The sequence below is a fragment of the Nyctibius grandis genome, chromosome Z (genome assembly GCF_013368605.1).
Source record: "Nyctibius grandis isolate bNycGra1 chromosome Z, bNycGra1.pri, whole genome shotgun sequence".
In the NCBI taxonomy this organism is placed as follows: domain Eukaryota; kingdom Metazoa; phylum Chordata; class Aves; order Nyctibiiformes; family Nyctibiidae; genus Nyctibius; species Nyctibius grandis.
Window position 1 is genome coordinate 12,061,177 of NC_090695.1, and position 288,358 is coordinate 12,349,534.

Below are 288,358 nucleotides of genomic sequence, written 5' to 3' on the forward strand. Positions count from 1 at the left end.
CTTCGCCTCTGCACCCGCCGGCCCCGCAGGCCGGGTGGCAGTGTCAGGGTCGCGCGTTTCGAGAAAACTGACCGCGGAGACCTGGCGAGCACCTCTCGCTCCGCGGGACAGCGGGCACCGCGCACCGGCCGCGGGGACAGCCGGGGCAACAGGGCACGCTGCTGGGGTTCCGTGTGAGAGAATTCGCAACGGCATCAGTATTCGGAGATGGGGGGGATGAGTGACAGCAGAAGACACAGCTATAAAACGCTCCCTATCAAATGCAGTTCAGGTGAAATACAAGTAGGGTGAGCAAACACTTTGTTTTCAGCACCTTGAAGAAATGCCTTTGATTCCCTTAAAGCAGCTATTGCCTCAAAACTGGCTCTTGTTCCAAGTCCCTTTCTACCATCCCTTAACAACAATCTTGATGAAGAATGAGTAGCATTTGGACAGAAGAAAAGAAAAACAACAAAAGTAATCATCCAATTGTTGATAGTTTTGTTAATGAGAACTAGTTTACCTTCATATTGGTCAGTTACTTCCATGGACTTGTCATCATTTGTTTCACCTACTGCATTAACCCACCCATCCCTCTCCTCTGATCTCAGATTTCCACCTCCCTCCAAATTTAAATTGGGAAAGAGAACCTACCCTTTTCTCCATCTGAGAGCAGAACAAGTGCTATGAAAACAAAAGGCAATGTCTACACTGAAATTATCTTCAATCACCTGAAAAATAGCAAAGGTAACTCTTGATACTTTTTGAAATACTCTTTCTTTGTAATATTACATATTATTACAATACTTGTAATACTGCCAGAGGCATTCTTATTCTATTAACTGGGAAAAAAAGAGAAGAGCTGAAACTCAAATCTGTGACTTTTGCCTGTTCCCAACTCTTCAGTCATTTCTCCACATCTGAAAATAGAAATCTGCTTACCTAGATTATGGAATATGGCTCAACACAACATACTTTTGTGCAAATACTAAAATTCAGAAATAATACTTAAATACATCAGGCAAGACTTGGGACAGCACGAACAGAACTGCCATAACAAGACTGGGGTAAATGTACATGACATCCTTGGTGTGAAACATAGCTAGCAGCAGAAAATAACTTGTAATATCTAAAGATAGTATACTTTATATGGAAAGATGCAATCTTTTTCCCAGGACGTATAGTAATTCCTCTATTTAAATACTTTGTGAGGAAATTTCAACACTGACAAAAGAGAAAAGCCAATATTAAGATTTCAGCTCTATTGTGAACTAACAAGAGGTAAAAAAGAGATGTATTTTAATTTATGTATTACATCAAACCAATGTACACCAATGCGCGCAGCATGAGGAATAAACAGGAGGAGTTGGAAATCCGTGTTCGGTCGGGGGGCTATGATCTAGTGGCAATTACAGAGACTTGGTGGGACGCCTCGCATGACTGGAATGTGGTCATGGATGGCTATGTCCTGTTCAGGAAAGACAGGCCGCTAAGGAGAGGTGGTGGAGTTGCTCTTTATGTGAGTGAGCAGCTAGAATGTATTGAGTTCTGTCCAGGGGCGGATCAGGAGCGAGTTGAGAGTTTGTGGGTGCGAATTAAGGGGCAGGCTGGCAGGGGTGATACTGTTGTGGGTGTCTATTACAGGCCACCGGATCAGGATGAGGACGGTGATGAGGCCTTCTACAGGCAGCTGAGAGCAGTCTCTCAATTACAGGGTCTGGTTGTCATGGGGGATTTCAACTACCCTGATATTTGCTGGGAGGCCTACTCAGCCAGCCATCCCCAGTCCAGGAGGTTCCTCCAGTGCATTGATGATAACTTTCTGATGCAAATGGTGGATGAGCCAACTAGGAGAGGAGCGCTGCTGGATCTTATCCTTACTAACAAGGACGGTCTGGTTGAAGAGGTGAAGGTTGAGGGCAGCCTTGGTTGTAGTGACCATGAGATGGTAGAGTTCAGGATCTCATGTGGCAGGAACAGAATAGCTAGCAGAATCACAACCCTGGACTTCAGGAGGGCCAACTTTGGCCTTTTCAAGCAATTGCTAGGGGAAATCCCATGGGACAGGGTACTAGAAGGTAAGGGGGCCCAAGATAGTTGGTTAGCATTCAAGGACTGCTTCTTCCGAGCTCAAGATCAGAGCATCCCAACAGGTAGGAAGTCAAGGAAGGGTACCAGGAGACCTGCATGGTTGAACAGGGAACTGCTGGGCAAACTCAAGTGGAAGAAGAGGGTGTACAGATCATGGAAGGAGGGGCTGGCCACTTGGGAGGAATATAAGTCTGTTGTCAGAGGATGTAGGGAGGCAACTAGGAAAGCTAAGGCCTCCTTGGAATTAAACCTTGCAAGAGAGGTCAAGGACAACAGAAAGGGCTTCTTCAAATACATTGCAGGTAAAACCAACACTAGAGGCAATGTAGGCCCACTGATGAATGAGGTGGGGGCCCTGGAGACAGAGGATAAAAAGAAGGCGGAGTTACTGAATGCCTTCTTTGCCTCTGTCTATACTGCTGGAGGCTGTCCTGAGGAGCCCCGGACCCCTGAGGCCCCAGAAGTCAGGATAGAGGAGGAATCTGTCTTGGTAGATGAGGGCTGGGTCAGGGACCAATTAAGCAACCTGGACGTCCATAAATCCATGGGCCCTGATGGGATGCACCCGCGGGTGCTGAGGGAGCTGGCGGAAGTCATTGCTAGGCCACTCTCCATCATCTTTGCTAAGTCGTGGGCAACGGGAGAGGTGCCTGAGGACTGGAGGAAAGCGAATGTCACTCCAGTCTTCAAAAAGGGCAAGAAGGAGGACCCGGGTAACTATAGACCGGTCAGCCTCACCTCCATCCCCGGAAAGGTGATGGAACAACTTGTCCTTGGTGCTGTCTCTAGGCACATCAAAGATAGGGGGATCATTAGGGGCACTCAACACGGCTTCACCAAGGGGAAGTCATGCTCAACCAACTTGATAGCCTTTTATGAGGACGTAACCCGGTGGATAGATGATGGTAAAGCTGTGGATGTGGTCTATCTCGATTTCAGTAAAGCGTTTGACACGGTCTCCCACAGCATCCTCGCAGCTAAACTGAGGAAGTGTGGTCTGGATGATCAGGTAGTGAGGTGGATTGTGAACTGGCTGAAGGAAAGAAGCCAGAGAGTGGTGGTCAATGGGACTGAGTCCAGTTGGAGGCCTGTGTCTAGCGGAGTCCCTCAAGGGTCGGTACTGGGACCAGTACTATTCAATATATTCATTAATGACTTGGATGAGGGAATAGAGTGCACTGTCAGCAAGTTCGTTGATGACACAAAACTGGGAGGAGTGGCTGACACACCGGAAGGCTGCGCAGCCATTCAGAGAGACCTGGACAGGCTGGAGAGTTGGGCGGGGAGAAATTTAATGAAATATAACAAGGGCAAGTGTAGAGTCCTGCATCTGGGCAAGAACAACCCCATGTACCAGTACAAGTTGGGGACAGACCTGTTGGAGAGCAGCGTAGGGGAAAGGGACCTGGGGGTCCTAGTGGACAACAGGATGACCACGAGCCAGCAGTGTGCCCTTGTGGCCAAGAAGGCCAATGGCATCCTGGGGTTAGCAGGTCGAGAGAGGTTCTCCTCCCCCTCTACTCTGCCCTGGTGAGGCCGCATCTGGAATATTGTGTCCAGTTTCTGGGCCCCTCAGTTCAAGAACGACAGGGAACTGCTAGAGAGAGTCCAGCGCAGAGCCACAAAGATGATTAAGGGAGTGGAACATCTCCCTTATGAGGAGAGGCTGAGGGAGCTGGGTCTCTTTAGCTTAGAGAAGAGGAGACTGAGGGGTGACCTCATTAATGTTTATAAATATGTAAAGGGCAAGTGTCATGAGGATGGAGCCAGGCTCTTCTCAGTGACATCCCTTGACAGGACAAGGGGCAATGGGTGCAAGCTGGAACACAGGAGGTTCCGCATAAATATGAGGAAAAACTTCTTTACGGTGAGGGTGACTGAACACTGGAACAGGCTGCCCAGAGAGGTTGTGGAGTCTCCTTCTCTGGAGACATTCAAAACCCGCCTGGACGCGTTCCTGTGTGATATGGTCTAGGCAATCCTGCTCCGGCAGGGGGATTGGACTAGATGATCTTTCGAGGTCCCTTCCAATCCCTAACATTCTGTGATTCTGTGATCACTGGGTGCATTCTCTGGCTGAAAATCATCAGAATGTACCTGGCAGTTCACAGGGAAAGAAATTTAATGGCTGTACTTTAAACAAAACTTTAGAGCACAGTAATCAGATCTCATACTAAAGGTTCTAAGTAGATAACTTGCATGTAAATAAATGTCTTAATCTACACTTCCTTTCTGTTTTTTGAACACCTGTGATGTATCAACTACTCATTCTTCTGGGAAAAAAATACATTCATCTACTCTCTAGGCATAAAGATATTTGCTTCTTTCTCCCATTAAAAATCTTTCCAAACTCTTTGGTTATTTACTTACGTGAAGAAGTTAACTGAGAAAGACTAAAGACCAGCATGAACTGGTAATTTCTTGTACATGTTTATATAGAGTAGAATATGTACACAATGCATAGCTGTAAAACAGAGACCAATTTCCTTGCAGGATGAGATTTTAAAATCTTAAGAAGCACGCACACAGGGTGATGCGGAGGCTTTGATCCGTTTCAGGAATATACACAATTTGGCGTGTGTGTGCATGTAGAAAGTAGACAGAAGTCACTTTTTGACTTCTTTATTTAACAGATACAACATATTTATTGAAATAGAATAGGGAAAATAATTTGATGGGCTTTTAATACTGTTCTTTCACTTGCCATACAAATCAGATTGCTAATTTCTGCAATTTCATCCCAAACATTCTATTTACAGAGGCAGGCTATGTTTAAAATGACAGTTACGAAATAATTATCTTTGTTATCGAAAGACCTGCCAATAAACTCATACAGAGTTATGACTGCATCACTGCTCCCTGGTATGACCACATTTCCAACTTTACTCATCTACATGCGCTTCTATCATCTTCTTCATTACCTTCAATGGCAGTTGCCATTTCTTGTTTCAATACTTGTAAAACAGCTATCAGGTAGATTTTACCTTCTACTTTACTTCATGTTAAGTAATGGAGAAAAGAAAAAGAAAAATATTTCCCAAATATTCTTAATCCTCAAGGAAAAGATCACACAAATTATTTTATTTCAACAGTATAAAAAAAAAAGCTATTTGTTAAAAAATTTGGTAGTAATAAAAGAAACTGCATTTGTCACATTTACATTTTACAATTTGTAGATACCGTTAAAATAGCATGAATACAGGCCATACAATCGATAACTGCAGCAGGAAATAAAACTTTCTCAGAATTTCTTTCTGAGGATTTGTTCTTCCAGAGATTCGGTGCAGACATCTGAACTTTTATTTCATAGTTTAATCTGAGCTAATGATTCTGTTATTATATTAGTCAATCAGTGAAGACGTTCTAATTTAGCCTGTAGTGATTTAAAATTCCCAATAGTAGTCTGCACCATTAGCGTTGGGCTCATAGACTGAAGTTCGACCAAGTAGCAACTAACAGCATCCAAGCAAACATTTGTGAATCGTCGCCTGTAAAGAAAACATAGAATAATAATGAGCTCCTTTTTGTTTCTGTATATTAGAATTCTTCTGATATAGAAAGTGATCATTCTTTGGGTTTTAATGGAAAAACATATCAGCAAGACATCTGTCAGAAAAACTCATTTTTGAAATCTAATGCTTACGACAGGCATAACGGGAAAACAAACGAATCACTACTATGTATCTGATATTAAATATAAATAAAAAAAGATACAGTTAATAGCAATGTGAAATATTTAATATTTAGCTATTATTTTAGATATTAATACAATCAATGTATAAGTTATTAATTTAGATAGCAATTGAAATATCTAAAATTAGTATCACAAATATTTAGGTATTAATATCTTAGTAGATATTAAAATTAGACAACATTCACTGAAGTTCTAGTGAGTTAGTCTTTAAAAAAATCAGCTAATCACAAAAGATCAAAAAAGAGAGAAAAAGCTATATGTAAGCTCTATATGTCAACAGGGGATATTTCTATGTATATTTTCAAGAGAATCAGAAAAAATTATGGTTAAACGAGTAATCAAGACTTTGCCTAGTTCTGCTGCTTGTTTCTGAGACAAGATAGTTCTTACTGAAGTTTGTATAGTCTATTCACAAAAGTTGCCAAAGCTAGGCATTGCATAATATACAGGCAACTAAGCTGAACTTTAGTGTTGAAGAGTGTTTCATCACCAAACTCTTAAAAAGAATCTGGGAAGGTCTGTCCCTGTGTTTAGTCTTCTGTTTTCCAGAATACAAGAACGCAGTGCTTCTACCCTTTCTTCATTAAACAGTTCACGGTTTAATTCACAAAATGCCCGATTCTCATTTTCCCCCACTTTTCCCAGATTCCTTCAAATGTGTCTGTACTACTCCATAAAGTATGTTGCCAAAATTTACCAAATAATCCTCTCAGTGCCTCATGAATCTTCAGTGAAGTGGAGAAAATTGTATTTATTGAAGTAGTTTATAGGGAGGACTCTACAAGTTTCTACCAACTGGTTTTCAATGAGGAGTCTCACTAATCTCTGCTAGGAAAGAAATACTAAATTCACCCCCCAAAAAAGATGAAAAGCTTTGGGGATTGCTGAAGTGCACTGCCTTGGGATATTTTACATCTTTCAATATTTATTTGGATATAGTTGCCTTTCTTACCTCAGAAGTACTCTGCTTGGATCTTGTACATATCCTGATAATAACACATGAATACACTCTAAAAGGTGTAAAGGCTTTCTCATTCTATTCCAAAATGGGTCCTAAAAAAAAGTTTCCAAAATATTAACGAGGCTAATATTAAAGAGAAAAGAAAAAAATAAGTGTGTGTGTGTACACACAAATTGCCAGCTGTGGTAATTATTATTCATTGTTAACAAAAATGTAAGAGAAATGGGAATTCTATCTTAATATAGATTAAGTCTATATTTAAGTATTATTTTGACTTTTGAGTACTAAAACATACATGAATTTAAGTCAGTTTCCCATTACGTAACAGTCTGTAAAGTAATAGATTTTAGGAAGTTCTGAATTCCTTACACTGTAAGGAATCTGAGTAAATAGAAGCAAGTCCATTCTCTTTGTTTTAATTCTGTTTAAGCCTGTTCTACAAACAAAAATTTAAAAATATCACTTCTTATTCTTTATGCCTATTGCATCAATAGATTAGACAAGATGCAGTAATATATCAAGTTTTAATCATTAGCAGGAAACAAACAAAAGTAATATACTCCAGATATGCTGTTCCTTCTGTAACATAACAATTCTAATCCTGTTCAATCCTAAATCTGCTTTAGGTGAAGTAAAAGGATTAACAATTTTCCTCATACTTTAAGATTTAAGTGAACAAAATCAACAGGGAAAAAAAAAGCAGCATTAAAGGCCTCTGAGTAAAAAAAGAGAACAAAAGCTACGAAGTTGATATTTCGATATATCGCACCTTACATTATTTTATGTTTCCCGCTAAAGACAAACCTTGATAGTAATTGAAAACAAAATTTTTATTTTGTTGCTAGTTTCCTTACCCGTGCTTTAAACAACTGGTCATATACTTCAAGCAGCCTTGTCAATGGCACTCCAATTTCTTGCATGGTGTATGTTACAAAACCTACATCCCAGTTCAAAGTGCAGACTTGTTGCTCTAGAAACTGCACTAAAAAATCTGGAGGACAAAAATAATGGGATGTTTAGATTCCAACTTGTTAATGGGAGTCTAGCAAAGAAAGGCATTTGAAAGTGATTTACTCCAACTTTAATTTTCTGTCTTCCACACAGTTAGTACCTTTCTGCTGTGAAGCACATGTAACAGTGTCCCCCAGCCTGCACTGAGGTAAGGATATACAAAATGTCACTACCTCCAAAGACGATATTAAGCTATCAGCAATGCATGACAGCATACTCATACTAAGTACTTTATTACAGTTCTGCCACGGAACTATACTGTTAAGAAAAGTTCATTAACTTTTGTTTCAGCACAAAAGAACATACTATCATTTCATTTGCTAGAATAGCCAGCAACACTACCGCATCTTTTATCACGTTTAAGCATCAGTAACAATCAACAATATGTTGTTCAGCACTAAATAATTCTTTTACAATACTAAAATATTTTCCAGGTTTTTATATAATACCAAGTTGTCAAAACAGGTGAGCATCTCAAAAGCAGAAAGCAGCTCCAAAAACGATCCAGAAATCTCCTGAATTGTTTTTAGAATCTACCCTGCAGACAGCAGTAGACATTTCAAAGGACAGCAGAGAAATGTGGTTGCCTAAAATCTTATTGTATGAATAAATACACATTTTTACTTTGTACTTTGATACAAACAAACTTTACTACCTTCTAAAATGGGATCTGCACAGCCATCCAAAAATAACTGTTGCTGCCTTCTAAGGTTCATTTACTTCCCATTCAGAGGCAAAAACTGTAAACTCTGGTTAAATCCCTAGATAAATTATAGGAAAACCTGCACCTGTAAAAACTCTTTAATGGTTTTGTAATCATACAATTACACCGTGCTTACGAAATAAAAGGCCAATAGGAATTCTGTTCCTACTTTTTGTCCAACCTCCCTCTCCTCAATCCCAATGAGAAAGCACCACAATGCTTTCGTACCTTATTTGCTGTACAAAACTGAAAAGTACTACCCAGCTACTCTCAAGATCAACTCCATCGCTACTGACAGTTGAAATAATTTGTTGCTTCAGCTACAGCGAAAAATTTCACAAATAACTACAGTAATTATGTATCACACGCACGTAATTACGTTATCACAAAATTATCAATATTCTTTCCTTTTAGATTTTAAGAAAAGAGACATTTCTTAGGTTAAAACTTTTTTTTAAGAGGCTAAAAAGAAAGCTGAGACCTATTCACGTAATGCGCATGTTTACTATGCAGGCTAAACAACTTGCCTAAAGGAAAGTAACGAGGTGTGCCAGCATATATTTTTCCAAGCAATACCATCTTCAGACTAAGTGCTTGCATTCTGTCAGCAGGGCTCAGAGACACACCATCGCTCAACTCTGAAAATGAAAAGAAATCATTTAGAGAGAGCTTCAGAAAAAAAGTTCCACATTTATACACAACTACACTGAAGTACTTAAATTTACTACTAACACATCAAAATCTTATGCTATTGTCAGAGCAAAATCAGCACGTGGAAGTGAAAATACAACCTTTTCTGGTGTGTATGCACATATATTTACAGATTCTTGTTTCCTTGAAGTTCCATGCAAATCTGTTTAAAAAAAAACCAAAAACCCCCAAACCCTACCACCACACCCAACAACAACAAACCCACAAAAAAAACAATACCACATAGCTTTTCCCTCAAATCACTGTCAATGTTGTCTGCACAATGGCAACCTCAAGCACAAAATCCAAGAGAAAAAAAAAAACAGGAAGAGAGAGTGAATTACTGAATCATGGTAAAGAGTGAGGCAGATCATCACAGCTGAGTGGCTGCAGAGCTGTGCCCACTACTCTACTTCTCTATAAATGGACAAAACCCTTACACTTCCACTCCTGCAGCCTCCTGCTGAACTCCCTGAAGATTCTTTAATCTTTGTCATGATAAATTTAACATTTTTATTATAATTTCTTAACAGTGAAACCTTCAGACAAAATTTCACAGGTATTCTGAAGTCCATATATAATGGCATCTAAGAACAAGAAGGGATGAAACGACTTCTTAAAAGTTATCTGGAATGTGATTATTCAAGCCATACATGCAATATGCCCCAACATATATGTAAAAATATTTCTTTTCTGTCCTTTAGGCACACAAGCCAAAGGTAATAACATGAATGAATTACTAGTTAACTACGCTTACCAAATATATTACACAATAGTCCAGAAAAGATGCATCTCACTTGGACAGCATATCAGTAGCAGCACACAGTCAGTCTTAAAAGCTTTAATTGTACCATTTTCCAATAGTTCTACCTTGTACCACTCCTAGTCCATTAAGACCTACCTTTCTCAATGATTTCTTGCCAGAGAGTTTGCACCAAGATAGGATCAGAATGACCCGCACAATGTATAATTGCAAGCTTACACTCTGAGAGCTTAAAAGGGTCAGCAAATTCTCCATACAGCTGAAAGAAAAATTAGCAGGCTTTACATTTCAAGTAAGATAAAAAGGAAATTTTTAGAATCAGCTGTTCTTTATTCTGATGGTAGACATCAGACTAGTAAAGTTGCAACTTAAGTAACTGTTGTCGTACACTAAACGATTTTTTTTACTACATTTAGTTTCACTTCTTAAATACAATTGCCAATTTTACATGAAGTTATAATTAATACCATTAATTTTCTAGCAATTTTCCCAATAAATGAAGAAATCTAATCAACTAACTAATGAAGATAAACACATAGAAGAAACGGAAGTACTAAAGACTGAAGGAATATCAAAGTACAGAAAAAGACAGTCTAGAGTAACAGACATTCTGAAACCAGGAACGTCAAACTGCCTATTACTTTTCCTAGTCAGCATAGTATCATTCTTTGCAAAACATTTTTCCCCCCAAATGTGATAAATTGACTTCTGATACAGAGAAATTTTAATCACCTTGGTTATATCCATCAGCTCAGCATCAAGCTGGGAGACTGCATCTTGCACTGAAGAATGATGGGAATACTGCCGTTGTAATGTTTCTTGTATTTGAAGCTGGATCCTTGCAACCTTGTTTAAAAAGAAAAATAAAGTATTTCAAGATTGGTTTAATTTAATCAAAGCTCAAGAATACACCCAGAACTAACCTGAACTTATTTAAATGTAGAAATGTTACTGTCTTACACGTCAGGTCTCCTATCAACTGCATAACTTTGCCATGTCAGGCAGAAAGCACAGAAAACTGTTTCTACAGTTTATGTTTTGTGCAATGTAATAAAAATGTTATGTGCCAATGAGACGAAGTGAAGTAACAGTGAAATAATAATTTACAGTGTAGCTTAGATTAGTATATTTTCTTACTTCCATTTTCTCTTCTAGTTCATGTAGGAATTCACCATCTGCAGCTATAGAGGATATGGCAGTGGAACTTTTGGCACTCAAAATGGCACGTGCAATGTATTCAAGACGCTGCTGAAGAGAAATTTCTGTGCTGCAAAGCAAATATTCAAAATAAAATGAGTACTTAATAGAATACAACTAAGCCTCAAATAATTATAACTCGACTTTGGGAATTAGTATGTCACTTCTGATTTTACTAAATCATGCAGGACATAATCCAACCACGTAACCCCATCTGTGTTGTAGGCTCAGTTGTAGTGTGCTTCTCAATCCACTGCTCCACAATTACACTATTGCATTTTAAAATTCTGTGTAAGAAATGACCACTTAATATATGGTACTTACAACAGGAAATACATTGCAAGCTAATGTATAATACATAAAATAAACTTATTATTTCTTTCCAATAACGGCCTGGATTAACAGCTAATATATTCCATTTGTTTAATTTTTTTTTTTAGCAAACATCCTAGGGCATTGGCCTTTTCTTGTCCTTGGCCTTTTCTTAAAATACCTACACATAAGGTTTTGATTTTTGTTTGTTTTTTTTGCCCAGTTACCTCAAGATATGCAATAGATCACACGTAATCCATACCTATGCAGTTCAGCCAACTTAGCCAAGACTCTGGCTGCATTACTAAAATTCCTGTTCTTTTCAAAGTATCTCCACAGTAAATCCATATAACGGACTTTGTTTTGGTCAATCTTGGTCATTCGCACAAGGTAAGGTTCCAAAAAGGGGGCAGTAACCTGCAAAAGTCATAAAGATAACATTTACATTCTTGCTCTCTCCTCTTTTTTAAAGCATCAGCATTATTACAATTAACTCCTCCAGTTCAGTGGAACCCTCCAACAAATTATTTCATTGTATAGACATGAGCTCACCTGTAACAGTTTGTCTGCCAAGTCAACTTGTATCAACCAGTTGTAAAGTGCAATACTGAAGAGCTCATCTGTTGATCGCTGAGCCAACTTTAGCATTTGTTCAAACTAAGGAAAGAAAAGGCCAAAGCTGTTATTCCAGAAGTGGTTACATTACATCAAGCACTGAATAGGCATGCAACAATACTTAGGTTCACGTCATTTGCATGTCATCACTTCTATGAACACTCTGTACATAAAGAAGGCAATTCATGACAAATATTGACCTTTATCTACTTTGTTAAACTACTGCATAATTTTTTAAAAATAATAAATTATACACCCCTTCAAATCACACTATTATCTGCAGTGCAGTCATTATTTCTTTCTGAGTTTCTTACATGGTGCCCTGCTTCTTCATTGCTTAGCATGTTGGGGTCAGATGACAGCACCGGAGGACCTGGCTTTTTGGGTACACTAGGAGACTGAGGAGCAGCTTTACTTTGATTCACTAACTCTTGAAGGGTGTCAGTGATACACTTGTAGCTGTTTAATCTGTAAATAAAGGAAAAGAAAATAAAAGCCTAACCATTTCCATTGCAACTATCTATGAAGTATTCTTCTCAAATGTTGTTTTTGTATGCCTTTGTAAACACAATTACTAACATTTAAAAAAGGTCACAGATTATTGTCAGCTAGTTGCCACAATCTAGTTTGTTCTCAATCATCTTTCTGACAAATATTTCTGTAATGTTCAGATCACAATGTTTTCTGCATCTATCAGTTTACTCTCTGCTCCAGATTAAGTTGGTGCCATATTAATGATAATCAAGGAGAGCATGCTGGGCAAAAACATCTACATTGTGTCCCTTATTATAAAATGCTTGTTTGTCATTACCCTGCATAACTTCCCCAAAAGAGTTACTTTTCCAGTCACTTGAAATAAAGCACCCAATATAATGGTAATAAGGTATCCTGAAAACTTGCCTCTCTTGAAAAGCTTGGAACCCAGGAACATCCTCTTCTGGTTCTCCATTTTTATAGAAATGAAGGCCAAGACCTTGGGGATCTTTCTTCTCAGCAGCTGTAAGGGAGAGTTCTACTACTCCCTCATAGAAACGCACTAGGAAAAAAACAAAACAAGTATCACCGTTCATTGTATTAAATCTATGACAAAATGGTGAGTAACATGAAACACTTCCCATTTTAGCAAGCAAAAAAAAATAAACCTTATTTACTCTGGTCTGTATCGTATAAAGGTTTATGCCTGTACCTAACCTGTGGGATTATATGCAAGTTTGAAGTTACGTGTTTGTACAGAGGCTGAAATCTTGACTATTACAAGAGTTATACCTACATTTAAATTATGTACTAGCTTCTTCTGCACACAACAGGATTCAGAACCATCTTTCAAACAGCGTATCTGGTATAAAACCTTACCTGCAAAAGTACAGTCATTTATCTTCTGCTTACATACACCCCAACAATTTTCCTAAAAACATTTTTACCACATATATGCAACAAATGAACACGGCAATGTGAAGTAAGTGGAGGAGAATATTTTTATACGGAAGTGGGTTTTTTGATTGGTTGGTGAAATCTAGAAACACTTTAAACAAGAACAGGTTGACGCATATAAATTGTAAGAGTTATTAAGAAACTGTTTATGGTAAAACACTGTAAAATGAACTGAAAGGCAGTAAACAAAACAAACAAACAAAGATGCCACGAAAGGATACTACAGAAACTATTTATCAGAACACGATCAGGGATTGCCTCTTACCTTGTCTATATTGTGCACAAACATTAGCAAGGTCTACTTGATTGCTGATCTTCTGGTACTCTTTTAGTGACTCTCTTAACATCTTCTCTTTTTCCAGTTTGCTTTGAGCCTGTCGAGACCGCTGAAGCAGTTCATTTGCCTAAAGACAAATGATGGAAAAATGTAAATTATTCATACAAACACATCATGAACAGATCGTGGATATTGTTGTAAGGCAAAGAGTTATTATTCCAAACTTTGACGCTGAAACAGCAGAAACAACATCCTCTCAAAAGCACTCTCGTCACTTGATAACACTAAGTTTCCAGAAGGACTGTACAATGGCAGTACAGAGACGGGCTTAAGACTTAAACAACCAACTTGTTTCCCATTCCACCCTTACCAGTTACTTTTTTCAAATTTGAAGAGCTTCAAAGAGTGAAGTTCTTAAACACAATTATCCTTCCATAAATTCCATGAAACTAGGCAACAGGCAGAAAACAAGAGACTATGCTGAGGAAAGACTGGAGTAAGAACAAATTTTATCAACATCAAGACAACAGTTTTAATAGACATCACATTGGAGATGGAGACCCTATGAACACTACAAATAACTGCAAATGCTTCAAACCAGAGCTTGCATAATTTTCAGCATTAATCAACTACAAGACACAAACATGCACATGACCTGCCTTCATTAGTTCTTGTGCTCCTGAAACTACTTGAGCATAATGATTTACAACCTGCCCAACTTATCTCATTCAAACATGTTCTGAAGTTGTGTTTTGGTGCTGTAAAATCTGGAAGTGCGCTTACCTTGGAACACACAGCATCATCAGTGCTATAAAGAAGAGGACAGATATCTTGCAAATGGGCAATGATGCCATTCACAGCAGCATTATCTCTGATATAACAGTTTATGAGAGACGCAATGAGTGCTCCAGTCAACTCTCTGTCTCTAATCACCAAGTCTTTGAAAGCAGTAATCTTTAGATGTTCTTGAAGTTCCTGAAGATAGAATTTTATTAGTTTACGAAAGTTTTTACTTCATTCTGTTTAGAAAAGTCAATGTTACAGCAGCAAAATTGAATGTTTCCAGTAAATAAAAACATACAAAACTCCAATGACTGAAGCGCACAGCACAGAAATACATTCTTTAAAATACACACTATATAGCAAAATGGAAATAAGAAAGCAAGCCCTATCAATGAAGGCACTAGACCCCTGGATGCCAAAGCACAGTGAGAACTCCTCTTAGGGAAGATGGCAGAGCAAGTATGCTGTGTGTCACTTCTGTTTCAGATCTCTGCGACTAAGAAAGGAACGAACAGTTCCCCCTACTTCACAGGGCACTGTCAGAATGCACACCCTATAAAATTAGTTATGTCAGTTTTTAATAATGGGAACCATCTGAGTACTGTCACAGATGAAAAAAATAACAGATGCATAAAAAGGAGGAATTTAAAAACTTTGAGGTCTGTACTCTTTATGCTTTTTTATATTAAATTATATTGAAGGTTATTAATTTTTAAAAATTATTAAGAATATTTGCTCACATAGAGTTGCCAGTAGTGTCTATGTAGTGTCTGTGGATGATCACTAACAACACAAAAAATACTATTACAAAAACTCTAAAACTACTGAAGACAGAGGAAAAGATTCTATTTAACTCGTCCAACACAAGAGAAAAGCTGCCTGTGTTAGAAATCATACTAACTTCCCAAAGCAACAGTGTGAAGAGTTACAGCTTCTGTGCATTTGTAAAATTTAAAAATTGTTCTTTATATCGACAAATAATACAACTTCTCAAATCACCTTTTTTCCTATCAAGTGCTAAGACAGAATGCCTAGTATTCAAATTAATAGCTTCTTCAAGGGCTGGATGCAAATTCAACATTAGCAAAGGGTACACAGCAGTAGCACCCATAGTTCTGTAAGTTTCCTTCTTTACAAACAAGGAGAGGCTGAAAGAACTGGGATTGTTTAGCCTGCAGAAGGGAAGGCTCAGGGGTTAGTGTGTGGGATCTTACTAATATTTATGGGAAGGTGTAAACAAGGCAGAGCCAGAATTTTCTCAGTGGTGCCCAGTGACAGGACATGATGCAAGGGCCAAAAGCTGAAGCAAAGGAAATTACACCTGAACATAAAGAAAATCTTTTTTACTCTGAAGGTGGTTGAACACTGAAATGGGCTGCCCAGAGAGGCTGTCGAGTCTCCACCTTTGGAGATTAAAAACCTTACTGGACACAGTCGTGGGCAACCTGCTCTAGTTGATCCTGCTTTGAGCAGAGGGGGCAGATAATCTCCAGAGGTCCCTTCCAAACTCTACTGTTCTGTGGTACATTCTGGACCCCTACTTACACAAAAGTGCAAGGGTTTGAGACTCTACAACCCTACTGCTCTCCACTGTTAAAACTTTACCAACACTGAAGCAAACAGTGAATTCCTCTCAGCTGAAGAACACTGGTCTATTCTTTTCAGCACATACCACAGAATGTGCATAAGGTGAAAACACAGTAATTTGTAAAACCAGACTCATTATTAACTGTCAATAAAAGTAAAATAAAATCTATTGTTAGTGACACTTCCAATTTGCTAAAATTGGGTGATGAGGTCAATACTACACATCAGTCTCTTAAAAATAAACACTTGCAACCTGAATAAAAATCTGTATGTGGTTTAAACTTCCTGATAAGTTTCTCAATGAAATAAAGTAATACTCCTTCGGGAATATTTAGGTAGCAAAAGAAATTCAGACGTTAAATACAAACAAATTAAAATAATACGATTCCGACCATACCTTCTGAAGCTCACCTACGACGACACTGAATTGGTGTTCACACAGCAACTTCCATAAAGCCAATGCCTGGCAGGTTTTGCGAACAAGCTCCTGGATGCCTTGAAGTGAGTTCTTCTCAGTTAGCTGTGCCTCAGCTGAAAAAGCAAAGAGATTGACAATAAGTAACAGTTCTACATGTTTCAAATTAGTATGCAAATTTTTGAGGTTTTACAATAACAATCTCCTTAAATTTCTGATTTTTTTTCCCTGTTTCCCTCTTGATTAATGCTGTTTATCTCTCTTTGGAGGAAAGTGCCATGTTAACATTTCCCCAAAACAAATACCATCTGTTAACATTCATTTCAAACTGTGCAACATAGACAGAGTACTTTCTGAAAAAGAAGTATGGCTTCATGTAAGTGCACAGGATTTACATATCAGTCTTAAATTTTTGCTTGTTTTTTCATAAATACTTATTATAAATGTATATAAGATTAACATAAAAGAAATAAAAATAAAACCATACATATTCCTTTTTGTTTGATTACCTGTATTTGCTCTTAGAAAGAACAATTACAATTACCACTTTGGTCAACACTGTCTACACTATCTTTAAAGGAACAACTACTCTGAAAACTAGTAACATTTAAATCTGGTAAGATGTATTATATTCACTGAAACAACAATACGGACATACTTATTACATGGGTGGAATGTAACTGCAACAATGTATGACTGTACTTTTGAGTGCTTACAGTTCAGAAATGTGGTAACAATAATTATATTGTGTCATTTAGCAATCCAGAAGGGTTTATGGGCTTTGGAATGCATAAAAATGAAAAATAAAATTATTAAATGCCTATCAATTCCTATGCAATGACTTTAAAAAAAAAAATTACGTTCACACTATTTAAAGCAAGCACTACAATAAAAGAAGTAGAAATTAAAACCTAGGATTATACCCACATGGACCACAACCATCTCCCATTCTGTATACACATCAGCAACACTTCCCAACTTGCCTGCAAGTGCTGGGCAAAAGCTACACTAAAAGAGCACATGAGTTCAAATGGGCTGTGTGACAGGCCTCTTATTTCTAAACAAGGTTTTGTAGACATTTCAGTGACTGTAACTTTGGCCACTTGCATTACAGTATTTCTTTTTAATAGGACAACATACTCACTTGTCTCACAAACAAATTGCTTAACAATTGCTATCTTGAAAATATAAATGGGTGTGCAGCTACTAAGTGTTGTAACGAGGAGATGAAACAATCTTGTAAGATACAGAAAATATTAGGAAGAAAAAAAAAGGAGACAAGTGTGCAAAGAAACCTCATTTAGTATTTCAAGATTGTCTGAATGGGGAAAATAGGATAAAGAGGATACACATCTACACAGAATTGAAATTTAATTCTTTGTATGAGAGAGAGAAGTTTAAAAGTGCTTTAAAGTTCAAACACTTTTTTTTAATCTTAATAAATTAAAAGATACAACTTGTGTTTTGCAGTGGCTCAAGACTACTACATGTTACTGTGCTGAAACCTAGATTCTCTTCACAGAGAGATATTCTCCTTTGTGGACTGCTTTAATTAGTTGCAATATTAAAGCTTTCAATATCAAACTGAAAGGTAACATCTGCAGCATGCAACAAATGAAGTGTCTTGCTACAGTCAATGTAAAGGCTAGAATGTTTATCTGGATTTGAGTTTTCATTCTCAGTATATACTCTGTCTCTAGTCCAGTCATACGTAAATGATTTTTTCGTATCAGTGTCACTGCAGAAGCACTCTCACTGATGGAACACTATGATATGGTACGGAATCAAAAGCAAGGTGCTAGCAAAGTTAGTTTCCAAACTACAGTGCTTTTTCGGAAGAACTTATTACTGAGTATGGCATACTGATTAATGTCAAATTTATATGGAAAAAAAGCGGTTTTATTAAGAGGTTTTAACAAGAAAAGTGAGAAAGGCAACATCCAAATGCACCATTCCCTGATACTTCCTGTTCAAAAGTAATTACATACCATGATATTTCCTCTGGAGTTCTTGCTGGACTTGCTGAGAACTTCCACCATCAGGCCGCATGAAACCCAGGAGTCTCTGTTGCAGATTGGCTGGTGCGCTGAAACTGCAATTCCAAAGTAAAAAGAGATGTTAACATGATTACAAACACTGAGTCTTTTAAAGATTAAATCTAACAACTCATTTTTAGCGTCTAAATAGTTGAAGCTGGAGATCATACATACACTTCAACTCAACACAGATACACATGGTATAATTTTCCAAGAGCTGAACATTAAACATCACTAGTAAATTTAACACAATGAATAATACCTTGGGTTTCCAAGGGCTCCTACTGTAGCAAACTGTGAATTTCTATCCAGAAACTCTTGTAAACCTTTTAGTTCTTGTAGTACACATTCCAGCACATGGGATGGAACACTGCTTTCTACCTGCAAAAGAGAGGATGCTTCTTTACAGAAAGCTTAGCTTCCAAACTTTTTTCCAAAAAACTTACAATTTTAAGCTAAAGCCACTAAAAAAGACAAACACAAAGAGGGTATAACAAATAAATAGCATAATAGTAATGCTATCACTAGAATGCATTATTATACCACTCTCATTGAGGAGGGGGGCACACATGTGAAGAGGCAGTAGTCCTCTGAAGATATACAGTATTCAAGATGCTACTTTTTTTGCCCCTCTGATAGACAAATCAGCTGTGTTTTACTATTTCCAACTCTGAACTAAAACAATGATTGAGCATTGCTAAGACACAGGGTATAACTGCCAAGGTCTTCCAGAGTCTTGCAGTTACCTTATAACTGGAGAAGGAAAGCTCATGTAGCAGTTAATTTGCATTGCTGAAATTACTCAGTTCACGATTCTATTAACATCCACAGTCATGGACAAAAAGTGAAACAGCAAGATGTTAGTCAGGAAGATGCTGGAAATTTTTTTATGTCCTTACATAACTGCAATGTTTATCCTAACACATTAAAGCATTTTATTTTTTCGTCTTTGTCTGGAGGGGGTATGCAGAAATGAAGGAAGTGCAATCACTAACATGGAAAGAACTGGCCATTGCCAGTTAAGAACAGAAAGCGAATTACAGTTAGGTTTCTTAAAAAGTAACATTCAAAATAGCAGATTAAAAAGATTTAAAACCTACAATTACTCCTCAGTTAAGAGTGCAGCCCTTAAGAAAACATTCAAATGACAATGTTTTTTTTCCGTATCAGTTTACAATTGGGAACAGAAGTGTAACAGGGCTTAAGACATATACTATAAGGAACTTCTAAAAATACAAAATACTCTTTTACATACTGCAACAACTTCTCGATTGCCACTTTTGAAAACTCTCTCCACAACGATACTGCCATCCCAAATATTTCTGCAACACAAAACAGTACTGTGTTAAAAGCCAAGTAATTTAAGCAAGTATTTTTACAAGTCATCTATGTATAGTTTCTTAAGAATTTCAAATTTTAAAACTTTAATCAAATGAAGTTTAACAGTCTCAAATACTTTAAATATAGGCCAACATTATTCTCTGGAAATATAGTGTAGGCAAACATTGTCATAACAAAAATTTCTTTCCCAATCAGCATACAGAGAGATGACCAACGTATGAAGAGCTCTGTACTTGCTTGGGGTGCTTAGTAACACAGGACTCAACATCCAAGTAACAGAATCCTCTTTAATCTTGCTTCATGGCTCTGATTTTAGCATTCTGTTCAAAGCTTCCTAAGAGAAAAGACTTCAAGCCAGGACTTTGATCCTGTAAGTCCTTCTGCATTTCTGTTTCATCCTTTAGTAGGAGCTGGGAACAGCTCATAGCTTTGTAAAACAAAACCACAGTTTTCAGGGTTGTGCATATACACTGGATTGCAGGATCAGTGTCTAAGCAACTTCCCTGTCCTAGTCATTCACTGACTAATAGAGCTGTACAGAGAACGTATTATATCTAGGGGTACTTCATAAACACAACATAAAAACGCACTTTACTTTTCAAATGTAAATGCTACTAAGATGGAATTCACCACCTACAAGCATTAGGGGAAAGAAAAGCTATGAAACAAATTGAGTGACAAGATCTCTTTTTACACAAACACCTCACCCTATAATCCGAGCAAAGTATATGCAGATGCCATTGTGTCTTCCAGAAAATACTATCTCGGGACCCATCATTCCGCTAATGGATGTACCAGGGTGAGACATGGAATTCCCAGAAGGAAACATGGGAGTTGACATACTAGGAGGCTGTAAACCTAGCGTAAAAGTAGGTAAATATTACTCATTTGAATGCAAATAAAAAAGTCTAGTTGAAAAAAAATTTCTTCAGCAAAGGAAAAGAAGGCATTACCTTGCCCAGGTGTTGTCAAAAAGCTAAGATTAGGATATTGACTATCAACTGTCAAGGGGGAACCTAAAAGGTAAAAGAAGGAAAGGTAAGTTTGTTAAAAACAAACAAATAAATAAAAAAAACAAAACAAAACAAAATATAACACATAAAATTCCTGTGCAAAAGCCGCAAAATTGTTAAATCACATTCTCTAAAGTTAGAACCATTCCAACAGCTTTTATTTATAGTTAAATACCAAACTGCACTCATTTCTTATCAACCCAACACTCCATTAGTGAAACAAATGGATACGCTTCCTTCAAGAGCGGTTATTAAGCACTTTTTTTTTTCCAGCATTCACGTGTTATTTATTGCACACCATCTGTTCCCTGCATTGAATATAATACTGTCCATACACTTTTTCTTGTTCTTCAGCTTCTGACTGCTCCCATTCCTGATGGGGGCACCTATTCTCAAAGCACTCACTTTCAGTCATTTAGACATTTTCAAAGAATATTAATTTTACCTTCAAAGCACTCAACTGAAAGAAACTGGTATTATTATTACTCTTAGTTTTTTACACAGGACAGTTGGCCAAACACTACAGCAACACTGTTAACTTGGAACATTCAGTTTGAGACCGTCTACAGCCTGAGATTCAGCTGTGAATACTCAACTCTTCTGCAAATTAAGTCTGAATACCTAACTTAAGATCCCAAAATGCAAGGAACATGTGTGGTCATCTACAAAAATGTCCATGTACCACCAGCATATATGATGATATATCACAGAAAGGGCAAGAAATCTGGCATTCTGTAAATCTGGCTTTTATCAAAGAATCAGTCCTTCTTGCCTTACTCACTACAGTTCTCCCAACTTGGCAACACTCAACAGTGCAAAGGGTAGCAAAGTCCTTCACGAAACACTGCCAATGCATTCTCAGAGCACATTCTCCTGTGTTCCAAGCAAAGCCCAAACTTGCAGAAAAGCAACATGCGAATGCATGACTAGGCTTTCAACAGTGAGAAAAAGAGGGAACTAAGCTAAAGGTGCCTGGCCTCTTAATGCTAACAGTATTGTAATGTAGTTTCACATGCAACATTTCAAGGTGCTTTAATCAATTTCTGTCAGCACTGTCTGACCCACCACACGGGACATCCACAATATCAGAAGCTTAATTTCACATGACAGTTCTCTACCCTTTGAGCAAACAGAGTATGTAGTAGCAGAAGAATGGTGCCATCTTTCACCTGGACCTGTCACTGAAGTAAAATGGAAACATGTGCTTTGATACTAGGTTTAAAAGACGCATAAATGACAGCAAATGATAAAAATATCCGAACATTTAGACTTGGGAAAAATACATTTACTTCTAAAAGGAGTCACCTTATTGATAACAGAGCTTCCTGTCATTTCTCCCACACCTTACTTTCATTCTCAGTCTGCTCCTAGCACCTGTTTTCCCCATAGCTGCTGTCCTCTCTAACCCAGATTTAATTTTCTTATGCCTTGCCTCAGCTCCTGCCCACGTTGCTATTGTTCCACACCATCAGGCTTGGAAAGCGATGCCATTGATGCATTAAAAATAGCTACTTTTCTTAGTGTTTTAATACTAGTTAACAATTCTGAAAAAGAAGGTCAACTGTGTTTTCAAAACTTCATCCCAGTTCAGCACACCTTTCTCCAATACTTATGAATTTGGATGTATGTCAAAAACGGTACTGAAATGGAATTTCTTTGCATTCCAGGCAATCAAGTTCTTTCCCCAAGTCTGATGTGTAAAATTGAATGCTACACGTCAGACAAGAGTAAAGGATTTTGGAAATTAAATAGTTCCTGATAAAAAAAAATATTTAGTTTAATTCAATAATTCAGAGTTCCAAATTCAGGATTATGAATTTATTTTTTAAAAACTCTTAAGATCTGGAACTGAGTAACACATATCAAGGGACAACTTCCTGAAGCAACTGTAGAAATCTAAGTGAATCTGAGTAATACAGAACAGCCTCCACTCCAATAAGCATCAAGTTCTGAGGATAAAGAATAGGCCCTATTCTAATTTTTAAGTGGCACTGACGACCTAAGCAGAAATCAAATGTTGAAACTAGAGCTTTCACAGGGAGAAATCACTCCAAACAACTAATCCATTTCTTGATCAAAATTTTTCTTTTCTTCTCATAAGCAGTATCCACAGAGGTACAACAATGACATTGTAAGACGATATTCTACTATAGCCACACAACAACGAACTAATCTTTTTAAAGTTTGAACTACAGTATTGATAAATTGTTCTCTGGCTGCTGAAGTGTGGCAGCAACAAATGTAGACCTTCTTCCCATAATCTTACCAGATTATATGCAACATCCAGATATAGTTTGAGATCACATCATCCTCTCACTAAATCAAAAAAATCACTCAAGAAAAATGGAAAAACTCTCTAATTAATTAGCCAGTGAGTAAAAAATCAAAGGCTATTTCAGACAAAAAGAACACTGGTACTTGAGAGAAGACAAAATACAAGGAAAAAAAAAAAACTGTCCAAAACCATTAAATGCTTGCTATTTACCGGCAGGAATGGGAGAACCCAAAATAGGTCCAACGTTGCTTGGAGGAGGCAGAGCTGACGGAAATCTCATTTGTGCTTCTCCACCATACCTGAAGTTTACATGCAAAGACAAAAATTCCTCACACTACATACACAGTCCATTTCATTTTCATGTCTTTGAGAATTAAGAGCAATTTTGGGGTTCTTTTAAAATGGGGAATAAAAAAAATAGCATAACTTTTCAGAAATATTTGTGACTGTATGATACTTTCGGCAGAAGAAAAGAACACTAACTGAATATGTTACATATGCATTAACACGTGCAATTGCAAAGATACGTTAGATGAACAACTATTTTTTTTGTGGATGTTCTAAGTTCTGTGGTGATATGATATGATCAAACTTTAAAGAGAAAGTTACCAATTCTCAAAATCAGGCTCATACTTTATCTTTTTAAGGATTGCCTGTACAAAGAAGTGGAAAGGAGGACACAATTGAGATGACCCATGCTATCCTTCTATTGTCCACAAGTAATTTCTATCAATCTCTCTCCTATAGTGCTATATGAACACTTTGTTATGTCTTCCCTTGCTAATATCCATCTCTTCAGTTATTATCCACATTTTCTCTCAGATCTTGTAATGTAATTGAGTTTAACAAGGAGAAACTATTCACAGCCTACTGAGAATAGCTGACTTGATCTAACACCTGCACAAGTTTTGGAAAAGAACAAGCAAGCTTTTGGGAACATAACACTTGAACTCTAGTGCAAACATAGAGTCAAAGCTGCACATTTTATCATCACTCTCAACAATTGTATCTTAGCAAAACCCCTTTTTTCCTCCAGACTACATGCCCTGTGAGGACAGAGATCCGTAATATACCAACTTGTTTAACGCAGCTAATTAAAATATACATATCTGCAGCATACCAAGAATATGTAGTACCTAAGATACACAGATGACAAATTAATCCTCCAGAGTAGAAGCCCATACTTCCTCACTCAATTTGTAGTGGAAAAAAAACAAACCAACCAACCAACCAAAAAATCAACATCTATAACCAAGAGCCATCAGGCTCTGAACAGGGTAAGTTAATTTGAGTATAAATCTCCTTGGTGCAATGGTGAACAGCATAAATAACTACAATATGTTAAGAAAAAAAAACAAACAAAACCAAAACCCCTTCAGAAAAAAAAAAAATTGTCTGTTCTTTTTCCATCTGTCTGAGTTGGTCTCATTAAAGCTTTTACTACACACTGCACTGAATGAACTGGGATACTGTGAAGTACAGAAAAGTGCATTTCCAGCAGATTAAACTACATTTTCAATAGCCTCCTCTACATGTGGAATACAAGTATCCAAGTGGGGAACTAACCAGAAATCACTATTACAGGAAGTTTCCTTTGTTGATGAGCCCTAAATTAATGCAAAAGCATATTCCACCAGGTTTAATAGCTTATGTTCATTTTAAAACAACGCTCGCTCAGGCAGCAGGTTAAAAACCCCATACAATTATTTAGTGGTTGTAGTGATCCTGAGCATAACATTCAGAAAAACCTACAAAATTGAAACTTACCTGAAGAATGCTCGAGTAGCCCAGGCAGATACTTCTCTGTCACAGGCAGCATTAGAACAGGCCAAGATAAGGCAAGTGGCACAGGCCTGATCCTCCTACAGCATATTATGGTATTAGTGTGGCAGCTTATATCAAGTTGATAAGAAATGTATAGAAGTTATATAGCTCAATAACTAAACAATAATACTTTTTGCATCATTTTATTTAGAAGGCAAGGAAATCGGCTCTTCTCAGTTATAAACAGAAAGTGAATCATAGTGGGGCATCCCACTGTAGCAGGTGAGCTTTTGTTATACACAGTTTTTGCAAACTCAGGACAAGTACTGGTAAGAAACAATCTCCATGTCTGTCCCCTAATTGTAACTAAGATGCCTGCCATTTCTACAGAAATGTAAGTTATTGTGTTTGAAGAAAAAAACTCTATACAAATAATGGTTTCCATATTCTAATGGCATGTTAAAATACCACTTAGTATGTCCTATCAAAGCACAAGAGAATGGATTACAGTGAACATTCACTACAGATACTAACCAGTACTAGTCAAATTAAAATTGTAATCCATTATAGCTTCCTTCCTGCTTCTTTGTTATTTACCTTAAACAAAAAAGTAGACCAATTATACACATTTCTACTGGCCTTCAAAATGTAAAAACCTCTTGTAGTGGTAGGAATTTAACTTTTTTAGAAACTCTTCCTCCCCTGCTGTTAGATGAACTCTTTCCTAAACCAAGAACTGCATTATACTTGTGTGTACAAGACATGTAAGAATTTCAGGAAAAAATAATTACACTTTCAATTTTAAATATCATAACATGAGAAGTTATTTCTCATTACACAGTCTTGGTTTATGCAGACAATACAGGAGGAAAAGCTAATACTTTAATTGATAAATTAAATGTTAACTAGAAGTTTACAGCAACAACAAAAAGATGCTAAAGAAAGTTATTTACATAAATATTATAAATCTTCCATTTTTCGTAACAGGTGTAAAGTTCTTACCTGATGCAATTTGAAAAATCTTTCAATCTCTTCTCCATCTCCACCTATATTGCTAACAAGCAGATGCCGCAGCTGATCGACAGGTCGAAGTTTATGAAACATAAAGCTCCCCTAAAAGTAACCCAAAATAAGTCAGAATGAAGTTGTCTTTACTCCGGCCATCCCACCATCCCAACACCCCCTGCCCATAATGCTTATCTTTAGCATTCTGATTTTTCCTTTGTTGCACTAATGGATCAAAGTATAATGTGAATGGTGCCTAAAGCCCAGTTCCCATTCACATTGAGAAAATTCTCTAGGGAGTCTAGGAAAGGCAGGAAAAGTACTGCAATAGCTATCAACTCCCCATAAGCTGAGTAAATTTTGCTGTTCTTAGCCTAACATGAAGCATACAACACAAACATATGGCAAGTATATACAGAAAAGAAAGGCTTTATGTATCTGGCAAATCTTCAAAATCGCCTGGAAAAAAAATGCTTGAAGAATTCAGGATTAAGGGCATGGTAAGACTCTACACTCAATCATCTTGCCTGCATTCATACTAACTACTGTAGAAGGTCCAATTAGTGCCTTTAACAAAACATCTGCCATTAAACAAATGCAAGTTAAGTCTAAAGGCTGCAAGACATTAACGATTAAACATTTTTTTTTTTTTAATTGCCTATTGGTTAAGATATTAAGTGCCCTAAAATATCACTAAATGTAATCAGAAAAGAGGAGTAGGGGAGTTAACGTCTTTTTTTCTTTTTGTGAGTTTTGTTCTTCAAAACCCTTCCAAAAAACCCTTTTGGAATTTCTATGACAAAGAAGAAATTATTTTCAAGTTTCAATTGGCCACAATATTTACTCAAACTACATTTTCCGGGCAGCCAGTGTCTGTTTCAATTTCATATAATCATGACAATAACCAAGGTTAAATGAACTTCTCAGATGATCTGTATCTACAAGGGTCTCTGGAGACCAACAAAAACTATTAATACACTGTACAAGAGAAGCTGACCCAAGAGCTTTGAGTAAATTTAAAATAGGTACAGATGGTTTCAGCAATCTTCTTCCTTATTGCTTTTTATGTTCAGAATATAATCCTTAAAAACATATCCAAAAGGAATAAACATATACAGGTTTAAATCATTCTTCCAACTTTATACTTCATCTTCTGATTTCTTATATTAAGAAAAGTGATACTCACCTGGGCTGAAAGCAGAACAAACTTTTTAGGTGGCAGCATGTGTTGCTGCACAACAACAGGTGAATCCGTTATTGGAATAATGTCTTTATTTAGAGGTGTTACAATCTTCTGAACTTTAAAGTCATCAATAGCAGAAAGAGCCCAGGAATGTTCATCAACACGGGTGGTCATCTGAACAACAGCCAGATATTATCCAAAGTTTGGTAACAGACATGGATTTTGTACATCCATGGTGATATTATACTATTTACCATTTAAAATTACACAGAATAGAATCTACTCTTGACACAAGAAAACCCAAAGAAAATAAGCAAGTCTTGTGTTGTCTAACATAATGTTACCACCAAATTTACAGCTATATATATACTGCTGGTTTTGGGAGACAGGGAATAATATATTGCTTCTTTTGGGGGACTGGGATAATGTTTTGTATTTAAATGTGAAACAACTTGCAAAGTGGCCTCCTTTAATGCTGCTACAATATAAACAGCAACAATCTGCTAACCATATCAGAACCAAATACCAAAGGCATAATGAATAAAAATTATTCCTTAAAGGATCAAAAAATGCTGCAACTGAACCATAAAGGTTTACAAGACATTCACAGCTGGCAGCAGCACTTCAGATATAACTCAAGACAAGTCATGTGGTAGTGAAGACATTCCATAAAACTATGTATGCTAACAAGGAAGAACTGCTGCTCAAGGACAGGCTGCAGATTTGTTTGGGAAACCTAGTTGTCTGTTACTGTCAAATGCCTTGGCAAAAAGAGGTCAGCACTTGGGATATTTATGTGTAAGTTCGTGCAGGGAAGGGATCTGGAGTAATTATAAAGCTCCTTTCTAAGTTACTAAAAGAGCAGATAAATCAAAATCTGACTTTGAAACTTTTATACAGTCTCTCCATTCACTCCAACTCTACCACTGCTCCTCCAATAATACTATTTCTGAGATGTCACTCCTCTACTTCAGCAGAAGACTTCAGACTTCCTTCAGGGCTGGAATACATGAAATGTTCTCCCTGAACTGATGCATAAAGCAATTAACCCCATCCAAACCCCTCTTACAAACCCACTTACGTAACAATTAGCAACAAGAAAATTGGAAAAAAATCCATGAAATAATGGAGAGATTAATCATGTCAGAAATCTAATGAAGGTGTCGTGTATCAGTTTAAACAAAGAAACCCAAAGTCTCTAGCACCTACATTTTAAACAATCTTTACCAAATTTTACCCTCATCAAGAGACACCACTATGGACTGTGGACCATGTCTTCCTGGGCACAATATGCAGCATGCTATAGACAACAATATTTTCAAATATGTTAATTAGAAGTCAAGTCTCAGAAGTCAAGGCAATTGCTTTTGATACATAGCTTGCAACAAGCTAGAAAGTATGCCTGAACTAGGAATTCCTACTAAGAGATCAGTTCCCACTTGCTGACAAAACTGCCTACTATTTTTTTTTCTTTGAAGCATATTGATTTGTAGCTTTGTAAGCGTTTCCAAACTTCTCATGGAAGTTTTCTGCGAACTACCCATTTCTTGCAGACAGTACTATTCAAGTATCTGTTATCAGAAAGGAAAAAAAGAATCTATATTTCATCAAAATTGTATAAAAGTTTGCTTTAGTACCTGTGTTTCCATCATTGGCTTTTGAAAAGGGAAAGAATCATGATTGATACACCACAGGATGTCATTATCCTCATTTTCTGAAGCTGCCATCAGCAGGACCCCTAGCAAGAACAGTGATATTCAGCTTGTATTAGAAGCTATAATCATGTATTAGATGCAAATTCATTAATTCATTCTTTATTTAGTAGAAATCAATCTTTTAAGTCCTAATCGTAGAATCTGAACAGCAAATAATATCTCCTGAGTTTGTATGTCATAGGGTTCTTCAGAAGGTCACTTTTAACACCTTTTGCCATCTACTCTAAAAGGCACAAATAAAAATGAGCCTAAATTAGGTAGAACATGCCTCAAAAACAAGACGTTTAAACAGATCACGGATGAAAAAAAACATACAGAAATGATTTCAAAGGTAAAAATCAGTATGTATGACCAAAAGGGTCAGCAACATAGAGACATTTCTCCCCCACATTTCTGCAGCACTTTTAAAAATTCAGCCTATAATCAGAGTGACATAAAGTTGGAACCATCTGGCAGCTGTTTGGTATCTTATATAGTATCAGTAAATCATCAGCTAAATGGGTTAAAAAATAAACAGCACACATTAAACTCAGCATGAGATGCACTACAAGAAGCTTATTCTATCACCTGCTTTCAAGAACTAATCACACATGGCTGGAGATATGTAGGCGAATTTGAACACATTAGATCTATTTTATGGGGAGATTAGAAGAAAAAAAAAGGTTGATCAACACATGAACAGAGTTCTGTGCTCAAACACTGCATACTGCAGAAGAACTAAATTCTGAAAAATAAGACAACCTTCCACTTCCAAAAACTCCTCCATTAACACACAGAAGCTATGCTTAGTTCTCAGTTATTCCCACTGCTTCAAACTCCCCAATGTAAAAACAATGTGATAGTGACTGTCACCAAAAAAAGAAAAAAAAAAAAAAATCAGTCTAATCTGAGCCATGTTGCATTGCTTACCTTTGCTATAAAGAGCTCTGTGAACCTTCGCGGGCTTCTCCACATTAGAAGAAGCTGAAAATCCAGGCGGCAAACGGACATGAACCAAGGTTAACATGGAGGGACGAGCTGTTGGATGCTTAAATTGTGAAGTACTAAAATACAGTCGGACACCTGAACAAAAGATTAAAAAAGGTCACAATTTTGCTAAACTGTGCAGATGCCATTTATTAGTTTAGAAGAGGGGGAATTAACATTGCTTTCTTACCTGCATGTGTGATTGCTAGTAGCTGACAGTCTATGGATTCCGAATTTTCAATCACTGCTATTTGAACAATAGGCTTAAATACAGAACGATCGATTGTTCTAAAAAACACACAAAAAATCCCCCATACACTCTCAATCCAAAGAAATGAACAACATTCTTCAAAAATATAGCATGAAACTATTGGCCTTAAAGGAAGCCTCTTACATTATAATTGTCATAAATATACCTGGCAATGCTCCCAGCAGCAGAAACTATAGCATTTTGTGAAAGAGAAGCAACCCTGGTCATTCCTTGACCGTCTTGTCCCAAATCATAAACCTGGAATTCAATAATATAGCTTAGTGGTTTACAGTTGAGTTAATTACAGAATCACAGAATCACAGAATGTTTGGGATTGGAAGGGACCTTGAAAGATCATCTAGTCCAATCCCCCTGCCGGAGCAGGATTGCCTAGACCGTATCACACAGGAATGCGCCCAGGCGGGTTTTGAATGTCTCCAGAGAAGGAGACTCCACAACCTCTCTGGGCAGCCTGTTCCAGTGTTCGGTCACCCTCACCGTAAAGAAGTTTTTCCTCATATTTATGTGGAACCTCCTGTGTTCCAGCTTGCACCCATTGCCCCTTGTCCTGTCAACGGATGTCACTGAGAAGAGCCTGGCTCCATCCTCACGACACTTGCCCTTTACATATTTATAAACATTAATGAGGTCACCCCTCAGTCTCCTCTTCTCCAAGCTAAAGAGACCCAGCTCCCTCAGCCTCTCCTCATAAGGGAGATGTTCCACTCCCTTAATCATCTTCGTGGCTCTGCGCTGGACTCTCTCTAGCAGTTCCCTGTCGTTCTTGAACTGAGGGGCCCAGAACTGGACACAATATTCCAGATGCGGCCTCACCAGGGCAGAGTAGAGGGGGAGGAGAACCTCTCTTGACCTGCTAACCACACCCCTTCTAATCCACCCCAGGATGCCATTGGCCTTCTTGGCCACAAGGGCACACTGCTGGCTCATGGTCATCCTGCTGTCCACTAGGACCCTCAGGTCCCTTTCCCCTGCGCTGCTCTCCAACAGGTCTGTCCCCAACTTGTACTCATACCTGGGGCTGTTCTTGCCCAGATGCAGGACTATACACTTGCCCTTGTTATATTTCATTAAGTTTCTCCCCGCCCAACTCTCCAGCCTTCCCAGGTCCCTCTGAATGGCTGCGCAGCCTTCCGGTGTGTCAGCCACTCCTCCCAGTTTTGTGTCATCAGCGAACTTGCTGACAGTGCACTCTATTCCCTCATCCAAGTCATTAATGAATATATTGAATAGAACTGGTCCCAGTACCGACCCTTGAGGGACTCCGCTAGACACAGGCCTCCAACTGGACTCAGTCCCATTGACCACCACTCTCTGGCTTCTTTCCTTCAGCCAGTTCACAATCCACCTCACTACCCGATCATCCAGACCACACTTCCTCAGTTTAGCTGCGAGGATGCTGTGGGAGACCGTGTCAAACGCTTTACTGAAATCGAGATAGACCACATCCACAGCTTTACCATCATCTATCCACTGGGTTATGTCCTCATAAAAGGCTATCAAGTTGGTCAAGCATGACTTCCCCTTGGTGAAGCCATGCTGAGTGCCCCTAATGATCCCCCTATCTTTGATGTGCCTAGAGACAGCACCAAGGACAAGTTGTTCCATCACCTTTCTGGGGATGGAGGTGAGGCTGACCGGTCTATAGTTACCCGGGTCCTCCTTCTTGCCCTTTTTGAAGACTGGAGTGACATTCGCTTTCCTCCAGTCCTCAGGCACCTCTCCCGTTGCCCACGACTTAGCAAAGATGATGGAGAGTGGCCTAGCAATGACTTCCGCCAGCTCCCTCAGCACCCGCGGGTGCATCCCATCAGGGCCCATGGATTTATGGACGTCCAGGTTGCTTAATTGGTCCCTGACCCAGCCCTCATCAACCAAGACAGATTCCTCCTCTATCCTGACTTCTTCTAGGGCCGCAGGGGTCCGGGGCTCCTCAGGACAGCCTCCAGCAGTATAGACAGGGGCAAAGAAGGCATTCAGTAACTCTGCCTTCTTTTTATCCTCTGTCTCCAGGGCCCCCACCTCATTCATCAGTGGGCCTACATTGCCTCTAGTGTTGGCTTTACCTGCAATGTATTTGAAGAAGCCCTTTCTGTTGTCCTTGACCTCTCTTGCAAGGTTTAATTCCAAGGAGGCCTTAGCTTTCCTAGTTGCCTCCCTACATCCTCTGACAACAGACTTATATTCCTCCCAAGTGGCCAGCCCCTCCTTCCATGATCTGTACACCCTCTTCTTCCACTTGAGTTTGCCCAGCAGTTCCCTGTTTAACCATGCAGGTCTCCTGGTACCCTTCCTTGACTTCCTACCTGCTGGGATGCTCTGATCTTGAGCTCGGAAGAAGCAGTCCTTGAATGCTAACCAACTATCTTGGGCCCCCTTACCTTCTAGTACCCTGTCCCATGGGATTTCCCCTAGCAATTGCTTGAAAAGGCCAAAGTTGGCCCTCCTGAAGTCCAGGGTTGTGATTCTGCTAGCTATTCTGTTCCTGCCACATGAGATCCTGAACTCTACCATCTCATGGTCACCACAACCAAGGCTGCCCTCAACCTTCACCGCTTCAACCAGACCCTCCTTGTTAGTGAGGATAAGATCCAGCAGCGCTCCTCTCCTAGTTGGCTCATCCACCATTTGCATCAGAAAGTTATCATCAATGCACTGGAGGAACCTCCTGGACTGAGGATGGCTGGCTGAGTAGGCCTCCCAGCAAATATCAGGGTAGTTGAAATCCCCCACGACAACCAGGCCCTGTAATTGCGAGACTGCTCTCAGCTGCCTGTAGAAGGCCTCATCACCCTCCTCATCCTGATCCGGTGGCCTGTAATAGACACACACAACAGTATCACCCCTGCCAGCCTGCCCCTTAATTCGCACCCACAAACTCTCACCTCGCTCCTGATCCGCCCCTGGACAGAACTCAATACATTCTAGCTGTTCACTCACATAAAGAGCAACTCCACCACCTCTCCTTAGTGGCCTGTCTTTCCTGAACAGGACATAGCCATCCATGACCACATTCCAGTCATGCGAGGCATCCCACCAAGTCTCTGTGATTGCCACTAGATCATAGCCCCCCGACCGAACACGGATTTCCAACTCCTCCTGTTTATTCCCCATGCTGCGCGCATTGGTGTACAGGCATTTCAGGGAAGTAATTAATATATAATTAATATAGCCTCACCTATCAGGCAGCAACTCAAACTCTATTTCATTCTCATGTTTCCATATAATGGAAGGGAAGATCAAAAGGCTACTCTTTCCTTAGAAGAAAGTATTGTAGGTGTTGAGCACACACTTTGTTACAAAAAGATAAACTGGAATAATATCCTAACATACCTACAGAGAATTGCCAGTTATTTAGGAAAACTTAAAAAGTTATACACACATTATCAACACAGCCAACAGTCATTAGAAGAAGTTACATACTTGCAGCACACCCTTTTCTGAGCGGGTGTGTAAGATATTTCGAGAGTTGTCAATGGCGATTTGAACTACAGGATCTGGGGTGAGGGAGAAAAACGGGAGAAGCAGCAAATCAATACTGGGTTTGGTGAAAACAAGTTTAAGACAGAATATCTATAAAATAATTAACTGTAAGTTAACAAAAAATGCAGGAGTCCCACACAGGACTCCTACTGGAAGTGACTAAAAACAGCAATCAATTTCACACAATTATTAGTAAACTAAAAAAAAAAAGCACAAAAAATTGTATAGTAGTTTCAAGTTAATTTTTCACAAAACAGAGAAACAAGTACTTAAAGGTTCTACTGTTTGCAGTGATCCCACTAAGCATGTATTAATTTTGTACTACAGAACACTAACTTTAGTCATAAATGTCAAATTTTCCAGGCTTTGGTATTTATGTCCTGAACTAGATACACAAACAAGTGACCTGATTTTTATAATTATCAACCACTGCAAGTTTCATTAACAATAACTAAATGCTCTGAATAAGGAAACTATTCAGTCTGACTTCTTGATAATATTATTTAAAAGGTTACATTAAATTATTGCTTAAGTCTTTAACATTAGTACTTACCATCCTCTGAGAACGTGAACTGTAGCAATGAAGGAATAAGGAAAGACAGCGCACTCTTCGAATGATTAATTTTTCTACAGCGCTGGCTAAACCAGCCTGCTTCAGCCTACAAATTAAAACAAATACAGCACTGAAAGAGGAAACAAAACAAAAACCAAACTAGCAGTTATATTAAAAAGTCGTTAAGAGACAAATACGAGAACAAGTAAAAACCTAACTACACACCATTGATTTAATTGAAAAAGTATGTACTATTCAATTGAAAGAAATAGGTGATCATTAAATGGAAAATTTTACATAAAAAAAGGCGCAGGATGTCAAATTTTAATTTTATTTTTGAAGTTGACCAAAGCTGCATTGCTATTCCTTATATAACTACTACTTCTTCAAAGAAAATGCATTTACACTAACACATCAGACCTGTTGTGCAAGCAAGCCATGCAACATAATTATGGAAGAAAAAAGATGGCAAACCTGGTGTTTTAGATATCTTAGTGCCTAGATCTGACAACCATGGAACAATGAAAATGCCTGTGTGTAAAACCTATAGTCACCTGGTAAGCTACTTCATATAAGCAGCCATCTTTTCCAGCCAAAAAGATCCGCCCATTATCAGTGGATGTTATTGCCAGGATGTAAGTATTGTCAGTAGGGAGCGAATAGAGAGGGTCTGGTAGCAGCTGCATTCCGCCAGACATACTGTCATTGAGCGATCCAGTACCTTAAATAAAAAAAAGAAATCCTCTTTAGTTTTTAAGTTGTTCTAATAAATATCACAGGTCTGTGATAAGAAGTAGTTCGGAAAACAGGAAAAAATACAGCAAATTTCATAATTACTAAACACATTCTGGAATAGCTATTCTACAAGTGAACTGCAGAGTAGCAAATTTTCTGTTTTTAAAAAATATAAATAAATTCTCTGTATAAGTTTCCAAGCAAGGAAACGCGATGTTTTTCATGTCTATACATTGTTACCTCCTCTAAATGACAACAAGTCTAAAATAGATTTCTATTTTTTTTCTCTTTCACACCAAGACAGTACGAAAAGAAAGCAAATGATTGTAATCCTCTCACTTTCTCCAAACAATTCTGTATTTTCTCTATTAATATATATGGCATAAAAAAAATGGTACCAGGTTCTCACTTTCTGTGGTTGGAATACAAATGTCAGTCAGGTTAATGAACCATATTCACCAGTTCCAAGGTTCATGCCCATCTCTTCTCTCCCTCTCCAACATGCTGTTTAATTAACAGGAGTACCGTTTCAAACGCTTTTTGTGTTAAACAGGTGAATAATACAACTCAATGCCCCTATGGGAATCCAGGATCCAGCAAGTGCACACCCCATAAAAATTATTTCCCCTTGTTTGTAACATGATTTAAAGATTAGCAAGATGCTCAGCACATGGTCTTGTTTTTCTTTTTTATTTTTTAAATGGCTACTAATAAAACAGCCATGTATACTTGTTAATGCACAACTGAGAATGAGGGGAGAAGAGAGAATTACCTGCTTGTATATTAGCACAACTAAGCCCTAAAATCACAATATCCACGGGGGTAGCCAGAACAAGTAAGTGTCGTACATGAGGCTGGAAGATACCTGAAGAAGGGGAGAAAATAAAATTTTAGTTTGCAGATAACCTCTCAGATCACAATGATGTATCCAATGCATCCGCTGTAGAGACACATCGACTGATTAGAGTGAACAGTCATACTTAAGACATAATGATCTGCGAAACTCGAGCATCCGTCAGCAGTTCAGCTTCCAGTTAATGAAATATAGGATCTTATAAATTATACTTTTCTTATAAATGTGCTTCTTTTAAATTCAACCCTATTGCCAATTCAACTTTGACTTCAACGTTATCTAAGCAGTACCTACCAAAAGAACTGTGAGAGCTAGAAACCAGGATCTCATGGAAGATATCACTTGAACGTGTGAATTTATAAACAGTACAAATGTTACAGTACAATGTGGAAAAGAACGCAAGCTTAACAGTGTAAGTTATTGTTAAACTATACATTATTTTTGCTTGTAATTAATTTCATAATATTTCTAAAACTGAAAGAAACCCATGTATCTTGTGTATACATATATATGCACAGACAAAACACAGATTTTCATATATGCATATATAAAAACCATATATGGAAGGTTCAGTAACTGCCTAATTCTATTCACTGTCCTATATTCCTTACCTCCCTTTGGCTTTACAAGACCCACTGCAAGAATAGTTTCACTAAGGCCATCAAAATAAGCCAGATCTCCCCTGTCAACAAACAAGAAAAAAAAAACAAACACCTGCATAAAACTTGTTATTTAGTATCACATAATAAAAAAGTAAATAAAATCAGATTCTGCATATTTAAAAACTATTAATACTTATTGTAACACTCTGAAGCCATCTACATTTTTTGCTTTGGGTGAAAGCAGGTCCAGGAGAATGGAATGACAGAGAAGTTACACAGCAAAACTATACAGGCAATCATTTTGTCCTGGTTTCGCTGGGATAAAAATCATAGAAACAATTTTCTGTTAGATTTTGTTTTAGTTTGTGGCCAGCCATGGTATGCACGTTTCCACGGTCATCAAGGCCATTAGCAGTTTTGAGGCATCCAAATGCTAAATCTAGCAGGAGTGAAAGCCAGGACAGCTGACCCAGGCTGGCCCACAGGTATGTTCTATACTGTAAACATCACATTCACTATAAACTGGAAAGTTTGCTGGGGATGGCTGGAGCTCTTCCCCCTCACTCTCTTATCTTCTCAATGGTTGCCATCCCTAGAAGGTCTTGCCACCAGTATATGGGCTAAGTATAACTTTGTGGTTTTTTGTATTACCATTAGTATTGATATTGGTTTTCTCACTTTATTACATCTGTTTAAATTTCAACCCACGAGTCTCCCTCCTTTTCCCAATTCCCTTTCTCGGCTGGGGAGGGGTCATTGGGTGATAGAACAACTGCTTATTGTTTAGCCCTGGATGCGGGCTAAACAAAGACACATTTCTGCTGCTTGAAGCCCCTGTCACTGAGATTCAAACCTGAAATCCAACTGCAGTATCTTATATTTTTGGATTTTGTTAATTCATATGGCCTACTCTGAACTACACAATGCAGCATCCGCAATGCTGATTAACAAGAGAGAGGAACTGATATGATTTTTTTTTTATTCCAATGAAAACTATCTAAAGCAAGAATTCCCAGCCTCTTCCTCAGCACCTTATGATTAACACCATGCAGTGTTGTTTTATTTGGGGAATGCATTTAATACACTGTGACACAATGTAAATGTATGGATAGGATCTGAACCTTAATCTCAGAAAATGCAACAATATATATAAACCAATTATTACTAAAAGAATTCTACTATACAAGCAAATAAAGAAGCAAACCTGCAAATTATAAACATATCACTGCCATTTGAAAATATAAAGAAATTATTTTCAGTTTTATGCATCCTTAAAATAAGCTAGACAGGAGACCTTCAATCACAATACTTCAAAGTACTAAAGCTGTATTACTTACCATTGTGGGAATGACTGGCCACTGTACTTGCATCAGTACTTACCAAATCTACTTAGAAAAGTTAGGCAGTTAGCATCATTTTTTTCTACTTTTTTGGCATAAGCAAAACCCTAGCATAAATACAGCAATAACTTGAGGATATTAGCTATGTCTAACCCTAAGCGAATGAATTTTCCTTTCTTTCATATCCACATGATTTGGCAGCAACACTTATTATTCAAAAGTTTTAGTAAAACATAAATGGAATCAAGATAAATTAAACTAAATAGCACACCTCTGTGCTACCAGTAAACAATCTCCCTCTACTGCAATTGAATAATTCTGGTATAATACCAATAAAATATCATCAAAAATGTGTTCTCTACATACCCATCTTCATAGTTCCACATAAAAATGTCACTGTCAATGGTCAGCCAAGCTCTGCTGATTTCTGGAAACACTCCCATCATACAATTGCACTGCATATCTGAAGCACTGCTGATGTAAGGACTAAATGCATTTTGGCTAGCAAAGGCAGAATCCCCTTTGGAGCGTTTTAAAAAAATTAATATTACTTTATACATGGTACTACACAAACTATGCATCACAAACATTTAAAGTTCTTCATATGGAAACTAATTCCACCAGCAACTGTACACAAATGGACCTTGTTACCACTTGGAGCCTTATGAAGGGAAGGTGAACAACATCAAAGTTCATTACTGGGAGTCCAACACAAAGATTGGGCAAGAAGATTATGGAAGAAAAAAGTTCATTTCTAATATTATGACTTACACAACATAACACATTATTTTTCTTAAGGATACGTCCAAACTGCTCTACTAGCTCTGGGGGAAGTGGGACTCTGCGGACTGAGCTGATCTCTGGAAGATTAGGTATTGACAGCAAACCTGGTCCTTGCAAAGGATAATCCATATCTGACATACCAGAAACAGTAGGACTACCTGCAATTAAGAACAACAACAAAAAAAATCAGACTTCTTACAAAGCATGAGAAACTTGCATAAAAAAAAGGTTTATATTCTCTTTCTCTGATTTTTTCCTAATCTGTGAAATCTAAATTAGATTAATTGCATTTCCCATTTTACTTTAGATGAAAACATGCTTTCAGACTACACAGAAAAAAATGCCTTAATACTACAGAGATTTTAAGCATATAAATACCACTACTCACAATGTATGTATGAACAAAGGTTTCTGTAGGAGCAGGACCTTAAACAATAAATCTAAACCTCAAATCAGACATAAGCAAACCGATTTGCAAACAAACTCTTACAATAACTCATTTAGACCCCAGACTACTCTTTAGCCCATTTTTAATGGGATGCTCTCCAGCACTTTTTTCATCATATGGCCAGACATTAACTATGCCACGTGAACAAGCCAGGAGCATATTCCTTTACCTAGAAAAGCTGATCGGTGCTCCCCGTATCAAGTTAAATTACCCATATATTACTATTATTTTATGTGATGTGTATCTATGATGTTGCTCGGGCTGTTATACTTTGGCCATACACATCACATTGTATCATAACAGAAAACAGATACTCATTATTTGTATCCTGATATCTGCTGGATATATATTAACTAGGTCACCTACAGCTCTGAAGTGCCTTTTCACAGCCCACTTGGCCAGACAGCTGCCACCAATGAAGTAGGAAATGCCGTCTTGATGTTTTAAGGAGAACAAATGTTTGAAAAGAAGTACACCTTACATCACAACTACATGTGACACACTGCTATAGACAAATGAAAGTCACTCAAAGAGATAAGAGAGATTTTCAGGATGCTTGTAACTTAGGGATGGTGCTGGGCATTTAGAAACCTTATGGGCATTTAGAGACCCTAAGAGCATCCTGCAAAAGACTTCCCAATAGACGGAATGGAAAACAAGTGCCATTTTCTTCATCTTCTGGAGAGAGATAGGGCCGAGGAGCCAACCCAAGCCCATTCCTCCTGCAGTGCTCCCCCTGTCATGGAGAAACCCCATATCCACAACTTTCACCCACGCACAAAGCGTCTATTACACCACCCCCACCCCTGAGAAGCCGTCAGACCAAGCCCTGTCGCCGTCCCTGAGGAGGCAGGGCCAGCACGCCGTCCCTGGGGCCTTGCCAGGGTTGTAGACGCTAAGTGGAGGGGGCCTTGCCCGGCTCGCTGCCCGCTGAAGGCCCCCACACGTGGCCGGCCAGTGCCGGCCAAGGCCGCCCTGAAGGGGTCGCGGTGCGGTGGGGGCAGCGGGGCGGGTGAAGCGACGAGGGCCGGAGGCAGAGGGCCACCGAGTGTTCCTCACCAGGCGCCGGCACCGCCAGCAGCTCGGACAGGTCGGGGTAGCAGCGATCATCCTGGATCTGCCGGTCGATGATGCGGCCCGCGGCCTCCAGAGCGTCCTGCGCGGTGGGAGCCGCGGGGCTCATAGCGGCGGGCATGGCGATAGGGATGGCAGGGCCTGGGCCGTTGAGGCGACTCCGCCAACAGCAACAACACGCGAGCCCGCCGCTCCGCCAACCGCCAAATCCCGGCAGGCCTTGCGCAAATGATGCGCTTCCGCCGCGCCCATCGCCGCTTCCGCCGGCGGGAAAGCGGGGGGAGGGCAGGGCAGGGCAGGGCAGGGCGGCGCGGGCGGGTGAGTGGGGCCTGCCCGAAACGGGGCTTTCTGGGGGGAGGCGGCGCACAGTGCCTCTCGGGGCTGGGGGTGGAGCGCTGCTGGAGAGGAGCTGCTGAAGCCGGGCAAGCTGTGACGGCCGCGCCGGGGCTGCGGCTTCTCACCGAGGGGCCCTGTGGCCCGGCTGTGGGCTAGCCGAGGGCCAGGCGTGGTCTGTTGTGGTGGCCCTCAAAGGCACAGGACGGCTCCGAGGGGAAAAACGGGAAGCGGTTCCTGTCCAGTGGTGTGTGGCCCGGGGTCGGTTCGCTGCCCGCTTGTCTGCTCGGCGGTCACTGTAGCTCTTGGGGGGCCGCTGTGGCAGCCCAGTCAAAGACACTTTAAACTGCGAGCCTGGTGTGATACTGTGGCGAGACTGCATACATCAGAGTTACTCAAACATACGGAGATTTTGTGTGTAGTGATGTAAGCGAACACCAGTGAGAGGACTCCCCTTCAAAGGCAGGCACAGCGCCTCTGCTTGGAGGTAAGCTGTGGAAGCAGAGTCAGTCACCTTTGCTGCTTTTCCAGAATTTGGGATGACACACCAGTGTGACCGTAGCAGATTGTTAACCTACCAAGGCTGGATCTCTGTTACGAGATCTGTTTGTTCTGGACAGTGTAGGCATTCCCAAACTGTTGTAGGAAGTCTTGGGGCTGGGTGAAACTTGGATTTCAGGGAATGGCTCTGGTTTGTAAATCATGTTTGATGCCCTGACTGCACTGACTGTCTGCTCCTGGATCAGTCCAGAGCCCATTCTGGAAACCTTTGTCCGTGGAAGAGGCATCTGGCACGAGAAAGGAAATTCCTGCCCCCACCAGCTTTCCAAATGGAGAACCTGAAGTTGAGCCCCAAGCCCCACGGGGTTTACATGGCATGTATCTTCTCAAGATCGAGAAGCTGGTGGCCAGTCACCAGTGGGGTTCCCCAGGGCTCAATTTTAGGGCCAGTGCTCTTCAATGTTTTTATAAAGGATCTGGATGCAGGAATCGAATGTACATTAAGTAAGTTTGCCGATGATACTAAACTAGGAGGAGCTGTGGACTCCTTTGAGGATAGAGGCCTTAGAGAGAGATCTGGATAGACTAGAGAGCTGGGCTATCACCAACCATATGAAATTTAACAAGAACAAGTGCTGGATTCTCCACTTGGGATAATCCTGGTTAGACGTACAAATTGGGGCACTAGAGGCTGGAGAGCAGCCCCGCGGAAAGAGATCTGGGGGTCTGGGTTGGTGGCATGTTGAATATGGGTCAGCAGTGTGCCCTGGGAGCCAAAAGGGCCAGCCGTGCCCTGGGGTTCATCCAGCACAGCACAGCCAGCCCATCGAGGGAGGTGACTGTCCCACCCTACGCTGCACTGGGGCGGCCCCAGCGCGAGCACTGTGTGTGGTTTTGAGCTCCTCAATATAAGAAGGACATCAAACTATTCGAGAGTGTCCAGAGGAGGGCGACCAAGATGGAGAAAGGCCTCGAGGGCAAGACTTAGGAGGAGGGACTGAGGCCACCTGGCTTGTTCAGCTTGGAGAAAAGAAGGCTGAGGGGGGACCTCATGGCAGTCTGCACCTTCCTTATGCGGGGCAGCTGAGGGGGAGGTGCTGATCTCCTGTCTCTGGTGACCCGTGACAGGACACGAGGAAATGGAATGAAGCTGCATCAGTGGAAGTGCAGGTTGGACGTTAGGAAAAGGTTCTTCCCAGAGAGGGTAGTCGGTCCCTGGAACAGGCTCCCCAGGGCAGGCATCGGGACGATGCTCTTAGTCCTATGGTTCAGTTTCAGGTGGTCCTGCGAGGAGCAGGAGTTGGACTCGGTGGTCCCGATGTGTCCTTTCCAACTCGAGGTATTCTATGAAGGTTCAGTCGAGGCCTTCGGAGCACCGGCGGGAGAACGGCGCAGGACCGCCGGCCGACGCCCGAGGCCGGGACGTGAGACACGCCGCGGGCCCGGCCGCGCGGCGGCGCTGCCAGACGGGCGTCCCCGGGCGGCTCCGGCCGCGCCCGGCGCTTCCTGCCGGCGCCTGTTGTGGTTCCGGGGCAGCCGCAGCATGGAGCCGGCGGCGGAGGGCGGTGAGCGGCGGGGCGGTGCGGGCCGGGCCCGGCCGAGCCCACCCCGCGGCCCCGGCTGACCCCCGTGGTTTTCTTTCCCCTCTCCTTGCAGACGCTGAGATGCTGGGGGCACCCGACCCGGAGCTGGCAGCCACCATGGGCTTCTCCGGCTTCGGTGCGTTGCGATGCGGGCCGGGGGGTGCCGGGCGACCGGCTGAGGGGTGCGGGGGGCGGCGGCCCTTGGTGGGGAGCCCCGGGGGAGGCGGGCGGTTGGAGGTGGAAACGAAGCGGCCGTGCCTGTCGCCCCCCCGCGCCTGGAGCTGCCGGAGTGGCTGTGGGCCAGGGTGGGTGTGTGTTCCAGTCTCCTTTTCCTTCGTTTTCAGGGAAGAAAGCTCGGACTTTCGACCTCGAAGCTATGTTTGAGCAAACGAGAAGAACTGCAGTGGAGAGGAGCAGGAAGGTTTTGGGTAAGAAATGCGTGTGGAGTCAGCTAGTGCGTTTAAAACGTGTTTTGTTTTCCATCTTGGGCTGATGTTTCAAGTGTCTCAGACTGGCTGTCTAGAGAACATAAAACAAATGCACTTTGTTCAAGGAAGAAAGTCTTAAACAGCTTGGGGCTCGGTAAATAGCAAAGTTAATTTACGTATGTTGTCTGAGTGTGTAAGAGCAGTGTGCATGTGCAAGGTTCCTATTGTGAGACATAGCTTAAAATACAGGAAAAAGGTGAATTTGAACACAACACTTTTTCTTCTTTTACTTAGTTGTGTATTTATTTTGCAAGGAAAGTTGGTACAGATGGGTTTAACCTAGAGAGGACAGGATAAAAAAAATGAAATGTGTGTCTTATGCTGAACAGCAGGTTATACAGCAGCCCACAAATTTGTTTCTGTCTTCTGCTGTGCTAGGAGTGGGTGAATTTTCAAGGTGGTGTTTTGGGAGTGGGAGATAGAGAAAATTGTGTCTTTTGCTGCACGTATCCAAGCAAACACCATTCCAAACAAGGTCCTTGGGAGACACTCATGTATGTTCTAGAAATCTCTCTGCTTTCTGCCTTCGCTTGGACAGTTTGTGCAGAATGTGTGGGTTTTCTTTTTGTTTTGTTGTTTTTTTTCATGTGATGCCATCATAGTTGTACAGCTTCTATCCTAGATTATCACAGTATCGACTAGGTTGCAAGAGACCTCTGGGATCAAGTCCAACCTTTGAGCTAACACCATTGTGTCAACTAGACCATGTCACTAAGTTCCACATCCAGTCTTTTCTTAAACACCTCCAGGGACTCCAGGTGACTCCACCACCTTCCTGGGTAGCCCCTTCCAATGTCTAATGACCCTTTCTGTGAAGAAATTTTTCCTAATGTCTAACCTGAACCTCCCCTGGCGCAGCTTGAGGCTATGTCCTCTTGTCCTATCGCTAGTTGCCTGGGAGAAGAGGCCAACCTCTACCCCGCTACAGCCTCCTTTCAGGTAGTTTTAGAGAGTGATAAGGTCTTCCCTGAGCCTCCTTTTCTTCAGGTTAAACAATACCAGTTCTCGCAGTCACTCCTCATAGGACATACCCTCTAGACCCTTCACCAGCTTTGTTGTCCTCCTCTGACTCGCTCTAGCACCTCAATGTCTTTCTTGAAGTGAAGGTCCCAGAACAGGACACAGTAGTCGAGGTGCGGCCTCACCAGTGCCAAGTACAGGGGAACAGTTACTTCCCTAGTCCTGCTGGCCACACTATTCCTGATACAAGCCAGGATGCAGTTGGCCTTCTTGGCCACCTGGGCACACTGATGGCTCATGTTCACCTGACTGTCCACCAGTACCCCCAGGTCCTTTTCTACCGGGCTGCTTTCCAGCCACTCTTCCCCCAGCCTGTAGCGCTGTATGGGGTTGTTATGGCCAGAGTGTAGGACCCGGCACTTGACCTTGTTGAACTTCATACCATTGGTCTCGGCCCGTCTATTTAACCTGTCCAGATCCCTCTGCAGAGCCTTCCTACCCTCAGGCAGATCAACACTCCCACCCAACTTAGTGTAATCCACGAATTTACTGAGGGTGTACTCGATCCCCTTGTCCAGATCATCAATAGAGATATTAAACAGGACTGGCCCTAGTACTGAGCCCTGGGGGACACCACTAGTGACTGGACGCCAACTGGATGCAGTGCTGTTCACCACCACTCTCTGGGCCCAGCCATCCAGCCAGTTCTTAACCCAGCAAAGTGTGCACCTGTCCAAGCCGTGGGCTGCCAGCTTATCCAGGAGAATGCCGTGGGAGACAGTATCAAAGGCTTTGCTGAAGTCCAAGTATACTAAACCCACAGCCTTTCCCTCATCCACTAGGTGGGTCACCTGGTCATGAAAAGAGATCAGGTTGGTCCGGCAGGACCTGCCTTTCCTAAACCCATGCTGACTGGGCTTGATTGTCTGGTTGTCCTGTATGTGCCCCATTATAGCACTCAAGATGATCTGTTCCATGACCTTGCCAGCCACCGAGGTCAGGCTGACAGACCTGTAGTTCCTGGGATCCTCTGTCTGGCCCTTCTTGTGGATGGATGTTGGACGGGCCAGTCTCCAGTCATCTGGGACCTCCCCAGTTAGCCAGGACTGATGATAAATAATGGAGAGTAGCTTAGCAAGCTCTTCCGCCAGATCCCTCAGTACCCTTGGTGGATATTGTCTGGTCCCATAGACTTGTGAGCGTCCATGTGGCTCAGCAGGTCGCTAACTACTTCCTCTTGAATTATAGGGGGTCTGTTCTGCTCCCTGTCCCTGTCTACCAGCTCAGGGGGGCAGTTGCCCTGAGGATAACCAGTCTTACTGTGAAAGACTGAGGCAAAGAAGGTATTAGGCACCTCAGCCTTTTCCTCATCTGTGGTCACAGTGTTCCCCCCCGCATCCAATAAAGGATGGAGATATTCTTTTGATCTCCTTTTGTTGTTTATGTATTTATAAAAACACTTTTTCTTATTTTTTACTGCAGTGGCTAGATGGAGTTCTATTTGAACTTTCACCTCTAATTTTCTTTCTACATGACCTAACGACATCCTTGTACTCTTCCTGAGTTGCCTGCCCCTTTTTCCAAAGATCACAAACCTTCTTTTTTTCCCTAAGTTCCTGCGAAAGCTCCCTGTTCAACCAAGGTGGAATTCTTCCCTCACGGCTCGTCTTTCGGCTCATGGGGATGGCCTGCTCCTGCGCCTTTAAGATTTCTTTCTTAAAGTATGTCCAGCTTTCCTGGACCCCTTTGTTATCAAGAACTATTTTCCCCCTGGACTCTCTGAACCAGTGTCCTAAATAGGCCAAAGTCCGCCCTCTGGAAGTCCAGGGTAGAGGTTTTGTTGGCCCCCTTCCTTCTTTCCCCAAGAATCAAAAATTCTATCATTTTGTGGTCGCTGTGCCCAAGACGGCCTCCAACCACCACATCTCCCACCAGACCTTCTCTGTTCGTAAACAGCAAGTCCAGCAGGGCACCTCCCCTAGTGGGCTCGCTAACCAGTTGTGTTAGGAAGTTATCTTCCACACACTCCAGGAACCTCCTAGACTGCCTCTTTTCTTCTGAGTTGAGTTTCCAGCAGACATCCAGCAAATTAAAGTCTCCTACTAGAACGAGGGCTAGCAATTGTGAAACATCAGCCAGCTGCTTGTAGAATAGTTCATCTGCCTCTTCATCCTGGTTGGGTGGTCTATAACAAACTTGCACTAGGTTATCTGCCTTGCTGGCCTTTCCCCTGATTCTTACCCATAGGCACTCAACCTTATCACCACTATCCTTAATCTATCCTTAATCTTTAAATTATACTTAATCTGCTCTCTAAAGTGTTGCAGTTCACGAAGTTAGTAGACTTAAAACACCTTGTCCTGAAGAATCCAATTCTGTATGAAAGAATAAGATGATTACAATGTTGGTTGTTTTTATTGTTTTGATTCTATACAGAACCACAAGAACAGACCTCTGTGGAGGCTCATTGACTTTGCAGACTTTAAGACACTGTGAAATTCAAATATACAAGGGATTCCAAAACTTGACTTGGATCGTTTGTTTTGTGTTGGCTGGATCTAAACACAAACACACAAACAGTGTGTTTCCATGTTGGAAACATTTTAATGTTTGATACTGGTTCAGGTTGAGCTATCATTCCCTTTGAGATATCATTTGCTTATACTGTATGTTAGTTTAGGAGGGGAAATCCAGTAAGTGATTACAAAAACATAATGTTTTTAAGTCAAGATGTCTTGAATGTGTCCCCTCCCTCGCCCCACATCCCTGAAAGGTTTCTAAACTCTTACCCATAAAGGAAGCACGACACATTTTGTTCTTTACAAGGTTGATCATTTTAGCAAAAATTACAAAGCTTTGTATGTAATTTTGCTGTTTAACTTAGAAACAAATTTTGGTGTGCAGAATATAGTAATCAAAAAGGTGTATATTTTACAGCTTTTTGTGGGGGCAGGGTAATGTGAGCATTTTATTTCCAGATTTCTTAAGATACAGTGTTAACTTTTAGCTTTTTTGGAATACCTGTGATAACTTTTGGAAATGTCTCCTCCGCTACCCAAACTGTGGATAAAAAGAACTGAGATCAAAACATGTTTCATGGTTCTGTATCTTGCAGGTGTTTGTTTATCTCTTCAGAGGAAAATGTTTCGTAGCTTTGCTGCAAAACGTATTTTTCTTTTTAGTTTAGTAAACAAACTAAAGTGAGCAAAAAAAGAAAGTGTTTCTTGTATAGAGAGAAAGTAACTTTTCTCTGCTTAATTGAAGTTATTCAAGCACTTTTAGAAATCCAGTAGGTGTATCTATTACCCTGTCATAATCCCACCATTCTTATACTTTGAAATTAAAGGTTCTGTTTACTTTGATTTTGTTGCACTGTTCCACAGGGATTCTTTTCAGTAAGTGAAGTGGGAATATACTCTTAATACAAAGAGTATTGTATTTATTTTGTATTTATTTTCCATAAATCGTGTTTAGAGTTCACTTATTTACATCTGTGTGTACTTATGCACTAATTTAGTTCCCTGTGCTATGAAAACTTAAAGAAGTCTCTGAAGTAATCATACTGTTTTAGTAAAGTGTTGAAAATACTGAAGTATCAGCATCCTTATATAATGAACTTAAGTTTGATAGTGTGTACAAACTAACAACTGGAAGGTGTTTGCATTTTCCTTGAGACATTTTGTCTTTCTGAATGATCATTGAAGTAGCAGTGGAAACTTAATTTATATAGAAAAGTAATCTGTTTTCAGGTGAAATCCTTTATTTCCTGTTACCTTTTCAAATATTTCATATAGGTCTGAAAATAAAGAAAATTGTTTTACTGTCCTCAGCAGGCCTCTAATTTCATTATTTTCTAAAAGTTTTGATTATTTGTCATTTATGGTCTTTCTGTATTCAGAGGCTCGTGAAAGAGAGAAGGAAGAACAGGCTGAAAAAGAGTCTAGAAGTTCATACACTGATTCATCCGCTTCAGCATCCAGTGCAACAGGAGCTGGGTCTGCATTAACCCAAAGGTACTTAGATATGGTGGGAGATTCCATGTAACAGCTTCCTTACCTGAAGAGGGTTTTTGGCATTGTTTTTTTTTTGAGAGCATGTATGAACATTTAACTTGTATGAAGATGTCTATGTTATCTGAAGTATTTCAGTGGAAATACCGATTTTAATTTTTTTTTTTATGTATGCTTTCTTGAAGATGTGTCATATTTGTAAATATTGTCATTATGTATATTTAATAGTTAATTTTGCAGTCTTGTCCCTAATCCCGTTTGGCATACTTTTTTTTTTAAAAGTAAGAACGATGTTATCTGTGGATTTTTTGAAAATATTAAGGCAAATATAATGACTACATGTGCTGATTTAATGAGCAGCTATTGTTAGCACCTGTAGATAGAATATACTTGTTCATGCCTGCTGAAAAAGAAAGCAGAGCAGGTGAAGAGCCTCGATATGCACATTGTACAGAGTAGTGGTGAGGTTGAGAAAGTATTTTGTTTTGACTTCAGTCTGAAATTTACTATCAAACTTGCCAACGTCTGTTTGTTATTGACAAACAATAAATGCTACTGCTTTGACAGTTTGAATTCTGAAATGCTGGAAAATCAAAAGTAGCTGAAGGTAGTGGGGACCACACAATTCCATTGCACGGCAGGGATTGCAGAGATCAGTGCACTGAAAATTTTTATGTTTCTGTATCTATGGAAGTCTAATAACCCATACAAGACTGTGGTAGGCCTGTATATGTACCTTATGGGCTGACAGAGTCTATATGTGGTACGTAATTATAGACAAACTTGCAGCGTTTCAGACTGTGAACAAATTTTTGTTACAAAATTTACTTTTTTACGTGTTGCTCTATGGAGAACTCAAATGAGCTGTGCGCTCTCACCACAATAACTGATCCCACAATATACTACCCTATAGATCCTGTGTTATGTCTTGTGCACGAGGGAAAAATATTCTGTGCTCCCATTTGCTTTTGATGATCTTAGATACCTGTCTGGTGAAATAATGAAGGATCACAAGCATTTAAATGTAACATGAATATGTACTGTATATGGGTGACTTCTATATAAAGAATCAGTTAAAACAAATGGTAAGGTGGAAGGCAGTCAGGTGATACAGAGCCTTTCTGTTAATCATCTCATTTTGCTAATGGACTTGGCAGAAGAGAACTCCAGGGACTTTGTATAAAGGAACATAACATACTTTTCAGTATTCTGAGTTATTAGGTGGGCTCTGGTAACTCATCAGAGTTTTGCTGATACTAAGTTTTCTTTATTTTTCTGTTCTTACTAAGCATTGGTAAGGGAAGGCATGACGTGAAAACCTCTCCTGGAAGTTTTATATTTCCTTGTAAAATATGGTATGTAGCTTAGTACTTACTGCTAAAAACAGGAAGCTAGTGAAGGAGACATGCCATTGTGACTCAGCCTTAATTCAGAGGAACAATCCTACAACTGACAATTTAAGTCTGAAACATAGGACTCTCAGTAGTTCTTTTTATAATGTAGATTTTAGTTATTATAAACTGATCTAGTATGTGTAGCTTGTTCTGTTCTCTGAAAATGGCAACACTTTCCTGAATGTTAGTTTTTTAAAATTCATAGCAGCTCTCATACTAAATTTTTAATTGTTAAAAAGGGCTTGGTCACTACAAAAACATGTGAAAAACAGCTACTGATTGTTTTTCCTTTCGAGCTACTTTGCTGTAGAGAAATGTTTACAATAGTTGTGGTACTTACGTATTTATGCATAAGTATAATAATAGTAATTATGCTTTGTGGAATGAAAGCACCTCCTAGTATATAAAAAGAAAAAACCTGAGAAAATAAAGTGTATGATGTGAGGAGAGTGAACACATGGGGGGGATATGCCCACATGCTTGCACAACTCTCAGAATGTTTTTTTTATTTCCCCTGTCTATGTGCCATCCATGCTCTAATGCAGCTTTTTTTTTTTCTGTTAGAGCTTGTTTCACTTACTGAGGAGGTAATGAGGGAAAGCAAAAAACAATTCCTTACACTTCTCTGAATCCTGGGAAGGGGGCTGGCAAACTGGTTCTTCTTTCTTTACAGCCTCTGGTAGAGTTAACACTGCAAGGCTGAAAGTTGAAGGAAACGCCACTTGTTTTGCCCTTTTTGTCAGCACCACTCCTGGTCGCTGTCAGAAGCGTAGATGGGCTTTTGGTCTGGCTGCATTGGGATGTTCTTATGTTTGACTTTCTTCCAGTCAAGACAGAGGACACCAGTAACTGTAGCTGGAGTACTTAGCTGTCCCTGCCAAGCTTGGAGCGTGGTGAAAAATAGCGCTGCAGTTCTGGCCATTTCATATGCAGAGTGATTACACTGCCTCTCAGAATCCTAAAGTGTTTGATTTGATCAATTTATCCCTTCTAGCAAATGAGGGAATAATAAGGATAGATAATTAGGAAGGAAGCTAGGTATTGTTCTTGGGTGTCTATAGAAACATCTGAAAATCTGGGACTCCAGGATGGAAAAGCCTCCTTGTATTCGTTATGTTGTATACATTCTTCTCACTGGCAGCTACAACATGTATTTGGTTCCATTCTAAAACTAATTAAATAGTTCGTCTTTTGGGGAGAAGATATGTGGTTTGCTAGTCTGGGAATGCATGTTGACTCCTAAAACACAACTCTTTTCCACATACTAAAGTTGTTAGTTTTGGGGATACTTAACTTGAAGAGCTTTGAAGGTCTCAGCCTGTTCCTCACATGCTGGAAAAGCTTCCTTTTGGTAGAAGGATATTGATTGCCCCACTGTTGCAGAGTAGGAGAAGCTCTTTTTATATGAGTTAGATTTATTAGATAATCATATCCTGATCTAGGTCTTTAAATGTCTTTCATCACTATGCAAAAAAAAGTTTGTGTGTAGAGGTAATATCTTTTATTAGGCTAGTAAATATAGTTGGGAAAATTAGACAAGCTTTCAGGCATGCCAACCCTTCTCATCACTATAATGTCTGAGGACCTAATTCATATTGGTTTTAGTTTGTTTTGATTTCTCCCTGAAATAGAATTTCAGTTGCTTATGCAACACAAATATTTTCTGTGTAACCTGCTGTCTGCTTGGTGTACAGCCGGTTTGGGGAGTGGAGTGGGGCTGCATTCTCTGTCACAATTACATAGTTTCGAACATATTTTTTTAATCCTTTGTTATGTTCTTAAACTTGTGTGGTTTTATTATAACCTAAACTTAAAAAAACCCACAATACCTCTGTAGTCTTCTTTTTTATTTTTTTCTCAAGCTATCTTTTGTAGTCTTGCTCACTTATAAACTCACATACACGCTTTTAAAATATAAGCTCCTAAACCAAGTCTTGCAATGTGAGCTTTTCTCACTGAATCTGGAAGGAATGTCTTGATTTCCACTGCAAGATACCACTGTGATGATGCACTGTATCTAGTCAAAAGGCAAAGGTTTCTGCTTCTAACTTTCAGACCTTCTGCCAGTTAGAATACTGCCTACTTGATAACTACCAGCAGAGGGAGCACACTTATTTTGAATGAACTGAATGAGCGTGGACTAAATAGCTCTACTTACTTTTATGAAATTTTCCAATGCCAAAAATAATGTCTTCACACAACTGATTTGGACAACAGCAAAATGGTAATTTAATGTAACTTCTAGAATCTACGTTTGTGACAGTATCAAATAATTGGTCGAAAGTGCATGATTCCCTGTTATTCATTACACCATTATTAACCGAGTGCCATGCTTTGTGTTGTCACTCTGGTTGTGAGCCTCGGTGATTACTGTTTTAAGTTCTGCCCAGCCAACAGAGGTGCAGAGCATCTGCACAAGCTGCACCTTCAAGCAGAATCTTGAAAATGCTCTGTAACAGTATATTCTGTTGGCTTCTAAGCAATATTGAAAACCATACTAGTGATGTGATACTGTTGTTTTTACAATCCATCTAACTTTCTCTGTGTTTTATTTTGTCCAGTTTTTTGATCTGTCTGTCACTATGGTATTCCTTTTTTTAAAGCTCTGTTTAAGCTTTTAAGATGATGATGGGACTACACTCTGTTAATAAAAGTTAGTTTATTTTTTTCTGCTAATTTCAGTGTTTACAAATTTGCAGCAGTGCTCAACATCTGTTATCTGAAAATTCATAAGGAAGTGCCGATGTTCTTGAAATAGTAATTTTTAAAATTTTTCCGTGCAGAGACACAGCCTGTAGTGAAAGTGAAGGCAGCTCAGATGAAGAGTTAACTGGTCCTTCCATGCAATCCCAGACTTCTGCTCAAGGTCCAGCTGAGGATACTGATGATGATGATGAAGATGATGAATTCATTGGGCCACCACTTCCGCCTGGGTTCAAGGATAGTGATGACGATAATGATGATGATACAGAGGAGGAAGATAATGTAAGTATTTTGTTCTTCTTTATGTTTTAACGCTTTCAGTAGACTCTTAATTTGTAAGTGTGCTCTTGCCTTTATGATTGAATTTGAAGTATGACTGTTGTTTGAAATACAGGTTTTTGTGTTTTTTCTAATGATTATTCAACAAATGCAAATAATTGTTTTCATTTAAAAATACCAGGATTTAAAAAAAATGTATGCATGTGAATTTCAAGGGAAATTCATCATCAATTAGTATATACGATTTAATCTTTTTTGTTTTCACATTATGAAAGAACTACATATATAAGTATTTTCTGTGGTTTGTTTCCCAACACATGTGTAGAATTTTTTACAAGAAAGAGGACATAGAGGTGGGCTTGAATCTAGGGAGAACAATTGTGCCAAAACTGTTCTGAGAAAATGAGCTGTGGTAACTTGAGAGCTTTATTTTTTCTTTTTGCTTGTTTCAGTTTGTTTCTTTAATAAATATAAATAAGTGCCAGACCAGTTTGTTAGCGTAAATAAAGATTGTCTTTTCTATCAACGTTAAAAGCAAGAAAACCCCTGACAGCCTAACGTGGGTATCACAGATACTCAGTTGACAAATCTGCCTCTATTGAGTTAAAAGTTTAATGGTTTGATGTTTATTCTCCAAAACTTCCTGGATTAAATATTTTGTGGCAGTGCATTTTGTATGATGGTTTCCATGTTGTTTTGTAGCAACAGTGGTAGAAGTCCTGTAAAACCAGCCTTACTTATGCTGTTTTGAACCATTCAGTAACAGAAAAAACCTGTATGTCCTGCTATATATGGGCCACAAAGATGATCAGAGGGCTGGAGCACCTGTCCTATGAGAGCAGGCTGAGAGAGTTGGGGCTGTTCAGCCTGGAGAAGAGCAGGCTCTGGGGGGGCCTAGCAGCCTTTCAGTACCAGAAGGGGGCCTACAGGAAAGCTGGAGAGGGACTTTTTACAAGGGCATGGAGTAATAGGATGAGGGGTAATGGCTTTAAACTGAAAGAGGGTAGATTTAGATTAAATATAAAGAAGAAATTCTTTCCTGTGAGGGTGGTGAGACACTGGAAGAGGTTGCTCAGAGAAGTTGTGGATGCCCCCTCCCGGAATTGTTCAAGGCCAGGTTGGATGGGGCTCTGAGCAATGTGGTCTAGTGGAAAGGTGTCCCTGCCCATGGCAGGGGGAGTGAAAGTAGATGATCTTTAAGGTCTCTTCCAACCCAAACCATTCTATGATTCTATGATATAAATATAAACCTAATTCTAAAAAACAAATTCCCAGGTGTCTCAAGGGTTTATTGTCAATTCCTCTTCAGTTTTGACTAGGTATTCAGTTTGTTTGTTCTGTACCTATAAAATCTCTTACCTTGCATCTTGTGAACTTTAAAACATAAGTTTAGACTACTCACTTAAAATGAGCAAGAGGAACTTCTTAAGTAATGACATAACTGATTTTTAGAGGGTGCCTAAACTTATATGAACACAATTTCATTTTTTTTTTTTCCAGGGAATAAGGGATGGGAAATTCTGATGCCTTAGGGTTTTTATTACTTTGTCTGATCTGCTTGGATTTCTTTAATTATCAGACTGTACGTTTTAGTGCCGTATCTCTTGTGAACTCATCTGTACCCCACACATTTCTTTTTCTGTCTTAGGGAACCAACTGTGGATAAATCCGAAACTTTCCTTGAGGATGTTGTAAGCCTTAAGTTAACTTATGACTTACTATTGATCTGTATCAGGAATTCTCTTAACTTTTAGCTGTTATGGCACTGTGGAGGGAGTCTGTATTCCTGAAGGCATCACAGACTCAGCAGATTTCAGTTGCTGTGGATCATGTCATATTGAAGTCATTACTTCTTTTCTGCCAGTTTTCCAGTCTTGGGTCTGGTTGTTCATATAATTTGAACTCATAGTGAAATCTTAAAATACAGTGCTTTATCAAGAAATTTTATCAAACATTAGTCTCTCCAACAGATAATCAGAATAATAGTTCCTCTCTTGAAAAGTACTTACACTTATTGATGCTGAAGGAAATGTTTGGTCTTCTTCAGTTTTGTCTCTAAATACATTTCAGCCTATTTCAGTATCTTCCAGAGTGTTAGTGTACACGGATTGTGGTGAACCAAGATGCTTGTCATTTTGGAAAAAACCCACAATGTATTACAGAAATAACAGCTTCTGAAAGTACCTATTAATAGCTGCTAACTTTGTGTGTGTATGTACTAGGAACTGGTAAATTTCAAAAAATGCATGCTTGTTCTGCACAGGTGTTTTGTTATTTCTTTGGGTTCTCATCAGAATGCCCTTCTAAATCACAGCTCTCTCTGTGATCTTTTGCTGTACTGTCAGCACTTCTGAAGTTTGTAACTGCCTTATAGCACTGAATAATTGAAGCCACACAGAGAGAAATAACCAGACTTGGGAATCAAGTCTTGCCAGGTATCTTTAATCTTTGGGAGAGTAAAAGTTCTCCAAGATACTGAAAGGATTTCAGTGTATATGACAACAGTGTAAAATAAAACAGTGTAAACTTGAAATCATGTTATATCATGGCAAGTAAACCCAAGGTTAAGCCTCATATCTGCTAATATTTCACTGAAGTGTTGCACAAAACTTTGCATTGTAAGTCTCTTGTAGCTATTTATCCTGATCTTTTCTACACAGACTTTATGGTTTGTTGCTTTGTTTCTGTGTTATGTCTTTACTTAGTTTCTTAAACAATGGAGATTTGAAAATACTAGAACTATAGGCAGCAGTTGTCTTAGGGGAAAAAAAAAAGTTATATTTCTGTGGAATGCCTTCTTGTCAGGGTCTTAAGGAATTAAGTTGATTTCTAAACTGAGTATCTCCAGATTGTTCTTCCTAATAATTAAGAGAATTTTACATGTGTTGGAAAATTATAGAGAATTTTGCTTAAAAACCACACTTACCAGATTAGCTAAATTTTTCTTGTAACTCATGCCAGAAATTACTTGGGTTTTCTTTTTGCAAATGAGAATTGGTACAAGTAGCTTGTGGTTGGACCATAATTTTGTTGTAAGACTGGATTAAAATTTGGGAAAATTTTTCCCCTGATTCCATGGTCTGTCAGAGACATCACTTTCTGCAGCTAGCAAAAAGCATTATATATTTAGCCTGCGGTAATTTCCTTCTGAAGTAAAATATTTATGTGTGTTGGTAATGGTCTTGCCTTCTTATACTGAATTAGCAAAATTATTCAGTTGCATCAAAGAAAGTTTCACCACATTGGTCAAGCAAGCTATAATGGAAATACACTAAATATTCAACATCTGTTCTATTGCATCATCAGTGGAAGGCTGGCATCCTTTGGCATCTCTTTTGTTGAGTAATTTTAGTTGAGTAATTTTATTAGGTTCACATGAATCAAGAGTCCTATACATACTACTGTTCCAGTTTATGGTATAATTATCTCTTTTGTTTCAGCAGTGAGTGCTATATGGATTCCTAAATGTAATCATGTTCAAACTATAGATTAGTGCCGAGTTGTAGCAGACTCCTTCATTTATCATAGAATCATAGAAGCATTTTGATTGGAAAGGACTTTTAAGATCGAATCCAACCATTATCATGCATTTTCTAAGTATATGGCACATGAATGTTATTACTTCATTGTCTTTTCCTACTGCCTTTCTATGCTTTTAACTCTGCTTTCACTCCCCTCCTAATTCCAACCCTCCCTAATCAGCACCTCTCCCAAAATCAGTGATCTCTGCCGGTGCCCGACCACCTGAAGTGCCCTGTGTACCGTGTCTTAGCTGACTGATTCACTCATGACTGTGCCGATTACTCCTGATGAGAGAGGGCTTCATGGTCGAAAGGAGTGGAAAGTGATCTCTCGTTTTGCTAACCAAAGTTCCAATTATACAAACAGGATCCTCCATTGTTTCTCTTACACTGTTTTCATGGTAATAGCTGTGAATTTTCACATAGCCTTTGAGTAAGCCATGCTGTCTGGCTAAATTCTTTCCTTATGAATACTGTTTAGAGCTGTTGATACCTGGCCTTTCCCAGCTCAGTCAAGGGTGAAATCTAGCACGCTCACTCTAAGCTAAGGAGCAACGTGTTTCCCTAGCACTCAAATAAAGTCAAGCCAGTCAGTTTTTACATCAGGAAATCCTTACAAAATATGCCTCTAGTAATTCCGAGGAGTTTTCTTGGTTGGTAAATTGAACTATGCCATGACAAATCGGCACTTTAAACAAAATGCAGCTTTATTATTCATATGTATGGAATAAATGAGGTCTTGTAGGAGAAAGTAATTAAATGCTGAGCACTCATTTACTCATTTAACATAGCAGTGTGGGTGAACAGTATTATTTAATAATTGAGAAATTGCAAGAAGATGCATAATATCTCTTAAGTGGTAAAACTGTGTATATTTTTGGAGGCAATACCTGCGTTCCACAGAACAGGGTAAAGCTTTTAGTAGTAGAGGTAGATTATGAAGAGAACAGGTTATCAGTGACGTAATAGAAAATATCTATTTCTTTTTAATCCCTTTGTGCTATAGTGTGCTGTGTACCTGTTTTCTGTTGTCTTCCAGCAAAGATGGCTGCAGCATAGTCGGGCTTTGTGCATTGAAATCTCTACAGTGCGGTCTATTATACATACAAATAATTTTGGAAAAAACAACTGAATTGTTACTTTAACTTGATGTCTGTCACGTGCCAATGAGATAAGGATTTAAAAAAAAATTATGTAATTGTTTGTATGCCTGTCAGATTTATGGATTCTGAGCACTGAATATGATTTTTCATTATCTCTCCAAAGGGCAGTGGGCATCTTGTTTAGCGAAACTTTTGCTTTGGTTCTGTAAACTTCTCTAGAACGCCAAAGGGAAAACAATGTGCAGAAACAGCTGATTTTACTTCAACCTGTCTTTCTCAGTAGTTGGTTTGTTTGCTGGTTGACTGTTTTAATTTCTAGCAAGATTGTGGTATTTTTAAATTTGTATGTATTTGAATAATGCTACAACTGACTTGATAAAAGTGAAGTTGGTGGAAACCAGAGTTAAAAGACCCCAGTGAAAAGTTTCAGACAGAAAGGTAACTTGCAGACTGGTGTGATTTACGTTTGTCTGAACTTAAGACAATAGTTACAAAACAGTCTAGAAATAGATTTGGTTGAGAATAAGCAGAGCAGCAGAAATATGAGACTTGTGGGTTTTCAGTCTAAACAGTTAATTTATAACTGGGAAGATTTTGTGTCAGTGTGGATGCCAGAGGCCTTTGGGGTCTAGAGCCTCCCCTTACTGCTGCTCATGAACTCAGTTATTTTCTTTCCTGTGAAGGGAATCAGGAAGCAGCTGTGCTTTCTTGATTTCCTGTTGATCGATTGGTGATCACAGTATGATCCTGTGAGCCCCAAGGAAGGCAGGTGTTGCTATTATGAGAACTCTGTGATTCCTTTTTCTTGGTTGTACATCAGGCTGTGGTTGGTATGCTTAGGGGAGAGGAGAAATGGAAAGCTCCATTGAATAATTCTTTTGTTTTGTTTCCAGATGTACTGTGAGACTGTCTCTCTTTTGTTTATCATATTTTGCTGCTGAAGTAACTTCTTTAAAACACAAGTATCTATATTTTTGACCCTGAAGAAAACAAATTTTTCTTTAATAGTTATGAGTTGCAGTTCTGTAATCTGAAGTCTTGTGAACTTTGTGTAACAGATAAAACACATCAAAATACTGACTTCGCCCTGGTAGCTTGCCACTGTCTCTCAAACCTGACTTTAGATGTGTTTTTTATTATAGGAACATTGTTTTTCCACCATTCTTTGTTCAGTTGTTTTTGCTTTCTTAAGGGAGACTGCGAATAGAGACATCTGTCAAAATGTCTCACTGCTGTGAGCTTAGCATCTTTTGAGTCTATGGTTGGCCCAGGACTGCCCAGCTCACATTGGGTATTTTGCTGAATAATCATCAGGTGGAAGCAGTAGCTGGTGGTTATTATCTTTGATGGGAATTTTTTGTACCTTATTGGTATTTTTATAGGAAAATGAATGACAGAAGTTAATTGCTGAAGGTTTTGAATCAGCACTGTTAGTTTTTGTGTATTACACATTTCTGTAATTTACATTTTCATGTGATATAAACTGAACATAAATTTTTGAGGCGATCCATAGATACTATATTACATATGTGAATTCTGACTTGAGTTACTTTTTTCTCTGAATTTATATAAGTTCATTTTATGTGCTCAAGTCTTTGGTAGCTGTTATAAAGGATTTTTCTGTATTTGCTTAAATTCTGTGTTAATACTGATGGTAGTTACATTTAACAAATAAATATCTAGATTTAATAACTTATTTATTTAGTATAATTCACCTCCATTCGTGCCAGAAGTGATGATTCTTAACAAGGCACAATATGCTTATAAGTACTTATACAAATATTTTGCAGTTCTTTTTTTGTAGTAGTGTAAGGAATACTGCTGTATCAAGTACATTTTAAGGACAATAGGTACACTTGGTATCAATTCCCTCTGATATTTTCTGCTCGTTACAGTTTTTATATGAAAGACTTGCATTAATTTGGAGATTGAGGAAAATAAGAAGAAGAGTTGTCTATTTGAATTGTGATCAGTGCTTTTCTGTAGTGCTTTTTCTCCTAATGGTGTAAAAACCTGGATTGTCAGTGCCAGTTTTTCGCATGGTCATAAACTGAGAGGGGGAGGGAGGAAGCAGAGCATCTCCTGTAGTCTGAAGCTTTTCAGGTTTGGTTTCCCTTCTGATAGTATGCCTTTCTGGAAAACCTGAAGAAAATCTTTTTGTTTCCATTCAGGGGTCTTTTAAAAGAGAAAACGGCTTGTTTTTCAGAGAGCAGATTCTTAACGAGGGCAATATTTCATGTGGTAAATTTTGAGGTTGAGAGATCTAGTAGAGTCTTTGCCAGCTTTTTTACCCTGGCAAGATGCACTGGGAGTGTATCTGGTGTTGTGCAATCAAAATAAAATCTGGCTGGAGGGGGAGAGGAGAACTAGCCAAAGCAGTCATGTCAGGGTTGGTAAGTGGACAGGTTTAAATTTAGGACATAAGCATTTTTCAAGGTAATGGATGACACCTATTAAAAAACATTAGTAAGAAAGTGTGTATTTAGGAATTTTCTCTTCTATGTGTCATTAGAAGATGTGCTGAGATCTTTAACAGAACTTAATGGAGTGCTAGCGTCTTGTGATACTTTTTGTCACTTGAAGCAACAGGTATAGAGGAGGTTGTTGGAAGAATTTACCAGGTGGATTTGCAAGGCTTTATCTTATGTCTGGAGCTTAGTCACAGTTGATTCTTCTTTGGAATGGAGAACTATTTCTCCCTGCAATACCAAAGGGATACTAATCATGTTGTAATTATGTCCCTGAAACAAGTACAGCCTTGGGCCTCTCCAAGGCTGTACTCTGATTTGGGCATACTTCCAAAATGATAGCGTAGCCGTATTCCAAGTTTTAGAATTGTTTTGAGACACTTTTAAATTTTTGCAGAGCTTTAACAGGATATACCAGTAATACTCATTTGTTCAGAATGGAAGAAAGCCATTTCCTGCTGATTTAGAAGCAGAGTTTAAGTAGACTGTAATTGCTCCAATTAGAATTTGGCTATGGTACCAGGCTAAAAATCATGGTGGTGTAAAAATAAATAAATGTTATGGGAATTTTTAGTCATCCTAAGGAGTTATAATGTTTAGGCTGAGGATTGTCTGTCCTGGTAACTGCTGAATCTTATTTACCCAGTCATGTTTCATCGTGTCTAAAGAAGAAGAAATGAAGTAAGCTGAACACAGGAGTTTTTGTGTGCACATTAGAGACAGAAAAGTGTGGGTCTGAGGATGAGAGGCATTAATTTTGAACTACTTCTAGTCATTGATATGTTGATGAAAAATAGGTAGCAATTACCATTGCTTTCAATTTCCTTTTGTGTTCCCTTCCTGAAGAATGACGAGGAAAATACTTTTGTCATACATCATGTTACAGATGGAGTGAGAGATTCCGCTTCAGTTATAAGACAGAAGCAACAATATACTTTATTGATATGAAACAGTGAGTTAACGAAGTTCAATAGTAAATGCGACAGGGGTTTAACAAGATTTGATGGCAAGGTACAGTTGGTTATTTACTGCATAGAGGACAGGGTTAGACAAACCTATCAGGGAGACCCTCCTGTCGAGTCGTGAGGCTCAGAGAGGACTCCCTTGCTTTCTGAACTCCTTCTCAGAGAGGAGTCTGGGCGTGGCTGGATCCAATCCTAGTCCCAGACTTGGTCAACAGTTTGTATCTAAAGGATTTTATACGCACAATCAATCTTTTACAGGACTTAGGTAAGATTTCAAGGTTTACGATGCTACTAATCACTTACCAAGAATCTGCTGCAGCAAGCAATCTTCTGACCTTGAGGAGTAACCTTGAGAGGCATCCCTACTCCAGGGGAGATCCTGGCATGCAGCCTGCTGTCGTTTCAGGAGAGCTCAATGGGCCCTGGGCTGTCACTATTTATAGAGGAAGATGATTGATACATACAGTCATGTTTGCATACCAGCAAGACATCTGAGTTGCTGTTCCAGACAGCCCTTGGCTACCATGTTGCCATATGTCCCCTAAAGTCCAGCCTTAAGCTGGATGCAGCCACTGGTGGTTATGGCTTAAGCTGGGGGCAGGGGGAGCACACCGCCCGCTGCACCCCATGACTATAGTCCGTTCATCTTACCTTCACAGAGTGGTGGTACAGTCACTTCTTGCCTCTATATCAATAGTATATTGATAGTTTGTGTGCTTATATATCCACAGTAAATAGTGAAGCATTGCTATTTGCTATGCGTTAATTGTGTGTTTTGGGTGGTTGAAATAACCGAACCTTTATATACAACATAATTATAAGGAATAAACATATTAGAGTCAGCAAAATCACAACTGGGTGAAGCATATTATTAAACACTCCCATTGCTGTTGGTGACCATCCAAGAAGAGTTTCCTACCAGTGGTGTTCTCCATCCTTCTTCACTCTTACCAAGACATGGTGTATCTGTTCTGTATCATGATGAACAGTGATGAGTCTTGTGTCCATTGTTTCAGATGCGTTCTAGTAGTTGACACAGGTCATCGTGTTATAATAAGTTTCTTCATCTATGTAAGATTCATTCCGATGAGCGTATGCAATAAATCTTAAATCAACTTATAATTCAATTCATGTTTGAGGCATGGGTAACCTTGAGGCTGTACAATTCTGTGACCTACCTCTTAAGAAAAAATATTCTGTCTTTCTGAGCACATATTCTACATGCATATCTCAGTCACAAGACTGTACTTTCGATACCGTGTTATTTAGCAAGAATATGTAGTCGGAAATGTTAGGAAATTCCCTTCATGCAATAGTATATGAACATCTGATCCTAAATATTACTTTCTTTACTTCCAGTAGAAGTTGGGATCTTTGGAGGTGAAGAGACTGAAATGAATTTATTCTTTGAGGACCTAAAACACTTACACAGTCAAAAGAAAGTGTTGACTACCTTCTTACGTGATACTTTTATTGGCAATTGCAACAAATTTCCAACGTACTTTTATGAAGAAGCACAAATAGCATATTGTTTCTATCAGTCTTAGAATATATAAAGTATCTGTAAATTTGGAAAGGGTGCTAACAGTGGTCCTAACACTGTATTTGATACTGTTGGTATCACTGTGGAATACACAGACGGAAGACAGCAGGTTATCTTTGTATCTGGCATGTGAATGTTACCTTTTTGAAAAAGTTGTTTATGCTCGAAACAGAATGAGAAATACAGGTATAGAGAACTCTTGCTTGAATGAAGAGGAAAATGAAGTGGATGATAAGTATTTGAAATATTTATGTTGGGGATGATTCAATAATTTAGGAGGGCTATATTTGAAGGAAGAGTGTAAGTGACATGCAGTTACATTTCCTTTCCAAAACAGCTCTTCACAGGATTTTCGATTAACAAATGATTTGTGTTAAACTGTTGGAACTGCAGACTGTTCCAGTGGTATCCTTGGAGAGCAGTTTTGTTGACTCTTGGAATGTCTGCTGTTTGTTTAAAAGATGGCTTTGGATTTTTATGAATGTGAGACTACCACATATAACGTTTTACAACTGCTGCAATGGCATCTCTTATCTGCAGGTGGGCACTTAGCAGTATACAGGGACTATACGTACTTGATGCTTATGCTATCCAGGTAGCACAACAATCATACTGAACTTCCTTCCTTTACTCCTGTTTATCTTTTTTTTTTTTTTTTTTGTATTTCAGTACCTAATACAATTATTTTCAAATTATTAGGATCTTGAATAGTATTTTGCTGAGTTACCTTGTCTGCTATTTATAAATGTTTATTCGACGCATCATTGTAACTGAGGATTGCTAAATGTTCATATAACCAAATGTTTTTATTAAGCATCCCCTTTCATGGTCCAGTCCTGAAGCTTTTAAAATGTGTTTAAAGCTCTTAGTTGGATTCGAGTGAGTGCACTTGGGTTTTTTTAAACTATTTATTCCTTTATGCTACTGGAAGTATTTTGTTTTAATTTTGAAAATTATCAGTTTTACATCTATTGTTTTTGTAGAAAAACTTTTTGAAAGGTCTCAAAAAATGCCTTCTTAATGAGAGATAAGATACAAGAAAACGGAAAAAGAAGCCTTTAAGATCTTATTTAAGATCTTATACCTATTTATACAAGGACCCTAATGTAGTTTAAGAAGTCAGGTGAGTTAGACGTAGGATTCGGTTTTCAAGTGAAACATTACTTTGTAAAGCAAAAGTTATTTTCATATCATAAGCATCATGTGCAAGAATAGTAAAAAGGTGATAAATTATGTAATCTTTACTTCCCAATATAAAAAAAAATAGTTCAGACAGGACCTTTATGCAGTAGGGATAAGGACCTTTCTGTTCAGTTTTCTAAAATAGGGCTTAATGCAAATAGCTAATAACTATCTCATGCAGCTCAGGTTCATTATTTAAGGTTGGAGGAGTAGATCCTTTTCCATGTAAATACTGGGTTGACTTCAGTGGGACTACAGACGTGGACTTCCAGTTTTCTAAGTCGGACTGAGTATGCATAATCAGTGGCACTGCCAGCATTGTACCTTTGCTTTTACACTCTTGGTGAGACAGAAGATACAGAAAAAACTTAGTTTGCTACTAACAGAAAGAAGGTGATTTGTGACTTCCGTTTTTATTTCCGGGTTTAATTAACTTACCAGTGTTTAATAAATAAAAATCTACGGTATTTTGCAGCAAAGTGTGCTCTCAAGGTGCAAATAGGAGCTCATGGAACTGAGCAGTCTTCTGTGTCTCTGTCTGAGAGCAGTGAAGGGCTCGCAAAATAACCACTCTGCATTCTGGGTATCTCAGGACAGCACTGAACTCTGCACAGGCTGGCTACAAAGGGAGCATGCTGCAGGGGCATGGGCAGGTTGTTAATTTTTTGCTGTTGTATCTGCATTGCAGTTTATACACGAGTTACCTAGCTGATACACAAGTTTGAGTTCGTCTACATGAGATGCACTCAGTCTTTGACTTAGAAAACTTTCCTATGTCTTCGATACACCTTGACCCAAATATTGCACTAGGGGGCAGTGAAAACATCTTAGATGCATACCAGCCTTCCTGGAACTTCTGTTCGTCTTGCATAGTTTCTGCAGCCCTCTTTAGCAACTAGTTTGGAACCAGTTTTCAGAGGAAATAGTACTATGTAAAGATTTTGATTGGGATTATTTAGATGCATGGAATTCATTGCAATGAGCATGTGTACATTCTTGTGTGGTGAAACACAAGGTCTTAAATAAGGGTTGGACTCAGTCATGGTGGCCCTTTTAGAGTACAGAGGCTCCACAGGTCATCTTTCTTATAATAATGAGTATGAGTGCAGGAAATAAATTGTGGAAGAGCTGTAGAAATTAGGAATAGATCTTATTTTTCTGTGCATAACCAAAACTTTTGTTGTAGAAAAACTGGTTTTGAAGAGTTAAAATAATTAATTAATTCAAATCATACCTGGAATTAAAGCAAAAGCTAGAGTTCTCACTAATATGTGAGTTGTTTGCATGGAAATGCTAGAAAGCTTGGCTTCTTTTTTTAAGTCAAGTATTTCACAAATATCACAATATAGGTGATATTTCCCGATCACTTACTGCATGGTGTGTATTTGTAGATTAATTCAGGTGTCAGAAAAAGCTGAGAATGTTTATTAGGGTTACAATGTCCTATAAGTTATTACTAGTTTTAAATTAATGTCTGCCTCTACTAGCTTATGTGAATTAGCTGTTGTCTTCCTATCATGTGGTACAGGCAAACCATAGGACTTAATACTTTTTTTGTTATTTAAAGAGGGAAATAAAAAAACCCAAAATATTTCTTTGTTATACATATAACCCTTTTCTTTTTTCCCTCCTGTTAAAAAATGGAATTGTCAACTTTGGAAGATTAGTTGGAGGATGGAGAAGTTACTTAGGATTTATGCTGCAGCTTACATCTTTAAAAGGAGTGGGAAAATAGAGCTGAATTTTTAACAGAGATGTCCCATGTCCGATTTCTTTTTCTTTTATTTCAATTTATTAAACAAAGTATCAATGATATTTTGATTGAGTTTGGCCATATAGCTTTTGTATGTTGGAGTATTTCATTCTTTAGACCTTTCCTTGTATAGGAGGAAAAATCTCTCCTGTGGCCAAAATGTAGTCAATCTCTGTGATACCAAGTATGTATGTGATGTGGTGCGTGTGACTTTGTATTGATCACATGTAAAGTGGATCAGACACACAGACTGCATCTTACCCAGTGCTATATTAGAAAATAGAGGGTCGTGGGCCAGAACAGGACACCCTTCTTTTCCAGTTTAACCAGGCAATTACTCACCGTGTTCACTGTTTACCTGTTGGGTCTTGTGAAAACAATGATGATGCCAAATCTCCGGAGTTTCAGAGCAAACAAAATCTCATGGCAGGACAAATGCGGGCACAGTAAAAAGGGGTCTGTAAGTACCACAGTTCAGCTGCTGCTTCCTGTGACTTGGCATGTTCTCATTAGTCAAAGTTAATTAGAGGGGCTTAAAGCCTCATTGACCCCTCAGTGTACAACTGTGCTGGTTCATGCCTGTTTTGAAATACCAGAAATGAAAGTAATAAAAGACATCAGTGTTCTTGGAATACGCAGAGATTGCCTGCTTATTTTGCTGTTAGTCATTGTCTCCAAAAGACAGCTACCAAAAATGGGTGACATATTTTCAGCATGTTGTTGAGCCTTCATCTCTGGGCCTACTTTGAAGCATGCCTTTATATTTACTGCAGGTTGAGTAAAAGTCTTGCTTGCAGATATTGCGGTTGTGCTACACATGTGCAGGCACAAAGCAAATTTTGTAAAAATGCTGGGTTGACAGGACTGAAAGGGATGAATTAGGAGTAAAAGATCAGATTTCATTCAACAAATAAACTATCCATAAATGTGATGGCTAATGCAGATGGTTCAATTGAAAAGGCAAATCATGCTAGCATTAGATTTCAAGATGAATTTGCAATTCTTTGGCAACTCTCATTCTTCATATTGGGAATATTCTAAGCAGAAGGGGAAAACAATGATTAATTCTTAACCGTTTGAACTACATCTGAATGGCAGCAATTATGGCATTTGAAACAATTCTTCAGCCTTTCAGAATTTTAGTGCACAATTCTCAAACTAGTGTCTTTCAAAGTTTTGGTTAATATGTAATGTAACGTAGATCAAAATGTATCAAGAACCTGCTGGGCTTCACTTAAAATATAAATTGGGGTGAGAAGAATTGTAGCTCATAGAATAATTACTGCTTCTTTCTCAAGTCGGTCATCTTCCAAGTTTGATGCATCATCTGGTTTTACAGAGGTTTATCTGCCTTTTTCTAACCAACCTGATACTTAGGGTGTCTTGGAACATGCTGTTCTCTATAAAGAAAGCAAACTTACATATCAGGCTATAACCACATCTGTAGCGATCAGCTGGCTTTCAGTGCTACCAGATTTGTAACCTTCTTCAGTACAAACAGTCAGTGTATGTCTCTTGCAAAGCGAATGTCATGACATAAGTGCTCTTGTTGTCTTAAGAACAAACATATTTCTCAGTGGCATTCCTTCTTTAAGTACGTTAATTGTATTACTGTCTTTTCTACTGAGTACCAAAATATCAGGAATAGAAATTCAAAAGAAAAAATAATTAGCTTAATCATCCTCAGTGTCTACAAATTGCACATACCTATTTTACAAGACCACTGTGACACAGAGTGCTGAATCGTTTTAAAGGCAACCCCTTCTTGTTCTACAGTTTTAAGTCTTGGTCTTTGTGAGCGTTCTGTGCCTTATGACCATCTGAAAAATAAATTGTTTTTTAACTCTATTACTTTTTCCTGTGGAAAATATTAAAATTCTGGAGAAGTTGCGTTTTTATATAACCTGTGTCTTCTTCATATGTTTACTTTTCCTCAGGCTTTCCATGTCTCATTTAGATGATATACCTGGGTGTGCAGGCACACGAGGTGAAATGTTGGGTCACGTAGAAGTGTGTGATAATTTTGTGACTGACTTCAGTGGACAGAAGTATGTGTGTCATCCAAAATTAAATCCTAGAAATAATGATGCCAGAGTAAACCTCACAGTATATCTCAATAGAAAATAGTTTGAAAATTCTGACATGGATCTCTATCATTTCTGCCAATGATATAGTAATTTGTTTTAATGACTTCATTTGTTTTAATATGGAACTCATTACCTTTCTTTTCACAGAGTCCTTCAAAGTTGTTTCTGTTCTGTGATTAAATGCTGCCTTATCTAGCAGTTTCTTCGTTGAGGGCAGCCAGTTGTTTTGGGGCTTTTGTTTTTGTTTTTTTTTTTCTCTGCGACAGACCTGTACTGTGTTGTAATTGGTATTTCTTCCTAAGGTGCCCTGTTGGGATCAGGCATCGTGTTGATTCTCTGTGTCCTCTTCCTGCTTGTATCCCTACCCCTGGTGACTCCATGTCGTATTTTTCTCCTTTCTGAAAAGTAATCTCTGAAAAAATAGGTTTTTAAAATATCAAATAAATGTTTCTATTTGTATTGTGGTGGTGCAAGCCTATAAGTAATAGAGTAATAAAGGAAGCTGCTGCGTTTAACAGCTGCAATTTTGCGGGCAGATCCTTTGAATTATCTCTAAATTAATGGTATAAACAGTACCAGGCTTAGTCCAGTTGCTGTCCATAAAATATTTTTCTTAGGGAAGGCAATTATGATACATTGAATAGACAATGAATTTATGAGAAGGCCCAATGGTAGTTTTCTGTGATTTTCCTGAAATCTTGTAGCCCACATAAGAAACTGCAATCAGTGTTTGACTGCAGAATGAGCAGTAGTCAACTAATTCACTGTATTTTCAGCAAAAATATTAACTCCCCAGAGGAAGATGATTGTCGCTAAATCTAAATTAGTTATAACTACGCTATTTGTAATGCTATTTTAAATGAGCATCTGCCCAAATCACATGGTAGTTACGAAAACTATTCTATCCTGTCAAAAAATAATAGTTGTCAGCTGTAGTTTAATTCTGTGTACTTTAATGCAATTTGCATTAGTTTACCTCTTGGGAGTTGTCTCATAGTGCAGGAACTAATGGAAGCTGCAACCCTGTCTGATACTTTTAGGGAGTAACCTCATGATGGACTCTGCAATCAAGTTTGAGTGGTGGCAGAATATCGTAGAAATTACCTGACTTCTCTGACTGATGAGGAGAAAATTTTGTGTCTAGATGCATTTTGAAGTACTGTATACAGCTGAATTTATGTCAGCAGGCCTTTGATAATAAGGGTCATACACGGTGGTTAGATGATACAGAGGTGAATTAGGCAATAAGAATCAGTAATATGAGGAAACACTTAACAGTACAGTAGTTCAGTGGGGTAAGAACAGAGTGTGGATCCTCTGCTGTTTGCGAGGGAGGGAAGTGTCAGAAGAAGAGTCAGTATTATTCTAAGCATTACTCTGAAAAGTATGGAGAGAAAAAAATAATGAAAATGTGGGGTTGCAAAGATTCATGTTTCTTTCTGGCGCTTATGTATGTATCAAACCTACTTGCTTTCTAAGTATAGTAACAAGATTTTTTTCTGGAGCCAACCTTGACACTTCCTGCTTATTCATCTTTTTGGAATAGTAGTTAGTGATATAATTTTTCTTTGGAGCGTTTTAAACCTAATTTATATGTAGGCAGAAAGTATCTTTAAGCTATATTTTCTATGATGATTGCATAACCACTAATGTAATTGGCTCACTTTCAGAACTAAATTGAGCAGGAGAACTTCCCAGTAACTGGTTTTGGTTCAAAGCTGTTTGTATATATTGCAGTTCTTGCAGATAAAAGATTAAAACAGAAGTGATTGAGGCACAGATAGTTTAAAAGAAAGATTATTGGTGGTTTTAGGCTTTCTTTCTTAGGAAATATGTCTTACAGGCCAGTAGCTGATACGAGCATCCAAACACTTAACATGTGCAGAATGTTTGTATTTGAAATAAGATTAATAAATAATATTTAATTTAATTTGTAGCCACTCATCTCTCATCAAAGAAAACAACCCAGCTTTAGATTTCATAGGTTTTTTGAAAACACTACTTGGCAGCCCCTGGTAATACACTGCCTGACTTTGCTCTGTGCCATTGTTGTTGCTGAAAAGACATGGGAGGAGAAGCTCTGAGGCACACTGACAATAATCTCTCAGTTTGGCACTTTTACAATGAGAAGGGTTTACTGTGTAAACATTAGGCTTAACATACCATACCTTGTCGTAATTACAGGCTCTAAGGAGGTCATCTCAGGTCTTTCACGCATTGGGGTAGATAGGTTAAATTGTATGCAGTTCACAGTATAGCTTATGGGTTATTTGAGTGCTTTAAGTGCAAGTTTGTAAACAAGCCTATCACTTGAACAGTATTATTATAATCTCAGAGCAAATATCTAAGCTTATGAAAAATTCCAGTGTCTTAGCCAGAACTCTCCCACTGCCTTTATTGTGCAAAATTTTGACAGTGCAATGTGTATCTACCCTGTGCCCGTCAGTATTAATAGATGCTTCTAAGCTCTTGATACCCACAACCAACTGCAAAAATCTATTTATATGCATTTGCTCATTCTTGCTAGCATGTTCCCTTGCCTATTTTCCACAGTACTGGAATTGTTAAGTATCATAGTGGCTGTGAGGATTTGAGAATGCATGAATAGCTTATGGTGGGTTTTAATAATTTTTGTACATGTTTGTCTTAAACTGATGATAGTGTTTTAAAAGCAGGATTATTTTGCTTTCTCTATTTTCTTATTTCTGTATTATACTGAAATTCCAAGAGCAAGTGGTTCACAGGTAGGAACAGGTTACCATCAGTGTCAGGGTTTTCCCATTTTAATAGATTGCCCTATACAGTGGTTTCTGAAATAATTGGTTTATGAAGGGAGACTTCACCTAGATAAAGTGTCCTGGGAAGAGTTTCTCTCTGTCTGTAGAGGTCTATCAGGATCTCATGAAAGGAACCTGAAGACAAGAGAATGCCATCATTCTCTACTCAGAGGTCCATTTTTGCTATCTCAGACTGGATATTACCTGTGGTAGTCAGGTGAAGTGAGGATCCAGAGTATCTGAATGTATGATACAGAATGCAAGGTAAACTTAAAAAGCAAGCTCGTAAAGAGAAGTGCCTTCAAGTGATCTGTACTTTGCATTTTGCACTTTATCTGTAAACAAATTAGTGGCATTGAAAAACTCAAGGCAAAACAATTTGTTTTGTAAGCTTATCTACTGTCCATTTTATGTGGCTCCCAAGAAGTCAAATGTAAATTGTTAAAAGGTCTGGGAAACAGTCAAGCCTGGGACAGCAGTAGGTGTTATGTGAGATAGCATTAGTTTCAGAACTAAACCATATCACTTCATGGATCGCATGTCTAAGGCAGATGTCAATCACGAGGTTAATGTGGAGAATTCAGGCCTACAGAACAAATTCCAGAAACAAGAGTTAAATTCTGCCAAAGCCGGACAAACTATGCAAAACTGGGAATCCTTGTTTTGGCTTCCTTATTAGTTGACTGGCAAATGTCCATAACAGGGAATTTGAACAAATCTGAGCAAAAATTCTTGGACTGCATTTGATTCAGAATATTTTATGGGTTATATGTTCCTTCCCACCACTTCAGCTTTTCCTGTTGAAAGACAGTAAGTGTTTATAAGCTCTCTGCTTCTCTCATGCCACTTTTGGCTTATTTTATACTTTCATTTTTCTTTTGATAGAATAGCAAGTTGGACCTATGTTTAAGTACTTGCTTATTACAGGGGAAGAACTGCTGGAAGGTTTTTTTAACTTGCTTATTTATGGAAACAGTAGTTATGGAGTCATGCATTTTCCTGGTAATTTCACCAATCAGTCAACCAGGAGATATGAAATACCACAGATCTATTTTCTCAGCCATTGCAAGATTTCACTTGTAATATGAGCATTATACACAGAGCTCTTTTTTTTTTTTTCCGAATGTGGGGTTTGGGTTTTTTTTTGTTTTTACTTTGAGCTTGTAAGGGACTTAGGGTACCTCAAAGTATGACTTATCTGAGGGATGGGATGCCATCCAGAGGGACCTGGACAGGCTCAAGAAGTGGGCCCATGTGAACCTCATGAGGTTCAACAAGGCCAAGTGCAAGGTCCTGTACCTGGGTCAGGGCAACCCCTGGTATCAATACAGGCTGGGGAATGAAGAGATTGAGAGTAGCCCTGCCAAGAAGGACTTGGGGGTGCTGGTGGATGAAAAGCTGGACATGAGCCCACAATGGGCACTCACAGCCCAGAAAGCCAACTGTATCCTGGGCTGCATCAAAAACAGCATGGCCAGTAGGTTGAGGGAGGTGATTCTGTCCCTCTGCTCCACTCTGGTGAATCCCTGCCTGGAGTACTGCATCCAGCTCTGAGGTCAGTCCTTGATACAAGAAAGACATGGACCTGTTGGAGCAGTTCCAGAGGAGGGCCACAGAAATGATCAGAGGGTTTGAGCACCTCTCCTATGAAGACAGGCTGAGAGAGCTGGAGTTGTTCAGCCTGGAGAAGAGAAGGCTCCAGGGAGACCTTAATGTGGCCTTTTAATCCTTAAAGGGGGCTTATAAGAAAGATGGGGAGAAACTTTATAGCAGGACCTGTAGCGATAGGACAAGGGGTAATGGTTTTAAACCAAAAGAGGGTAGATTTAGACTAGATATAAGGAAGAAATTTTTTACAATGAAGGTGGTGAAACACTGGTACAGGTTGCCCAGAGAGGTGGTAGATGCCCCATCCCTGGAAACATTCAAGGTCAGGTTGGACAGGGCTCTGAGCAACCTGATCTAGTTGAAGATGTCCCTGCTTACTGCAGGGGGGGTGGACTAGATGACTTTTAAAGTCCCTTCCACCCCAAACCATTCTATGATTCTTTATTAATCATAGGTATTAATAATGGCTTCTGACTTGGTAAAATCTGAGCAGCTCAAATGCATGAAGAAACCTACCATACTTATTAATGTATCACTGTAGCAAACCTGCAAGATGGGACTTTTTATCTCATTTAAGACATGATACTTAGACACTCAAGCAATTGTCTTATTGAAAATCTCACAGCAGATATTTAGGAGATATGCAGTCTGAAATCTGGAGTTCCTTATATCTGTGGACTATGCTTTTCTTTCCTGAGTCCAAAAGAAAGTATTTGTAAAGTATCATCTGAACATCTGAAATTGTCATCTTTGTATTATATAAATGTGAGTTAAAAATATATTGTTAACTGTCTATTACAACCAAGTTGAACATGCATGTTGCTATTAATCCATCTTATCTAGTTTAACACGGTTATTATATACACGATTAATAGTGACTTAATTTAAATCATATAATCCAAACTTGAATTTTAGATTGTAAAAGAAAAAAGGCTTTTCTGATAACTCAAGTATTTGTATAGTACGGAGTATCTGTGGCAGCTCTTTGTGGAGAATATAAGAAGCCTATTGAATAATTTAAGGAAAGTTCTCATAGGATGTATCTAATATTCTACGTTTTCTAACAGTTACAGGCTAAGAAAAATATACGAGGTCTAAACATAATGTCAGTAAAAGTCTGTGAAATGAGGCATTTCAGTAAGGTATGATGTTCTGAATTTTTACCTTCTCTCTCCATGCAGACAGCTAAAATTTTGTGTATTGTCTAGACGATGGATCTTTATGTTAGTCTGCATTAAAAAGTGAAAGCATTGCTTCTGTACGCTTTTATACCTCAGGCTCCTTGAGGAATGACCATAATAAGTGTTGAATTTGACGAGTGGGCATCATTCCACTGGAAAATGTGTTAGGATCTTTACTCTGTTCCTGTATAATCCACAGCTAAGCAAGGCTGAATAATAGTTATTTAAATCGTATGTAGAAATCAATGGCTGTCTGTTTAGCTGTGTGTCGTCAGGTTTAATTGTAATCATTTGGAACTTTCAGACTACATTACGTGTATAGAAATCAGTTTTTTTGATGTGGTATGCTGGAGAGGTCTCAACATTTGTAGATGCTATAGTAAGACATATATAAATGCATAGAAGATAAGCATGTTTTATAATTCTTGGGCACAACTTGATGATAGGTTTTATGATTAAAAATAAAACCAAAATATTCACACTGGCTGTGATTTTTAACCTAGTGCTTAGTATTTGCCCTGAACATTTTGAAAATTATTTGCAGTGTCATTAGGTATTACAACAGTTTTAACAGTATGAGATACATCATCTGGCCATAATGCACTGCCGTCTTCTGACATATGCTTTGTTAAAGGAATATACCCAGGTGAAGCGTGGAGAAAGGTGTTTCTTCCAAGTACGGACCTCACATATGTACAATATAAATGTATCTTTTCTTCTTTCCAGGCACATAGTTAAAGCCACTTAGCAATTTATTCTCATGTCACATTACATAAAATTGTGCTGCTATAAGATAGCTTAAATGTTAATGTTTTGAAGGTAATTTATGGGTGGCATGGGAGAATTCGTAATTGAAACAGTAATGCAATTGGAACCAGCTGTGGCAGCTAGATAGGAAATTGTCCTTCCTTCCTGCAGAAACTTAAACATGCTGTAATTTTAGCCCTCACCCCCCTACCTTCACCCTGTGGTTGTAGATCTTATTTGCATGACTAGCTGATGACTCTCTCCCCCCAGTTTTAATTCCTTATCCTAATTGAACAGTAAGTTTGTAGACAACTGGAATATTTGTCACTAAGTTGTACAGTATGCATAAATTTGTGTCTCTCTTAAGATCCTGGAGTAAACATTTGAATGAACACCTTTTTACAATCACAGTCGGAGAACTGTTGAAAAGTATAGTGTGTGGACAACTCTCGAGAGATGTGATTGTTTAGTTTTGCTGACTGTAGTATGTTTGCTAAGAATAACAGGATCTCTGAGGAATTTGAAGAGCTTCACCAACATTGGTGCATAAAACCTTGTAGCAGATTCTGTATGATAGGTATTATTTATTCAGATTTTTCAGATGAGGAAACTGGAGTATGCAGGAAAGAAATAAATTGCAGAAAGTCAAAGGTCAAGGATTGTTCTGCACCAATGGTGTACTGCTTTAATTTTGGTCATTAAAACGTGTAATTTAAATGAGATTGCTTGCTAATGAGGTTGCTGTTATAGTGGAATAGGGGTTCTTATTTGTATTGCCTGAGCTAACATGATCACCACAAGTCTTAAAGTGAACGTTAGGCTCTTTTTTTGACAAGAGGGAAAATGTATTTTATTTCAATTGTAGTAGTCTCCACGTCTGTTTTAGACAGCAGTGCCAAATGTTGAATATCTATTGGATGCGTTGGCTTTTTAAGTTTTAATGAGTCCAAAATTAAAATTTAGGTTGTAGTGCTGCTGATGAACTTAATTCCACTGTATACGACTCTTGCAAAAGAAACAGTAATATTTATTCTACTACATATACTATTTTAATGGACCTCTATAGAATTGCATGTCACTAAAATGCCTTTTGCTGCATGAATTATAATTAGTTCTACTAATTATACTAGTGATACTGATTAATATATTAGTTCTACTAATTATACTAGTGATACTGATTAATAGTATCACTGACTTCTAAAATATATAGAGGGGAAGCATTTTTTTGCAAAAAATGTTAAACTTTGTCCATGTATGGTTTCTAAATTCTAAAATACTTCATAAATAGTTTTATTTTAAGACAGAAGGTAAATGTGGAGAATAGTAAAGCTATTTTGATGACTGAAAAACATCTAAAAGTGTTCTAATTATTAAAAGGCGGGATACTGCTTCTGGAATACTTAGTGTAACCTTGGCTTTTGGGGTTTTTCTTGGGGAGTCAAGTGAAAGAATTTCACTTTTTTTTTTTTTTTTCCTGAAGTTTGCCAAAAGGTGATAATGATAAAGTGTCTGTATAGTTTAGATAAAGAATGTTTTAGAGTGAATTTAATGTAAATAATAAAGTGAACAGGCTAGCAAGCTGAAAAACGTTATGCGTTAACGAAAGTTAGGTTCAGTCTGGTCCTGCATCCTATGTTGTGTTCTTGGATCCTTTCACGTGTGTCTTTTAGGGCGTGTTCCCTGTGGTAGAAATCCCACATGAAATCTGTGTGGTACAGAAAGAGTTGTAAGGTCACAATTATTTGTCCTTTCTGATTTCAGAATGAAGCAATTCTTTGATTACCTGTCAGGCTGAGCAGAGCTTTCAGAGCAAAGATGTTAGTTGTGTGTTTGTTTTTTTTCTCCTCATGGTCAGCTGATATATGGTTGTGTGTGCTATTTTACTGTTTTGGGGTAAATAGAAGTATTCCTTTATGTCAGAATGAAATACTCTATTCAGCTCTAAAGAATAATCGTAATAAAGGATATGTCTGACTGAAAATGCTAGTGATTTTTTTCATTCTTAACATGGTAGGTAGTAGTAATTTTGTGTATCTTACTGCTGTAGTAAAACTGTGTCTTGACTGAACATGGGTGCTTTTTGATGGTATGTGGCAGTTATGCATACCATTTTAGCAAACATGAAGTATTTGTATTTCTACACATTTGAAGCTGAGATGTTAAAGATAAGATACATGGGTGGTTATGTAAGCAGCATGTAACATATCTGAAATATCACCAGAACATTCAGCTTAAGTAAATCGATCTCCCAGAAACTGCAAAGGAAACTTGAATGACCGCAGGCAATTTTAGATTTAAATCAGTTTTATCAGTGGTTACAACTTGCTTTAGAAAAGTTTCGAGAGAATTTCTCTGGTATACACTCGGAGAACAATTCCCAGGTCATAAATATTAATATAAATTATGAATTCATAAATCAGGGGCTTATTATAAATTTAGAAATTGTCTGAATGAGATTTTAGAATCTAGGTGAAAAATAGCAATCTCCTGAAATGTATCTAAAACTGTTCCCCAGGATAGCATATGGTACTGCACATGGGTCAGGGTAATCCCAAGCACAAATACAGCCTGGGTGGAGAATGGATTGAGAGCAGCCCTGAGGAGAAGGACTTGGGGGTGATGGTTGATGAGAAGCTCAACATGAGCCAGCAGTGTGCACTTGCAGCCCAGAAGGCCAACCGTATCCTGGGCTGCATCAAAAGCAGCATGGCCAGCAGGACGAGGGAGGGGATTCTGCCCCTTTACTCTGCTCTCGTGAGACCCCACCTGGAGTACTGCGTCCAGCTCTGGGGCCCTCAACATAAGAAGGACATGGAGCTGTTGGAGCAAGTCCAGAGGAGGGCCACGAAGATGATCAGAGGGCTGGAGCACCTCTCCTATGAAGACAGGCTGAGAGAGCTGGGGCTGTTCAGCCTGGAGCAGAGAAGGCTTCAGGGAGACCTTCTAGCAGCCTTCTAGTACCTGAAGGGGCCTACAGGAAAGCAGGAGAGGGGCTTTTTACAAGGGCATGTAGTGATAGGACGAGGGGGAATGGTGTTAAACTGAAAGAAGGGAGATTTGGATTAGATATTAGGAAGCAATTCTGTATTGTGATGGTGGTGAGACACTGGCCCAGGTTGCCCAGAGAAGCTGTGGATGCCCTGTCCCAAGCAGTGTTCAAGGCCAAGTTGGATGGGGCTTTGAACAACCTGTTGTAGTGCAAGGTGTCCCTGCCCATGGCAGGGGAGTTGGACCTAGATGATCATTAAGGTCCCTTTCAACCCAAACCGTTCTATGAGACAGATCAGGCAGGCTTTTTGCGGTACTTTACAAGTATGATGTTTATATCTAAACAAGATATTTGCAAACGATGCTGAGACTCTAACTGCAGTACCTTTTCTAAATTGTTAAGGCATTGGAGTGTTTTCAGAAGGGGACATGCCAGTAAGCGTTGTGAAAGGGAAGAGAAGATTTAATTCACATTACCTGCTGTGTCTCGGAACAGTCTCTGAATTACCGTTTGACCCATCATCTAATAAAATATGTTGTATCTGACCTATAAGAACATTACAAATTTATTATTTTTAGACAGTCGTGTTGGAATGAAGATTTAATTAAGGTCTTTTCCCTTGCTGGTTAAACCTGACAAAACACTCTGGTTCAGATAATATGAAAAAATTTCATCAGGCTGTGAATTAGATGATGTTGAGAGAAGCTAGCCACAATATGTTTCCATATTGAATAAATAAATTTACTTCCTGTAGGCATTAGAAAGGAGGTTCATCTACTTAACCACCTCCTTAATTCTCAAGTGCACCCTGGAGTAATGCATTTTAGCTCACTAAAGAGAAGACTAACCTTCCTTAGTCTGCCTGTAAGACGTGAGTACTGTGCTGTTTTGAGCGTTACCCGAATTAAAGGCTAACTGGGAGAGATAGCATTTTGTACGGCCCTTACAATATTTCTGTTAAGTTTGAAGGTTTTCTGCGTTTGTCATGGAGTTATGAGTTATCTGCTTTTTTCCATGAGTAACAGATACTGTGAGTGTTTCATGGGAATATCAGCCAAGATGATTCACACCAGTGTTTGCATATATCCTCATGTTTTCCATAATATTTTCCTTTTATCTTTTTTGGGCCAAAATTTTAGATAATACGCACACGTGGGCCCTGATTCATCCAACCTAATCAAGACACCTATGTTAGGAATTTGGTTGCCTTGCACTCCTCCCTGAATAATTTATGAAGAGGAGAGGTCTCCAGATGATTCAGCTTTTTGATACACTCATTCTTCTTCTGGAGTTATCTGTCTCTTTTTGAAGACTGTACAGGAAGTCTGAAGTAAGTATTTTCCATATTTAGATGCATCACATTCAGGAACTCAGATTATCTGTGAATCTGGGCCAGACTATGTTTAATAACATGCAAGTTTGCATCAGAATACATCTGTCAACTGTAACACCTAAAAGAGAGGAAATTAAAAGTTGTTGAAACATCCTTGCAAATCTGGATGCTTCCTTCTGCATGCAAGTTTGTTGATAATGCACTCCTATAAACCCCAAAACGTTTCTGTTTTTCTGTTGCTGTAAAACAGCGTCTTACCGATTTCTCTCTGTGTTTTTTCATACTGCATCTTTCTCTTGAGTGTACACTTTTGCAACCTTAGTGTACATCTTAGACATTTCTTTTCAGTTTAAGTTATGGAGGAAAAGAATGAAAAATTGTGATTCGGAAAACGTGCCCATTTTACAAGTAATATGGTTTTAATCAGCATGAGGAGTAACTTGTGGAACAAAACATGAACATCAGTGTTTGTTTGCAAAACAAGTTTAAAAAAGAACAGAAAAAATCAATTTAAACTCTTATTACTGTCTTCAGCTTTCACTGCTGTCATGGAAAATTCAGCTGGGTGCCTAAAAGCTTAAAACATTTTTCTAGTCTGAAAAGAGGAATGAGGCATGTTTTCTTCCAGATCTGTGAAATACTCCCTTCCACACCCTTTTATCTTTCTTTTAATAGTGTTTCAGACTCAATATTGAAGGATGGAACAAGATTCTGTTCTCTCTGGTCATCATCGCTAGAGTAGTCTCTTGATTTCATTCACTTACACGGATGTCAAGTCTATCAAAGTTGAATGTGAGGTACAAAGGAAAAACTGCATGTTTGTGGCTCTGAACTTAACTGCAATACAGGGAGGTTGTGCAAGTGTCCTCCTGTGAAGTTTAATGGATTTCTCTAACTTCCTTCCACTGAAAACAGAAGCGTTTGGGTTGTATTTTAGGTGAAGTTTAAGAGAGAATACTTGGACCTGTAAACCAAACACATTTGACACAGAAATCAGCAAGCAACAACAAGCATGAGTTGCTTTTTTATTGTTACTTCTAAAATAAGAGTAGTTTAAAGCCTTCTGCTATTGGTATTAGCATGTTGTTGTGCATAGATACTGCAGCAGTTGGACCGGATTTCTGTTCTAACAGTTTATCTGCATAATTCAGTGGTTTTCTGTGGTATTTTATCTGTCTAAACTGAAGAGCTTGTGGTGGTGTACCTCTTCACTTTGGACACCATGTCAGAAGTCTCATCCTTTCTGTTGTGATTGTTGATGAGTTGTCTTCCCATTTGTTTTATTCTTAAAATCTCTTAAGAGCGTTTTCTTTCAATATGTTGCATAATTTACAGCACGAACATTTTTATTAGGAGACATTAAATTTCTCTTTTCAACTACTCCTGCCACTCTTCATTACTCTTTTTTTAATCACACTTGTTACTTTGAACTCTTTGCTGGAGAAGAATGGAAGATATGGAAAATTGTTACCGTCTGGTCGCAAGGAAGAAGATTTCAGCACTGTCAATCTGTATGCTGGAATCTAAAATAAAAGCCTTTCAAAGGCTCTCAAACTTTCCTGCTCCCCCCATCTCTTCCCTCAGCAGTGTAGCATTTGCTTTTTCATGCAGCACAGTCATTTTGGAGGGGAAGAGAGGGGGCCTTAAAAAACCTTAAAAGAAAACATGAACACGATGTATTTAAACAAAATGCTTGCAAGTAGAACGTTCTTTTTTCTTAATTGCCAGAAGGCCTGGGGTTTGGGTGATTAAAACCTGCAGGGAGTCCTTCATTTGGGAGTTTGAATTGCTGCAGCTTTTTAAGTACATGAATGTAATTCCATCACCATTTGATGCTAGGGTTTATCGTCCCCCTCCCACTTCCACCAGCTATTCCTGCTGTCCATTAGAATCCAGTTATTCCATCTGTCTTCTAGTGACACTGCAATCATCTGTGTCAGACCACATCTGTTACATTTGTTCTGTGAAATCCTCAGTTTCACCAGAAATGGAGAAATCTCTGTAAAGTGTAGCTCTTGCCCATGAACAGACAGCATCTCTTCCATGTAGAGTGTACCAAACCAGAGACCCGAAAGAGCAGGGTGTGACTGTTTACGCTTCCAGCAGAAGGGATTTTTTTTAGTATAGTACTTAAGGTATTTAAAGGTAGCCAAGTGAACGTTAATTTCTTCTCCTGCTCAAGACAAGGACAGTGCTCACCTTTAGTTTAACCAGTTGTAGTTTTGCATGTTTTGTCTCCAATCTGTACCATAGCTCTGCTCCCACAAATGAGAAGTCTCTTCATGTCTCCAGCAAGTCAGCGTTGCAGGAGAGCTCTAAGAACACAGGAGCTATCCAGAAAAGGAAAGTCATGTTTTCTTCCAGGGCAACATATGATCTTAAAATCCTCAAGGAAGGCAAGATCCTCTATACTGGAATCTAAGGACAATTGCAAACACAGAGAAAAAATTTGTATTGTTCCCTCTGTTAAATTGTGGTCTTGTGGGTGCCCAGAAAAGTTTCCATTTAAGGGTCTGGTGTGTGAAAGATTACCTATAGCTTGCAAGTCTCTTTCACACAGGATAGTTTCCATTTAGTGAAATACAGACCTCTGCAAACAGAGCAGGAGAGGTACTTTTAGGCATAAATGCATCATTATACCCTTTGTGGTTGGGCCATGAAAAGGTGAGTCATTTGAGGACCTATATTCTAACTTGTAGGGGTATTTTTAGTGGGGGAGAGGTTGGAGTCTGGTGGGTGAATTCTTTTTTTTCACCAAGTGGAGTTCGCGGTTACTGTGTATGTGAGATCAGCAGAATATGTCATTGTGGAATTTACGTTTTGTTTTTCATAGTCTTTGCTTTTATCCATTTAGACGTATGAACATAATCTAATGGTCATTCTAAATGACTTTTGGGTGGTCAGTCTATTGGAAAGGCTAACAGATGGTAAAAGTTGAAGTAGTTTTTAATTGTAAATTTCTCTCTCTGATGCTGTTTAGTGGATTTTTTTATTACTTCTGTAGGACCTAACTTTCTCCTCAAGCCAAATGTTTAGATTATCATAAAGATAACAGCCCATTCTTTTCCCACCTCCTGTATCCCTCTGTCTTCTGCCAAATCCCAATGATTATTATTGCCCATATTCACAGTCCCAAGGATATTGAAGGATATCTTGAAGGATATCTTGTAGGATGTAGAAATTTAAATTTTAGCTAATTTTTCCTTTTTGTGTCTATTCTCTCACTTGTCTGGTTTGACCTGCATCATTCGTTTATTTGAATTTTTGGTTTTGTCTTTGATTTTTCTCAAGAGATCTTGGAGACTCTGACCTAGTTTCAGGCTGTGGTTTCTAGTGGCATATTTTCTGAATATTGCTTGAGGATAAGGAAGCTCCCAAAAGGAGCACAAAAAAAAAATTGACAGTATTTAGGGACAGTGGCACAGTGAATAGAAGAGTATTGTCATGCACCGGAGCTTAACAGTCAGCTAGGGCTGAAATTCCCTGAAAAAATGTAACTGCGAACTGCAGATGTGATGCCTGACTTGCAGTGTCCCTTTGCAGAAATTATTTAAAAGGTAAGACTTTTTCATTTTTGAGAAAAACTGTGAGCTCCTAGAATACAGTATTTCACAGATTTAGTATATATTAATCTTATATAAGACAGGGAATTAAGAACTTTTGTAAAAATATTAGGAGATATGTCAACAACAAAATTGTTTTCATTTGTTTCAACTGAAAGAGAAAGAAAAATATAACATACTGGATTTTCCTGATATGGTTTAAAAAGGAAAAAAAAAAACCCTGAACAAAAAATCCTGTAAAAATTTCATCTCGTCTAGTTTGAGTGACAGTACAAGTTTTCCAGAACAGCATTACTGAAATATTAAAATCAATTTGTGTAAACTTAACAGCTGAAATTGAAGCAACAACTGAAAGACCTGGAAGTGCAGGTACAATTTGGGCAAACTCTACCTTTTCGTTTTTTCAGACTTACAGTAATATTCGAGTATACCTGGGATCCTGATGTTCAAATCGGCATAAAATGTATTAACTATACTTTCCTTTGAGAGTGTGAAAAAAGGATTTTATGGCATTCCTTATTCTTTGGAATGTAGTAACTGGAAAAGTGGTAGTTGCATCTGATTTTTGTGTGTGCATACAGGAATTTATTGTAGCAGGTTAGAGATATTTACAGCATTCTCAGTCATTTAGGAAGTTCATAGTTAATAAAATAGAATAAGCCACCTTGTTTTTATGTAAATGTTTGGCTGATTTGAAGATATAACGCCAGGATACGTTCCTGGACATTGTTATCTTAATTTTTTGTTTTGAATAGTCTAAACAGTTACTTTAACTGTCAGGCATCCCTTGAACACTGCAGAGCGTAGCACCGCTAGCACTTGCCAAATGTCCGACTTTCAGGCTCAGGCTGTTTGATTTATCAGGTGGAAGAATGTATTCCTATCTGTTGTTCTCCCTTAAAGATTAGCCAGAACAGTGTTCAACATGAGTGCACTGTAAAGCAAAAATGTTTTTATATGAGTGGTTCACTCTTCTCATTAAAAGAGGGATTTAATTATTGTCACCTGGAGGAGCTAGCAATTAAAATTAAATGTTTTTTCTAGCACATTTTGGTTTTTTTTTTTTTTTTTGGATTAATGAAAGAACTGTTAAAGTAGTTAAGATACCCTCTCAAAATTAAATTGAGTGCTGACCTAATATAAACATACCTTACCACAAAGGTAGGTATTGCATATGAAGTGAGCAACCTTATAATATACCTTCCAAACCAATAAGTGGATTGGAACGCAAAATAAGCAGCCTTGCAGTGATTAAGATGAGAAGGACCAAAATGCTGTTTGTCCTTCCAGCAGTGAATGGTTTCTGTGAAAGCCTTTGATTCACAGTAGTAGTACATCTTCTGTTGTGGCTGATGGCAGTCTGAATCTTGGAAGCTGTTTGTTTCCTTTTCATGCTCTGTTTTTATGGAATGTGCTTAGATGGCAAGTACAGGCAGCGGGCGTTGAGCCGTTTTTTGTATCCCAAGAACACTAAATACCAATTTATAGTGCAGGAACTGATGAGGCACAGAAAGTTTAATTTGTATTATGATTATACCTTTGTCCGGGTGCTTTATAGTGTCAATTAAACAATAAACTCATTTTCATAATCACAGCTTCACTTGGGAATTTTGAATTACCCCTGCTTTTCAACTTGTAAACCACTGAGTCTGTGGAAGTGCGTCTTAATGCGATGTGGGCTATACCTTTCACAACGTCATGTGTAGCTGTTTGTAAACCTTTACTGTTACATTTTCAGACTTAGCATGGACCACAGTCCCATAAATATTTTTTTGCTCAGGTGCATATATGGTTGCCATGCTAGTACTCAAGTTCCCCTTCAAACACCAATGACTTATCGAAGATGTGCATATGCTGTGAATGTGAAAACAGAGGGCATGAGTCTTCTTCTGGCTTATCTCTCTCTATATATATGTGTGAAAATGGAAAGAAATTATACAGTTGTTTTGGGAATCAGAGCCGTTGTTAATGACAAGCAGTAAAATTAGGAGAAGGGTAGGTTTAGCTAAACCAGAGATAATGAAAGTTTCAGTTTTATTGGAGAAATAAAGCTGATGGAACTGCAGGATAAAATGAGTATAAAGGAAATCAGCCTGATGCTATAGAGACTTTCTGTGGCAAGCATGAAAAAAAGGGAAGGAATTGGAAGAGATGGATAAAGAAAGAGGTGTAACGTATAATAGAAGGTGTGCTTAAAATTATTTTAAAATCAGACTTTGGCAACAGAAAATTACAATAAAGATATCAGGCATGAATATGACAGATTTTGTCTGTTTCAGGAAACTTAAGTGGTACAAGATAAATGAGCATTTTGAGAATAATGATTCAAATGACCTTTGTAAAATCTTGCAATCTCTTGAGTACTTTCAGTACGTTTCTTTCTGTGTAAATTAACAGTTTTCATATTTGTGTTACAGATGTTAGTGTGATGTGTTAGGTGTTTTAAACTTTGTAATTGCCTTTGATCTGTATTTTGCTATTAAATGAAATTCCTTGAATTACATTGACTATGTTATGGCTGCCGTTGGAAGTGGCAGTTGTGAAGACCCATGAGAGCTGGGGATAACTGCGCAAGGGGAAGTGGGAAGTCAGTCCATGATCTTAATAAACAACATAGATCACTTAGCTCCTGTAATGAATTTCTAGATTTTTTTCATTAATTTCATTAACTTCATAGAGTCCTTTTATTTGAAAAGACATTGTATAATAATGATGGATTGACTAAATCACAATTCAAGATTATTAGATATTGGTGATTAAGAACCAAAGAGAATTTTAATGTTTTCTAAAGAGGAAAACAGGAAATCTTTTCCTGTTTCTGTTCTTTATTAATGTAGTCTCATATTTTTTAACAATTATTCCTCATATTTTTAGGGGCATATCCATGAAAATAAAAATCTGGAATAAGTCTCTTGTTTCTGATTTCCCCCTGCTTTCTCCTACTCAGGTGTGGCTGGTGTGAGGGAAACCTTTCTTACTTTTATATATATTGCAGTACTGGGGTTTTTGTTTGGTTGGAATTTTTTTTTTGTCATAGCACTATTATCACAGAGGTGGATTTTCTTTTTTTTTTCCCCAGAACCCTGTCAAGAAAATTCCAGATTCTCACGAAATTACACTGCAACATGGGACAAAAACAGTAAGTGGTAACACATTTTCAGCTCTTCTTGTTTTTCTAGAACTGAGCCAATCTATGAAATAAGTTAACAAATACTTATTGTCAGCTAAAGTTCAAGAAGCTAAATAATTTTCTTATTTTATTTTAGTCTAACACTTTTCTTATTGCAATTGAAAGTGTGTTTTAAGACTGCCTCTTCACTTTCTTGTAATAACCCAAACGTGGCTCCATTTGACCCAACTGTAGTCTCATTTTCTTCCTTTTTGTCGGATATACTCTCTGCAATTGTTAGAGTTCCTCTTCTAGGCTAGACCTTCCTAATCTAGACATAGGTCTAATCGAGACCTTTCTTTGACTGGTCATGGATTTCAAAGAGAATGTTATTGCTGAAGTTTCTAAGACTTCTTTGTAGCTAAATACAGGTCTCCTTCATTCTCCTTGAATCTTTAAGTACCTTTTGTACACCATTCTCATTTTCTTGAAACCTTGTTCTTTCTTATCTTTGCATCTTTTTTAGTTTTCACCACCAATATTGCTCCTTCACTTTCTTTTAAAGAACCGCTGTTTGACTTGGAACTGTCATTTCTTTGTTCTCAATATTTTTATCTCTGGGTAGTCTTATCTTCCAACACAAATTTAACTGCTTTTTGTGCTGATTGATCAAAGATCCGTTTTTATATAATGGATTTTTTTTTTCTGGCCGTGAGTAGCTCTGAATCTATTCCCAAATCCTTTCCCTATATTCTTCTTTGGTCATGAAAAAAAGATGCTGCTGCTGTTTATCCTCTTCAGTTTGGGCCACAACGTAGGCTTCCATGAAAAATAATACTAGAATTTCTTTCATTGTTATTATATCCCTGTGAAGGCACTGTCAGCTAGTTAATAGAATTCTCACTCGTGGCATTCCCAAGAATTTCTTTGGAGAGGGGGGAAAAAAAAGAAAGGAAAGAAAAATAAAACAAAAAATTATTTGAGAAAAATACTTTTTAATGAGGTTTTAAACAGCCTAAGGAAATGTATGATTTTCCTTCATTGGATTTTTAAGAAAACTCATGGCTTCATTTTCTGGTTATGGAATTAATAATCATACACATTAATAATTTAACATTCAACTGTATTAAATAATTATTTTAAATAATAAACTTATTAAGCTAATATATATCAAATTAAAACATTAAACAGCAATAATTTATTAGTTTGATTTGAATTTTAATAATTATTTTCATAATAATAATAACTTTAAAAATAATTAGATATTTTCAGAATTATCTGTTAATCTGGCATCAAACTTTGTGGTCTGTCTTGGAGTATGGACAGGTGGTAAGGCTTACCCATTTGTTTTATCTTAGGGCTAGACATATAGATGTAGAGGGAGGAGAGGAAAAAAGTAATTAGTGGGTTATAAATGAAAATAGAAAAATGTTCTCTTTCAAGACCTGTAAAAGATGCATTGTATTACACTAAACAAAAGTAGGGTTGATTTTTATGTATGCTACAGTGCATGTAACTTCTTTGCATACTAATTTCTATGCATACTAGGATTTGCATACTAGTGTACTAGTGCAAAGCAGTTTCCCATTTTACATGTGACAGTAATTGCTTCTGCAGTATGTTTCTTGAATGCATTTACTACCAACCTTTATTATGTAAATTTTAAAAATTATTTTTCTCTATATTAAACCAGTGAATCTTTTGATGGCTTCTTAAAGCATAAGCTGATGTTATTTCTAACTAAAAGGCTGTGTAAAGTGGAAGTTACAGTTTTGGAAGACTTCTGAGGTATTTTAACTGCATGAGAATGCAGCTCTCATCACCTAAAGCAGGGGTGAATTACAGTGTGAATAATATAGCACAGTTGGATTAGACTGCATGCATCATTGAAAAAAAAAAAGAGCTCCCCTGTAGAAAGACTGTGTTTTTGTTTTAGAATAATGAAACTACTTAACTATGTCATTACATACATATAAGGATGGGAGCAACTTCATATCTTGATGTCAGTGTTTCACCCCAACGTTTTAAAATACGGTCTTCTCATTATGTTCATATAGTGTACTCTATTTCAGCTAAACTTATGTATCCCATCTGTACCTCTTCAACCTAATGAACGTGGGTTTGATGATGACTCTATTCCTGTGCAGCTGAAAAGTCTCAGAAAAGATTTCCCAAGCTGGAGAGTCTTTCCAGAAACCCGATTAATTTCCCGGTTGCCTTGCTTGTACAGTGTAATAGGAGTTACTGTTCCCAGTGAAACTTCAGGGATAGATATATTTTTTTTTCTCCTGACACATTTGATACATAGGTGGGTATGAGAAAGAATACATAATCAGAGGTATGCTGAACAGTGGGCTTTCTAATGTCTCGTATCACAGCTGCTCCTTCCTATGTAGTTATTGTAGAATAGAACACTTGAGTCTATTAATTGAATGCATGATTAATCTGGAGATGCCCAATTTTTCTGCATGTTAGAAATCATAAATGAACTGAATGGGGTTCAATATTTGCATTTAAATGGTAAAAGGGGCATTTTTTTTGGAAACATGTAAGAAGTTGCATCTGTTTCATTTGAAAATTAAATATGTCACAGTGACATGATCACTAAGTGGAGTTTAATTTATTCTTAGGGACAGCACAAAGCAGTACATTCAAACATTTGATTCAGGGAAGTAAAAAGAAAAATGTTGAATCTATTAGTAACTCTGTAAATTAGAGTTTTTTGGGCGGCACTGCATTAGGACATGTGATGATCCTTCGCGTTCTTTAGAAGAATGAGGTTTTAGAACTTCTCCAAAGGATAAGATTTCTGCAAGTGAATGCCTCTAAAATAAAGCAGGACAATTAGATTAAAGAGGAGTCAGTTGCCTCGTGAATAGCAGCATCATTTCTGCAACGTCTTGATTTTCTTTAAAGTACTTTTTTCAAACTGTTGACTATATGATAGCACTGTATGTTTGGAATACAGTGAGGTACTAGCCTGAGGAGCAGTGTGATCCTTAAGGAGAAGATGACTAGAAATGAGTCTTTGATAAAATATCTAGTTGAACCTTTTCTATGTGAAACTGGAAAAAGAAAACTCAAAAGAAGCCCATACTCTTTCATATAAGGAGAGCTTAATTTTAGCAAAATGAATTGTCCATCTTAATCTTAAAGAATAAATTCCATTCATAACTGGTGTTTTTATTGAAACATTTATTTTCTGTAGGTTACTTTTTCAACTGGGAATGGAAAAGAGAATATCTCATGCTAAATTCCATTTTTGAAACTGTTTTCTGTGGGAACTATTCAACAGTTTACATAAGTTTTAAAAGTCTCCATAACACAGTGTATATACTGAAATTTTAAAAAAAAGTACAGTAGTAGACTGATATATCTTTGAGACGAGGTTTTTGTGGTGGTACTGCTATGTGTCTGCATTAAATCATAGTCACTGTCACTACTTTTCATGTATACATGTAAGGAAGACACATACAGGTGAGCATCCTTATATGCAAATTATTGCAATTTTTATACATCAATATCTGGAATTTTTAATGCTGGTTTAGGCATTTGAAAGTAATTGGACTAATTTTTTTTTTAAGAAGTTCAGCATTGCTAGCCTATAGCCATGACACTATTCTCAGGTGTTTAAGTCAGAAATTAAGGCTTTTTCTTCTTTTATTGTGTATACAGTTTTTTTGTTTTATTGTTTTTTTTCCCCCACAATTTTCTGAAAGTCTGAATGTTCTTGGTGGAGTCTAAGATTTTTTTTTTCCTTCAGAATTTTCTGGCTCATCTCTTCAAATCCCTTTCCAGGTATTCTCTAGAACTTTTTTTTTTTCAATTACTATTTTTACAATCACTGTATTTTCCTGTGTTGAAGACTGTCTTCCTTGTTGTGAAAGGGTTTCTGAATCTGATTATTATCTATCTTATGTACGTGGGATGACCCAGGTTTTTGTCCAATGGTTAAAAGTAATCTTTTAGTTAGAGTCTAGGTTTTACCCATAGTCTGCCTAACTCGAAATGCCTAATAGAGGTTAAATTGTGTTCTAGGGGTTAAAGCCTAAGCATGAATTCTATATGAGTTTTATCTCCTCATGAAAACTTTTTCAGTCATTTTAACATTTCGAGTTGGGTGTGATTTCGAGTAATTCTAAAAATATTCGTACTGTTTTGACATCACTTTTCAACACTATCTCATGTAGACGACTTAATTTTGGAGAGTTAATCTCTTTACTTGACTTACAAATCAATTTCGCACATTGTCTAGCTAATCTTGTATTCAGACTTGAAGTCATGGAAGTAGATTATATTTTCGCAAATGAGAAAAGAGAAGTTGTCATTTTGAAGGTGAATGAAAGGATGTATAATCAATAAGATGCTTTCTGTTACTTTCACTTCTCCATATGATGAGTTGAACACTACTATAATAAAGTTCTTCATATAGAGAATTAAAATAGGATTTTCACTAAAAATCCCATTTTAATCAGTGTTTGAGGATAACAGGTGAGAGTACTGAGCATTAAACATTCTTGCCTCAAAGTTCTGAGTAGCTTTAAGGAGCTAGTTTTCTGTATAAAACAAATAGGTTTTGGTAAATTTTTTTGGGCTTTTTCAGTGAAAATACTGTCTTTTAAATTTGTGATTTTTTTTTTTTTTTAAATAAAGTTTGGACTTTTATTTTTTCTTTTCTTTTTTTTGGAAGAGAAATTTAACCAAACAACATATATATGCACATGAACTGTCTTGAATAAACTAGCACAAATTCTTAAACTGCCATTTCAGTATCTTGCTAGAAATGTTTTTTGTACTTTTGAGAAAAGTCTAGAGTACAGTGTTCTTCATGGAAATAAAACATATGCAAATTTTGCAATAAGTTTATTACAAAGCAAATGCTGTAAACTAACTTTTCTCAGCTGTCTTCAGTGGTTTATTAAGATTATGTATTTCTATTGTCCCTACCCCTTGCAAAGTACTCAGACATTATACAAGGTAGTGAAAATTCAAAACCAAAATATAGCTGACGAAATGAGCACACTGAATTATTTTTTTTACTTGTGTAGTATTTTATATTTTGGTGACACCTGAGGAACTGTAGAAAAAAAATAATAAAAAACTTGAATGCTCTTAATTTTTAAAAGTTTTTTTTTCCCCTGTATAGGTTTCTGCTCTGGGGTTGGATCCTTCGGGTGCCCGTTTGATAACTGGTGGATATGACTATGATGTTAAATTTTGGGATTTTGCTGGAATGGATGCCTCACTCCAAGCTTTTCGGTCGCTCCAGCCTTGTGAATGGTAGGCATGAAGACTGCCTTTTTCACCTAAGACTGTGCCTATGTTAAGCTCCTGAAAGAATGCACAAAAGCCTTGCAAGATAGCTTGTTTAAAAGGCTTTTGTATCCCATTGTACTTTTTGTGGTAAATGGAATGTGAACCTGAGAACTTGTCTGCTTATGTCTTTTCATGCTTCTTCCAACAACTTTCATATTTTCCCCTTTTAGAAAGCTACAGGTGAATTTTCAGATGAAATTGTTAATAGCCTATGAGCAAATGATTATGAACCGCTCAAAGACACGGGTTGGCTTTCATAGTTGTAGTTGAAATTAACAGAATACATTTTCCATATGTACTCTGTTTATATAAAATTAATGAAAACGAGAAGAAAGTTAGAACGGTTGACCCCTTTGTGGACAGCCTCAGTAGTTGCTGCCAGTATTTCTGAGGGGGGGGATATCTAATTTTCATTAAATCCTCTGTTTCTGGAAGCACTGGTCCTTTGCGTTGCACTGATAATTAAACAGCTGCATAGGGTGCATTAAAAGAAGTGTAGGTCTATTGTCTTTTTTAAAGAAAAAAAGCTATGTCTCTTATTTTCATTTGTCTATATGTTTATATATATGTAAATTAAAAAAAAAAACTACAGGAAGCATTTTTTTAGAGAGTGATTTCCATACTAACCATACTGTTCACTGGTAATTCAGCAAATAAATGAACCGAGTTCATTTACTTTTTCCAGAGAACTGGAATACAGAACTCCTTCAAAACGAGTGCATGTCTCATGCATAGCGAACTTTCAGCTAAATACATTCGTAAATTAATAACACAGTTGTTCTAGCAAGGGACTATCTAATGTCTAGCTAATGTGGTGCACTTCATAAGATTCTTTGGTACGTTTGAAAAAGGGATTGAAATTTATTATGTGCAGCAAGTAGTCCTTAGAATGTCTATTTTTAATCATTATTGTCTTGAAAAGCTACAGCTGAATTTTGGTCAGTTTGGAAGGTTAAAATGTATATGACTAATAGATATATCAAGAATATAGATAATGACAGACAAAAAAAGTTGGGGTTGTTAACCTGAAAAGGCGCAAAATAGGGATTCGACTTATGTTCTAAACTGTGAAAAAAATCAGGAAAATAAAAAGTGTGCTTTGATTCACTATGCAATTCTAATCTCTTTGACAGATTTATCTTGTTAAAATAAACCGAAGAATGGCACTTCTACTTTGAAAACATAACTTAGTAAATGTGCCGGTTTGAAATAAATAAATAAATAAAATTCTCCAAATGTGAAGTCACATTCTGACTTTTCTGGCATGAGTGTCATTTACATGATTAGTTAGCAGGATACAAATGGTATTTTCCTTTCCTCTGTCATTACTGAGCAGTAAGAAAGAGCTGACAGTCTTTACTCCAACAGTAGGAGATTATTTTAACTGAAGCATTTCCAAATTGAGGAGAAGAGTGCCTTCAAATTTTGTAGTACTTGGTAATAATGGTATAAGACATAAATATAGTATAAAAACCACAAGTACAGTGTACGTTAATGTCCCATTTCAAGGAAAACAGCTTGCAAATACGTTTGTAACCTCCTTTTGGCAAAAACTGATGGTAAAATATGAGCATAAAGTGCTTGTTATCCTTGACACTGTTCATTTAGTGTCTCAGAAGTATCTTATAAATGTTTTTATATGAATGTTCTTGGTGAAATGTACGTTCTTGTCGTTTGAGTATGTTGAAGTATAAATGAAATATAAGAATATAAACATAATATTAAAAAAGAACTGACTGATGAAAAGTTTGGGAATTTCACTTATGTTGCAAGTCTTACGTACTAATTTTGTGTTTTTAAAAATATATTATTTAAATACCCCTTCTGTATCTTTTTGTAAACGTAAAACTGGAACTGTAGCTCTGTCTAATAAAAAGATCCAAATTCAAGAAAAAGTTCTTTCATGCTGACATTGAGGCATGCTGGTGAGCACTATGTGGAATATTATATAACTTAGGACCAGGTGTACATATATTCTTACATTATTTTTTTCACTATGGAATTTATTGCAAGGACTATTAGCATTCACAGACCTTAATTTCAAAGAATTCTGAGGAGTTCTGGTATGGAAGCTTTAGGTGTTAGCAGAAATCCTGTTCTGGAGCCATAAATTTGATTTCATTTTAAGAATAAAAAAGCCTGAGAACAATTCTATATTGTCCAGGCTCCATTTTCTAGCATAATATCAGATTACTTTGTTAATTTCTTCTTGGATTTGGGATGTAAGGGAAAAAAAAAAAAGAGCCTGACAGAAACCTATTACCTCCAAAACACACCTCAGCATTAAAGGCAAAGGCAAGGGTAAGGCAAAGCTGTGTTATGTGTGTAGAGAAATTACTTGTGTGTCATGACTCTACCTGTGTACGTAGCTCTGTTCTGCAGGTCCTGGCAGAAAGTACTATGCATATTTGGCAGCTTTAAACCAAAATGACTTGGATTAGTGCTATTAAAGGGAACTGTTTTTGTAAGTTTCCCAAGACTTTTGCTTTAACATTAATGAGAACCAAAAATGTTTTCTTTAAGAACTGCCTCTGTAGAGCCTCACTCTTGGTCATACTCCAACAAACATCTGAAAAGTGGTAACTTCTGGGGCTTTGCAAATACCCTGCTTATAGAACCAATTTTTGGACATGATTTTGGAAGTCATATTGCACAGTCGCAAAGGTTTGGGTTTTTTTTCCTTTAGATAAAGGTTGTGGAAATCTTTTCAGTCAGACTAATTTTTTCACATGACTGGTTTGATGAATTATTAGTTATGTTCCCATTGTGCTAGGCACTGTAAAATCAGGTGTTCTTCCTTGTTAGAAGAAACTTTAAATCTAAGATGAAAACAAAGTTTGTTCAAACACACTGATCTAAAACTACAAGAGGCCATGAGTCGATATTGGTCAAATTATGAACAGTGCCATGTTAACAGTATTAATGTCTGTGTTTTTAATTTCCGTACTGTACTGTCTGAAAAACAGTTTTCTCAGAAGAGTCTGTGTGCCTTTACATATTGTGGATTCTCTCAGAAATCATATTTTACCTCTAGGCAAGCTGTTTGATCATATCTAGTGGCCACATCCTCTTCATGCATGAGGCATGCAACAAGCAAAAGTAATCTTTTAGTGTAGTTTTTAAATGTTTATTTTTTGTTCTTATATTTCAACAATGAAAAGTGCAAAACATGACTCTATGATTTGGAGGTGTGTTGGGTATTTTCTTTTGACAATTTCAGCATTAGAGTATAAAATATAACTAGATAAGTGCTCCATTCTGCCTGCAGTACTTGGGTGGGGCTCAGGAATATTTTGAGCTTTCTACGAACCGTGATAGAGCAAGAGCACTCAGAAGTATAACTGGGGAAAATTTTTTAACTCCTCAGATATGCTTGTTGCTCTAAAGGTGAATGATGGATTCTTTAGTCCAGGTTTATCAGCTGTCTGCAGAGAATATTCTAGTCTTTCGATATTGTCTCTCTTGTGAGTTTCTTTTTATTTTTTTCAGTGTTTCCCCTGGGCTTAACGTGGCTGGCCTTCTTTCCCCTCTTCTGACAAAGTATCCGTTTTTGCTCTTGAGGCTCAGGATGTTTTTTCAGACATTGCCTGTGATCTGTTTTGGAAATTCCCAGATTTGAGTGTCTCCTTTCTACTAAAAATCAGAGTTTATAATACTTCAGCCAATTTGGCTGCCAGTTTGTATTACATAATAGGGTGCTTGAAGCAGTTTTTGGCTTTTGAATCATAATGTGATCAGTTTTGCCAAACATTTTGTGAATGAGAAACTTATACTTAGTTTACATTACTATGATCAACACAGAACTTTTAAAATACATGTTACAATGTTTTATGTATTTTGGGTAGTAAGTCACAGTTTGAGGACAGATTTAACATATAATAGCTACTGCTGAGTCAGTCATGAAGTCACTACCATTTAAGACATGAAACATTAAATTATTAAGTTACAGGTTTTATAGTCAGTTTTGTTGATCATCTGAGTTAATTTTACTGATGTGAAATTGTGTTAAAAGGTATTTTCCTTAAAGTTATAAGGATTTGAATGCACATGGTGATGTTCTTCACCAAAAGGAAGATACTCCTTTGAGGACAGTTTGGATGCTGTGGGAATCCAAATCTAGCAGGCAAATGCATTACAGTCCGTAATTTGGGGTTAATTTAGCTGCAGAGATGAAGTGTTAATATAAAGTAATGTTATTGTGCATGTTCTGTTAATGTGCCAGGATATAAATTCTGGCAGGTGTGGAGTGGATACTGGTTTGCATTCTTTGCCATCCTTGTAATGGAGTGTAGCTGAGTAGGAGGTCGAAGGGATATCTGCTTTAGATACACTAGCTGCAGTGACGTTTGTTCATAAAGCAGAATGCTGAGGGAAGATGCTGAAGCTAGAAATGGACTTCTCACTCATTAGCCATCTTCCCACTTTCAGTTAATGATTTTTGTCATCTTGGTATTATTCCATGATATCTGTCCCATGTTTTCTCAATCAATAGAAGTATGTAAGAAAACCTTTACAGCAAATGAGCAATCATCTAAGACATAGTAGACTAGGCGTATTGTTACCTACTGTTGTGTTTCCAGGGTTGATGGTGTATTTAACTTTATCTAAGATTCTGATGGAGCTGTAGCCCTGAACATAGAAAAAAGATGCAAGATTGCTTACATATGACTGATTTCCTGGTGTACAATGTAGAGTGGAGTTTTATGTAGGACTGAAACATCCGTTTGTAGTAATTTATACATTACTGTAAACCCACATGTTGCTTTTGAGAAGATGAAAAAGAATTTTCAGCCCTGAAGAGCTGAATCTGACACATGGTATTTTTCACTTGGAGTTATAAGAGCATTCTTAAAGTCAAATATGTTTGCCAAAAATGACATTTTAGGTGCCAACTTTGTAAATAATATTGTTTGATGTGCTGTGTGGTAGAAGAAGGAGATGTGACATGCACACACACACAGAGGAATAAAAAGCTTTAATTCATTAATCTCATTTTTTTTCCCCACCTTTTTGGTATAGGAATGTATATGGGTCTATTTCTGCAATACGTTTTCTCACCTTGACACTTTTGTTTTAGGGTAGGCTTACAGGAATTGAAGTTAATTGAAACATTTTCTTTCTTTTTCTTTTTTCTTTTTAGTCACCAAATCAAATCTTTACAGTATAGCAGCACAGGAGATGTCATTCTTGTTGTCTCTGGTAACTCTCAGGCAAAAGTTCTTGACAGAGATGGCTTCCCAGTAATGGAATGCATAAAAGGAGACCAATACATTGTGGATATGACAAACACAAAGGTAAAGTCAGAAATTAATTGAGTGCCAGAAGGCTGACAATATATAGTGTATTTTTGCTTTTAATGAGAAACCTCATGAAGTTCAGTAAGGGAGAATGCAAAGCCCTGTCTCTGGGATACGATAGTCCTGTGTATTGATACATACTGGAAGTTGTGGGACCTTCATCCAGGGAGGTTTTCAAGACCCAGTTAGACAAAGCTGTGGCTGACCTGATCTGTTGTTGGCTATAATTTGGCTTTGAGCAGGAGGTTGACCTAGGTGAACTCAAAAGGTGTCTTCCAACTAATGTTTCTATGATGCTACAACAAATTCGTCTGTTTAAAAGTGTATCTTGTAAGAATTGTCAGCTTTGCCCATACCTTAGTCCAACCAATCAAAAAAAATACTCGACACTATTGATCTGGTCCAGTCTCTTGCTTTCTTCTGCCCTCCATTCTTTTGCTGATACAGCTTACCCCTTTCAAGTCAGGGGTTGGAGGTTGTTATTATTGTTACTTGCATGCCATGAGCATAAGACTAGTAAGCAACAATATGTACATGGTAGTTAAAAATGCAAGCGGGGAAGGGCTGATTCATAGTTTTGAAGTATTTTAACAACAGTTGATTGGGTTTTGACCGCTTTGCCTTCATATTTCCACAAACTATGAGATGGGGATTCTGTTTACATAGAAGATTTAAATTCAGGTCAGTTTTTTAAATAGCTTAAGCCTAAAAAGTAATGATAAAATTTACTGCTCAAACTGATGATAAAGTGGATTCATTTATTGCTTGTAAAGTATATTGCCAAATAATGAGGCTAAATGCTGTTTTGCCTAAAGCTGTTCTTATCAGATGACTATTTCTTTTGGCTAGTGATACATATATAAAACCATCAAATACTAACATCTGCTTTAGTTCTTGTTTACTTAAAAATAATTCAGATTTTCTTTCTCTTTTAAACTTTGAGAATTCCAGTGTATTGTTGTACAACAGTCAAAATGCTAAAATATTTGTTATATCGCCCCATTAACTTTTCAGTATGTCTCTCCATATTTGTGCCTAAAGCAAACTGAAGTAATTCCAGCACTGCAGGAGCAGTTTCCAAATTTCTCTTTGAATGTAGTCAATGAGCATGTGCCCTTACTTCAAAGAAGTAAAGCCAACTGGACAAAGTCACAATAATGGCAGTAGCTTACTTTGGATGAAATCCTTACCTTCTCTTTTTTCCATCCTAAAGAAAAAGGGCTGAATACTCAATTTGCAACTTCTAAAGTTTTATGAAAAACTCACCTACGGTTAAATTGATCTTGACTCTCGAATTCTGTTTCCTCAGTTTTTTCCAACAAGGTCTTTGGCTAGTGTAGTTTGGCATTGAGTTTGTGTATTGTATCACCCTGGTAATTCTTGTTATTACTGTTATTTTTGTGTAGCTTGAAACAATTTGCATGACACCATATTGATGCCTATTGTTTCATCCTTTCTCTGCATTACACTTCTCCCAAGAGGAAAAGGGGAAGTATGATTCCATTCCATTTTCTGAAAGAAAAAATCTAAATAGACAATGGCAGGGTTTTTATAATTTGAAAATGAAAACAAGCAAGGATGAAATGGAGTACATAATACCTGTTAAATCATTGTGGTGTCAGTCAGCCATTGCTGTGGTCAGAAGGGTTTGATTCAGCCCTCAGCTTTCATGTGATTCCACTTGAAGGATTTGGAGTAAGATTTATAAAAACTTGTAGGACATTTTGCAAAACCTTGTAAGACCTCATTGTGTTTATTTCCTTAGGGTCACACAGCAATGCTCAATTCAGGCTGTTGGCATCCAAAAATAAAGGAAGAGTTTTTGACGTGTTCTAATGATGGGTGAGTATTGAGGTCTATCTTTATCAGGGTTTTTTGAGAGGCTTGTTTGGCTTTTGTGTCTTAATATTGTGCTGTAATTTGCTTTAACTGTCATATTTTTAAAACTGGAACAAGTGCTCAGGACAACGTTAGGTGGTATTTGAAAGGAAAAATTTTATTTTTTTCAGCTTTAGATAATTACGTGTTTTGTCTGTATTATTTTAGTTTTGTAATTTAAAATTACTTTCAGTGAAATTTTATGAAAGTTGCTGGATAAATATGTTTTTACAAAAATTCTGGGACAAAGTTTAGCTTTACCCAGTATATCTTCAGAGTAGAATAATTCCTGTGTAGAGACTCAAATGTAACTAAATTTGCTGGGAAGACAGAGTATTTCAGTTGGAAGTTGCAAGTTTTACGTTACTTGAATATTGATGGGTGGTGTTTGACAAATCTCAGAGACACTATTAGAAATTATTTTGTGGCTTTAGTCTTGATCTTTGTGGTTAGAATCAAACTGCAAAATGTCACTGTGGCAATTGCATTAATTAATAAAGTTACTGCAGCTGTCAGGAGCAAGATCACGAATGATTTTTGAACTGATGTTTCAAATATGCAGTCTCCTTTACTCCAGAGTGACAGTGAGTGGGAAGACTGAATTGACCCACTAATGTGTCTGTAGTGTGGTCCATGGTAAACAGAAGACTCCAATTATCAATTACTTTAAATGACATGGCGTTTTTTTTCCCAAAAGGGACCAACTTACTGGTTTAACACACAGGTACGTGAAAAAGTGATTTTAATAGGAAAATTCACAATTTCTGATAAGACTGTGTCAGAAGAAAAAAAACTTAAATACTGCAATGTGCTTTATGGAGCAGTTCAATTGTAAAAACACATGGAAGTTAAGCCGACTATATATTTTTTTCCAGCTTGTAGACACAAAGGTTTTACTTCCATAATAGAAATATTTATTAAGTGGTAGAATAGATACTTTAAGAAGTTGCTCTTTTGAATGTAGTTAGACATTAGTACAGCTTCTTAATTAGGTTGAATAGTTTGTAGATAGTGAAAACCAAATTAAGATATTATAAATTATGAAGACTGACTAATTTTGTCCCATCTAAGCAAGTGCCTAACTAATATACCAAATAGGGATTCAGTGTGTCCCTGATGCTTGAATTGCTGTGAATTGAAATGGTCTGGTCAAGTATGTAAAATCCAGATAAACACTTCTATAAATGGATGCATAATTGCATTTTCAGAGACACTATGTGACTGACATTACAGGAAAAGTATTTTAAACCTGTTTCATTTTGTTTCATGCTAGTGACAGGTCTTTCCAGGATTTGGACATGTCGTGTGAAAAGAAACAATTTGTATTGCTTAGTTTGGAACACAGGACTTAAATGTTAAAGACAGTATTCCATCTGTGAAATTTAATAGTAACAGAAACTACGAAGTCTCCAAAGTTTAATCAGTAACTCATCTTAAGACTGGAGCTGTAAACTACTATAGAATAGAATAGTTCCAGTTGGAAGGGACCTACAATGATCGTACAGTCCAACTGCCTGACCTCTTCAGGGCTGACCAAAAGTTAAAGCATGTTGTTAAGGGCATTGTCCAAATGCCTTACTAGACATTGATGTAAGATCAATTTCCTTGTATTACTGTGAGCTCTGGAACTTTTAATAGGGAATGTGGTGCTATCTGTATCTCTATCCCTGTATCTGTTATTGCTCTCTACAGCTACCTGAAAGGAGGTTGTAGCGAGGTAGGTGTCAGTCTCTTCTTCCAAGTAACAAGTGACAGGATGAGAGGAAATGGCCTCAGGGTGTGCCAGGGGAGGTTTAGATTGGATATTAGGAAAAATTTCTTCACTGAAAGGGTTGTCAAGCGCTGGAAGAGGCTGCCCAGGGAGGTGGTGGAGTCACCATCGCTGGAGGTATTTAGAAGACGTGTAGATGAGGTGCTTAGGGACATGGTTTAGTGGTGGACTTGGCAGTGCTAGGTTAATGATTGGACTTGATGATTTTAAAGGTCTTTTCCAACCAAATTGAGTCTATCATTCTGTGATTACAGATGTTGAGATTTAATCCTCACATTGGAAAAAGAACTGCCACACCTGGCATGTGTGGAGAAGGACATTTAACACTGAACACCGAAATGGGACCCTTTGGAGGGTCGGTTCTGAGTGTATGGATGTAGGAGAATGAAACCAGTGTTGCCTTTAATAGGCATGAAGGAAGGTTGAACATCTTCCAGTTTTGCTGGCTTTACTCTCTGTTGGACATCACATGGAACACTAAAGTAAGGCAGTTTTAGCTGTTAAATAGAGACTTCTTCACTCACTTGATAAGTGTTTCTGTGTGGAGAGCTTCTGTGTACTCCAAACCTGGTTGGCAGAACAAACATCTGTTTTTAAAGATGCTTGCAAGAAAAGGTGTAAGGGTTTTCAGTTTATCATCTGTGAGTTTTGAAACTGCTGAAAGTAACAGTTGAAGCATGTGTTTCATGCTCCTTGAGGCATGCTGAATGGCAGTGTCTGAGGTTGAAGGATAAGAGGACACGGAGGAGCACCGGAGGGGTGTGTTAATGTACTGTTAAACCCTGATCTGTGTATTCTGTGCTTCTGATAACATTTTCACCACCTCTAGAGAAAACAGTCATTCATAAACTGAATGTTAGAACTACTTACAAATTATGCAGTATATTTTATCTCACTAGTGTAGCATTTCCATTGTCTGTCTCTTTAGTTGAACTGTCACTTGCATACAGTTAAAAGTAGGGAAAGAAGATTGCATTTTCTCATTGGTGTGTTCAAAGCAGGAGTTTTCATGATGCATAAAGAAGTTAAAAAGCAAACTTTGCAAGTAGACTTATGGAGTCAAAGGAAAACAACACATTTTAAATGTTTTTAAAATATTTTAAATACATATTTATTTTTCTTTTTATGTTAATCTGCTATAGCTCAAATTCTTACTTGGGGATAGTCTTTATATGCACTTGACAGTTTCTTTTGATTCCAGGTGATTAAGGCTGTAGCAGTATCCTGAACTGAAAAGTAATTCAAATGAAGGCTCTTAGAATTACTATTGTAAAAGAAATATTTTGAGAGATGTTCTGTTTCTTGTGATTTATTCATGGCATTCAGATTTGCTCTACATTTAAAAAAAAAAAATCCTACAAGTAGGTTTTGACTATAATGTATTCTAATTTGTGGTTATTAGGCTATTTGGAAATTTATTACTTCAGACTGCAGATATATGGGTTACCAGCAGGGAGTCTCAGTGTGTTTTGTATGAGTGTTCAAGGACACAACGTTGAACTCAGAAAAGACTATGTAAGAAAAAGACACGGTTTCTTCTGACTTCTATATGAGAGAAACAGAAGCTGGTCAGCTTACACACTGGAATGAGCCAGACCCTAGACCCGGCAGTTATAGAATAGGTCTGAAAACTCCTCTTGTTAACTTGTGGAAGTTTATGTCCACTTATGTGATTGTTAATGAATACATATAATTTACAGTAGCTCACTTCATTTTGTTTTCCTTGAAAATATTTTAGATGATGGCTTGTTAAAACATGTAATACTATCCTGTTTCTCTTTTTCATGTTATAGTGAGTTTTAAAAAAACCTTTATTTTTAAACAAATAGTTTCATTATTCTTGAATTAGAGATGAATAATAATTTTGTCGGACTTTTATAGATTGTTCAGAGTTTGTTAGATTTTAATTGCAGAGGGAAGTAGGAAATTTATCAGTTCTGTGATTTGGTGATTAACCTTAAGTGTATGGATGAATAATACTAATTAACCTAGAGATTTAGCTAAGGAGTTCTTTATTTGAATTTATTTTCTAACTAGGTTAAATCTTGTGCATATATTCTCAGAACTGTGTAATGTTCCTTTTGTCAAGCACTGGAACAGGCTGCCCAGGGAAGTGGTGGAGTCACCATCCCTGGAGGTATTTAAGAGACATGTAGCTGTGGTGCTTAGGGATATGGTTTAGTGGTGGACTTGGCAGTGTTTAGTTTGCGGTTGGACTCGATGATCTTAAAGGTCTTTTCCAACCTAAATAATTATATGATTCTATGATTTCAAGTGATTAGAATAAAACTGTATCAAAAGAAAAGTCAGACATAGAAAGTCAATTGTGTTCTTCATGGAACTGCAGTAATTCTGTCTTTAAGAGTTTGCCTGACAGATATGATAATTTCAATTTTCACTAATTTGACTGTTGTTAATTCATGTCAACCTTTCACTGCTTTTAAAGCATACATACAAAGCTCTTTTCAGTATTGGTATTAACTTGATTTAAACTTTCTTCTTGCACAGGCTATCTTTTCATTTATGGCTATATTCTAGTGGCTAGACCTTTAAATACCCCACAGCTATTCCTGAAAGATCAGTCCCTTTTAATTGCACGTACTCCTTGCCATTCTAGATCAGGCTCAGATACAGTGTGTGATCAACATCATCTTTGTCTTTTTTGTAATGCCTTTACCATATTGTTCAGGCTTATTTGGAACATACACTTATTAAGGCAAGGGTCTGTCAATTTATCAGCAATATGCTGAGCATGTATACAGAACTACAGTAAAGTTTATGGTAACAGAAATGCAAGCATTAATGCTTTGCCTAAAAGTGAAAGAAAATTTTGAAAATGAGAAAGACTTTAAAAATTTTCCTCCTCTCTGGAAATACATCTGAACAGACTGACCTAAAAAAATACCTTGTGTTTTAAGACATAACTAACTCCTTGTTTATATCAATCCAAAATATCAGTTGACTCCCATGTTAAAACAAAGGAGGAAGAGGAAACAGATAATACTGTTTTCGTTATTTGGATGTTTTCTTATCACAAATGTGATAGGTAGTGCTGTATGAACAAGCAAGAGAGCTCAGTGATATTAAATGTTCCAACAACAGGTGTTCTATGTCCCTACTCTCGTATACTTTTTCCTTTTAGAAGTAGAATCGCAAACTTGAAATTTAGCAGTCCTGAACTTTGTGATTTGTCATTGCAGCTAGGGCTGTGGTGGCTTAACAGCTGGTTTACTGTAGAAAATTCCTCTCACCAGTCTTCCCTCTTCTCCCTCTAGTAAGTTAAGTTAATATTCATCTTTAAAAGGTATCTTAGAGAATATTGACTGCCATCACCAAGTGACCTCTGTAATAAGTTATTTAGGGATAAATTGTGCTTCAGTGTAGATCTATCTCCAGTTAAATAGATGGAGTTATTTCAGTGAAGTAGCTTCAGATCTTCAGAAATAAAATTTTGCATTTAAGGTACAATTTAATCCTTAGACTTCTGTCATATGTATGTTTCAAATATGAAACTACTCTGCTCTGTGGGATGAGGTATTAGATTTTTTTTTCGATCATAGGTACTGCTGCTTAGTAAATGTTCTCTGTGTCTAAATGAAAAAGAAAGAGACAAATTTCTGCCACTTGTAGCATGAATTAGAATAAGTGATGACCATGGAGAATGTTCAGAAAGGAAAAGTGAATACATTCTTAAAATCCTTCTTTTCAGGTTTAAAACTATTAACTGATTGACAATGGTAGCTTAACTACCTTTTTTAATGAAACAGTTGACAATAAGCTTGATTAAATTTGCAAATACGACTTGTTGTTTCAAGCATGCAAAATATAATTTGTGAAGGATGAGTGGAGTAGATAGTAGTTTTGCATAACTTCCATCTAATGTTTGCAAGTGTAGCTGTTCAGAAGAGTTTTCTCTCCTTTAGGACATCTGTTATGTCCTAGATACTGCTTGTGGGGGCTTTTGAAATTTGGTGTATCTTAGTGAAGAGTGCTGTTTTCATTATCACTCATCTCAGCTACCTTTCACTTTTTATGTTAACCAGTTCCATCCTATTAACCAAGTTTGCGTCTAGAATAGCTGCTTGTCTTGTCTCCCTCTCATTAGCTGCTATGTTTCCGTGTCTGTGTAGGTGGTAGCTATCAGTGTGGCTTCTCCTTCATGACATTGTTTTCTGGCAAGTGTTCCTTTTGTTAGGCCCAGAACTGCATAAAGGCTTGATAGCTTGACAGAAAAGAGATTTGAGCAAAGTCTGGAATAGTAATGCTGAAGATGGCCAGCAGTCAGTTTTCCTGCCCACAGAGCAATTAGTTGTTCTTCTTCCCACAATGCCAATTCTGGTTGTCTTGAACTGGCAAGCTCCCTTCAGCCCAGATGATTCTGTTATCGTTCAGTTGATGAGGTCTGTACCCCATAAGCTTTAGAGCCAAGTCGCTTACTATGGTTCACATACTTGCTCATTAGATTTTTTCCCATGGTAACATGTTCTCAGGAGAGCGTGAGATTTGGTATATCCAGCCTTCTTGGTCTTGCACTGTGAAGGACAGTTCTGCTGGCTGTGAAACTGGGGTTACATGGCATTTCTCTTGGATTTATAGAATCTAATCTTCAGGTTACATACTGTCTGCTCACTCTAGGTTGATAGCCTCTCAGCCTAAGCTGATTACACTTTAAGTGAATACAACCCTGGACTTTGATCTCTGTTAAGGCCTGGAACAACTTGGTTGACAACTGGAGAACTGAAGCTATAGTTTTACTGTTCTTGAATGTTTTAAGTATCAGTAACACTGTGCATATGAAAACATAGGTGAGAGCAGAATCTGGACTTGTGCAGTTCAGTGTAAGTGTAGTTATAGTGTCTTGCTGTTATGCAGAATTTGTAGATTTTGTGAATAATGTATTTGAAGAAATGTGACAATTAAACTTGTTACATATACTGACCTTTTTTTGTTCAAAAGCACCAAACAAACTACAACACTGAAGAAAGCTTTTGGATAAATATTATTTACATCTTCACACACACAGATCTTCAGTGTGTTAAACATTTTATGTGTAATAAATACAGTTAACACTGATCAGTCTGCAGCTTTGAAGACTGCTAAGAGTATTAAAATAGCAGTGCCAAGGCTACTACCAAGATGTTTGTATAAACTTTCCTTAGAACCTAAGCTTCAACACTGCATCTGTCTTCACAAATTTGAAGACTAGCTGGCAAAGCGTATTTGAAAGTAATTACTCATGTTTCACCTTGATCTAAAAATCTTTGTTTAATTGCAAAGTCTTAGGCTTGTGCTTTTGTGCAGTTTCTAGATTTACATCTCAAAACAAGCTGCGTGCTGTAGAGCGTAGGACCTGCTTTGGGGTCCAAAGTTATTACTCTCCAAAGAGATCACCCTGAATGATATCTAGTTGCATCATACTGCTTTATAGGGTAGGGAATGCAAATAATATTGAGGTGAAACAACTGAATTTGCCAGTGGTGTAGTATGGCTTGGACTTCCACGCTAGGAAAAAAAATAATTTTTGCCAAGTCGTTTCAAGCATGTATGTGTATAGGCATCTATACACATGTATACTCACTTCATGTGAAATATTGCATATGAAGGTGAAATTCTGAAGTTTGAAAATTTTTCTTCAAGATTTTTATAATATACTTTTTTCCCAGGACAATATTACAGTTCAGGCAAATTTTCAGAATTCATTTAGAACATAAAAGAATACAATTCTGTTCAAAGATTTATTTTTAGTCATACCAAGGTAAAGTTTTTTATTATGACAAGAAACTTGAAAGTTCTTTTTTGTGTCAGATGAAAACATACATTAAAAAAATTCATTCATTTATCTGGCAAGCACAGAATTTAAATATTCACAGTACTTCAGTGCTTTCTGAACAATTTGCTCCTTTTAGAACGGTGCAGAGAGTGAGGCAAGAAGGGGCAGCCTTTTCAAAGGAAGTTGGCTTTTGATAGTCAATCAGAGTGTTCTTAGCTTAGCATGAGAAGGCAGTGGTTTCATTGCATATATTTGCTTCTCTTGTCCCAGAACACTTAGTATTTCACTTCTCGCCTGTGTTGTGCACAACTTAGGTTATATGGATAAGCTTTCTGTGGGACTTGTTCCCTAACCCCTTTCTGTCAAAATAAGGTTGGAAAAACTGTTTTAATTATTAAATCTTTTCTGGTCTTGGCTCACTTTGACTGAGCTGGGTTAGATAATACTTTTGAGAAGCCTCATTAGCAGGTCTGAGGGGTAGGTGACATCTGGCAGGATAGAAATGATGGGAGACTGGAAGTTTTAATATTTCCATCAGCTCAGCTTGATATCAGATAGGGAAGAAGACAGGAATTTGCAGTTTTAAAAACTGATAGGAAGATTCCCATGTTTTTTGGGTCATAGATTGTTGAGCAAACACTTCCATTGTGATGACACTGTTCCACAAGTAGCTTTCACTCCAGCAATTTCCTTTCCTGTCTTCTCCCATGAAGAACTGATTATGTCTTTTATTATATGAAGATGAAATCCTTTCCTCTCAAGTATTCACTGGTTATTTTAGCCTATAACTCAATTTAAAGGACTGTTTTCTCATGAGATATGCATCTTACTTGAATGACCAGAATTCTCTGATTATTCTAGTAATACTGGGAAGTACAATAGACTTAGTTTTTGTTTGATAATGAGAAAGTAAAGTAGGGTAGACAAGAATTTATTTTGGCACATTTGCTTACAAAGATAAAATATGTGTTCTTTCTAAGAAAATAAAATTAAATTGCCATGATTAATGTTCAAATCTGATTCTGTATTAAAGTTATGCAGTAGTGACTAATGATAGTTAATATCCTATAGATTAAAATTCTGGGAAAATATTTGCTTTGGGTTTTTTGACATTTGGAATTGCAGGTAATTTCATTGTTTGCATAATGAAATTTTAAATTGTTCTTCCTATCAGGGTCCTCATGTTATATAAATATATGTTTTAGTTAAAATCCTGCTGATAAGTTACTTGTTTAGTGCCTAAGAGATGTATGTCAGGTGTGTTTTGTTTTTCGCGAAATGAGTTGGAACAGTCTGAAGTTGCATTTGTCAATTGGTAGTCTTTTTAATGGTGTATGGTTTCACCAGATAATGTTTGGTCTGGAAGTGCTTCCAGTTCAAAAAATTCTGTTTAAGGCTGATAAATCCCATTTCACAAGTGGGATAGACTATCATGGAAATTATGTATGGGTTTTTGTGGGAGAAACTGCTCTTATTTATTTAATCAAACATTTTATACTATAGTAGCCATTAGTAAGTTACAGGTGTGTCTTCGTTTAGCCCACACCTGGGGCTAAACAATAACAGTTGTTCTATCACCCAGTGTCCCTTCCCCAACCAAGAAAGGGAATTGGGAAAAGGAGGGAGACTCGTGGGTTAAAATTTAAACAGATTTAATAAAATAAGAGAACCAATATTAATACTAATACAAAAGAAACAAAATTATACTTAGCCCACAAAGTTGTGGCAAGTTACTCCAGGAACAGCAGTTGTTGAGAAGAAGGAGAAAGAGGGAGGGAAGAAGAGAGCAGAGCAAAGAGCCCCACCCCTCCCCAGCAAGCTGTCCCTTTTATAGTGAGTGTGATATTAATGTTATAGAATACACCTGTGGGCCAGCCTGGGTCAGCTGCCCTGGATTTAGCTGCTAATGGCCCTGATCACCATACCACAGCTGGCCACAAAGAAAATGTAACAGAACTTGATCCTATAAATTTTATCCCCACAAAACCAGGATAAGGCACTAAATTAGAATCCAAAATATGTTGAATTTTTTTCTGTTAATTCCAGTGAGTTTTGTTTGTAATTTTTAAAGGATTAATCTTGTAAATACAGGTGACACATTTGTGATCTATCAGCTGGACTGGCTAATAGGACGAGATCTTAAAACTGGTAATCTAAAGTAATCAAAAGAACAAGTTTCTAATGCAGTTTCATAAGATTGGACTATTGTCTCAAAACTTTTATATTTTTATAAATTATTTTAGTTAAAGCACATTTTATCAGAGGAGGTGTGAATCTATGTCCAGTAAAACCTGAACACTAAGTATTAGTCACAGATAATGAAAGCAGATTGGCTAATGAACTGGGTGAAGACAACAGCATGTGAAGTCGTACATGGAGAAGAATATTTTAAAAATTAGACCTGTTTCCTGAAAGTTATGTAGGATTAATTGTATATAAGCTCTTAGTATGAAGCTATGGAAGAGCAGATACATATCTTTTAAAAATCTGTACACACACAGAGAATTAACTTTTACTAATGACATTGGTAAATGTTATGATGTTAATGTTCTGTTTCAGCCATTACCGTTGAGACTGCAGTTGAGTTCTGTGTCTAGTTCCAATGACAGCAGGCTAAAAAGGATGTTCAAAGACAGTGAAAAGGAAAAATGTCAGAGAAGAATTCTGAAACTTTACTTAGTAGAGACTCAAGGAGCTGAATATGCCTTATTTTATTGAATAGGATATTAAGAGACTTGGCAATAGTGAAGAAATATTGAAACGGAGATAAAATGTCTGACAGTTTAAATTTCTTTAAATTGTTAAAGACGTAACTAGATCCAGTGATTGGAAGTTAGCAAGATTTAAATAGGAAAGAAAAAGTATTTCTTTGTCAACAGAGGGATTATGTGAATGTGGTACTGATTATTATGGAAGGAATGCAGTAAATTCTTTACCATTTGTAGCCTTCACATAGAAATTGGTGGATAAAATTTCTCTTTTAATCATCAAACAACCAGTGAGCTCAAAAAACACCAGTTAATAAGCCTGAGATTGGAATGAGCATGTAGATTTCTTGGTGATAAAAGCTCTGATCAACTCATACATGTGACTTAGTTACTTATGCATAAGGGTTTAGGGCTTGAGCTGTGAATGTCTGTTAAAGTTATTCAACTTTTTGAGGCTAGGGAGAAGTCCATACATAGTCCTTCTGAGGATGGCAGAACTGTCCATGTGGAACTCCTGGTGGGAAATGGATCTAATAGTTCTTTTTGTAGCACATTAATTACAAGATTTTTTTTTTCTTTTTTGTGTGCATGTTATCTCTTCAAAATCAATCTGCCTTCACAGTGTTATCAACCAATTCCTTGTTGACTTTTTACCTGACTTTTTCCCCCCTTACTGTCTCTGAATCATTCCCCAGTAGTTTGTTTTACAGTCCCTCTATGGCAGTGATGTTAATTTTTAGAGCTAATTTTATCATTAAAGTATTTGCTAATAAAGCTTTATATTAAATGCATTTCTCTTGAGAGGGTTTGTTTTATTTTTGGAAACTTACCATCTCTTTCTTGAAATGTTTCCAGACCTGTGATTTGTGAAATCTTCTGGTTGCTAGGACAGAAAACATCTGATCGATATTGTTCAGTTTAGTTCATTAACGGTAGTGGAAACTTCTGGTCAGCTAGCCTCTACAATTAAGATCTACATTCATTGGTGTCTGTGTGATTTAGAACCTACTGGCAAACGTTTCAGTCTCCTGAGGTTGAACTTTTGGTGAGATAAGATGCAGATCTTCTTTTGTCATCATAAACTTACTAGACCATATACATTCCTCCCTTCAAAATAAATAATTTACTTATACTCATTTGTAGCTTTTTTCTGTTGTGTGATTCACAGTGAATTAAATGGATAGCAGAATAACAGGTACTGAAGAGTTTCAGAGAAGGAGAAAGGTATTTTCCCTTTTTTAGTGGTACACACTTAAGCTTTAAAAATTAATTATTCTATCAGAATGTTTATTGCAAATGCTAGCAAATCATTTAACTTTAAACAGAGTTAGTTTGACTGAAAATTTGGCTGTAGAACTTTTCAGGGAGTGTTTTTTTAAAAAACTAGTTTGTCTTTTCATCCAAGTTATAATAATTCTGAAAAATACATTTAATTACTTGTCTATAAGGTGGTGATTCATCCCAGCATGGGTCTGTCTGCAGCATGAACTGCATTTCTTTTGGAATTTTTTTGTTGAATTTTTAAGGACACTGAGTGAGTATAGTGCTAATATAATAATATGTTGTCTTTTTGGACCACTAAATCAAAATTGCCATTGAAATACAGTGTGGAATTTATGTTTCCAGGTCTTTCACACAGAGTGACTACCTCAGAGGACCACAGTGGACTCATACAGTCCATGGACAGGTCTTGTTTGCTCTAGAAACTTTTCCAAGTAGGCAATGGATGTCTAGTATATTTTACATAGCTGACGTTTATTTGCATGAAGTTTAGCCATTGAGTACCAACTCTCTCAGGGGCTCTAGAATGGCTGATTTTTCAACCCAGGACCCATATTTAGAAGGATCCAGATGAAATTAACAGTCTCCTGAGCACTGCATATGAAAAATAATAGCATTATAGTTTAGTTTCACAGGTTCTAATATTTTGGGGAGCAGTCTGTGCAGTTGTAAAGTAGCTGTTCCACATGCAAACTCTGCTGGACGTTAGCACCCTTATAACAGAGGGTGCTAACAGAATAACAGAATTGGTGGAGTGAGTGATGTGAACATTACTCATCTGCTTTGGTAGAAAGTTAGTGGCTTGGTTTAAAGAGCCTCCTCATCAAGTTACATTCAAATGAATGATTTAGCAATGAACCAGCCAGATGATAACATCTTAGACAATGCCAAGTAGATTTCAAGTAGATATATAATAACATCCATTTATTCAAAATACAAATGAATTAAATATTTAACAGGTTGCTTATTTGTTTCCTTGTTTCTGAGCCTTTAGTCTGAACTTGCTTAATATTAATATTTCAAACTCTTTGTGGTTCTTTCAAGTGAGAGCTGAAGTACTTGTGCAGTCTGCCAGTTTCAAGAGTGTAAGGTCTTGGGAAAGTACAAAATATTGCAAGGCTTCCAAAAGTAGTAGAGATGTGGTAGATCTGCCCACTTTGTTTGGAAATGCATGTAGTTATATGGAATATAACTTAAAAGTATTCTGTGCATATTCAGTGCCATAATATAGGACGACTTTAAGGTAGTGAGCCTTACAAACTTTTATTTCTTGTGATGACTATTTGTGAATCAGAAGTTAACTTAAATAAGTCACTCTCAAACTGTTGCAGATAATATTATTTAGAATTCAATATCAAGTGGTTGTGACTTTTGCTACATTCATAAAATTCAAAGCAGGAGGAAAGGTAAAGGTACATGAAGTAACAAAATTCTATGGCTTCAAAGAAACCAGATGTTTGTGCATATGCATGCACGTAAACAAAGAGAGTAGGGAACTGACTGTCTTGGTACCTGGTCCCAAGATAAAATAAATTTTTTGAATATTTTTTTTTATTCCTCTGTCAGTTACAGAGATTTTAGGTGTCTGTCTCAGTTTTTGTCTGTGTGAAATGTAATACTTTTTGCTTCCACACCGATCTGGATTAACCAGTATTTTATATACTCTCTGTACTAGAGAGTTAATTGCTTAAACAGCTACACTGAAATACCATGCAGATCATCTAAAAACTTGTTCTCAAGAGTTGCATGAGACAAAAATAAAATAGAACTGGCATTTATGAAAATCGAACTACGTGGGAGGATTTGTATATCTACCTTATCTATCCTCATGTAGCTGATGTTTTGTTTTTTATTTCAGTCATAGCAATTCAGCTGTTTCCAATAATGAGGCTTAGGAATTACATGGGTCAATTATGTTAAGTTCTGGTGACTTTTTTCTTTTTTCGGTCTCCAGAACAGTGCAAGTTCTCATCCTTTGGCATAGGAGCATGATGTTTTGCAGTAGAGGGAGCAGTGTGGTTGTGTAGGGGTAAAGTTCTGTTGCTCTTGTGAAAAACTCACCTGATCAGTCAAAATCGTAAGTCGTTGGAAAAATCACCTCTGGAGACTTGTTCGTAAGACAAGACTACATCAAGAAATTGCTGTTATCTCGCATGTGTGTAGTAATTTGCACTGCACTGGCATAGTAGTTTGCTTTTTGCTTTGACGTGTGTAAAGGTGTGAAGTCCACTCCAGATACATGAAGATGGCTTTTGCTAGAGTGACTTATCTATTTATAGATATATATGCAGTGCAGAGCTGATTAAGACGGCACAGCAAATGAGCAGGCCTGGTTAAGAGGAGTTTGAATAATGACTGTGCTGGCCCTTGCTGAAAGCTGTATGTTTACAAAAGGGTTAGTAAAGCTATTTTTGTCTTTATAAACTATGTATGTTTATATTAATATTTTTCTGAAGTTTTTCTTGATTAAAATGTTAGCTGCTGCAATAAAGAATGCAGTTGGTTGTAAGAGTTTGCATTTGAGAGCCTTTTCAACTGACATTTTTACTGCATAACTTCATTTTTAAAGGGTTCGTACAGTTTCAGGTAGATTATCTTAAGAACTAAAAATTTAAAACAAAAACTTGCTGCAATGCAGAGAAAATGGGAGACCAAAGTATGCTAAATTGTGCCAATTCTTTTTCCTCATTTATTTAACCAAGTCTTGCTATTATATTCTCCATGACCCTGTGGAAGTGAGTGTGGCTTGTGCTTTGTCCCTAGACCCTATAGGATGGTTTTAATTTTAAAATCCAGATGTGTTTATGCACATAGACAGGAACAAAACTCTACTTTCCATATAGCATGGTTGAAGTGAAATTGATTAATCAAGTTATTACATTGCAGCTCATGTAAACACAAGTTTTTGCTGAGGACTGGGTTTTCAGTTAAGCAGTGTGCTTTCATCTTCCAATTTTGTTTCAAGTTTCTGCTCCTGGTCTCATATATTGATTCTAAGACTAGATCAGTTCGTTTTTCTGAAATGATAAGTTTGGAATTTCATGTTATCCACAGCTTCCAGGTTTATCATATATGATATAGGGGAGGCTTATTCTGTTTGTCAGTGTAAGACAGAGAAACTCACACAGGAGAAGCTAGGGAATCCACCCAGCAGTGATGGATCATAAATTAAGAATTTGTAGTTCCTTCACAGTAGTTTGAAATACACATACATGCACATGTATCTGGTGCATATATAAAAGCAGTGACCTCAGTAAGCATGTGAAGTTGTTCATGTTGTTCATTTGCAAACAGCAAGTGTGACATTAAAATACACTTTTTTTCCCTCCATTTGGAAATGGAACTGGTTTTGTAAACTTTGTTTACAACGTAACATGATTTCACCAAAGGCTGAAAGTATCGGGTAAACTTAGACAATTAGACCTTGATTTGGGTGCTACGGTCAAAGATAACAAAAAAAGCTTCTACAAATACATTAACAGCAAAAGGAGGGTCAAGAAGAGCCTTCACCACTTGCTGAATGAGGAGGGTAGTGTAGTGTCAGGGGATGAGGAAAAGGCAGAGGTACTCAATGCCTTCTTTGCCTCGGTCTTTAATGTGAAGACCGGTTGTCCTCAGGAGACTCAGCCCCCAGAGCCTGAAGTTAGGGACAGGGGGCTGTGTGAACCCCCCGTAATCCAGGAGGAGATGGTTAGTGACCTGCTGTGCCAGTTGGACACCCACAAGGCTATGGGCCCGGATGGGATTCACCCCAGAGTAATGAAGGAACTGGCAAAGGAACTTGCCAGACCACTCTTGATTATCTACCGGCAGTCCTGGTTAACTGGAGAAGTTCCAGCTGACTGGAAATTAGCAAACGTAACGCCCATCTACAAGAAGGTCGGAAGGATGATCCAGGGAACTATAGGCCTGTCAGCCTGACCTCGGTGCCAGGCAAGGTGATGGAACAGATCATCCTGAGTGCCATTACACGGCACATGCAGGGCAATCGGGGCATCAGGGCCAGCCAACATGGATTCATGAAAGGCAGGTCCTGCTTGACCAACCTGGTCTCCTTGTATGACCAAGTGACCCGCTTAGTAGATGAGGGCAGGGCTGTGGATGTAGTTTATCTAGACTTCAGTAAGGCATTTGACACTGTCTCCCACAGCATCCTCCTAGACAAACTGGCTGCCCGGGGCTTGGATGGGTGGACTCTTTGATGGGTTAAAAACTGGCTGGATGGCTGAGCCCAGAGAGTGGTGGTGAATGGGGCAAAGTCCACCTGGCGTCCGGTCACTAGCGGTGTTCCCCAGGGCTCAGTTCTGGGGCCGGTGCTGTTCAATATCTTTATTGATGATCTGGACGAGGGGATTGAGTGCACCCTCAGCAAATTTGCAGATGACACCAAGCTGGGTGGGAGTGTTGATCTGCTGGAGGGTAGGAAGGCCCTACAGAGGGATTTGGACAGGTTAGATAGATGAGCCGAGACCAACGGCATGAGGTTCAACAAGAACAAGTGCCGGGTCTTACACTTCGGCCACAACAACCCCATGCAGCACTACAGGCTGGGGGAAGAGTGGTTAGAAAGCGGCCCGGCGGAAAGAGACCTGGGGGTGCTGATCGACAGCTGGCTAAACATGAGCCAGCAGTGTGCCCAGGTGGCCAAGATGGCCAATGGCATCCTGGCCTCTATTAGGAATAGTGTAGCCAGCCGGTGTAGGGAAGTGATTGTCCCTCTGTACTCTGCACTGGTGAGGCCGCATCTTGAGCACTGTGTCCAGTTCTGGGCCCCGCACTTCAAGAAAGAAGTTGAGGTGTTGGAGCGAGTCCAGAGGAGGGCGACACCAAGCTGGTGAAGGGTCTGGAGGGTCTGACATATGAGGAATGGCTGAGGGAGCTGGGGTTGTTTAGCCTGGAGAAGAGGAGGCTCAGAGGTGACCTTATTGCAGTCTACAACTACCTGAAGAGAGGTTGTAGTGAAGTGGGAGTCGGCCTCTTCTCCCGGGCAACTAGTGACAGGACAAGAGGACACATCCTCAAGCTTCGCCAGGGGAGGTTCAGGTTGGACATTAGGAAGAATTTCTTTTCAGCAAGGGTTATTAGACATTGGAATGGGCTGCCCAGGGAGATGGTGGAGTCACCATCTCTGGATGTGTTTAAGAAAAGACTGGACATGGCACTTAGTGCCATGGTCTAGTTGACAGGGTGGTGTAAGGGCAACGGTTGGACTCGATGATCCCTGAGGTCTCTTCCAACCTGGTTGATTCTGTGATTCTGTAACTTTTCTGACACTGACTTCTCTGTGGCTACTGTACATACTTTCAAACAAGATGGTTCAGCTTTTTCAGTGGTAGGAACTGACTGGCAGTTTAGGAATGTCTGTCCTGGGCTGCATAAAATCAACAGTAGGTTATGGGTCTGAACAACTGGTCATAGGTAAGTGCAAGAGGAGTTTTTGACATCTCATGCGCTTCTAAAAGCTGTGTTATCTTTGAGTTATTCCAGTTGAGTGGAAGCTGGCAAATGTGCGAATTTTCAGGAAGGGTAAGAAGGAAGACCCTGGTAATAATTACAGGCCTGTCAGTCTCACTTCAGTGCCTGGTAAATTACGGAGGAGGTTATTCTGGGAGTTACTGAAAAACGCTTGAGAGACAACACAGTCATTGGTCGTAGCTAGCGTGGGTTCACAAGGGAGAAGTCCTGCTTAACTAACTTTCCTGTTATGACAAGATCACCCATCTAGTCGACCAAGGGAAGCTAGATGTGATTTTTTTTTTTTATTTTAGCCAAGCTTTTGATACTGTCTGTAACAGTATCGTTCTGGACAAAATGTCCAGCACACAGCTAGAAAAGTCCATAATATGTTGGGTGAGCAGTTGGCTGACGGGTCAGGATGAGGGTTATAGTAAATTGGGTTACATCAGACTGGTGGCCAGTCACCTGTGGGGTTCTCCAGGGCTCAATTTTAGGGCCTGTGCTCTTCAATGTTTTTATATATGATCTAGATGCAGGAATCGAATTAAGTACATTAAGTAAGTTTGCTGATGATACTAAACTAGGAGGAGCTGTGGATTTCTTTGAGGGTAGAGGCCTTAGAGAGAGATCTGGATAGACTAGAGAGCTGGGCTATCACCAACCGTACGAAATATAACATGTGCCAGATTCTCCACCTGGGACAGGATAATCCTGGTTAGACATACAAATTGGGAGATGAGAGGCTGGAGAGAAGCCCAGTGGAAAGAGATCTGGGGGTTTGGGTTGATGACACGTTGAATATGGGTCAGAAGTATGCTCTGGGAGCCAGAAGGGCCAGCCGTGCCCTGGAGTTCATCAAGCACATCACAGCCAGCTGGTCAAGAGACGTGACTGTCCCACTCTACTGGAGCAGCCCTACCGCAAGCACTGTGTGCAGTTTTGGGCACCTCAATGTAGGAAGGACATCAGACTATTTGAGTGTGTCCAGAGGAGGGCAACCAAGATAGTGAAAGGCCTTGAGGGCAAGACTTAAAAGGAAGGACTGAGGTCACTTGGCTTGTTCAGCTTGGAGAAGAGAAGGCTGAGGAGGGACCTCATGGCAGTCTGCACCTTCCTCATAGAGGGCAGCAGAGGGGGAGGTGCTGATCTCCTGTCTCTGGTGACCAGTGACAGGACACGAGGAAATGGAATGAAGCTGCGTCAGGGGAAGTTCAGGTTGAACGTTAGGAAAAGGTTCTTCCCAGAGAGGGTAGTCAGTCCCTGGAACAGGCTCCCCAGGGCAGCAGTCACAGCACCAAGCCTGTCAGAGTTCAACGGGTATCAGGACGATGCTCTTAGTCATATGGTTCAGTTTCAGGTGGTCCTGCGAGGAGGCGGGGAGTTGGACTTGATGATCCCCATGGGTCCCTTCCAATTTGAGATACTCTGTGATTCTAAGGAAAAAAGAATTACAAATTTTGCCAGTTCCCCAAGTAAAAAGGAAGGGTGGAGCTGGGCATTTACACTCATTTAAAGACTAGCTGAATTATTGAGGAGGCTTTAGCTGGAAAAAAAAAGTGAGGTTAGAATTTTCCTACTACTTGATTGACCTGTGTAGGAGTGCTTTCAGCTGCAACTTAAACCTTGATTGCTGTGGAGTATCCAAATAGGTGTGGGGATAGGTGCTTGTTAACTACTGGTGAGTGCAGAAGGGAGTGGAGAAGACAGACATGTCATTTACAACATGTAGGAGCAACACACTTGAGTCGCCAGCTGAAGCTTCCGCAGTTTTCCTAATATCCATCTCCCAGCAGCTCTTAAAGTCAATGATATTGATTGCTATTTGCATGTTGTGATTTTGGACTTAGTTCTAGTCTTACTAGCTTTTGAACAGATTTATGTTGGTTCATAGAACTTTAGATACAAGAAGTGTGGGTCCCTGCCAAGAATATTCATATGCTCTAAATGCATTGTAAAGTACCCTTTCAAATTGTCTGGAGTCACAGAATAATTTAGGTTGAAGAGGACATCTGGAGGTCATCTGTTTCGATCCCATGCTTAGTGCAAGGCCAACTTAGATCAGGTTGCTTAGGTAGCAGCAGGCTGTGCAGTGAACTAAAAGGTGAATTTCTGAACAGACTGAAATTTCAGGGCTTAAGGCAAACAGAAGACTAGAGCACTAAAAAGTAATGTGTTCAAACTCTACAGATACTTGATTTTTTTATTCCATTGTGCTGTGAAACAAGTAATTTCTCTGGTCTTTGTTATTTAAAAGGAAAAACAGATTGTTAAAAATATTTCCTTAGTTGTTTATGTCTTTGCTTTACTATTTTTGAACGTACACATTTTCAGCTCCAAGGAATATAGAGGGTTCTTCAGTAGTAGCAATATTATGATGTGAGCAGACCATGGTGATGAGTATGTGAAAAACGGATGCTCTGTGTGGTTATCCAGACAGATATGGGACTGTATCATGACTCTTTGGAGACCTGAGATAAAGACCCATATTTCTTCTCTACAAAAGATGCTGTCTTCCTTTCTGAATTTTTGGGAGGAGGAGGGAAGTGTCTTACATTTTAGTGTATATTCCAGAAAATATGATAAATACAGAAATTTTTACTTACTTGCCCTTTATGTGCTGCAGTTTGGCCTGGTCTTGATAAGCCTTTGATAAGTTTTTATGGAGATGGTACTACCACATACAAAGTTTATTACTTCATACAGAAATACAAAGTAAGACTCCCTTTTAAAAATTCCTGTAGCCCAAAGTACATAGTTAATCTGTACATCTGAGTCAAACTTTGCATTGTTTAGAATAGATTCTGTAACTTCAAAAATCAAAATACAAGACTTACAGTTTGCTGTCTTTTGTTATTCACCTCTGTTAGATTGCAGTTCGTTGCCAACAGAACTGCAGAAAAGTGGCTGTGAGTGAGATATAAGCAGCAAAACTGGTTAAAACTAATTGTCATGCATACAGGATCAGCTGAGTTTTAATTGCTTGACTGCTTTAATTTAATTTCAGTTGATTTTTCACTGGTTGAATGGAGTGTTTTTCTGAGTGTTAGTTCCAATGTAAGTTAGTTATCGGAGTGAAGAAGAACTTGAGATCCAAATGGGCCTTAACTATTTTATAGCCATGACTAATCAGTTTTTTAGAAAGCATCCTGTTTTCCCAGTGATTTACTCTTCCTGCTTTTGCAGTATCATGCAAGACTGCTCTTGAGTCATTTCAGTTCATGCAGGTGACAGTAACTTGAACTGTTGAGATGTTCTTTACCAGAAGTCTTTCCCTTTGATCTTAATCAGATGTACCCCATAGGGAGATTGATTACATCCCACTCTTATCTTTACTAAGAGTGAGATGAGATCTCAGTTCATTGCCTTTTTGCCCCATTTGGAAAATGACACAAAATTGTACCTCCTTTAACTGTCACAGGTTTCAGAAGTCAATCACATAATATCTGTAATTCATCTAATGTTCTGTATAGAAATAATACTGAATTTAGAAGTTGCTGGAACAGTAAATGAAGGACTTCTTGTGTGCAAAGTGCTCCATAGTCTTAGGAAAATAGCAGTGCTCAGTTATTTCAATAGACAGCATTAGCATAGACTTTGAATTAATTAATTCAAAGGTATATTGACTCTTTATAGAGCTCGATAGACTTCATTAAGATCATGGAACCTATTACTCATTGGATGACAAGATCTTAGGGAGATGGTTCTCTAACCTACTCTATGGATGGCTTTCTGAAGACTTGCTTATGTACTTTCCTGATTTGAACTCGAGAAGTGCTATGCTTTGGTGCAGACATCCATGATTGCCAACCTAATGGCTGATGCAAAGAAAACCCACCTCTTTCTTCAGTCAGATTTTTACGGGAAGACTTCGTCAATAAGAAACAAAGCAAATTATCTGTCAGTGCCAGCGAGGAAGTATTCAAAACTACCAAGCTTTTTTTCCCTTAGTCCAATCTAGTTGCCCAAATGCTCATCACTAATGCAATCAAGTATATTCAGTGTTTTAGGGAAGTACAAAAGGAAATACTTTAATATTTAAGGAAATACTAAAGGAGAAAGACTTATAGGAATTCGGGTACAACGATCATGTTCAGTTTTTGCCTGCACACTGGCCTACAGAAGGGGTTTTGTCAAATAGACTGAATCCATTATAACTACCTGGAGTTAAACTTAACAACAAATTCTTCAAGGAAGAAACCATCACAAGCACACAGTTTGGAACACCTAAATTAATTATTTTTTATTGACCTATAAGCCCTGCAACCACTGTTTTCAGTACAGTATATGCCTTTAATTTGAAGACCATTTTCTAAGTCTGAAGAGGCCTTTTTCTGTATCACTCTTTTGGGAATCTAAACAGTGTTCTGGAGCATGTTTGTGGTTTTTTTTTTAAATACCTCAGTGATTTGCCTTCCAATTTCTCTTCTACAGAATTTGAATGTATTGAAGATAGTTCTCAGTGCAGTGCATTCTCCTCTCAATAATATCTAAAGCTTTACTTAACATATTTTTTTTTAATGTAATTTATTCTTGTGCGTTGGTTCTTGAAGCTGTTTGGTTGGGGGGGGGGGGGGGAGTTGTTTGTGTGTGTGTGACACCACCCTCCCCCCCCGATAGTTATCCTGTCTTCAGAATGTAAACACTGTTTTTAGATTTCTTCTATTTTTCTGTGTTCTAAGCCACACTGAATACAACATGTATGTGGAATTTTAATACTCCTTCCTTAGAAGTATGGACTCTTACTGGCCTAATAGTTGCATGCCTGCATACTATCTACTACTGCTTTCTGTCCAGCAGTTAGCTTAGTTAACCTTTTTTTTTTTTTTCCATGATGATCTGTTTTTCAATTCCGTATTCCTGTAAAGTTTCTCCCACCAAGCCTTTTGTTTTACTTATGTTCAGACTATTTGTTTTGATGTGAGGAAAATTCTGCTGAGCATTAGTAACTACATTGGAACTAGCCTATCTTTCCAATAACTGTTAATGGAAAAGACATATAGTAATGTTATTGTTTTGCTTTTAATCAAAATTTTCTATCATTTACTTTCCTCTTGATCTTCTGCCTTTCTATAAAAGATTTATATTTTAATATGTTATACTGTCTTCCAGGATAGTGATTACATTCCAAGCAGATTGCTGGTATCCTCATCTGTTAGTAAAAATGATGTATTATATGTAATGTGTTTTCTAGCTGGTTTTAATTATATAAGAACACTTGATTTACAAATAACTATTTCAAGATCTGTACATTTAGCAAAACAAATCAGATATAAGAAAACAAATGTATTCTTCTTTAGATATGTTAAGAGCAAGTATAGTTTAAAGTTTGAGGGTCTTTTGAAAATCTGTGAAGAAGGTATAGATAAAAATCTTCTTAGAACGGAAAAAATGACTTGTAAAACTTTTGGGTCCCAGGTGAAACTTGCTGTTTTGAATTAAAGCATTCAGAATCTTTGAAGTTAAAGACTGGAGAGAGCAAGGTATTTATCTGAATTTTGCATTGTGCAGTATAGTTCAAGTGGGAGTTCACAAGGGGGAAGAAAAAGTCTAGAGTGGAATCTTGGAATTTCTTTTATGATCCATTCTGAGATCTTCCCATTTGTGTGACTGGATGCTCTTTCTTGTGCTTTGAGTTAACAGCTGCTGTTGATAGTTGATAAATGTCGACATTTATAATGTAGGATTATTTTCTTTCTGTGTTGTATTTTGTCATTCCTTTTCTCTACCAATGTGATGTGCAAAATATGTCTGCTGTAATCTTTGACTTTGAGAATGGTGGAATTTTGGAGTTGGTCATTTTGATGCGCTGATCTGCAAATATTTTGGGGGAATTTTCAGATTTTGAAAGAAGTAGCAATGTACTTAAAAAATTTTGTGCAGAATTCCACAGGGTATTTTTTCCATGACTTTGGACAGGATCTTAGAAGGGAATAGCTGAAATAGGGGCATAATTCATATGCAAATACAATATAACTTTATGTACAGGACCTGCTGATTCAAAAAAATTTTGAGAAAATGTAGTCTTTTCACATTGGCTTGCTTTGTACATTAGTTGTGTCTCCACCTCTGCTTATATTCTCCATGGGGATACTCTTCCTGTAATGCAAAAACTGAAGCAAGGAAGAGATGGATAGGTGATGTCCCATTGTTCATCTCTGGTCAAGGGCCTGATAAATTGTATGGACTGAAGAGATTCTTTTCTCCTGTTGATAACCTTGAGGAAGGAAGGGACTGGATGGCTGAATGACTTAAGCAAATAATTTCTAAATCTCAGTTCTGCTTGGATGATATGTGTCAATACCAAATTGGTAAGATTTGTAGTATGTTAATTACTAGTTTGTTTCTAGGAAGTTTGTTGCTATTCTTAATTTTTTTACCCTTTTGAAGAATGCCTTTTTGTTTTTTTAGCCTGACCAGTGGTTTAATCTGGGAAAACACAAAAATTACTAAGTCTGGAGAGCTTGTGAGCTTTGCATTTCGATAAAAACAGACTTCTTATGGCATAAGTAAGACATTGTGTTGTCAAATATTCTGCTGTGTCATTACTGTAGAACTGTGTGTTCATTATAACCTGAAAGGTTATATAGATGTATTGGTGGGTAGCTCTTCGTATCTGAATGGATCTGTAGGCCAATTCCTCAGCCAGAAGCGATCGTGTGTCATAACTTGCTAGTATTTGCTGCCGCTGCGGTTGTTTTCCTCTTGTGAACATGCTGCACAGCTGACTTGAACGCAGTCATGCCAGATCTGCCGTGACCTTGTAACTGTTATTTTCTGTTCCTTGCTTTTATTCTCCTTACCCAGTCTGTCTCTTTCCATCTCTACTCTTCTCCCTGACCTCTATTAGGAGTTCTGGTTCCTTAGCCCAGTTAATGCTCATTCACAGTCAGTTCTTCTCTGCCTCCTCTTCCAATTTAGTTTTCCTCAAATCTTGCATATATTGGCCAGCAGCAGGTTTTTTGCTTAGTAATTCAGAACATCTACGCTCCATGCTCTCTCAGACGTGTTTATATGTCATTTCAGTTTTGAGTTGGTTATTTGGACTGCACAAGGGGAGTAGATCCCATTTGTTGTTATTAGATTTTAATCTGTTTCCCTCCCCAAAAACCAGTAATTATAATTCAGCTGTAATTACCCAAATGGTGGTAATTTCTCCGATCAAAAAAGGGCTACCAATTTTATTCGGAAATATGAAAAAATATGGTTTCGTAGTTGCTTCAACCCATGTGCTGCATATCATATAAAACCAAATTTTGATGTTTTTGTTTGTTTCTTACTCTGGTAAAATGTTTTATGTGTTAAAGTTTCTGTTTGTTTTTTACATTTAGGGATTATTTAAGTAACAGAGAAGCTGAAGAATTGTTATAAATTATAGTTGTGTCAAGTTTATGGCAGTTCCTTCCATAGTTACAATTTTACTTATGTTGGATGTGACTTTTCTTATATTCTGGTTTAAATTATTTTAACTCTGTTCAGATACTGGGAGTAGGTAGCTTATTTAGAAGCTTTTCTGCCAAGCAAGTATGGGAAGTTTCGCTGGATTTCTCCATCTGTTTGTGTGTACAGATTTTTTCGGTATCTGGCAGGTGATTCAACCTTCGAGTCCCATGTGCTCAACAGAAGACTATAACTTACTTCTGCTGAAAGAGGGCAAAGAGAATACAATAATGAAAGTTTTCTTGCTGACATAGTCTTGTACCACCATATGCATCTTAACAGAGCTTTTCAGCTCTTTCTTATCTATCTATCTCTTTACATATTCTGCTTTACGTAATTTTTCACCATATTATATAAGCATCTTAATTTCATTGCTGTGTAGGTAAGGTTGTTTTATGTCATAAAAAAGATGAAAAAAATCTTAACTTTAAGATCAGTTACTTTTTTATAAAAAGACTTAATTTAACACTTTAAAAATTTTTTTTTTTTATCACTGAGGAGTTGGAATTCTATGCTCTGCTGATAAATTCCATAGCAGCAGTATTTGTATGATGATTTTAAAGTATGTTATCGTTTTCCAAGGTAGCCTTTTTGGGCAACCTTATATTACAAAGGTAGGCATTATAATATATTACAAAGCTAAGCATTACAATACAGTAACTAGATATACAACATTAAACCTGATCTCTACTTTTAACAGTAACATATTCTGTTGCTTCTTTTGTGTTTTAAGTGTGATAAGAATAGACCTAATTATTAAGAATAGACTTAATATATTTATACTATATTAAATGCCAATAACATTCAATATTGTGCAAGAGAGTTTTGCAGTGGACTTTGACAGGTCAGGCTTTTAATGTTTGAATTGGTTCACTCCCTGAATTTCAGCAGATTGTATTAGAATAATATTAGAATGGGCAGTGGCTTGCTGAATCAGGTATTTTCCATGCTTGTAGTCTGGGAAATGCAGCTACATAAATACCTTTAATAATTTCTGTAATACAGCAGCATTGTTGATAATTAATTGTATCAGAAATCGTAACTTAGTAATAACGTCATAAGAACATTGGAAGAGAAAAAAACATTTGTTGGGGGGGGGGGGAACCCCAAAACAAAAAAAAAAAAACAAACTCCAGTAATTAAATTAGTTGTTTAATTAGTTGGTCATTTAACTTTTCAGTGGTCAGGAAAATATCCACATTACCTTTCCAAAAGAACCTTCCCATCCTGTTCTAAGTTGCTTTGAATTGCTCTTGGCAAATATATGAACTTTACAAAATCTGTTTTGCAGATGTGGAATCCACCATTTAAAAAGTTAAATTTAAACTTGTGTATGTGGACCCTTTTTCATGGAAGTTTTCTTTGAAAATAAATTTCTGAAAGTGAAATTAAAAATATTTATGTGGCTGTGCCTATCATTCAGTATATTAAAATTTGATGAGATGAAAGAACAATATTATATGTTGGAGGGATTGTTTAAAAAAGTCCCTCTATGTTGTTTCAATGAAGAACAAACTTTCATTAAACATAGTTTGTTTTCAGGTAGAAAAAAGCCTCATTCAGGAAATGTTTTCCTTTTGTTTTTGTGGAGTTCAAAAATATCTTGGTATACCTATCAACAGATAAATATTAGTATTATACTTCTGCTAAATGCTGCAACGTAGAGTGTAAAACAATGTTGTTCTTTCATCCCACACTTATTTAGACCTAGGGAGATACTTTTAGTAAGAGACTTTTTTAACCAAAATGGATCTTTTATAACTGATCTGATTGATCCAGGGGTAAAATATTTTATTCGTTGCAACACAAACAACATCAGGTTGGAGCCAGTGTAGGTTAGGAAGTGAAAATGGGACTTCTGTAATGCAACCTCAGAATTTTTTCATTGTGTCTGAGGAGGAAGAGGAAGAATCATTAAGTGGTACAAAATATTCTGTAAAAAAACAGGCATAATTCCAAATTGTGCTGTCTGAGTTGCCTGTGTTATGATATCATGACTGAGGGTCAGTAGCACAAGGGGAGAGAAAATACAAAGCAGCTTTAGTTAGCATTTGTTTGCTATATTGCTAGTTTAAAGAAATATTCCCTGAAGGTAAGTTCTTTGGGTTTCTGTGCTTCCTTCCTTGTTTATCCCCTTTCCTTCTTGCTTGAATGAGAGGAGTTAAATATTAACAGGTATTAGGTGTTGTGAGGGAAAGGGACTGGAAAAAGGCTTCAAGTAAGTTTCGAGTGTGAACAGTAGATGGGAGGGAGGGGTGGGAAGCATCAAAGTGGCTGCTGAAAGGAGAGACAGGATGCTCAGTTATGGATGGAGCATGGTGGATAAAAGGGGAATGTCAGAACAAATTAGTCTGTGTCATACTCAGACTGTGTGATGAAGGCCCTTAGAATGGGGTAGTGAAAGCATCTCTCTCAGGTTCTTCAGCAATCCCTATGTTTCTAGTCCATCACTGGTCTGAAGGAAAATATAAAACATATATAGTTTATAGAGAACTCTTGTTGTTTTAGTTGGTGCTGATTAAGTCAGAAACCGTGGGCTGATTGATTCATGTGATGAGCTGAACTTTTGTCCATGGCATTATAAGATGTGTTTGCAATACGTTGTCTGTTTTTTAATAAAAATTGGAAAAGTTTCCATAAAGAATAAAAATACTTAAAATATCTGATGTGAAAGAAGAGATTAAAGAGCTCAGTCTTAGCTCAAGAGTTAAGGGTTGCCTGGGCATGATTAATCAATTTGTAAGTAATATATAGATGATTTCTTATAAAATATTTCTTTTATTTTAGTAGAAAAGTTTTATAGTTAGATCAAACAGCAGCAAGGCAACAGTAAATACACATTCAGTGTGGGGACATTAAGAAAACACTGAGGGGATGTTAAACACATACTCTAGGCTATTTAGGCATTTTTAACAGGGCATGTAACTCATATGTGAGGGAGTGTGGCCAACTGTCTGCAGCAGAAACAGCAGCTCAGAAAACTTGGATTTTTGGTCTGACCTGGTGATATTACAGTTGATTTAGGGCTCACTTCTTTTTTTAATCTGTGTTATAAGAGAGATAACTATACAAGAGTTACTTCTTTCTTTACAGTTGAAAGGTAAAATGAATAAGAAGGTTTTAATATGCTCTATAGTGTTGTGAAGCAATTGAGGTTTTGACAGGACATTGAGCCCTAAAAAGAGAAGACTGAAGGCTTTAAAAAAGTCTTTCTGTGCCAGCAGAAATGAAGATACAGGATAGTGAAGGATTCTCAGAGATTGTTTCTGGAATTGCAGCTGAGGTGCTTGTGAGGCATCTTAGATAAAAAGGCAAATAGGGGGAGGCAGGCTTCAAACTTCCCTGCACATAATCATGTTCCTAGGTACACCATCTGAGAAGCGGGTATGCCCAGGCAGTCCTGGGAAAGTTGCATTGTAAGAGAGGAAGTAGCTTTCCAGCAGGAAGTGGTCATCACAAGACGAGGAAGAGAAGCTGGAGGTACAGGATAGTCAAATGAGATTCTGGAAGGATTGAATATAATGGGGGAAAGGGACTGGAAAATACTCAAGTTTTGAGTAAATATCAGTATGGGAGAAAGTGTCAATGTGCCTGTTGAAAGGTAGGAGACTGAGATGGTGATTGACAACACATGGAGAAGAAAAGGGGAATCTCAGAATCACATAACAGTTGAGGATAGGGGTGACCTCTGAAGATCCTCTAATCCAGCATGCTGTTCAAAGAAGTATCACCTGGGAACCTGGCAAATGGCCATGTACAGGCACGTTTTGAAAGGCAACTCCATAACCTTGCTGGGCATCCTGTTCCATACAGCAGCATGGATTTATTTAAGTGACCCTAGAAAATGCATCATAATCTAATGTTTCATTTAAAATGGAAAAAAAAAAACCAAACCACCAAACCAACCACCAGAATACTTGAATGTTTTATGCTGTAGCTCCAAACAGAGCAATGAAGTGATTCCTTACAGATAGAAGATTTGAAGACTTCTAAAAATGAGACTAATCTTGACTTTATTATGGGCAACTGGAGATTCATTCTACTTCAGTCACTGATTTCTCATTACTGTCACTAAATGTGTCATTAAATGTAACTTCTATGGGCTATTTCCAGCTCATTTTCTTGTCTGTTTTATCCTAGAATTATATATATGTCAGCTCTGTAGCCTGTCGGGTTTTGTAGCTTTGATGGAAGTTCCTAATGTTATGCTGGGGTGTCTTGTCTTGTTCTAGGGAAATGGCAGCCTTTGTTCAAGTGCTATTTACTTTGCTAGAGACCAGTGAATTTACGTGCTCTTGGATCATAGGCAATGTTTGTACAGTCTAAATAAATGAGGTTGTCTTGAGAACTTAGTGATTTTTTTCTTTCTAAATTAATGATCTTCCTTCCTTTGCCAAATCCTGAAACTCTTCTCTGCATTACATGCCAGAAGAGTTTTGAATTTTTATCTGGAAAGTATTCAACATATTAAATGGACAGAAAACATTTGTATCTAAGACAGTTTAAAGAGTCCACCTGTATCTCAGTGTTTTAGTTCTCATTTGGATGTTTTTGTGTATCTAAGAAACATTGATGATCCAGGCAGATATTCTTTTTCCATTAAAAAGAAAAAGGATGTATTTGTTTTGTTAATAATGTGGGAAAAACTTAACTTGAAAAAACAAGTTTACATAAATGAGTCTTTGTAAAGTATTTGAAGAACACTTTTACCACAGAACTCTTAAGACCTTCAGGATTAGTGGAAGAGAACTACAATAATATTGTAATTAATTGTTTAAAATGCTTTTTAAAATAAAGAAAAGTCTGAAGAATAACCAGCCAGTCTGCAATACTGCCAGTTAAAAGCAGGTTTGTCAGTTGTTGTCATGTCAAAACAGTTAAGACAATCTGTTTAGTTAATGAATTTGTATAACCATTCATGCCTATTTCCTGAAGTCTTTATTCTTGCAAAGGACTCAATGCTTTCATCTTCCTGATGTTCAATGACAATGTAGATTATGTAGTAACTGCGTATTAACCTTTGGTCGTTTGGCCAGTTGTAAATAATGTTATGTATTTACATGAGAGTTGGGGAAAAAATGATGCTTCTTACCTGGAAAGTTGTCACATTAGTTTCATGACTGCTGTACCATATCTTAAATGGTATTTTACTGTTACAACTTTATTTGAACAATATTATATGCCATATATGCTGAAAAAGATGTTTGATTATATCATAAAAAGAATTATTTCATATGTATTAACTTTATCTAAAACAACTCTTTATTTAAATGTTTTCCCAGAACTGTGAGGACGTGGGATGTTAACAATGAAAAAAAGCACAAAAACGTATTTAAACCACGATCAGTTCAAGGTAAACGGGTGATTCCTACAACTTGCACATACAGCAGAGATGGTAAATTTATTGCAGCTGGCTGTCAAGATGGCTCCATCCAGATCTGGGATAGGAATATGAGTGTAAGTCGAGTATTTGATAACAATATATGCTTCTAATATATCAAGTGCTGAATGTTGAAACTGATAAAATCAGTTTTGGTACTTTGATACTTGTATTTTGTTCCCCCTGCCCCGAAAACTAAATAACTCATAGACAAATTCTAATACTTCTTCTGCCTCTCTACAACTGATCATTCATTGTGCTGCTATTTAGCTTAAAACACTGAGGAAACTCTTGGCAGTCTGTTTTTAAAAAAAAGCAAAAAGTTGGCCACTTACCTATATTTAGAATATTATTCAGTTAAGATGTGATGCTTGTGGAAAAAGCTGTAATTTCTTGTTGGTTCCTGTGTAATTAAAAATGTATACTTCCATATTTTATTTGAGATATTGAATACATTAAGCAGTAACTCATAAAACTTCATACTGAAATCAGTTATTCATCCAGATAATAGGCATAGGAGAATAGCATTGAAGTGAGTGAGGATAAGGGGAATGCTGCATATTAAATACCAAATGTTACTTTGTCCAACGTGTAAAAATTAACACTGAGGCAAATTTGAATAATTTATGTAAATGCAGTGTGGTCAGAAAGAGTCAGAATGGGAACTATTTCAAATTCTTCAAAATTATGAAATATACGCTGTAATTTCTTCTCTTCATATTGAACTTAAAATTGAATTTCCAGTAGTTTTGAATCTAACTGACAAAGAGTATATACAATTCTTGCAACTACTTTATAATTCGAAGCTTAGAGCAATCAGTGCTCCCTGTTACTTTGTGTAGTATAGTTTACAAACCCGTCCAGTTCCAAGAGTTTAATTTTGTAATGTCAAGTGCAAATTCACCAGACAAAGCTTTACTGCTTTTAAAATTAATCTTCCTAATAATCATCCATATCTCCCTTATGCCCATCTTACCGAAAGAATTGATGCCCAGTCCCTTTCACTTCAATGGGATAAATACTTATGGCATGCATAGGAGGACAAAATGAGATTAAGGTCAGGTTTTTTTGAAGTCAAAGTGAGATTACAGAGGAAACGAGGTGGAGGAGCAGGCAGGATCCTTTGAAACAAACTGACATCATACATTGTTGAAATCTGTACAATTCCAATAGGATAGCTTTGAGGAAGTAACACTGAACTAATACAAGTTACGGTAGTCTGTTCAACTTCATATTTCAAAACATTTGATTTTAAAAAGGAAAACAGGCAAATTAGGGAACTTTTCATGAAGATTGAATAAAATTTGATTGCTGGAGGCAAGAGGAAATGTATAGATGTGAAAGGAAAAGAAAGCCTCTTGGTCATATTCAAAGTACAGCCTGTATTTTGGGATTGTCATCTATTTTTATTTCTGTTTTTATTTCCAGTATAAACCCAGTAAAACTTCCTAATGGCATGAAGCTTGAGAATTCATCCTAAGTGTAAACTTGTTCTAACAGAATAATAAATTTTTCAGAGACTGGCTTTCATCACCTGTGTATGTTGTTTATTTTAACATATACAGTATTGAAATACTAAGCTTTCTGGTGTAGGTTTAACAATAGTGCTCTTGGTAGTCTGCTTTTTCATGTGCTTTTCCTTTTGAACTTTTGTGTGTCTATAAGATGACATATTGCAATGCTGATTGAGTGCAGTTTAAGGTGATTATGAATAATTTAATGATATATCCTGTGCATCTCGTACGATTTCCAACTGGTGACCCCTGTATAACAATGCAAGACTCAAGTGATTTCCTAGTGAAAATGAAGTTGCTAGTATCCTTGGATTTGGATTTGTAAAGCTTAAAGAATTTTTGTCTTTGCTTTTGTTGGTGTCATTAAGAAATGTGCAAGATTTTTGTGTAAAGGAGCAGTGTAAGTTGTTTTTTTGATGGCATTCTTATCTAAAACTGCTGGTACCCTCTGGAAATCTCTGTCTATAGTTAAACTCAGGTGTTCCAAAAGGCATCTAATGACATAATTAAAAAAAGGAAAAGCCTTCATCTTACATTTGGGGGGTGGGGGAGGGATAAGAAGAAAAAAATTTAAAGAAACATGTGTTCAAAGTAGGATTTAGAAAGAGGAGGAGGATTGACTCATGCACTGGAATGATGAAAGCACTTACTGGCCTGACAGGATGCAGAGACTCTTGCAAAGGCTAAGAGGAAAATGTTAAGTCACGACAAAGTGATGCAGTTTTGGGAGTATGAACTGTAGGTGACACAGGAAAATAGGTAAAGCTGTGGAGAATCCAGATGTGAAGGTTAAGCTGCTTGAAGAAATAGACAGTAGAAATACTAACTTCTGATTTTTGAAGAAGAAATTTTTTAATTCCCATCCAGCAAATATCACTTGACTTTGTTGAAACAAGTGTAGAGCTGTATACACAGATTTTGCTGTACTACAGTACAGCTCTGTTTCAAGTCAAAATTAAGACAGCATTTGTGTTTAACTTGGGAAGGCTCTATTGAATCTGTAATTAAAATCACTAGTGTTTAAAAGCAGAGAACAGTTACTGTGATTTCTTGTACTTGATCAGTTAGGAATGATTCTGGTGTCATGGTTTTAGACTATGGATTTGGCACATATGCAGCCAGAAAGAGGACAGATTCAGGAAGGTGTTTGAAGTTAACTGTAACTGAGTTGACCATACTGACATGCCAGAGCTGATCCGATAAAGGCCTGTTTTGACTGTCTGAATTCATTTTTGCATTTAAGCAAAAACATAAATGACATTTCAGCCCTGCTGTTGAATGCCCATATCACTGTTCCTGCATGTGACAGTAACAGCAGAAACTAAGTCCAGGACGGTGTTCCTACCAGATATTATGGCTCACACTGCGTACTATCCATAGTGCCATTATCCTGGTGCCTGTGAAGGTTTTTAGACACATTTATTTTTGACAGGAGTAAAAACTCCTGTCAAACACAGAGCACATTTCAGAGAGAGGGAAATTTCTCTTTGCTTCATTGAAAACATAAAGCCCTTACTTTCCCATAGGAGAAGGGTCATGAAAGCAGCAGTACCAAGGGCAGAAGTGGATACCTCAATAGGAAGGAGGTCTGATAATGCCCTTTCCTAGAGCAAAAGGGGCACTCTTTAGAGGCAGACACTGCTGCAGTGCTGGTAGGAAGCCACTCTTCCTTTGGGGTTACACAAAGACTGTACCACTTTACAAGGTGGCAGAAGCTCCCTGACAAAGCTCCCAGAAATCTTCCTTACCACTATAGCCATAGTTTCTGACTGCTGGCTATAGGTTTGTTATCCTCTGCTCCACACAGGACTTGATAGCTTTACAGCTGACCACAGGAATCCTGCTAATGTGTCTATGAAAAGGCAAACAAATTAAAAATCAACCTGTTGTGTGGTGGCATCCCCATCACCACCATGGCGTCACTTGTGTTTGCTGCTCAGTAGTGTAGAACTTGGTCCAGAATGTGTGATTAAATAATTCTTTGAATATTTTTTTTTTATTTAGAAAGAAACAAGATCTTTTCTATCCCATGTTTTATCATCCCTGCTAAAGTCAAAGTAGCTGTTTGTTGTAAGTTAGGGTCATGAGTTTGTTGTTTTTTCCAAGCCACTTAGAGCCACCTCAGTATCTCCTTCTTTTCAATTACATTGTTGTGCCTAGGCAGTGATTTTGGTGTGATCAATTCCCTTCTTTATTCTGACTAGTAATGCACACCATGAGTGTTTCATTCAGTTTTCTGCTTCCACTATTTTTTTGGTGCAATTCCAAACCTCCCAGCTGTATGTAGTGAGAGTAAAAACACTTTTGGAACTTTCAGAGGAAGACTTTTTTTTGTCTTCATGAGACTGACATCGGTAACTTGCTAATGCTGAAGTTAGCCAAATGCATTCCAGCTCTGCCTTGCCTTTCTCCAAACTTTCTCAGCATGATCATGATCCATTATAATCACCTGCCTCAGAGGATTTTTTCATTTTGTCATAAATCTGTGTTATTTTCGTATGTATGTTATTTTGTCAGTGCATGGCTTTTCTTTAAGGTTCACGTACATGTGCATTTACAGTGCACATTAGCAGAATGATCTGTCAGCTTGTTTGAAATATTATGAACACTGTCAACTTGGCTTAAAATAACAGCTTCAAAGGACATAAAAAATAACTTCCTTCAGACTTCCATTGAATAGTGGAAACAATAGTGTGAAATAGTCAATCATAACATAGCACATTAGAACCCTCTCAATTTAAATGTTCTGAAACGTGGAAAAGTGTCTGGCAAATATGGAGAGTTGGAGAGCATTACTGGTCAAAATAAGACAGGACCTTGAAAATTATTGATTCACAGGGCAGTGACGTAAAGCCATTATATTTACCTGCAGTTCAAACAGGTTCAGATTCCTCATCTTGCCTGTGTTTGCCCATTTTTGCAAGACCAATACTAATACATATTGCTGAACAAGCTGATCCATGGAGCCAGTCTTGACTATCAAGAATGAAGTGTGTCTTGCAATCGGTAGACCTCTGTGTCCCCAGTTTTCCTGTGTACAAGTGGGAGTGTCTCATTCATAGAGATATGGAAAGACTGAAGTCATTTTTGTAAAGACTGTTAGTATACTTGGTGGGTAGGTTAAAAATGTATTGTGAGTTAAAGTTGATAGAAATCTCTTTAATGAACAAAAACACTCCCCTCATTTTCCACACTAAATAGGAAAGGATCGAAACGTTTTTCATTGATTGCAAACAGGATTTATTAGCGTGAGAAAGCTAAACTTCTTAGTTTTTCTTAGTCTTTCAAACCAGCTGATGAGGCTACCTGTTACGTGAATTTTCCTTCCAGCTTTTCCTGGGTGCATTCAGCCCAGGAGGGGATAAACAAGTTCTCTGCATATGGCAGCCTGAATCATATTTCTCAGTTTCACACATCATGTATTTTATGGTACATCATTGCAGATGAGATACAAAAATATTGATAAGGATGTTGGGGAGGCAGAGTTTGTAATGAATGGTGATGGCTTTTTAATGCCTTTAAGAAAACAGCTTGTACAACCAAAATCTTGTCTGTTTTTTTTCTAGCTGTATTAAATTGGGTCAGTTTAGAAACCTTGAGTAATTTTTATAAGCTTTTAGCTATCTAATGGCTGCACTGTAAGTAGTAAAGAATTAGCTTTGACAGATATATCTGTAATAGTAGTGTACACTACATAGTACACTACATCTTTTTATGTAGTGTGAATCTGAACAGGAAAGATACAATGTTTTATGATTTCCACCATAATTTAATTCTCGTTAAACACAAATTGTTTCAGTGCTCAGGGAAAGATTTTTTTAATAGCTAGTGATTAACTTCTATTTTTTTACCTTTTTGTTTCATAGAAGACCCAGTGGTATGTTTAACTCATTTTTTCAGCTATTTCATGCTCAAAAGCATCTACTACAGTATTGCTGAACTACTGCTTTGCTAGTGTTTTCTTTTTTTCTGGTTTTAAAACCTTACTTCGATTTTAAATTGCTAGAATAATTTATGTATGTTGATCAGTTTTAAATTATTTAGCTAAAGCGCAAAGTGATTTTACAGAACTTAAAATGCACAATAATAATGAAATCCAACTCTATACTAATATACTGCCCGCATGAATGTCCCCGAAAGTGGTGTGATCAAGTGGTAATCCCAGTAACCTGTTTTCCACATGCCCTTAAGCCACTCAATCCTCAAAATATAAGGGGAAGAAAAGTGGGATGTCGCAGAATGCACTGAAGTTAAGCAGATCTAAGCTCTGTACATTTTAATTACAAATACTCATGTTAAAAGTATTTTCCAAATAATTGCATGATTTATAGATGTAAGATAAATACATTTCTATATTTAGTGATTGTTTGCTTTGACAAGGTTTTTGTAAGCTTTAGTTTTGTGGTGTGCAGTATGAAGATTTAAGGTAGAGTTTTCAGAGATGAAAATTTTTACAAGTATTGAAGCCGTTTTGAAGAAATACTGTACAACTAAGGACACAGATTTAGGTGATGCAAAAAGATCATGTACGATACCTTTTCTGTTTTTTTGAGAGGGGATAAACAGCGTGATCCTTTTGTTTTGGAATGGGAATCCAAGCCCAGATCTTATTTGAAAATTTTTTCTAAACTTTATTCTGCTGTTCTTGATGAATTTTACCGCTGATGCTGCCAAGACAGAGTAATGAAAACTGGTAGTAAGATCTGAGACTTGCTGTTAATATTTTCTGCATTAATTGGAAGGTCCTTTGATGGGATTTATACCCATGCTTTGGGAAGATGAGATTGTTGGATCTTTGCACAGTTACAGGATGCTTTTTTGTATATGCTGACATGCAAAAGACATAGCTGTCAGCAATAAATTCGTGAATTGTATGTCTTATGTCTGTCTACTGGAAAGCTTTACTAGTATGCATATGCCTTTCTAGATACAGTTTCTACCAGGCAAAGATCACAGTGTGTATTTGGCATCTGGTCCTATCACAGCATTTCAGGATTGTGCTCTTTTCACACCACCTAGATTCATTATTTTGGCCATAGGATATTCACTTGTCTATTTGGATATTTTGTTTTGGTTTTGCTTGTATAGTATTTGGGGTTTATATTGATATTATCACAGCATTAAAATTGTTCCAGTGAAATGTCAATATTTAATAGAAACATTTTTCCGTGACTATTCTTAAGTTTGCTGAATATCACTGCTGCAACTAAACAGCAGGCATGTCTTCCAGTTTCCCTGAAGTATGTAGCATGCTTCATGCTTTGAAGAGAGCAGCCTGGCTACATCTGGAAATTTCTTGTGTAAATACAAGATGAAAGATATCCAAATATACTATATTCCCCTTTCAAACTTAAGGTAAGTTTTCCATATCCATAATATCCCACCCTTTCATTCCATATGTATGTGTGCCAGACCTCTGCTCCAGAAACTGGAAATCACACATAAGCTTGCCAGCAGCAAATATTAACAGATTCATATATTATTCCTTTTTGTATACTTCTGGTTTAGCAAGTACATCACTATCTATACCCTGAAGCTAGCTGCAGTAAAGCATCTAACAATCATATGCTAAGATAAAATGTGCCCTGCTGTATTTCTAAGTGCATTTCTCTCTTATGTAATAAATAGTTTATAGTTAAGAACTATCTAAATGTTTGCACTGTCTAATGTAGTGATGAAAGGCAATTCTAAATCTTGAAGTCTGTCACACCCCAATGAAAATAGCATAAAGGATTTCGCTTTGGATTCATATATGGTTAAAGGAAAAAGGCTTATCCCACAAGGATTATATATATCTTTCTTTGATTTACTATTTAGAAAAATAACAGTAGAGCCTACAGAAATAATTTTAAAATGACAATTTAAGAAGAAAAGAATAGGCATTATAGCAACATGATTGGCTTTATTAATATTGTAGTGTTGTTAATATTAATGTAACATGAAAAATGTTACAGAAATAGAAAGATAAAATAATGAAAAATAATGGAGGAGAAATAGAAGAGCCTTCTTGAGCTGGCTTTGTTATTTTAGAGAAAATTTTCCTTTTATGCAGAAGCAAAAAATTAAAAGTACAGATGCTACATTTTGTTCTAACAAGAAGTGAGTTCCAGAGTGGTCTGGCTTATCAGAAAAACGGCTTTTAAGTTCTGTAGTACATGCGCTGCTCAGGCAAGTTCAACCCTTCATTGGTCTAGAGCCTGATAGGATTTGTAAATTACGAAAAGGATTTTGTGCTTGATGTGTGTATCAGGAAGTTAGTTTTACGTCCAAATGTTTCTCATTATGGTTCATAGTATGTCACTATTTCTTGAAGCTAGTGAGGAGATGAACAGCAGGTTTACACTGTGAATTTTGTAAAAGCAATGAAAAGTATATTTCTGTACAGCTCTTGGTCATTAAGTTTGTTTTATTAGAGAAGCCTAAAACTCCCATATTTTAAAATATGAAACGAAAGCTGTTACAGCTTTATCAAGTGGATTTATTTAAGAACAAAAAGGTAGGAAATAATGACTTCTGATCTGTGGAGCATACTGAGTGAAGATTAGATACTTTCTGTCTGCATATGCTTGCTCTATCTCTTGGGTTATTTTATGGACCCTTCACCCCCTTCCAGATATATATTTGGCTCTGTCTCTTGCAGTCTTCAATTCATAACTTTTAGAAAGCTTTCTGTTTTGGGGTATTCATAAAGCATAATGTGAAGTGAATTTTAGAAAATAGTTTACTAAGAGCTAGCTGGGTTGGGTTTTTATGTTTGGGTTTTCTTAATAGAAAAGGAGATTAGAAGTAGTTTTTTTTAATGAAATGGTCATTTCAGACAATACAAAATCTCAAAACTAAATTAATGATTCGGAATTTTTAAACTTTTGAAATATATTTTATATTTCCCTTCTCAATTCTTCTGATTACTTCTTGTTTTTTCCTGCTCTCATTTTAAATATTACCAAATTCCTTAATTTTCCAGAGGTCTAATGTAGAAGATGGGTAACAAATTCTTCCCATTTAAGAGCTGTGGGATTATCATGTATTCCTGTGTCACTGACCACTATCAGAAAGTGAATACTGGCCTAGGAAACGGATAATTTAATACTGTGCCATGCTTGTGTGTAACCTTTTCAATAACTGTTTAATTTAGAAAAAATAAACTTACCAAAGAGAAACAGACAGAAAAGTATTGTAGGTTTTTTTTAGTTCAATTGAATAAGAGAGTGATTTATTTTGAAATGTATTCAGTTTTATAACATTAAGAAAAATACTTATATTTTTAATACAAAAATATTCCCCATGAATCTGTTAGAAATTGAGAAGCTAAAAGAAAGAAGATAAATTACAGTGAAGCATGTATGTAACATTAGGTTACATACACTTGACTCAGAGGAAGTCTGATAAAAAGCAAACTGTTTCTTAACAGAGAACGATTGTTTCGTGGCTGCATCCATTAAAAGGTGCACTTCTGTGAGGATACAGTTTTACATGTGCTGAAATGGTCAGCCATAATACACTACAGACTGCCCGCAGTTTCTGAAGAACATCTCATAAGTTAAGTTAACTTTAATTAAAAAAAGCTTGCATGGCATTTGTAGAAAATTCTGAAGATTATAAACCAAAGAAGTTATTTTTGTGTCCAGGATTATCAATGAGAAGATAAACTGCACAACTACACCATCTCTTGGCAGGTACAGATCTAAACCAATCTTATGAAATTAAAAGTATGTGTAATAAGACACTGTTTTTTGTAAGACAGCCTTCAGTGAGCAAGTTTCTTTCAACTCTAGGTACAAATCTCATAATTAAAACCTAATTGAATGTATGTGAGGCTTTATGAATAAGTAAAACTTCTTCCAGTACAAAATATTTTAAAATAAAATTTTTTTTCATGTTCTCCCTATTTCCTAAAGTTTGTTTTCAACAGATGTTAGTGCTAAACAGTTAGCAGAGAGGGGGTGAAATAGGTGGAGCATTGTCCAGCTGTGTTTTATTTAATGTATGACTGCAGTGATACTACACAGACTGAAATCAGATACATCCGTGGAACAGCTGCCTTCCTCGAACCAAGTTCTAAATTTCTCATGAGATAGAGAACTAGATTTGGAGTTGGATATGACTACCTATATATTTCACACATTATATGTAAATATATATACAGTGTGTGTGTCTAAGTATGCCCACAAACTTAAATGAAATTCTAGTTTAATAGAATTTCTCAATGTGTATAATCATTCTAAGCTCTAGTAATTTAAACAAGGTAGTAGTAGATAATTCAAGATATGTAATTTTCATAATGTGTAGGGTTTAAAAAAAATGCCTTTATGGTTAATATTCCACTTTTTACCATGTATCACTTCCAGATTTGGATGTGACTGTTCTCAAAGCAGTCACCTGTAATCAGCACTAAAACTTAATTTGTATTTAAATTTCAGTGTAATGCATTTTATTAACATTCAGCTTAGATGGCCAAATTACTAAGTACTGTGCTAGTTCATATACAATGAGTGAAGTATTCTGAAAAAGTCCAATTCATTGTATAATCATGGACCATGATTTTATGGACACTAAAAGCTCCTGATGAATGTGGCTGCTGTGATCAGCACATACCCTGGTAAGAGCATATAAATGGCACAGTATCATAGCTCCCTAGCCTGTTTCCTTGTCCTCACCAGTATACAGGTCTGTGGTCTTTTTGGAGAGCAGATTGAGCCCAAGATCTGTAAGCAAACTTCATCTTGCTGAAGTCACCAGGATATGCTGCTGTGACCTTTATAGAGGCTGTTTCATCAGGGCTTGCAAAAGCGTAACTAGTACAGGTAGTATGTTCCTGCCTTTCTGACAGGAGGACTGGCCTATATTCAAAACCACCTTCAAGTGCCTGAGTGATTTTTCAGAAGCAGGGACTCTTGTTTTAGTGAGCAGAAAGCATTGCATTGCCAGCCATTGGCTTGTCACTTGTCACAAATGTGCAGATGCCTGGTTGATTTTGATATTTGGTGTGTTGAAGTGTGGTGCCAAACTGGGTGGGAGTTGACAGGGGTGTAGGAATGTTTTCTGTACTCGAACAGGTCACTGTTGTTTCTTGGCTATTGCATTGAGGTGGGAGAGCAAGGCAGGGCTGCGCTAATGTGTGCTGCTGTGTGTCTGCATGTATAAGACACACTTCTGTGTTGATTGTTCTCCATCCAAAACAAATGTGGTTATGTCAGAAAATCAATCCTTTCGTGTCAAGTTGGAAAGAGTTTGTGCCGACAACCAAAAGGAAGGCAGTGTGCAAACTCAATTGCTACTTGTCTCCTTGTGTCCTTTTTCTGTCACTTTTAAATGATAGCTTACTGTATGTCCATATGTGTTATGGAAAAGGGAGTGGTGGTTTTGTTGTTTATGTGTTGTTGTTCATGCGAGAAAAACACAGATGTACTTAAGGATTAAGTGAATGATCTGTAATTGCTACTATTGGAATAATATATATTTAAGTCATTGGTAAAAGACAGCTGTTAAAGAAGACAAAATGAGATGACAGTGGACCCTGAAAGTAAAGAACTATTATCAAGGAAACAAAGAGGGAAAAGACTTCAAAGTAATAATACCGGCAATGGGTTATTGATTGAATTTATTACAGTGTGTTTTACAATATGTGACAGAAAGGAGATGACACATTGTGATGCATATAACTACATTTTTCTTGTCATGAATGGTTAAAAAGAGGTTGGATCTTCCAGGCAAATTGAGGAGATATGGTATCCAAGTAAGAAAATCTTGGAGCTGGGAACAGCTTTCACAATGTTAAATTTAAATTACCAGTTAAACCATTCACAAAGTGATGTCAAGATGAACTAAGATGTTCAGTGAACAGAGAATGATGTACCTTTCCTTGGAAGGTAGTTTAATGGCATGAAAATATTGGTAGTCATGGTTGTGAATAAGGTTTTTAAAAATACATTGTGGAGCAAGAAGGTCAGTGACCAAGGGGATTGAGTAATGGTGAACAGCAAGTGAAACTGAAAGAAAGAGAATCGTACGCCAGAGGGAACAGCAAAGAAGGGACCCAGCGTGTAGAAGGTGTGCAAGAGGCACTGCACCTCATAAAACACTGAAGAAGTGGAACAGAAAATAGGCACCTTTTTGCAAGGCTGATGAGAATGAGGATGGGGTAGCATTGTTGGATTTGTCAGGGGTAAATCTGTTGAGACTCAGAAAGGAATTTAAGTGGGATTGACAAGGAATGAGGATGGAGGAGGAGGCAGTGTTGGATGAAAAGGCCAAAGTGTGAAAAAGAGTAATGGAGAGAGAGAAGAAAACCATGGAGCTTTTTGGTGAAAAGTGGATGATGAAAATGAGATTTCTCAGATATGACTTTCACAAACAGCAATTCACATGTATCCCTATGCCCTGACCAAGCCGGTGCTGATGGAGAAGAAATATGAAGTTGCCAGGCATGAGTGTGAAATATTGTGCTGAAATGAAACTGGAAAGCTAGGATGAGAAAATGGAAGGAATCTTTTTGTTGGATGGAGAAGAATTTTAGGGATGCTACTGCTCAAAGAGAATTGTAGTCAGGAGGGGTACTACAGAGTATCATGAAAAAATGGAAATACAGAAACAAGATAAAAGAGGGTTTTGAAGCAACACTAACGGTAGAGGAGAAGGCTAATTGCAGAATGAAAAATTCTGTAACAATTCTGTACTCCTCAGAGACAAATTGGTATGGAGATACTGCAGCCTGTTTGAGGGAGTCTTGGATATTGATTAGGACACTTTTACATGCCCATAGCTTTAATAATCAGATTTTTATTTATATGAAATGAGACAGAAGGAATTAATTGATTTAAGGACATTAATTCCAAACAATGGAATTCTATCCTTTCTTATTTAAACAGTAATCTGTTTTTAATATCTATTAAAAAAAAAAACTAATTTTAAAAGTGATCCCTGTTTGAAATATATTCAGGAATTTCACTGTAGAACAGCAAGCCGTATTTTCCTAAAAGATGTTGCAAGTTTTTTCACTCTACTTAATGCTGAGGTACTTGATTGCTGCTCTATAGGCTAGCCTGGAAACTTGATATGAAAGGGTGTTGTTCAGTGTAGATGGATAAATATACAGTGTGTTTTAAAATGGAAACATTCTTTTTCAAGTCATTTCAATATTGAGTGTCAGAAATCAAATCCAAGTATACCAGAGCCTCATCTTGCAGAAGCAGTGAAATTGTGGCTTTGAATTTAACTTATTTTACAAAGTGCCTTTAATCATGAAAGATTTTAGGGCTTTTTGGGGTTGCAGTTCATGCTAACACAAAACCTGAACTGCCAGAGTTATTTGAGACAGTTTATCACTGAAATACTTCATGTGGCAAAATACCACCTACCTTTTTAACTGAGGCATTCTTCCTTCTTCGCTTTTCCACCTGAATAAATAAAAGCAAATCCATGTTTTAAAAAAAAATTATATTATTTTAATTAATAAGGAGAGGAAATATGCATAATGGTTTGCAGTACATTTTTATTGGAAAAATCAAATAGTGTAGAAGAAATAATAGCTCACTGTATGTTACAAGAAGTTTAGTGGAAGTGACTGTTCATTTCTTAAGAGAAATACACCCGTCGTGTTGGAATATACACGTTTTAGCTACTTTTTTCCAACAAGTAAGTAAATTTATTATACAGCCGCCTTTGATAGCTCACTGCAAACTACACCTCATTTGTCTCAAGTGTTACTGAACCAGAAATATTAGCTTTATGTGAGTTTCTGTGTATTTTCACTTATATTTCACTGTATTCACACTGTACCTCTATAAGATCACTAAAATGGGTCTTAAGCTTTGGGAGCACTGAAGACTGAAAGAATATGAGAAATTACATTGAATTATGGTGGGAATAACTTTGTGGTAGTTGCCTTGTAAAGACATCTATCTAGCTTGTTTATATTTTTTTCTTTTTATATTTTTGCTTGTTTATTGCCAATAGGCAAAAGGCTATTTTTAATTGATATGAAACATCTGGTGTTGGCATAGGTGAGTTTGAAGCAATCTGTGGACTTTCAGTGGGGTTCTAGTATACCTTAACTAAAGTTTTAATGAAATTTTTACAGAATAACATTGATCAGATTTTATTATTTTCTGGAAGGCAAAGGAACCTTCAACAGCTGGGCAAGTCTGAGAGTGGTTAATTTATTTTTGAAAGAGGCAAAAGGAGGGTTTTTTTTGTTTACAGAAGCCATATTTATGGTAGTAAAAAGGAGGAAAATCATAAATTTGCTAGGATAGCATGGGATGGGTTAGATAAGTTATGAAAAGATACAAAGGAATGTTTCTTTTACATCCTTGTACGTTTTTCTCATGCAGTGTAAAACATCCCTAAAGGAAGCCAACTGAATAGTTTCCAAAAGCTATTTTTATTAGTAATATTTATCATTTTTGTGGCCAAGACAGAAAAATATTACAATGTCAAACTTTGCATTTTTCTCAAATGCAAAGTTTGACATTGCAGCCAAACATTCAGCTAAGGTTTCATTTTCAAATCATTAGGCAAATATTTAGCAATGCTGTTAAGAAGCCATCTTTCTAAAATGTTTCCTAAAATCTTTCTTGATGAATTAACTTAAACAAGAAAAAATTGTTTCTGTGGTCAGCAGTATTCTTAGGAATTGAATGCTCTACGTGGTGAAGGAAGCATGGGCAGATAGGAAGGACTTTCTCAACACTTTACAGTGGTTCAGAGGCATCTCCAAAGCAAGCCAGCCTGCTTGCTTCCTTGTCACATGTATTCAAATGTATCGAGTGCCTTGCCTCATTGCCTTCTGTGTAAATGTTAGAGGTGTTTTTTCAATAGAAATCAACTTTTTGTATCAATTGCAATTAACAAAATGCTAAGTAATTTTTCACTTTGACTAGCTACAGTGCTGTATGGCTTCTCTTCTAAGAATGCTGTTTTCCATTAGAGCCCAACATTTTCTGAGTAAGCATTTCACACTTGTGTTTTTATTTTCATTCGTAGTTCCATGATGTAATGCATGATTCATTGCAAGGGACTGAAGATTTTCTAAACTTTAAAAATAGTTATCTTCTTTTTTTTTTTTGGTTATGTAGGTTTTTCACCACAATGCAGTTGCTCAAGAAAAACTGCAGAATATTAAAAAAAAAAGCCAAGTCTCTTATCTCTTCGGTTATTGCAAGTAACTAGGAAAACTTCTCTATGTGGAAGATTATTGGAGGGTATTGAACCACTGCTGAGTGTGAGAGATAAAGAAATCCCAAAGACTTGCCTCCCCTAGAATACCATCCCTCCACCCAGAAAAAAGCCTTAGTTGCAACAGATGAGAATATAATGGACACGCAGGACAGTTAAAGACAATTGCCAATCAGATGTCCTGATTATGGCAAATGAAGTTAGATTACTGTATTCGTAATGGGTTAATTAGGATTGAGAGAAAGGAAGGGGTAGTTCAGGCCTGCTAATGATACATGTAGATGTCACTGAGTTAAAAAATCATGGAGAAGAGCAAATCGTGTAACAGTGTAATCATGTAAACGCTAAAACCTCAAATTTCACAAGTTAATCTTGTTTTGCATCAGTATGGTCATTACTGAAAAAGCATCCATTTCTACACCACGGGAAGTGGTGTTGAAGAGCTGTCACATAAATTGAAAGCCCAGGGATCATGTTTACAAGACTTAGGGAAAGCATCTGATACAGTCTGCAACTGCCTACTCAGGGAAAAAATTTAGAAATTCCTGAATTCAGCTGGCATATGTAGACCTGATAATTTGTAACTGATATATATACTGAACCCAGAAAGTACAGTTACGTTTCTTTTTTAGATTGTAGTTGAGAGCAAAGCAGAAATGCTTCCTTCAGTAGAGATGACCAAAGGGGGGATGGGGAAATAGCCATTTGGAGAGTGTAACTCATGCCCTTGGAACCTGTCTGTCTTGTCAGCTGTGATCACAGGTCAGAGATTGCTGTCTGTCTCTGATGGGATCGCTTTCAACAAAGACCCAGACAGCTTTGCTAAATTGTGACTAAAAAGGTTGCTGGTTTGTTTGTTTGTTTTCTTCTTGCAGCTTTATAGCCCATGCCTTTGTCACTTCAAGACTGGCCTGTGATAATATGTTATCTTGGAAGGCTTTTACGTTTATTAAAAGTCGTCATTTTTGCAGTTGAGTATTGTCAATGTCAGCTAATTTATTTTGCTGAAAAGTATCTTAGTTGGGTGAAATCACCCGTTTAAATCTCAAACAGCCATACATGGCATGGGACTTCCCTTTCTGGTGTCTCTGCCCAACTTGTCCTGCCCTTCTGCCTCATTTGAAAGCAGCATAAATCCCCATTTCCAGCTCTCTCGAGGTGTGTTGCAAACATTCCTTGATGTGAAAGAAGGGGAACAGCTGGTAAGCGAGCACAGGAGGCATCTCTAGAAATGAGCTTCCCTGTTCAGAATACACCTTCCTTATGCTGGAGCAAACTGGAGTACATCGCACATTGCTAGTGGCACACTCAGTATGGGATCGAGTTCTTTTTGCTGTAGACACGGTTGTGATTGCATGGTTGACTGTGTTGACACTAATAAATGAATAAAATTTTGTTAAGATTGATATAGCCATCTTTGTAGATCTCACTTTCCTCAAGGCCTTCCTTAATTTACTGCCTCTGCTTTTAAAATAATCTTGAAGATGTTAGGAACAAGAAAGAAGAAGAATGTCTTGGCTGGGATATTTATTGTTTCGTTAAAAGAAAAAAGCGAGGAAAGGGGAAGCATTATAGTCTTGGGAAAGTGTTGGCTTAGTGTGAAATATTGTATCCTAGAAACAATGTGGAAAGGAAAAAATTTCATTAGTTAAGCGTATTCTTCTTTTTCTTATGGACATGGCTTGGATTTCTGAGGTGAACAAACTGCTTAGGTCTATCTTCTACTTTTCCTAGAACATGTTTTATTTAGGATTCTGGAGAAGGAGAACAGTTCCGTGGTGCAGAACTCTAGCCATGCGGCTCTGTTGTAGGTCATTCATTTGCGATAAACACTTCATGTGGCCACTGTCGTCTTCACTTCCCATATTGGTCCTCTTCAGTCTACACAGATTTTTGTACAAAGAATATTCATTACTGACACTCCAGTCATGTAACTTTTTTTTTCCTCCTTTTTTTTCCCTTTCTTCTCAATTCTTTGCCTGAATTCCTTTTATCTTCTGGTTCTCATCCTCTATGAGGACTGTGGCGGTATTGCAAACCCTGACATTTATCTGTTATCCTAGTTTTTTTTCACACGTGCAACTGTGTCCTTTCTCACATGTGCTTCATGTTTTCTGCCTGTCATTTTGTGTTGCACACAAGGCCAGTCAGCTGTAATTGCTTAACAAAAATGTATGTGCTAATACAAAGCTAGAAAGAAAGTGCTTACATTGCTGGAGTTATTTGATAGAAAGCCTTCAAACAAGTTGCAGAAGATAGAGTGTGTTACTCCAGAATTTGCTGAAATAACTAAACCTTTAAAAATTTTAAGGACTAATGAACTTGTCAGATTTTGTATGGGACATGACTAGTACTCTGTAATAGCAGGTACCTCTGCAACAAAAGGGGAGGGGTAATGAGGGAGAAATGTAGATATATTTTGCCCTAATTATCTTTTCATCTCATCTAGTGTTTCAGTGCTCTCTCCTTCCCTTCCTGAATGAAACTTTTGAATTGAGTACATTAGTTCTGTTGTTTCATGTCTTTCCAGCAAGAAACATTCTGATAACATTTTTTTTTGTTAATGATTTGTTAGCAAGATTAGACATCTGTTAAAAATGTTAAGAGGCCAGAGGCCAAACACATTATTTTCTTTGAAAACCGCAATGAAGATTTGCCAGTATATGTAAAAACTTCTTGTTCAACCTTCTATCGTTTTTAGAGCAACCTTCAATCATTTTAGAATATTTGATTTAGTATTACAATTCAGGGTTATATTCCTTTGCAGAATAATATATGGAGGGCAAGCTTGCAGAGCTCAAAGTTAGGAAAACAATCTTTTTACTGGTAAACTGAGCAAATTTATTTTTAAAGACAAACAGAATTGCTTATGCAATCTTACTGTCCCTTTCAGATGAGTCTTGTTTTACATGAAATCCTAAGGCATTGAAGCTGGATAGAGTTGGACTAAATTGGTTCAGTTGTTTTCATTTTTGTGATTAATTAATAATTAAATAGTGACTGAGTCTTGGATATTTGTATGTTGCTATTTTTCTTTTTCTGTGGGACAGTTGAAAAAGAGTAAGAACTGGTCGAAGTATAGATACTTCATTGAGAAGGCTTCATAGTGGGTGACATATTTAAGGTGAGCTGTTTAATTCCTGGAAGATACAGTTTTAAGTTTGATTAATGGATTCATAAATTCATGCTAAATAAATTCAGTATCTTTGACCATAGAAAAATCACAAAACTCCTGAAATATTATATGATTTACTATCTGTCTGTCTATCTATCTACATATATATAGATATCTGGGTTTTTTTACTAGTAAAACGTAAAAGAAAAGGCATTGGTTGGACCCCAAATCTTTTTCTTTATTTTAATTTGTACAAACAAAATAAAAGGAAGGAATTTCAGATTGATTGAGGATGAAATGAAAAACCACCCTTGCATTAAGTTGGGCAGCAAAATGAAAAAAAAAAAAGTTATTTTAATACATCTATGTCAGTGTGACATTACCAGGGACGGATGGGACTGTTGAGTAGACAAGTGTTGTGGAGCCCAAAGTTTTTCGGATTTATTTGAAATACCATATTATAATCCTTCTGTCATTTTTTTAGGTGTGATTATTAACTATTTATGATGTTTTTGCAAGTGACCATGGTACTTCTTAGACCAAAAATACATCATTTTAATTGCTTGTTAATGTTTAACAAATATTACAGAAAATTTATTTTCTGATAGCAAATTCACAGTTTATCCTTTATATGTTACCACATACTTGGAAAATTTTATGTAATTGGATGCATAAAATATGTTTCTTAGTGTTTATAAACAACCCCAACAAAGACATACAGTTGTAAACTGCACTCTGTTCATAGAGTTTCTCCAGGGTATGCACAATTGGCTAGAAGTGACAGTAGTTTCAAAACAAGTACTATGGCTAAACGTAGACTATTACATTCTATCTCTGAATACTGTAAGAAGCATTTATGGGAAGTTCCATCTCAATATGAGGAAAAACTTCTTTACTTTGAGGGTGACAGAGCACTGGAACAGGCTGCCCAGGGAGGCTGTGGAATCTCCTTCTCTGGAGATATTCAAAACCTGCCTGGACACAACCCAGTGCAACATGCTGTAGGTGAACCTGCTTTGGCAGGGGTTTGGACTAGATGATCTCCAGAGGTCCCTTCCAACCCCAACAATTCTGTGATTCTGTGATTTACTTGGTTTTTGAAGTCCTCCTTTGTTTGTTGAAGAGTCATTTGTGACTGAATCTGCACACCAAAGTAAGGTTGCAGTCATTATTAACATCATCACACAAAGATTCTCTAGCTTTTGGACCAAATTTAGAACAAATATTTGAAAGGGTAAACAACATTAATTACTGTACTAGCTTGGGTGTTATGCATACAAAATTGCCTATAAAAAGAGCATTAGTAAGGTGCATAGTGAAAAATTAGAAGATACAGTGAGGATTCGTGTGCAATCTTAATTCAGTCTGCGTGTTTGCATTTCGTGATCACATCCTGGTTTTTTATTCTGTAGAACTGTGTCTCTTTTAATGTGTAGTTTGGATAGTAATCACTAAGCAGCTGCTCAGTGTTTTGTCCTCTTAGTGTTCAGGATGTGATTCTACATCTGACTTACTGCATGCTGTTCCAACCCTCCTCTGAAAATATATGCTTCTATGCATATTTTTTTGTTTTACTCATCACTATGGTAAATAAAGGACTTTAAGGTTACTGATTTGGGTTTTTTTTCCCCTTTGTATGAGGAAGGGCATGTTCTAATCATCTTACAGATGGGAAGCTGAGGTACAGTTGCACAGGCAACCTTTAATTCTTGAATGCTTTATTTTACAACTATATGAATTAGTTTTATGTTAGGAAAAGAGGGCAAGTCAGAAGTGTAATTTCCTAGGTGTTAAAAAAGAAGCCATCCTGTCTCAAATTCCTTCATCTCTGTTTCTGTCTTTTCCCTTCCTCTGTACGAAAGGCATCTTGGTATCATAGCTGAGACCTTCGGTTTTTGTTAGGAAATAGGAAAGCTTGATTTTACAAAAGTGCTAAAATTTAATTTGAGGTTCCTCCCTTTTTAATAGAATTTTTAGGGATTTTACTAAATAGTGATTTAAGAAGTCAGTGCTATGCAAGAACAAAACGTTAACTTGAACAAAGTTTCTACCTTTCTCTAGGATTATCAGCAAAATAGAAATAATTAAAAATAAACATACATCATTCCCAAACTTGAATTTTGTTGCAGCTAAATGGAACACAAACCTCAGAATAACTAGGTTTTGTTCCAGTATATAAGCCATGAATTTTGGCAGGGATTAAATTTGGCACAAGTAAATTCTTCCAATCCTTCTTTTAAGTCCTTTCTAAAGTGTGTATGTTGTATTTTAGTATTTTCTGTAACTATAAGCCTGCTTAGGGGAGTGTTGAGAACTGTCTTAAAATGTATTTTTATCTTAACAAAGCATAACTACCTTTATTCAGGGCTAGTGGGAGTTTTCCAAGAGTGCTGATGCTATGTAAATGTGGACTATACAATTAAACCTATGAAAAAGTAAAATTTTACGTTCAGGCTCTTATTATGAAAGCCTATTGTGGAACCTATATGACATTTTTAAAAGGTTGTAGAAATATTTAGCTTCTGTACCTGCTAAAAATGCAGGGGTTTCTGTTTAAATTTAGGAATAGCAACAGAGGACACAAAATGCTGTAAGGAAATGTTTGTCCTGTCTTGAGATAAGCAAATTTTCTAATGTTTTATATGTTTGACAAACAGGTACACACAAAATTCCACTGCAGGCAAGCCCATGCTCCAGGCACCGACACTTCATGCTTGACATTTTCCTATGATGGTACTGTCCTTGCCAGCCGGGGAGGTAGGTGATTGAAAGAACCCTTTGATGTGTTGAGGGTAAGACAATTTTAACTTTACTAAGTGAAATGGTTCAGTAAATAAACCATTTAAATAGGATCATCGTTAAGTGTAATTGTTTATGATGGGGGGAAGATAGTGAAATTGGATACTGGTGATTTAAACCTGAAGTGTTTCACATTTACATCTTTTATTTTGATACACCATGCAATACAGTGTTCCTGAAAGCTCATTTTACAGCAGTTAAGGAGTATTTTAAGAGAACTTTGCTAATTATGTTACACAGTTCCTGATCTATCTTCTTGGCTAGCATTAGTAATATACGGAAAGGAAATTGTTAGCTTAATTAAAAATAAAACAAGACCAGTTTTATTACTTAGTTCTTTCCCAGAGGTTCGTTGCCTCTCGATAACAATATCTCTGTTCTGGAGTTAATTATTCCTCAAGCAGCTTTCTTATGCAATGGCCTTTTCTGTTCTAATTGGAATTTTTATCTAATTTCTATTACAAACATCAAGAGGTGATGACTGGAAGTGAGTTGCAAAGATGCACTTGAATAGCAAAAAAAATTTGAAATGTTTTTTAAACTTCAGATAAAACTTATAAAAAGGTATTCTGTAACAGAACAAGTCTTGAGAAGGCACAGATACATTTGAAGTCTCGTTCACTCCAGTATAGATGTGTTGGATAGGATGGTGTCTACCTAAGACAGCTTTTCATACAGGGATTTGTCTACCCAGTATTTTGCAGACAGGTGCAAGCATACAATCCGAGCTGTCTGGATGGAAACCAGCTGTAACCAGAAGCTGTGTGTATCCATTAGCATGGCCCTAAGGCCAAATAAACAGGCCTAGGGAGAGGCAGTATATGTTAATGTCGGCTAACATTGTGCCTAACATATGTACGGGACATCTGGTCAGTTTGGTACATAGACAGAATGAGATTACATATACAAAATACCAGGATAGAGGTACTCATAGATGGCAAAAGCTCTGAAGCAGAAAATGTGCTTCCAAGCCAAGGGCTGTAGCTTGCAATTGTTTTATGTCCTTCCCCTTCCCCTGTCCCTGATGAGTAGAGTGGCGTTGGTGGGTTTTACAGTGATACGCATCTGCTGTTGGATGCTATCTCTCTGACTTCTTTGTATGTCTTTCCACGTTTCTACAATTCCAAACATTATGTTCCCCAGATATGTCTTTCAGAGTAAGATGATGGTAGTCTTGTCCTCAACAGCCCTAGGCTTACCAGACCACGCTAATGGCACTTGGCTTGTTTCTTAATTGGTGTTCAGGCTCCTGGATCCAGACTTCTATTGCCACTGTACTCATCATGAATGAGTCCTAAGTGGTTGAGGTAAAAACTCTCAATCTTGCTGGTCCTTACTGAACCAGACATTTACTATGAACCTTCTCCTTGGAAAGTAGGTGAACCATCTGTCTTTCTGTTCCAGGCTAAGTGAAATGCTGCATCTGTCTGCCAGTGGTGTTGCCCGCAAAAAATTCATACAGACGTACTTTATAAGATTTAAAGAGAAACCTCAGGGTGCTTTTAAGTATTAACAGCAAACAAGATTAATACTTATGTGGGGAATATTCCCTAGTGCGGTCTTGAAACCTCCATTTATGTAAATTCTCTTATGTTTCACAGTTATGAATGTAGGTCATGTAAATGACCTTTGCTTATTTTTATTGCATGTAGCACTTTTGGTTGCCTAGTCTTTCCTCATCTGTCTCCAGATTTTGTGTCGTGTTAAACAGACTTTCACTTGCTTATGTTTTATCCACCACAGTGTGCTCTGAGCTATGTAAAATGTTGATTGATTGTTTGCAGAATGTAAGACTGTAGAGAAATTTGACTCCTTAGTGTGGATAAAAGTGCTACTTTTGTCTAGTTTATTTTTAAAAAAAAGCTCTGTGTGCGCTATGCTAGAGAATAAGGAGGATTTCTACCTTACTTTAACTTGTTTGTTTAATGCTTTAATATGAGTATTGCTTTGGATCTGTACCAACAAAAGCAGATGTGGATCCAGCATTCATAGATTAACATACCTGCCAAGTTCTGAGGATCAAAGAGAGGATAGTTGTTTGGCGAATGGGGACTTTCTTTGAAAGCTTGATTGACTCTCCTGCGTCTGATACAGATCCTGTGTTGGGTATGAGAGAGATGAGGCAGGGCTCAGCTGCAAGCCCAAGGGAAAATGAAAAGCTAAGGAGCTGCTTATGAGAGTTCCCAGTCTTACTCTTGTTGGGTATTAGGTAGTAACTTGACAGAAACTTAAGAAAGTGATATTTTTGCACACTTGTAACTATGAAAGTAATTTTTTCTAAATACAGTGAGGAGTTTTCTTTGTTTAGCAGTGAGGAGGTAAGCATTAGGACTACACTTGGTGTCCTATGATAAAAACTTTAGAAAACTTTTTCTGACTTCTGATATGTACAGAATTTATGCAGTCAGTTTTTATCATAATATGAAGCAATGACCTAATTAATTCCATGAATCTCATGATAGCTATTGGTTTGATAGTTCATTTATTTTCTGTGGTATGAACAGTGCTCAGACTCAGTGCCATCTTAATCAGTAAACTTATATAGGAAAATAAGTTCACTGTAGTTAAACCCAAGAAAACATATTAACATCTAAGCATAACAGGTAGTTTATACATGCTTTCTTTTGAGCTCAAAAATTATTTTTTTTTTGTGTTTCCTTTTGATGGTTTGGGGTTTTTTTGTTTGTTGGGTTTTTTTTTTTATTTTTAGCTGTATTTCTCTTTTTGCAAAGCTCTTGAGGAAAAATAAAATGTTTACTTTTGAAGTTGATTTAAAAAGTAGAAACACCTTGAGTACAGTTTCCTGTATACTCAAGGATTATGCAGCAGCATGTATAGTGACTTTAAGTTTTCTGTAGAGTAGTAATACGTTGCTCTTTATGGTAAATACAAACATTAGCATTTTAAAAATCAGATGGTTTTATGTCAAGTAGTATTTCTCAGGAGCTGAACGCTAGTGTTCATTTCAAGCAAAGACAAAAATTCATTCATTATCTTTAATAGGCATAGTCAGCTATGTGTAACACTTGGAGCTTAAATGGCTTTCTGAAAGTCTTCTAGTATACTTCACTTCCACATGTTTGGGAGAATGAAGAACTTAAGTATTTTCCCAGGATGGTATGCATGCAGGTGACGGGGAGAGCTGTTAAGTGCAGAATCCTCAATTCATGACTTCCCTCCCAAGGCCTTTGACTCAGGGTGAGTGTGGTCCCGACCTGTGGTACCTCAGAAGGTCGTTCTTCAGCCGTTAGAGGTACTCTTGCAGAACCAGTGCACAATGCAGAAGCATATACCTTGTTCTCTAAGGTGCTACTCCTCACATAGTATAAGCTTTCACAGAAAGGCTCAGAGTTTATAAACAATATATTCTGGCGGTCCGTCACAGTAAGCCTTGTTGCCTTGCTATGTCTTTCCTAGTCTGTATTTTCTTTTTTAAATTCTCATTTCCTGTTTATTTGCTTTCCCCGATGATCTTTGTGAATTTCTGTCCTTGAGCTTTGCTTTTAACACAGGACTGACCCGTTAAAATAGGAGCTTCTTGAAGGGTGTTGCTGACTTTAGGCTTTTTGAGTTTCTGGCAGCACTTGTGCTTGTTTTGGGCCCATTTGCATCCATGTACTTGTCTTCCTGGTCACTATCTTCTGAAAAGAAAAAAAAAATCAGATAAAATCTTGCTAGTATCAGTGCATTGGCCTTATTTTGACTAAAAGCCATTTGCAAAATGCCTATCCTGGCTCACCAAGGACTGTTTTTCTAGGATCTAATTGTTACCTCTTGATCAATCCACTGCTCAATACCATTGACATAATGGTGTCTGATCTAATCATATCAAACCAAAGGCTGTTTATTGGTGTCCTTATTATTAAAATGGCAAAGAATAGAGTTTGAAATGCTACTAAAAATACTATAAAAGCTTTAAATAATTCTGCCAGGCTTTGAAGAAGTCTACCATCATGAAATTTACTGAATGATCTGAGTGGACTACTTTGAATGCTTCATACTGAACTGCACAATTTCGGTTTGTATGCTTTTGTTTAAGGGTAACTATTTTTGTCCATGTATGAAGTGATTAAAATAGATCAGTACTCCTACAACTCTCATAAAGAAGCCCCTTAAGCATCAATGGAAGGATGCTGCTGGAAAAAATCCTTGGAGTTGTGGAAAGTTAATATGTCTGTTTTCTTAGTGACAGTGATTTCAACTCCAAATGCAGATTAGATTTGGGAACCAATATCATATTTGCAACACAGAAATTTTAATTAGAAGAAGTGAATTTGGGAACATTTGTAACAGTGGTAAGAGTTTCGCAGCATTGGCCAAGTCATTCCACTACCATTTCTTCCTTTCCAAATACTTAATCATCTGTTTCTGCACAGTGTAAGACAGTGTCGATTTGAAATCAGCCATGACTTTTTGAGTCCTTCTAGAGTCTTCTAATTTTTTAAACCAGCAGATTACATTTTCTTGTTAGCAGAAGAGCTGTAGCTGAGTGTGTGCCTGCATCTCTCCTGCTAAAGCCTGGCAGAACTACATCTTGAAGATCTTGTCAAAGCTCATTCCACTGGGAACAGAACAGCCTTGGCTCCTAGCCTTAGATCTGTCCCTATCCATGAGATTTGCAGAGTGGCCAAATGTATCCTTTGCATACATTTATAAAGTGGTGGTGCTTCAGATATAACATCTCGCCGATAAGTGTTTTTTTGTTGGGAGTGGGAGGGAAAAGGGATGGTTCATATTACAAGACCAAATACTTTGATGTGCTTCGGTTGGAGTCTACTGGGAAATAATAAGAAAACAGATATTCCCAAAATAGGGATTCAACGTTTTTCTTTCTTGTAATTTTTTAGCTTCCCAATGAACAGAAATATACTCTGCTGTAGACATCATTTATTTAAGTTGTCCACTTCTTAAAAATATTTTGTAGTAAGGAGTTATCCTAGTCTTTAATATAAACATCCATGATGTACAAGGCCACACATAACTGCTTTCCCCATAAAGGGTACTGCTGGCCTTGATTTCTTTTGTTATAGCATGTTACTTTTTTTTTTAAATATTTTATTTCCAAGGCCTCCTTTAAGCTCTTGATCTCAAAGGCTGTGAATCCAAAAAAATACTTTTAGACAACAAAATTACTTCCCTGCAAAGTTTGGGCTTTGGAAGGAAGCAGGTCTGTGGATTACCTGTCACTTGCCTCCTTTTCCTCCTAGGTCAGGAAGATTTCATAACTTTTTGTCTAAAATTAATCTCTGGATATTTTTAAAGAGCATTGTTGTTTGAAAGTCCTTCTTTTCACCCTTGAAAGCACTGAGGCACTGATGTCAAGTAGAAGGAGATGTCTGGGTGCCCAAGTGAGGTGCTTCAAAGCTCAAATTCTGTAGCTTATCTCATGCTGGAAATATGTATTCCAGAGGGATGATCAGGAGAGATGTGGATCTCTCTGAGAATAACTAATTAATCTCTTATTTTTCTCCTGTTCTCACTTTGTTAATATGTCATAACTTTTCAAAAAGGAATAAACAGCGTGACTTTTACTGGCCTACAGTCACACCATGTTTAGCAAACACACATGAGAATTTCTATAAATGTCTTGCTTTAACCTCAGTTTTGGCTTTTATGGCCAAAGGTGGTGTGGAGGGATGTGAAAAGTTTTCATTATAGCAAGTGTGCATTCACTTACTTCCCTTCTCTGCTAGCCCCAAGGATTTCTGACTGATTCCAGGGCATGTTCTCCACACTGAGATTGCAGTTCGTTGCTATTTGCCTGCTAAAGAAGGGGGAAGACTTGATCTTCCATTCTTCTTGATCATTTTTTCAGGGCAGGTAGAAACCAGACACATAAAACTTTTTTAGTTTTTGATCTAGACCATCCATGGTAACATTTTAATTTCTTTTGATATCTTAAAAGTTAAGTTTACTCCAGGTAGCAAAGCACTAATGCTCAGAACACTAAACACAGAATAAATTAGTGTTTGGGGAATCTGATTCCACTGTGGATAATGGCTCTTGGTAGAAGGGATTGCCATGATGGAGTTGAGCCACTGAGGAGAAGCTTCTGATCTACTAGAGTGCAGCAGGTGGAACTTTTCATCCTTGCACTTTCATAGTCATTTAGGGACAAAAGAATCCAAACCATCCCCATTTTGAATGCTTCTACCGTATCATTCTGTTCTTTTTATGTCTGAATGAGAAGATTAAATTTTCTGCACGTCTGAATTCTTGACTTAAATTCTTTATTGCTAACCTTCATCCCTTTTGTTTCATAGGAGATGATACTTTAAAGATATGGGATATTAGACAATTTAAAAAGCCTCTTAATTCAGCAGAAAGACTGCCCAGCTTCTTTCCAATGTAAGTATTCTAATTTATTCCAGCTAGTAGAAATAGCAGTAGCTGTGCGGAACAGGAGGGAGTCTACCGGAGTTCTCCTCCTCAGTTCTCACCAGAACTGTGCAGAAAGGACTGCACAGGGAGGACTGTGCAATGAGAATTCTTGGCTATTTTAGGACTACATGTTGCTTTAAAAGATCTTGTACTTTTTGTGGTAATTCATAGCTAGCTTTGCTTGTTTTATGCCATTTTTCAGTCTCATATGTCTTATGTCTAATTAGATTAGCAACTTTTCAGGAGGAGGCCAGTTCATTGCACTATGTTTGTGTAATGAGATATATAAGTAATCCTCATTCTTATTTGCTCTATGATTAATAAAAAAAGAGCTGGATTGAAAAGTAGACATAACATGAAGGTGCATGGTATGAATTCAGGTCATGATGTTAGAAGTGCTGATGACTCTGTTCTTTGGTACTAAAATACTATATTGTACTGTGTAGTTCTAAGTAGTGTATTTAGTATTTTTATTGGTATTACCTGCATTTCTATAGCTGTAGCACAGCCAAATCCAACTCTAAGGACAATTTATGCTTTTGAAATAGGATCTTTGAAAGGCAGGTCATGGACAGCTCAATTTTGACTGCAATTTGTAGCACAGAGGAAAAGTAAACAGACAAACATTTTTGACCACTGTATAAACACACTGCCTTGCAGCACTGAAGAGTGTTATCATCAGCAAAAACAGATTTCATGATTGATTTATTTTTTTACTTAATGATGATAATCAGATTTGAAAATACTTTTTTTTTGTTTGTTTCTCATGTTGAAAAGTGTACAAGACTTTGGAGCAGAGGAGAATTTTGTTGGGAGGAGGATTTTTTATTGGATCTGCCAGTTTTGCACATTCTGTGCACAGCTGTAACTGTACATGTGAACTGTGTCTGATAGCTACAGTAATAGATGACAGCTGACAAAAGATTTTTTTTTTAAAGCTTTGTCTTGAAAGGATTAACAAATGGAAAGGATTATTTTTAAGGAGTGCAATTTATATGTAAGTTCCCTATACATTAATTATTGATTTGCCCAGTGTGATGATTTGTTTTCTTCAACAGGACAGATTGTTGTTTCAGCCCAGATGATAAAATACTCGTCACAGGCACCTCTGTTAAGAAAGGTGGTGGCAGTGGGAAGCTGTGTTTCTTTTTTCGGGAGACATTCCAGAAGTTGTATGAGATAGAAGTTACAGATGCGGTATGTATTTTAGTTTTCTAAAAACTAAACCCCTTGTGCTGGAGATCATTTATACAGAATTTACACTTGTATTTACTTTTCTTTTCAAATCCCATTTTCTCTTCTAATTCATCCTAAAGCAAAATCAGCTTAAGGATGAATTTGTTATTTCCATGATTTCTGGAGCAGCAGTCTTCCAAATTAAAAATGTAGAATTCATGTCAAAGCAGAAAGCATGTGTTTTTTCTGGAGGGGAGAAAACGCCCTGTTTTTATTTTAAACATATATTCTAAATACAGTTTTTATATTGCATTGGAAGTTTTATTTAGTAACTAAAGAATTTATCCAAAGACAGCATAAATTGGATTTTAAATTTTTCTCCTATGGAACATACCAAACCTCAACTTAACTCATGAGGATTTCTAGTGGATTTTTGTTTTCAGATACAAGTATTATAGCCAAGTATTTGTAACCTTTTTCTGAGACAAAACATGAATACCTCAGTATCCCCTCTGAAACTTCATGACAGAGAAAAGGAAAACAGCTACATAAGATAAAGTGCAAGAGGCAGATTGTTGTAGGAGCTCTTCTGTCCTTGGGCGCAGGAAACAAAATAGCTTAGCAATTCCATTCACAATGAATTTTGACTCTTTAGAGCTAAGTGTCTGGATGTGGTCATGATGGCATCTCCATTTAGTGGTGGTGAAGTCAGTAACAGTGTACAGAAACTTCACTTGAGCTTTAACACATTAAATAGTGAGAATTACTGCTCACCAACCTACCTGTTTTGGGTTCAAAGGAAATATAATTTTAATTTGCTAACTTTGTCTCCCAGAAAAATGATTCTTTAATTCTCTGAAATAGAGTGTCTCTTTACCTGCTGAGGAAGATAAAGCTACAGGAGAGTCCAGAAAAGATTGCTTTGCTATCAGTTTCTCTCAGAATTGAGAGGTAAATTTCTGTTCTTCTGCTTCAAAACGCAAAAGCGACATGGATCTGAGAACCACTGGTAGGAAATTGTTGGAAAAACAAATTTAAGGGTCAGTAAGTGACTTCACTGGGGCCACTCACATAGTAAAATTTTAAGTATGTATACAACTCTCAGCAGGTTCATAATTTTATGCTATAAATTTATATAGGTGCTGATATTTATATGGTACTTTTTAAGACTGTAGTAAATCACTTTTTTCTGTAGGGTTTTAGTGCTGCTTTCTTTCTTCATTTATAGTTATAAAATTTAAGACTGTCATTCTCCTGCTTTGAATATAATGGATCAAATGAAAATAATGGAAATAATAGGTGAAGAATTGAGACTTACAAATGCTGATCTTATGACATAATTTTCAGTGAGTCAGCACTAATAATACCTCTACAATCAGTCTGTCTGGCTTCCAGCTTCCAACGTTACACATCTAAGAAAAAGTTAAGCATATCAGCCTGAATCTAAAAGAAAAAAAATTACTATAAGTGGTGTTATAAAATAAAAGCGGTATTTTTTTTTCAAGATCTTCCTATTGTTTGTATCTTTCAGCTTTTTTATTAGTGTTCTTTTCTTGTTCTTCTCAAATTGCAGCATTTGATGAAATATAAATGCATAAAGGCATGCTAAAAACAAATGTGTTTTCAAGAAGCTGTCTTTTCTGTTTTATAAGCAGTACATATTTGTTGGAAAGATCATTGGCCTATAAATTGGTAGATTAATATCTTGTGTGTAGTTTATCAAAGCATTTTTTCAGCAGTGCAGTAATTACTTGCTTTCTTTGGGCTACTTTCCTAGTTTCCATTTTTTCCTTACACTCTCAAAAATGCAGATAGCAGTTAGTGTATTTGAAGATACACATAATGTTGTCTAAGACTTTAGGTTGTCTTCTGTAACTAAATATCATACCAATTTACCTGTTGTAAGTTATCTAGAGCTTAAATACGTAATTTCAGTGTTTCTGTTTGGGGGTTTTTAAGATGAAGTTGCACTGTGCCAATATGTGTAGTAAAAGCACAAATACACCAGTCTCTGTCTTGGCAAAGAGCTTGATCTGCCCTCATTCCTCATGAAAATAATTTGAGTTGGGTTTAGTCCAAATTGCTAAAGAAAAAGGGCATCAGTAGTCATTTATTTCAAGTATAAAATGAAAATAATGAGACTTTTTGAGGGCAATTGTATACCAGTTTTGTAGTAGAACATATATATATGTAGAACATATATAATCAGAATAACAGAAAATCTACTGTGAAGAGAAAACATGAACTATTAATGTGTTTCCTTTTTAATTTTACAAGATTTTTTTAAAGGAAATGCCAATAAGCTTAGAAAATTGGAAAACACTGAAAAGCAGTAAACATTATCTTAAACCTCCTTCGTAAATAGTCAGTGCAATTGGCCTGTGAATGAACCTGGGGGTTAATGGGAAAATATTTAATGGGAATGTTTGACCAAAGCTGTGTCTGGCATTCCTTTCCATCATACCACACAAACCTTTTTTCACCTTTTCTTTCAAGTTTTCATGGGAAAACCCATTACTGTTTCAGAGCTGCTGGAGTGAAACCTTGTGATTTTACTAATGGACTAACAGTCTGATTAGTCTCTGCTGTTATGGCTGGGTATAGAATATTAATGTGCTTTTCATTTCACATATTAGTTTTATTTTGGTTTTTTTTTAGTTACAATCTGTGGCTAAACCAGTGACTATACTGTTGTGTCCCCTACTGAATGCCATCTCACCATGTAGGCATTGGGGCTTCTGTAGAACTCAAGCTTTTTGGATAAATAGCAATACTTTTTGAAGAAAAGCTAAATAAATGTCAGAAGTTGTGCGGACCATGGGCTCTGTCTCTGGCCAGTAGCAGTGTGCCGGCAGGAGGACGTGTGAACAGGGCAAATACACAATGATGCTTCTCTGACTATCCTGTTCTACCTCTGGTGATCTGTGACTTGCAGATACCTTGATGCAGACATCTGAATTTTACAATTAATAGCACTCAGTGGATTTTTCTTCCATGAGTTTATCAGTGTTGCAGTTTGCAGGTTACTGGCAGGGTCATTTACTTACTGCAGATTAGATCAAAACTCAGGGTAGGAGCTCCTGCCTCTCCCACTCTCATAAGGAAGCTGGTGCTCTGTGTGCAGTACTTCAGCCTTACTCTGGCTCAGTGTGTACATGTGTCATTGCAAATTATGGGGGCTTTGTACTGTGCCCATAGTTATGTATGCTAAACTGTACAGAATTCCTCTCTTTTTAACAAGAATCGAACTTTAAAAAATCCTGTTATGCACATGCAGCTTTTTCATAGTTTTTCTGTCCCTGTTTCTTCTGTCTTGACAGTATTATCTATGAACGGTTCTTTTGCTCTCACCTCAAATATCCACAAAAAAAAATTTATGTTAAACTTTCTCAATTTGATCATTTGAGGCTTGTCTTGATCTGTAAGATTTATAATTGCATGCAGAATGTTTCTTCACTCCATGTAGATGGAGGAAGAGACTTAAACAGATGTCAGGAAATACAACTGCCAGAAGAGGAGTACAAAGTGTATGCACAGAAACTCAGAAACCATTTCCCTTTCCTTTCCTCAGGTAGTGTGAGAGAAGGAAGACCTGTAGCTGCTTTGCGATGAGGTCTCATCTCTTGGGATATCTGTAACTGCACTCTTTCTGGAATGTAAGGGAGATTTCATTGTTAAATGCAAGTCAGGGAGGGTTTATTCCTAATTCTTAGTTTGGTTATGCAAGTATGAGATCTTCATGAGAACCAGTTATAAATACCTAGTGTATGGGAAAGAGAGTTGGGTACACAACATTTCCCCCAGTGTTAAATTAATTTAAAATAGCTGTGGATAGCCACTTGAATCACTCTCACATGTCCATCATTTGTTTGGCTATTTCAAACAGATCACCCAGTAGTTACCTTATTACAGGCAAGATTGATTTTGGCAGCAGTAGAGCAGTCATTTTCCCCATATGGAAAGGTGAAGTAGTATACCCCGTTACTGCCAAGCAAGAGTGGGCACTGAAAAAGAAAAAAAAACAGTTGTACAATTACAGAAATTGCTATTTTTAAATGAAAACGTAAGTAATAATTTAGAAATGAGCCAAGATGATGAGATTGTGTACATTATAAAATGAGATGTGCAAGTTCTTAAAATATCCTGCAGGTTTTTGTAGATAAGCAACAGTCCAAACCCACAGATTTATGGTTGTTTTGGGAAACCTGTTTCTGTTAGGATTGTTCAATATTTTCTTAGTTTCTCAAATATAAGCAAAAGTTAAATTATTAATGCTTCTGAAAATACCTCTAAGGGATGTTTCAGAAAAGTCTTCTCAGACAAGCTATAAATAAAACTTCTTTTTAGATTAAAGAGTGAAAAGGAAAGAAGGAATAAGGAATATGAAACTTGCAGCATCTTTTATGTACAGTTGATACAGGATTGCAGTATTTCTTTCCTTGACCGCGAATGATATCATTTACTATTTTTAAGGTAGAGTAATATAGTAAGGGTTTTTTCCACTGTGGCCTATTTCACTATGATTTAAAGCTTTTGAATTTAAGAAAAATAAATTCTTTTAACTTCTGGAAGAGATCATCATGCTGCTTCTGGGGGGACTTTTAAAGCCATTTATTTTATCTGAAACGAAAATCCACATTTTCTACAATAGGAAGTATATACAATATTTAAGGTCCAGTAAGTCTTTGTGCTGATTAAAGTGAAAAAAAAAAAAAATCTAGTATAAAAGGTGAATCACAGGATTGTGTTTTCTTTTATACTGAGGTAACTTGTCAATTTTTATTCTCTGCTTTCCTATATATAAAGACAATGTGGTCCTTCCCTTTGTATATCCTGCAGCAGCATGTACTTTGTTTTAGGGGAGCTGTCACTAGAGGTTTGAGGTGCGAGAGAAATAAACTGCAGGTTTCCTCACTGTGACGGGGAGTGGGGAGTGTATGTGAACGTTGTCTGCCCTAGTTTTGTGATATACTGTGATGAAAGTGTGGCTGTAACTTTAACAGAGCAGGTGTTTGAAAATACCCTATCTTGCAATTACAAGTTAAAAAAAACCAGTTTGCCACCTTGATTAAGTCACTTTTCTATTCATCAAAAAAGGAAGGTGTTGTTCAGTGGCTCAGTTTGCTTCTAAGAATATATTTCATAGCTGTACTTTGAAAGGTAAGTAATACAGCATTGCTATCCAGATATTCTGTATTGAGATACTGCTTTAAATTATTGGCCTCTGAAAATGTTTTCAGGTGTTTCTGGTTTCTACATAGAAAATTGTGAATTTTATCCATTTCTGGTCCCTTTTCTATTGAATGTTTCCATATATTTTCTAAGTCATGTTTCACAAGGGAAAAACATTATTGTTGTTTCCTCTACTAGGGTATTCTCATGAGTATTTTAAATCTAATGGTAGCAGGTCACTGCATTCTAGATATTCCCTGACCTCCCACCTTATTTATTGTAGTTGGCTCTTTTCCTTGGAAGAGCTCCAGGGGAATCTCAAACCTGAAGATTTTTGCAATTGGGGTTTAAAGTAGATTTTTAATACAATATTAGTATATTTTTGTTGTCTGAGAAGCCTTTTTTTTTGGATCTGAGCATGCATGGTATCAACAGGCGAGTGTTAACCGTCTTTTTGCTCAAAAGAAGAAACAAGGTGGAAGCAAACTGGTAGCATTTGTTGTTGAGCTTCACAGACGTTTAGAAAGGGCATAGTTCTAAATCTGTTATTTAATATTTTTTTAATTAAAAATACACCAGTTTTGTAAGAGTTACTCAGTCTACATTTTTTCCCCTCTTCTGGTCGGTGGGTGCATCCAGGAGGCAGACTAGCCTTTCCCAGACACAGCAGCATGGCAAGCCAAGTCGTTGGCTTTTGGATCACCACTGTACTCTAAGACACCAGCGAAAAGAGATTACAGAGTGTGCGGTGGGAATTAATGTTGTCTCTGAGCAGCATTATCTTTCTATGATTCTTAAGGCAGAATCTCTGTTGTTCTTGGAGGGGAGCAGACAGTTAAGGTAGCTGGTGATTCATGCAGGACTTCTGCAGAGAAACCAAGGTGACTGTAGGAGAAGGAAAGACCTGTCTGTATACAAGCCTTTCCGTACTATGACAACTGTTGGTTGTTTTTACTTTCCATTCTGCATATCAACTATCGTTGTTGATGATCCTTGATTCTTATGTAGAAATAGTGGTGTTTCTGCAGGTAAGATTGCCATCAGGTTCAGATTAGAATCTTGAGTTTCTGATTTTTTTTTTTTTAATTATTTTTCCTTTAAATTCCAGTTGCGTAGAATTGGAGAGAAAATATCTCTGTACATTTGGGGGAAGATGTGCTGGTACATTTGGAGAAAAACATGCTGAAACATTTGCTTAAAACTCTTTTAGGCTTGTTTCTGGACTTAGTGGAGTATGAAGGCATGAGAGGAAGAAAATCAGTGTTTCCTTTTGAAGCTTTCAGACCTCAGAAGACAGGCAGGAGTCAGTATGCTACCTACAAGTTAGAATGCTTGTGCCCTTTCCCGCACGCAGCATCATGAGATTTTTAGTCTACTCTGAGGCATTTTCCTTTCTTTTAACAAGTAGTGTGTGCATTCTTGCTGGGATGTATTTCATAAGCAGTTGCAGAGAAGTTTTCAGTCCATGAAAACTGTGGGCCACTTCAAACATGTCCATTAAGATTTGTACAAAGACTGGAATTGTATCCCCTGTACAGCAGTCCAAGCATTTGAAATTTTTAAATGGTTCCACACCTTCATAATAAAATGTAAAAGCTTGAAAGCCACTGCTTTAATATCTTTCCTAATTAGAGAAGCTGTTTAAAAGTGGCAGTAGCCAAACAGAGATGGGGAACAATTCATTGAAAGATTTTGTGGTAGTTGGAAGCTGTCTTTAGCTGTTAGCATCCAAATATTTTAATGTTTTATTTGACGACATGGAAATCCTTTGAAATAAGTACCGTTTTTTCTGAAATAACTTCGTATATTTTCCTTCTCTTCTGGGAAGACATATCACTGAAGTCAGATGGACTTAATGTTGTGTAAGTTCCAGAACTATAGAAGATTAAGCTGGAAGGCACACTGAGATTTGATCCCTCACTCCAGCACAAGCTTGAAATTGCTTACCCCTCTCAAATGTAGAGATAATGTAACATAACTATAGGCTTAGGTAACAGGTAATGTTAAACTGAAAGGTAATTACGGTTTCTTAAAAAATAATACTAATAAGCAGTAAGATTTCCTAAGTAGTATTGCTTAGTTATGTTTTAAGCTCCTACATCTTTAAAAGATATTGCATTACACAAGCAGTTCTTCACCATGAACATGTAGAGATTTTACAGGAGAAAAGACAGAATAGGTGTGTTAAATAAACTAGTCGCATGCATATTTGCACTGATTTTGACAGACTTTTTTTTTTTCCGCAATGTTAGAATTTGTAAAAATTACAGTTAAGATAAATATTCAATTCAATCAGAAAAGCCTCATTTGGCTACTCCTGTGGTGACCTGTCCTTACAGAGTCCATGACCATGGTCATAATGTCATTTTACATGTTCACTATCTTCCCTGCTGACATGCCGCTTAACTGGCTGTCTGGACAGCCAAATTCAGCAAATCCAAGCAGTGCTGTTCAAACAGAACCCATCACATACCGTCATGGCCACTGAAGCAAAGCTTGCACGTAGGAAAGAGAGAAGGTTTGCTTAAGTTTTTCTTTTCCTGACTGAAAATATTTTCTTAGAGCAGCAGCTCTTGCTGTCACTTTTTAATTGTATAGCTTGAGAGCAGATTCTGAAGGAATTATTTATTAAATTGTAGGTTGAGAAAGGGGTAAGCAATAAGGGCAAATGTAGGCAGTGTTTATTTCTGTTTTATCCCCACTCAGTTTTTAAGTATCTCCAGAGCTAGACCTGATCTTTCAAGCTAAGATTCCAAAGATTTGTTGGACAGTTTTAGGAGTTTGTATCTGCTTTATTCTTTCTGCACTAGGAGTATTTAATTTGGCTTCCAATCCTTTATCCTTGAACTGGAGAGTTTTATGTAAGTAACACAACATGCTGTAACATAGATCCTGGTTAGTTTTCTGTTTTTCCTCTATAGTTATTTTGGCCATTGTAGGCTGCAAGGATTCACCTGACCAAATATAGATGTTTACAGCTGATCCAGTCACCCTAGGCTCGTTTTCGAATCAACAGAGAAAAATAAACACATCCAGACTGTGATTTTATCTCATCCTAAAATAGATATCTAAAATAGGTTAGATGAAGGCCACTGTAAAATGCTTATTTGCATTTGTGTTGCATTAAGCTCTCTTACTTGCACCTGATTTCTAAACATAAATGTCAAAACATCAACAGCTTCACCTTAGGATTACAGAACTTTATCTAAATTTTAACAAACTTTTTTTTAAATAGGTGGAAACATCACATGAAGGAAACATCAAAACCCCATGAATTCTTGCTTTAACAGTTAGAGATGTGTGAAAGCACAGGGTTAGCATGTTCCTTTACAATTTCAGTATTTGTCTGGAATTAGCAGTATCTTTTTCTAGGGGTAATTTGCAACAAAATCACTTTTGCTTTTCCCAGTTTACAAGTGAGATGTTGACTGCACACTCACCACAGCGATAGTACAATTATTAGCTGTATGTCAGCATCATTCAGTAGAGATTTCCACGCTCTGAGGATAGTTTTCTGTAGGTGTGAAAGCAGATAGATGCATCTTCTCCATTTACCAGATTTGTTTATCTGTACTTTTCATTTGAACAGTTTTCGCTAATAGCCATGGGAGCAGACATTAATTTAGTAAACTTAACGTAAAAGTCTGATTGCTGCAGATAACTGAATAATCAATTCTGGCATTTTGGAGCAGATGTATAAGCAGGCTGAGAGTTGAGAACTCTCATAGAAGAACGAAAAGCTGTACCTGAAGTGAAGAGAAAGAAAAATTGAAAAGGTTTATTCCAACAGTGCGTAACTAATACGGAAGCATGTTTTGTCTTTCCTCTTCCATGCATGGCAGGAGGAGCTTTACTAATGAACTTGAAACATTGTCATGCATTATCTGAAAACACACTTTTTTCCCCAAGGGTAAGTACTGGGTCCAGTCCTGTTTAACTTATTCATCAATGACCTGGATGAAGGGACAGAGTGTACCCTCAGCAAATTTGCTGATTAAACAAAACTGGGAGGGGTGGCCGATACACCAGAAGGCTGTGCTGCCATTCAGCGAGACCTGGACAGGCTGGAGAGCTGGGCAGAGAGGAACCTCATGAAGTTCAACAGAGGCAAGTGTAGAGTCTTGCACCTAGGGAGGAATAACGCCATGCACCGGTACATGTTGGGGGCTGATCTACTGGAGAGCAGCTCTGCAGAGAAGGACCTGGGTGTTCTGGTGGACAACAAGTTCACCATGAGCCAGCAATGTGCCTTTGTGGCCAGGAAGGCCAATGGTATCCTGGGGTGCATTAGGAAGAGTGTGTCCAACAGGTCGAGGGAGGTTCTCCTCCCCCTCTACACTGCCCTAGTGAGGCCACACCTGGAGTACTGTGTGCAGTTCTGTGCCCCCCAGTTCAAGAAAGAGAAGGAATTACTGGAGAGAGTCCAGCGAAGGGCTACAAAGATGATCAGAGGACTGGAGCATCTCTCTTATGAGGAAAGGCTGAGAGAGCTGGGTCTGTTCAGCTTGGAGAAGAGAAGACTGAGAGGGGATCTTATCAACACTTAAAAATACCTTAGTGGTGGATGTCAAGAGGATGGGGCCAGACTCTTCTCAGTGGTGCCCAGTGACAGGACAAGGGGCAATGGGCAGAAACTGAAACATGGGAAGTTCCATCTGAATACGAGGAGGAACTTCTGTACTTTGAGGGTGACAGAGCACTGGAACAGGCTGCCCAGGGGTTGTGGAGTCTCCTTCTCTGGAGATATTCAAAACCCACCTGGACACGACCCTGTGCAATGTGCTTTAGGTGAACCTACTTTGGCAGGGGATTGGACTAGATGATCTCCAGAGGTCCCTTCCAACCCTTAACCATTCTGTGATTCTGTGAATTAACGTTTAAGTAAAGCCTATACATACTTTATAATATGTAGGAACTAGGAACACTTGTATTGCTCAGGTTTTTTTCTTATTATGCTTTATCTATGTTTTCCATAGTGTATCCCCTCTGAAGCTTCTAAGGACCCCCATAATCTCTGCCAGTCCCTCTTCCCAATGTGAAACCTCTCTCACAATTCCTAGTCCCTCTTGCTAGAATTTATTAACCTTTCCTCACCTTCCTCCCTCCAACCTGTACTGACCCCACCTGAGACTGCTCTTACCATCCTGGATCCGTTCTATCCACGGTGTAAAACCGAATGTTTTTATCTGAAGCGTGGGCCGGGGAACTGAATTTTGTCTTTGCTGCTGGGGTCTTGAACCATCTTTATAAGCAAAGATCCAGGAGAATTCTTTCAATCCTTGACATCAGTCTTTAGTTTTTTTGACCTTACCAGCTTCGTGGTTTCATCTTAGGGGTAAATTTTCCATTCCTATGCCACAAATCACTTTAATCTTTTCTTGCTGACCTTGTAAAATGCCCTCTCTGCATTGTTTACTCCTGTCGAGGTGTTACCCAAGTGCTCTGGACAGTTTCAGTTGAGGTAATTAGCTTTTGCCTGTTGAGAAATCTACTTCAGTTGTTCTTCACTTTGCCTGTTAAACACAGGGGTATAGTCTAGGCCAGAATAAATGTTTCATTCTTCAGGCTTCAGTTTCTCATTTAGAGGCACTCCTGTTAAATCCTGTCGAAGCACTGTGATGTGCATAGTGCCAGCAAAGCCGTGTGTGTAGTTGCCTAGTGAGCTAACCCAGATGGAGAATAACAGAAAAATTGTTTGGTGTAGTTTACCATTTACCTGCAGCAACAGCTTTGCGTATATGATACAAAGGGAAACACACAGTTGAGAACAGACTGTTAGGGCTGAGACTATTTACGAACCACCCCAGAATTGCACATGAGCTGGGACTGCACATGTCTCAGAAGAAATGCAGGTGGAATAGCACACGAGGGAATAGGGATATCATCGCTTTTGCCTGCCACCTTTCCACGTATTTATGAGTTTTATGATTTAAGATTACCACATGTTATGAAGCTTTTAGGTTATTATAGGTAAAATTTTCTAAAACTGGAGTTTATTTTAAAAGAACTGGGAGTCTGAAGTGAGTATGGAGCTTAGTTTAAAAATAAAAATTATGTATTGTTCAGGTAATTCATATTTTCTATTTCAAATAATAGTATAGCACCTTTGGAAAAAGGTATGGCTAGTTTCAAGAACAATCAGTAATATGTTCGCATTTTCTTATACAGTTGTTTGAGAAGATAAACATTTTAATCCAGATTGAAAAAAAAAAGATGTCTTTGAAATTGTACAGATAATTTTTTAATTGATTTTCAGTTTAAGTCAGTATTACAAGACAATGTGTTACCTGAAAATAATTACTATCAGTTACTATCAGTAACACCCACTGAATCTGTTCTAACCTCTTTCACAGTGACAGTGAGGAAGGTGAATTTGGAGTGTTTCTCTTTCTGTTAACATTTTTAATATTTTTCATGCGTGACTTCACAAGAATATTTTCACAATCTTTTGCACTATTTCCCAATGCAGGCTACTGTGTTTGTATATGAAGTAGACATTGCCAAAGGCTTTTCAGATTGATTTCAGTTGAAGAACTTAATGCTTTTGCAACAACAAAAGCACCAAACAGCTTTTAAATCATTACTAGTAATTGTCTTTTGTAAGTGGTGTCTTTTCAGATCTTATGGTCATGAAGCTGGCCACATCAGTTCCATGGATAAAATTATTTTCAAGATATTTATAACAGACTTCCAGGACTTCATGCTCCAAAGATACATTGTCCAAAACATCCAGCCATTATAGAAATCTTTCTGTAAAATGTTGAAGATGTTTATGCAATGATACATTCTGCTTTTTATGATTCTTATTTGTTATAATAAGACATTATTTTCTGTTTGCAAAGCTGAGATATGACCTGGAAGTTTTTGGGTTTCAGAATCTACATAGATTTGTCTTGTTTTGACTTTAAATGTTATAAGAAACAGGTTTAGTCTTTCTGTGTTGAACATTTGTATCTAGTATAAGTTAACTGAAGTCTTTTGTTGTTCTGGTGTTTGTATTTTCTGAGTCTTGAAGCTGTCATCCCTCGGATTTCCTTACAACCAGTACTGTTGGAGACCAGCGTAGGGGAAAGGGACCTGGGGGTCCTAGTGGACAACAGGATGACCATGAGCCAGCAGTGTGCCCTTGTGGCCAAGAAGGCCAATGGCATCCTGGGGTGTATTAGAAGGGGTGTGGTTAGCAGGTCAAGAGAGGTTCTCCTCCCCCTCTACTCTGCCCTGGTGAGGCCACATCTGGAATATTGTGTCCAGTTTCTGGGCCCCTCAGTTCAAGAAGGACAGGGAACTGCTAGAGAGAGTCCAGCGCAGAGCCACGAAGATGATTAAGGGAGTGGAACATCTCCCTTATGAGGAGAGGCTGAGGGAGCTGGGTCTCTTTAGCTTAGAGAAGAGGAGACTGAGGGGTGACCTCATTAATGTTTATAAATATGTAAAGGGCAAGTGTCGTGAGGATGGAGCCAGGCTCTTCTCAGTGCCATCCGTTGACAGGACAAGGGGCAATGGGTGCAAGCTGGAACACAGGAGGTTCCACATAAATATGAGGAAAAACTTCTTTACGGTGAGGGTGACCGAACACTGGAACAGGCTGCCCAGAGAGGTTGTGGAGTCTCCTACTCTGGAGACATTCAAAACCCGCCTGGACGCGTTCCTGTGTGATATGGTCTAGGCAATCCTGCTCCGGCAGGGGGATTGGACGAGATGATCTTTCGAGGTCCCTTCCAATCCCTAACATTCTGTGATTCTGTGATTCTGTGATTATGGTTAGTCAAGTATTTTGTGCTGGGTTTCCATAAAGCAATGTTAGGCAATTTAATTCCCTGCTCTTTTACTTCTTTTACCAAGCATGAAACCACCCTGCTACATGGACTGAGAGCTTGCAGTTTGCTTTTAAGTGCTGAAGGTATTGCTTCCAGCTTGAGCTCCTGTCTCAGGAGCAACTAAAACTGAAGTACCACCTTGTTTGTGCTGTGTTCCATTGCAGGGCACAACCTTAAAATGAAACAAGTTATTCTTAAAAAGTGATTGTGGAATGGCAAATCCACTTTCCATCTCAGAGAAACAGAAAGTGGCAGCATTCTGCTAATGGGCATTTGCATCAGGCGAAAGAGCATTGCCAGCAGCTCGAGGGAGACCATTATTCCCATCTACACAGCCCTGGTGAGACACACCTGTAGTGCTGGGTCCAGTGCTGAGCTGTCAGTACAAGAGAGAGATGAACATACTAGAGTGAGTGCAGTGAAGGACTGCAAAGGTGATTAAAGGCTTGCACAGAAGGAAACGCTGAGAGAGCTAGGATCGCTCAGCCTGGAGAAGAGAAGGCTCCTGGGTATCTTATGGATAAGTGCTTGAAGGGGGACAGGAAGGTGAAGCAGATAAAGCAAACAAAGCTCAGTGGTGGCCAGTGACAGGATAAGAGGCAACAGGCACAAAATTAATTAAGGGAAATTCCACTTAAACATAAGAAAATGGTTTGGGATGGGGTTTGTTTTTAATGGTGGGGGTGACCATACATTGAAACAGGTTGCCCAGAGAGGCTGTAGAGTCTCCATCCCTGGAAATATTCAAAACCAAACTGGACAATGTCCTTAGCTACCTGTAGTAGTTGACCATGCTCAGAGTAGGGGGGTTGAATTAGATGATCTCCAGAGCTCTATTCCAACTGCAACCATTCTGTAATTGTGTAAAATCCAGTATCAGTATGTGGGCATCCACCTATGTGCATATGTGGGCTAAGTCAGGAAAACACTTATTTTCCTGCTATTAACACAGTCACTTGCCTGGAGACCTGAGAGGTAGGACCTTCTTTGAGCTGGAATTTGATTTTTAGCATTTCCAGTGATGAAAATGTCTACCTGAGTTATTCTAAGTGTAAACAGTAGGGAAGTTAGAGGCATTGATGGATAAATGCTCTTTAAGAATTAATTATTTTTGTATGATAAAGATACTCCTTCCTCCCTCAATCCTAATGTTACGATCTAGTCTACAATCCCTTTGTTGTATAGTTGTTTAGAATTTTTACTTCTTTAGGATTATATGATTGGGAAAAAATACAAGGATTTAGTTCAGGAACTCAGTATTTTAGTCTTTTTAAAGTATTGCTCATTTCTAAAATAATCTGAAAATCTACATAAGTAGCTATTATTATTTCTTATAAAGTAGGTTTATATGCAAGTGGGTTAATAAAATTACTTGTATGTCCAGAGCTTGTATTTGTTTAGTTTTTAACAAGTTATATTCTGGGGACGTTCTACAGTTTCAGAAGATTTATAGGTTTTCATTTAATGGCAGTTTCTTTTGCCTGTTCTGAAGCACGTGCCATGGTGGTTTTAAGTGTGCTGTGCATGTTTGACAAGTTAGAAACTTAGCAACCCCCATCAGTGCTGAGCCACACTGTTTCAGGCTTTGTTTTTCTTGGCTGGTATCCAGTACCATGCTATAAAATACATTTACTTGACAGTAGAAAGTGGAGAACCACATTAACTACAAAGTTTAAAAAGGCTGGCTAAACACATGCAATAAATATTAATAAAAGAAAAGGCCACCCACCTTTGACCTTCAATACTTGGTATTAGCTTTGTGTGTTTTAGAGTTACCATAGCATTTTGAGCATTACATAACAGTATGTAAGAATCTCTTATTTAAATCAAATAACTTATTAGCAACCGTGTATTGGTTGCTTTTGTTGCTTGCACCAGGGATCATGGACATAATGCATTATCAGAATTCTACTTTGTACTTTAGAGTTACCTGTGAAAAGATTATTGTCCTTTAGTTGTGATAAATAAGCCAGGTTTATTTGTACCTGTAAGTAAATGAGAAGGTATAATGTTGTACGTATATCTATGTAGAAGGAGGATATTTTACAGAGGAACCTTGTAAGAAATGGTCAGTTGATTCATGTAAAGTCATCTCACTCAATTTTTCTTCTTAAACAAGAACACAAAGCAGAAAAACAGCTCAGAAGAGAGTCATCTGTCATCTGGTAGTAAAATGAAGTTCTGATTCATGATGGCTGAATGGGCTTCAGAATTTTTTCAGTATTTTTTGTGTTATGTGCCTCATAACATACAAAAAAAATGGGATGTAGACCAAACCAGAAATGGTATGGAACATGAAATGGGAAGTGATTCAGGAGTCACTAGAGCTGATACATAACCATTCTCTTCCAGATTAGATGGTTCTCACATCCCAAGTTCTAGGGCTGTATTACACCTCTAATTATATTTTAGCTTTGCTGTATTTCTCTCGTTAAGACAGTGGTTCCCATTTTGTGAATTTCATGTGCTGTATTATGTTAAAAAAAAAAAAGTGTATATACAGATACTTTAATGATGGATGCATGATAGTGGTTGAATATTGAATTATTAATTCACTTTGAGAAGAGTCTATTCCTGGTTTTTGAGGAAGGAGAAGTAGTAAGCTTGGAGGAAAAAAAAAGGGCTAGAAAAATGAGCATTGTTCAGTGAAATACTAACAGGATGATGCATCCTGCTAGCTCTGGGTACATTTATTACATACGTACCACAAACACTGTTAAGACTTGTCTTCAGTCTTGGACAGTATGCCTTTGAAGAGTTACTATCTCTCAAAAATAGATACTTTTTTCCCCCAATTGGTCAGATGCACGTACAAGGTTTTGTGTTCGTGTTAATATGTGTTGTCCTTCATGGCAGATTGTGCCCACTTCTTTTGCTCGCTCGAGTCAGAAGATTGAGTCTTACAGAGTTTCTGTGCTGGCCTGCTGAATCAGACTGAATACGGTAATCACATGGAGATTCAAAGTCACATGGAGAACCGTGCTGTGTGTATAAAAGAACAATACTTTTAATGTCTGAAAATTAGTTTCTCTGCTGACCAGAACGGTGACAGAGCTGTGAGACATGGGCTTCAAATACCAATTTTTTCTGGGTGTTGTGGGGAAGAAAGAACCAAGAGTGAAAATCAGCTGCTCTTCCATCAGCATCATCCACCAGTCAGCAAGTGAAAGGTCAGCACTGTGTGAGAAGAAGGGAAAACAGATTAAGTAAAGAACAGGGTAGAAGAATTAAGAATTAAAAAGAAAAACGTACAAGTCATGAAGGCTTGCATTGCTATATCTGGAGCACTTCATTGTTCTCCTTCAAATCCCCCTTTAACTTTCTATTTCCATTATGCCACGAACACCCTGGAGCAGTTAGCCTGTGGAAACCACTGGTTGTCACACTGCCACCAATTTGTACTTCTTTCTCTGCCTACATCAATGTGTTGTCACTCCTTTTACATTGTATTTTGCTCTGAAGAGGAACTTTTATTCATTCACAATTCACATGTTCATTCATCTGTTACAGCTTGTTCCTGCTACAGTGTAACTTTGATCCACTATTTGACAATATGAATATTAATTGTAAGATCTAGATGAATGACCAACTAACTGTCAGTATGTTGCTTTATTTCAGAGTGTTGTGCGTTGCCTTTGGCATCCCAAGCTGAACCAAATCATGGTTGGTACAGGAAATGGTTTGGCCAAAGTATACTATGATCCTGTCAAAAGCCAGAGGTTTGTACATGATTAATGATTAAGAACGTTATTTTTTTCTAAAATATAGCCTGATTCTGTGGTCTATGATTACAGTAAGAAACAAGAAAAACCAATTTAGTAACATTTGTTTTGCAGAGTTTTACTTACTTAGTAACAGTAGAAAGAAAAAAAAAACAAACCAGTTTGTTTCTGAAAAGCGGCGCGTTTTCTTCTGGGCTTTTCATGGTGCAGTACACTGGCTGTTCTACCTGAATTTACAAACCCTTTCATTTTTTAATTGCATGAAATCTGCAGCAAGAATAACCAGCCTTTCATCTGATCTCTTGGAGATTGCTGATGTGTTATTGAAAGGATATTTATTGTATTTAGTCATTTTTTATGTTGTTTCTTTTTCCTGAAGTAAAAATCTTGTTTAGAAGCATTAGCTTAAACTTCAGTGTTTGTGAAGTAATACTGTAAGACCCAGTTTGAGACAGGGCAAACCAAGGAAGCACATTCCCATCTTTCTGCTAGTCTTCTCCCCCACCCCCACCTAGCACGTGTGGATTTTGCCTGTACATCTAATGGAAAGGTGGTAGTGATTCATCAGAAGGTGACTTGTCAGCCTGGAATGAAAAGAAGAGGACTTAACTAGTCTATAAATAACTTCTTTTGCAATTAATTTTCTTTTACCATCTGGATTGGCTGAAGAACTGGGGCATACTTCCTTCCTGTCAGCAGGGGATAAATGTACACTTCATCTATACTGAGTAGTTTGAATAAGATGTTCTTCCTCTATATGCTCTCATCTTTGTTTCACTGGCATCCAAAAACATACTGTGTTACAGTTCATGGTTTCTGAATACTTGCTGTGACCTGGACACTTGGATGTGAAGATAAACTCTGGTTTACAGGATTATCAGAAATAAGTTTTATTTTTCTGGTCTTTGTCAATTTAGAGAACAAGAGAGTTGGTCATGGTTGTTTGGACCCTGCTCCAGAGGGCACCCTGAGTCTCCTAGGCACAGACCACAAAAGCCCTAGCTCAGTTTTGTGCCTAGTTTGTTTCCTGATTCTTACCATGAGGAGGAAAATACCACCAGTTTTAATCAGTCTTGCTGCAGCCAGGCTTATGCAGTCTTTCTGGGTGCAGTGTTACAGACACCTCTGGTTAGATAACTGCCACCTCCGCTGCTTGGGAAGAGTACTAGGAGCAAATCATTGCCCATGTTTGGAGAGGAGCACTTTCAGTATGCACACTACAAGTACTGTGGACAAATGAAGTGTGAAATGAATCTTCCACCCTTATTTCCGCATGTCATATAAACTGCTCTGTAAGAGAAACACTAATCTCTCTACCCTCCTTCACATGTGCACGAACAGGAGACATACATGAATATTTAAAGTGCCATATAATTTTGTTGAGACTATGTCTTGAATAAAAAATGGTTTCTCTTTGATATAAACAGAACTGCTGTATGTTTCCTCCTAGGGGAGCAAAATTATGCGTGGTCAAAACAAAACGAAAGGAGAGACAAGCAGAGACTCTTACACAGGATTACATTATAACACGTAAGGAATTTAAACATATCTTTATAGTAGCATCCTTAGCTCTTTCTCAGGTTTGAAATTATTTGCAAATCATTTAGCTTTGTATTTTTCCCTCTTAAAAGTTAGAGTCTTTCATTAAGTGTTGATCATTGGTGTGAGATGTTAGAGCTTCATACAAATTTTTTTTGTAGCCTTGAACAACCAGGAAGATACATATTCTGTATACTCTGTAAAGTTGTTAATAATGGTTGGTTTCTAGATTCTGATGCACCTGAAAGCCCCAAAGGACAACTACCTTAAAAAAAAAAAAGCTCCAAAATTTTTGAGCTTTCTTAAATCTTCAGTTTTGCATAACTAAACCCATGAGTGTACATGGGTTTAGGAAGTGTTTTGACACTTGGGAACATTAACAGTACCAGCGGCAAAATCAGAGACATTAGAGATAGGTCTTGAGCAAATTCCAAGTGATTTTGCAAAATTTAGGACTTGCCCAAAATTATATGGGGTTTTAAATAGCTTAAATACCTCTCTAGCCTCAGGGTTATACTTGTATAAGACCTTATGTTCATATTAAGGCTCACTGATACATAAAAAATAGTTATCATTGTTACTGTAAAATGTTTAGTGATCTGCCTTTTCCCAAGGGCAGATTTTACATGGGGGCGAGAGGATCAACTGAGAGATTTTGGCCCTCCCCATTAGCGTCACCCTGTGTAGTGTTTCCTCACGTGAAATGAGAACAGTCACACAGTTGTGCTGTCCTGCTTCTCTTCATCCTCTTCCAGTTCCAGGGTGTTTGAATTCAGCTGTATTTTCTAGTAGTCTTAGAAATAGCTAAAACCATTTCTGTAGAACAAAGTATTGTTTGGCAACATAATAGACTCAAAAGTTTAGAATGAGAAAGTCTGGGCAGTCTTGGTAACCAGGCCCGTGTTGAGGCACTTTGGTTCTGGGTTCCCATCTCAGGTAGTTTCCAGCCACAGCTGTCTCCTACTTCACCTCACTGCTGCAGATGTCCAACTCCAGTTTTTGGGTAACAGTGGGTAAAGCAGCAGCTGGCAAAGATGAGGGATATTTGTCTCCTTTGGGTGCTCTTCTCAATCCATCCTTACTACAGCCTTGACTATATCAGCACATGGTCTATTAGCTAAATACTTTGTGTGCACTGTCATTAGTGTTTATACTGTAAAGAGCTGCTGTGATTTTTCAAAAACTTTCTTCTTAAAATCCAATGGAACTTGTGTATTCAATGGCATTTATAAATGCCATTCAAAGATTTAGGTCCCAATTATACAGTTTTGGAATTTTACCAGTGAGTTTTAGCTGTTTCACTGTTTCTTCCACATCATTTTGAGACTAAGTAAGGATACTTCCATATAAAACAATGCAGAAAAATGTTGTAGGGATTTGTTTTGCAAATTTTTAAAGTTTGTTGCAGATTTTGGAAACTTTTCAGAGGTTAGATGTCTTTCTTTTGAGCTTATAGATAGAACTAGAAAGAACTGAAGATCTCAGAAGTCCTTTTGCAAAGTGAACTGACTCTTTCTTCCTTCTTCTCCTTCTCCTTTTTTTTTATTCCCACCCTTCAGACTTCTAGCTGCTCTTTAATCTCAGGATTGCCTGTAATGGCTATTTAAAATGCAGGAATGTTGTTTTGAGGGATTAGGTGTTACTTTTAAAACACAGGAATACTCAGTTTGGGTTTTCCTTAGCTAACCTTGACTCCACAAGTGTCAAAAGCTTGGATCTGTGCATTAGTCGCCTCAGATGCTCTATGCAAACCGATCAAGCTTAGTGCTTGCCAGCAAATTGTCCCAGGCATTTCATATTTCATGAAATCTGCAAAAATAAAGCCTAAACTTTTATTTCCCAAGATCTACTGCTCTGTCACATGGCTGTGAATTACTTAGTCAGATATATTGAGCAGGCTTCCAGAAATAAGCTGGAAAATCAAAGTGATAGGTCTCTGGATGTGACCTTCCATTTTTTATTCAATATAGAGACAGTGCCCCTAAATTTAAGATTTGTTTGGTTAGCTTTTGTCTTTGTTGGGTCTTTTGACCCCAACACAATTTTCCATGTTTTGGGAAACAGCAGCAATCAGCATACCTGAATGTGAGAGCTAAACCTCATCACAAGAAAACCATGTCCCTTAACATGGTGTTTCTCTGTTGCTGACAAATGTGTGTGTTTCTGAGCGAAACAAAACCATTACTGTGATTGAAGATACTGTAGCAAGTTTATGAGAAAATAGAAGTTTTAAATCCTGATAATTTAGCCAGATGGTCTCGGTTACGGGTATTCTTCCAACCTTGATTAATCTCATAATTTAAAAAAAAAAAATCCAACATGATTGTGACTTCATATGCAGAAACATTACATTTTGGAACATGAGGGGATTCCACCCCTCTCTGTTTCAGATCCAAGAATGCATCTAGGGTTTTGTCATGCTCTTAGAGTATTAGAAAGCTGTAGAAACATGGAAAGTTCAGAAAAGAGCAACCCGTTGGTCACAATGCTAATGCTGAGAACTGGATGACAGAGGAATAAATTAAATATACATAAACTGTGCAAACAGTATTTCAGATGAAAGGCTCCTGCCTGAAGGAACCCTGATAATCTGGCTGCTTTCATCTTTGAAAAATTCAGCAGAAAGAAGCCCTATAAAATACACCTCAGTAAACCACTGCTTGCATACAGAAGAACTGGGAGGCTGCTTGCTTCTGCCACCTTTTCTATTGCAAGGAAGAATCCCAGTCTTTGTCTATGTAATTAAAACCTTAAAAAAAAAAAAAAAAAAAAAAAAGGAATTTCTGACAGTTCTTTTTCTCCAAACTGTGACTCTTCAGCCCATGCACTTCCAATGTTCCGTGAACCACGACAGCGAAGCACCAGGAAACAGCTGGAGAAGGATAGGCTGGACCCCATGAAGTCTCACAAACCTGAACCTCCCGTAGCAGGACCAGGTAATCAAGGCATAATCATTTCAGACTGTCATATGCGAAAGGGACTCATGCTTGGGTTCTACGCTTATTCCAATTTGCATTCAAACTTTTTTGGGTGGCAACTCTACTATATATGTATGGGCAGTGTCCAGCACTGTAAGACATTGGTCTTTGATTGGAGTGCTTGCCTGGAATAAATTAATAATCCCAATGACTTACTTTAAGTTATATAATCAGTAAAACATTCATGTGAATGCAGGTCTAAATTAGACTCTTCCTATAGTATTAAATAGATTATCATAGAATCATAGAATAGTTTGTGTTGGAAGGGACCTTACAGATCGTCTGGTTCCAACCCCCCTGCCACAGGCAGGGACACCTTTCCACTAGACCAGGTTGCTCAAGGCCCCATCCAACCTGGCCTTGAACACTGCCAGGGAGGGGGCATCCACAGCTTCTCTGGGCAACCTGTTTCAGTGTCTCACCACCCTCACACGAAATCTAATCTAAGTCTACCCTCTTTCAGTTCAAAACCATTCCCCCTCGTCCTATCACTACATGCCCTTGTAAAAAGTCCCTCTCCCGCTTTCCTGTAGGCCCCTTCAGGTACTGGAAGGCTGCTAGAAGGTCTCCCCAGAGCCTTCTCTTCTCCAGGCTGAACAGCCCCAACTCTTTCAGCCTGTCTTCATAGGAGAGGTGCTCCAGCCCTCTGATCATCTTCGTGGCCCTCCTCTGGACTTGACCCAACGGCTCCATGTCCTTCTTATGTTGGGGGCCCCAGACCCCACACAGTACTGCAGGTGGGGTCTGACAAGAGCAGAGCAGAGGGGCAGAATCACCTCCCTTGACCTGCTAGCCATGCTGCTTGTGATTCAGCCCAGGATGCGGTTGGCTTTCTGGGCTGCAAGCGCACATGTAAACTTCTTTCTGTCAGATCACTCTTACAGACAGACTACAATATTTCTCTGTTTATTTCTTAAATCTTTTTCAAATACTCTTTCTTTTTTTTTTTGCTACAGGTCGTGGTGGGCGTGTTGGAACTCACGGAGGTACCTTGTCATCATATATAGTCAAGAATATTGCACTGGATAAGACAGATGATAGCAACCCTCGAGAGGCTATTTTACGTCACGCAAAGGAAGCAGAGGAGAATCCATACTGGGTTGCTCCGGCATATGCTAAGTAAGGAAACAATCAAAAATGCAAGTAATATTTCTGGAGGCCAGTGGGAGTTTGGTAAAAATAGAAGACACACATTTTTAATGGTATACTTTGCCTTTTCTGGATTGCTGCCACGAATATGTAAACCAAGAATATGTCATACTCTTTTATGAAGATAAGAGTTTCCAGAAGGTTAAATTGTTGAAATTTGACATTTCCATTTTTAAAATGTACCTGTCAGTGCTAGAAAATTATTTTAAAGCTCTCTAAGTTGATTAGAGTTTAAAATTTCCAAATCAATGTCTGAAATTGCAATATACCTTTTAGTAAGGTACTGTCTCATTGACAGACTGGGATGATAAGTTTTCCCGTATGCCCTCTAGTTCTGACTGATTCTTAGGTTAAACCTTCAAAATAATTACTTGGTATTACAACAGCATATTTTAGATGATTTCTCGAATGTCATAGCATTTTATTTGAATTTTTCCTACATAAGTACCTGAGTACATGCTTGAATTAGCTTGTTGTTAAAGGTATAGAAATATTAAAAATGGCACTGATGATAAAATCTCCTACCAAAAATTCAACATAAAGAAATAAGTGCTCAGTTGTTGTTACATAAATTAAGGAGCCTCATCAAGATTATTGTAGTAAAAACTTGGTAATCCCACAGATGGTAACTTAATCAGTTTAAACTGTATGTGTGAGTGTGTTATTTGTGTTTATGTGTTATACTGAAAATTGTGCAAGATGCTTCTAGAATGCTTTCTAACAAAGATTTTTTTTCCTAAAAATAAGTACAATTCAAACCATTAAATAAATACATTCACAATAGTACTAATATAAATACTAAATAAATGAATTTCATACTAATGAACAGAAACTGCCACTTTAAAAATTACTAAAATTTTCACATTTTGTTATTATCATTGATATTTTTGTTACACAAAATAATCTATCTAGTATAAGTAGTATCTTCAAAATGCATAAGGAAGAGGTTTTGAAGAGATGAAATAGTCTGCACAGAATAGTCTGCCAATAACAAACTATTTTTTCATGTTTGCAGCCCAGTGTTTCATCTCCTGGGCTGTACATTCGTTAGTACTTTACTGACTGCACTTTCTTTGTTAGTGTTTAGCTCTTTAGTGAAACAAGCACCACCTCTTTCCAGAAACTCAAAATATGTTAAGAATCATAGCTGTTTCTAGTGGTGACACTTGTTTTCTGACTTGACCCACGTGTTCACAAAGATGACTGAATAGCTGTTCCAAAGCAGCTTGAGAACGTCAGTGACCTCGCCTGGCTTTGACTGGGTCAAAGTATGCCATACTGGCATACTGGACATCAGTAAGTATGCTGTACTGGCAATTAATAAGTATTGCATTTGATGTTGTACATCAAATCAATGCAGTATACAGTATCACCCTTGGTACCAAAGAAGGAATATTTGAAAGCCTGATTCTGTAACAGTTGTTGTAATGAATATGCTAACTACTGATTTTTGGTTTTTTGAGAGTTCATGTTTGCTGAAGATGAAATTTACTTTGCATGTGTAGGCACATCTCAAATGGTTTTATTTGATATATGCAACTATACATTCTCAAAAGTAAATATGATCACACATTCCATCAGGTAGATACATAGCTCGGTATATTTTTGGCTCAGTAACTTCATTAATTGTATATTAAGTTTCATCCCTGACACCTGCAATGTAGTAGACATGAAAGTTTTAAAACATAGCTGTATTACAGAAGGCTTACTGTGTCAGGTGGGCAGGTCTCATTATAGTTTCTTGTTAAAGATGTAGCTGCAGGGGAGGAAGAGAGCTGGCTGAGAAGTGAGGAGGATGCAAGTCCAGACTGCTATTAACTTACACACCAGACGGTGATATGTGTGTGGGGGAGTTGGACTGCAGCCAACAGCATGCTGCCGTGATGGTTTTGTCAGCTGATAAATCTCATGCCAGTGAAACTGCCGTTATCCTTGCTTTAAAAGCTTGACTTTAAGATGTGCTCTATGCAAAGAGAATTTAAAAAATATTATTATTATTACAGGCTAAGACACTGTAATGCATAAACTTCCTTTATAATTGTATTATGTTCTGAATTTTCAGAAATGGAGGTCTACATTAACAGCTGCAGACCAATGGCAGTCATAGGGTTTGTTAGGTGCTTGCCTGCACACACAGATAGTATAGAACGCTGTGTTAATTATATCCTATATCTGACTTTGCAAGGCATGTATGTTTGCTGTGCATATAAAGCATCTTACAGATGTTTCTATGGATGCATGTTTAATAAAATATGCAAAATAAAAGTAATTGATAAAAATTATCACATAATACTGGATTGTAAGGGTATCCCCAGTGACCCTGTTAAAATCAGGAGTTTACAAACCTTGGGAAGATGGCTGCTTTAGCTATAGCATAAGATATGCTGTAGAGTTAGGAAAGGTGATATTCTGATACATACTTAAAATTACATACTGTCTTGAGACCTAAAAGACATACAACCAGTACATTTCATTTTTTTAAATAGTGTTTATTCTTTTTACTACTTTATTTCTCTGCTATCAGTTTTTCCACATTTCTTATAGTAAATTTTCACTTAAGTATGGTATAAAACTATCCACTTGATATATCTCTTGTTTGACAAGGCTTTTGTTTTTGCCTTGTCTAACGGATGGTTATTCACTTACAGTTTTTCATTTACCTTCTTAAGAAAATGTCTAAGGAAACCATAGTTACTTATTTTTCTTCAGTGGTGGTTATTAAATAATTTTAGACTCAGAAGACTGAGAAATGCTCTTTTTCTGGTTGATCAGAGTTTTCATAACTCTGATTGTGATGACTGGGTTTGAGTTCATCTGGTCCTGGTTCATAACAATTAGGTCATTCTAAATCAGATAACTGATTTCATGCTTTTTTATTTGTATTTTTCACTTCAATAATTCTTATAAGAAATATTTGCAACATGACTTTTGCTGTTAGTTTATACGTTGTATGTAAAAATACTTCCTTTTTGTTGGAGTTAAAGGTGCCTAATTTATTCTTGAAGCCAGGTAGTCATTTGCATTATTTATCACGTGAAAATTTTTTCAAGCTGTTATCATTACCCGACCTTTCTGTTCCTCCTATCATTTGAGCCAGAAAATGAGGGGGAAGTACGTAAGAGGCAAAAGGATGGCTGAAAAACAGATGCTGTTGAAAAGGATACTGGGGGATGATAACATGTACTTGCTGAATCAGGAGATGACATGTCACGGAAGCCCAATATGAATAAGTGTCAAAAAAGATGTGATCAATGCAGCAGAAAAGTCATAATGGACGAGGATAAAGAAAAGATCTTGAGGTTTTTTCAGGAAAAAAGCTTGTTAGAGACCTTAGCAAGAGCCATTTCAGTGGAGTGAAAGGAAAGGAAGGACAGATTGAATATTTCAAGTAAAGAATTACAGGAAAGGAACTTGAGGCATCAGTTGTAAATGTTTGAAAATTACATTCTTTGTGATCTGTTTGTTTTAACACAGCTGTACAGGGATACTATAATGACTTCAGATGTCCCTCTGAAGGATCAGCAGGAATGACTGAGCATTGTAGCTGAGGGCCTAATCAGGCCCAGATGTAGAGATGTAGCTCTCTTCTGTACCAAAGGGAAGGTGAGGGTGAATTTTCCCTCACCACCAAGACAGACGAGTTCTTAGAAAATACCTTTCAGTTCAGTAATGTTGTCCTATTTTTCTGTCTTTGCTGCTTGTCACAGGCAGTGAAACAGGCAAAGAAATTACTTGACACAGGCAAAGAAATTACTTGAAACAGCAGCCTGTAGCTGTGCTGTGTTCACTGAACTTTTTCTCAATGGCAGTACCAGTGTGTGAAGTGTTAGTCATGTAGTGGCTCAAGTATCTTTAGTTGAAGAAGCAGGACTGAACAGAATGTGTTGTAACTGGGATTTTCTTGGCACATGTTGGTACATTTAAGCTAAATCTCTTTTGGAAATTGGTAATTTTGAGAGGGAAGCCCCTGAGATTCAGAGAAGAGTCAGGCTGGTTGGTGGGGTAAGGAATACAAAGGGGCGTGATGCTAAAAACATTCACTTCTCAGTCTGGAAGTAGCCTGTATTTCAAGCATGGTTTCCAAGTGTGCTTGAGAGTCTTCTTTTTTCTTTGTTTCAGTGCAGCATAAACACTAATTTCAAAAGTTAATGCAAAATGAGTCACATGCTGTGATATGCAATTGTCATCTGCAGCTGGTTTAGCTGTAGCAGTATTTTTTTTAGCTGCTAGTCTATGAACCTTGGATCCCTGAAAGGTAACTAAGAAAAACAACCCATAACCAGAGGGATTATGGTGACTCTGAAATAGTCTGCATGGCTCCTGGAAATTTTTTAGAGATCTGCATAACTGAATATGTTGAAAACCACTGAAATAAAGAAAAGCATTCAGTATGAATAAATCATGTTAGTTTGCTTTCCTGTTTTTGTTTGCAGGCTGTTAGTGTAACCCACAACAGGAATGCATTTGTCAGTGTATGAGATACTGGTTTCAGCTGACAGTCATGTGGAAACACAAGATCATAGAATAATTCAGATAGGAAGGGACTTTTGGAGGTCATCTAGTCCAATCTCCTGCTTAAAGCATGTTCTCAAAGATCGTGTTGCTCATGTCCAATTAGATTCATGTTGTTCAGGGACTTGCCCAGGCAAGTTTGAATATCCTCAAGGATGGAGATTCCACAACACCTCCAGCAGTCAGGTTGGCCGGCATAGTATACCCTTGCTAAATCCATGCTGGCTGTTCCTTGTCACCTTCTTGTCCTTCATGTGTCTAGAAATGCCTTCCATGGGAATTTGTACCATAGCCTTCCAGGGAATGAGGTTAGGTAGACCATCCTGTAGTTCCCCAAATCCTCCTTTTGCCCTTTATAAAGATGATGACGTTTGCCTTTTCTAGTCATCGAGAACCTCCCCTGATCACCATGACCTCTCAAAGATGGTACAGTGCCCTTGCAATGACATTGGCCAACTCCCTCAGTACCTTTGGACCCATCCCATCTGATCTCATGGGTTTGTTTATGTCCAATGAGCTACGTACTCCTGTCTCTGTCTTCCTCTTTGGTTGATAACGTCTTGCTCCCACCCAAAGATTCTGCTGGTAGTGTAGGGGACCTTGGAGACCCGAGGACAGACCATCTCAGGGAATACGGAGCCAAAAAAAGCACCAAGTATCTTGCCATTTTCCATATCCTACGTTAGTGAGTTACGTGCCCCATTGAGCACATTTTCCATAGCATTCCTTGGGCTGTCCGTGTAGATGTAGAAGCTCGTAGTGTTGACTTTCACATTTCTTTCCAGTTTCAGCTCTAGCTGAGCTTTGGCTTTCCTAACTCCATTTCCACATGTTCACATAATGCCTCTGTTCCTCTTGGCTGACTGTCCCTGCTTCCTCTGTGTTCTTCCTTTTTGGGGTTTGGGGTTTATCTCAGGCAGGAGATCCCTGCGCATCCATACTAGGCTTCTGCCAGACTTCATTTTCTGCACATGGGATGGAATGTGTTTTGAGGAGGTTGTCCTCAAAGATCAGCCAGCTCTCATGAGCTCCTTTACCCTCCATGGCAGTCTCCCATGGGATCTGCCAAGCAGATCCCTAACAAACTGAAATCAACCCCCTAAAGTCAAGGATAAATAAAATTGAGAAGGTTGATGGGGAAAAAGAATACAGCTTTCCACATGTATTATTTAGCCCTTAGAAATAAAAATATTTTGAAATAGTAAACCTGTTTTGATAATTTTTGTATAAATATTAATCATGCAGCAAACTCCTACTGCACTAGCAATCTCTAGTGCAGTTACAAAGCAGAACAATTTGCGTTTAAATTAAAGGATCGCTGCTGATAATGCTGTAACAAGAACAGTGTTTTCTGTGCTTATGCCTTTAAAATGGTCAGGCACATGAATCACCCTAGGTGCCCCAGTTACCGCTGTGTATTTTGTGGAGGTGGAACAGTTTACATTACAGCTGAGCTGAGGCTACAGCCATTTCATGCTAATTTTAAAAAACGAGATAGCAAGCAGACTTGATTTCCTCTCTATGTTTTTTTCTTTAGCTGGTTACTGCTAGGTTATGCTAGTTTCTTTTTATTTTCCTCCTCCCACCCCACCACCAGCTTTACTGGACTCAGAGCAGCATACTTACCTTATCTGAAGTCTGTAACTTGTAGCTGTGCCACTCCTATCCTGGAAAATGCGTAGGTTCTGCTGCTTGTTTCACAAATTAAGTCAGTTTTCTTGGTTGGAAGTTTCTAACCAAATTATGACAGTTGCAAGTTTTGTGATCAGAAATGATAGATTTAGACTTGATTAGTTTCACTTTACTAATAAGCATCTCAATACTGACCTGATGTGATCCTATATGGCATTTAGGTACCTTTCATTTATTGTGATAAAAGGAAGGTACACTGTTAAAATGGGCTAAATAAACTTCCATCAATATTTTTTGAAAAAAGAGAAGATTCCATACATTCCATCTCTTCAGCAGCTAACAAAATCCAGTATTTCATCCCTGGTGTCTATTTTGGATTGCATGTTGATTTTTTTTTTTTTTTTTTAAACCCTCCTTCAGTGATTGGTTACGTAGAGTTTATGTAACTATTTTCTAATGACATTTTATATCAGAAATTTTTTTTAAAATCTTAGTTCTGCTTTCTGTGGAGAACAGAATTACTCATCTAACTTCCAGTAGTGTAGGTCCTCATCTGGGGACAAAGTCTGCCTAGGTGTAATGAGACGTACAGCCTGCAGCCAGGGACCATGTGCCAATAGAGTCCTACAGTAGGACCATCTCTGGAAGATCTTAGTGTACTCCTTACCTCCATGTCAAGTTTGGAGGATGGAGGAGAAGACAGGCTGACAGGAAGATCCTGTATATAAAGGAAGTTGTCTTTGACTAGTCTTGGTGACTTTAAATCTATTTTGTGCCATATATTCAACAAGTGGAGAATCCTGCTCTTTGGTAGCTGATGGCTTGCTATTACTCTTCGAAGTCAGTGGCAACACTGAATTATGCCTATTGTGTTAAGTAAGGCAGACACGATTTTGTTAAGCTTTATGCATTTTGTAGAGTCTGCCAAATAACAGTTGTTGTAAGAATAGTGCTTCACAACCGTAGACTGCTCTAAAAACCTCAGTTAATATGTTAATGAGATGATGACTGCCTTGGCTGTGTTTTATACTTTGTTGTGTCTGTTGTAATGAGAAGTCAAGCACAGCCAGCATCAGAAATCTAGTAGTTTCAGCTCTGCAGCGATTGTGCTGAGAATTTGGTTGGAAAAGGGGACCATGCAGTGATTAAAGTGTAAAACAAGGGAACTGAATGTCCAAACAGTTTGTTGAACTGCTACTTGATACTGTGCTCGTTTAAAAAGTAATCAATAATTATTTTTATAAAGTTTAAGTGTTATTTAAAATACAAGTAAACAGTGGAGGAATAGATACCATCAAGCTTGACTGTAGGATACACTGTGTTCTCATATGAAGAACGTTAGGTTTTTTATGTTACGGTAGAGCTGGATAAAGTCTCTGGAGGAGAAGCTGTTTTTTTCATGCACAGGGTAAGCCAGAAACCTGGCTTAGCTGTTCTGTTTTCACTTACTGGCTGCTGTCATACTACAGTGTATGAAAATGGAGGTTTCTTTTTTTAAAATCATGGGGTGAGAAGACCTGTGGCTCTGTTCTTCTAGCATCGTATTAAATTGATTTGTTCCTCTCTTCTATCTTAATTTTATTCATGGATACACAGATAATGATTGCGAGCTGGTGAGGAAATAATACTTGCAAAAGATGTGTGTTTGTTATGCTTGTTCTTTGCCTGCAAGCTGGAAGTTTCTTCAGTTCTTAGAAGGTTAGTTGGTAGGCTTATGTTGAAAATGAAAAACGGGCAAGTCTAGGATGCTCTTTTTTGAAGTATAGAAAGGGTGTAATTTGTGTCTAGTGCACGTCTAACACAGTTTCTGATAAAGAATTGTAGCCTGACTGTTATTTTAATCTTTTTAATGTTTTCTAGAACGCAACCAAAAACAGTTTTTGCAGAAGTGGAACCAGAAGATGATGAAACAGACAAGCCAGAGTGGAAAAAACGTAAAATTTGAAAAATTTGGTTTAAAGAATAATTTTAGAGCATTTGAAACAAAGTGCAGCATTTATTTCTTTATTTTGGCTAGTGGATCAAAATTCGAAAGTAAAATTACTTCAGTTCATAAAGCTTGCTACAGTGTGAAAAGGGATTGTTGTATTACACTGGATTGTAATCCCACATCTTGATTTTGTAATAAGGAATAAATTATATTGTGCAAAGAACTCCTTTAAATGTCAGTTATTTAGCTTCGTGATTTAAGTGAAAAATACTTCTTTATGAATAGAACTCTAGTAAATTCATATTGCCAAATGTTTTTAATTACTGCCAACTTTACAAATGGTGTGTCATGACAGTGTTCAATGTTTTTAAGTATATAAATAAAATAATACAGTTTCTCAGACTCCTTTTTATTTTTTCAAGTTAAGATCTAATAAATTACTCCCTTAGTTACAAGTATAACAAAGTTTACACTTTTATTTAGATTAGTTAACATGGGCTAATCCAGTCTAGTTCATTTGTGTGTTCACACAGGTTCCAATTTAGTTCACACTTCTGTGTGAATTTTAGAAAACATATTTTCTAGTGTCTGTCCTTATTTGAATGTTGATCCTGTTAAGTATGTGTAGTATCTCACAGTAGTATTTTATACAGCTTTTATTCTTCAACAATGTGAAATTGGAACGGACAATTATATATTTTGGTTTAATAAAAATAATATGTTGATGCAGAGTTTTGTTCAGGCTTCCTATCCCTATTAGTTTGTATTGACAAGTGTTAGGATAGAGCAGAGCTGTGTATTTATTACCAGGTCTTTGTATCTATTGACTGTTGTATGCCTGAATTATGTATATCTTGCCTCACACTCTCTGAAGACTGATACTATGCTTTATAAAGTGGTTTCTTAAATATTGGAAGTTTTCATTCTTTAACACAAAATTGCAGTTCTGAATGTCATAAAGTGCAGGACAGATTTAAAACTGATGTCCTTTAGAGAAGGAGAAAGGAACCTGGGTTTTAAGCATTTATATTGTGATTATAATAATACACAATATGCTAAGTATTTTGATTATAGTAATATACAATATAACAAGCACTCTGCGTTTCGACTAAGAGTAGAAAGTAATAGACATCATAATCAAGCTTTCTTAATTATGAATAGATTCTGAAGGCATATTTTAAGGCTATATTTAGCAAAGCACTTAGTAGCCTTGAGGGTGTGGTCCCGATAGCAGAGATTAGAGTGGTTTTTTTGAGCGTTGTTCTGTGTCACTATTACATTGTATTATATCCTTTTCCAAGCTTATCTTTCTTTTTCAATTATCATTTTATACTTTAGGGAAAAGTAAGCCTGATTTCAAAAGGTGTAATGAACGTTGGCATAATGTTCACATTTCAAAATATTTCCACTGCTTTCACCCAGTGTAGTCTTTTGATAAGAGTGGAACCTCACTGAATAATCCACAACTTGTCTTTGTCCGCTGTAAAAATATTTTAGTACATGCTTATGTAGAATAGCAAGTCAATGCTTAATTTACAATTGCAGCTGTAATATGTAGAATGAAGGACGTAATACCAAGGTGGACAGTAAATGGAGGAGAAAAAGAAGTACCAGATGAAGAGCAGCAGTTGTTAACAAGACCTGCTAAAGACCTCCCTATGCAATGTCCCACTCAGCAAATAAACATTAAAAGGCATTGTTTCATTTAAAGCTATTTTTTGTCTTTTTTTCATCCAAATAATGCACTACAAAATAAATTATTTTCAAATAAATTTCTATAAAATCTCGCATAAGATTTTTAAAGGATTAATATGTCCTTGGTTTTAGGCTGAATATTAACAGTTTATCATTTCTATTGTTAGCTGTTCACTGAGGCAATGTGGCTTAGGGAGCAGAGCTGCAAGGAAAGACAGATGAGGAAAATCTGTCTCTGAGCTTGGGGGCAGCTTCTGCTTTTATATTATTTATTCATATGAGCTAGATCTTGTTTCCTAATTCTTAGAAAAATGATTTCTGTAAGTGAACCCTGCAAAAGTTCCGTTAGAATTTCCTTAAGAGCTCATCGTTGTTACTTGCAGTGATTAATTGTCCTGAATGACTGTTTTAGCAGCCTAGAATTTAAAACAGCGCCTGTGCAGATATGTATTAAAAAGATTTAAAACTAATTTAAATTGTACTTACACTTTAACTCTTGGCTTCGTTTGTTTGCCATAGTCCTTACGCTGGATTTTCAGGCATGTTCACCAACAAGGCAAACCTTAACGCTTTTTTAAAAGCAGTTTTTAATCTTGACCAGCTCAAGGGTAAGAGTTAAGCCAGTCAGGAAGGAGATACAAACAGTCTGCTTGACTGTACTTGGAACAGCAGACTCTGACTCAACCCATTGAATTGTCCAGGGAAAATTCTTCACAGTAAAAATACTAACATGATTAAATATTTGGTATGAAAGATGGAACTAAAGGGCAAGATGGAAATGTGCAGGCAGTGGAAGCAGGGACTCCTGGGGAGTGTATAGGGACACTGACCAGTTGTGTAGGGATGGGGTCAGGAAGGCCAAGGCACGGCTCGAGCTAAACTTGGCAAGGAATGCAAAGCATAAAAAGAAGAGCTTCTCTAGGTATGTCAGCCAGAAAAGGAAGGTCAAAGAAAGCGTACCCACCTTGATGAGCAAGACCAGCAAACTGGTAACAACAGACAAGGAGAAGGCTGAGGAACTCAACTTCTTTGCCTCAGTCTTCACTGGCAACCTCTCTTCCCACACTTCTCGAGTGGATGCACCACAAGGCAGAGACTGGGGGAGCAAAGTCCCTCCCACTGTAAGAGAAGGTGAGGTTCGAGACCACCTGAGGAACCTGCACATACAGAAATCTATGGGACCGGGTGAGATGCATCCCAGAGTCCTGAGGGAGTTGGTGGATATAGTTGCCAAGCCACACTCCATGACATCTGAAAAGTCGTGGCAGTCAGGTGAAGTCCCCAGTGACTGGAAAAAGGGAAACATTGCACCCATTTTTAAAAAGGGTAGAAAGGAGGACCCTGGGAACTACTCACCTGTCAGCCTCACCTCTGTGCCTGGGAAGATCATGGAACAGATGCTCCTGGAAGCTATGGTAAGGCATGTGGAGGACAGGGAGGTGATTTGAGACAGACAGCATGGCTTCACCAAGTGCAATTCCTGCCTGACCAACCTACCGGCCTTCTCTGATGGAGTGACTACGTCAGGGGACAGGGGAAGAGCTATGAATGTTGTCTGTCTGGACTTCTGTAGGGCCTTTGACACGGTCCCCCACAACATACTTCTCTCTAGATTGGAGAGATACAGATTTGATGGATGGACTGTTCAGTGGATGAGGAATTGGTTGGATGGTCGCATCCAGAAAGTGGTGGTCAATGGCTCAATGTCCAGATGGAGATCGGTGAAAAGTGATGTTCCTCAGGGGTCCATAGTGGCACCAGTACTGTTTAATAATCTTCATCAGTGACATAGACAGTGGGATCGAGTGGACCCTCAGCAAGTTTGCAGATGACACTAAGGTGAGTGGTGTAGTTGACATGCCTGAGGGACATGATGCCATCCAGAGGGACCTGAACAAGCTTGAGAAGTGGGCCCATGTGAACCTCATGAGGTTCAACAACGCTAACCGCAAGGTCCTGCACCTGGGTCAGGGCAACCCCCAGTATCAATACTGGCTGGGGGATGAAGGGATTGAGGGCAGCCTGGCTGAGAAGGACTTGGGGGTACTGGTGGATGAAAAGCTGGACGTGAGCCCACAATGTGCGCTTACAGCCCAGAAAGCCAACCGTATCCTGGGCTGCATCAAAAGCAGTGTGGCCAGCAGGTCGAGGGAGGTGATTCACCCCCTCTACTCCACTCTGGTGAGACCCCACCTGCAGTACTGCATCCAGCTCTGGAGTCCTCAGCCCAGGAAAGACGTGGAGCTGTTGGAGTGGGTCCAGAGGAGGGCCACAAAAGTTACCAGAGGGATGGAGCACCTCTGCTATGAGAAAAGGCTGAGAGAGTTGGGGTTGTTCAGCCTGGAGCAGAGAAGGCTCCTGGGAGACCTTATTGTGGCCTGTCAATACTTAAAGGGGGCCTGTAGCAACAGGACAAGGGGTAATAGTTTTAATCTAAAAGAAGGTAGAGTCAGACTAGATATAAGGAAGAAATTTTTTACAATGAAGGTGGAAGGTGGTGAAACACTGGAACAGGTTGCCCAGAGAGGTGGTAGCTGCCCCATCCCTGGAAACATTCAAGGTCAGGTTGGACGGGGCTCTGAGCAACCTGATCTTTTTGAAGATGTCCCTGCTCATTGCAGGGGGGTTGGACTAGCTGACCTTTAAAGGTCCCTTCCAACCCAACCCATTCTATAATTCTATGAACCTCACCGGCAAACTGGAATATTAGAAACTATAGTTGTATTAATTTTTTATTAACCTAATTTTCTCCTGAACTTCATGAAGGACCTAGGTTTTAGTAACTGCCAAGTTGTAATCTTGGTCCTCCATGTGTCCATATTTAGTGTTAATGTGGCTGGAGTCCAGATGGGCTTTTGTTTCCATATTTTTGAAACAAAGTGAGTTTTTTGTGTTTGCTTGCTTCCTTAGAAGAGTTGCTCACAGAAGTGCCACAATCATCACTAGGATTTTGGCATGCAGAACACCTTCTGTGGTGCTTTCTCCAAACCTAGATTTTTCTCTCCATGTTCTGCGCAGCTTCTAGATGTTTATAGCAATGTCCTTTGTGCTAGTGACTAGTTAAGACCAGCTGTTAAATACTACATGCCTGTCCATAGGGCCACGGCTTTTCTTGACAGATCATTGTAGCCCACCAGCTAGTGATCAGCCAGGTTTCCCATTCCTTGTTTGTGTTGCTGCCGTTGGTATAGAGGTCTTAATTTGACTCTGTAGTCATTTGTCCTATCCTACGTATTCCTCTGTCTGATGTTTTTTTTAAGTCTTCTGCAACAGGTGAGAAGATTGCTAAGGCTGTCTTTGAGTCCTGGAACTTTTCCTCTGGCTGTTTGCAACTACTTTATGATTGTTAAAGTTCCTCTCTGGTCTACTTCCTATAATCTATAATTTACTGAAGAGGATCCTTTTGCCTCTGTTTTTTGTGATTGATAGCAAGAACTGTGAATTTGTGCCCAGAGGCCTCCAGTCATTGGCTCCTTGCTTATAATTACATGCCTAGCTTCATGTTCTTTGTCACGCCTGCATTTTCTCTGTTGGGCTATAGAAAATTATGTATTATGGGAAGAGAAACCATGAATCTTTATGCTATCAGTTCAGTCTTTGCTGGACCCTGAGGAGTGTTTTGCAATGAGTGGCATTGCTGAGCCAAAGTGCCATCCTCTTGGTTAGATCTTTATCCATTAGTTTCCTTGACCGTTGATGCCTTTCGGGGTGTCCAGCTTGAGACATTTGTAGCTGATGTCCTCTTTTAATACTGAATCATTTGAATTTTGATGTGGCCTGTTAGTCGCAATAGTATTGCAAGATCCCTCTTCTGTTTCCTCGTTATGTTAAATGCCTGTATGTCCTCCTAGCCTGCCTCTCAGCAATGGGAACTTACTGAGAGCCATGCAGTTACGCTCATTAAAAATCAGCAGGATTGTTCTGACTTTTTAGCACGGGTAGGCTAGCATTTCATGAGGTTCTGTCCCCTGTTGTTGATCCCTGAGCTCTTCTCATCTGTTGAACTGTTTCATGCGTTCATGTAAATGAAGAGTTGGATAGCTGGCTGGCAGAGATGTCCTTATGCTTGCCTGGCGTTGAAGCATAGATGCATCTTATTACATCAGTTTTGTAAATCTGCTAGAATTTTTGGCTAATCCCATTTAAACACGATTTTGTATACAATACGCACTTCATCCATCCTCTGGGACTCCAGCATCTAATTGCTTCATGCAATCTGGATAACTCTGAAGCACAAGATATTCCTCTGTCTGTAGCGTATCATCCTCATTGAAGTTTGCTTTGGTTGTCAAAGCTTCTCATCCTACATGCAAAGGTACTGGAGCATGCTGGCGGTCTGACACTTTGGCAGCAGTGTCTTACGCTCAGATCAGCTTGTTGGAATCTCCATAACCTGTGTGTGGCTTGAGTGCCTTGGCAATAGTTTATGATTTTTTTTAATGGCTGATGATCAGACAGTACGTTCATCTTGTACTCTGAGATATGACTCAAAAGAAGGCTGATTCAGAACACATAGCCAATTAAGTCTTTTTGTTCTTTTTTTTTTTTAACCTTAGCTATCATGCAGGGCTGTTGTATGTCAGGGCTAGTACTTAGGATTTTTCTTACTCTTTCAAAGAAGTATTCCTGTGGGCTCTGGCCTTTTTTGTTGTTATATCATGAAATAGTAGATGCAACAGATGAATACTTGCAGTGGATGATAAACTGGACTGGATGGGTCCTTGAGAAGTTACGTAGTCCATCCTTGACTCAAGTTACAGCTATACCTGAACCAGTTCTGGCATGTTCATTGGATCAGCTCTTTAAACGCCTGCATGGTAGACACTGCACAATCTCCCTAAACAGTCTGTTCCAATGCTTCATTCTTCTTAGCAGTAGAAAATTTTTCATAATCTCTAAGAAAAACATTATTGCAACAATTAAACCCCCTCTATTTCCTATCCTGTTCCCAGCAGCCACGAAAGTCAGTTTATGATATTCCCCTTTGTTTCAGGCATGTCATCATTTATTTGCTTTTCTCTGCCTTGTTCTGATTGTCCACATTTCTTGAAGCGTACTGCCCACAACGCGTTCAGTGTTTCAGATGAAGCTACTTTTTTAGCACCACCAAGTAAATAAGAAAAAAGTTTGCGTGTCTCATTACAGTCACTTTTTTCTCTGCAGTTTGGCATTACAGATTTGTGTTCAGGTCCTAATCCCCCTCAAACTCCAGAACCTCCACTGCAAAGCTGCTGCCCAGCCAAGTCACTGTCTAGTCGTTAAATATTATTCTTAAGTACTGGATTTTGTCCTTTGTACTGAATTCCATTGCATGTTCTCAAAATGTGTCACCATTTAGTTCAGATTATTTTGAATTTTCTCTTGGTGCCAAAGTGTCTGCAACTTTTTACAGCTTCTAGTTGTCAGCGGATGTAACTAATGTATTCTTTGTTCACTGAGCTAAGCCATTATTGATGTTGGTGGTTAGTGGCAAATCCATAAGGTTTTCTCATGTGTATGGGAGAGAAATTTTTCATACAGTGTTAGTTTTCTTAAGTGTTCATAAGCTTCTAGTTAATGTTCTCAGAAATTTTTGGAAAAACAGTTGGCTTTCCTAGAAACTCCTCGAGTCCCTTTGTGTCCAGCAGAAATCCTTCTGACATAACAGTGTTAGATGTGGGAGACCTCAAGACCTCCTTGTGTTCAGCATTTCAATGCTCCGCATTCTGAACATATTTCCAGCCTGTACCAGTTAGGTGTTTTGGCCCTGAATTCTCACATACTTTAATTCTCCTTCTATGATAAAAGATGTCATCTGCTATAATCTTGTATAATCTGAGTTAGCAGTAAGGCTAGCCACACACCTATAGGTGTACATCTGGGCTGGTCTACGCTGGGATTGAATTACTACATTCACACCTGCCAAGAGCTGTGATACTGCAGTGAGATCTGTGGTCACCTTGCTTGTGGTGATTGTGTTGCCAAAACGTTGACTTCCCGAAACTCCAAGCATGATAGAAGCAGAAACGTTTCTTGTTCCACAGCTTCCCTGTTCGCCATTTGCTCTTCCAGTGGCCTCAGGAATGTTTTACTGAAAATCATCATCTTCGGGCACTTTTCTAGCCCATTACTAATGCTTGTCGAGATCACTGGGACTGCACTGCAGCTGGTTTAAGAAGATGAGAGCATACATGACACTTTGCGTGCAGGTGTTGGGTGACAGTGTGCAGGTTCCTTAGTGCTCAAATGTTAGTGATCTTCTCTGGAAGTCTCTGTCTTCAGGCACTGTCTGTACCTCTATTCCTTGTATGCCACTGACCACCCAGTATCTCTGTTTCTCACATCCTCAGGGGCACCGTTGTTCCTAGACTGGAAAATGCCTCTTGCTGTTTGTCCTTGATTTCTGCAGAGTGTGCACCTGGCTGTGAAACCTGCGTTTCGGACCATCCCCGTCCTGTGTTACTTAGCTTGATTCTGCAGATCTGTTGTGCAGCCTAAGATGCCCTCTAATACAGAGTTGCCATAGCTGGTCACAGGACAAGGTTTTGTATTAAGCTGAGAGGCTGCAGTATTTGCCTGGGTTTGGACTTGTCCTGGGCTGCCTGCAGCTTTGTCTGAACTTCTTTAGCTGCTGTCTAACACCCAGGTGATGACTGCTTCCATTTGTTTAAGGTTTTGCTTAGCTTTGTACAATGATGGGGAAGCTCATGTTATCATTCATGGCTTTGTAACTCTTAAGTAGTAATTGTATGTGGTTGTTCTGTGTTGGATGAACTACTGATGACCCTAGAATTGAAGTGCAGCATAGAGGAGTACAGGCAGGGGGTGGTAGCAGAGGCTTTGAAGGTGTGGACACTGGACTGTGCCAGCAGCCCTGGTGCTAACAGGAACTCGCCAGTGGTAATTACTGGCCATTCAGAGAAAGCAGCTTTGGGAGCTGGATAAGCTGTTTTTTTAGGGATAGCAGAGAGGAAGAAAATCAAGTACCTAACAAATATAAAGCAGGCCATATGTAGTAAATCTGACTACAACATGGAATTACAGAGCAGCAAAAAAAGGACAAGGGGTTTGTGTGTCTTGCAAAATGTATAAAAATAATCCCATGCATATTCTAGAGTGAGGAGGAAGAACCCCCCCACCTCCCATCAACATCAGCCTCCTGGCAAAGAGCTAGGGATGCTACCAACTGGTCACAACACCCATCTGCCCCATTGCCCCTCAGACTCGAGCCATCATCTTAGGACCCAGAGGGATGGCAGATGGGTGAGAAGGGGGTACCTACTCGGGTTTGCATGTGTAACAATTTTAACTGTATTGTTATACAGACTTTTTCTGTAGTAGTAGTATTTATTTTTGTGGCATTGTATATAGGCATGCTTCTTCATCCCACATAAACTGCACAAGTTGTAGTGCAGCCATTCTATGCCAGTTGGAGATTATCCTTTCTCTGTATCATTCACTTCCCTTCTCACTTGGTGGCGTCTCTCCAGTGCAGTGAAACTTGTTTGCAGTGGTTATGCAAGCCAAGGACTCTGACAGTAGGCATGAAACTTAGTCTGCATGTGATTCTAGTAAAAGACGTCTCTTAGTAAACAAACTTTAGATTTTCTAACACTATGACTTGCGGCATCAGCAAGGGGGCCACTCTGTGGTGAAGTTGGTGTATAGTTTGCAGTTGGCTCATCATTTAAAATTACCTGACTAAGCAGAGGCAAACATCAGGAATATTCCAAATAAAGAGGTCAGCATCTTCAAAATAGCCTTTGCAAGCAATGTTAACAACAGGTCTAAGTTTTTATGGCTTTTTCCAGTAAGATCTTGATTATTCATAGAATGATTTCAATGTGGCTTGATATATATTTTAATTAAGTGACTGAGTTAATAGTGAAAGCATACGTTTATTACAACATTTTTTGGAGAATACGAAGTTTCCAGTTTGTTACAGTAATACCACTATAATTTATAACAATAAAGTGCCTATAGCCACGTCCCCATAGCTAACTAGTGCATCACAGAATTGGGGCAAAAACGTGTTGTTATTGTAATGATTCAGAGAAATTTAATTAAATCCCTAAAGGGACAATGTAGCAGTCAAAGGAAAACCAGAAGCAATATCAGACTAAGAAACTAAGGCCCGGTGACTCACGAATTTTCACCTGAAGACAGCATGTCATATGAACACAGCATGAGCTTTCCACATCCAGAAGTTGAAGAAACAAGTCATGATAAATAACAGGGCACAGAGATGAGTGGGAGGTGACTGGTGGGATGCTGCAGGAATAGGGAGTTTATGTGCGGTTTTGTGCAACATAATTTTAAACTACCGCCTTCGAGATCATTGAACGAGATGTTAATGAAATTAACATATGATTCAGATGAATACTGCAAACATCACTGAAAAAAGAGAAGCAGGAAATAACAAGGAGTCACCGTGACAAATGCAAGATAATACATCTGGAAAACAGTAATTCAAAATGCAGATTATTTTTTCCTGTCTGGATGACTCTCAGCTACTCCAGAGTTGGTGGACGGCAGTTTGTGTTTCTTGTTTCCTCTGACAAGGCAGACAAAAAGACGCAGGTGGAGCTTTTTCCAAAAGGATTGCTCCTGACCGAGCAGCTTGAGCGAGTCCTGGACCAGGAACATAACACGTTCTGTCTTGCAGGCACTGAGGAGTACAAAAGTGGCTGGGATGGCTTTCATCTGAAAATCGGCTTGGTAAATACAGCGTAGCGGGGTCTTTTTTTGCGAGCACCAGATGCTGATGTCACGTGTGCCACAAGTTAAAAGCGCTCCTTTTTATTTGCAGTCTTGCGAATTTAGCTGGCTCTCTAAGAATCAAACTCTTGTCTCCCATTAACTTCAAAAATCTGCTTTCTGTCTTCTACTCATAATTGCAGCTCTTTGCATCCTTAAAATCCCAGAGTTTTCAAGGGACGTTGCAGGAAGATAGGAGACACTTTTATCTCTCTTTCCCTCCCTAGTATGGGAATTTTCACATTTCAGAAGGCAATTCTGCTGATCTGTTCCCAGTCATGCTGTTATCCATACAGCTGTGCTTCAGGTGTTCTGTTTTAGAGTTTCTCAGGAATGTTGAGTTGTTGAGACAGACATTTTTCTCATGTAAAAACAACCTTGAACCGGTTTGGGGTTTGATTTTTCTTCCCCCCCCCACATGTAAACAGGTATATAGAAGTTTCATGGAAATATATGTCAAGGAAATATGATAATGAAAAAATAATCTTGATATTGGACTTGCCAGCCCATTATAATTGTCCAAATGTAGTAAGGTGAAAAATACTTCGTGGTTTGTTGATTTACTGAACAGCCCATGCTCAACTTCCAGAGCCATGATCCTTGTTAAATTTGGTCTTTGAACAATACCAGCATAGATGTTCCTGGTTCACAGGAGGCTCTTCCTCATCCTGCAGTAACATCAGTACTGGTGACTACCACAAGGCAGATTATCCTTGAATGCTAAGGATTGCCTAGAAAATTACTCTGAAAGGAGCATTCTTCTGTGTTACACTAACAAAAAAATATATTACAAAACCTGATGGTTTAAACTGTAATCTTCTTGAAGATTAACAGGTCACATGCGAAAGTAACTGAGATCATCTTTGCCTTTAATGTGACAACCATTTGTATGCACATATATGTGTACATGTATCGTTTCTTTTATTGATGGGGACATGCTATGCAGCCAGTTATGCCCGAGAAGTAACATGAGACATATCTCAAGTGATGCATTAACTCTGTGGATGAGCAGTTATCTTGGGGGATATTTACCTTAATTAAGACAGTATCTTGGGTGAAATGCAGAGGACCAGAGAAACTGAAGCTGGCCGTGTAATCGATGAGAGGCTCAGCTGATGAAGGAGCAAGAGGAAGAGTCCGCAGTAAGTATTTTAATCTGAGAGACATGAGTCTCCCTCACCCCAGCTGGGGTACACTTTAGTCAAAACACTGACATTAACCCCTTGCAGAACAGAACAATGCACTGCACTAGCTGAGAGTGACATAAAATGGAAAAAGGAAAAGAGAAAAAAAAAAAAAGATGAGCGAGTTAGACTGACATGGTGCTGAAAATTATCTTCTTGGTGAGATTCTCCCCAGTGCTGAGGTACCCATTTTTAATTATCCTCAGCTCTGAAGCTGAGGCTTGTAGGATCCTATTGCAATGACACTTTTTTGGGAAACTTTTCCAGGAGTGGTGGGGCTGGCAGATGGGCACCCCAGGCCAGCTGTAAGATGAAGGTGAGGGATGAAGATGATGTACACCCATGCATCACAGCTCATGGTCATAAAGAAATTAATGAGTCAGCTTTCAAAGTTCCCATAATGTTTTCTAAAAACATTGTAAAATCATTCTGTGATGCAAGAAAGATTACAGAAGAAGGTGGTTTCAATGAAGATGACAGCTGTTGCATTCCCAAATGCAGGGAGAGACTTTGCTGTTCACAAGGTGGTAATCTTTTTGGTTGAGGCTCTATAAAATGTTCATATGTAAGATTCTTTTGTTCATTTTTAGTAGCTTTTTACTCATGTTTACATTAAAAAAAAAATAAAAGGGAGGCTATAGTTCTGGAAATGAGGTAAGTATCCCAGTGATATATATTCTTTCTGTTTCTTTTAACCACTTACATTACTACCTAGCATACTGTCCTCCTGTGGCATACAACAGAGTTTAAACAGTTCTGTAAAAGAAGTTTTTACATGTTTTTCTTTTTCTTTGGGAGGAAAAAAAAAAGTAACTTAATCAAGTCCTAGAGAGTATCCTGCTTCCCACCTTTCCTTTTTGCCATGCTACAAGAATCCTTGTTCAAGTTCAGGCTTTTATTCTGTTAGGTACTTCTCAGACTTATGATTGGAGATGGTATCATCTGCTCTAATAATCTAAATAGGAAAAACAACTATTACTGCAAGACTGAAGAAACAGAAATACAAGATGAGGAGAGTTAATCAAAGTCAGATTAGTGGCAGATCTAGAAATACAGTTCAGCTATTTCAGTGTCTTTTTGGTGCTCTTTACCAGCATCTCTCTGCTGTGGGGAAGTCTGTAAGACATCTTTCTGAACCAGGGAAATACTCTTATCTTGCGGTTGTAATCTAGCTTTTGAGGGTTTGTGCCTGCAGCTGAGTTGCAAACAGCGCTGTGTAACTGCATCAGCAGCCACTTGGTTGTCATGAGAAGCTGAATCCTTCAGGTTGTGGGCATTTCACACGAGCAATTTGGGTTGAAATGGCCCCTTTGGTAATACACCCTGACTGACACGTCGCTTAATTCTGCTTTGTGCTTGTCTGCCTTCACTCTGCTCCTCAACTCACCCCTCCTGGCACGCCGTTCTCCGCACGGGGCCCGGGAACACTTTGCTTCCTTTGGGAACTGAGGGTGCTGCGCTGGCTCTCCACGTCCCAGCCTCAGCGGTGATGGTGTTTATTACTGAATCACGCTGCACTGCTTGGGAGCCAGGGTTTTTTAGATTAAAAAAGATCGGAATCTCAAACGTAGGGCCCTCTGCCTGCTGGAATGAATGCAGGGGCTGCGATCCGACAGTCCTGGGCAGAATCAAACCTTGCTATTTCACTTATGCTGTTTATAAATGCCTAGACAAACAGACAGGACCCCAGCGGGACAGCTAGGCTGTCTTCCTTGTCCGAAGGCACGATCAGCATTCCCGTTTGCTTCGCTCAGCATTCCTGCATGGTTGGGCTTCAGTTTCATTTTTAATCTGTTGATCAAATGTGATTTTTTTTATTATTACGGGGAATTTTATAGTCAGTTTTTACCACGTGGAGAATTTTAATTGTTAATTACCATGGTATCACTAGATTTAGAGTAGACGCTTGGGGGGGAAAGCTGTGCACAGCTAGTTGCCCTCTGTAGCACGAACATTCAGCTCCCAACATTAACATGATTTGTTTGACTCGTACTAACACCACAATCAAAAATATTGTGCCAGTAGCAGAGAGCGAAATGGAGTTCAGGAGCCAGCACCTCTGCTAATGGAAATGAGTGCTAAGGAGCTGCCGTTACTTAAGCCAGCAGCGGATGTTGCCTTGGGTTTTAGCATGTTTGTTTTTCCAGAAATTGTCACAAAGACACTAGTTTTGTTTTAAGTAGACAGAAAGCCGGGCCAGAGTCCTGTCTGCAGATCGTAGCACTGCAAAGTGGAAGAAATGAGTCTGCGCCAGCACAATGTGAGCATATCTCCGAGGTGAGCTAGTTGATTACACAAGGGATGGGGACCAGCTGCCAGCTCTCCCTGCTGGAGAACAGCTCTGGGCAGCAGCGAGGGAAGGTGTCCGAGAGAGAAAGTCAAATGTCCAGTACGGGGATGGGGAGATTAACAGCATTGTGGTTTTGGGAATCATAACATACGAATTGGCTTTTACATGTAATTTCCTTCTGCATGCTGCATAATGAAGTGCCTTGGTGCACACACTGTAGATAGTCTTGTATCTTTTATTTTCCGTATCTGCAAAGAAATCCATCAACCTCTTTTCAGTAAGTTTCTGCAGGCACAGGAACTTCTGCGCAATTAGCAGTTAGAACTTCTGAGATTCAGTGTGTTAAGTCATTTAGATGAAAAACACTGAAGAAATAGGTAATTTTTTAAAGCTACAATTCTCGTTGCTAGAGCATAGTTATGTAAAAATACCAGACAAAAAGCTGAATAAAGGTAAGTTGGATCAAATAGGATCATTGGGTTGGTTTTGTATGTGGTTCAATCTGTGGAGCCTGTATGTGCAGTGTGCATAACATGCAACTTACCTGGCAGGCGTGCACAGCACCGGGGTGCAAACGTGCATGGGATTCCTGCAATGAAAGCCCTGCTTTCTTACTTCTTTTTCAGAAATGGAATATCCACCTGAGGGATTTCCAGCACTACTTACTGCTAGCACATCTAAGCTACCACATTTAATTTGTATCTGGAGTTTGTACTTATAAATGGCATATGTCTGCTGTTAATTGATGGCAGGGAATAGGGCTTGCAGATGCTGCTGTTGTAGCACCTAGCAAGAAGAAGTCCTTGCCCAAAAATATTTCTGGTTTAAAAAGTACTTTCATAGATATTTTGTAAAACTACAAGAAAAAGCTACTTTTAGCAAACCAGGTGCCTTTACTTGAGCATGTGTGTGTCTGGTGCTTGACTTAAGGCTTGTATCACCTTACTGTTTTCTTAGGGCTGTTCTCATTGACAGTCATTATAAAATCCTGAGGTCCTATGCTGTATACTAGTGCCATGAGCACCATTACACTGCGATAACCAGTTAATGATGTGTCAAGGTGACCAGGAGCAGCAGAAGCCTTGAATATGTTTTGAAGGGAGGATTTGCTTAAGGGAAAATAACACCTTGAGATTTGTGTAAGGAAATAATTTTAAACCAGGAAAATAAAATAACCTTGGAAAAAGCATCTGGATATTAGACAGTTATTCAGAACTTGTAATACACTGTGGTACTGTATGTGGCTCACTCAGTAGCTAAAATTAAGTGATTATGTAAGGAGACCACAGTGTACATCTGAATAGCTACTGTATTGGGCTAATGATGTCACCCATCTTTATTGAGTCTTTAGCAATTCTATGGCTTGGCCGTGAGGCAGCGTGAATTCAGGAGTCATGAAATCATAGCCAAGTTAAACTTTAGTGAAGTAAACACAACAGAGCTTTTACAAGGGAAAGCAACACAACTCCCAACCAAAGGTCTCCCATCGTGACTCCCAGGTGATGTTGCTGCCAGATGTTATTCTCTGTAAATCTTCATGAAAGGACATTTATAGCTTTTAAACCAATGATAATAGAAATGCTATGATGGATCTGTCAGTGTGTGATTAGTTTGGGGAGATCAGATGAGCTCTTGATGTTAGCATTTTAATTGTTGACTATGAAATTGGTTATGTTTGCACTGAGGTCCTATAGCTAAGACAGTTTATGAACTCTGTACTGTATACACTGTTGACATGTACAAATAAATACATGTATGCCAAAGGTAAAGTGAGAATTAAATTTTATCCACGCATAGTAATATGCCTTAGCTTTCACAACAGATACAATCCGAATCCAAATCAAATGTCCTATGATAGTTTTTGTAAAAGTGGTTTATTTGCTCACCTATGTAGCTTTTTCTTACTTGGCAGTGGTATATAAGCCATACGTTTCTCCATCTAGTTGCTGAGCCTTTTCTGAATCATAAAATCATAGAATCGTTTTGGTTGGAAAAGACCTTTAAGATCGTCGAGTCCAACTGTTAACCTAGCACTGCCAAGTCCACCACTAAACCATGTCCCTAAGCACCATGTCTACAGGTCTTTTAAATGCCCCCAGGGATGGTGACTCCACCATTTCCCTGGGCAGCCTGTTCCAGCACTTGACAACCCTTTCAGTTAAGAAGTTTTTCCTAATATCCAACCAAAATCTCCCCTGGCGCAATGAATAGTTACTAATTTCGTATCAGAGAAGACTGCGGAGGACCATCAAGTAAAGGCGTGGATGCAGAGACAGACATGTAGGTTTCCTCTAATTTTGTGTGGCTAAGGAGCTCTGAACTGTGTCAGCAGTGACTTGCTGTCATGGCTCTGGTGTCTTCATCTGGAACATCCTTGTTTAGGCGGGCTTTGGGGCTGCCCTCTAAAATTTCTCCATGGGATTTCTCTTCCAGTGGCCTCGAGGGCTGGTATCACAGGCCCTGGCAGACAAGTCCTGTACAAGAAAGAAACCTGGAAGTAAATGAAAGCCTGTTTATTTCTCAGAAGATGCCCAGACCTGCAGAGTCACAGGGCATTAAAATACTAGAAGTAATGGTTTTGGGGATAACTTGGCAATGCGTGACAAGGGGCCACACTGGGAGCAGGGCATTGATGGTGGCCGCACTTTGCAGCCCTGGCTGTGCACGTATGAGTATCCGTGCTGGCCATGGGCAGAGCTCTGCTCTTCTAGAGCAGAAAGCAAAGGAAAACTCTTCTAAAGCAGAAAGCATTTGGAAACTTGCTCTTTTCCTACTACTCCCTTCTTTGAAGTAACCATTACCACACGTTTCCTGTCAGGGGTCCCCTGGGCCCCCCCACTCTCTTTTCACTCCCTTCTTTTTTAATCCAGAAAGCTGCCTGCTTTGAGAAAGTTTGCCTGGGATTCCACTGTACCCATTTGTTTGCAATGAATGAGAAGCATTATTCATTTTCTCTGAATTATTGTTGCCAGATACCATGTGTACACGTTGCAGGCCATCTTGCAGAGGGAGCTGGCAAATCTGCACAGCTGATGCGCACGGCCTCGGCAACTGAAATGGGCTCCTCTCAGCCAGACCCCTGCTGAGGTCAGGAAACACGCATTTATTGCTCTCTGCAAGATTTCAAAATGAGAGTTTCCTTCAGCTGGATTGCAATAGTGATGTTGCAGCCCGGTCTCCCAACTCCAAGCACCTTTCTGCTTTCTCACTGCACTCTCATCCGTCCCGTTTGCTGAGCAGTTTCAGCAATTCTCGGCAGCACAGGCAGCCTAGAGCAAGAGCTGGGCTTTTGGGGAACACTTAGAAAACAGATGGGTGATGAGATTAAAACTGTGTGACGTAATGCAGTATTAGGACTCTCTTTTCAAGTGATTTTGCTCCTCTTAAATTGATGATGTGAAGGTTGTTGCTATCTTCTATTGTCTTCAGCAGGATGGCTCTGTAGTGGTCAGCTGTCAGAGAGAAGTGCCTTTTTTTCTGCTTTGTTTTTTGTTTCATCATGTCCCAGAAAAGTGTGAATATGTATGCCCTGATTAGCATCCTATCAGTTGGCTGATCACAGGACTTGTCAGGATGGACACAACCTAGTTGCAGACCAGTATTGGAAGCGAAGTGCCAGCAGTGGGTATCTAAGGATGTCTTTAAAATCCTGGTGGGATATTTCATCTCTACAATGCCAGAGTTCTTTGTTTCAGCTTTGCTGTATAGCCTGATGTTCTGTGTGAGATCCATGGGAGAGGTGAACTGAGCTCCCTTTATTGCTTGCCATAGGAAGTATTGGCTGAATGGATGAGTTATCACAAAAGGTTTCCTTTTTGCTGAGCTGACTTCTTCTGGTGGACAAACGAACTGCTGAGTTTGAAAAAGCATAAGAAAAACAGTCAATCTTTACTGTTCTTAAAATATTTGTACATGGAAACACATAAAAGTCCAAGAAGCAGATTGTTTGCTTGGTTCCTCTTGCTAAACAGTTGTCTGTGTGAATCCCTGTAGGTCTAAATGAGGCTGGTAATGGCTGAAATGGCATTTCTCCCCCCTGATCCTTGTGTGCCATTCCTTGTATGAGGCTCAGAGGACTTGCTTTGACTTGGTCAGCCCTGAACTGGTCAGACAGTGGGACTAGATGATCGTTGTAGGTCCCTTCCAACTGAAATATTCTATTCTATTCTGAGACTTCGTATGGACACAGACAGCCCCACAGTGCTGGTAAATCCTGTGCACAATGGAGCCCACTCCACGTTAACATACCACCAGTTTGCAGTGTCATGCCATTGGTAGTAGACTTCTGCTGGATGTGAATGTGCGCAAATGTTTGTATTTCTCCATTGCATTGGCCTTGCTGCCCATGGTCACAGTGTCTGTGCTCAGGGAGAGCGGCAGAGGCGGGGCACGGAGAGCAGCAGGCCGGTGCCATGGACCATGGCACATGTGGCTTCTGCATTTGTGTCACTGAGCAGAGCAGGAAGGAGATTTTCCATGGGGCCTCCTGAAGAAAGACAAAATCAGTACACAGAGTGAGTTTTCACTGCTGCTTATGGCTCTTGGATGGGGATGGATATAAAGATCAAGACATCAGCTGGGCCATTTCTAGCGTGTGAGAAATTATTCAGCCAAAGCACTAAAAAGTGAAAAAGAGGCCCTGTTTTAAAAATATGATATTTCTTGGGAAAAAACAGCCATAAATGTCATCAACAGGCTAGAGAAAAGAAAGGCAATAGTACCAAATGATGAGTGGGACTAGGGGGGATGTGTGTTACAGAAAGCAGGTCTCTCTCTCATAAGGAACAACGCTTGACAGTTTGAGAAGAGCTGACAATAAAACACATGATTAAATGAGTGCCAGAGAGCAGACTCAGCCATAAAACTATACATTTAGTGGCTGTCCTAGCTAAGCCATAGCAGTATTTATTGAGTTATAACACTGGAAGAGGTGAATAAACATGACTGAGACCATGTGGGCTCAGAGGGATTACCTTTGTTTTTAACAGAGGCTTTACCATATTTGCTCAAAAATCTTCACACAGTGTAATTTTAAAGTACACTTCTGAGTCTGTAGTTAGTGTCAAAGAAGATAGAGGAGATTTATGGTTTATCATGAGATGGGTAAATTAAAGCAATACATGAAACTTTTAATGAAGTTTCTTGTCCTAAATAAAATAGCATCACTGTGGCCTCTGATTCTGGGCACTCCTGTTTTCCATTTATCCTTCAGACAGTGGGGATAAGGAAACAATCCCAAGCTGTGCATTGTTTCACTTTGTGCAAGAAAGCATGTCGTGTAGGGAAACATCATGTCATGTCACTGTTGTCATGTAGGAAAAATCTGTGAGAGATTTATTTACATTAAAAATGCCCAATATAACATCTATGCTAAAAGAATAGACAAAGATTTAAAGGGATTTAAAACCATCTCTCCAGAGCAGCTAGCCAAAGAGATATCACGACATAGAGGTGTTTCATGGGTTCATACTAGCACATAATACACAGACTCACTCACAGTCAAATATAAACCACAGTCTACTACTGAGACTTACTTGCATTGTCCTATAATAGTCACATATTACTAAGAAATCAGCCTGAGGTGTTACCAAGCCTTTCTTAATAGATTAATGGAATAAATTCCAAGGTTTTGGAGAACTTTTTTTAACTATTCCAAATTTTGTTCCACCAGTTGTCAGAATCAGAAAGGGAGGATTCTGTACTCCTTACAGAAATGCCTTGTTATCACTGGCTTGCTCTGGGTTTTTAAATTAGTTTCCCACGTGTAGCTGAAATGAAACCAGATATCCTTGACTGGAAAAGATTTGCTGCTAGCAGAATTTGACCTCCTAGATAAAGACCAGAAAAAATGGCTGCAGACCTTTCTTCAGCTCCTCCCAAACATCTGCCTCTTAGGTCGTCTTCATTTCTTCATCATGGTAGGCATCCGGTCCATGTGAGAGCTGCAGAAGCTTCCTCTTTTGGATACATTTTTGCATTTACTCATTTGTTTCCTGGCCTGACAGAAACGCTTTTCCACTGTTCATCACAGCTTGGGGGGTGGCCTGTGCCACATTTCAGGTTCTCCCTGAACCCCTTGTTTGCAGCAGCACTTGGTCTCCATTGCTTGTCCTTGGGCTACTGCCATATCCCTTCCTCCAGTAATTACTGTTTTCAAGAAGTGCCAACTCATTGTCTATGATCCTTTTTGATTTAAGGCAGCCCTCTGGGTAGCTCCCAGAAGACAAGATCCCTTTAATTAACTTTCTGTGAGCAATGGGGACACAAGATTTGTTCCTAAGTCAGATGGGTGCCTCAAACCTGGAGACTTGGGGTCTCCATACATTGACAGCTCTGGGAGGTTGGTATCTGTTGGTACCGCATAGTGGCCCAGCCCTGGGGCAATGCCTTCTGGCTCCACAATGACTGCACACAGTGGTTTCAGATCAGTAAAACGAAATGATATCTTGTATAGACCGACACAATTGGAGTTAGTTTGGTTCAGACCTGATATTTGGCAAAAAGTTCGGTGTTAAACAAAGGGGATTCCCAAAAGGATGCAACACGTTGCTTCTGAAGTCATGTCTCTGATGAGTTCATCAGCCAGCACCTGAAAGGAATTATTGGAAACAGAATGGAAAACAGAACAGAAAAAATCAATGCACCTCTGGAAATACAGGATTTGCTCCCATCCAGCATCCTGATGGGAGCATCTTCCCCTCAGGAGGAATGTGGTCCTATTGGAAGAGAGAGCGAAGACACAGATTGTGAGAGTTATGAGGGCTCCTCAGACTGGACAGACCCATGTGGACTACAAAGGTGGATGACGACTGGTAACTCATCAGGAGACAGGAATGAGTGGACAATAGATGAAATGGAGGTTTAGTGGCAGCAGCGAAGCATTTACTCACATTGCATAGAATTAGATTGCCCCAGAGCACAGAGGAGCCCAAAAGTAAACTCACAGAGGAGGATGTTGGGTGCCTTCCCAAGGAGACAGACTTGCCAAGGGCTGTTGGACACCGATAAAATATCTGGCTCAGAAAGTTTCTGAACTGCAAATTGTTGGAGCTGGGGTGGGGTTTCCAGGGAAAATATGACTCCTAGTTTGCCTTTTTATTTTACTCTCTCCTTTCTCAGCTGAGGGCTGCTACCAGAGATGGGGTATTGAGAGATCTTCATTGTTGCCCTGGCTGTGCAACCACTCTCACCCGCAGAGGACCTGCCTAGTCCTGCGGGAAAGGAGTCTCTGTATCTTTCAAAATACAGAGTTATCCAAAGTCGATCTCTAAGCTGTGGGGTTTTTTTTTAAGGAAATTTTTCATCTCCAGATTAAAACTGCTATTAAAAATAATACCAAATGCTAAAAAGGAGTGTCTGTTGACCCCTGTTTTTATCTCAGAGGGGAACAATTTTAACCTGAAATAAGGAAATATTTGGACATGTTTACAGCATCTGTGATGCCAGAGATTAATGTGGGAGTGATGAGACAGTCAAAGAGGAGAAAGCTGTGGGAGAGCACCAATGGAGAGGGAGAAAAGAAGGGGGAATTAGCAACACGGTAAGAGCACATTGAAATGTCTTGAAGCTCTGGAAATCTCAGCACACGTGAAATAAGTAAGAGAAACCTGAAACAGAAACAGAAAGTCTAGGGGGATTGTACAAGGATCCAGTCTTTGTATTTGTATGTGAATATTGCCAAGAAAATCAACAGCTTTGATATTCTTATTTACATTCCTGTGAAACTGGAGTGACTCCATGACAGTCAATGGAGCAGCTCTGGTGAGGACGTTGGTAGCTTTAGATCTGCTAGGACCACTTGGGGATAAGGTGTGCAGCTCTGGGCCAGGGACTGATGTTCGTATCTTCCTTGGGGTGACAGAGAAGGAAGCGTTCCTCATCCAGTGTGCTGGCAGACAGGAAACTAAAGGTTTGGGGAAGCAGGAGGAAACCTGCATCTGCAACCCAGGGCTGGGATTACTGTCAAAAAGTTAGAGAAGTTGCCCACAGAAGTTCAACCCTGTGGGTAATTACAACCCTGTGGGTAATTTTTCTTCACTGAAAGGGTTATCAAGCGTTGGAACAGGCTGCCCAGGGAAGTGGTGGAGTCACCATCCCTGGAGGTATTTAAAAGATGAGTAGATGTGGTGCTTAGGGATATGGTTTAGTGGTGGCCTTGGCAGTGTTAGGTTAATGGTTGGACTCTATGATCTTAAAGGTCCTTTCCAACCTAAATGATTCTATGACTCTGTGATTCTAAAAGCCCATCGTGTTCTTTGCCATTTCTTCAGCTGCAAAGTGGAAAGGTTTCCACACTTGTAAGTGACCCTTTTGGGGAAAAGTGAACAAAATGCCACAGTTTCAAAGTGAAAAAGACAATGGCAAGTGAAGACGTCCTGGTGCTGACCTTGAGTACTGGTGCTCCATGCCTGCCCAAGGAAACTTTCTGGCATCAGGCTGAGCTGAGCGTTGTGTTTCTCTCACTGGCTGCTGCTGCAGCTTGTCTGAAAGCCACTGGGATTAATACTGCTAGAATATATGGCTTGTTTAGCTATTTTTATTGACCCGTGAATATACCTACTGTATAATTTATTGTAACGTTGGTAGTTCAGTCCTGTGATGTTTGCTATAGAAAAATCTTCACTTCAAGCCAGTGGGAAATTTTGCTAGGGTGAGGAGTGCAGGCCTGGCCTCTGCTTTCCCTTTTTTCTTTTCCATTGCAACACAATTAACCTTTTCATTAGAAGAGCTCTGTTCCGAATAAGCAAACTTCTCAATGTGTATTACTGAGCCATTTCAAGCTGTCTCTTGCTTTGGAACAAAACATCTTTATTCCAGCCATGCATGACATTTGAAGACCTATTTATACAATGTGTCAGCTCCATTTGTTTTCTTCATCCTGATATTTTCCTCTGTATTTTTCGTTAGCCATCCAGATTGCAAGGAGCAAGGCTGCTGCTGTGCTGTTCCAGACCTAGGCACTGACTGCATTTGGCCTTTCTCCCCTTCTGTGGGCAGAGGTGAAACAACCCAAAATCAAACACAATTTTGCCTACTTCATCCTCTCTGCACTGAGACCAGCAACACCAGACAGCTGTGGGACGGAGCACACAGAGAGCTTGCAGAAGGACCTGGTGTTACTACAATTTCTCTTGATGCCCTACCTGTGGGTGATGCTACTTATGGGATGTACACGGCTGCAATCCCTTCTGCTGGAGGGGACTCTCTGGGGGCCATATTTCCAAGTTGCATCACTAAATATGCCCTCCTGCAAAATACCTGATTTTTCTTTCCTTAGATATTCATAATTTGTCCCAAGTCTCCTATCAGCCCTTCTTGTCTGACAGCACAAGGCTAACTGATGCAACAAAACACAATGTAAAATGAAAAAAACCCCATCTTTATTAAGGTGTTGAGTAATAAAACTTAACATCCTCCTGATTTTAGTATTGAGTAAGTGTGAATAATTATGGGGTTTGGTCAATCCTCTCCCTTGTAAATAATTTATCTAACTTGGGACATGTCTTCTCCTTCTAGAACGGACCCAGGGTAGTGCTGTCCCTGATACTCAAGCAGCAACATAATGTCTGTCCCAGTGCTGGCACTACCTAGTGGCAAACGAAAGTGTAAGTCCTTTTTGAAATCTTTTACACAACCTGCAAGCCAAAGGTCTGAAGCTGCTTTAACACATGCAGGATGCCAGGGAATTACTGCAAGCCTTACTTTAACCAGAAAATGAGGCTGAAGGTGCCAGCCCAGCAGTGGTGAGCCTGGGGTTGCAATAACAAAACCCCATCTGCTCTCTCCAACATTATCCTCTCCAGGAAGGTTGGGGAAGGAGGGTGAAACAGCTCCATGCGAGCAAACCTGCTCCTGCCAGTTATTACGTGGCTCATTCAAAGCGTTTGATAAGGCCAAGCAAGACTTCAGCACTGGTCTTGTGCTTCCTCATACATGTAAGAGGAGACAGAAGGTTTGGGCTATAAGATTGAAGACTAATCTTCAGAGCACCTCACAGTTGTGTTTTATGTAGACATTCCCTCCAGCTCTTGGGAAAGTGCATGATCTCCGCTGAACATGAAGCTGCAGGTCTTTTTTTTTTTTACAAGGGCAAGTAGTGACAGGACGAGGAGGAACGATTGTAAACTGAAAGAGGGTAGATTTAGATTAGATATTAGGAAGAAATTCTTTACTGTGAAGGTGGTGAGACACTGGAACAGGTTGCCCAGAGAAGCTGTGGATGCCCCCTCCCAAGCAGAGTTCAAGGCCAGACTGGATGTGGCTTTGAGCAACCTGGTCTAGTGGAACATGTCCCTGCCTGTGGCAGGGGGGTTGGAACTAGATGATCTTTAAGGTCCCTTCAAACGCAAACCATTCTATGATTCTATGATTTTCATGGCAAACACTTAATGTGCGGCACGTTCAACCAGACTGCAATCAGCAGCCTTTGCGCATGGTGGATGGGCTTCTGCTGCAAGGAGTGGAGGTGGTGGCACGCGAGGAAGAATGCCTTCAATACTGTGCACTCCAAAAGCAGGGCTTGCGAGCTTTGTTTTGCATTCCAGTGGTTGGGCTAGAGCTGCGTGCACGGCCTCACTCGGCACAAATGAAACCAAGGCATCCATGTGCTGTACATTAAGAGTGTTTGATCTCCTGCTCACTGGCTCACTGCTCGGATGCTCCCTCTTCCTCTCTGTAGCAGTTTTGAGGAGTACAGAGCCCAGTGTCACAACCTCTAAGTCTGCATGCATTTACCTGCTCTGTGATGGGACCTGCAGCACTTAACACAAAACAGTTGAGAAAACGTTGCTGGCCACAGCTACAAAACCTGCCCTCATCTTTTCCACAATGGTGGCAGAAAAGAAAATTCCTCAAGTTGTATTTTCCTATTTAAAGATGAAGGGAAAAGGACTGCCAAAGTGGATGGAATTTAGTCCAACTGATGTTACATCTGGGTTAGCAAAGTAAAATGCAAATCTCCTCTGAGTGTAGGAATTGTGGCTGTGCATAGCCAAGGCCACCACGAAGCCACCGCAGCCCCACATGGGCAAGGGACAGCTTGGGTAACACCAGGCTTCAAGCCTGCCGCTGGCTTGATTACTGTGTCACTGCTTACCATGCATTTTCGAGTCATTTATTGCAGTGGCCCATTAATGTTATGTTCTGCTAAGACGCTACAGACATCTCTGATCCACATCAAAGATGCTGGTGAGATCGGAGTGGAAAGCTCCACTGCACAGAGGACTTGCTGCCTCTTCAGCATTGCCCCATGCGTACTGGGAACTGAGCAATACTGTACCTTGGAAGTGGTACAATGGGGAAGAAGCACAAGCAACAACCAGGTAACAATAGAAATGAGTTTTATTTTGTAAAAAGTTATAAAATGAATATTATACAAAAATAAAGTCTGTAGAGAACTTTGGTTGATTAACACAAATGACTGAGACATAAATCGCAGGTGAAGTAAAAAACTCCAGAGAAGCACACTCCTGTCTTCAGTAAGGTCTAAAAAATTTCTAAAAAAATCACAAACTTTACCCTTTTGTATTTTGAACATAGTGATTTGCTTTGGCTGCAGCCTCTTCAAGCTGTGCAGAAAATGCTTTAGGGCAGGTTTTCAGCAAGTGGGACAAGTGAAAGCACACCTCTGAGCGCTGCGCCTGGTCAACCGCCCAGCAGCACAGCTGACCCTCAGCTTAGCAGGCTTTTACTGCCCAAATCACGCTGATGTTGGTGGTGGTATCGGCTGTACCACCCCTACCCAGCATGGAGGGTAAGGTGTCCCCGTGGCAGTGTGAGAACGGACCCCGTGGGTGGGCTCTGGGGCTCTCCTCCATCTGCCCAGGAAAGCAGCGGAGGTCGGGGCTGAATTACATTTCATACACCTAGTACATCTTTCTATGCCTGTTTTGGACTTTTTTGACCTTTAGACCCTTCTTCTGTGGCGACCCAAGGGGCCCAGGGTAAAATGGGTATGGAGAGCCCTTGCATGCACGAGATAAAAGGTCAGACCATCGTTCCTTGGTTTTCAGTAGGAATTTTTTTTCTTCCTGTTGTTTTTGTGGGAGCTGATGCTTCACTGGTTGTCAGGTATGTCTAGTGACCTGCACTGCTGCTCCTTTGGGAAAAATGTCTCCAGAATGAGAGCTGGCATTAGCAGTCAGGTATGGATGCCTTTGCCATACAACCTCCCTCATCCTTAGGAAACTCAGACTGTTCTGCTGCATGGGTACAATCCTGTAATGCTTCAGCAAATTATACAAAACACTTTGGTTATGTAACACAATTGTTTACCTGCAGGCTATATTAAACCCAGGACTAACTAGTTAAAGGGATTTAACCTCTTCTATACGGAAATACAGAAGGAAAAGCTTAAATAAATATAACAAGAAATTAAATTACAAGGCTAAATGTGATTATTTTCCATTTGTCAATAGTTATATGAGGTCAGTTGGCAAAAAGTGTGAGGAAAAAAAATGTGGCTACATTTAAAATGACTAGAATTAGGTTTTCTAACAAATTGCTAATGCTGAGCCAAGTCCTGCGACCCTCACTCATCCAGAGCCATTGCTCCTCCTGTACATTTATGACTGCAGTAATTTTCCAAAGTATCAGTGAACTGGAGGAAGGGCTGCAGGCTTTGGCACTATATTTTATGAACATAATCAGGATTTTGTTTAAAAGAAAAAAAGGTAAAGTAAGTGATTTTTTGCATTCAAGTTATCACTTTCAATCAAAAGCATGGACCGTTGTTCCCAACTTCATTGTCTCTCTGTATCTTCCACGCACCTTCTACTTTGGCACCTTTGAAAAGAAACTTTAATAAATAAGGAAAGGAGACTCATTACTGAACTGTAATAAATAACAATAACTTAATCTCAATAAATATCTTCTGTATATTTATGTCTCTGAACGGATGCATTGCATCAAGTAGTCTCTTCTCACTCACAATGACCAAATAGAAATGTAGTTACGCAAGTGACGTTAGTCCTTTGTAAACCAAAAGAAACACATTTTGAGTAGGCCAGGCTTGTTATTTCTCTTACTATACCACGAAGAAGTGCTTAAAAACTCAACTTGCTTTCATAGGTAGCAGAAGAATGAAATCCTACACTTGTTTTGAAGAAATACGAGATGGAAACAACCAAACTTAACCAGTAAGTGGAACTATTTTGCTTCATATCGATACTGGCCCTAGAGAACTTGAGCCTGGGAATTTTGATATTTGCCCAATAACATCTTACAAGGTTAATCTTATTATAGCTTAGAAGTTGTCCTAAGTGCTTAGGAACTGCCCTTCAATGAGCAGTGGCACAACATGTCTTTCAGTAAAGCTGAGGGCACAGTGGATGAGTAACGTGCTCCTAAGCTACTTCTCAGCTAAGCTTCCTGGCACGGATGCTATACCTAAAACACAGGTGGTATGGCAGGGTTGTGTTTTTAAGCACATTCCTCATGGCTCCGAGTCTCACTGATGGTGGACTGTGTCAAATGGGTAAGGGAGCGCGCACGCCATCCAGCCGTCGGCATTTCCACCTGAGCTTTTATTTACTTTCCCGTAGGATGTCAAAAGCCTCCATCCTCCCACGCCACCTTGCGCCCCCTCCCCAGGCTCTCACGACCCCTCATTCTGTGTTCCTGATCCCCTTTTTTTCCACTCCGAGCAGACGCTTCCCTGGGAACCTTGGTCCCTCTCTTTGCATCATAGCAGGAATGCAAAACTGGCACTGCCTCCGGCGTGCAGCTGTCAGACGCATCCACACCTTTTTGCGGAATGTTTTTTCAGGATGTGGTAAACCAGGTTATCGTCCAAAAAGGACAGGTCATCATCAAAGGCTGTGGGTCTGCAACAAGCTGGCCTCACTTTGTCAGTGACTAGTTTTTTCTTTCTGGTTAAATTTTTTAAAATTTTGTCATAGGTGGTCTCGGCTGCATCACAAGATCCACTGCAATACCGGAAAATTAGCTCTTCTTTGGTTTCATATCCCAAATCCAAGTCAGTCACATTCAAATGTATTTCTGTTAAGACACATCCTCGATTTTTGCCCTTTTGATTCCTCCTTCCCTTTTTGCTGGAATTCTCTATGTTCGTGGCTGCGTTTTGCCGGTTTCTCTCCCGCCTAGAAAAAATCGGAGTCTGTTTATCTGGCGACCTCCTCAGTCTTTTAATGGTGGCTTGAATAAAGTCCACTACCTCATCAAAGTGATCTGGATAATCCTCTGGCATATTAGCTGTTTGGGAAAGAGAGAGGAGGCTTTGTCACACATCAGTTGTCATTAAGTTTGTCCCTTCATGGCTCAAAAACATTAGACACATGCAAGCTGCTTTGCCCATCACTTCAGAACGCGTGCCCAGGGCCCTCAAAAAAAAAGGGAGAATTTGGAATGGTTTAGATCATCGTGGTCATTTGGGGAAAAATAAATGAGATACGTATGTATCTCTGTAGGTGTCTGCTGGTGCTTGGTAGCAGTCCAGCACATCTTTGAATACTGAATAAGCCCTGTCAAAATCAAGGGAAGGAAAAGCCTGTCATGATATGAATATTAGTTGATATGTGGATGAGGCTACTGTAAAGGGGTTATACAGGCTCTTCCCAGCAAAGCAGCAAAAGGACAAGGTTTCTTTAAAGCAATGTTGTGATTACAGTTGTTAATTGTCTTTTCACACCAGCAGCAGTTAGTATTGCTAAAGCCACCTATCAATAAGGTTTTTGGGCGGGACAGAAAGAGAAATTTCCTGGGGTACCAGGCTAAGCTATTATTCCTGGCTGAATGCCTGTTTTTTTACTGCTTCTAGGGGGTAACTATTATCCGAGCTTTTGAAAAATTTCTCATGGAAGTATTTTGTATCACAAGATGCTGATCAGACTGAGTAGAAATAGGTCAGAAACAGAAATATTCTGTTAATTTTCAAGGGAAATGTTACTAATGCATTTTCTTTTTATGAAGTTAAAAGACCTATTTCATTTTTCACTTGATATATATTCTACCAGTGATAAATTATTCAAGTAAATTAAATGTTGAAATCAATGAAATGTTTTGATATTAGCAGAATGAACCTCTTCAAGGAGGGTGAAATTGAACATGTTCTGACATGTTCTCAGATTTCAGCTTTTCAGCATGATTTGGAAAAAAATCACATTTTGAAACCTTTAAACTTTCCATGGACTAAATCCCTCAATGTGATCTGCTTTAGTGAATCCAGTGATTTAATGCAGGGTCAGGCTGTCAGGAGCCTGTGTGTAGGTGCCCTTATGTTGTATTATTAATGACTGTCTCTTATAACACATAAACTACATTGCAGTACTGAGATTTTTTTTTTTTTCCCGCATTCATTGTGCCAAAAATCAAGACTTGAGGACTCACTTCCTTTCCAGTATGACCTAAGAGGATGTTTCTTTCTGTACTTAACTCCTAAGTGCCCACCCATGTAACAGACCAGTGTCATGCACCTGGCTCTTCATGTAAGGGAGCTCCATCTCCAGAAGGACCCCTACAAATAACCCCAGAACTGCAAAAGTTGGGAAAGGCAATATCCAACACAGCGCACCTGGCCCGTGGTTGGTAAACCATGAAGGCTCTCACCCGGTCAGCTGCTGAGATAGATAGGCACAGCTCCTTAGGCAAAGGCTCAGTGCTACATTTACCCAGTGAGCACTGTAACAGACAGGAGCCCTGATGGAAGACCAGGCAGTGCACGTACCCAGCCCACACCCGGTGACATGGACTCTGTTAACAGGAGAGAAGAAGACATGAGGCTGCCTCCCATTGCCTAGCGAAGGTGCACCTTCACATCCTCAATAGAAGCATCAAATACAGAGGAGATGGGGGCAACAGGATCTTAACTGTTAGTGCAAAAACCTGCTGAAACACCGTGCATCTTCACGTAAGGAGGAACACGGACCCCTGCCTGAAGCAGTCACACCCTAGAGCCCCCTAGAGCTCTGGCAAAATAGTATAGACTGGTAAAAGAGTAATAAAGGCAGGCAATCTTGTACCTTCACATAATGAGGGTGGCACATGGCAAGTGAGATCCTATAAACTGTAGAGTTTGGGACTGGGAAAAGTGAATTAGACTTTGTTTTACAGATATCCATGCTAAAGGCAACAGTCTCGCAGACCAGTGGCTGTCCAAAGACATGAAAGTGGGATGGCTGCTATCTATAGAGCTATATGGGACCTGAACAAGGCAGGACACTGCACCAAGCCCCATATTCCTGTGACACCAATGGTGAGTGCACCCTTCTTGCAATCCTCTGTCATTACTTCTGTAGCAGGTACCAAAATACCCGCTATGAGCCATACCTACTGGAAGGGGGTAGTTTGGATAGATATGTCCCTTGGGTGCACCACCTAGCTCTGCTGCAGGACAGGCTAGTCTGCCTACACCATACAAATACTGCCCTACTAAGCAAGGTCCAGGTCAAGGCAAGGGGTGGGCTACATTCCTTAAAAGCAAGAAGGGATAGACTCAGTCAAGCAAGATGACCCACATGGAGCTGGCATAGCCCTCATTGCTGAAGTACAAGCTTGGCCCTGGTACAGATACGGATGGAGAGGAGTTTGGCAGGAGGCACTTGTTGCTATGGGACTGGGTGGTAACTAGGTTTCTTAGCTTATAACCCAATAAAGGAAGGATGTGGCCTTGAGGAGATGGCTCTAGCTGTGCCATTCTTCACTCTCACCTTCAAATAACCCCTCTCACACTACTGTGACTACCGCAGCCCACATCTCATGGCCCAACCCTTGTAGCAACAGTGTGGACACAATGAGACGTTGGCTATGGAGAGTGAAAGACAATCATCAGGGAAGCATACTAGGGTTTAATGAAATTCATGCAATGGTCAACCATCAGGAGGGGGACAGGAGATTGTTACAAGGAAACCCAACCTATACGTGGAGATTCTTGTCTGCAGCCTTCAGCCTCACACTTATCCCAAGCCTGATATGCTGCCAGTGCAGCGGCGGGAGTAAGTGTCCCCCACCTAAGAAGGGAGAACCAAAACTGCAGATCACCTGAAGAGATAACAACCCAACTACACACATAATTTTTAAACTGCCTGCAATTCAAGTGCAAAAATATCACCTAACCCTGTGGCAGTGCTATATGCAGGAGTCTGCGTTGGTTAAATATTAATCAGACAGTTACAGGGTTCAAGCACTGTCCTGCCCAAGCCAATCCAAGTATGCTCTGGAGGGTAGATAAAGAAGTGGAAAGGCCCATGTTGTGGACTGTGTCCCTGCTCAGACCCCACGTTGACACCTGTCCTGGGTCATGCGTGATCACTAACCCCAGCTGCACCAAGGGAGCTAATGTTGCTGAGAGCCTTCTGTGCTGCAAGTGGCCTGTGATATTTAAGGTGGAAGAAACACACCGCAGAAGAGTCCTGTGCAACGCTGCTAACGCAGGCACAGGGTGTCAACGTTGCAGAAGGTGGAAGCAGTAGGCCAAAAAGTAGATCAAGTAATCAAGCCAACAGCGTATCCAGCTAGAGAAGCCCTACTACACACATGGACTTGCTGCAACCAGAAAATGGGGTAATTGGCAGCATAACTGATCCTGCTAATCTCACTGGGGCTCTAACACAAACCATGCAAGAAGTGCTCCAAGCTGTAACCTGGGATGAGGTGTGCATAGCCAATACGTCTAATGGAGCTGGGGATCCCTGCTCAGCTCATCCCCTGTTGCAATGTCAGGGCACTTGGGAGACTCACTGGGAAGGATGCCAGCACTATAAGTAAGATGAATGCCAATTTTCTCTTTCCATGGTGGACTTCCCCTTCAGCTCAGGAGACTGGAAAATATCCCAAGCAGATACCCAAATCTGTTGAGAGGACTCCTTCAGTGACCCCCAGTATCTGGAGCTTGCATCACTGAAGGAGACACAAATAATGTGGGGAACTGGTGGAAACAGTGGGCACAGAGCCCCCCTTGAGAAAAAGTGCTGGACCTATTGACCCTGGTCAGTGTCCACCCACCTGCAAACACATGCTGTTATGTGGCTACGTGGGTACACCACATTAACACAATGGCAGCTGCATTACTGGGCTACTCTGTGAGTCCTTGCAAGTTGCTGTAAGCACAACAGCCTTTGCCTGTGGAGCCCCAAACTAGTCATGATCAATGCAATGATGCTTTTTTTGGAAGCTTCCAGCTGGACTGCCAATGTACCCCAAGTTTGCTTCCATAATTTAGTTCTGTTTGGGCAACACCTCCAATCCCCACAATCAGCCAGCCTGTGGCTGGTACAACTCTGAATTATTATACAATCCCGCAAAGCCAAGTTTCAACACAAACTTGTCAGCCTGGGCCTGTGCTCTCAGTACTGCGTCAAGTGCAGCTGGACCCAGCACTGAACCATGGACCCAAGCAATGGGACTCATACCGATTGGATGTGGTTTGGTGTTAATTTTCTGCTGCTTAATGAAGCACTGTCATCAGCGTGACTGCAGTCACTAGGAGTGGCTCGCAGGGGTTAGAAGGAATCCCTGACAGCCGGAGTGAAGTGAGAGTTGACTTGGCAGCCTATGTCAAGGTGCCAGTCATGACTCAGTAGGAATATTCAGCTGTCCAATAAGTATGGGTGTGAAGCCTGAGAGCCTGAAACAAAATGCTGTAAAAAACCTGCTGAAGTAGGACCCTGGGCAACCAAGTGGAAATGCCAGCATTAACACCAGGCATGACGGGTTGAAACAAGGCACTAGAGGTTAAGTGCTAAGGAAGCTACCACCAGACATCATACATGAATGAGCAACAACCACTGACCAAGGACTAAAGACCATAAAAGGCTGATGGACAGAAGGGAAGGTGGAGAAGACTGACAGCAGGACCACACCATCCTGATGGGCACTTGGTAGATGTGCTCCAGGGATGCCGAGACCTCTCTGCACCACAGCCACCACGTGCTGAGCAGTTATTTGGTCTCTGCACTGTGGTAAGTGCTGCTGGGGGTGAAGGGGGTGCTGAGCTGAGCTGTGTGGCCAGGGAACACCGCTGGACTCATAGGAGCTGCCTTGGCATCGAGTGCTGGTTTGTAACCTGAATAGAGCCACTCAGTTGAGGGGTACTTAGTTAACCCTCTGCCTCCAACAGTGTTAGAAAACATTTATAGTCTCAGAATGAAGGTCAACAGCCTGGCAGCTTTGCTTCTCTAATACTGCATGGACTGTGCTGGCTTGACTGTGCAGCAGACAGAGCTTTCCGTGGGGATTTCACACCCCTGGGAGAAGCACATATTATTATCCCTTCCTGTAGCATATTATTATCCCTTCCTGTTTGCATGTGTGTGTATGTGTGTTGTATTTACACATACACACATACAAATATATCTAATTACACACACACATATTTTTTCAAAACAAACTAGTTTACTGACAACACTTGCCTTCTGGTGGAAAAGCTGAGAGAACAAACACATGACAGATGCCTGTCACACCATACAAAGTGCCAGCAGAAAATGCTCAGACACTATGGCAATAAAAGCAGCAAAGATCTCTGATCAGTAGCCCCTGGTCCCAGGCCCCAGGGCGTGAAGGAATTAGAATTTAAAAATCCAAAGCCACCTAGGATAGGACAGGATGGTACGGGACAGCATGGGATGGGACGGGACAGGATAGGACAGGATGGGACAGCCCACAACAACGTGTACTCAATACAGGATAGCGAAGGTTGGCTCACACACGTGATGCACCTCAAAGCAGATGCTTCCCAAGGGAAAGGACAATATGTCCTGGAAATGTAAAATCCTCCCTCAGGGAACATGGGGCCTCTGTGTTCACAGCATGGGAAAAAAGCTCACAGACCTCACTGGGGCAGTGTGATGGGCCAAGCCCCATCACTTAGACTATGGTGCTACGAACACTCACAGGACTGGCGCAAAGTCATGAGGTTTCATTCGTGTTTTATGTCACATTTCTGAAAGCTGTTTCCTGGCCGTCCAACTCCCTGGGGAAATCCCTTGAAGGCAGTCTGTGTGTGGGCGTGTGCATGCGTTTTTGCATGGCCTCTGCCCAGCACCCTGCCGGCAGGAGCACGGGGTGGGCAGCGGTGCCTGCGAGAGCTGCGGCCAGTGCGCGTGTCCTGCTCCCGCTCGTCTCGCTCTCCTGCAGCTCCCTTCCACGCTCCCTCTTCCAGTGCTGTGCCAAGGACCTGACCACCCAGGCAGAAACAGGCAGAGCCTTTTCCTCTGGTGGCAACCAGAGCATGAGTCTGCTTTCTAGCGCTGGAGTGCCAAGAGTCGGGGGTATGGATGGCAGCCCATGTGCCAATCTGCCTCAGGGCGCCTTCTCTGTCTCCTGTGTCCAGCTGAACCAGGGCTCTTGATCTCCCAGGAGTTTCTCATATGACCAGAAAATGAATAAAAAAGCAAAGAAGGAAAGAATGAAGCATCACAGGACTGGTGCACCTGGGCATCTAGAAGAGTGACTAGGCTGGAGGCAGAGTTGGTGAACACCAAATGTCCAGAACTCCAGGAGTCAAACAAAAAAAAGAAGAAATGAGACTCATTTAAAATATAATTAAAAAAAAAAAAACAAGAATATTTGCATCTTCTGCTTGCTGTTTGCAAGCTGTTCACTTGCTTTCTGAGCCTTTAGGGCACATTCAGATAACAGTTTTGACCCAACCTCTCGGGTTAGGAACGTCCCTCTTCAATGCAAAATGGAAATTCTCGCCTCACTGCTGCTCTCTGGAACCTGAAGCTTTGACCTGACTGTCCCTGAGCACAGTCCCTGTCCCTTGGGCACTGCAAGAGCTGGCAGCGTGTACGGGTGCAGGATCCTGCAGCCAAACACCCGTGGTGCTCCCCACTGGCCTCTGCAGAAAGCCATCCCAGAGCTCTGCTTTGGGCATGCAGGGAAACGTGCCTTCCTCCAGGCATCTTCCCCGCTGCAAACCCCTCAGAGCCTGCCTTTGCATTTCCAATTAATTAGAGACACTGCATGCCAGCAGGACTGGGATCTGATGCCTGCACTTTTTAGAGGAATAAATTATACAGTGGTCAGATAGATGTCTACACAAAATAGGTCTAAATGAATATCCAAACCAAACTCATCACATTCTCAAGAAAATAGTCTCCATTAAGGAAAAATGGACAATTTCTTTCTGTCTGTTCAAATGTGATCACAATTACATTTTGTAAAACTATTCCTTTGATTTCACTAGCAACAGATTTATTTTAAAGCCAAATATTCCCCCGCTGTGGCAGTAACCCAGCATGGTAGAGCAAGAAACCCTCAGTTTGTACCTGACCACAAATTGATTTCAGTGGGAACAGATGGATCTTCAGCTTCAACTGGAAAAAAATCCAGTTACTCATTTTGCTGCCTGGTTATCGATTTAAAAGGCTAACTACAGTCTCTTCTGACCATGCTGTTCCTTATGGTTTACAAGAAAAGCTTAAATTCTATTAATTGCAAAATAATAGTTTATGTAAGTGGGTTTTCCTTTTTTTTTTAATCTCATAAAACTTGATGTTTTAAGTTATTTGAAACTGTTCTCACTTCATAGAAAAGTTTTCCATACTGATCTTGGGAAAATGGAATCACATCACTGCAGTGTCATTTGGCACTTTGCCTATCCTGAGTTAAAGAAGTCACATAAAGTATACTAAAAATGATAAAATTAAATTTTTCGCTTTACTTTGTAGCTTTCATGTATGCATTTGTGGCACTGTATAGCTACTACATCAAAATGTCAGGCCAAACATTTAATAAATTACCAGGATATTTCACTTAAGCACAGCTGTCTTTCAATTAAAGAAGTTCAAACAGCAGCATTCAGACTCTAGTTTAAAGTAAGATTTCAAAGTTCAAGGGGGTTAATCCAGCTCATTATAGTGGTAAGCGTTATTTAGAGAATTCAGATCCAGATCTGTGTTAGGACCAAATGGCCCTTTTTCAAAAACAGTTCTGGTACTTTAATCTGGGCCCTTCATAATTAAAATATTTTAATTTCCTTTCTTTCCTGGTTATTTTTGAAGTTTCCTCCAAAGTTATACTCACAAAAATGTTTCTTCTTAGATCATTTACTAGTGGGAAATAGACAATTAATGTGCTGCATAATTAACAGTGAGTGCAACGAATCACCCTCATTTTTTTGTTGCTTATGAAGACTACTCTGGTATACCATTTATTCATTAATTATTTTTGTATTTAGCTTGCTTTGCAGTAGTGTTTTCAGGTACTCAGTGGACATGCCCTGTCCGAACACAGAATCCCTCTATCTCACACCACAAAGACGTACTTGAGGAGACCCTCAGAGTAACCTGTCTGTGGAAGTGCGACCTTAACGAGGTTACAATTACTAATGTGATGATCATTCTGCTTTGCAAAGTAAAAAAGCATCAACCATGGTGGGGAAAAACCATTTATTTTATTGAAAATGAAAAATTTTTCATGAAAAACAAAGCCTATCATGCAGGCATCAAAGCAAAGGCAGGTGTTAAAAATAGTTATACTGAAAGATTTTCAGGATTTAAACAATTAAAATATCACCTCTCTGAGGCATGACTTTGCTTTCATGCCTTGCATGAAAATCCGTGGGGCTAAGAGTGAAATGGAAACCAGTCGGTTCTGTCCATTAGGAAACAGAGCATCAAACACACCAGGTTCAGCTCCCCTTTAAATGTTTAATACAGTTCTGGTTCACTACTTCACTCCCTGCCTCACCAGCTCCCAGGACATGCTGTGTCCTCCCCGCTGACTCAGAGAGCCCTTAGAAATAGAGCCTCTCACCGGTGTCACTTGTCTCTCATCAAGGTAAAGCGGTACGTAACCTGGAGGATGACTCCGGGCCCAGGCACACCAGCCAGGTATGATAAGGCAGCACTGGAAAAAGGCACAGGGGTAACCCTCCTGGTGTGCTTACTCCCGATGAAGCAGCCAAGTTTTGTGTTTGTAGCTCGCTAGCCAACCCTGCTGCTTCCCATGTGTTGGTCATAACGGCAAATCTGCAGAGTACTTTGTATTTTCACACTGCTATGCTTGGCAGTGCCTCCCCTTGCATCTTTTGCCTTCTTTCTCGCAGGTATGAGACACTGGTTCCCACCAGGAGAAGAAATGATACTCGTGGACAACAAGTTCACCATGAGCCAGCAATGTGCCCTTGTCATCAAGAAGGCCAATGGTATCCTGGGGTGCATTAGGAAGAGTGTGGCCAGCAGGTCAAGGAAGGTTCTCCTCCCCTTCTACACTGCCCTAGTGAGGCCACACCTGGAGTAACTGTGTGCAGTTCTGGGCCCCTCAGTTCAAGAAAGACAAGGAACTACTGGAGAGAGTGCAGCAGGGGGCCACAAAGATGATCAGAGGACTGGAGCATCTCTCTTCTGAGGAGAGGCTGGGGGAGCTGGGTCTGTCTAGCCTAGAGAAGAGAAGACTGAGGGGGGAACTGATCAATGCTTACAAATACCTTAAGGGCGGGTGTCAAGAGGATGGGGCCAGACCCTTCTCAGTGGTGCCCAGCGACAGGACAAGGGGCAATGGGCACAAGCTGAAACATGAGAAGTTCCATCTGAATACGAGGAAAAACTTCTGTACTTTGAGGGTGACAGAGCACTGGAACAGGCTGCCCAGGGAGGCTGTGGAGTCTCCTTCTCTGGAGATACTCAAAACCCACCCGACATGACCGTGTGCAACATGCTGTAGGTGAACCTGCTTTGGTAGGGGATTGGACTAGATGATCTCCAGAGGTCCCTTCCAACCTTAACCATTCTGTGATCCTGTGAAAGAGGAGAAACAACAGGACCATCACAACTGCTGCCAGCTGGGGGAATTCCCTGAGAGCAGGGGGAAACAGCAAGGTCAGATGAACTGGGTGAAGTAAAGGAAGCTGTCTTGCAAGCCGACCTGTCCACAAGAGTTTCTTGCTCTTCATCCGGTCCGGGCAGGGTAGTTTGTAAGATCCTGCCTGATTTTGGGCTGGCACCGGAGGCTGGGCCCCTCCTCTGGCCTCTCTGGGGTGGGCAAAGGAGTGTCTGATCTGGCAGTCAAGCAGCTAAGGAGCAGCAGGAAGATGTGGTCTCACCTCTGATTCAGAGCTTCGCAAAACCAGCTCTGAGGCATGGGGGAGCAGACAGCTTTTCAGCAGCCCCTCCTGAGGTTTTGTGACAGCTCCTGCAGCAGCTGCCAGGAGCCCACCTGCACTAGGGCCTTATTGTATGGGGCTGTGTGGGTACTTGAGCACCCACGAAGCAGTCTCTGCATCTGAAGAAGTTACGGCATAAAGAGTGTAAAAAGGGAAAAAAGAAAAAGTGGCAGTGTCCTGCCTGAAGCCAGCAATGGAGCAGGAGCCAAACCTGGGCAAGGCACACACCTGCCTGTTGTCTCCTCACTAAGGCCTTGTACCCCTCCAGATCCATACCATGCTGAGTAAATACACAGCTTCCCTGGGTTTACACTTTATATTTGGTTCTGTCCCAACCCTGTCAGCGCCTCCAATGAGTATGTACGAGTGGGACCCGAAACCTGTGACCTCTATTAGCAAGAACGCACGCAGCCAGCTAACAGGCACAGCACTGAGACTTCAATGGAGGAAACTGTTGGTAATAAAAAGAAATTCTCTTTAGCACGCTTGGTGCAGAAGTGATCCAGCCCAGCCCTCGCATGACATCAGTAAAACCCCGCATCGGTCACCCAGCCCCACTTCAGTGCCAGCTTACCGAATGGCAACAGCATTCCTAAATAAATAACAGCAACTCTTCCCGGGCTGCCTGTGCTCTTACACTGCATCCCCCGTTGGGTTTTAGGGGTGTTCCCAACGAACAAGCACAGGCATCAAAGCAGCAGGAAAGGACCCTACCCCAGTCTCTTCCCTGGGGGCAGTAAAGCAGAGCCGTCCAGGCAAGACCATGGCTGATGCCCCTCCTGTGGCAATCTCTGCTGCTATCAGATTTTGATCTGACCTATAAATAATACGTGCTCTTCCAATGTTGCCTTTCACTACCTGCATTTCAGTGTGTTTACAATAGGAACGATACGAAAAGTTTCAATACTGCAGTTTGGAAAATGTTATTATTATAATAACCAATTCCTGGCTCTAGGACAGGTGCTATGTGCTCCACTGCAGAGGGTCTCATGTTGGTACGTGTGGACCATGGCCTGCCAAACAGCACTGGTGTGTGCTCAGAAGAGCAAGCTCCTTCCCAGCCGCTATGCTGGATCCACACCTGCCTGTCAGAAGTTTCCTGAGTAATAGCTGGATTTGCCAAAGAAATCTTACATGCTTAGGATGGGAGCAGAGGTAGTCCAGATGTTTGTATGTAGCTTGTTAGTTAAAGGGGATACAACCAGCTTGCCTCTAAAAACGTGGCCACCTGAGAAGTTCTGGCATACTGCTGTAACACTGCCTCACCCCGACTCTGGAAAACAAGTATTTTTATGTCAGTGTTTGCTTCTTTTGAAGACTATTCCTGTTCAATAATCATTAAAGCATTTGTACAAGTCCCACTGACTTCAAAGAAATGTACCTGCAGGTTTCAGTTTAAGTGCTGTACCAATACACACAGCCTAAATATCTGCTAAGTTATACAATGTGGCTTTATTCCTCAAAAAGAATGCTGATATTTGAAACACTGCACATAATTGATTTTCTAACCTTGATCTTAGAAACAGACACATTCTAATGTAGATTTTGTGTCTTAACGCTTTGTTTGTACCTGTCTCAAATAAATCTTCTTGATTCTATTTTCTTTCTTCTCTTTGTAATCAGGACTGGATTTCCAAGATTTATTTACATCTTTCCTTTGGTTCCCCTTACCAAATATTACTCGACCAGAAACTACAGCTGGTTTTGTCAAAAATGACCATGCTGCAGTGTCAACCACTCTACCAGCACTAATGTGGCACTGGCCTATTTAGACATCTGATGACCTGACCATGGTTATGCTGCGATATTTAGTATTTCTCATTTATTACTAGTATTTCTATTTTTTCTATAAATAAATTTCTATTTATTAGTAGTATTTCTCATTTATAACTTGTCACCTAAGAAGTATGAGAATCCTCAACACGTGGAGTTATGTGGGATTTGCCCTGTGTACTGCAAGTTTTAAGTTGCAGTTGCTTGATAGTGTGCGTGGGGGATGAAGCCTGGATATTTGCACTAGATGTCCATCCCTGATCATCTGCAGTTGTAGGGGTTGGGACTCGATGACCCCAATGGCTTCTCTCAACCTCTGTAACTTTAAGTATCTTAAAACTACTTTATGCAGTCCTAATCAGGAAGGGTATAATTTACAAAGACATTACAACCTATCTGAGGATCCTCTTCTAGTGGACAAATAATGCCTCCCGGATCAACCTATCACTACACAGCTGAATTCTTCAGGCTTTCAAGAAGGGTTTTGCAGCTTGTGATCTGCAGATCCTGACCATGGGGATTTCTAAAATATATTGAAAAGGCCTATGAAAGGTTACCAAGAAAAGCATGTTCAGGTATGTTATCTAGCAACCCACACCTGCAAAACATCTAACAGGATCCACACTTCCAATGGGAAATTTCTGAGGTCCCTAAACTGAAAAGCAGCAAAGACATAAAACTTTTAACAAAGGATAACTGAGAATTCAAAGTATAAAATGAGAATAAAACCATATTCTCTTACATTTCAGTCCTCTCCTCCTTAAGTCCCAGAATACCCTTCACAGGAGTATATTCAGTATCTATACCTGATACTGCGGAGAAATCGGCTTCTAGGGCTACACGCATCTGGATTTAACCAGATGTGTCCTGTTTTTTTTTCTAGAATTTTGCCCATGAATGGGCAAACTTGAATGCTTGAGAGTTCTAAATGCCTAGATAACCTGGGCGTGCCCGTGCAAACAAACTTTACTATATATACGCTGGCCCAGGGACACTGGCACACTCGGTCTGACACTGGCTGGATGCACCGGCCATACTGGATATGCACAGATCAAATGACACGGTGTGGCACCTGCTCGGTGTGTCAGATACCTCTCCGATGCGTTGGAGGTACTGTGCATGGGCAGGTCACCTCTGTAGCTTCTGGGTGTCTTTGACTAAAGCGCATATGGCACACCATAGGTGTGTTTAGCAGGAAAGGCTGGATAGAAACATGAGAGTTCTGGTTCGTCACACTGAATGTGCCTGATAAATAATGCAGGGAAGGAAATGCATTCAGTTGGAAGTATAATACTGTTTTGGCCTAAAAGAGCCCTACAAGATCACTGTTTATTCTAGATGCTTTCCATTTTAGTTGATAACGTTGCAGCTACATGAAGTAACTTAACACTAAACACCCCTTAGCAGGGGTATGAAGAATTTTTAAAAGGTATAACGCACACATACCACAGTGTGTTATAGCATAACAAACATACCAAAGGAGTGCCAACAACACATGACCATCCAGTGGCCATACAGTAACTCAGACGTTACAAAGCAAAAAAATACCTTCTCCTCCTATTAGGAGGGAAAAGCCCATGGTGGGATTTCTCATTTAATTCTACATGCTTGCCACTAGTTCTTTCTAAAGGTGCTCACTTGATCAAGAGACTATATATCATATCTTGGATCTCAGGATACTCGAATACTCACGTTGTTGATTGGCCATGTTGATGACGGCCATACAGCAGCAAGCAGTTACAAAATGTATTTGCTGGGAACTGTATATAAGTCAAACCAAGTACTTGGCTCCCTCTGCTCTGTCATGCTTCTGAAGCTGCTGACTTAGTATTTAGTTTATAATAATTTGGTTTACATTTGTTCTGTTCGCAGTTGCTATTTGAGAATTGTGTCCTTCCCCCAGCAGACTGTAGCATGAGGGAAAGAAAGGGTTTTCTAAACTTACGAACTCTACAGCTACTCTTCTTTGTGTGAAATAAGCTAACCCATGAACAGTGATGCCTAGAACACTCATGAACACTGGATTCATCTTAAATGCACTGCATTTGTGGAGGCTACTCTCACTCCAGCCTTCAGTCCACTAAAAAATGCAGAAGACTGCAATTGCCAACACCATCTGCCATCTCTAATTACTGCCCAGAACACCAAAGGTCAGCACATTACACCTGATCAGCCCAGGAGGTTAGGACCTTGTCTGTAGGGTGGAATGAGGGAAGGTTTTAAGCCAGTCTGAAAGGGATGGGGTAACATCAGGTGACCTCAGAGCACTTCGCAGAGAAAGCAATCCCATCAAATGAGAACACAAAAAGGTGTCAAGGGCCTGGGAAAACACATCTGTGCTCTGGCACAGTGTTTGTCCTGCCCTTAGGAGCAGGACTTGATCTCACAACCCTACTAACCCTGGCTGTGAGTGGTGTATGGGAGACCTGACCTCTCTGGAGTAAGAGCAATGCACACCTTGGAGCGCAACTGCTACTCCCCACCCAGCCTGCACAGGGATCACTTTAGGGGAGAGCACCCCTCTTTGAATGCACACAGCACCTGGTCCTGCTCAGCGCCCACACACTGTCCTATGCAGATAAGCCAACGTGGGCGATGACGGTGCTCCCACTGCTTTGTGAGCTGCCTCCTGCAAAGGCCCTCAGAGAAGCAGCTGACCAACAGTATCCACAGAGATATTAAATACACGGCAGGTCCACCAGCAGATGAGCCAGGGAGCTCATCTTGTGGCACAATGCCCTCTGCTTTTAAGAGAAACCTCAAAGAGAGGGAAGTACACAAGTGACTCCTCTTGTGTACATTGTTGTATGTCTTTTGTGTGTGGAACGGTGCGTGCCACCAAATGGTAAGTGGAGAGAAACAAATATGTCAAAGACACTGATGGTGGTGACTTGAACAAAGTGCTGCTGTGTCAGAAAGGCAGCGATGTTCCCTGGATGGGTTCAGCCTCGTGGGCTCTGTGTTTGCAGACTGCTCTCCAGATACCACACACTTTTTAAAATCAACTAAAAATGGCATAAAAGTGGATCAAAGTATTTCACTGCTCTCTCACGGCTGCCTCTCTGCAGGTCTCCCCTGACTCATCCAACTTGGCAACGTAGCGAAGAGTTTCTGACTTTCAGGCACGGGTGCTGTGTAAACCACTGCCATGCAAAGACCACAGGGACTCCCTGGGTTTTCCCCAATTTGTGTTGTGAAGAACGGCACTGCTTACTTTCCCCTTGCAGCCAGGCCCATCTATTTGTGATCTGCAGGGTTAAGAGATTGAGAGCAAACTGTCAGCCCTGTCTCAAGTTAAAATCCTGGGCAATAACCTGCGACCCAGCTCTGGTTGCCAAAGCCTATGTCTGTACCCTGGAAACAGGTATCTGGAGGAGGCTGTCTATTGATACTACCATAGCTCAGGTAAAACGCAGGTTGTCTTTCTTCCCACTTCTTGTTTACCAAATCCACCAGAAAAAAAAAGAGGTAACAATGAGAAGTTCTGGACACTCGGAACAGACAAGACCTCTACTGCTGGCTGTCCCCTTGAGCTGCTGCAGAGAAACCAGCTCACCGGGAACCATACTCCCAGAAGTAAGTTGCAAGATAAAAGCAGGCATCGTACAAATACTGTCACCCTGGAAAGACTGAGCATTAACGCTCTCCCACTGCAGGGGAGGGAGAGCTACAAACTGACTGGCAGAGCTACAAACTGACTGGCACCGCCTTTCCCCTAATGCTTTTCTTGCCACTGGTACTGCAGCAAGCCTGTGCAGAGGGGACCAGCACAGCGGCCTGAAAAGCTGATCACTGCCTTTTGTAGGACGGCACCTATCCCGCCACGCAGCTCACTGTCTGATGGCCCCACAGCCCTGGCAGGCTGGAGCCCTGGGAAGAAGCACTTTTGGCCAACTTCCCTGCGTGGAGGGGCTGAAAGGACGTCAGGGGCTGCAGGTCTGCAAGCAGCAAGAGCCCACGATGGGACGCGCAGAGGCGGCAGCCTAGGCAAGATTCCAGCAGGGTGGAAACACAAGCGAGAAAAGAGAGAAGACTAAATGGGGAAGGACATAGACGTGTGTGCGGAAGAGGAGATGGGTATTGGGGAGGGGATGAAAGCAGAGCCACGGCACACGATTCCTTGCTCGGTGCCTCCATGCTGCGTTAGCCCGGCTGGTCCCAGAGAAACCAGAGTGGGGCTGCCCATGGCTGGAGCTGCGGCAGACGCAGGGAAAGGACGTGCCTCCAGATAAAGAGATAAAAACGAATCGCAATTACTGTTCTGCATCCTGCAATCAGCTAAACAGAGAGGCCTGAGCAAGGGCAAAGGGAGCAACCTCCAAGCTGTGCCTGTGCCTTTGCTAAGTGGACATCTCCACAATTCATGCATTTCACCACTTCTTACTGAGCCATACTAACTCTCACTTTAAAGAGCCACCAGAGTAAGCGTAACACTCACATACCACTATGAAATCCTGTACCTGCTATTGTAGGAGACCTATTATTAGCGAGGCATTATTATTATCTGTCATTTGAATTGTAAGCTGTCTTACTGTGAGCCAGTTCATGTGGATTGCTCTGCATCAAGCTCCTAACCCTGCCACTGCTACTCTTCTGTAAATTTCCATGCGGACACACTAATTTCAGGATCAGGATTCAAGGAGGATTTAATGAAACTCAGCAGCACTACAGGATGTGTACAGTGCCTCCCACCACGGAGCCCAACCTCCATCAGGACTTGTGCCTGCTACAGACAGTGAATAATTGCATTGGCAGGTCTGAGCGGGGAGAGGAGGTTGAAGCTGTGGGGAAGGAGTTTCAGTGCCTTCACTGCAAGGTGTATGTACCTGGTCCTCCTCTCGGCTCCTCTGCATACAACTAACTTTCCCATCTCTCCAGGTTTTTCAACCAAAGGGATCTTACAACTGCCAGGAAGGTAGGGCTGGAGGTGTGGGGGGAAGGGGGAGCATTGCCACTGCAATTGCCAACCCCAAGCTTTGGAGGATGACTTGGTTTGGAGCTGCTGGAGCCAGACCAGAGTCAGTGACCCTGCCTGGGGGAGAAGTGGGGGCAGAAAGTGTGTGTGTGTGGGGTCCTTTCCTCATCCTGATGCCTAAGCAAAGGGGAGCGGGTTAGCAAGACAGACAGCAGTGGCTACAAAGGGGAATGTTTCTTACAGTCACTGTGCACAGCATAGGGAGGCAGCAGGCTGATGGGGGAGAGATCGTCTTCAGGCCCCTCTACCACTGAAGGGGGCCCCTTGGGAGGCGTCTTACCGGTGGGCAGGGGCGAGGTGGAGGCCGTGTTGAGCAGCACCACGCAGACAGCCACAACATCCCATAACTTCATCTTAGATCTCCTTCCAACACGGGCCCCTGGAAGAGAGGAGAGGCAGGGTTAGCCCTCAGCTCCTGCACTCCCCCAGTCCTGTCCCCTCCCTGCCAGCCCTGAGACAAAGCTGGGCAGCCTCGCACCCCAGATCACCCCCTGGCAAGGCCCGGGGACAGAGCAGGGGGAAACAACCTGTGCCCAGCTCAGCCTCCCACCCCTATCGCCTCCCAGAGCAAGGGAGGTGGGCTCTCCCCAGCAAGAGATGAGGGAGGTGGAGGCACAGGATGGCCTCCAGCCCCTCTATGCTCAAGCAAGCTGCTTTAGGGGATGCGGGCAGGCAGGTCCCAGGAGCCTGCGCCCAGGGACATGGGTGTCTGACTGTGTCCCTGTGCTGGCAGGCAGGTCACCTTGTGCTTGTCCCCCTCCAGCACCCGAGCAGCACTAGAGCACCTGTCCCCAGGCTAGGCGAGGGAGGACCGGCCTGATCTGGGGTGCGGGGCTGTGCAGATTTGTTGTGCTACAGGCACACCTTCCTTTCCCTTTCCCTTTCCCTTTCCCTTTCCCTTTCCCTTTCCCTTTCCCTTTCCCTTTCCCTTTCCCTTTCCCTTTCCCTTTCCCTTTCTCTTCCCCTTTCTCTTCCCCTTCCCCTTCCCCTTCCCCTTTCCTCTTCTCCTTCCTTTCTCCCCTCCTTTTCCCTTTCCCTTTTTCTCTTTCCTTTTCCCTTTCCTCTTTCCCCTTTCCCATCCCCTTCCCAGTCCTCTTTCTCTTTCCTCTTCTTTTTCATTTTTCTCTCATTTTCTCTTTCCTTTTCTCTTCACTTCTCACCTTTCCTTTCCCTATCCTCTTCCTTTTTCCCATCCTCCACTGTTTCCCTTTCGTCTTTCCTTTCCACCTTCTCTTCCCACTTCCCTTTCCCCTTGTTTCAGTATTTCCTTTCCTTTTCTCTTTCCCCTTTCCTTTTCTCTTTCCTCTTTGCTTCCATCTCCCCTTCCTTCCATTTTCCTCCCCCTTTCCCTTCCTTTTCCTTCTTGTTGTCCTTTTTCTTGTTTCCCTCTCCTTCTCTTCGTTTCCCTCTCCTCGGTTCCTTCTCCTCCTCTGCTTTTCCTGTTCCTCTTTTTTCCCCCTCTATTCCTCTTTCTTTACCCTTCTCCTTTCCTTTCCCTCTCTTCTCTTCTCCTACCCTTCCCTCTCCCTTTTTCTTCTCTCCTCCTCGCTCTCCGGTCCGCCCGCAGCCAGCCGCGGCACACTCCCGATGCCCGCCGCCCGGGGATGACAGCTGCCCGCAGCCCGGTTCGGCCCGGCCGGAGGCACAGGGCACTGTCCGGCACGGGATGCGCAGCCCCGCTGGGGGGACCCGCGGCGGCCACGGCTCCCGCGGCGGGGTTCGGGGCTCGGCTGCCGCCCGGTGCGCGCCTTCCCCGCCGGCCGCTGCCTTCGCACCTGGCCGGGCCCGGGGGGCTGCGGGGCAGCCCTGTGCCCCAGGGGAGAGTGCCCGCCCCGGCCCGCCCTCCCCGCCGCGACCCCCGCATCGCCCTCACCTTTGAGCTGGTCTCGTCGGACCCGAGATGGACATTAACGCCGGGGAGCCGAGCGGCCGGACGGGCGATGCATGTAGCCCAGGTCGGGGTCCGACCGCCGGGACCCTCTTTGCGCTGAGGGGGGGAACGTATGGAGGAGGGGGGGCAAGGTCGCAAGTCTGGATGGAGGCAGAGGGGAGCCGCCAGCACAAGCCCCGGCGGCCTCCCCCGCCGCCGCCGCAGGTGCTGTGGCCGCGGCAGGAGCGGCGCCGCGGGGGTCTCCGCCCGCTGCGGCCCCGGGGCCGCGCTCAGCAGCGGCGGGAGCGACCCGAGGCGCGGTGAGCGCCGCCTGGCAGCGGGAGCTGGCTCTGGGTGCTGCTTTTGGGACCCTGCCTGGAAATCTGAGAAAGACACTCCATCAACAACTGCGGGGAGTCAGATGAAGACATCAGGGCTCCTGTAACGCCAGCTGGTCCAGCACCGCGGGGAGCCGCGCACCGCTCGGACACGCACGCAACGGCGGGAAGGAAAAAAAAAAAAAACCACCCAAAACAACCCCCCACCCCAGCAGAGGAGGGGAGGGGAAAATAAAAATTAAAAAAAAATCAAACCACCCCCCTCAGCCTGCTGGGAGAATCAGAGGCCGGCGCTGGGATTTGTAGAGCCGGTAGCAGCAGCAGCGAGGCTTCCTCCTCCAGATCAGGGGTCCCGTCGCGGCGAGAGCTTAGATCCAAAGGGGGAGCGTGGCGGCAGCGGCGGGAGGCCGGGCCGGTGCCGAGGAGCGCCCGCTCCGGCTGCCCCGGCTGGGCCTGGGCGCGCCCGGTTCCCCGGGCGCCGGCGGGGCTGGGCGGGCGGGGGCGCGGGGCTGGGCTAGGCGCGGGGGGCGCCGCACCCGCGGGCGGAGGGGAGCGCGGAGCCGGACGCGCGGACGCGGGGGCTTTGCCAGGGCGACTCGGCGCCGCAGATGGATTTATAGGGCCCTTTGGCAGTGACGCGCCCTCCGCTGATTCGCTTTCAGACCCAAACACACGCTGGCCCCCCGCACCGGACCCCGCGGAGCCTGCAAATATCTCCCGGCTGAAGTCACCGGCCCGACATACCGCGGGCTGCGCGGCCGCCGGCGCAGCCCCGCGGCACCCGCTGGCCCCGCGGCGGCGGCGGGGCCGGGCCGGGGTAACCCAACACCGCGTCCCCCCCAAGCGCGGCTCCTCCGCGCTCCCGCCGCCGGCCGCCCGCCGCCGCGGACGGACGGACCGACCGACGGGAAGGACGGCGGCGGGGAGGTCGCTCCCTCCTCGCCCCTCGCCGGCCGCAGGTGCCGGCGGCGTGGGTTCCCCGCCGGCAGCCGCGATGCGCTGCGCGGCCCCTCCGCGCAGCGCGGACCTTTCGCGAGGGGCGGCGGTTTGACTCGCCGCGGCAAAGTGGCCGTAAACAGTCTCGGCTTTCAGCCCCGCGCCGTGTATTTATGACTCACCCAGTTGTCCGGAGGTATGAGGTCCTCATGTCGCCGGTGCTATGAAATTAACGCGGCGCAGCCCGGGCGGGCGGCACGGAACCGCGCAGGGCTTGTGCGGCGGCCAACAGACCGCTCCGCGTGCCTTGCGCTGCTGCTTTTGTTTTAGTATATTTTTTGCTTTTGGATATTTTTTTGAGAGGGGGAAGCGCTGGGGTCTGGGATGGAGCAGCGAAACCCCCAGGAGACCAGCTCGCTGCCGCAGCGCGCCGCGCCGGTACAGCGCCGAGCACCGGAGCTGCGGGGGCGGGGGGACCCGCGCTGGGCACGGCCGAGCCGGCGGCAGAGCTGCCCCGAAAGTGGTGACCTGTCTGCGGGTTTGTTTCCAGACTCCCCCCCGGGCTGTATGTCTGCGTGCGGTTATGGTTGTGCATTCACACGTGTGCGCACCGGCTCGTCCCTCGCTCCCGGGAAAGGCGGGCAGCCCCCGGGCAGCCCCGCCGGTGACGGCTGCCCGGTCCCGGCCCTCCGCGGTCGCTGCTGCCTGCTGCGGCGGCCACGGCTGCTGCTGGGGGTCCGGCGGGCGGGCAGGGGGGCCGCGGCGCGTGCTGCCTTTCCCCGACTCTGCCTCTCCTGGACCACCTCCTCTGCTGTATGCCCCTTCCCCTCTTCCTCTCCCTTCTCCTACCCTCTGCCCCATTCCCCTGTGTCTGTCCCAGCCAACCCAGGCCGCACAGTGAGAGGATGCAGGAGGCAGGTGTGACCACCTCCCGCTGCCTGTCCTGGGCTTTCTGCACAGCCCTTGCTGCACCCCTTGCACCCTTTCTGTACCCCGTGGCTAGGAAGTAGGATGAGGACCTCAGGCACGGACTCCAGAGCCAGGCATGTGCACGCCAACGATGCTTGTTTGCTCTTCTTCATCCGTGTGAAACGTGCAGAATCCTCCAAGGACCCAGTTCTGGAGGACATCTCAGGCCAGGGCCTGTAGGTCTGTAGAGGGGGTCACGGTCACCTCACTGGGTGTAATGGGAGTGCGGTGCAATCCCTGTGCCCTCCACAATCAAAGTAGTGAAGGTTTTTGAGATGTGTTTATTGGAATTTCGGACGGGCCTGCTAATGTCATCTGGACTGGCTGCCAGGACAAATATTTCTGCAGGAGACATCTTCTGAATTTCCATCGGATGACAAGACAGAGACACGAACATGAACCTCCTCATGAAGCCCGTTGGGCAGCATGACTTTTCCAATTGCCACAGTCATCCGCCTGCTGAGGGGCAATTTCACAACTGTCTTCCACTAAATGGGGCGTTTGTGATGGGCAGCCTTCCTTGGGAATGTGTACCCCCTCTCTACAGGAGCAACTGATTTGTGACTCAGAAATAATGTGTGAATGAATTTATTAGATCTTTTTTTAAATTTCAGGCTCTTTATTTTCGTAACTGTGCCATTTGGGGAAAGACTAATTTGCACAAAAGAGATTTCTCGTAAGAACAGCAGAGTAAAGTACTCCCCCAAAGTTATCTCCCATTATAAATTTGAAACAGTGTTATACATCAGTGGTCACTTAAAAGTAATCTTAACTTTTTTTCAGTACAATCCAGTGATAGGCACCTGCAATAAAAGTTTCTGAAGTGCAGCCTCTTTACAGACAACAACAAATGGGTGGAACAATGACAGAACAGACTATTAAAAAGAAACGGGGTATATGGTATCCATACAGTAAAGACACCGGCATCTGATAAATCCATCTCTTTATATGTATATGTGCACACCAGAAGGAGAGAGGAGAAGGCATTACAAGAAGCAATGGTTGTTTTGGCTCAGCGGTACCGTTCAGGTTGTGCTACCTCTGCCACAAAGTTACTTACACGTAGTTGAGAGATGGGTAATGGGTGCAAATGCCATATGCACGAAGTCCTTTACACACCAAGTGCCATATGCACAAAAAGCCATTCCCAGCTCCCAGCCTGAAGAGAGCAGGCAGAAGGGTTAGAGGGATGGATACAATGTGGTGCCTCTACTAGAGGTCAGGGACTGAGACACGTTGAAACGAATGTCTTGGTTACCCCGTTAGCATGCAGTGAGATGGAGTCCTAGTATTTTAACTAAGAGACCATTAACTAAACCTTTACTGCACATATTGGATAAAATGAGCTCAATGCGTTATTCCTTTGCATGGGTTTTGTCAGTGCAAAGCCACTGATTTTCTTCAAATAACATCAGGTAATGAAGCCAAGACAGAGATTGTGTATCTGTAATACTGCAGGAGTTTATTTTTCCTTGCTGTTAAGAGCTGCTGAAAGCCCAGTTTGTAATGTATGTGTTATTTAGCTCACGTGAACCATAGCAAAAGGAAATGTCATGCAGATGTCTTAGCTGCACTAATAGGATGGTTGAAATAAATGGAGAGTAAACCTGCTAGTTCTTGATCACAAAAATAATGTACCTGCCTCCCCCTGCACCATTGCTGTGAGTCTCTTGGCAAGGAGGGTTACTGAGAGCCCTGTACACTCTTGCTTTGTGGAAACTAAAGCAGCTGCTGGAAAATTTCTGTAGTTCTATTAAAAGCTAACAAAAGCTACAAAAACTTAAGAATTTATTAAATTTCTCTATAGAGATCATAAAGTTTTAAGCACGAGTGTTTAGGAGCTGCTTGAGATAGAACTTTTTTTGGTGAAGAAAAAAAACCTTTTGCTGTCAGGAAAAAAAAACAGAAAGAGAAAAATGACCCATTCAGACCTAATAAAGTGTGTCTTTACATTGTAAAGGTTGCCTCTTCTAAAACAAGCTAAAAAGCTGCTTGATATTATGCATTATGGTCCCATTTTTTGTTTGTATGTGCCAACATGATGTATAGATATCTTAAGATGTCAAGTGCTCCATATTGTAATTTTTAAGTTACCTTTGAAATATGAAACATCATTTCCTAGTTGCAGTATGACTGCTCAGGCAATAAGCAGTTGTTTCTTTGGTGTTAGTAACAGATCGCGCTGTTGTTGAAGTGAGTGCCCTTGGAAGTCATCTGAGTACCAGGGAAATGCACCGAGCAGCTGCACGCCTGGGGAAGCAGTTGTGTTTTGGGCTACAGCTGCCTGGTACTGCGTGATGTCAAATGCCCTTGGTCATCCCTGGACTTGCAGAAGGTCGTTGCAGGTTTGGGCCATTGCATGAAACTCAGTTTTGAGCATTCATTCCCTTTCTTTGATTTAAGATAATTAAGGTTTGTATGAATTCATGTGTTTTGGGGATGTGGATGGCCATTCTGCTCTGCACTGGCAACCAACGCTGGACCGGCCATTCCTGCATCCCATGGTACGTGTATTATGGTGACTTAACTGGTGGCCAAGGGGTAAGACCTTAATTTAGATAAGAATCAGGGTGAAAATGTGGCGGCATAGATATCCTCCTGAGCAGTGCAGGTCTGTTGGGGCCCATGAGGATTTGCTCAGGTGCCCAGCATGTGCTGGAGCCCAGCCTACCTGCATTGCTCAAGCAATCTAGTTAAAGCTGGCCCTAATTGCTGTGTTTATTAGAATTATTGTGAGCCAGTGCCAAGGTCTGTTCTTTAGCCTGGGGACCAGCTGCTGCCGTTTGACCACATCCTTCCCGCTCCCTCCCAGAGAGGGCTGCTGCATGCACATAGCCTTGGAGGTGGCTCCTGGTCCCTGTGGACTCCTGCACCCGTGTGGGGATGGGATTACCTGGGACAGCATGGGCCCCAGCATGCCAGCATCTGTTCTAACAGTGCGATAGTATCGATGGTTGGGCCTGGCAGCATCCCTGGCAGTGTTTATTTTCCCAGGATAGGTGCAGCCGGCGTGTCTCCACGTGCTTCAGGCAGACCTCACTGTGCAATGGGAAGAAGTCCTAAGCAGGGGGTCTTCTCTTGCTGGGGTGCGAGAAGGAGAGAAGACACCGTTTCTAAAATTGGTCTGAGATGTGGCAAATGGGACTTAAAAGCAACCTTAACTTTTCTTCTCTTCATATAGATATTTGCAGAACTTTATTGTAGATACCTGTTTGTATTTTTTAACTTGTGTATTTATAGGTAAAGTTTAACATGTGATGGGGAACCCTGTAGGCAAATTGTGTTTAACAGTTCATCTGGGCAGTGTCCTGTGCCCAAATTCCCCCCCATAGCTGAAGTTCCTTTATCCTTTAGTAGACATTTTTCAGGGAAATACTAGCAGATCGTGCAAAGCTTTTCTACTTAAGCCTTTCATGCAGTAGTTCTCTAGCAGAAAGCTACTCGAAGAACTAAGGAATCATGAACTCAGGACCTATTCTAGTTGCATACTTCAAAGAGGGGCCTGATAACAGTGTTTAAACTTGCTAATTACCAAGTAATCGTAAACAGCTGTCACATGCTGCTACTGTTTTAATTGGCATTCATCACGGTTGCATCTGTATTATGCTGCCACTGGGATCCTGGTGTATTTACTCTAATCTCAGAATGTGTCACCTTCTGAGAGATTAGGAGATCATAAAAGCATGAGGGCAACATATTTGTCAGGGTTGAAGGTCACTAATCTGTGCCAAAAGCAGCCAAGAGGAGTGAGCCATGCAGAGGGACAACTGGAACAAGCAGCGACATTTCACAAAAGTGGTGAGTTTTTCTATTTGGATTCTCTCTCCCAAGGGTTTTTTCCATGTTTCTGAATTTGTATTCAGCTGTGAGGTGTCAGCGTAAGACATAAGGAAGGTCATTGAGAAGTATTCACTAGCTGGTTAAACTTAACTTCTGCTAGGCCAAGTTGCTAAAAAAAACCCCAACAAACCATCAAATTTTACAAGATATGTAGCAGGAACTTGATTCTTTCAGATGAACATCCCTCTTAGCCTGTTGCTAAGGGTAGGAAGAAGCATCTCGGCAGTCTGAATGACTGCGCTACGTTCAGCAGAACATTCAGCTGTTTGCTTATGGCAGACTTGCAGCTGCAACTGCATTGTCCTTGTAAACCACTGGAATGTCAGATAGCAGTGGTTATCCCTAGGCGGGGTGGTTAGGCAGATGTTTCTCTTAGGGTGAGCAGAGACACATCGTAATTGGGATTGGTTATGAGAATGACTGGGCTATAAATCTTCTGCTCCTTGCGTATGTGTGCTCTGTCATGTAGAGACAATTAAATGATACTTTTTCTCTCCTTGTGAATGTGGAATTATGGCAGTGTTTGTTTGAAATTTTTTTTACATAAACCAGTTATAATGTGTGCTGACCATCAGCTTGTAATGCTTCAACAGGGTGGCTTACATTGGGAAAATTTCACTGTTACTGAAACTAGAAATGTTTGGTTGGTTTCTGTGTTCAGAAAGAGGCATGCATGAATATACTTCACAGAGCAGAAGACTTATGACTTGTTACAAATTCAGAGGAAATAGCTCACATGCAAAATATCTGTAACAATGATTAATAGAGCTGTGAACTTACCCATCTGAAAATCTTCTTCAGCAGTTAAAAGTTCTGAAAACTTGAGGCTGTAATCTGGGACAAAAATGCAAACTGACACATTTTATTTATACCGTGCTCCTTTTAGAGTCATTCAGTAGGAGCCAGTCACTTTTGCTTTGATTTTTGTCAAGTCTTTGCGTGGATTGTGCATAGACCTCTATCTCCTTTAGCACGGAAAAGCGTGGGGTACTGTAGCGTGCTCTTGTCTACGTCTCTGAGCTCTCCGTAGTTAGTACGACTTTGAAGTGCAATGATGTATGTGATCTTCAAGGAAGTTCCTCTGAAGATTACGTTTAGCATCTCAATTCAGCAAAGCAGTGAAACGTTGACTTTGAGCCAGGGATGATTAGCATACTTAGACACATGCAAGCTCTTGCTGAATTGGTTCCTGGATCTTTAAATATCTCAGCATGGAGTTATATTCACACTGCTTTTGTGCAGGCGAAGTGAAAAAAATAGACAGTATTAATCAGCAAACAGAAATAGAGTGCAGCCATTTAGGAATGCAGAGGTGAGTAAGTGAGGGAAGGTGTGAAAGAATCGCAAATCACAGGAAAGATACAATCAGTCATTTTTAGGCTCTAAAGAAATGTCAGAAATGTTATAATTCGCAACCCAGCTTCTTAAAAAAAATCAAAAATCATATTGTGTATCTTGGGATGGTAGGATGCTACAAGGCTTCAGGGGTAACTCTTGGTAAATTTGGTACAAAGGTTTCAAAGTATCTGCTGTTTTAGGTGCATGGAAGTCAATACAAAATTGATATTAGGAACTGTGTCTGCTGTTCATACTCCAGCAATATTTCCATTGGCTTCATTGTGACGATTTCCCAAGGGACTGGTTGCTTCCAGAGTCAGTTTGTGCTGCTGGATGAGGGATAGTTCCAGCAGGCTTGTGTGAAAGCTATTTCCCGTGGAGAATTATCGTTGCCTTGGGTCAAGTCACTCCCTCGTTCCCACTCCCTCTCTTTTCAGATCCTTTCTCAACATCACTCTTTCCATAAAATACCTCACCTGTACTCTCTGAGCCACTATGTCAGGTTTTTGAGAACTTCTGGATTTGTTGGGGGAATGGAATGAGAATTGGAAACAAGACAACATTCTTTATTTTTGAAAGAATAAATTCACTCTTGTGCAGGAGTTAAGATTGTATCATTATTAGCTAAGATCCCAAGGAATTCACTCTTCTGGAAATGGGTAAAAGGGGAGTTTCCCCACAGCCTCCATTCATTATGTTTCCCTTTACATTTTTCTTCTGGGACGCTTAGAAAGTAGCCAGGGAAAAACTGTCAGGTCTCCTCAGGAAGAGCATGGGATATCATGGTGGGAGCTGTTAAAGGTTGTTAGTTCAAGGAATCATTTTTTTTTTGCCTGGCATGTTTAAAGCCAAACTTGCATTTTTAGAGGTGTGATAAACCTATGTTGGAAGACACTTCCTTTGTCTGTTGAAGAAAAAAAAAAGCAGTCCTTTGCTATAGGAACGGAGGTCAGATCTCAGGACAGTACGACGTGTGAAGAGAAATCCAAGGAGGCTTTAATGAAGGTAGCTTTTAACGTGAAGTCAGGTTACCCCAAAACCTCAACAGATTCCTTAATTCAGAGACATTCCCAAGATTCCCAAAATACCAGTTCCTGAAATCAAGGAGTCTTCCTTTTCTGACAACACAGGACACAAGCCCAGTACTGGCCCCAGTCTGTTAAAATTTCAGTGATGTTTGGCTCCTTCGATGCTCCTTCACACTTGTCTGACTGCTTGTGTCAGGATGGCCACAGCAGCTCTCGACTTTCCCTACTACAACCTTCCCCACTTAACTCTCTCCAGGTGCTGCCAGCAGCACCTCCCACCCACTGTTATTGACCCTTGCATTGCTTCTCACCTCTCCCTTTAAGTTCTCTTCTGTGCCTAAAACCTGCTATGTCCTCCTCTGCCACCCAGTCTTTAGTCTTCGATGAAGCTGTCACCAGGGCTGCAAAAGGGTTGTACCTGGGTGCTGGCAGCCAGCAGGTGTGCCATGGGGGCACCCACTCCTTGGCAATCACTTTAAAAAAAAAAACCAAAACTAAACAAAAAAACCCCACAAAACCCCTGACTCCTCACCCAAAAACAAAACAAAGAAGCCCCAAACCAACAATACTGAAGCCTCTGAACATGTCATTTCATCTCTGTTCTCCTTATGGGAATTCCAACAGTCTTTATCACATTCCTCACTTTGTACCAAAGTGGCTACAGCTCTTAATGAGTTTTTCTGGGTTTTTCTTGGGGAGGGAGGGACCAGGGGAATGGAAGTAGAGTAGACACACACAAACCCTTGACATTGATGTTCTTGGACTATCTTCTACCCCTTTAATCTTGCCTTACCTTGGGAAAAGCCCACGGAAAGAGATTGGGAGAGAGGTGCTGTGGGTTAGCCCCCTTCCACCTAACTTTTGGCAGGCAGCTTGGGTGCCCAAGTGAGAAGCCAATTTGCCACAGGCTTTTTCTGTAGTTCACAGAGGGTACAGCCTCTGCAGAGGGCCATTTGGTCCACTTAAGAGCTGAGCAGGACAGGTCTATAGAATGGGAGCAGGGGAGAGAGGACCTGTTTTCTGATGCATGGCTATGTGTTGTCAGGAGCACGCACAAGGTGTATTTTCACACAGAGCATTTGTTCTATGTCTTGGGCTGGCTGACGTAGTATGGAAACAGACACACTTGACATGCAGTGTCCGGTGGTCCTGAAAGCCCTTCCCTCCCCTGGCTTGCTCCCTGCAGCCACTGCTGCTGGGCTCGCTTGCCCACATTATTTCTGAGATATTTCTGGACTAATTTTTCCCCTCCACTCTCCCTGAGCAGTGCCCTGGGATGAGTGCTTCTCTTGTCCAGCCCTTGCTGTGTCCATACACTGCACATGCATATGCAACATGTAGAAATTCCTTCCTCCATGATTCCCCAGAGCACAAAGGCCAGAGAGGACTTAGTTGTCCTGCTTCTGGCCTCGATTCTGCCAGGTTTTCTTGGCAGAAAGTTTGTAGGCAGCTTCTCACGCAAGAAGATGTACCCTAAGGAGAAACACGGATCTTGGCTTGTTCCCCGGCACCAGGGGAAATGCAGCACAAGTGCAAGGGAAAATGCAAGGGTGTGGGCACCGAGCACAGCAGGAAATATTTAAGAATCACCAGGTTTAGTGAATTCTTGCCAAGCTGATGATACCTTAGAAGACAAATGCTAAGGCTGGTGTTATGAATGTGCAAGCTTTCAGGTAAGTTTCCCTGGGATTTTAGCACCTGTCTGACAGGCAAAGAGAAAAGCAGTGCCTTCAGCTTTCAACAGCTGCAATCCCAATAACTGGCTGTACAACCATCAAAGCTGAAACAAGCTCTGCGTAATTTCTCTGTCTACTCTCTGTGTATCTGCTGAAGCTTATGCTGAGTAGGAAATGGGAAACACATGGAAGTAGCCCACCCCCTTGGCTTCATCACAGCTATATCAGTTTCCTGCAAGACTTGGAGTTAACTTGGCACAAGCAATTTTAGCAAACTTCAGTACAATCCATGCAAGAGTTTTTGTGTCACTGCCAGCCTGTGAAGAGACAGAATGACTGCAAAGGTAATGATGTGTCTGAAATAGCTTATTGGGTTTTGGAAATTTCTGGAATGTTGGTTAATAGGCAAATTTTTACTGTCATCTGTCGTCATTAACGATAATATTAAACCCCACTGTAAAACGTGGTAGGCAGCTGTATTCCTGGTGTTTTACTCGGGAAGAGACCTAACCCCAAACTTCCGCATGTGGAATAACTTTGTAATGATCCCTCTGAGATGTGGAAAATCGGACAGGCTCTAAGGGCTGGTTTTTAGACTCTTAACAGCACAAGAAGACTGGGACAGTGTTCAGAGAAGCTGGCTGCTATTTGCGATGAGTGTTACATTTATTTCCCTGTGGTGTAGGGCTTCCCATGTGTTGGGAAGGTGGTTTGTTTGCTGCCCTGCCTGTGGGGATCCCCAGAGGTTTGCAGCCTCTTGCCTGATGGTCCTTCATCCCCCCAGGTGGCTCTCAGGGTCTCTTTTGGGGTCACCCCTCAGGCTATTGAGTCATCTTCTTGGCTTCTGCTCTTACATCTGTACATGCTTCACCCAGGAAAATTTTGTGTTTCGTTGTCGTATTAGATGTTATCCATAAGCATTTGTGTCATTGCTTTGTTTTAAAATTTGTATGCCTTGTCTATGCTGTATCAGGGACTAGATAATCTAGAAACTTACCCTTGGTTATATCTCTAGCAATGGCCTGGGGATCTGTGCTCCTTTCCCCCGCCCCATCCTGTCTGGTGCCATTTCTTAAGGACCTTTATCAGCGAAGCATAGTGCAGGAGGAAGATTTAATGTTTGAGTCATTAGTTTTTCCTGGGATGAACTCTGACTTTAACCTTTTGAGAGGTATCAGTACTCTGTCTCCTGGACATGCAGCTCTCCTGTTTGAAATACTTAACTGTGTATTTGTCTTGTCTGGATATGTTGTAATCAATTGAGCTGGCCAAAGCTCCTTCCTTATGATATAACAGTAACTTCTTTGATTAAGTATCTTTAGATTATATTCAGTATCTGATAATTTTTAAAAGTAAGCATTACAACTCCTAGCTATTGCATGAGGACATTTAAGTAGTAGTTTGTGCACAAAAGCATCATGATAAAACATAAATATCAAAGCAAGTAAAATAAAATTCAAAGCAAAATAAAAGGGTTCTGATAGCTGATGACAAAAAGTATGTTTAGATTTTTTTTAATGGGGATCTTCTTGAGACTGACAAGTGTTGATGAAAAACTGTTTATTTTGCCAGTGCACCTTTCTCTGACAACAAACTGTTTGTTTCTAGCCAGTTTTAACTGTGATGCCTTTCATGCTGGTTTCCTGCACATAAAAAATTGCCATGATTTGTTTTGCACGTGCTTTCAGGGCTCCACCAGCTGCTAGTGAATAGTATCCTATTCCTTTGCTTACATTCAATTCCAGTATTTCCTTTGAGGTAATTTGCTTTCCTCTGACTATGAAGCCCTTCAGGGTTTGAACCTGGGCTCTTTTTCTCTCTGTGCGGTCTGATCACACCTTTCGCCCTCCAAAGCACCAGTAGATAGCAGCCTACTTGTCTCACCGGTTCATAAATTTATGCAGACTGAGCAGCTGCTACTTCATCCCTGAAAGTCCCTGCCCAAAGATGCCAGAGATACTGCTGCCCTTTCACTGTTTAAATCAAAACTGAAAGCTTCTTTCCCACAGCGCTCTCATCTGTCAGCTGGCTGCTGCATGCCGAGCTATTGTATTGTGGATCATTTGGAAAGCATCTCTTGGCCATGATCCTTAGGGAGGCTGAGAACCCTCCTTGTCCATGAACTTCTGGGGGGAGGGGGGGGTGTGGAAATAGCTTTGCAAGGTAGAGCCCTGTGCACATCACAGGCTGAGATGCCTTGTGCTGGAAGGGGTGGCAGGTTTCCCACTGACCTGAAGAGGAGCAGGACTAAACTGTTCCATTGTGCTCTGCCTAAAAACCAAAGGTCACTTATGATCAGGATGTTTTAAGAAACGTATCTATTAAAGGAAAAAAGTGTTCCATTACTGGGCACAGGTGACAAGATAAAGCAGTCCAGCAGCTTGATTAAAATAGCTTTTCTATTTTAAGGGCAATTCGTTTAAAAGAATATTTGGCTGCTTTTGTGTGGGTGATAAAATCCTGAAAACCTCTCAGGATAGCACTTGGATTTTGGTTTTCTTGATTATAGGACAGTAACTGTGATGCTTATAGGCTTTCAAAGCATCACTACTCTGAAATAATCCTACTGGTCTACGTACATTCGTTTGGATGAGACTTATTTTTGAGCATTTAAGTTTTACTTATTAAATAGAAAACCTGATGCAAACTGACCTTTAGCTCTCAATTGAGTCCAAACTATTAGAAATTCAACAGTTACATTTCCAGTGACAATATGAATTGCTGAATGTTCCATATTTAACTGCCAAAATAACACACACACATTCACATGCATGTGTCCCCCACCCCAAAAATACATAGGGAAACAGATGGGAGCCTGGCTGATGCCACGTGAGATGCAGGGTGGATGTTGTTAAGAGGAGAGGTATAGGGCTGGTCCCAATCCAGTGAGTTTGTTTATTCATTCTGCAACAAGATCAAAATGGTTTTAATAACACGGTCAGCACGCCACTGCTGCTGTTGACAGCAGGAATAAACACCACCTGAGGGGCATGAGAGAGGCTGCCATGCCCCAGTGCCATGGGAGGTGGGATCACCTCTGTTCTCTGTGCAGGATGTGTACAGGAGATCTCATCATGGGTCAGGCTTCTCTTACACTAGGCACTGCATGAAGAGAGAGCAAAAAGATGACCTAGACAATCTAGCTGCTGTTAGGATGTTTCTACTTGTATGTATTTAGCATAAAAACATTTTTTGTGTTTGTTAAGATAGAGCCCATTGGCTTTTAGGGGTTACCAGTCAGACCTTGAATACTGGCCCTGGAAAGTGTGCTGGAGAAGCTGGAGTTCTTGATATTGGATGTGGTGGTTAACCATTGGTTCATATCAAGTTTTTCTGCCATAAAAACTCTGTTCTAAAAATGCATTAGGTAAGATTCTTTTATGACCTGAAATCTTAATTTCTGGTGGGTTTGAAATATTACACCACCAGCAATCATAATATCGTAATCAATCATTTTACGTTGTGGTGAAAATGAGCAGAAGGGAAGGAGAAATGAAAGTAAAAAGAAGCTCTCTTTAGATATGAGCAGTGTTCACATCTGCATTTTGATCAACTCCATATACTATAAAGAACCCTTCTGCAGACAACCAATGACATGTATTAATGACTCTAGATGCTGAAAAGAGCTGTTTTCTGCATGCAGAGAATAATTATTTCATATAAATGACTAAGCTTTTCCTCTTCCAAGTTTACCAAAGGTCCAGTCATCACTTAGTATACGCAGATATTGAATTACTGGGAACAAACTTTTAGCCTGACTTGATCAGATATGGCATTTCTGAAATTTGGAGTTAGTTTTCCAGTGAGTAATTTGCACCTGCCTTTGCAACTATCTTGGAGTAAATCCTTATCTGCAGACAAAGGTTGGAGTGCTTAGACACCATGCTGCCTGTGCCCACAGTGACTTGTGTGCTTGGTTTGCTCCCCATGACAATGGGGAGTTGGTACCTGAAAATTTGTCTCTTAATTAAATGCAGGCACAGTTTGAATTTTGTCTTTTCAAACTATTCCCCTGTTGGGGAGGAAAGATGTTTTTTCACTTTCATAAGTTAAAAGCACCAAAAAACACGGTAGCTAACTGCTGAGTTTTGAAACATGGCCCAAACACTGCAGATAAACACAGGGAGAGAGAAAACAGGTGAGAGGACGAGCAGGCAGAGAGAACTGCACTGTGGCTGCAAATACCATGTTTGTTCTGTTTCAGTCCCCTTGGGGTGGGAAAAGGCAGGCTGGGAGCGGCTTGGCTGGAAGGGGAGAAGGGAGATGGCTGAGAGGGGGTGTCTGGTGCAGAGGGGTGAAGGGACGCATGGGCAGTGCAGCTGGAACGGGTGTGGGGTGAGACTGGAGCACAGGACCAAGCCGCAGTAGGCAGCGGATGTCCAACCCAGTTACAGAAATGTGACTGCAGCTCATGGATCCTTTCTACTGCCGTTTCTCATATTTGTGAGTGGTTTTGCTCCTGAGTCAATGTATTTGGAGGGAAAGGTAAAACTGCACTTGAGTGCTTCCTACTGGACCTTGGGAGATGTCCTCTCCATCATTGTGGGAGAAGGGGAGTGGTGCTCTGATCAGCCACTTGAACTTTTCTGTCTTCCTTCTCTGATGTGCCCAGCCTTGGTGCTGCTGAGGGCCTGGCTAGAGCGGAAAACAGCCCAGAACAGTTCCTAAAGAGGGAAGTGTCAGGCCACGCTCGTGATGGGCAGTGGGTAGTGCTCTGGTGAGCAGACAGTGTGGTTTTCACCACCCTGGAGGCTGTGAAAAGAAGCTCTGTGAAGTGAGTGATCTTGGCCAAGGTTGCAACATCTCTATACCAGAGGATATTAATCTAAACTCTGCTTTGCCTTTATGTAAACTATTCCCCTCTGGAGCAGCCTGCACTGCTGCAGCTACACATTTGCTTTCACAGACCCCAGACTGTCAAGCAACCTCACACAAGCATGCGTTGAGCTCATGTGATTGAGCTACATGTGTTTACTTTGTTATAGGTCAACCACTTGAGCATACCCTCAAGATGAACTTAAATGTTTGCGGAGGAAGGGCAGCAGCTATGTAATACTGGAATAGGCAGAAAATGGAATCATATCTTTGAACAATAGGAAAAATGCTGGCCGTCTTAACTAGGTATGTTATTGCGTATGAGTATATACACCTATAGAAAAAGTTATCTCGCTCTCCTGCAGTGTTTGACCAGAATATGGAAATCTGGTAGATGAGGTAGGAATTTCTCGGTGCCAGTTTCTCATAAAATCGGAAACAAGATCTCTACAAAGAAACATGGATCTGGTAAACACTACAGAAAGGGAACAAAACACAGCCATAAATAAGTGTTATTTTTGGCCCATTGATTATAGCTAAACTTTACACATGCTTAACTGCTTTACCTGCAGTGGCTGATTGTGGTTGTGAGTCAGGGACAGAAGAGTGAGTTATGTGGTGGCAAACGTTCCTTGCCAATAAGCCTGACTGAAAATACAAATAAAACTTACAATGGATCTAAATTACAGTTACCCTGAATTTAAGATTTTATTTTTTTTTCTTATGCCACAAGAATAGTAGTGAGGGCTTTGGTATGACTTGTTATGTTGCACAGAGAAAACTTAATACAAACTCTTGTCTCAATAACACAAATCCATTTTTTCTAAAATGTTGCCATTTTAACCTGGGGAGAAAGGCTTAGTTAAACAGACAATTTCTGCTCCTTTGCATCTCCTGAGACTTTAAATGGAAAAGCCAAAATGACCCACTACATTGACTAGCTTTCTCATAATTAAAATCACAAAACTTACTACTACAAACAGGCATTCAAACTTTTCTATAAGAGCCGACACAAAGATAAACACCACACTCTCTGGTAGCTTTTATTATTTGCATCCCAGCTTTACAATTAAAGTGAGGATTTGAGAAACAAACATTAAGGACTGAAGAGACCTCATTCAAGCAGCCCTAAGAAACCAGTATAAATGAAAAATTCCCCTCCTCCTAGGCCTTAGGCTATCTTGGGGTGAAAAAAGATCCAGTGTAAAAGGTTAGGAACAGACTTGTTGGTATTTTCTGTGCAAGTTGCTTCACAGACTTTCCACCCTTTGGTAGTCCCTAAAACTTTAAAGCAATTTCCTAGGTGACCCAACATGGAATCCTCCCATCTCTGTACACTCCTAATTCCTTTTATCGAGAGGCCAGAGCAGTGTGGTGAACCTTCAGAGCTATGGTGAGGGATACGTGGTGCTCCCCATGCAACTCCTGCTGGGTTTTGCAGAGGGCAGCTCTTCCCTTGATGCATGTGGGACAGCAGCCCCGAAGCTGGTGGTAGCTCCTGCTCTGAAGTGCTGCAGGGATAAGGCCGGCGTTGTGCCTTCCCTTGCTGGATGGTGGAGTGCAGCCTGTGTGTAACTTTTAGTCAACACAGGCATGCACAGATAATAGACCGTTTCAGCTGCCTCTGGGGAGCTTCTGTTATAATCTGCCAGAAGATTCTTTCTGTGGTTTAAACTTTGGCATATGAGGAATGCCAATGCTTTATATATACAAAATGTCAGTTATGTGCCCTCAGGCAGCAAGCTAAAAATGATATTACCCTGCTGATGGATCTGGGTTTAGATAGTTTCAGCTACAGTAAGTTTCTTGATTTAAACTCTGAAGATGGCTGTGCCAATCAGCTGAAGTAAGAATTGCAGGGTGTCACTAGTTTTTCAATCATTTCAAAGTGCTTTGAATAAATCACCAGGGAGAAAAATAATTTCTTACAGGGACTATCACCCAGTGCACCAGTAATGTGCAGCCATGTTCCCTTACATAATGCAGCGGGATGAATGAGCTGCTGCCCAAACTCTGCTGACCCTAAAGCCCAATGGTGTTCCTGCTGTCTTCAGTGGCATTCGATTGTGCAGTGTCACTGAGTCTGCTACAGATAGTGACCCGTAACACGAAAGCGCTTGACATCTGCGGTCATCGCTGCAGGAAAATTGCTGCTGCCCTGGGAGAAGTTGCATGTGACGACAAACCACAAGGCACAGCTCATGGTGCATACCCCCAGTGCTGCTGCCAGAGTAGCATGCCCTGAGACAGGTGGAGTCAACAGAGGACAAAAGTCTCAATAACAGAAGCCAATCAACAACCATATGCATCTTATCCACAAGATGAAATCACTGCCCTGCAGACAATTACTGACAATAAACAGCAGAGGAAATGCTAAGCATAAAGTGCCCAGTACTTACTTACAGCAAAGCTACTTTATATCTCTCTGTCCTCGAAGGGGAGGACACTGCAATAATTTAAAGCCAGTGTATAGCTGTGTTTACAGGTGAGAATTGGAGCCCAAATAAGTACTAGTTTGCTAATTTTGAAGTTTCTCATGCATTTAGAACATGTTAAAAAATTTTGACAACACTTTAATAGGAGCTTTAAATTACTAATTGGAATTTAGACTGGAGGTTTAAATTGCTTCAGTCAACAGAATTTTCCTGGTTGTTCCATAGCTGGAAAAGACCATGGGGTGCCAGCCTCTGTGGAAAAGCCTGTCTCCAGTTTTAGTCAAACTCCTAGCATCCAGGACTGTGCGATTGGTGAAGTCTAAAGTGAGTGAAGAAATAGGAACTCTGGGCCAGATTTTTATCTTACTCATACCAATGTAAAGCCAGGCAAATTCTTCTCAAATCAGTGGAGTTATTCCAGGCTTACATAAACTTAGCCAATATCAGAGTCTGATCCTTTTATTTTTTGGGCTACTGGAATTCCCTAAGTAAATAATGTGGACAATTGTGCAAATTCCCAACACGGAATGAAGAAGTTTTCTAGTAATAACACATCAGTCAGATCAGGAAGAAAAAGGAGGAGAGAGAGATGGTAGATAACAAACAAGGCTAATGAAAGCACTGAGCTGGGAGACAAAAGACAACTCCATGAAATCTACAATGACATAAACTAATTCCTTAAGACTGCAGCCAAGTATAGCTTGGGAAAATATAGGTAAGACCTGTGTCTACTGAATAAGTCCTTCTCTCATGGTGTCCCCAGTCTGGGCAGCCTGTGTGCGCAAGTACAGCACTGCTGAAGATTTTATTGCCTCATCTGCTCTAGCTGCTGACTGTTGTGCCATTTCTTAGGACTGGATGACTGCAAAGATCTGCCAGGGCCTGTATCCATTCCTTACTTACATCTGGCCGTAAAGAAATGTAAGATCTTCTGATGGCACAAACAGCGCTGTCGCCCCAGTTACTGGGCGGCCAGTGGCAACTGCAGTTCTGCCCCTGAACTCTTTAAGTATGGGCATATGGCAAATGTAATACTTGGATAATTCTTGAAAAAGTCCTGAAAGTCTTGTTGTCTTCCACAGATCAGTGTGAAATTATCTGTCTGCTTCTCTTTTCACTAAAAATAACATTTCTGAAGTTTGTCACTCATCTGTGAATCAAGAAAATGATAGAAATACACAGAACTGTATGTTCTAATATACAAGGCCTAAAATTATATCTTCAAATGTAAGCTATATTTTGGTTATATATGTGGTAGTGTAGGAAGTATTTGTGTAGCGTTTTATTTAATTTATGCAGAAGGACATAAGTAAAACAGTGTTTCTAAGAAGGTACGTGCTACATGGCTTCATGAAAGAGTCCTTCCTCCTTGGATAAGCAGGTGCCTCTCTCTGCCTTACTGGCAGGTCAGCTGGGTATTTTCCCCTCTCCCTCAAAAGATATAGATGGTAAAACAAAAGCTGGCCAGAGTAGATGGCTTCATACTGTGGGATCAATACTATAGCCCTCCTGTGAAGTCCTGTACAGCTCCTCCAGAATAGAGTGCTTTGCCTCTGCCTGCATCTGCTTTGGGGAGGTCGTCAGTGAGCATTTATTGATGTGGTACTACTTTCATTGATGCTTTTCCAGCACCAGTTACCACAGAAAATGTTTCTTTTCTGAATCACTTCTGTCTGTATGCAAAACTCAACTGAATGGATCAAGAGTTGGACAAGAGGGACACTAGTAGGCTGTACTGCCTTTTAACAGTGATTTCACTTTTCTGAAATAATCTGCATACTGGAATGAAATTCCAGGCCTACTCAAAAATCCCCTTAAAAATCATTGTGGCCCATTGAAATGTGTGTGTGGAAAGCAGCTCATTTAAAATGAGTAAAGCTTATTAGATCTTCACCACTTGCAACTTTACAATAAGCTGGAGAAAGAGGTCTCAGTCACCAGTGGATTTGACACATGACTAATTCAGGATACTGTCTGTTTTGCCTTGAGAATGATAAATTTGCTCTCTGATTCGACAAGTGATAGAAAATACTGGTGCAGCTGGCTACGTGGGACTGATACAGAAAGCCAGTGTTATGAGGCAGGCAGCTGACCACAGTGTCTGTGCACACCTTTTAATGGAACCATAGATGATTGAGGAACTGACCAATGAATTTTAGCATCTGTTTTCCACTTGGTGCTTATTTTTGCCAAACTATTTTTCCTATGAAGCAGCCCTAATGAAGTGAATGTCATTAGAACCTCTTCCACGATTGCTATTGTGTCTGAAAGTTGGGCAGGGATACCACTTAAAAACACACAGGGTAGCAGAACTTTTTTCATGGCCTGAAGACAAACAGGCTTCCCATGGCACGCGTGGCCAGGAATTTTTAAAGGAGCCCCTGGGAATGGATATGAATCACAGCTTGGATGGCTTTTGGGGTGGTGCATGAGTGGGACAGGACATACGTAGTTATATCTACACAGTTGCGGATAGGAGGGGAATAATAATTTCCTCAGTACAATCTAAGGGCTGTATAGGCATGGGCAGAACTGGAGTGGCTGAGTGGCTCTTCAGCCAGCACAGGGGGCTTATAAGAAAGCTAGAGAATTTTTACCAGGGCCTGTAGTGACAGGCCAAGGGTGAACAGTTTTAAACTGAAAGAGAGTATATTTAGATTGGAAATAGGGAAGACTTTTCTTTTTACAATGAGGGTGATGAGACACTGGAACAGGTTTCCCAGAGAGGAGGTAGATGCCCCATCACTGGAAGTGTTCAAGGTCAGACTGGATGGGGCTTTGAGCAACCGGATCTAGTGAAAGATGTCCCTGCCCATGGCAGGGGGGTTGGAACTAGATGAACTTCAAAGGTCCCTTCCAACCCAAATCATTCTATGATTCTGTATAACTACACCAAGGTATCATTGAGAACTTCCCTGGCTCCTTTCTCGTCTTCCTTCCTGGGTATTAATGTTTTTCCGGGACATATTTTTCAGATGGGTTAGGAAGTCAGCAAAAGAATGAAATGTGATGTTGGATATGAAGACGTCTTGTACATCTTCACATATGATGCCTCCTGATGACTATACAGCTAGTTTTCCAGATCCCTTCCATGGAAGAGAAACAGTAAAATGCTGAGGATAAGAACTTATTTTTAAAGCCTCCTGAGAAGCTTGGGGGAAGGGAATGAGAACAATTGTCCATTCTCAGTTGCGCTGTGATAGGGAGGTAGAGGGCCCAGGTGGGCAGGCCAAATTGCAAGGACACAGACCTGTGCTGATCCATTCTTGCTGATGTACCTCTGTGCTCTGCTCACCTTCAGAGATCTTTTTGGCTCTTTATGGCTTTTTAGAAACTAAATGTTGGTAAAACCAAAGGTATGCTCTGATCACCTGTTCCAGAGAGAAGGGTTCAGAGATGGCCTCACACGTTCCTTTCTATTACTATGATTATACTTATTGTAATCACAGGTACTATTTTAAGGAAACTTCTGGCTCAGCAGCATATACTGAACTGCCTGAATTGTACACTTCTTGTCCAAATCTAAGGCATGCTTCACACTGCCTGGACGCTCCAGCAGAGATGCTGTGGAGAGGCCAGCTGATGGTCAGAGGGTGGGGTGAAGGCCTGATCTTTCAGGACTGCAAATTGTCTTGGGAAGGTTGATTAAAGCTAACTGGCTAGATGCTGGCCTGTGCCTATGAATTCTTGCAAAAACCTTACCCTGCAAACAAGGTTAATCTCTTAAATTTCTACAGCCTAAATCTCAGACCAAAATCTTTATGTTCCATTTTGTGGAGGGGTTCCAGAGAAATTAAGCTGTCAGCTATATATACATATATATGTATATATATCCCTCTCTATACATATACACATACATCTGGGAGAGCAAGCTGCTAGACATTTCCCTCAAAAATTGTACTGTTGAAGTCTATAATTTCTGTGGGGAGGTAGAAGGAAACAGATTAGCCTTCATACAACACAAATGTAGGGAGGAAGCCTTCACTGGCCTTGAGATTGTGATCTAGACATAAACAGTAATTTGGTTCCAGCACTAAAATGTACACCCAGCTGAAATTTGATTTTACTGCTGCAGGCAAAAATTTGGTCATATGATTTGTAACTACCTACATAACTACCTCTTTTAACTTCCTTTTTAAGGATTTATGAAGATTTATTCCCTACCATCTCAGTTTGACAATCTAACAAAAATGGCCATTTAATTTCAGTGTTCCTGTTAATTTGTCTATTTGCTGTGGTTTTAACCTCAGTTTGACTGGTTTTTAGGGCTCATTTAGGTAATAATATTAATAGCTATTTAGTCTTAGTGGCACTGTAACTCGGAGCTCACTGAGAATTACCTCTACTTCAAGTCTAATGAACAGGATAATGAGACTGATTAAAATTATAAAGGCTAGTGGAAATAACACTGGTGGGGAACATGGTTAAAAAGACTGCTAGGCAACAACAGAGGCTGATAGAAAATTCTAAGCCTGTTCCAACCCCTTTTTGTAATTGAAATAGAAGAAAAAAAAACCCCAAACCCTCTAAATTCTTAAAGCCATCTATGAAATTAGGAATTGCATCCCTTTTGTGATATTAAGAACAGAGGTCTACCTCCTTAGGAGCATATTGCGTGGATCTCTTTTTGGAAGGACACATCTCTTCCTTGCTAGGTAAGGCTGGATGTACATGAGGAGCCATTGTATATAATCCAGGATGGAAATTATAAGTGTAATTCCTTACTAGCTCCTGCATGAGCACTGGTGCTTGTCAGAAGGTTAGCTTAACCCACTTCAAGGCAGGCTGCACCAGTGGGAGGTGATGTACGTCCTCTGTCTGCTCCCAAAGGCCACTGCATCCTTCAGCTACCCCAGCTACTGCCAGTCCAGCTGTGTGCTCTCCATCTTCTCACCTTCTCCACAATCTGGGCTTGGCCTTTGTCTCCTGTGGCTTTAGGACAGCTTATTGTAAGGCAAAGTCTGTTCCATCTTGTGGTACCCAATGTATCTCATAATGTGTCTGAACTCTTAAGTTCTGTTACGTTTTTTCTATTCTTTGATGAGAAAAGATTTCTGGCAAATATCTTATTTTAGCAAGGATTTTTCTTTTTTTAAACTGTGGATACTTCTGTGTATTTAAGTAAGAGGAGGATAAGACCAGAGAAAGAACCTTATGTGTATAGTAGTGAGTATTGAGGTACCCAGGGTTTTACTCCTGATCTTTGAGGAAATTTCTCCTACCTACCCTTAGCTCATAGCCTTTTATATATCCTGGACTTAGGCAAAAAGAATGCCTCGAAGCTAATGATCAAGACCTTGGATTTTATTTGAGCCAATTTATAGCATGGATAGGCTTGATATCCTCCTAATATCTTGTGCTGCTTTGGTGTTTGGACTGTTCGATGTCTCTTAAAAGCTGAAGTTCCCATCTGAAGTTACAAGAAGGTTCCTGTACCTAACCAAGGATACAGAAAGGGTTATTAATGAATTCTGCTTTTGGAGCACATGGTGAATCCAGCACAGTGGAGGCAGCTACTTGGAAATCTTCAGGCAAAGATAATAATTTTATGCCTGCAGATGATTCAGGATGGATAAAACTACCTTCAAGCACTGTTACTGGGTTATAACCATTCTTCACTTTTAAGCCAGTATTGTCCAAGCACTAGACAGCTGTGGTGGCAGGAGGCTGTGATATTTGGTATTGATACTTGGTGCTGACTGTTATCCAGTGTTAGAGTCCAGCTCCTGTATCATATTTATTATTCAATGCAGTATGATACAAAGACATAGGAAAAAAACAGAGAAAATACTAATCCAAGGGAGGTGTTATGAGGGCATGCTGTTTGCTGTTATTATTTAGTTCACTGAATTTTTCCTATTGGGAAATACTGGAACTATCTTAGCATAGTTCTCAGGAATTTCACCATTTGTATGGTGAAAGTATTGCAAAAAATTATTGTGAAAACACAATAACGTGTCAGCTGCTGCAGGGAGGTGGCACAGAAGAGCAGTAGGGTGAGGAGGATGGATATCTTTCCCTCTCCATCATGCTTGTAAAGGTGACTTTAGCTCTGTGTCCTGCCTTGAACCGAGGTTGAGAAAACCTAGAATCGTTTTTTCTCTAGGCTTTCTGCAGAATGGGAGATGTCATGCTGGGAAAATAACTGGGTAGGACCAGTGCATCTGGGATGGGTGTCTGGTCTTTAAAGGAAGAAGAGCTGGGTCCTCTGAATGATGCATTGGCTATTTCGGTCTGAAATTTCACCAGTTGCTCATGACCCTTCTCACAAGCCAGGAAGGGCATGGGTTATATTCACAAGTCTTGGTTTAAGACTCATGGATACGCAGTAGATCTGACATAAGCTGCTCTGCCATGCCTCAGATTTCATAATCACAGGACAGTTGGATTCCTGACCGGCTGCACTGGGCAGGAATTTTGGGTTCCAGTTTACGCCGGACATGTCAGAGACGTGCTGGCGCTTTCAGCCGCTGATTTTATGACTGTCTCACATAAGGATTTCTGGTTCAGTTATTGTGTTTTGTAAGTGATCTATACAGCACAGGATTAACTTTAATACCCACTAGGGTAATTATCAAAGCATGTGGTATCCTGATGACACACTTAGAGCTTCACATGAACTGGTAGATACTCCGCTGACTGTAGGCCAGAAAGTTAAAATCCTCAGCCAGTGAGCTGGAAAGAAACCCCCTGCATCTCCTCCCTTTGGGCACTTGCATAATTTTCAAGTTTGGAGAAACACCTGTTGGGGAAAGCTTGGAAGCATCCAAATTTGAGGTTCCAGCAATGAAAAGGCACATAATGCAAGCCCTCCCTCTTTCCACCAGCCTGGTCAGGAGGGTTTGAGTCCCTTTAGCAGGCAGCAGGCTTCAGTGTTGCTTTCACAGAATTCAAACACAAAAACCCAGACTTCAGTGACAGCAGGGTCTGGCCCAGGTGTTTGAGGGGGACCAAGAGTCTCATGGTCACTGAGTGAACAAAGGCCTTGTTGTTCAGCTCCTTGGAGCTGCTGGCACTGCCATGTGTAGGGAAAGAACAGCACTGCAAGAGAGAGGGTGCAGGAGTGGGAGGCAGCCTCACGGAGTTAGTTAGGCCAGCTCTGTGATGGGGACAATGCTTCATCAAGGTGGCAGGGTGTCCAGGAGAAACTAGCACATTCAGGAGCTTCCTGCTGAGTAACCTAAGTATATGTGCTGCATGAATTCCTCTGTGTGCATGCAGGGAGATATGAAGAAGGTATAAAAATATGTATCCTTCATATGTCTTCCACATACCACATACCTCAACCCATGTATTGCTGTCTTGGTGGACTTCTTCTACAAGATGCTTTCCAATATTTTGTACCATGCTCTGCAGAAACAAAAGCATTTTGTCATTAATTTTTCAGCATGCAGAGAAATAGAGGATCATTGAGCTCATCTGAACACTGGGCTGTCATTTAACCCTGGCCTCCACCTGGGACTTACAGGAAGACAGAAATTTTCTTGCATCTCAGATCTCCCTCTTCCGTGGTGAGGGAAGACTTGGTTCTGACTGTACTGTGGCCTGTGCATATAGACCTGTTTCTTAGCAGGAGAGTGTCCCAAATGATGGCCTCTGAGGGCATGGCGTATAGGTGGCACACACAGCCATGCTTTCCTAGGAGTTCAGCTAAATGTTTGACAGTAATGGTGATTGATGGCATGTAAGTAATGCTCAGAGTTGACAGTGGTGCAAGGTCCAAAACAGTTTGGAAACCATTGCCTTGGAACATGTACTGAAAAATGAGGACTGTGATTTATCATTTCCTTCAGAGAAAAACATTTTAGGCCATTCTGACATGAAACAGTTAGCTGTATCAGATACTTGTGAAGATAATCTAGTGTTTGCTATCGTATCTCTCTTCAGCAGATGGTAAAGGGCAGGTACTAATTAAGAATAAGCAGAAAAAGAAAAAAGCTTTAGGTTGACAAGATGTTACATCATGTAATAAATAGCATCTTATTTATTATTTCTGCTAACAATTATGGACCGGAATGGGACCTCTCCTAAGGAGTAGATCATGCCTCCATCTGTCTACTGCTGGTTATGCCCCTTGTATTTGCAGCAACTAGTTCTGGACTTGTTAAAGGCAGATCGTGGAACAGTTGGATGATTAGGACCAAACTTCAAAAGCAGTTTCCCTCCTGTGTTGTTATTCATGAGGACAATGGCTGTTCATGGGGCTGAGACAAGCTACTCGTCCGTTTTCAGCTTTTCTAGGTTCTCTTTCTAAAGAGTGGTGTTTTGTTGCTGTATAAACATCTGCGGACCTGAACCAGATTTGAAATATGAAGGCTAAAATGAACTTTATGAACCGACAGATCAGAGATACTGAGTCTTTGCCAGAGAATATCTAAAAAATGAGCACATGAGGGAAGAATGTAAGTTGGTAACGAATAATCAGAAATGTTTTTCAGTTGAAGGTTTGATTCAAAGTTCTCTGAAGTTTCTCAATACAAAGACGCAAAACCAGATCTGACTTAGCCTTTCACTGCCCTCCCTCTTTGCAGAAGGCAGACTAGAATGAGAGCATGGGTGCAGACTCGGGACTGCTTTGACGCGTGGAGATACAGTGGTTCTGAGGCGTTGCAAAACTCTTGGGGCAGCCCTTTGAGTCAAGCTCCCAGAACCAGGGCAGTGCAAAACTAGATTTCAATACTCTGGGCTGTATTATCAAATTGCACCAATAAAGAGCATGCGGCTGAATCTGGAAGAATACTGCTAAGATGCAAGTACAAAACAACCTCAGTTTCTGTGAGCCTGAAAAATGGAGAGAAGCTAAAACTAAAGGAGGAAGGAAAAGACCAGACAATCCTGTAACAGCTAATAGTGTCAAATGAGACAGTTAAAGCGAGGGAAATTCTCTGGGCTTGTGTAACAGTTTAAACCATTGAAATCAATCAATGAGGGCGTTGCTACAGTCAGAGCTGCAAAGTTTTATCTGATAAAGGCTGAACAGAGCAATTTAATTCCTGATGTATATAGATTGGTGTTACACCAGAGAAGGATTTGGCTCCTGCAGTTAAAGAAAGAGAAAAACAAAAAAAAAAAAAGAAAGAAAGGAAAAAAAAAAAAGAACTTGGCTCAGAAGAGAAACAGAAATGAAATAATCTGCTGAAAGTTTCTCAGAATCTGTACTGAAAGGACATATTTTTCCATGGGAACAATTAAGAAGAGCTCTAAAAATAAAGTTAAAAACATTTTTCAGTGTTTCTAGTGATCTACCTAACAGACCTTCCTATTTTGGAAGGTATAGAAGCAAATTTTCTTTTATCTCAATAAAACGCAAGCAGATTTCCTTTGTCACTAAATATATTTTCATTTTCTTGTATGTTGATATGTTGAGTTGTGCTTTAAACAGGTTACTCTTCTCCCTAGAAACGACTGCTTTTTTTTTTTTTCCTTTGCCCTCCTGGCTTCCAGAAACAAATCTGATTTTTTTTTTCTTTTTTTTTTATTCATGCACACTATTAACATTGCACATAAGCGTTTGACTCATTTGGGAAAAACTTGGTATACCAAGAAATATTTATCAGATGTGATGCAGATCTACATCAAATAAATGTGTTTTCTTTGTATAGTAAATTGGTTTTGCTAGTATAAAATATGTGCCTTTTTTGCATGCAGCTGGCCCTCCTTCAGTCGCCTGTATCTGTGGGCAGTCTTTGTATCATCTTCCATGGGTTTCTGGTAGTTTCAGGATGGAACACTTGAATTTTTTTAAATATCACAATTATTGGATTATTTTGTGTGGCTTAACTAAGTCATTGAAAACACCATGTGATCTGTATTTATTAACAAAACACATGATCCCTTAGCTTCCAGTATTTCTTAATTTATTTGTCTCGAAATATTGGCAAAACACACGAGTTGTAATTGTAATTTCCACTGAGTAGCAGTTAGCTTAGACACAGAAATCTAGGTTCAGAGTAGCTAGCAATACTAGATCTGCAAGGAATTCCTAGCTGGCCATGGTCCTCATGCCCCGCCAGTCTCCTCATAGGCTTTAAAGGTATAAATAGAGAGACACGGGCATATCTCTCTTCCTGCCCTTCCAAGCTTCCAGAAGGGATGATTCCTACTGTGCTTTGTTGCTATAGAAAGGTCTGGCTCAGGGTTTGACAGCCCAAAAGACTGTATAGGAAAACATGTCTTTGGCAGGGATTAAAAATGACTATCAGTCTCTCTTTCCAAAAGAGAGTGGAGAAACCTAATGGCATTGACGGACAAGACCTTAGTATCACAAGTGACTTTGGCTGGAGGTCCTAAAGAAACTACAAATGCTGGATGATTTGAGAAAAGACATGTCCTTTCTTCAGTGTTGTTACTGGCAGTTTCCTCCTTCCTGCCCTGTTACTGAGCATGGGATAAAATGCCACATTTCTGAAGTGTTAGTAATGCCACACGATGATAAAAATTTAAACCTATCAGACTGGAAATTCAGAGGAAAACCACTTCTATTTAGACTCCTACTTGAAATTCTGATTTTTCTTCAGTGCAATTTTTCTATCTTATAATTCTCCATCATCTTTCCATGCTGTACTGCAGGGCTGGAATCTGTTTCTAGCCAGCAGGACTTTAAAAAAGAGGAAGATGTTTACAGGAAAGAAATCCTTAGTTCTGCAGTGTGTAAGGATCCTGTTGAACACTCTCTCTTTACGACTCCCTTTGCATTATTTTTAGACCTTTCTCTGGCTTATCTTTGTAATTTCTTATTCTCCTCCTGTTAATGGTTCTCTTCTTCAACTTCAGGGGGCAATTCCTGGTGAAACCACTGAATTTTTCTTATTATTCTTATTTTTTCAATGAGAAGGAATAGTAGTCTAGTATTAAATCCTGTAATAAATTAATATAAGCTCTGGGGATTTAGTATGTTCACTTTTTGATACTCCATTTAGCACATCTGAAAGCTCTGGGGTTTTTGTCTTATTACATTCATCCCTGTATGAGAAGTCTCCCTATTGTGGAGTTTGGAAGGGCTCTTGTACTCCGGGAGGTTTCTGAGTTTGTAGAAGCCATTGACAGGCTATAATGTGGTTTAATTAAACCCTTCAATATTGTGTGAAGGGGAATGGATATTGTGAAAGGAAGAACTATACTAATTTCTCAGTTCTACTGATCATTGGGGTAAGCCCTCTTGTCTTAAGGGGCTTAGTGTAAAAGGACAGGAAAGAAAATCAGGCTGCAGCTGGGCAGGGAAGAGGGGGCTAAGCCACAGTCTCAGCGCTTTGCCATTGTCAGCTCTCAGTGGACATCACTACAAAAGTAAATTTTAAGGAGGAATCTGAAAGAGGACAGTGAGGCAGCTTTGTGATTGCTTGCAGGGAGCTGCTCCCAAGTGTGAGGGCCAACGTGGTGGAAAAAAAGGAGGTACTTGTTTGAAAATTTAGCAATAGATCATGGCAGTTTGAAACTGGGCCATTAGAAAGGGCCCATCTCCTGCCTTACATTTGGCCTCTCAAAATCGGGTGGGAGCTGCAATGCAAGCTGAAGTAGGCAGTGTCTGGCCTTGCAAGTGCAGATACGGAGTTATAGCTGATTGTATAGAGAACAACGTGCAGGTGATGTGATCTATAAAGATTACAGGAATGAAGCAGCAGAAACTTTGCCAGCAATCACGGCTGTCTCCCATTTACTTATTTCTGCTTCTATTTTTTCTTCTTTTCTGTGTGTCTGAAATTACTAAAGGTGATTCCAGGAAATGGTGGGGATGATGGAGGTTTTTCTTAAAAAATAGTGATGCACTCATTATAATTGTATTAGTGCTTTTGATAGGTACAGGTGTCGAGGACTTAGTGCTTCCTCATTTTGGCAGCATGTTTAGCACATATGTTCTCCTGTAGATGCCATTTTCCATGTCAGGGTTTTCTTTTCCTTATGTGAAAGTGATAGAATGGCTGTGGTTTCCTGAGGCTTCTTTTCTGCCTTTACAATTAGAGCTAGTTCAGATCAGCACCCAGATGCTATGCTGGCAGATTTTTTTCTACCACACTAGCATGGACAATATGAAAAAAGATCTGTAGTTGATAAAAACCACTTTGTAATCTTACTTGCTGCTTAGTCATTCAGTATGGATAGCCTTGAACAGAACAATACAAATAGAAACTAATAGAGAAAGCAGAAAATACCACCACTTGTGAAACTAAAAAAGGGGGAAAAAAGCATTTTTACAACACTATGAATGAAGCAGTTCAGCCTAACTAGTCTAAGTTTCTTTCGACTAAATCTGAGTTCTTCTGAGAGTATATAGGTGCCCAAACAAAGTCCCTTACTGGGTCAGTGAAGTGCTTCTAGGTAATATGATAAAAGTAATTGCAGATTCTCAGCAGTTTGGTGACCCCAGCAAGTGACTTCTCTGTGTTGCCAACAGTAAAACTGCTGACTGGAAACTTGCCAGCTTGCTACTGTGCATAGGAACAACTTTTTTCTATTCAATGTTGTTTGATAAATATATATTCAGTTGTTGCCATAATGAAATGCTGTAGAAGTCCCAGTTGCAGGATCTGCTTAATGCGGTCTGTCCTATGCCACCTGCTGCGCTTGCCTTGATGGATGCCATGCTTCCATTCAGGACTTCTCTCTTGTAACTACAAATGTGTGAACAGAAAAGCTTTTCCAAGTGCTCTTATTTACAGTCCTGGAAAATGGACTGAGATCAACATGCAAGGTCATGAAGTGCCTAGGGAAAACAGTAGTGCTTATTTCCAGAGATATCATAGTGGCATACTCACTCACAAGCTGCATGTGACGTTGTAATTTAAAATGCATTCTCTGGTCTATCCAGAGCTGGTTAGCAATTCAAGGTATGTGCCTTTCATGGAGCTGAGTTGTTCATGTGTTCTGTAGAGCATTGATTTTAATTGGCTTGAAACAACAGAGCATTTGGTAGTTGGTTTGTATTTCATAAAAAGACACACATGCCTAAAAGAGCTGGCTAATTGCGTGGTTGAATGGAATGAGAGTAGTAAATAAATGTTCTCCCAGCATAGGCTACCCCACTGAAGGAAATACAGCAGAAAACCACGGATCTGGGTTTTGTGGCTTTAGAAGAATAAATCTTACCCAGAAAAATAATCATACTGACTTCAATGGGAGTAGCAACATGTGACTGGATTATTCTTAAAGGAGTAACAGAATCAGACCCAAAGCGTATACCTGCTAGTTTTTACCTAAAGAGGCATTGTCTATAGCAGCTACAACAGGGGGAAAAAGACCCCCCTGCTTACTAGAAAAAAGTGAAAAGAGGTTGCTTTATTCCTAATTTAAGATATATCAGTCAGCAGTCTTGGATCTGAGAGACGGTGCTTTTGCAGGATTCAGCTGGTTTAGAGGAGCTGTGTTGGTCACTGGCCATGGTTATGTATCCATGTGGTAGATGCTACATTAAAACTTACAGTGGGTCATACAGAGAATATATCAAGCTCTGAGTGTATGTAAATGGTACACGGATTGACCAAAATGTGTGTCTACATAATTCCTAACATGGGAAGAATTTCTTAATGTGAGGGGAGTACAATAGCACCAAACACAGTTTGAACAGAGCTATGTTAAGCCAAATAGTGCTGTAAAATATGGACCCAATGACTTCCCTGAAATGCTGTTGTGGAGGTGTTAGGGCAAGGCTGGCTCAGGACTTGGCTGTTGCTGCTCCAGAAAGGTTGTTCCCACCAGGGGCAGATGTGGGTGTTTCTGGACTGCATCTTGGGTTGCTGTGGGAGTGATGTGTGGGCACCTGGTGCGAGGCGAGAGTCCCAGCACTCAGCAGTGGCTGCTCCTCCTGCTTCCACCTCTCCCTTTGCCTTGGCTGGCTGCAGGTACAGACCAAAGGAGCAAAAGGGCCATGCTCATTCTGCTGCTGCTCAAGGTTGCCACAGTTAGTTGTCTATTCTGCCTGTAAGTGGGGCTGATGCTGCTCACTGGTGCTACAGGTGGATGAAATGGATGATTAGCGCACACAATATTTCACACAGCCCGTTATGTAGCCAGTGCAGCATAAGCCCCTTCTGCTGGAGAAAGTCCGCAGTCTTATTTGTCTGTCTGGATCTCAGTCAGACAGATGCTTATTTGCTAGATGGACACACTGTCTGCCTGTAAAACTCGGCATGAAGGATATTGTGAAGAAAACAACCTGCCACCATTCTCTTCTATACCAGTATTTCAATGACTAATGCTTCCTTGGCTTGTCTTGTGTTCAGTGATCCTTTCCTCTATGCTATGTGCATTCCTGTTGCTTAGTATCATTTGTTTTTATTTTGGTCTTTCTAGGAGAGGCCGTGTAGAGATCGGGCCCAGTCTGGCTTCCTCTAAAGTCTGAGAAAATATTGGCCTTGAACCAGCAAAGCACTTACGGTCCGATAATGCTTCTATAAAATTCAATGTCAAGACTCCCACTCACTTCAGCAGTGCAGCCCAACGCGCTGGGATTACTCAGTTGCTTGAAGTTATGCATGTGCCTGAGTATTTTGCTGTTTGGATCCCTAACCAATCAAAGCAGGTCTGGAAACAGGACTTCCATGGAGAAAGCCACTAAATATTGATCATCAAATATTTTCTCTATCGAAGCTAAAAATGAGAACAGCAATGACCTTTTGTGCCCCGGCAGCATTGGTACTTGGTACAAAGACTCAGCCTTTTTGATCTGCCTTGGGCAAAGTTCCAAGTTGCAATGGTGTTATTTAATGGTTTTGATATCCAAAAGAAATGAATTGTGGGATATTTCAGGAACTGAATAGAAACGGAAACTGGAAATTCTTTCCTGAACCTGAAATTCAAAATGAAATTGAGTTCTGTGAAGAGAAACCAGCGGAAATACTTGCAGGGCTGCAGAGACATAGCACAGCCATGGAGTCCCATCTGCTTTACCTGACAGTATTCAGCTCCTTTGGCTCCAGTGGTATCGAAGTCTGTAAAGATAAGTAATTTTTAGCACTGTTTCCTGTTATTTTGATGTCTTCTCCCTTCCCTTTACTCCACAGAGCAGATGCTTGTTGGGTGTGTTTATGAAAGTGTCAGCCCAGCCTTGTGCTCTGCCACAGTTCCCACAGAAGGCTGTGCAGAAATGCAGACTTAGGCATTGAAGGGTTTGGCGCAAAAGCCACTACACTCTGTGGGAACTGGAAACATTATAGGCTTTGGACAGGCCCAGATCAGCATCATTTAGACAAAAGCATAATATATCACAGCTAGAAGTCGGCTGTTTCATTCTGGTCTTGTTTAAACCCTGCTTCATAACATATTCACAGCAAGAAATGATGTATGTGCTGGTGTCAGTGGAAGTTTTTCCACTGAATTCATCTGAGCTATGGTTTTGCCCACAATATATAAGGCTTCTTGGTAATGTGACTTCTAGGTAATCTAGTTTCCAGGTATTTTGCACCGTAGTGTGACCAGACTTATTAAAGAACTCTCTATTAAATTCTGGTTTTGTATAAGCTAATGCACAAAAATGCACACGTACAGAACTGTCTAGTTCCTATACATACTTACTGTAACAAATTGACATTTTGGACAGTAATACAATTATTGCATGTAACTGTAGTACCTCCTACTCCATATCTGATGAATGGCTGCAGCTACCACTTGAAGTGAGGCCCTTGACACCTGAGCTGTTGAAAACTGTGCCTGTAAAATCTGAGGCTACCAAAAAGTAGTGCTTTAAAGAAAGTGCAGGATGTTCTGATAGTCATCAGATCCCTTTCAGCAGCTTTGCATTCTGCCCACAGAAAATGTGTATTTATAAAATGGGAGTGAAAAAGATCAGCATAAACAAATATGCCTAATACCTAATAAAAGGACTGCCAAAAATAAAAATCTAGCGATAAAAGTAAAGGAAAAAAAAAAGTTGCAGGGTTGATGCCATCATTTGCTTGCATAACACCACCACTAAAAATCTGTATATATACTCTGCCTTTTCTGAGGAAATGCTGAACTGCAGTGCTTGGAGATGTATTTTCACATGAGCTAGGAAGTAAGATACCTCACCGAGCTGGCAGGTAGCTGCCAAACAGGAACTCGTGGCTTCGAGTCCTAGCTGTATTTCTGTTTTGCTGTCTGACCTTAGGTAGGTTTGTTAAGAGGAGAGGCAGTGGGTTTTACTGCACCAGCACTTCTGCATCTGCTTCTTTTTTGCCCCCTTGTCTGTTAGGGGATAACAGAGCTCAAGGGAACCCATGGGTCTTCCCCATCACAGGGGCTACATTCTTAAAGGCAAAGAAAGCCCCATACATAAAATATGTGTGCTAATATAGTGTTCATCCCACACTCCCCATGACATCCATAATCACCCAGCAGGACTCAGCGTGTGTTTCAAATGAACACGAGCCACCCTAGTTTAAATCAACTTGTCCAGTCGCTTTCCCCTGTCTCGGTATTGACACTCACCCTATAGTGCTGCATGACAGTGAACAGCTGACAGAATAAATCAGGGATCCAGGACATGACAAGAACTCGCTTGACCTTACTTGACTTGACCTATAATATCTTGTTGGCGCAGGAGGAGAGTAGGCTTTCTCTAGTAAAGTAATCATATCCTCACTAATTTTTCTTCGTCCTCTTCAGAGAATGCTGTTGTGTGTGCATGGAGTGAGGAGATTTGTGAGGGAGGAAATACCTTTTCCTTCTTGAAGATTATTCTAGGAAACCACAATATAAATCTTTATTCAGTAGAGAAGTATTTGTCCTGTGAAAAATGTTAATAGAAAAAAATCTTGTATAAACTGAATTGGAGGGAGAGTGGGAAAGGTCCAGTGCTTTATTTTCTGAGCCTGATCATTATTTTGCACGGGAGAGACTGGGAAAGTGTAAATTTTACTGACTATGTTCCTATAAATTACCACAAGGTGTTAACTGTACATGCTAATCAGAAAATAATAACAATAATCTACTGCAAGAGGGCTAGAAAACAGGTCAAATTTCTCAGACTTGCACAGTCCAGCTCTTCTATGCATTGGAAATCTGACTTAATCAACCATATGTGTATGGGGGGAAACATTCAAAACCTAAAGGCAGATGAGGTCTTTGCTCATATAAACTTCCCTGTGCCAGAATGGAGGTTACTGGGAGGCTTAGTGAGCTAGACCATCAGGCATCTTATTTCTGCATCTTCAACAGGCAGATATCAGACAGATGAAAGGGATGCTAATGGACGCTGCTCGGATAGTATTATGGTATATGAAAAAATAGTATAAGCGCATTACAAATTGATTTGTATTTTCTCCCACTGTTTTGCTCTGTTTTAAATAAAGTTATTACAATCGCAATAGTGGCAACAATTTAGTATTACTTTAGGTGATGAGGCATCCTCAAGCATGCTAGGCCCTGGGCAATCCAAAACCTTACAACATTTCAGTTTAGGTGCTGCAATTCTTACAAGTCCATTCAGACTGAGACACTGCACGCTTAATTTCTTGTGCTGTTTTAATTGTTCTATCAAACAGATTTTATTTGAATGGAAGCTCTTGTGATTTCTGAAAGAATCTAGTAATAATACAGCCAGAAATATAATTTCCCCACCCTGATTCCCAGTGAATTATTAAATAATACATACCATTAATTGTCACATAGAAATTTCTTACTGAGGTTCCTGACTTGCTGGATTTAGCTCCCAAACATTTGGAATGATGGTACTCATATGTTTTGTATATAAAACTTGGGCATGGATGCTTCCCTTTGTTTCTAAGCTTTGTGTGCTCACAGTCATGCAACAGGTTTTTTCTTTGTATTATGGGTACATTTTTATTTACCTGTTTGCTCTTTAGTAATCTTGCCAACATATATGAATGTTTGACATACGATATTTAAGTTTGAGTCAAGTAAGTGCCTACATTTTTTGTAAATAAGATGCAGTGTCAAATTACTTTGACACAAGATCAGTCCTCGTTTATCTGAAGTGACTCACAACTGCGTGTTACCTTGTCTAAAACTTCTGGGGGTAAAGGCAATATTCATTAAAGAGATTATATTAAGGTAACAGCGAGAGCTTACAGTTTTAGGGTTCTAATTTTCTTTCAGACACTTATTCATCCAATACCTTTGCTTTTTATTATTTTTTATGTTTGTTTTGAGATATTGAGCATATCAGCTTGGTACTGTGATAAAGAGAATGACAGAGTCTTAGTGAGCTTTCTACTGATGCTCCTGTGTCAGCTTCAGCGAAGTTATGCTTATTTACACGCACTGAAAATTTGGCTTAGTGCCTGCGTGTGTGATAAAAGTTATCTACCTGCTCTTACTTTTTCAGATAGAGACATCCTGTGCATATCTTGGCTTTCTTCTTTCATTCCATTTAAGTCAGAGGGTGCCTCCAGATAAGGAAAGCCTAGCAGATATGAATAGTGGAAAGCATTAAACTGATATGACTTTATCAGGAAGCTGCTTTAAAAAGGAGGACTTGGAAATTTTTTCATAATGGCATAAGGATGGAACAATGACAAGAGTGGCTTTTCTACCCCAGAAGAGATGCTGAGGTCTTTAGCTGTACCCATCTCATTTGCCCAACTGTTGTAAGCTTGTTTTGGAAAGACATACTTTCACTTTTATGGCATTTTATGGAATAATACAAAACCTTTGTCTCCTGGAAAGATGATCTCTTTCCCCAACTGTAGTGCCACATGTCAGTGGCAGGGAGCACTCTCTAGATGGCAGGTCTGCCTACAAGCTTCTTATGTCCGTGCCCCAGCTGTCTTAACAGCCTATTTTTCTAATGTGCACCCGTTTGCAGGAATTTGGTAGCATTTTCTATTTAGGCTTGGTATTCTGATTTGAACAAGGACATCTTCCTTCACATTTTGTCACTGGTTTTCTTTTTTTTTTTTCTTTTTTTTCTCAATAGCCGGAGTTTGCAGTCCCTCTCTCTGGGAAGTGAGAGTCCTGACTTGCAACTGATGTGGAGTAGGGAGATGCCTGTCCTTCACTCTCCTACCACGTGTTGGGGAACATATTTTGCTAAATTCCATTTCAATGCAACTTATTTTGGAATTATACATTTGAGGTTTCTGTAGAGCTTCTTGAATTACTTGTTTATAGCAATGCTACATAGTGTAAACTGTAATTCATTTTCCACAATTTTTTTCCAATGAGGCAACACTTAGAAATTTAAAGTAGTATTTTCAGATGCAAATAACATCTCTCAGTGATCCATTTCCATACCTTAAGACTTTAAAAGGTAACTTCTATTTTGAATGGTTCAGGTCTAATGGGAGTTCTTATTTTCTGCCGTGTAATCTGAATCTTGGTATTTTCTTTCTGACCCTAAATATAATTATCTGTTATGTTATACCAACTTTAACTGATTCTACGATAGGGAATTCAAGTGCAGGTGCTCAAAGCAAAGGGAAAAAACAGAAATATGATGTCACTATAGATACATGTTAGAGTTACATTTCAGAGCAGTATTTTACCACTAATATCTATGGACATCAATTCTGAAAGACATGAAATTCACATTTTTCAAAAAGATTGCTGTCTCGTTTTATTATTTATTCCAGGTTGAAGGACAATATTGACCAAAATTAATTTCATTGCTAAAAGAAATATTTTTCACAAGAAGTGATATGTTTTAAGGACATGTGTTTAATGTCAAACATCACTGCTAAATGTGTGTTTCTTTTTAACTCTGAGCTTATGACAGGTTAGCTTTAACTTAACCCTGTTTTGTGTCATAAACCCTGTTTCCTGTGTAAAAGCAATGGCAGTTACTGTACAGGTGTGTGTATTGCGGCCAAAAGAGAAAACTGTAAAATTAGCAAGAGAGAATTGAAAAAGGCCACTGTGTGTTTGGGTGGATTGTCCCAAATTGTCAATGAATATTATCCTTTCATACAAGAGGACAAAATCCAGAGAGAGTGCATTTAGTTGCTAGTGGGTGAAACTTGAGTTACTGGTAGAAAGATGTTTGCAAGGATAGTATATCTGATGTCTAAAAGAGGTGAATGAAAGCTCATAGTGGTCTAGGATGATAGTAGGGGATGAGTGGCCATATGAAGTCAGGTCTTGTGAAGTGCTAAAACTCCATCCGTTTTCATTGTACACACTCGAAGTGCTGAGACCTGCTGCTAGAGTCATCATTAAGGTTAGGATGTCCATGGGAAGATAAGGAAATCCAGTTCACATCGTCCAAGATGCCTGCAGCGAGGCAGCTCTGCTGGGAGGCAGGAGATGGTCCACCAGCCGTCAGAGGAGCCTGTGTGCCTCTCCCCAGCTGGGTACTACCTGCATCAGGGCATGATCACAGAATCACAGAATGTTAGGGATTGGAAGGGACCTCGAAAGATCATCTAGTCCAATCCCCCTGCCGGAACAGGATTGCCTAGACCATATCACACAGGAACGCGTCCAGGCGGGTTTTGAATGTCTCCAGAGTAGGAGACTCCACAACCTCTCTGGGCAGCCTGTTCCAGTGTTCGGTCACCCTCACCGTAAAGAAGTTTTTCCTCATATTTATGTGGAACCTCCTGTGTTCCAGCTTGCACCCATTGCCTCTTGTCCTGTCAACGGATGGCACTGAGAAGAGCCTGGCTCCATCCTTATGACACTTGCGCTTTACATATTTATAAACATTAATGAGGTCACCCCTCAGTCTCCTCTTCTCTAAGCTAAAGAGACCCAGCTCCCTCAGCCTCTCCTCATAAGGGAGATGTTCTACTCCCTTAATCATCTTCGTGGCTCTGCGCTGGACTCTCTCTAGCAGTTCCCTGGCGTTCTTGAACTGAGGGGCCCAGAACTGGACACAATACTCCAGATGCGGCCTCACCAGGGCAGAGTAGAGGGGGAGGAGAACCTCTCTTGACCTGCTAACCACACCCCTTCTAATACACCCCAGGACGCCATTGGCCTTCTTGGCCACAAGGGCACACTGCTGGCTCATGGTCATCCTGTTGTCCACTAGGACCCTCAGGTCCCTTTCCCCTACACTGCTCTCCAACAGCTCTGCCCCCAACTTGTACTGGTACATGGGGTTGTTCTTGCCCAGATGCAGGACTCTACACTTGCCCTTATTATATTTCATTAAATTACTCCCCACCCAACTCTCCAGCCTGTCCAGGTCTCTCTGAATGGCTGCGCAGCCTTCCGTTGTGTCAGCCAGTCCTCCCAGTTTTGTGTCATCAGCGAACTTGCTGACAGTGCACTCTAATCCCTCATCCAAGTCATTAATGAATACATTGAATAGTACTGGTCCCAGTACCGACCCTTGAGGGGCTCCGCTAGACACAGACCTCCAACTGGACTCAGTCCCATTGACCACCACTCTCTGGCTTCTTTCCTTCAGCCAGTTCACAATCCACCTCACTACCCGATCATCCAGACCACACTTCCTCAGTTTAGCTGCAAGGATGCTGTGGGAGACCGTGTCAAACGCTTTACTGAAATCGAGACAGACCACATCCACAGCTTTACCATCATCTATCCACGGGGTTACGTCCTCATAAAAGGCTATCAAGGTGTTTGAGCATGACTTCCCCTTGGTGAAGCCATGCTGAGTGCCCCTAATGATCCCCCTATCCTTGATGTGCCTAGAGACAGCACCAAGAACAAGTTGTTCCATCACCTTTCTGGAGATGGAGGTGAGGCTGACCGGTCTATAGTTACCCAGGTCCTCCTTCTTGCCCTTTTTGAAGCCTGGAGTGACATTCGCTTTCCTCCAGTCCTCAGGCACCTCTCCCGTTGCCCACGGCTTAGCAAAGATGATGGAGAGTGGCCTAGCAATGACTTCCGCCAGCTCCCTCAGCACCCGCGGGTGCATCCCATCAGGGCCCATGGATTTATGGACGTCCAGGTTGCTTAATTGGTCCCTGACCCAGCCCTCATCTACCAAGACAGATTCCTCCTCTATCCTGACTTCTTCTGGGGCCGCAGGGGTCCGGGGCTCCTCAGGACAGCCTCCAGCAGTATAGACAGAGGCAAAGAAGGCATTCAGTAACTCCGCCTTCTTCTTATCCTCTGTCTCCAGGGCCCCCACCTCATTCATCAGTGGGCCTACATTGCCTCTAGTGTTGGTTTTACCTGCAATGTATTTGAAGAAGCCCTTTCTGTTGTCCTTGACCTCTCTTGCAAGGTTTAATTCCAAGGAGGCCTTAGCTTTCCTAGTTGCCTCCCTACATCCTCTGACAACAGACTTATATTCCTCCCAAGTGGCCAGCCCCTCCTTCCATGATCTGTACACCCTCTTCTTCCACTTGAGTTTGCCCAGCAGTTCCCTGTTTAACCATGCAGGTCTCCTGGTACCCTTCCTTGACTTCCTACTTGTTGGGATGCTCTGATCTTGAGCTCGGAAGAAGCAGTCCTTGAATGCTAACCAACTATCTTGGGCCCCCTTACCTTCTAGTACCCTGTCCCATGGGATTTCCCCTAGCAATTGCTTGAAAAGGCCAAAATTGGCCCTCCTGAAGTCCAGGGTTGTGATTCTGCTAGCTATTCTGTTCCTGCCACATGAGATCCTAAACTCTACCATCTCATGGTCGCTACAACCAAGGCTGCCCTCAACCTTCACCTCTTCAACCAGACCCTCCTTGTTAGTGAGGATAAGATCCAGCAGCGCTCCTCTCCTAGTTGGCTCATCCACCATTTGCATCAGAAAGTTATCATCAATGCACTGGAGGAACCTCCTGGACTGAGGATGGCTGGCTGAGTAGGCTTCCCAGCAAATATCAGGGTAGTTGAAATCCCCCATGACAACCAGACCCTGTAATTGAGAGACTGCTCTCAGCTGCCTGTAGAAGGCCTCATCACCGTCCTCATCCTGATCCGGTGGCCTGTAATAGACACCCACAACAGTATCACCCCTGCCAGCCTGCCCCTTAATTCGCACCCACAAACCCTCAACTCGCTCCTGCTCCGCCCCTGGATAGAACTCAATACATTCTAGCTGCCCACTCAGATAAAGAGCAACTCCACCACCTCTCCTTAGCGTCCTGTCTTTCCTGAACAAGACATAGCCATCCATGACCACATTCCAGTCATGCGAGGCGTCCCACCAAGTCTCTGTAATTGCCACTAAATCATAGCCCCCCGACCGAACACGATGATGTATGCATGAATGCCGACACCGCTGGAGCATCCTGGCAGGGTTTTAGAAAGAAAAGAGAAGCCCGATGAGGGCTGCCTGCCGGCAGGAGAGAACACGGTCAGGCTCTATTTGGAGCTCTGACACGGGCGGATGCCATGTCTCTGGAGAGGGGACAAGAATTTGGCCACGCTCCTGCAATTAGCATGTCCAGCTCCAAGTGGCTCCTGCTCTACATGTGCTTTCTTGGATGGCCCTTCTGAGAGGTCTAACTTTGCATGTGCTCAATGAGGGGAGGCTTAGCACCCAGCTCTGGGTTTTGAATTTCACAGAAGGAGCCAGATGCTTAGAGGCCAGGTATTCAGTGCCTAATCTGCGGGGGGTTAACTCTCTTATTGGATCTACCTGCAAGAATTTGACCTCGAGGCTCACAGCTCCAATTAGATGTCATAGGAAATGGAAAACCCCACACCCTCCCGGCACGTGTTTTTGAAGAGTTATATATATAGGTCTGTGGCAATTCTTTGTGCAGGCACACATGGGGATTCCAACGATAAGCCCACAGCAAGCTGTATGCGTTGGGCGAGAGGTTCTGCTTTGGAATGCCACAGGCAAATTTAAGGGCATGCTGCAACCTCCTCTTTCCTGCTGGCAATATTTCCTTCATTTGCCCCTAATTTCAAATTGACTAAGAACTGTGTTGCAGAGCACAGAAGTAAATGCTGCTTAAATTAGTTCCTTTTAAAAACTTCACTAATGAGTTTCATGTTGTGATTATCTACTCCTTTATATTCTGAAAATGAAATTAATGAGACTTTCTCCCAAGATCTGAGGGATTGGGCTGACAGAATGTGACTTTAATGGGGGGGAAAGAACAGCAAAGAATTCACATCACTCTATGGCTTTCTGCTCATCCACCTACACGTGGAGATAACTGTGGAAATGAGAGTCAGTCAAGCTGCTCCTAATTTCTGCACTTGACATAGTGTTGTTTTCTACCTGCCACCAGGGATTTTAATGCTGGGTTTTCTGTAAGGCCCATCCTGAGCTGACCGAAGTGAAGGGAGTGTTGCCTGAGGCCTTTTCCAATGTTGAGAGTCAAAAGAAACAAAATTCACGCCCCACTGCTGGAAGGAAAAGAGACGGGTTTTGCTGCAGGAAACCCAGATGCATGTAAAGGATGGTGACGAGGTCCCCTTGCCAGCAGGAAGGCAAGCAGCCATGTGGTGGCTTTTTAACACACTTGAAGGTGTTAAATGTCCCACCGCCCCAGCACTGTGCAGGATTCCCAGTCCCTCACTAGGGCCTGACGCTAGGTGTGGGGCGCCGCATGAGACTCCTCCTAGGGCCACTCTCCGGGGCCGACAGCCTGCCCAGCGCAGGCCCAGCCTGGCCTGGGTTGCATGCGAGGTGATCTGAGGTCGCTTCGCAACCAGCTGCCCTTCCAGCTGGTGGCTGTAGCCAGTCATGGTGGACTTTGGCAGTGAGTGCCATATTGGGCCCAGCACCGCAGTGTTGGCCGGTAACTGCTGAAATGATGGGTCCCTCCTGGGCCGTCCTGGCTGCCCTACTGCCATTGAAGTGCCTGTGCTGCCCGGAGCCAGCAGGCATGAGCCACACCGAGGTACGCACTGCCTGCACCAGAGTATCCTCGGTGGAACACAGAAGGCACACACGGAGGGTGGGCAGTGCTGTGCAGACCTTCCCCTTATCCTCGCTGCACTGAGCTGTGTGAACCACCCCGCTGATGCCACTCACTTGGCTCTAACATGTGGTACTGGTACGCAGCCACGTACGGGGCTCTGTGCAAGGCACCGCTGACTCCCTCTTAGATCAGGCATGGGCTAATCTGGGCTACAGCACATCAGAAGCGATAGTGTAGTCCTAGGGGTGGACATCTTGGGACACTTGCAGGCTTCTTTTCCCCCTTCCCCATTTGTGCTCTGCTCACTTGTGGTGCTGATAAGGGTACGTCCTGCTTGAGCGCATCATGCTCAATGCAAAGTCTGCTGCCCAGGTTGGATCAGACAGTTCAGCTGTTGCTCTCGGCCTGGACCCCCTCTTTCCTAGGTTCTTGGGGCTCCAGAGGTGAAAGAGGGAACTTGACTTCCCAAGAGTACTTGGTAGACAGGATCTTCACTGCTGTTTCAACGGGGAACATGGAGAATTCCTGACTGAGAGATTTGACTTGTCAAATGTAAATGCTGGCATTGTCATCTCTGAGAAATGCTGTCAACTTGCAGTGTGTATTTTTCAGGAAAAGATGTTATAAAATGACTTAAGGGAGTCACAGGTTTAACTTAATGTAAAGCAGTATTTAATTAAATGTTTTGAAAGAGTACATTTTCTAGAAACAATTTTAAGGCTGGTAGATGTGATATAAAGGATAGCACAGAAGTTTCAGTATGAGACCTTTCAACGCCAAACAAGGAAGTATGTGAGGATACGTCAGACTTGAGGGCAATGAACTGTCTGACTTGTTTTGTTAGCCAGGTCACCTGGGTCTCATTAGCTGCAGTCCAGGGCTATAAAAGGCTTGTGTGTCTGTTTCAGCCAAAGAGTCTGTGAGACAGTACTCCAGGTGGGAGCATGTCATACCAAAATGTAACAGCATTACAATGTACTTGGTATTATTTTCCACCTCTCTTTTTGTGTCTCCTAATATTTTCTTCAGTTGGGTGAATGAATGCTATTTGTGAAGCTCAGCACAATGATTTTCAGGTATACAGCTGCACTGGACAATGCAATGGGTATCCAGAGGTGCTCAGACTGCTGTGGTTTCTAAGATGCTGTATAGCTGCACCAGCATTGGATTTTTATAAGTCTAATAAACTCTGCTTATTTACTAGGCCTGATTATTCAGAATGGGTTTTGCACCATGATGTTCTGCTTTGCACCGTAGCCACTAGGCTTTTTTTCATACTATTTGAACGACATTTGACTATTTCCCCCATTTTGCATTATATTGCATTTACCGCCATTGTTGTTAACGTGTCACTCTCTTCTTTGGTTGCCAGCTTCCTTATAAGCCTTACTAGTCTCTCAGGCTTGGTGGACCAGAAGGATCTTGTTTCACATTCCAGTGTTACCACCTTGGTATTATTCTTCTTTGGTCCTTCCACCATTAGGACGTCAGAGCATGTTTTCAGAATAAACTCTGCACCCATTTATGCTTCTGTAAATGCTAAAATTCGTGGGATATCCACTGTTAGTCCTTTTCTGTGTCACTCCTTGTACTCTGAATTCAAGCCATGTTTTAATCCAAATTAGAGATTCTTTTCCATCCAGTGAGTAATTAACTTTTAAGAAGGAGAAGTAGGGGATGAGGTGAAGGTTGTTTTTTCACTGCTTTATATCTTCTGTGTCTTTACTTTTCCAAACAAAGACATATAAGAAACAAATCTAGACTAAAGTAGTAGTATCTTCCTTGGTTTTGCTCTCCTCTGATAATTTTCCTTTCCTTCCCTGTCTGCTATGCTGTAGCAAACTTCAGACTGATGAATAAGTTGGGAACTGGTGGAGGGAGTCATGTGTTTTCCTTAGTTATTTACCAAACTGTAAAAAGGTATTAGGAAGAAGCCTGGGAGGAGCTTGTGCACCTTGAACAGAAGCTTGTTGTCTTGACTCAGTGGTAGGTTACTCTGGTTGCTTCTGAGGTTCCCTCAACACTTGCTTTCCCAATAGGCTGAGCTGTGAAGGACAGATGATGAAGGTGCTTCACAGAGTGAACTGGTTCAACCTCACGTGCTTTCCCTTCACAGGCTCTTTACATGGGGAGCAATAGCTCTAAGGGATATATCCTTGGGGGTTCCATTTCAGTGCTGCCCCACCCCTGTTCAGTAGAATTGTGAAATTAAAGATTTTCTCTACTTGAATGACATTGTTTGACCATAATGAAGTCAGCATATAATAAAGTCTTTCATTACCCTCAGACACAGGAGCATATGAATGCAGGACGGACGAAAGAGACTGGTTGCGTCATTGGGTCCTGTCTTCAGCAGGGCTGGGGAACCACATCTGAGGTGGTTAGTCCAAAAGAACTTTTACTCCGTGTGCCTCAATCTATCAGAGACCACAAAGCACACACCCTGTAACAAATTTAGATCTGGTAAAAGAATAACATCAGTACCAGTAGCATATTCAAATGCCTTGCCCTATATTTTTTTTTTTTTATGTGACTGATCTCCAATATTGGGAAGAATGAAGGGAAAAGAATATAGATGTCTAATTTCATAATAAAGGGGAAAGCAGTTCTTTCCTGATCACTTCAGGCAGCCAGCAGGAGCCCCAAATGATGCTGTGGTATAAATATAGCAGCATAAAACAAAGATGATCAAGAAGTGAAGGTGGTGTCTTCTTTCTGTTCTCCTCACTGTCAGCATACCAACAAAGTAACCATATAAGGACTCATGACTAAAACTTAAAATCATCCTGCTGTTTTCTGAAATAAGTATATCTATCTTTCCTGTTGGTCTTTTTGTCTCTGCTACAACAGTGAGTCCGATAGTTGTAACACAGATGATAGAAAATAGAGAATAGAATGATTTTGTTTTCAGCCATTTTGAAGGATGTTACAGAAATTCCTGTGACTTTACCGAATTTTTTATTTAAAATGCATCATTAATCAGATAACTACTTTTTTAGGTTGCTTAACATGGTTACTTGTCTCTGTTATGTTCCATGCAGTGTCCAAAATCTTCACTCACTCATCCATCTCCCATGTTACACCAGTTACTCTTTCTGTAACATCTGGAGGATTATTTATTTAGAGATGCTCTTACTTATTCATGTGTAAAGCATCAGTGGAATGCTTTCTGTTCAAAAACAAAACTTCTGATAGTTTAGAGTTTATGGTATGATTCATAACACAACATATTTATTGAGTTGCCATTTAGATTTATTTCCTAAAGTTGCACAGTGATAGCTATCTAAACCTTGCTTCAGTAGGTTGAAGTGCATCACAGAAACAGTTGCATAAGCTAGTTTGCTGTGGGGTTTTTTTTTAACTGTAGTTTCCCTTGATTTTTTATTTTTAAAAGATGGAGGACTTACAAGTTTGGAAAACGTGGATCTCACAAGTCTGTGGAAACTCAACCTGACCAACAAAGATATTTGCTGTCACCCTAACATCGCACATTCAGTGGTTATTGTGATGTTAAGGAATGCTTTAAATCTTTGTTGCCAACATAAAATCATGAGAATTGTACTCATTTGCAGCAGATTTGGTGTTGGCCTATTGTGTAAAGATGAAATCTTAGCATAAAAGCCTCAGTAATGACACTGCTCCAGAAATACTGCAGAAAAGGAAAGAATCTCATTAACTTCAGTGAGGTTTTGATTAGGATCTGTATCCATTCCAGTCGTTAGAAACAAACATAAAACCATCAGTAACAAGCTCTGGACTACTGATCCATGGCAGTAGATGAGATATTTCAGAGGGAAATTCAGGAGATAACTTGGCTACAACATTTATACCTTATTTCTACAGAAGATACATGTAACAAAGCAATACACTCATTTACAAAGATGTTTTTATATATTAACTTTCAGCCCTGGTCACCAGAAAGTGCAGAGTTTTAAGATGGAGCCAGTATACGTGACAGTGAAAAGTTGCTTATATTGCAGAACACAGAAAGCCAGAGCTTTGAAATTTGCTGTAGTTTTGAGATACTAATTCTGAGACCTAATTCCAGATAGTTTTGTAGTCTGTAAAAAGGAATGTAATGATACTGGCAAAAGAAGATGGCAAGGCAGTAAAAATGAATTTCTGTTGTTCTGATAGTCAGAAATCGGTGAATGCTTTGAAATACAATTTTATAATAAAAAGGAGATAAGGATTCTGCATTCTACCTCTCTGAGCAGTTCCCTTTGTTACAGGGGGTAAAACCACCCCAAAAGAATACAGAATCAGAACTAAAGGGTAGCATAAAATGAGAACGGCCTCAGAGAATCAGTCTCTGATTACAAAAAATTCCAACTTATTCACAGAAGAGGCATAGCAGAACTGAGCCTTGTTTGTAGAAATCACGATGATCCAGTCAGTAAACACCCATGTTTTCTCCTCTCTTGATGTTTGCAAAGGATAAGATTTTTCCTCAGTATGGCTTCAGCTGGCTCTGGGTAATACCAGGTATAGGCAAGAGCTTCATACATCTTGTTCATACTGCCCTGCAAAGATCTGCAGCTACTGCAGAGAGAACCAAGAGCCAACCCTGAGACAGAAGCACATGGAGCATAATTGCTGAGATACAGCAGTGGGTTGACATGAACCAGCTCTAGCATGTCAGTGTGGTGCTGCTGAAAGTTGGGGCTGGTTAGCTCAGGAGCAGCATCTTCCTGGGGTGGTTGGACTGAGCTAGCATAACTGGTGCTACGCTTCAGGCCATACCAGTGTGGATCAATGGTAGTTCTGTATTTCGTTGCTGCGGGTAGAGATGCATAAAGATCATGAAGCCTAGGCCTGAGGATACTATCCCTCAGTATAGGGTGCACACCTGAGTAAGTGCATTAGTAGAAGGCTATTGTAAATACTTAAGACCAAACTAAGAACTTAAGTTGTTAATAACTTGTTCAGTTAGTCATTGCAGTGTCCTATGCTGTGTTAATTCTGAGGGAACCACTGGATCTGGAGATGCTCAAGTGATTGCCCTGGCACTATATATAGTATTCTGAAGGCTTTGAGTACAGAGGTTTCGATTTGCTTAGAGCCTCTCAAAATCTTTTAACTTTGAAAGATAAAAGAGAAAAAGGAGAGAGCTAGATCATTTGGGAAGTAAAAGAAAGCTTTGTTCCAATGAGATTTCTTTTTCCATTAAAATGTGGAGGGTTTAATTTGTCTAAGGAAAGCTCCTGTTCAAAAGTCTTTTAGATGCAACAGTTAATACCTTTCCATTTTTGGAAAAAGAAGACATGAGTTGTGTTCTGTGACTGGACCTGATTTTGTTGCTGTCGTTAAAATCTGATTCTGTTTATGAAAGCGAAGCAAGATAAGCAGACCAAAGATGCAGAAAAGAGCGGTAGAAATAGCAAACACGGACTGAGTTTCTGACTCTCAGAGAAACAAAGCTACAGTCACTGCAAAATTTAGCAAACTTACTAGCATCAGCACGTTCACTGAACACTGCTTTTAGCTTCCTCTGAAGACATAGGATCACACTCATAAGACACACTGCTGGCTATCTAAACTGGTCTTTTCTGAGGCAAATGGCTGAAAATGGAGACATAGCAAAGGGAAACAAGATGTCAAGGAGATGGTAAGCAAGAGAGGAGTAGGCAGGGGAGAGGTGGCAACAGGAAAGAATCACATCTGAGGTGGGGTTTGAGGTTCTCCTGTCACTGATGGAAGCTGTAATGCCCAGAGGTCCCTCTTCCTGCTGTTCAAAGCATGTTTAAGGAAGTTATGTACTCTATCATAGTCTCAATTACTCTTTGATCCCAAAGACTCTTGGAAGGTTTCTAAAGAGTTGTGGTTTGAATGGTCCATGATTTCATTCATCAGATGAGTATTAATCACTTCCAGTATTTCCTTTTGGGCTTACTGATTTCTGGTCCCACTCTCATATTTTTTTTAGTAAACTTAATCTTGATGCAGCCCTTGGATGGCATTGTCAGATCATTATACTGGATTAATTCTTTCTTTCTTTCTTACTTTTAATTGTGTTTAGTCCTGTAACAGGCTTAGTTACGAAGTTTGCAAGGAGCTGATGCCTGTACTACCAGCACTGCTGGTTTTCAAAAACAAGGAGTTAATTTGTTGGAGTTATTTTATATCCTGAGACTTTCTTGTCTCTAATGGCCAATGTTCTGCCTGTCTGACATCATCTTGGACAAAACAAGAGTCTTGGTGCTTTCTTTCTTTGAAGATGTGAGCAGCATATTGCCTAATCTTTAGTAGCATATGCCTGTCTAGTCTGGAAAACCATAAACCTTGGTGAGGCTGTGTTGCTTGTTAGTGACCTTGTTTTCTATCATGGTATCTAACTTGATGTGCAGACTCTGTTCATCTGTAGTGTCTTTTGATTGTCCATCGTATCTCTTGTACAATAGCCATGTCCACCTTATTCCAGAGTGGATGGTTTCATTCACATTACAAATCACAACTGTTTTATTAAGGGTCACTTGCAAAAGGTTTCAATAATTTGTCTACTAGAGTTTTCGACTTTGATCCTAGTGACAATCAGGTTCGTGTCATGGACCCAGCTGGCTATCCTTTCTCCTCTTCCTTTGTCTATACGAGAAACATCACCCCCAAACTCTTCTATAGGTTGACCTACACTCTGTCTAAGCGGCCATCTCTCATATGTTTCATTTTTATGTGGCATGTAGAACTGTTCCCATTTCTTAAGCATGGTTTCATAGTTAGCCTTCTCTGCCAGAAATAAATGAAAATTGATGAACGCAACAAGTGCTTAAAGAAGTTGCTGCTCTCTGAAGTCTGCCTTCTGCTGGACCCCTCTGCTGGCAGATACAGAATGAAACACTATAAATGCTTGCTAAAAGTTTCTTATTTTGTGGAGACTTTTAATTTGGTGGTGGTTATAATGGGAGGAGAGAGGAGCTGGAGGTGTGTTTAGTTGTAGTCTTATTTTTCCCCACAAAGGATATTCGGTGTGTAAAGGGGAACGTCTTTTTCCCCCTACTGTTATGGGATGCTCAGTTACTGAGAAATCTGTTTTATTCTGTGTTCCGTGTCTGTACTTAAGGATAACAAGAGCTTCTTTGCGTGTGTTCCAGACTGGAGTGCAGTGTAGAGATACGAACGTAGCTTTGCACATGCAAGCTCAGGTACTGAAAGAGATCAAAAGTTGGAAGACTGAATTGGGTTAATTAACCTGCTTCTTGTTGGCTTGGACAGAAGAAAGAACTCTCATAGATGTTATTTCTCACTCACTGATGTCCTTAAACACTACAGTCACAGAGACCAGAGGGAAAACTTAACAGAGGAAAATAAGACAATGAAGAGAAGGTAATGTGGGTTTGTTACAAATGACTCATGACAAGCTAAATTACGTGTTTGGTGGTTATCTTAAAGAAGGAAATAAATGCAGTGCCCATACTGTTTTTTCGCTTGTGTGAAGTTTTCCTCTGAAAAGCTCAGGAATGTGATGGAGGTGTAGCTGCCATAATGAGATTCTAGTCTTTTCTGACTAAGGTTAGTTTAAACAAATATAATCAGTAATTTTTATTTATTGATTGCCAGGACGTGCTGATGTATGAGGAGCCTGTACTCAAGGGGGATTCAGTGTTTCTCAGAACCTTCATTATTAACCTCTCATAAAAGTAGTCTGAGAAGAGTCATAAATATGTTGGAGAATAGGGCTTAAAAATACTGTATGGCTGATAACTGTAGAAAAAGACTGAAGTCAATCAAGTGAAGTTTCAAATGCAAACATAGCATGTTTCACATAAGAAAGAATAAATATAGAATGTGGGAAATCTTCTAGGACATGTACTTAACCCATGGAGAAGTATCTGGGGATTATTATTGATGGTGATTTGAGTATGAGTTGGTAAACAGCGTGATGCTAATGAGAAAAATAGCTACTATTGTATTTCATTTAACTACCAAGGGTATTACATGTGAGGCAAGTGTTCTTAGCTTGCTGGAGTCAACATATGATTTGTAGTACTGTGTTCAGTTCTGGGCAACATATTTTAAAATAGACCCAGACAAGCTGGAGAGAGATCAGAGAAGAGCAGCTAATGTGAAAGATGTTTTGGAAATGAAGACCTATGCGGAAAGAAGTGAGAATATGTAATACAGAGATGACTGATGGGAACATGGGACCTGACTATCTCACATTAAAATAGTCTTACAAGGAGAAGCAGCATCATTGTTCAGGTTAATGCAGGAGGATGGTAGAAGTAGTTAAGGACAGAGCAGGAATGAAAATATAAATTGAGCAGGGAGGGTTTATTAGAGGAGTGGAACAAAAAAGACAGCTGCCAAGGGAGGGTATGAAACTGCTGTTACATGATGCATTTCCAGGTAGAAAAACTGTACATCCATCAAGGACAGCTTCTGGGCTTAAAAAATATTTCTCCAAACATGCAGGTGGCTGAGTTACACAGTCCTCAGTTCCTGTCAGATCCTAAAACTGACTTGGCTTTCCCCTTTTTGTCTGGCATTGACCCAGCTGTTTTGCATCAGCAAAACACTTGGCTATTTGAGTCACAAGTTCAAGGAGTGACATTAGCGGAGGCCCTGGAACTACTCCTGGATTAAAACCTGGGTACGTGAATCTGGTTAGAGATGTTGGAAAGCATTTATAGAAGATTTTGAGTGCCTCAGGTAGTGAAAGAAGTATGTAGTGACTAAGGAAACTTTGCGATCAGAAGGAACATGACTGCCCTGTTGCAGTGTCTTTTAGCTATGAGCCTCATAGCCAGTCTAATTAATACCAGACTCATGCCATGCTGAGGAGATGTCTGATTTGAGGGTCCAAGATATGCTTTCTGCACAGCTTTGTCCCATTCTTTGGGTACATGCTAGCACATTTGGCTCTAACTTGGAGCTTTCCACCTCATTCTCTGTTGAACCATGTAGACATAATCCCCATTTTCCTGAAATGACTGAGAACTAAGTGCTTAACTATGTGCAGAATCTGTCTGTCCTGAAACTGTTCTCCCATCTGTTACAGCCTGGTCTCGATGAAATACGGCTTCTGGTGGTTTATACAAGGTGTTGCCATCACACTACAGGGCTTGCTGATATGTAGTCAACTAAGGTTGCAGAGAACCTCTATTAGACTATTTACATAAAAAAGCCCAAGGAATAAAAGGTACAGGCCCAGGAACTGGACTTCTACAGGACTGTAATCTGTACGGAACTTGTCCTTTTGAAAATACTTAAAATACTGATTCATTAATCCTTGCATCAGCTCAGCCAACCCGGGAAGAATTCTATCCCAAATCTCCCAAGTGGAGACAGTGTGATGAAATGGTTTAAGGAACTGCCAGCTCTCCAGACAGTGTTTTGGCTCTCACACCTTGCATTTTCCCCTCAAACATTCTGAACACTTGGATAAAAGGAAAATATTTAATAGGAAAAAAACCTGGGGGATGTCTGATGCAAATCAGCACTGTGAAGGAATAATACTGCTGTTCTCTGTTCAGTATCTTGCTCTTTCTTGGCAGTGTTGTCCCACAGAAATGTGTTGTTTTTCCCTTTTACAAGAGTAAAATCTTTCTGTATCAGCATACCCTAACCCTATATTTCTGACTTCTAATGGAACTGTAAAAGGTTTCTTTTGCATAAAACTTGGCCATTGGCAGCTGAGTGCAGGAAACACAAGGAAGTTTCAAGACATCTGAAAAAGGCAATTTGATGATTTTTTGAGATAAAAGAGTACAAACAATAATAAAAGTTGAAGGCATTTTATGAGCACTTTTCATTGACAACTACAACTTCAAAGCATTTTGAAGCGTTTTATTATTTAAATTTCCAGGTCAGTGGTCAGGAGGGTGAATTATACTATGTATGAAATATTGAAAAGGAAAGGAAGGAATTATAATTAAACATTCACAGCCATTCATGTGCATGTGCAGACATATTTAAATTTACCCAAAAGTTCTGAGTGTTTTTTTGGCCTGCTCGGAGTATTTGTCAATGCCAGCACTGGTGTAGTCTAAACACTGTAAATTGTCTTTTGTTCAGCTGCATTAAAGTCACTTTACTATAGCGTTAACCAGTAAGCTCTGCTTGTTACTGCCAATAATATATTACTTTCTCTTGCTGGGTTTCAGTTATGCTTTCAGAGATATGTTCTTTTGCCAGTCAATTATGCTAAGTATGTGGACTCCCTAAGGGTAAGACAGACTTCACATTTGACTCTTTTCCCACTGATAAGATGGTAAGTGCAAGTAATTATTGGTATTAATGCTATCATTTATTTTGCTAGATTGCCATCAGAGACAAGATACAGAGCTGGAAAAACTTTTGGCTTGAGTCACGGCCATTCGTTTGTTCAGAGGAAAATTAAAGGAAAGAACAGTAAGGTGCCCAGGAGAAATGTGGCACGTCCTGCACTTGGGCTGCCTGTGTAAATTGAGGCTGTCCTTACTGTTCCCAGAATTTATCATGTGTGGACTGTTGTGGGTCTCTTGTCACAGGGTGTGCTCCACACAGCTAGAAGCTCCATTTGTCCTGGGAAGAACTGTGTTGTTGGGCACTTTTTTGTTATCTCAGCAGAGTGTCAGCTTCTGTGGGAACAGTAACAACATGCGGTCTGCTCTGATCGCATCCACTTTGCTTTGCGACTTGCTGACTGGTGCTGTAGCCAGGCTAATCATGAGGTGAATTGGAGTGCCAGAAATTTGTCTTCCCCTGCTGCCACAGAAGTGCTGCTGTTTTCCCTCAGCCCAATTGTGCAGTATGACTCATGGCCTGCTCATAAATTTGTTGTTTTGGTTTAATCTTGTGTTGCTCTTCTTCCTTGTTGTCTCTCATCAGCTTGATATTTCCTTAATAAAGCTTTTGGATCAGCTTTTGACTTCAGCACTCTGGTTGGTGAGTTCCTATGTAAAGACTAGAGCAGCAGGTTGCTGTAGCTGAAAGAAGTGTTCAAGATTTGCAATTGTTTGAATGGCTTCTTGTGGCCGTGGGTGGTAATCTGGACACTTTTACACCTACTTTCAAAGGGAAGCTGTTTGTACAGCCTGGGCTTGTGGTAGGCTGTAGAGGTACCTTACCTTCTCCATGCCCTAACTCCTAAGCTTTGTTCACTTGTACTTCAGGCCCAGGAACCACCACCTCAGGATGGCTTTGTGCTTACCTGTTTGGGAGATAATCCCGCTGTATTCTCATATATGAAGCTGAGACAGATGCCCAAGACTTTAGATTTTCAGGGTCTTTATTAGAACAGCCTCATTTGTTTCAAGCCATTGTATTAGATGTGGTAGGAAAAATCCTATTGCACACACTGACACAGTTGCCATGCAGGCATCGCAAGATCTTTTGTAGTTGGCTTAAATCAAGCAGTTTGAATGAGCCACAACCTTTACTCTGTGAAGAAAGCTATCCATAAAAAAATGAAATACTAATAATAAGTGTTTGGATGCAGGGTTTTATTTTTCATTGTAGTCACTGGCTGGCAAAACTGATCTATGCTTCCCAAGAAATATTTTATTCATTTTCTAGTTCCATTTTTGTCATCATCCCAGTTCAGTTTGGAGATTTTGTACTGATGGTAATTAGTTTCAGCTCATACTTACTGGCAAGCATTTCTCCAAATCAGTGAAAATAAACAGAAGTATAGTAGCATTTTTAAAAGGGTGCAGTGTTTTTGTTTTTAGAAGGCCAGAAAACAAAACATAAATACAAAAATACAACAAGGCATCAAATGTGTAAATTCAATATCATAAAGAAGAAAACATGAAAATATTGAAGTGTTTTCAACCTCAGCTAGCTGACTGCTAAGGATTATATCTTTTGCATGAATATCTTCTGATAGGTGAAAAAAAAAATCCTTCCATAATAGGGACTGTAGCTGACAGCTTAAAGCTTTTGCAGTGAGAACTGAGAAAAGTTCTGGATGTTAATAGAAGCTTTTACCGATAATGGCTTGAAGTTCATGAATACTAGAAGTATGTTATTTCTGGTGTAAGGTTAAAAAGAGCATAATATGGTATTCATTAAACTGTGCAGCCAAAAATAACATATGTCTGTCATGAATAAGGGATAAGGTCTCTTTTTATATCTCTTCATATTTGAAAACAGTATTTTTGCTAGAAAATTAGAGTTTTTGTACCCTTTAAAAAAAAACAACATTAAATATCACAGTAATATGATAACACCATTTTAGCACAAAGTGATAAAAATACACACATATTGGTTGAACTTGGTTATAACAACTTTGGAAACCCTAGCCATGATTCTCACCACCCAAGCAAGCCTTTGTTTGATTTTTCCTGTAGGCTACATGGGTATTTGCCACATATACTGGAGAGGGAACTGGATCTTTCAAACACTGATCTGTTTGGGTGCTCTGGAACACAGTTCATCCATGAGGACATAAGGTTCAAATGCCACTGTAACATTCTGAGTCTGTACAGAACCGAATGCCTTTTGGGAGGTTCTCAAAACCTTTAGGTTCCTCGGGTTTAGTGCATGGGACATGTCCACCATCACCGGTATTTGTTTGTCAAATTCATAGATTTCAGTTACCTGTAAATTATTTATAAATTCATCTAGAATTCAGCAATTTGTTTCATATAGGAAAAGAAGTATTTTAGGAAAGCGTTGAAATGCTGCAGCCTGATGTCTTTGAGCATCAGCAAGTCAGCAGTGTTCCATTCAGTAGTGTGCATGGATTTACTGCTACTGAAAAACCCCCTAAGGTTAGCTCTCCCTCCCCTTGGAAATGAAAGGCATCATCTGAAAGACATTTGTGCTTGTTTTGCTGGATAAAAGTAGGAGGTTTTGTCTCAGGGTTTTTTTGTTTTACCTAGCTCTCCTAAATCAGTTATTCACTCTGATCTACTCACCAGCACAAAATTGTCAGGGACCCAGGCCCTGCTGCTGCGCCCTGGTGAAGGCAAATGGACTGTTGTGTACATCTGCCTTGGATGCCTACTGCAGTAATGTGGCACTGTGTGCGTGTAGGTGTCTGGGTGCCATTTGTCCTTGTAGAAGCAAGCATCATGCCATCATATTTTCATGACCAAGATTATGTTTCTCTGAGGTGTTCTAGGTTAGTTTTTGCAGGGTAGCTGTAGCCATTTTCAAGACCAGACTGAAGCAAGTGAAAGCAAGGTCTGTAAGGCAGACGTATAATTGGAAATGTCCTATGGAAAATGCCAAATCTTGTGAGTGAGTTGGGTGCTAGGTGCCCTCAGATGGGCACTTGCAGGCAGTCCATATACTGAATGTGGGTCTGTGTGTGAATGGAAGACGGTCACTCAGAGACCCTGCAGAAGCCTCATGCTCCCCAGCTGATCTTTAAAAGTGGGTGTAGAGGCAGCAACTGTGGCTTGTACAGTGCCGCGTCTGCTGAGTGTGTGTGAAACAATGTGCAATAAAAATGATGAATAGCAAATGTTATATTGCGTTATAAATATGCATTTTTCATGGTTCAGGGCAAAAAAGCATCAATCAATAGTAAACATATTTTCTGCTTGGAACACCTGTTATTTAATTCTGGATAATTAGTTACATTTTTTAATTAAAAACAACAGCAACATGGGCATTACTTATCTTCAGCCTGATCTTAATTTTGATATCACACAAACTCTTTTGGTTTTGATTAAGGGTTTGTAAGCTCTATAACAGGTCCATGACATAGGTCAGAGAACTTGGCTGACATAGGAAAAAGATGACTGTTAAAGAACAGGTTATCTTGATTTGTTGGTCTGGTTTTTATTTCCTTTTTTTTTTCCCCTGCAATAGGGATTTAATTAGCGGGTGGTGGTTTAAATGCAAATGTTGCAAAATAATGTTATAAGTAGAGAGCAATTCTGTAATATCAGTGTCTTTTTACTTAATAAAGTAATAATATCAGTGTCTTTACTTAATAAAGTATTGTTATTTAAAAATGCTTAGCCAAAATGGAGCATTGGAGCCACATGTTACTATTATTCAATCTTACAAATTTATCTTTGTTCAGAATGAGTCTCAAGTATGTCTGGAAGCCGTAAAAGCTTTCTCATTCATATGCTGCAATCCCCATAACCCAAATAAAATGAGTTCAGAAATTAAGACTGCTGGGGAGCCTCTGAGGGCAACACCAAGCTTGTTGGGTTCGTGTTGTGGTGACCATCTTCTAGCCATTGTCCTGAATGGCAGAATTTGCAGTCCTGAAGGAGGCAGCTATGGGTGTCTGCTCAGTGCATGAGTGAAAGATGGGAACATTGACCTAGGGCAATTGAGCAAGGGGCTGAGGATGTAGGAAGCCTTTCATCCTACTGTCTCTCAAAGAGGCTTAGGCAGCTAACTCCAAAGGAAGGTGCCTCTGTCTCTCGGCATTCGTAGCCATGAATCCTTTCCTGCAAGTAGGTGGGTGGCCAGGCCTTTCTCACATAAAGTGCAGCTGGAATAGGAGGAGGGGAAGGAGCGTGTGGTGCATTTGCACTCTGGCAAACAGCTCAGTCAGCAGAGATCTGTCTGAAATAAAGGAGGGTTATGTTCAAGCTCCTGCTCCAGGGAATATTTAATTATCTATGCAAAAATAGGTGATTATCTAGCTTTAGTCTGGTGGTCTTTCAGTTCAGCCAACCATCCCAAATCATTTATTCACACAGTTCTTATTCACTCCAGTATCACAACAGCTTCAACAGGAGAGACAGCATTCCTTCAAATGCTCAATAGCCTGGTGGTTAAAGCATTTTCTTGGAAGTTGTCTTCAGGTCTC

At 39.9% G+C, this 288,358-nt stretch overlaps 3 protein-coding genes across 7 annotated transcripts; 1 reads left to right on the plus strand and 2 right to left on the minus strand.

The window, feature by feature from the left end:
- Window positions 1-5,124: 5,124 nt before the first annotated feature.
- Window positions 5,125-40,137, minus strand: NUP155 (nucleoporin 155). Of its 2 annotated transcripts, XM_068422573.1 has the most exons (36): window positions 39,932-40,137; window positions 38,445-38,582; window positions 38,008-38,104; window positions 36,311-36,381; window positions 35,619-35,711; window positions 34,666-34,832; window positions 34,112-34,217; window positions 33,499-33,572; window positions 30,224-30,315; window positions 29,998-30,095; window positions 29,751-29,903; window positions 28,764-28,864; window positions 27,130-27,300; window positions 25,941-26,051; window positions 24,942-25,036; window positions 23,385-23,473; window positions 22,018-22,080; window positions 20,840-20,902; window positions 20,594-20,744; window positions 19,801-19,867; window positions 18,808-18,926; window positions 18,498-18,601; window positions 16,492-16,625; window positions 14,508-14,699; window positions 13,713-13,851; window positions 12,917-13,052; window positions 12,331-12,484; window positions 11,954-12,058; window positions 11,664-11,818; window positions 11,030-11,159; window positions 10,625-10,738; window positions 10,031-10,151; window positions 8,967-9,077; window positions 7,580-7,716; window positions 6,717-6,817; window positions 5,125-5,558 (listed from the first exon to the last, which is right to left on the minus strand). In XM_068422573.1, exons 1-36 carry the CDS (start codon window positions 40,065-40,067, stop codon window positions 5,420-5,422), a joined length of 4,227 nt encoding a protein of 1,408 aa, XP_068278674.1. In that variant the 5' UTR covers window positions 40,068-40,137; the 3' UTR covers window positions 5,125-5,419. The 2 variants fall into 2 exon arrangements, with proteins under 2 accessions (XP_068278674.1, XP_068278675.1); XM_068422574.1 differs by lacking the exon at window positions 22,018-22,080.
- Window positions 40,138-40,240: 103 nt separating this feature from the next.
- On the plus strand, window positions 40,241-186,737 carry WDR70 (WD repeat domain 70). 4 transcript variants are annotated; one of them, XM_068422577.1, is made up of 18 exons: window positions 40,241-40,264; window positions 42,437-42,499; window positions 42,708-42,791; window positions 47,710-47,824; window positions 51,999-52,200; window positions 84,097-84,156; window positions 89,273-89,406; window positions 94,583-94,736; window positions 96,505-96,581; window positions 126,324-126,498; window positions 146,884-146,983; window positions 153,289-153,373; window positions 154,465-154,603; window positions 171,190-171,290; window positions 172,744-172,823; window positions 175,652-175,768; window positions 176,767-176,929; window positions 184,964-186,737. In XM_068422577.1, exons 2-18 carry the CDS (start codon window positions 42,445-42,447, stop codon window positions 185,046-185,048), a joined length of 1,926 nt encoding a protein of 641 aa, XP_068278678.1. In that variant the 5' UTR covers window positions 40,241-40,264; window positions 42,437-42,444; the 3' UTR covers window positions 185,049-186,737. The 4 variants fall into 4 exon arrangements, with proteins under 4 accessions (XP_068278678.1, XP_068278677.1, XP_068278676.1 ...); XM_068422576.1 differs by lacking the exon at window positions 40,241-40,264 and adding an exon at window positions 40,540-40,766; XM_068422575.1 differs by lacking the exon at window positions 40,241-40,264 and adding an exon at window positions 42,307-42,345.
- Window positions 186,738-212,664: 25,927 nt separating this feature from the next.
- Window positions 212,665-231,647, minus strand: GDNF (glial cell derived neurotrophic factor). Its single transcript, XM_068423814.1, has 3 exons — window positions 231,621-231,647; window positions 229,929-230,126; window positions 212,665-213,149 (listed from the first exon to the last, which is right to left on the minus strand). The coding sequence occupies exons 2-3, from the start codon at window positions 230,098-230,100 to the stop codon at window positions 212,665-212,667; spliced, it is 657 nt and encodes a 218-aa protein (XP_068279915.1). The 5' UTR covers window positions 230,101-230,126; window positions 231,621-231,647.
- Window positions 231,648-288,358: the final 56,711 nt, after the last annotated feature.

Excerpts from the sequence above, each read along its gene's own strand:
- NUP155 (XM_068422573.1), bottom strand. The coding sequence starts at position 40,067 with ATGCCCGCCGCTATGAGCCCCGCGGCTCCCACCGCGCAGGACGCTCTG. Across the intron at positions 34,833-35,618 it reads TTGTGCTAATATACAAGCAG|GTACTGGATCGCTCAATGAC; the intron begins GTAATTCTCTCT and ends TTTTTATTTAAG. Across the intron at positions 10,739-11,029 it reads AACTAGAAGAGAAAATGGAA|GTTGCAAGGATCCAGCTTCA; the intron begins GTAAGAAAATAT and ends TTTTTAAACAAG.
- WDR70 (XM_068422575.1), top strand. The coding sequence starts at position 42,324 with ATGGAGCCGGCGGCGGAGGGCG. Across the intron at positions 42,792-47,709 it reads GAGGAGCAGGAAGGTTTTGG|AGGCTCGTGAAAGAGAGAAG; the intron begins GTAAGAAATGCG and ends TTCTGTATTCAG. Across the intron at positions 96,582-126,323 it reads TTGACGTGTTCTAATGATGG|AACTGTGAGGACGTGGGATG; the intron begins GTGAGTATTGAG and ends ATGTTTTCCCAG.
- GDNF (XM_068423814.1), bottom strand. The coding sequence starts at position 230,100 with ATGAAGTTATGGGATGTTGTGGCTGTCTGCGTGGTGCTGCTCAACACG. Across the intron at positions 213,150-229,928 it reads CTATGCTGTGCACAGTGACT|CTAATATGCCAGAGGATTAT; the intron begins GTAAGAAACATT and ends TTTCCCAAACAG.